This window comes from Pseudophryne corroboree, chromosome 3, assembly GCF_028390025.1.
Source record: "Pseudophryne corroboree isolate aPseCor3 chromosome 3, aPseCor3.hap2, whole genome shotgun sequence".
Taxonomy (NCBI): Eukaryota; Metazoa; Chordata; class Amphibia; order Anura; family Myobatrachidae; genus Pseudophryne; species Pseudophryne corroboree.
This window is the reverse complement of record NC_086446.1, coordinates 698,593,005-698,867,639: the sequence shown is the minus strand read 5'-3', so window position 1 is coordinate 698,867,639 and position 274,635 is coordinate 698,593,005. Positions and strand designations below refer to the sequence as shown.

The 274,635-nt window shown below is 46.2% G+C and overlaps 1 protein-coding gene and 1 non-coding gene across 7 annotated transcripts; both read left to right on the top strand.

The window, feature by feature from the left end:
- Positions 1-69,534: 69,534 nt before the first annotated feature.
- IDE (insulin degrading enzyme) lies at positions 69,535-202,556 on the top strand. Of its 6 annotated transcripts, XM_063962046.1 has the most exons (26): positions 70,365-70,383; positions 76,429-76,502; positions 76,581-76,765; positions 77,464-77,671; positions 78,227-78,396; positions 80,317-80,439; positions 92,909-93,021; positions 94,232-94,394; positions 95,157-95,249; positions 96,746-96,837; positions 108,194-108,274; positions 121,337-121,440; positions 142,019-142,121; positions 160,197-160,319; positions 160,436-160,518; positions 172,586-172,730; positions 175,167-175,277; positions 176,202-176,322; positions 182,147-182,238; positions 189,104-189,215; positions 189,300-189,467; positions 191,123-191,395; positions 194,948-195,009; positions 198,494-198,566; positions 200,456-200,523; positions 200,995-202,556. In XM_063962046.1, exons 3-26 carry the CDS (start codon positions 76,606-76,608, stop codon positions 201,088-201,090), a joined length of 2,937 nt encoding a protein of 978 aa, XP_063818116.1. In that variant the 5' UTR covers positions 70,365-70,383; positions 76,429-76,502; positions 76,581-76,605; the 3' UTR covers positions 201,091-202,556. The 6 variants fall into 6 exon arrangements, with proteins under 6 accessions (XP_063818117.1, XP_063818115.1, XP_063818113.1 ...); XM_063962047.1 differs by lacking the exons at positions 70,365-70,383; positions 76,429-76,502 and adding an exon at positions 69,535-69,559; XM_063962045.1 differs by lacking the exons at positions 70,365-70,383; positions 76,429-76,502 and adding an exon at positions 69,961-70,042.
- LOC134899872 (U5 spliceosomal RNA) lies at positions 100,743-100,863 on the top strand. Its single transcript, XR_010173421.1, has one exon. It is a non-coding gene; the product is annotated as a U5 spliceosomal RNA (small nuclear RNA).
- Positions 202,557-274,635: the final 72,079 nt, after the last annotated feature.

Genomic DNA, 274,635 nt, shown 5'->3' with positions numbered 1-274,635 from the left:
CCCATTGTTGATACTACTTTTTACTTCATAAGGGGGGTAATTCTGAGTTGATCGCAGCAGCAAGTTTGTTAGCAATTGGGCAAAACCATGGGGGTGATTCCGAGTTGTTCGCTCGCTAGCTGCTTTTAGCAGCATTGCACACGCTAAGCCGCCGCCCTCTGGGAGTGTATCTTAGTTTAGCAGAATTGCGAACGAAAGATTAGCAGAATTGCGAATATAGGCCCTCATTCCGAGTTGTTCGCTCGGTAAATTTCATCGCATCGCAGCGATTTTCCGCTTAGTGCGCATGCGCAATGTCCGCACTGCGACTGCGCCAAGTAAATTTGCTATGAAGTTAGGATTTTTACTCACGGCTTTTTCTTCGCTCAGGCGATCGTAGTGTGATTGACAGGAAATGGGTGTTTCTGGGCGGAAACAGGCCGTTTTATGGGCGTGTGGGGAAAAACGCTACCGTTTACGGAAAAAACGCAGGAGTGGCCGGAGAAACGGAGGAGTGTCTGGGCGAACGCTGGGTGTGTTTGTGACGTCAAACCAGGAACGACAAGCACTGAACTGATCGCAGATGCCGAGTAAGTCTGAAGCTACTCAGAAACTGCTACGAGGTGTGTAATCGCAATATTGCGATTACTTCGTTCGCAATTTTAAGATGCTAAGATTCACTCCCAGTAGGCGGCGGCTTAGCGTGAGCAACTCTGCTAAAATCACCTTGCGAGCGAACAACTCGGAATGACCTCCATACATTTCTTAGCAGTTTCTGAGTAGCTCCAGACTTACTCAGCCATTGCGATCAGTTCAGTCAGTTTCGTTCCTGGTTTGACGTCACAAACACACCCAGCGTTCGCCCAGACACTCCCCCGTTTCTTCAGACACTCCCGCATTTTTCCCAGAAACGCCAGCGTTTTTTCGCACACTCCCAGAAAACGGCAAGTTTCCGGCCAGAAACACCCACTTCCTGTCAATCACAGTACGATCACCAGAACGATGAAAAAAACCTTGTTATGCCGTGAGTAAAATACCTAACTTTTGTGTAAAATAACTAAGCGCATGCGCTCTATGAACCTTGCGCATGCGCAGTAAACGACTAATCGCAATATAGCGAAAATCGGCAACGAGCGAACAACTCGGAATGACCCCCTGGGACGGGCGCCCAGCATCCTCTACGGACTAGGAGAAAAATATTTATCGGTAGGTTTAAAATCTTATTTTCTCTTACGTCCTAGAGGATGCTGGGGACTCCGTAAGGACCATGGGGATTATACCAAAGCTCCAAACCGGGCGGGAGAGTGCGGATGACTCTGCAGCACGGATTGAGCAAACATGAGGTCCTCATCAGCCAGGGTATCAAACTTGTAGAATTTTGCAAAGGTGTTTGAACCCGACCAAGTAGCTGCTCGGCAAAGCTGTAAAGCAGAGACGCCTCGGGCAGCCGCCCAAGAAGAGTCCACCTTCCTAGTGGAATGGGCCTTTACCGAATTTGGTAACGGCAATCCAGCCGTAGAATGAGCCTGCTGAATCGTGTTACAGATCCAGCGTGCAATAGTCTGCTTAGAAGCAGGAGCGCCAACCTTGTTGGCTGCATACAGGATATACAGTGCCTCTGTTTTCCTAACCCGAGCCGTCCTGGCTACGTGAATTGTTAAGGCCCTGACTACATCAAGGGACTTGGAATCCTCCAAGTCTCCCGTAGCCACCGGCATCACAATAGGTTGGTTCATATGAAACGATGAAACCACCTTAGGCAAAAATTGAGGACGAGTCCTCAACTCTGCTCTATCCACATGGAAAACCAGATAGGGGCTTTTGTGAGACAAAGCCGCCAATTCTGACACCCGCCTTGCAGATGCCAAGGCCAACAACATGACCAACTTCCAAATGAGAAATTTAAATTCAACTGTTTGAAGAGGCTCAAACCAGTGAGAGTTTAGGAACTGTAACACCACGTTAAGGTTCCATGGTGCCACTGGGGGCACAAAAGGAGGCTGGATGTGCAGCACTCCCTTTACAAAAGTCTGGACTTCTGGGAGAGAAGCCAATTCCTTCTGAAAGAATATAGATAGGGCCGAAAACTGTACCTTAATGGAGCCTAACTTCAGGCCCATATCCACTCCTGTCTGTAGAAAGTGGAGAAAATGGCCCAAGTGGAAATCTTCCGTAGGAGCATTCTTGGCTTCACACCAAGATACATACTTCCTCCAGATACGGTGATAATGTTTCGCCATCACCTCCTTCCTAGCCTTTATCAGAGTAGGGATGACTTCCTCCGGAATACCTTTCCCAGTTAGGATGCGGTGTTCAACCGCCATGCCGTCAAACGTAACTGCGGTAAGTCTTGGAACACGCAGGGCCCCTGCTGCAACAGGTCCTCCCTGAGAGGAAGAGGCCACAGATCTTCTGTGAGCATCTCCTGAAGATCTGAATCCCAGGCCCTTCGAGGCCAATCTAGAACAATGAGTATTGTCTGCACTCTTATTCGACTTATGATTCTCAATATTTTTGAGATGAGAGGAAGAGGAGGGAACACATAGACCGACTGAAACACCCATGGTGTCACCAGGGCGTGTACCGCTACTGCCTGAGGGTCCCTTGACCTGGCACAATACCTCCGAAGCTTCTTGTTGAGGCATGACGCCATCATGTCTATTTGAGGAAGTCCCCAAAGACTTGTTATCTCTGCAAAAACTTCTTGATGAAGTCCCCACTCTCCTGGATGGAGATCGTGTCTGCTGAGGAAGTCTGCTTCCCAGTTGTCCACTCCCGGAATGAAGACTGCTGACAGAGCGCTTACGTGATTTTCCACCCAGCGAAGAATCCTGGTGGCTTCCGCCATTGCCACTCTGCTCCTTGTCCCGCCTTGGCGGTTTACACGAGCCACGGCTGTGGCGTTGTCTGATTGAATCAGAACCGGTAGGTCGCGAAGAAGATTCTCCGCTTGTCGTAGGCCATTGATATGGCCCTTAATTCTAGAATGTTGATGTGTAGACAAGCCTCCTGGCTTGACCATAGTCCCTGAAAATTTCTTCCTTGTGTGACTGCTCCCCATCCTCGGAGGCTCGCGTCCGTGGTCACCAGAACCCAGTCCTGAATGCCAAACCTGCGACCCTCTAGAAGGTGAGCACTCTGCAGCCACCACAGGAGAGACACCCTGGCCCTGGGGGACAGGCTTATTTTCTGATGAATTTGAAGATGGGACCCGGACCACTTGTCCAGAAGGTCCCACTAAAATGTCCTCGCATGAAACCTGCCGAAGGGGATGGCCTCGTAGGTCGCCACCATTTTTCCCTTTACTCGAGTGCATTGATGAACTGACACTCTTTTTGGCTTTAACAGGTCTCTGACCATGCTCTGGAGTTCCTGGGATTTTTCCTTTGGGAGAAAAACCCTCTTCTTTTCCGTGTCCAGAATCATGCCTAAGAACGATAGCCGAGTCGTTGGAACCAACTGTGACTTTGGTAGATTTAGAACCTCAGGGAGAGCGACACGCTTATCAGCAACTGATCTCTCGATCTCGCTTTTATCAGGAGATCGTCCAAGTACGGGATAATTGTGACTCCCTGCCTGCGCAGGAGCACCATCATTTCTCTGACGTCCTAGTGGATGCTGGGAACTCTGTAAGGACCATGGGGAACAGACGGGCTCAGCAGGAGACTGGGCACTCTAAAAGAAAGATTAGGTACTATCTGGTGTGCACTGGCTCCTCCCTCTATGCCCCTCCTCCAGACCTCAGTTAGAATCTGTGCCCGGCCAGAGCTGGGTGCTTCTAGTGGGCTCTCCTGAGCTTGCTAGAAAGAAAGTATTTGTTAGGTTTTTTATTTTCAGTGAGATCTGCTGGCAACAGACTCACTGCTACGTGGGACTGAGGGGAGAGAAGCAAACCTACCTGCTTGCAGCTAGCTTGTGCTTCTTAGGCTACTGGACACCGTTAGCTCCAGAGGGTTCGAACACAGGGCCTGACCTCGATCGTCCGTTCCCTGAGCCGCGCCGCCGTCCCCCTTGCAGAGCCAGAAGACAGAAGAGAAGCGATGAAATCGCTGGCAGAAGACTCCTGTCTTCATTAAGGTAGCGCACAGCACCGCAGCTGTGCGCCATTGCTCCCACAGCACACCACACACTCCGGTCACTGTAGGGTGCAGGGCGCTGGGGGGGGGGGGGCGCCCTGGGCAGCAATAAAAATACCTTTGGCATAAAAATACACATAATACAGTCTGTGACTGTATATGTGTAAAACCCCCGCCATTTTTAGTCAGAAACAGGACAGAAGCCCGCAGCTGAGGGGACGGGGCCTTCTTCCTCAGCACACCAGCGCCATTTTCTCTTCACAGCTCCGCTGGAAGGAAGCTCCCCAGGCTCTCCCCTGCAGTATCCTGGTACACAAAGGGTGAAAAGAGAGGGGGGGGGGCACATGAATTTAGGCGCAAAAATTGTATATACAGCAGCTACTGGGTAAACACTGAGTTGTAGTGTAATCCATTCACGCTGTGGGAGAGAGCTTGGGGGAAGCCCAGCACCTCCGTAGGTTCTGGGCACGCCCCCAAATAGTGACGGTGCCGGACGCCCATGCCCCCTGTAAAAACGTCGACTTAAATTACGTTTCATGGCCACACACCCTGATTTGCATGGTCACGCCCCCTTTCCAGACGCGCGCACACACATGTGCCCCACGCTGTCCTGCGCCCTGCCCTCTACATTTTCTAGAGGGAACACTATTATTGTAGTGCTTTGTATGAGAAGAGAGTGGTCAACAGTGTCAAAAGCGGCAGAGAGATCTAGAAGGATTATACCCTTTTAATACCAAAATCTCTGGTCGGACCCGGGATTTTGAACATGGGAGTTTCCTGGGTCTGACCCGGCTACAGACCCCATTTACACTGTGCTTCGGCCCAGGTTGTTCCCAGGTCTGCTCTGCTTTTTCCTATGGATGTCACTAAAAATGTACTATTTGAAGGGCTGACAAAGATGAGGTCACAAAAGGGAGGGGTGGGGACTGCTCACAGCATTGCAGCAATGATGACCAATATTGGATTTACTGGCACCAGTGCTGATGATGCAGACCACCAACTACTGGCAGCCCATCTCCCGGAACAGGAGATTATCCATTGCCCTCTGGTGGTATGCTACCCCTGGAGTGTAGCACACACTCTCCTGTTTATTTGGAGTTGGGATTGCTACAGTCTGCCAGATCATCTACCAGGTGACGCAGGCATTCGTGGAATCTCTGTACCAGCGCTTCTGCTTGCCGGAAGGATGGCACCTAGATGACACCATCCAAGGCTTTCTGAGGTGGGAGTATCTGCAGTGTGCTGGTGCCATAGATGAGACCCACATACCCATCATCGCCTCCTGTGACAACCCCGCGGACCACTACAATCGCAAATGGGTGCATTTCTTTGTTCTACAGGCCGTAGTGGACCACAGATACTGGTAAGTACATTTCTACTAATGTTTGTTTCATATCCACTTTAGGGTTTTTTTAGGTGCAATGGTTTATTTCAAATTTAAATTTTCTTTATTTAGTTTCACAGTTGTCTTTATAGGGTGGCCTGGGCGGTCTCATGGTGTCAGAGTCGTCGCCAACTCCTGTACCGACCTGTACAGTATCGCTGAGGAAAAGCAGGGTGGATGGCTTTTCCTTGGAGAGGTAAGACTATATTGTCCTTTTTCTTTGCATCTCCCCTAAATCCTTATTTATGTGTTCTACCATAGTATTTCTCATACGTCCTAGAGGATGCTGGGGTCACATCAAGAACCATGGGGTATAGACGGGATCCGCAGGAGACATGGGCACTTTAAGACTTTGAATGGGTGTGAACTGGCTCCTCCATCTATGCCCCTCCTCCAGACTCCAGTTTAGAATTGTGCCCAGGGAGACTGGATGCACTCTGAGGAGCTCTACTGAGTTTCTCTGAAAAGACTTATGTTAGGTTTTTTATTTTCAAGGAGAACTGCTGGCAACAGTCTCCCTGCTTCGTGGGACTTAGGGGAGAGAAGTCAGACCTACTTCTGTGAGTTTCTAGGCTCTGCTTCTTTGGCTACAGGACACCATTAGCTCCTGAGGGTTTGGAACACTAGGTACGCCTAGGGGCTCATTCCCAGAGCCGGCGTCACCCCCCTTGCAGAGCCAGAAGACAGGTGAGTAGAAGAAGAAAGACTTCAGTGACGGCTTATGAGGTACCGCACAGCGATCGCACGCTGCGCGCCATGCTCCCACACACAACAGCACTACAGGGTGAAGGGGGAGGGGGGCGCCTTGGGCAGCATATAAACCTCGAAAATAAGACTGGCAAGAGGGGACATAGGTGCCTAGGCACTGTCCTAACCCCCGCCAGTATAAAGATTTCGTTGAAAAAAGCGAGACTGAAGCGCGCCATTTAGGGGGCGGGGCTTAGTCCTCTCAGCTCACACAGCTCAGCGCCATTTTCTATGCAGATGCGCTGGTCCCTCCTCACACTTCTGAATAAAATCAGGGTGCAAAACGGGGGGGGGGGGGGCACAGAAATATTGGTGCAATATATATATATATATATATATATAATATAAAAGCGCTGCAGGTCTGGGGCATTCCTTAGTGTTTCAGAACCGGTGATTAGGCGCTGGGTTGTGGGCTGGCAATCTTCCTCTGTGTCTCTCTGACAGACTGTACTGTGGGTCTGTCCCCTATATGCCCGGTGTGTCGGTGTGTATTGATAATGTCGATATTATCTTAAAACGTAAAGCTATACCTTTAAACACACTTTTACCATGGAGCCGCTGCGGCCGCTAGACTTAATATGCACTCTACGTACCTTTTACGCTATTTGCGTAATGAGTCCCGTACCATGTACGGACTCTGCGTACAAACGCCGCGCTGGGGGTACAAAGTACACGCAGCGCGTACACACCCAATTAATATACCTTTAAACCTTATACAGTTAGTCAATGTAATACACTTTAAACCCTAGCAGGGAAAAGAGGACACAACACCGATTTGTAGTTAATCACTGGGTTCCGACATCACAGAGTAATATTTCTGAAAGGGGGTTAACAATACAAATTATGCACTACAATACTACAGAGTAAATGGCTGCAGTCAATGTACATACGTGAGAATATTCGCATGCGCCTCCCGGTCCGGTCCTCCGCTATCAGGTTGATAACGTTGAGAGTCTTGTGCCCGGCCAGGCTGCAACAGGCTTTTTATACAATACTTCCAAAAGCAATACAATGGATACTGTAATCCCTTTGTCCATTGGACACAGGAATGCACTTTTACAGTACAGGAGAGATTATAGGTTGATTTGAAAAGTTGGGCGATGTCATTCTCAACTGCTCTTGTGGGTGATCTCCTCTGGATTCCTGCCGCATACATAATATACAGTAAATACAGTTTATATCTATATTCTGCTTCTGCACATAACTATCCGCAGGAACATGCGATCTTCCTCAAACCAACACCGGAATGTTACCCTTAAAATACCCTACAGCTGGATACCAAACACCACCTTATAACCTTAGTCTGTCCCCTCCTATCATGTAAAGGTGAATCCCCTTGTTCTGCAACCATTTAAACAGCTATAACTTTCTGATGTGGTGCAAGGAGACTGTCACGATCCGGGTATCTGGACGCCATTATTTCTCTGACGTCCTAAGTGGATGCTGGGACTCCGTAAGGACCATGGGGATTAGCGGCTCCGCAGGAGACTGGGCACAACTAAAGAAAGCTTTAGGACTACCTGGTGTGCACTGGCTCCTCCCACTAAGACCCTCCTCCAGACCTCAGTTAGATTTCTGTGCCCGGCTGAGCTGGATGCACACTAGGGGCTCTCCTGAGCTCCTAGAAAGAAAGTATATTTAGGTTTTTTATTTTACAGTGAGATCTGCTGGCAACAGACTCACTGCAGCGAGGGACTAAGGGGAGAAGAAGCGAACCTACCTAACAGGTGGTAGTTTGCGCTTCTTAGGCTACTGGACACCATTAGCTCCAGAGGGATCGACCGCAGGACCCGACCTTGGTGTTCGTTCCCGGAGCCGCGCCGCCGTCCCCCTTACAGAGCCAGAAGCATGAAGAGTCCGGAAAATCGGCGGCAGAAGACTTCGGTCTTCACCAAGGTAGCGCACAGCACTGCAGCTGTGCGCCATTGCTCCTCATGTAAACCTCACACTCCGGTCACTGATGGGTGCAGGGCGCTGGGGGGGGGGGGGCGCCCTGAGGGCAATATAAGACACCTTGGCTGGCAAATAATCACAATATATAGCCCCGGAGGCTATATATGTGATAAATACCCCTGCCAGATTCCATAAAAAAGCGGGAGAAAAGTCCGCAAAAAAGGGGCGGAGCTATCTCCCTCAGCACACTGGCGCCATTTTCTCTTCACAGTGCAGCTGGAAGAAAGCTCCCCAGGCTCTCCCCTGTAGTTTTCATGCTCAAAGGGTTAAAAAGAGAGGGGGGGGCACTAAATTTAGGCGCAATATATGTATACAAGTAGCTATTGGGGGAAAAATCACTCAGTTATAGTGTTAATCCCTGCATTATATAGCGCTCTGGTGTGTGCTGGCATACTCTCTCTCTGTCTCCCCAAAGGACTTTGTGGGGTCCTGTCCTCAGTCAGAGCATTCCCTGTGTGTGTGCAGTGTGTCGGTACGGCTGTGTCGACATGTTGGATGAGGAAGGTTACGTGGAGGCGGAGCAGAGGCCGATAAATGGGATGTCGCCCCCTGTGGGGCCGACACCTGAGTGGATGGATAGGTGGAAGGTATTAACCGACAATGTCAACTCCTTACATAAAAGGCTGGATGACGTAACAGCTGTGGGACAGACGGCTTCTCAGCCCGCGCCTGCCCAGGCGTCTCAAAGGCCATCAGGGGCACAGAAAAACGCCCGTTACCTCAGATGGCAGACACAGATGTCGACACGGAGTCTGACTCCAGTGTCGACGAGGTTGAGACATATACACAATCCACTAGGAACATCCGTTACATGATCTCGGCAATGAAAAATGTGTTACGCATTTCTGACATGAACCCAAGTACCACATAAAAGGGGTTTTATTTTTGGGGAGAAAAAGCAGCCAGTGTTTTGTTCCCCCATCAGATGAATGAATGAAGTGTGTAAAGAAGCGTGGGTTCCCCTGATAAGAAACTGGTAATTTCTAAAAAGTTACTGATGGCGTACCCTTTCCCGCCAGAGGATAGGTCACGTTGGGAGATATCCCTTAGGGTGGATAAGGCGCTCACACGTTTGTCAAAAAAGGTGGCACTGCCGTCTTAGGATACGGCCACCTTGAAGGAGCCTGCTGATGAAACGCAGGAGGCTATCCTGAAGTCTGTATATACACACTCAGGTTATATACTGAGACCTGCAATTGCCTCAGCATAAATAGTGCTGCTGCAGCGTGGTCTGATACCCTGTCAGATAATATTAATACTCTAAGACAGGGATAATATTTTGCTAACATAGATCATATTAAAGACGTCGTCTTATATATAAAGGATGCACAGAGGGATATTTGCCGGCTGGCATCCAGAATTAATGTAATGTCCATTCTGCCAGGAGGGTATTAGAAACCCGGCAGTGGACAGGTGATGCTGCCTGTAAAAGGCACATGGAGATTCTGCCTTATAAGGGTGAGGAATTGTTTGGGGATGGTCTCTGGGACCTCGTATCCACAGCAACAGCTGGGAAGAAAAATTTTTTACCTCAGGTTTCCTCACAGACTAAGAAAGCACCGTATTTTCAGGTACAGTCCTTTCGGCTTCAGAAAAGCAAGCGGGTCAAAGGCGCTTCCTTTCTGCACAGAGACAAGGGAAGAAGGAAAAAGCTGCACCAGCAGCCAGTTCCCAGGATCAAAAATCTTCCCCCGCTTCCTCTGAGTCCACCGCATGACGCTGGGGCTCCACAGGTGGAGACAGGTGCGGTAGGGGCGCGTCTCGGGAACTTCAGGGACCAGTGGGCTTGCCCACAGGTGGATCCCTAGGTTCTGCAAATAGTATCACAGGGATACAGGCTGGAGTTCGAGGCGACTCCCCCTCGCCGTTACCTCACATCAGCCTTGCCTGCTGCCTCGGAGAAAGGTAGTACTGGCGGCAATTCACAAGCTGTACTTCCAGCAGGTGAAATCAAGGTACCCCTCCTTGAACAAGGCGGGGGTTACTATTCCAAAATGTTGTGGTACCGAAACCAGACGGTTCGGTGAGACCCATTCTAAAATTGAAAGCCTTGAACACTTATATACGAAGGTTCAAGTTCAAAATGGAATCGCTCAGGGCGATTATTGCAAGCCTGGAGAATTTCAGGGTATCACTGGACATCAAGGATGCTTACCTGCATGTCCTATTTACCCTCTTCACCAGGAGTACCTCAAAATTGTGGTACAGGATTGTCATTACCAATTCCAGACGTTGCCGTTGGTCTGTCCCCGGCACCGAGGGTATTTACCAAGGTAATGGCCGAAATAATTATCCCGTACTTGGACGATCTCCTTATAAAGGCGAGGTCCAGGGAGCAGTTGTTCGTCGGAGTAGCACTATCTCGGGAAGTGCTACAACAGCACGGCTGGTTTCTGAATATTCCAAAGTCGCAGCTGGTTCCTACGATGCGTCTACTGTTCCTGGGTATGGTTCTGGACACAGAACAGGATAAAAAGGGTTTCTCCTGGAGGAGAAGTCCAAGGAGTTGTCGTCTCTAGACAGAGACCTCCTAATACAGATACAGGTGTCGGTGCATCAATGCACGCGAGCCCTGGGAAAGATGGTAGCTTCTTACGAAGAAATTCCATTCGCCAGGTTCCATGCAAGGATCTTCCAGTGGGATCTGTGGGACAAGTGGTCCGGGTCGCATCTTCAGATGCATCGGCGGATAACCCTGTCTCCAAGGGCCAGGGTGTCGCTGTTGTGGTGGCTGCAGAGTGCTCATCTTCTAGGGGGCCGCAGATTCGGCATACAGGACTGGGTCCTGGTGACCACGGATGCCAGCCTTCGAGGCTGGGGGGCAGTCACACAGGGAAGAAACTTCCAAGGCTATGGAAAAGTCAGGAGACTTCCCTACACATAAATATTCTGGAACTAAGGGCCATTTACAATGCCCTAAGTCAGGCTAGACCCTGCTTCAACACCGGCCGGTGCTGATCCAGTCAGACAACATCACGGCGGTCGCTCATGTAAACCGACAGGGCGGCACAAGAAGCAGGATGGCGATGGCAGAAGCCACAAGGATTCTCCGATGGGCGGAAAATCATGTGTTAGCACTGTCAGCAGTGTTCATTCCCGGAGTGGACAACTGAGAAGCAGACTTTCTCAGAAGACACTACCTCCACCCGGGAGAGTGGGGACTTCATCCAGAAGTCTTCCAAATGATTGTACACCGTTGGGAAAGGCCACAGGTGGACATAATGGCGTTCCGCCTCAACAAACAGCTACAAAGATATTGCGCCAGGTCAAGGGACCCTCAGGCGATAGCTGTGGACGCTCTGGTAACACCGTGGGTGTACCAGTCGGTGTATGTGTTCCCTTCTCTGCCTCTCTTACCCAGGGTAATGAGAATAATAAGAAGGAGAGGAGTAAGAACTATGGGGGTCATTCCGAGTTGTTCGCTCGCAAGCGGATTTTAGCAGATTTGCTCATGCTAAGCCGCCGCCTACTGGGAGTGAATCTTAGCTTCTTAAAATTGCGAACGATATATTCGCAATATTGCGATTACACACCTCGTAGCAGTTTCTGAGTAGCTCCAGACTTACTCGGCATCTGCGATCATTTCAGTGCTTGTCGTTCCTGGTTTGACGTCACAAACACACCCAGCGTTCGCCCAGACACTCCCCCGATTCTCCGGCCACTCCTGCGTTTTTCCCGGAAACGGTAGCGTTTTTTCCCACACGCCCAAAAAACGGCCTGTTTCCTCCCAGTAACACCCATTTCCTGTCAATCACATTATGAACGCCAGAACGATGAAAATGCCGTGAGTAAAATTCCTAAGTGCATAGCAAATTTACTTGGCGCAGTCGCAGTGCGGACATTGCGCATGCGCATTAAGCGGAAAATCGCTGCGATGCGAAGATTTTTACCGAGCGAACAACTCGGAATGACCCCCAATACTCATTGTTCCGGGTTGGCCAAAAAAGAGCTTGGTACCCAGAACTCCAAGAAATGATCTCAGAGGACCCATGGCCTCTGCCGCTCAGACAGGACCTGCTGCAGCAGGGGGCCTGTCTGTTCCAAGACGTACCGCGGCTGCGTTTGACGGCCTGGCGGTTGAACGCCGGATCCTGAAGGAAAAGGGCATTCCGGAGGAAGTTATCCCTACGCTATTTAAAGCTAGGACAGAAGTGAACGCAAACCATTATCACCGCATATGGCGGAAATATGTTGCGTGCTGTGAGGCCAGGAAGGCCCCAAAGGAGAAATTTCAGCTAGGTCGATTTCTGCACTTCCTACAGTCAGAGGTGACTATGGGCCTATAATTGGGTTCCATTAAGGTCCAGATTTCGGCTCTATCGATTTTCTTCCAAAATAGAACTGGCTTCACTGCCTGAAGTTCAGACTTTTGTTAAGGGAGTGCTGCATAGTCAGCCCCCGTTTGTGCCTCGAGTGGCACCGTGGGATCTCAACGTGGTGTTGGATTTCCTGAAGTCGCATTGGGTTGAGCCACTTAAATCCGTGGAGCTACAATACCTCACGTGGAAAGTGGTCATGCTGTGGGCCTTGACGTCGGCCAGGCATGTATCAGAATTGGCGGCTTTGTCATACAAAAGCCCTTATCTGTATTTTATATGGCTAAGGCGGAATTGAGGACTCGTTCCCAATTCCTTCCTAAGGTGGTATTAGTTTTTCATGTGAACCAACCTGTTGTGGTGCCTGCGGCTACTTGGGACTTGGAGGATTCCAAGTTACTGGACGTAGTCAGGGCCCTGAAAAGTATATGTTTCCAGGACGGCTGGAGTCAGGAAAACTGACTCGCTATTTATCCTGTATGCACCCAAACAAGCTGGGTGCTCCTGCTTCTAAGCAGACTATTGCTCGCTGGATCTGTAGCACGATTCAACTTGCACATGCTGCGGCTGGACTGCCGCACCCTAAATCTGTAAAAGCCCATTCCACGAGGAAAGGGGTTCTTCTTGGGCAGCTGCCCGAAGGGGTCTCGGCTTTACAACTTTTGCCGAGCTGTTACTTGGTCGGGTTCAAACACTTTTGCAAGAGTCTACAAGTTTGATACCCTGGCTGTGGAGGACCTAGAGGTTGCTCATTCGGTGCTGCAGAGTCATCCGCACTCTCCCGCCCGTTTGGGAGCTTTGGTATAATCCCCATGGTCCTTACGGAGTCCCAGCATCCACTTAGGACGTCAGAGAAAATAAGATTTTACTCACCGGTAAATCTATTTCTCGTAGTCCGTAGTGGATGCTGGGCGCCCATCCCAAGTGCGGATTGTCTGCAACGCTTGTTTATGCTGGTATGAGTCTTACCCGGGATTCAAAAATCCTTCCTTATTGTGTCAGCTCTTCCGGGCACAGTATCCTAACTGAGGTCTGGAGGAGGGTGTCAAAGTCAGAAAAATGTCTCTATGCACGTTGCCATATTTGCACCGCACACTGGTCCGCGCTGCGCATGCGTACGCTCTCCCGTGAAGGCGCATACCCGCAATAGCGGGCACTCGCAGGCGCGGTATGCGTATTTACGGTAGAGTTTATGTAGTCGTAGCGTGCGACTCATTCGTTACATATTTTCACAATTAATGTAGTTTATAGATCATGATCCCTTTGATAGTTTCTGAAAGTTTGGTTAATATAGAAGGTCCCTGAGCTAGGGAATCCCTCTTTGTATCGTACGAAGGGTCTAACAGGAATCATACAGCAGTGTTTGGTACCCATCGGAAGAGTATTTAATTAGCAATATTCCGGTGTTGGTTTGGAGCGTATTAATCGCTCGTGCGAATAGTTATGGACATAAGAAGTTTATGTCCATTTCTATTATTTACTCATACTCAGGTATGCGGCGGGAAACCTAGTTCCCCACCCACCTGAGCTGTTTGAAATCGTCACAGCCCACCTGTATGAATCAACCTATGACCTTTTGTTGTGATACAGGGTCGAATTCCTTCATCCAATGGACAATGGGATTGTAGGGACTATGAGATTGCATTGTGTGTGGGGCATAAATAGGCAGGCTGACCACATCCAGCTCTCACTCTTCAACGGTTCTCATTGCTGAAAATCGGGTGCTGGATGTCCAGGCGCATGCGATCGTTTACCCTGTGCGTAAGTTTCTCTCCGTAATCATTGTCTTTCTGTGAGCCAATTTCTCTCATCTCTCTCCGTCTCTCTCTCTCTCTTTCCCTTCTCTTTCTCTCGTATCTCCCCTAGACTAGTATTGTATTGTATTAGATAGTATTGTATTTTGGTTAGGAAGTCTCTGTTATATTGTAGTGTATCATTTGTACTGTTATCCCCTTTTACAAGTATATTAGATATAATACAGTTGATAGGCTTTGGAACCTAAACCAGTATCTGTGTATTTTCTATAGTGTTAAGTGTTCACTTGAGCGTCGGTGACGCTCAAGCAGCTTTGTAGTTAGTCAAGTTACACAAGGTTGCACTTACACCCTGTACTCACATTAAGGTATTCTGTGTATTTCATTGGTATAAGGTTTAGACATAAAGGTATAGCATTGTGAGCGTCTGCGCCGCTGGTGACCTCCTCGTGGTCTCGAGCGTAAGCTACGCCATAGCGAATCATTACTCTAGTCATAACCAATAACGTGTCCTGTGATCACTGGGCCGCGAGCGAACGTGACGCTTGAGCGTCTCGCCTACGGCTGAGCGATCGTTACGCAGATAGCGTACCCTTACGGTACTTCTTAAGCAAACAGCGTACAGTGTTCTTAGACTTCATAAAGGGTTGTTTATACGACAAAGGAATTTAGCATTGTCAAGGGTCTTAGTGGGAGGAGCCAGTGCACACCAGGTAGTCCTAAAGCTTTCTTTAGTTGTGCCCAGTCTCCTGCGGAGCCGCTAATCCCCATGGTCCTTACGGAGTCCCAGCATCCACTACGGACTACGAGAAATAGATTTACCGGTGAGTAAAATCTTATTTCTCTAACGTCCTAGTGGATGCTGGGAACTCCGTAAGGACCATGGGGAATAGACGGGCTCCGCAGGAGACTGGGCACTCTAAGAAAGATTTAGGACTACCTGGTGTGCACTGGCTCCTCCCCCTATGACCCTCCTCCAAGCCTCAGTTAGATTTCTGTGCCCGGCCGAGCTGGATGCACACTAGGGGCTCTCCTGAGCTCCTAGAAAGAAAGTATAGTTTAGGTTTTTTATTTTCAGTGAGACCTGCTGGCAACAGGCTCACTGCATCGAGGGACTAAGGGGAGAAGAAGCGAACCTACCTAAGTGGTGGTAGCTTGGGCTTCTTAGGCTACTGGACACCATTAGCTCCAGAGGGATCGAACACAGGACTCGACCTCGTCGTCCGTTCCCGGAGCCGCGCCGCCGTCCCCCTTACAGAGCCAGAAGCAAGAAGGTGGTCCAGAAAATCGGTGGCTGAAGACTTCTGTCTTCTCCAAGGTAGCGCACAGCACTGCAGCTGTGCGCCATTGCTCCTCATGCACACCACACACTGCGGTCACTGATGGGTGCAGGGCGCTGGGGGGGGCGCCCTGAGCAGCAATACTAACACCTTGGCTGGCAAACTGGCACCATATATAGCCCCAGGGGCTATATAGGTGCTTTTTAACCCCTGCTAGAACTTTTACATTAGCGGGAGAAAGCCCACCGAAAAAGGGGCGGAGCCATCTCCCTCAGCACACTGGCGCCATTTTTCCCTCACAGCTTCGCTGGAAGGAAGCTCCCTGGCTCTCCCCTGCAGTCCTGCAGAAAAGGGTAAAAAAGAGAGGGGGGGCACAAATTAGGCGCAGTATAACTATATTTATGCAGCTATAAAGGGAAAACACACTTCTATAGGTGATATCCCTGTGATATATAGCGCTCTGGTGTGTGCTGGCATACTCTCCCTCTGTCTCCCCAAAGGGCTTTGTGGGGTCCTGTCCTCTGTAAGAGCATTCCCTGTGTGTCTGCTGTGTGTCGGTACTGCTGTGTCGACATGTATGAGGAGGAAAATGATGTGGAGGCGGAGCAAATGCCTGTGAATGTGATGTCACCCCCTACGGGGTCGACACCTGTGTGGCTGGACTTATGGAAGGAATTGCGTGAAAGTGTCAACTCCTTACACAAAAGGTTTGACGACATAGGACAGCCGGCTACACAGCTTGTGCCTGTTCCAGCGTCTCAAATGTCATCAGGGGCTTTAAAACGCCCGCTAACTCAGGTGACAGATACAGACGTCGACACGGATACCGACTCCAGTGTCGACGATGATGAGACAAGTGTACCCTCCAATAGGTCCACCCGTTACATGATTGAGGCAATGAAAAATGTTTTACGCATTTCTGATAATACCCCAGGTACCACAAAAAAGGGTATTATGTTTGGTGAGAAAAAACTACCAGTAGTTTTTCCTGCATCTGAGGAATTAAATGAGGTGTGTGAGGAAGCGTGGACTTCCCCTGATAAGAAATTGATAATTTCAAAACGATTATTGGCAGCGTACCCTTTCCCGTTAGAGGATAGGTCACGTTGGGAAACACCCCCTAGGGTAGATAAGGCGCTGACACGCTTATCAAAGAAGGTGGCACTACCGTCTCCGGATACGGCCACCCTGAAGGAACCTGCTGATAGAAAGCAGGAGGCTACCCTGAAAGCTATTTACACACACACGGGCATTATATTACGACCAGCGATTGCATCAGCTTGGATGTGCAGTGCTGCTGCTGCGTGGTCAGATTCCCTGTCAGATAATATCGATACCATGGATAGGGACAATATTTTGCTGACGATTGAGCATATAAAAGATGCAGTCTTATACATGCGTGATGCACAGAGGGATATTTGCCGGCTGGCATCAAGAATAAGCGCTATGTCCATTGCCGCCAGAAGGGGGTTATGGACTCGGCAATGGGCTGGCGATGCCGACTCAAAGCGGCACATGGAGATTTTGCCCTATAAGGGGGTGGAACTGTTTGGGGATGGTCTTTCGGACCTCGTGTCCACAGCTACTGCTGGGAAATCTACCTTTTTGCCACAGGCCGCCCCACAGCAAAAGAAAGCACCGTATTATCAGGTACAGTCCTTTCGGCCCCAGAAAAGCAAGAGGGCTAGAGGCTCATCCTTTCTGCCGAGAGGAAAAGGTAGAGGAAAAAAGCTGCAACACACAGCTAGTTCCCAAGAGCAGAAGTCCTCCCCTGCGTCCGGTAAGTCCACAGCATGACGCTGGGGCTGCTCAGGCGGACCCGGGTACGGTGGGGGCCCGTCTCAAAAATTTCAGCACACAGTGGGCTCTCTCACAGGTGGATCCCTGGGCCCTTCAAGTAGTACTTCAGGGGTACAGACTGGAATTCGAGACGTCTCCCCCCCCGCCGTTTCCTAAAATCTGCCTTACCGGCAACTCCCTCTGCCAGGGAGGCAGTGTTGGTGGCTATTCAAAAACTGTATTCACAGCAAGTGATTGTCAAGGTACCCCTCCTTCAGCAAGGAAAGGGTTACTATTCCACAATGTTTGTGGTACCGAAACCGGACGGTTCGGTGAGACCCATCTTAAATTTAAAATCCTTGAACACTTATATCAAAAGGTTCAAGTTCAAGATGGAATCGCTCAGGGCGGTTATTGCGAGCCTGGAGGAGGGGGACTACATGGTCTCCCTGGACATCAAGGATGCGTACCTACATGTCCCCATTTACCCTCCTCACCAGGAGTACCTCAGATTTGTGGTACAGGACTGTCACTATCAGTTCCAGACGCTGCCGTTTGGGTTATCCACGGCACCGAGGGTCTTTACCAAGGTAATGGCCGAAATGATGATACTCCTTCGCAAGAAAGGAGTTTCAATTATCCCGTACTTGGACGATCTCCTGATAAAGGCGAGGTCCAAGGAACAGTTGATAGTAGGGGTAGCACTTGCTCGGGAAGTGCTACAACAGCACGGCTGGATTCTCAATATTCCAAAGTCACAGCTGGTCCCGACGACACATCTTCTGTTCCTGGGAATGATTCTGGACACAGACCAGAAAAGAGTGTTTCTTCCAGTGGAAAAAGCCGAGGAGTTGTCATCTCTAGTCAGAGACATCCTAAAACCGGGACAGGTGTCTGTACATCAATGCACACGAGTCCTGGGAAAGATGGTAGCTTAGTACGAGGCAATTCCATTCGGAAGGTTCCACGCAAGGACTTTCCAGTGGGACCTGTTGGACAAATGGTCCGGGTCCCATCTCCAGATAAAACAGCGGATAACCCTATCGGCAAGAACCAGGGTGTCGCTGCTGTGGTGGCTGCAGACGGCTCATCTACTAGAGGGCCGCAGATTCGGAATACAGGATTGGGTCCTGGTGACCACGGACGCCAACCTTCGGGGCTGGGGGGCAGTCACACAGGGAAGAAATTTCCAAGGACTAAGGTCAAATCAGGAGATTTCACTTCACATAAATATTCTGGAGCTAAGGGCCATTTACAATGCCCTAAGTCAAGCAAGACCCCTGCTTCAGAACCGGCCGGTGCTGATCCAGTCAGACAACATCACGGCGGTCGCCCATGTAAACAGACAAGGCGGCACAAGAAGCAGGAGGGCAATGGCAGAAGCCACAAGGATTCTCCGATGGGCAGAGAATCATGTGTTAGCACTGACAGCAGTATTCATTCCGGGAGTGGACAACTGGGAAGCAGACTTCCTCAGCAGGCACGACCTCCACCCGGGAGAATGGGGACTTCATCCAGAAGTTTTCCGAATGCTGGTCAACCGTTGGGAAAAACCACAGGTGGACATGATGGCGTCCCGCCTAAACAAAAAGCTAAAAAGGTATTGCGCCAGGTCAAGGGACCCTCAGGCGATCGCTGTGGACGCTCTAGTGACACCGTGGGTGTACCAGTCGGTTTATGTGTTTCCTCCTCTGCCCCTCATACCCAAGGTACTGAGAATAATAAGAAGGCGAGGAGTGAGAACTATTCTCGTGGCTCCGGATTGGCCAAGAAGGACTTGGTACCCGGAACTTCGAGAGATGCTTGCAGAGGACCCTTGGCCTCTGCCGCTCAGACAAGACCTGCTGCAGCAGGGACCCTGTCTGTTCCAAGACTTACCGCGGCTGCGTTTGACGGCATGGCGGTTGAACGCCGGATCCTGAAGGAAAAAGGTATTCCGGAGGAAGTCATCCCTATCCTGATCAAAGCCAGGAAGGATGTCACCGCAAAGCATTATCACCGCATTTGGCGGAAATATGTTGCTTGGTGTGAGGCCAAGAAGGCCCCAACGGAGGAATTTCAACTGGGTCGTTTCTTACACTTCCTGCAAGCAGGTGTGACTTTGGGCCTCGAATTGGGGTCCATTAAGGTCCAGATCTCGGCCCTGTCGATTTTCTTCCAGAAAGAACTGGCTTCACTGCCTGAAGTTCAGACTTTTGTCAAGGGAGTCCTGCATATTCAGCCTCCTTTTGTGCCCCCAGTGGCACCTTGGGATCTCAATGTGGTCTTGGAATTTCTAAAATCACATTGGTTTGAGCCACTTAAGACTGTGGATTTAAAATATCTCACGTGGAAAGTGGTTATGTTGTTGGCTCTGGCTTCAGCCAGACGGGTGTCAGAATTGGCGGCTTTGTCCTGTAAAAGCCCCTATCTGATTTTCCATATGGATAGGGCAGAGTTGAGGACTCGTCCTCAGTTTCTCCCGAAGGTGGTGTCAGCTTTTCACTTGAACCAACCTATTGTGGTGCCTGCGGCTACTAGGGACTTGGAGGATTCCAAGTTTCTGGACGTAGTCAGGGCCCTGAAAATTTATGTTTCCAGGACGGCTGGAGTCAGGAAAACTGACTCGCTGTTTGTTCTATATGCACCCAACAAACTGGGTGCACCTGCTTCTAAGCAGTCTATCGCGCGCTGGATTTGTAGCACTATTCAGCTGGCGCATTCTACGGTGGGACTACCGCAGCCTAAAAATGTGAAAGCCCATTCCACAAGGAAGGTGGGCTCATCTTGGGCGGCTGCCCGAGGGGTCTCGGCTTTACAACTTTGCCGAGCTGCTACTTGGTCAGGGGCAAACACGTTTGCAAAATTCTATAAATTTGATACCCTGGCTGAGGAGGACCTGGAGTTCTCTCATTCGGTGCTGCAGAGTCATCCGCACTCTCCCGCCCGTTTGGGAGCTTTGGTATAATCCCCATGGTCCTTACGGAGTTCCCAGCATCCACTTAGGACGTTAGAGAAAATAAGAATTTACTCACCGGTAATTCTATTTCTCGTAGTCCGTAGTGGATGCTGGGCGCCCATCCCAAGTGCGGATTGTCTGCAATACTTGTACATAGTTATTGTTACAAAAATCGGGTTGTTATGGCGAGCCATCTGTTCAGAGGCTCCATTGTTATCATACTGTTAACCGGGGTTCCTATCACGAGTTATATGGTGTGATTGGTGTGGCTGGTATGAGTCTTACCCGGGATTCAAAATCCTTCCTTATTGTGTCAGCTCTTCCGGGCACAGTGTCCTAACTGAGGCTTGGAGGAGGGTCATAGGGGGAGGAGCCAGTGCACACCAGGTAGTCCTAAATCTTTCTTAGAGTGCCCAGTCTCCTGTGGAGCCCGTCTATTCCCCATGGTCCTTACGGAGTTCCCAGCATCCACTACGGACTACGAGAAATAGAATTACCGGTGAGTAAATTCTTATTTTTACCTCTCAGGTGTCTCCTGAGGCTGGCTCAGCGTCCTAGGCCCGGTTCCCAGCTGTGTTGCTAGCATTCATATGTCATGTCTCATCTCTGCTGGTCCGTGGATATTGTCCTTCCAGTGCCCGGGCGACTGGCATGGCGTCGCCAGCCGGCGGGGCCTCGGGCATCGTCTGTGTATTCTCAGTGCATTGCAGGTTGTGTGGCACTCCTCATCTACTGCGGCCGCGGCCGTCCGCGCTGGAGGTCTGAGACGCAAGTCGGCGTTCTCTGTGTTCACCGCCGCCATTACAGAGGAATCTCCATGTGGTGTTACAAACAAGGTTCCCTCCACTGGCCGGTATGGGCGCAGCCATCTTAGTTCTAGTCACATGTTCCTGTCCTCCAATCCATAGCTCCGCTGAAGTCTGCCTAATTGCTCATCCAATCCCTGCATACCTAAGGGTATAAAGGGATTGAGCCTGAACCAGGAAATCGTCAGTGCTTTGGTTGTCAAACCTTGTTTCCAGTCTCTCTCTCCTGTGGTTGTTTCCATTTCAGGTTTCCAGCTCCTGTTTCCAGATTCCACTAAGAGACCCGCACCAGCCTACCATCTTGCGGTGCAGCCTGACTCTATAGTCTCCTGTGTTTGCTCCAGTCTCCAGCTACAGTCTCATCTGCTTCCAGCGGTCAGCTTCCAGCAGTGATCAGCTTTCTTAAAGAGCCGGTGCTTTTCCAGCGGTTACCTGCATACCATCGCTTTCCTGCATACCATCGGTACCTGCAAACCATCGGTTTCTACATCTTCGCTCCCTAGCTTCATTCTACTATCTGGCTGGTTCCATCCAGCATCTACTCCATGTCTTAACACCTGGCTGGTTCCATCCAGCGTCCTCAGCAGCTACCTCAACTACAGTGCTACCAGCTTCCAGTGAAACATCTGGTGTGTTCCTTGGTTATACCTCATACTACGGACGGGTCTGGTAAGGACATTCCATCTCTGGGACATTAAGAACTGTACCTACTGCTACCAGTACCCTGTGGCCGTTGCCAACCCGTAGTTCTCCAGGAACTGTTTTTACTAAATCTGCTGTATATCTTCATTGATTTACTACTGCTGTGATTACATGGAGTTCTGTTAATAAATACTTATTGACTTTTAATCCTGGTTGTCATGGTCACGCCTTCGGGCAACCTTTCTACATCCTACTCGTATGTCCAGGGGTCTGATAAAACCTCCGAAATTTAGCTTCACCCCAGCCCCTACAACTGAGGCTTCCTCCTGTCAGCTCAGGCCCTCAGTTGTGACAATATTTATTCTATATTTTTAACTAAATAGCAACAAATTTCTCCGCACAGGTCTAAATGAATCTAGTAATCAGTATTTATTGCAACAATATGAGCAGGTATACAAAGTACAGGTGTACGCTTGTGTTGTGTGCGCATTTGGCGCCAAACAGAAATTCACAGACTTTTTAAATAGCTTTGCGTATTTACTTTACCAGCATCCCTACAAACCATGCAGAGCAGACGCCATCTAATCAGCAATAAAATAGAGTTTCCAAGTGTATCCTGCGGCCAGAAAAAGGTTTACGTAGGATACCTGTCCGCCCTTTGCTGATAGATAAAGTCTGCTTTAACCTGCTAGGCTGCGGGTATGTGGAAAAACCGGACGATGCCCCCAATTGATAATGTCGATATTATCTTAATCCATAAAGCTATACCTTTAAACACACCTTTACCATGGAGCCGCTACGGCCGCTAAACTTAATATGCACTCTATGTACCTTTTACGCTATTTGCGTAACGAGTCCCGTACCGTGTACGGACTCTGCGTACAAACACCGCGCTGGGGGTACTGAGTACACGCAGCGCGTACACACTTAATTAATACACTTTAAAACCTTATACAGTTAGGCAATGTAATACACTTTAAACCCTAGCAGGGAAAAGAGGACACAACACCGATTTGTAGTTAATCACTGGGTTCCGACACCACAGAGTAATATATCTGAAAGGGGGTTAACAATACAATTTATACACTACAATACAACAGAGTAAACGGCTACAGTCAATGTACATACGTGAGAATATTCGCATGCGCTTCCTGGTCTAGTCCTCCGCTAATCAGGTAGATAGCGTTGAGAGTCTTGTGACCGGCCAGGCAGCAACAGGCTTTTTATACAATACTTCCAAAAGCAATACAATGGATACTGTAATCCCTTTGTCCATTGGACACAGGGATGCATCCTTACAGTACAGGAGAGGTCATAGGTTGATTTGAAAAGGTGGGCGATGTCTTTCTCAACTGCTCCTGTCGGTGGTCTCCTCTGGATTCCCGCCGCATACATAATATACAGTAAATACAGTTTATATCTATATTCTGCTTCTGCACATAACTATACGCAGGAACATGCGATCTTCCTCAAACCAACACCGGAATGTTACCCTTAAAATACACTATAGCTGGATACCAGACACCACCTTATAACCTTAGTATGTCCCCTCCTATCATGCAAAGGTGAATCCCTTTGTTCTGGAATCATTTAAACTGTTGATACTTGCTGATATGGTGCAGGTGGACTATGTGTACAATGTGCACTATTTGGATTAAATATGTAATGTTTTGATAGCCCTCCATGCGTTCACAAACTCCGCCGTAAATACCCATACCACGCGCAGGACCGCGGGAGCGACCATACGTAAATTGTGGATATGTGCACGCACAACAGAACAAGTGCACGCGTAGTGGGCATGTGTGTGTATTTTATACGTGCTGCGTGTTCTATAATATTTTTCGACTTTGACAGTGGGTTCTTCTTATGCGGCTGCCCGGGGTGTCTTAGATTTACAGCTCTGCCGAGCAGCTACTTGGTCAGGTTCGAACATGTTTGCAAAGTTTTACAAGTTCGATACTTTGGCCTCTGAGGACCTTCAGTTTGGTCAATCAGTTCTGCAGGAGCCTCAGCACTCTCCCACCCGGTTTGGGAGCTTTGGTACTTCCCCATGGTACTAAATGGATTCCCAGTATCCCCAAGGACGTAAGAGAAAATAGTATTTTAATTACCAACCAGTAAATCCTTTTCTCGTAGTCCGTAGGGGATACTGTGTGCCCGCCCGGTGCTTCGTTTCTTACTGCATTGTTACTTGGTTAAGTATTCTGATATGTTCAGCTGTTGCTGTTCATGTTTCAAGTTTGGTTTCAAGTTCGTAATCTCACCACTTTCCTTATGTATTCTTCTCTCAAAGTATGTCCGTCTCTTCGGGCACAGTTTCATAGACTGAGTCTGGTAGGAGGGGCATAGAGGGAGGAGCCAACGCACACAATCAAAGTCTTAAAGTGCCCAAGGCTCCTAGTGGGCCCGTCTATACCCCATGGTACTAAATGGATTTCCAGTATCCCCTATGGACTACGAGAAAAGGATTTACCGGTAGGTAATTAAAATCCTATTTTTTCTGTGCACACTAAATACTGGCGCCTTATGCATGTAGCTCTCAAATGTTAGACACCTTTATTTTTACACTGCAATTTAGATTTCAGTTTGGACACTTTCCACCCAAATCTAAAGCTAAGTACACACTATACAATTATTGTGCCGATTTGCCAATAATTGACACGTGGGCCTGATTTATCGTATAGTGTGTACGAACGATCGTTTCAGTGTTTCGCCGATAATTCTGGAAATTCTATTACAGGCCTAAGAAACTGTTCTAAAGGAGCAAGTAGACTATATTTCTAGCTCACAACATTAATTGCTTGCACCGAGAATATATTCTTATAAAAACGGAGGACTTCAAAAATATGGAATACCCGAAGAACCTCAGGATCTGAAAATCCCAGAGACTGTCAACAGTATCAGCCTAGAAGCATGCCTTATTAGACTATTCCTGTCCATAGTAGTTATCCTGATAGAACAACCATGCCAGAATGAGAGGGTGCACAGCGTCCAACAATTCTGTTAAGTAAAGTTTAAGTGGGATATTCAATTTGACCCGTTAATGTCGGGTGGTAAATCTCACTCACCAGGGGAGGGGCTATCTAATTAGCCCCGATAAGCCGGAGCGTGCCGCGGCTTATCAGGGATTTTGTTTCACCTGCCTCCGGCACGCGAAGCAAAATCCCTGATAACAGTCCTGTTTTCATCCGAAAAAGGGGCTATTTCACCCGTTAACACCCAGGTTTCCCTGAACCTGTGTGTTTACGTGCGTAAAAGCACGTTTTACCGGCCGAGCTAATCACATAGCCCGACCGCAACACCCGAAGAAACATCGAGGGTTTTTACTCCAGATGTCTCTTCGGTGGCTAATTGAATATCCCCCTAAGTACTCTTTCACTTTGTGTTTGTATTTTGAACTCCGAAGGCTGATAGCAAGAGGTGTTTTTACTCAGTGGAGTAGCTCAGGCAAGAGACTATGGGGCCTATATATTAAGGGGTCTATTTACTAAGCATTGGATGGAGATGAAGTGGACGGAGCAAAAGTACCAGCCAATCAGCTCCTAATTGTAATTTTTCGAATACAGCCACTGACATGGAAGTTAAGAGCTGATTGGCTGGTACTTTATCTCCGTCCAAGGCTTAGTAAATAGACCCCTGAGTCTTTGAAAGAGATAAACTACCAACCAATCAGACCCTGTCATTTTCAAACACAGCCTGTAACATAGTGGTTAGGAGCTGATTGACTGGTACTTTATCTCTTTCCACTTTATGTCTCTCCAAGGCTTAGTAAATAGGACCCTTTGTGTGGCAAGGCATGGTTCACAAGAAATTCAGGTGTGATGGAGCTGGAAATGGTGCATGGTAAATATAATGCCAGTGAGGGTGTGTGGATGGGAGGTGTCGCAGATGCTGAGGCAGTGCCAGGTTAATTTATTTACTTACGTTTTTAAAATTGTCTTGGGTTGAGCCAGTAAACTTAATGGGCCTGATGCTAAGTTGACACTATGCAAGTATATCTTGCCTGTTTTCACACTGCTTATACTTTGTCATCAAGTGTATGCAAGTACAGGTGATCGCATCTTCATCTGTGCCAGCAAGTGTTGTAACGTTGGCTTCTTCATGTAGGCAAAGTCCAGAAAGTGCATGAGGACATAAATGTAAATATGACTGCTTTAGGCTTTGGCAGAACCTATAGTTGTTGATATAGGTAGCAGCCTGCAGGTGAAGGAGGTCAGTCCACACATAGCTTAACTAGATCTTTGATTTATTTACCAGGCAAAACAGGGTGTGAGACAACACAGGGTTAAAGCAGCACAATTCAGATACATGTGGGTTAACAGAGGTATTGTGCTGTGTCTGGGCTTTACACAGGATAATATACATGCAGTGGTGACAGTGGGACTTGTAGTTCCACAAGCACTGGTGACACAGTGGTAACACATTGTAAACGTCAGTTACAGACAGGACACGTGAGCAAGTCGAACTCCTGAGGATAACAGAGGAAGAACATGCGGTAAGTCACATTGGGGTGGAGATTGTGCATGTGCAGTGAGCAGGGTTGTATCTACCTATTGGCCAGGATGGCACTCGCCAGGGGCGCCAGGCAAGGAGGGGGCGCCACCTGGCTGTGCCACCAGCGGCCAAAGGGTAGAAAAGCGGTACTGTCAGACTGTACCTGGTGAGAGTCTGTTACTGCTGGAGCGGCGCTGGTCTCCGGCAGCACCGCACTTGTAATCAGACTCAAAATAAACTACAGCTTCCAGCAGCCCTTGTTGCTGGGAGCTCCCGGCAGCAAGAGCTGCTGGGAACTGTAGTTTATTGTGAGTCTGATCACTAGTGCAGTGCGGTGCTGACGGACACCGGCGCCGCGCCGGCAGTAACAGACTGTCACCAGGTACACAGCAATTGTTATATAGCACAGTGCTATAGATCTATTTGTTGTTGAAGATAATAAAAAAGTGTCAGTGTTTGGGAGAAGGGACTATAGTACCTGGAAAACTACACGATTTCATGCATGTTAGATGTAAGGAAGTAGTAAGTAAGCGAAAACTTTAACTTGTTACGTGTAATAAAGAAAATACATATCTTACCTATTTCAAGGTCACATTCAAGGAAATGTATATCAGTTAATTGTATAATTGACCATTTTATCTTGGAAGTGATGGCACCCTGATGTTTCTTCTAACAGGAAGCACTTCTACCATCCAGCTAATGGTGTTTGGTTAATGGCTGGGTCCATTTCAGGCTCATCTCACAGCAGCTCATTAGCATTTCATTCAGGATGCAGTCAAGATGCCGGCGTTTGGCATCCCGGCGGTCGGAAAGCTGACGCCCGCATCCCGAAACTGCTCGGAATGCTGATGCTGGCATCCCAACATAGATAGAGATGCAGAATGCCAAAATCCGGATCGAGTTGGTGCCAAAGTCTCCACTGGCAAGCCACGTGGGAGGGTTAGGGTTAGGCTGCGAGGGCGGGAGGGTTAGGCTGCAGGGAGGGAGATTAGGAAGGGTGAGTTAGGGTTAGGTACCACTGAGGAGGCTTTTTTTTTGGGGGGGGGGGGGGGGGGGGGGCGGGTTAAGGTCAGGCTGAGGGAAAGGTGGTTTAAGGGGGAGGGATGGTGTAACGTAAATACGAGACACTACTGTGCGGTGTAATGTGAATGAGGGACACTACTGTGTGGCATAATTTGAATTGGAAGTACTATTGTGTCCACGCACTTCCCCCCACAAAACCATGCCCCATTTCCAATACTCACACCTTATTCCGAATGTGTGTAGGGGGGGGGGGGGGGGGCGCCAGCCCCTTACTTTGCCAGGGGCGCTCAGACCCCTAGATACACCCCTGGCAGTGAGCATGCCTCCATTACTATGGGAATGGACCGAGGAGACAGCAGGAGTGATCTCTCTCCTCCAACAGGCATGCACCAAGAGTAGAGGTGTGTACACACGGAGCTATATCGTCAATATAGCTATATCGGAGCTATATAGTCAAAATCGCTAAGAAAGTTAGTGCATATCGCTCCATGTGTACACAGCGAGCGACCCCCACCAGGTCGCTATCGCTAAGAAAAATAGACTGTGCAGATCAGTCCATTTTGACTCTGTCGTTGGAAAATTAAAAGCATCCCCCTATTTAAATGAGTTAGTCAAAATTGCCCATAGCCAAAATCGCCTACTGCCAGTTCAAGGTAAATCGCTCAGTCAAAATTGCTCATAATCAAAATCGCTCCGTGTGTATGCACCTTAAAACTGGTGCAAGAGTGCACTAATGAGGATGATGACTTGTATCTAACAAAGTGCACGGATAAAGATAAGCACTACCAGCATTTGTGGAATATACTCATTAAATTCCGTACATGCAATTTTGAATCAGTGACGTCGGCCTTTCATTCAGCTCCGAATAAGGCCCAATATGTTGCAGTACTCGGCTAAGTACCAATACTGAACAGTTCTTGTTCCTTTGTTATACACAACTTCTGGATTTTGTTTCTGCTGACAAAATAAAGAGAAAAAATTAGCACAGTAATTATTCTTAAACTGTAGCTTTGTGTATGTTGTTTCAATGTAAATATGCACACCCTCTGAGGATTAATAAATGCCATGAGTCTATTGTTGCAAATGGGAGAGTGTGTGCCACTGAATATGAACTCCGCACCCTGGATTACATACCCTGATCATGTACAAATGACAGTACTGAGTAAGAAAGTATCCAGTCTACAAAGTAAGATTCACATTTGAATCTCAAGGGTTCATTTACCAACGTGGCATTTATGTAAATTGTTTAGTCAGATCATCCACTCCGACACTTGCTTTCATTGTCCAGCTTGTTGGTGAAGACAGAGTGGTCAAGTCAGCTGTGGTTCAGCAACAGAGACACAAGAGGCAATGGAGTTCTTGCAGCAAAGAATGAGGACTGAGAACGGATACCTTGCTCTGACAAGGAATTCTGAGGACAGGTGAGTTAAATAGGAGGAATGCAGTGTAGGCACGAATATGACAGACAATGCCATAATGCTCAGGTCATCCACACACAAAATAAGATGTGGGTGTTAATGCCAATAATTTAGCTGCAGTGAAGTGCATCGGGCGTACTACACAATGAGGACTTGGGCACGTTGGGTACTGTTACATTTTCACATAAGACAGTCCTGCCTTCGTTTCCATAAAAGCAACACACAGAAGTTACTTACACAATTCATGAAATCTAATTAGCCCCAAAACCACATCAATGCTTCTATAAGATTGAAGTTTATGTAAACGTATGATGCACAACCAATGCCTCGTGCATTTCACAACTGAACAGGTGAGTGTTCATGATTTCATTTTGATTATAGTGACTGGCATGCACTTTGACTGGGGACCATGAGGAGATCTGAACCTGTAACCCTGTATTGGGTCCTAAGGGGCAGATGTATTAAGTCTGGAGGAGTGATAAAGCAGTGATAAGTGCAAAGTGAACCCGCACCAGCCAATCAGCTCCTAACTGTAAATTTACATATTGGAGCTGATTGGCTGGTGCGTTATCACCTTGCACATATCACTGCTTTATCACTTCTCCAGGCTTAAGACATCTAGGGGCAGATGTATTAACCTGGAGAAGGCATAAGGAAGTGATAAACCAGTGATATGTGCAAGGTGATAAAAGCACCAGCCAATCAGATCCATTATGTAAATTAACAATTAGGATCTGATTGGCTGGTGCCTTTATCATCTTGCACATATCACTGGTTTATCACTTCCTTATGCCTTCTCCAGGTTAATACATCTGCCCCCTAGTTTTCTGTCACCAATGGTGGTACCTCTCCGCCACAATAAAGGGGTTGGATTTGAAATCCCAACTGTCAGAAGACAGCAGAATCCCAGTAAGTATATTAACCCTAACCAACCCTGTACCACAACCAAGCCCTCCCTCTAGTGCCTGACCTCACTGCTTCCCTTGCAGCTCAAGCATCGTACAAAGTACAAAGGATTGGATTTGGTGAACATGTGTGTACTATTGGCAATGGTAATAGCAGAGTAGTAGTATACATCAGCAGATCCACAGTAATAAAACAGCCCTGTGCTTTACCAGTGGAGTTGGGCGGATTTAGACCTCATGGGGCCCTAAGCAAGACCGTTTCTGGTTCCCTTCCTCAATCCCCTTCTCAGTCAGTCAGTGTATGCCAAATCCCCCTCCTCCCCACAGCCAGTATGCCACCGTATCCCCCAGTGAGTGAATGATACACAGCGGAATGAGACCCAGCAGATTGTGTAGATCTCACTGTGGAAGGCTGTGACCGGCATGTCCACTGTATAGTTGAAGATGCTGATCACCAATAAGATGGGGCCACTGTGCTTGTTAGGTGCCGGGGTACGGCTTGGCGGCTCTGGGTACAGCTCCTTGCGCGCCAATGCTCAAATCACTCTGAGCCTGGTCACATGAAAGATGCACACTAGGGGATCCTGTGGCTGCCGCCTGCAAAGGGGTATGTGCACATATACAGCAGCCTGCGGTGGCATGACAGCATCTGCACTCATGTGATTGGGTGAATATTTCACTGCTCACCCCATGGAACCCACTTGTGTACCAGTAAGGGATGCAATACACACACACACCCTGCCCGGCCACTGCCCAAACCAAGGGGTAAAAAATGGCTGCATGGTGCAGTGGTTTGCTCCTGGGACAGCAGGAACCCTAAGCTACTGGACCCTATAGCACGTGCACCTATTGCACCCTCTATAGTTACAGACATGGACACTGGAACGGGGAGGAGCTCACCCCACAAGATATTTGACAGATGCCAGTCAAAGTACTGGGTCGAGATGTGCAGGGCAACTGCTATCTACAGTTAATGTGGGCGGTGTCAGGAGGGAAGTACCCTTTCCAGGCTGCTCCACCTCCTCCCTGCAGGTCTTTGATTAGCTCTCAGTCTGTACTACCCGTGGTGTCGGAAGCAGCTTAGTATATGAGATGTCTAATCGTATGAGTATTACTATGGAGAAACAAACAATTGGTACTTAGAACTCATCTTTGTCCTGGTCCCTTATGTATACAATATGTGTGTGGATATTAAATCTGTAACTGGTATCAGAAACTGAGTAACTTGTGCATCGGTAAAGATGCCAAAAAAAATTAACAGATGTCAAGTGGATCATTTATGTCTGTATTTAATACAGAAATTAATATGGGGGGTAATTCAGAGTGGATAGCTGCATTGGCAGCGATCGCAGTCTGAATCCTTATGCGGAGTGCGCTCGCGGGGGCCCAGTGAGATGCTAACAGCATCTCTGGGCTGGGGCGCCTCTGCCTGATTGACAAGCAGAGGCGGTCACGTGGAGGGAGGAGGCATGCCAACGGCTTTAGAAAGTCTTTGGGCACGGTCCGGACAACAGAGGCATGTCTGGACCGTTGGGGAAGGGGTGGGGGCGGTCCACGGCGGCTGCGTGACGCCACACACTACCACTGCGACCTGGGATGCGCCGAGTAGCGGCCTACCAGCGCGCAGGAGCTGCGCTTTCAGGGAGCTACTCAGCGGGTGCAAAAGCATCACCGCTGTGCGATGCTTTTGCACCCTTCCAGGGGGTATGGCCAGACATGCGGGGCGGACTAGCCTGTGCTGGGCGTCCCCCCGCATGTCTGAGAAATTGATCGTAGATGTGCTAAATTTAGCACATCTACGATCAGATCTGAATGACCCCCACAGATCTTTCTTGCGATCAGTATTATTATTTTTGCGCATGTGCAGTTAGTGCAGCAAAAAAACAGCTGACACATGAAGTGGAGCAGGGGACGCCGTTGAACAGGGAAGATCGCTGCTGCAGTATCGTGGATTGATTCTATCAGTACATTGTGGTCTATCCCATGTCCCTTGCAGTGGGAGCCACTGAGACGTGCCCAGGCTTCCACTGCACGCTCATTGAGTAGACAGGACAAACCTTCCATTATTTATTTATTAACAGTTTCTTATATAGCGCAGCAAATTCCGTTGCGCTTTACAATTGGAAATAACAATGATATAACAAAACTGGGTAATAACAAACAGTCATAGAGGTAGGAAGGCCCTGCTCGCAAGCTTACAATCTATAGGGAAATAGGCATGGATACACAACCATAGGTGCTATCTATTGCATAGTTGTTCCCCAGATTGCAAAGGTTCTTGGTGGGCTGTATGATATGGTTATACAGCAGTAATGAACCGGGATCAAGAGGAAGGGAAAGTGAAGAATGAGAAGACGTGAGGATATGTGTGGACGCAATTTGATAGGAAGTTTTATGAAAGTTATGTGGGCGGGTCTGGAATTTGATACGCTTGTCTGAAGAGTTGAGCTTTCAGGGAATGCTTGAAGGTTTGGAGAATAGAGGAGAGTCTTATTGTGCGTGGTAGGGCATTTCACAGAGTGGGTGCAGCCCGACGAAAGTCCTGCAATCATGAGTGGGAGCGAGTAATGAGTGTGTATGAGAGACGCAGATCTTGTGAAGAGCGAAGAGGTCAGGCTGGGAGATATTTTGAGATAAGCGAAGTGATGCATGTTGGCGTAGTTTGGTTAATGGCCTTGTGTGTGAGTTAAAATATTTTATATTGAATACGGTAGAATACATGTAACCAATGGAGGGACTGACAGAGTGGATCTGCAGACGATGAACGTCTAGCGAGAAAGATTGCCGTTGCAGCTGCATTCAGAATGGATTGTAGTGGTGAGTCTCGTTTTGGGAAGACCAGTTAAGAGACTATTGCAATAATCAATGCGGGAGATAATGAGAGCATGGATTAGAGTTTTAGCAGTGTCTTGTGTAAGGTATGGTCGTATTTTGGATATGTTTTTTAGATGCATGTAACATGATTTTGAGAGATTGAATGTGGGGAACAAAGGACAGATCAAAGTCAAGGATGACACCTAGGCAGCGAGCTTGTGGGGTAGGGTAGATTGTCGAGTTTTCAACAGTGATAGAGATATCAGGTTGGTACCTAGTATTGGCCGGTGGAAATATCATTAACTCTGTTTTTGAAATATTAAGTTTGAGGTGGCGAGATGTCATCCAAGATGAAATGGTAGAAAGGCAGTCAGTGACACGGGCCAGTAAAGATAGGGACAAATCAGGGGAAGATAGGTAGATTTGAGTATCATCTGCATACAGATGATACTGAAATCCAAAAGAGCAGATTAGTTTACTAAGAGATGAGGTGTAGATAGAGAAAAGCAGAGGACCCAAGACTGAGCCTTGCGGTACTCCAACTGAAAGAGGTAGCGAAGAGGTAGATTCAGAGAAGCGAACACTGAAGGAGCGATTAGATAGGTAGGATAGGAACCAAGAAAGGGCTGTGTCTTTAAGACCTAGGGATTTTAGTGTTTGTATGAGAAGAGAGTGGTCAACAGTGTCAAATGCAGCAGATAGATCTAGAAGAATAAGTAGTGAGTAATGGCCTTCAGACTTCGTAGTGGCCAAATCATTAACCACTTTAGTCAGTGCTGTCTCTGGAGTGTTGGTGTCATGATCCGGGTATCTGGACGCCATTACTTACCCTTCAGATGCCTCCTAAGGCTGGCTCAGCGTTCCAGGACCGGATCCCATCTGTTATACTGATATCCACATTCCTGCCTCCTCTCCTGTCACTCTGAGACGCGGTCACCGCGGCGCCATGTTACATCCGGAATGGCGTCTCCCGCGGCCTCCGCCGCTGTCCCTGAGTTTCTGCATGCAGAGTGTCAGAGTGGCGATTACGTCAGCCGCGGCCTCCGCTGTGCCCGCGTGGTTTAGATATGCACTTATCAGTCTGGCGTCTCCTGTCTCCTGTGGCCGGCGCCGCCATTGCTGTTTTAATTCCCACATGGATTACAAACCAAACTTCCCTCCAAGTGTCTGCATGGGCGCAGCCATCTTGGATTCTGTCATCTGTTCATTTCCACCAATCTGCTGTCTGCATTGTTAATCTGCATAATTGCCTAGCCAATCCCTTCCTTGCTGCAGGTATAAATATTCTGTGCCTGAGCAAGGAAGGCGTCAGTGCTTTGGTTGTCAAACCTAGTTCCAGTTTGTCTCTCTCCTGTGGTTGTTTTCCAGGTTCCAGTTCCTATCTCCACACTTCCACTAAAGAGACCCGCACCAGCATTCCACCTGCGGTGTAGCCTGACTCTCCTATCCATTTGGATTCATCTGCTTCCAGCTACAGATCCACCTGCTTTCAGCATCCAGCTTCCAGCAGAGGTCAGCTCTTCTTAAAGTGCCGGTACCCTTTTCTGCAGATTATCATTTATCACCGGCATTATTATTTCACCGCTCTCAAGCTCCAAACATCACTTCATATTTCATCGCTCTCAAGCTACATTTATCATTTAACTGGTTCCAGCCAGTATCCACTCCGTGCCAACATCAGTCTGGTTCCAGCCAGTACCCACAGCAGCCGTTTTATCCACAGCAGCCCAGCTTTTCCTGGAACACCAGCTGGTACGATCCTGGGCTATCTCCATTGCTACAGTCGGGCCTGGTAAGGACTTTCCAACTAGAAGATTATAAGAACTATCTGATAAAGCTAAATATTTATCTTACTAAAAACCCTTTAAGAGGTCAAAGAACACAGTACGCTATTGGCGTACGGAATACCGTAAGGGTACGCACGTTGCGTAACAATCGCTTAGCCGTAGTCGAGACGCTCAAGCGTCACGTTCGCTCACGGCCAAGAGATCACAGGCAGGCACGCTATTGGCTGCCGACTAACGTAATGATACGCTATTAGCGTAGCGGACGCTCGGGACAACGAGGAGATCACAAGCGGCGCTGACGCTCACAGTGTAAAACCTTTATTACTATACCATAAATCAGTGTATTATGCAGTAAACCTTGGTGTAGTGATAGGGTGTAAATGTAACACAGTGTAACCTTATTAACTTAAAAGCTGTTCGAGCGTCTCCGACGCTCTGAGAATACTTAGAAATATAAGAAATACACAGATACCGATCTTAGGTTCTAACACCTTCTATGAACGTTCTATTTGCAAAAGAATAACACAATACAAGTCATACACTACCAATATAACATAGACTAACTAACCAAATAACTACACATGAAATACAATATCAGTACAATAACACTTTAAGAGGAAACGAGAGAGAAAGAGGAGAAGAGAGAGAGATATGGCTCACAATAACAATAAAGACAATATGATTGCGGAGAAAACTTACGCTCAAGGGAAACAATCGCATGCGCCTCTGGATATCCAGCTCCCGATTATCAGTGGTGAGAACCGTTGAAGAGAACAGAGAGCTGGATCAGATCGGCTTGTCCTTTTATACACTACACACAATACAGTACAACGGTCCCTACAATCTCATTGTTCATTGGACACAGGAATTCGTCTTCGCATTATAACAAAAGGTCATAGGTTGATTCATACAGGTGGGCTGTGACTATTTCCAACTGCTCAGGTGGGTGGGAAACTAGGTTTCCCGCCGCATGGATAATAAAGTGCAAATAATAGTAAAAGTCCATAAACTTCTTATGTCCATAACTATTCGCACGAGCGATTAATCCGCTTCAAACCAACACCGGAATATTGCTAATTAAATACTCTTCCGATGGATACTAAACACCACTGTATAACCCTTGTCTGACCCTTCGTATCAAACAAAGAGGGATCTCTTTGTCCATGAACATGCTACATTAACTAAACTTTCAGATTCTATCAAAGGGACCATAATCTACAAAATACATTATATGGTTAAAATATGTACCGATCGAGTCGCCCGCTAGACGCACACAAACTCTACCGTAAATGCGCATACCGTGCGCCTGCGGGTGCACGCACCAGCGGGTATGCGTACGCACGGGAGAGCGTGGGCACGCGCAGCGGGGACACGCATGAGGTGCAAATATGGTAGTGTGCATCACGATATTTTTCTGACTTTGACAGTCCACCCTTTGGCAGTCACCAATAACTGCCACTTCCTAAAACATTTCAAAAAGAGAAAAATATATGTCATGTGTAAATACATTTCCATGGTTGGGTAGGGGAGAAGAGGAGAAGGTGAGAAAAGGGTATGACCTAGTGAGATAGCAGAAGCATGTGTGTATGAATCCATGTTTGGGGGGTCATGTATCATCGTGCCGTACGTGTCTTAAATCAAGCTTCGAGGTATTGCGAAGTATACATTTGAATTCCTTCTTATCCCGTGGTACGGGTCTGTGGATGGGCTGTCAAACTTTACCGAGCTCTTTTCGGCTTTTAGTTGTAACAAAATGGGGGAGCACCTTTTAGTTGATGATACATGAATGGGGGGGAATATGTGAATGCTGATATCTGTGCCTGTATTCCCTATCGACTATGTGTGTCATTACCTGAAGGTTGTAGAAATGAAGATAAAGAACAATTATGGTAAATGCAGTGGTATTCTATGTCAGGTTAATGAACATTTGTCGGTTGAAGTCTTGTCTGGTGTCTGTTGAATGCAGTCTTCTTTGGGCTTTTGCCAAAAAGTGCGAGCAAAAAGCTTTGTCAATGTCCATAGACTTACAAAAGTGTTGGGCTAGCGTAAATTTAAAATTTCTAGGGAAACTGGGGGTCTATGGCATAGTTCATCAATTGTCTGTGTACAAGGTTGTCAAAACTTCTTCTTTAATCCATCTGTTGTCTGTATACAGGATCGTCAAATTCCTCGTCCAAGTGGGTCTTTTTACCTTGGAGAAAACGTAGAAACAGGTGAAAGAAACGGACCGTATAATCGCATTTTCATCACATCGTTGTCTCTACCGTTGGGTCATAGATCAAATCCATTGGAATTACAATTTCCTCACTCCTTAGACTCATTACCCTGGTACTACGTTTGCACTTCGTTAAAGCCTGAACGCATCTAAATATCAAGCCAATCGTTATGACGACACCCAAGATACATAGGAGAAACTTCCCTACATCCATTATGACTCCTTGAGCCCATTCTCCTAAACCAGAGAACCAATTTTGCGGGTTCAACTATGACACCCAACCAGTCAGCTCATTACCCACAGCAGCAAGGGTGAGATTGTGTCTCCTGCGAAATTCCCACTTTAATTGGAGAATGTCGTCCATCTTTTGGTCTATGACCTCGACCGGATCCTCGGTACTATTCGTAATATAAGTGCAGCATTTCACGCCGTACTGCGTTGCCAGTGTGACACAATATCCACCTGTCACTGCTGTGAGATAATTAAGAACCATTCTATGCTGAACCAGTTCTGTTTTATAAGCTTGAAGCTCCCTTCCAGTATACCTAAAAGTGTCGTCATACATTTCAGTGATATTGTCTAATAAATTTGCAAGCGCAGAGATATACTTATAGTTCAGCACTCCTCTAGCAGCGCGAGTGAAATCTAACGCAAGTAGAACCTGAATCCCGGTGGATTCGTGGATCAGATCAGAGGCCGGATGCTCTGTCCTTTCTGTCAGTTGCCTTTTAACTACGTGCTCGTAATGAGTGTGAGTATAAGGAGCTTGGGCACCACGGTGTATATCTTTCATTTTGGCATGTGATACAGTCATTACCTCAGGCAGTACTTTTCCAATATAACACAATCCTTCAGAGTTTGGGGCAAGCCACTTATACGCCTTCCTCCCGCATATGAAATATGCATCATCGGGGAGAACATATGGGACGGAGTAGGACATAACCATATTACACATCTTCCATGTGAAATCTCCTAACCCTAATTCTCCCATCTGTCTAGTACACGTATCTGTTTGTATGATATGTGCACAGTATCCTGGTGATACCTCTCCAACTCTCATGATCCTATTTCCTAGGGTATACCTATATCGGAAAGATTTTTCCTTACCGGCTATGTGGCGTATAAGCTCTGTATCTGTAGGCATTCTATCTGCTCTATATGAAAAGGTCATGGTTTGGTTATTCCATGACACTTCCCAATTTCCCGGCTTTCGGGGATTGGAAATGTTAAAACATACTAGGGATCTATCCACATGGTATTGGTGGAGCTTCAAACTAGGAGGGCTGGAGATATTAAACCTCCTGTCCACCGGTCTCCCACCCTTTAGCTCAAGTACCTCCCCTACCGTTAAAGGGAATGGTACTAATCCTGATTTGCTATGGCCTTGAGGTACTTGAGAGCATACCCAACAATCTGTCTGATTTAACACTTTACCCACTAAGGAGTGATAGTCACTCAATGGATGCCGGTCCATGTGGATATTAAAACTGGATTGGCATTTCTTGATACACCCATCCTCAACTACATTGTCACAGAGCCTACAGATACAGTTTTCTTCAGCTAACAATCCTTCACAATGTTTACAAATAACATGGCTGCTAGATCGTTTCCGGTACTCGCCTTTGCTTGGTGGTTGTGTTGCTATTGGAAATTTACACCTCCGTCTCAGTCATCAGAACCTTTCTGGATCCTTTCTCGACCTCACTGGTACTCTCACCGAAACAGACTGCTCTGGTCAACATCAGGTCAACATGAAAACACGGCTCACAGTCTCTCGAGGCGAGTCCATCTTACAGGAGGGGAAAGGAGAAATTTGTAACGGGGGTACAGAAAAACAGTTTGAGGGGGAGAGAAACTTGTTACGATAATTAATTCTCTAGTCTTGTTGTTCTTCTTGTTCTGCTGTCATCTCAAAGGTGCTGTCTCTCAGTCTTCCAACCGAACATTCCGGTGATGCAATATTCCTTCCAAACCAGCGATCTTTCTGTAAGGAGCAAAAATCTTGCATTACCATTTGTCTAACTGAGGGGTGACATACCATCTTTAAAACATGAAAACATGAGTGAGAAGAGAGAAAACACAAAAAAAACAAAAGAGAGAGAGAACCGTTCATATATGTATATATCACATAAATCAACAATAAACAACAGGAAAAAAAACATTTTTTTCAAACATTTTTAAAATATTGTCAGATCATCAGGCTGTCATATCTACATGTCCCATGGTTTCCTTGCGCAGTCCCTCCCACCAGCACCTCCATACTCCACCCTCTGTATCTGGCCAGGATACATTGATGCGGATAGGTCATGCTGGGGTTTGGTAGACTTCTGCAAAGACCAAGCAGATATGCAATGTTTGAGTCCTACCAATAATCGTCAGAGATGGGGAGAGAAAAAGAAACATTTCACAGATACATTTACAACGTTTCACCTGGTCATTCCTGTGTCTTCAGGGAATGACCTCCCAATTTATTAACCGTTTCCTCAGGCTTACCATCAGTCCTAATGATCACCTTTCCTGACTACATATCATGAGTGTGGGCCAAAATTCTTCCTATATGATCCCTGATTATAATGTGGTGTGTCATAACTCTGCTCACATCTTTGTCTAGGGGGTTTATATGAATTTGGTCTACTTCTTGGTCTACAATTTCTTGCAAAATGACCTTCCTTCTGGCAATTATAACACCTTGTCACCTTTGACTTACCCACAGGGATCTGAGGCTTCTTTGTTTCCCCGTGCTTGATGCTGTTTTGCTCATGCCCAACAGCAGAGTCCCTTAATGCAGTTACTGATTTATTTCTCCAGTATGGATTGGTGATCTGTATCCTTGCTCTCAACACCTCCTTTAAGCCATCCAATAGCACAGATACTGCTACTTCTCTGTGCGGTGCGCTTGTTTCGATGTTTTCTATACCCGTATACCTAGTCATGTCCTGTAATGCCCGGTGGAAATAATTAGAAGTACTTTCCCCTTCGTTTTGTCTTATGGAGAAGATTTTGTTCCACTCGACAATGGCTGGGAAATATACTTCTAACTGTTGGTTGATCTGCTTAATACATTCCTGATTGTATTCCTCCGTACAAGGTACCTCCGTGTCTAATTTACAATCAGCAATAAATTTCGCAGGGTCAACACTGGAGGGCAAACATGCCCTCAGCACTGTCCGCCACTCTTTGTTGGTGGGTTCTGTGGAGTTTCCTAGTTCTTTAATAAATCTTTGACATGTGACTAGATCTTCCCTAGGATCAGGGAATTCAGACATAATTGATCTCAATTCGGTCCGGGACCAGAGACAGCGCATTGCACTGTCCTTGACGGGAATGATTCCCTGATCGTCAGTCTTTCCATTGGGGACTGTGATCACCCTGACAGGACTAACTCGATTACATCACCTTGTTTTGGTCTTACAATATGGGGTACATTTGTTTGTGCGTGATATAAAACATTGTACGTACCTGTGGACACGACCTCACCTGACCCTCCGTTAGGGGGTTTGATTATTGCCTTTACCGATTTGGTCGCGTCCACCTGGATGTCTTGTGTGATGGCTGCTGGAAGAGGTGCCGACATCGTGCTGGGCTCACTTTCTTGCTTGTATTCCTGAGGGAAGTTTAACATGGGGTGCAACTTGCATAGGTTAATAGTTGTACATTTAACAGTATTACAATTATCATTGTTATGTTTATTACAATTATTCTTATCATCTATAATACAGTTGCTAAGTGCATTTTTATTGTACCACCTTGTGCCTTTCTCCGCAACCATAATCCTCTCCATTGCCATGTCTCTCCTCCCAAGATGAGAGTCAGATATGTCAGTTAACTCTCTTTGCATTTCACTTTCCTGTTGCCACAATTTTAAACAATCATAATGTTTGATCCGTCTCTTTGCTGATTTAATAAGACCTATCCTTCTCCTTAGATTCAGTAACACATCTGGGCTAAAGCTGCCTACTCTTGGGAACTTCTCCCCTCATGTACAGTCATTCTTTCCCATTCATCACATAAAACCTCTGTGTGTGAACCGTATTTTTCACACATTACATACCTTGCCGACCCGATTGGTCGGTTTACTAAATCAACCCGAACCGAGGTTGATCGCCCCCTACCTGAACAACTGGCCCCCACAGCTTGCAGGTGTTGCTTGCACTACCTCTGACCTTTATATCAGGGTCTTCAGCGAACCCTTACAAAAACCAAGATGTTCAAGATAGGTTGACGGTGGTGGTTTACCGAGTACCCCACTCACTCGCCCACGCCGACCAATACGCCCACACACTGCCTTAGCGCTGGCGTACTCGACCCAGGGCCCCTATGAACCTTTGTTTACTGGAACATGTGAGTGTGATCCGAAGAGCATTAACCCTTTCCAGTAACTGTTGGTTGTTGGATAGTTCCTTAGTGACCAGCGAACTTCCCTTAAAAAATAAAAAATTACACAAATCACGTTAGAATGTACAAATAGCGTTTATGACCCCTTCCGTACGCAAATGGTACTGGGTCAAATTACTAACTAATGCACACAATTACGTGCATTACAATCGTTCAGCACATAAGCAACTAATCTTATGTGCGGAGCGACCAGTGGAATCGACATTCAGCAGCTGCGAATTCCTTCAGCCTGAGCTTTATGGCCTATATAGGTCTCGCACCAACCCTTCCTGGTGTTGTGCTACTTGTCTCTATAGCGGACTTCTTTGTCTGCTGTACCTAGACCTCCTGGTCTGTTCCGGACCTCCTGGTCTGCTACAGTATGACCTCCTGGTCTGCTACACTCTAATGCTCAAATTTTATATGTTTAACAAGGGATGCCTCCCTAGCCACCGTGCATGTCACTTACACGTATGTACCTCACGAGAACTCGATGATTTCCTGTGGTTCAATCCCAAAAATTGTAGAAACTTATATATGCAAACACTCACTCACCACATGTACACTTTTACTTTTGTTTCTATTTCTGCGCAGAAATTTCTTCCCTTTAGACCAGATGAGTCGTAAATTGGAGAAGGATCTATTAGCTTAAATTTCGGACACTAAAATCGATTTGCGCTATTTATCACGTTGCCACCTTTTCGCCTGTTTAAAATAACACTATCGTGTGATTTGTTACGTGGGCGTACCCAGACTCTCCGTTGCGTAATATACGCTGCGTGCGTCGGCCTTTGGGTTGCGCACGCGGGTCTCAGCCTTTTGTTAGAGACACGTGTACGCAAAGCAGATATCCACCGTAACACAATTAACACGTTTATCAATGTAGGTGATCCTCGATCATCTACCGAGCACCACACCGGTCTCTCCTTGTATCCTTAGGCAGAGCTGTGTGCGTGCTTTACAATTTACCCCTTAATGTATTACTTTTACTCTTTAACTATTAAATAGCGACAAATCTTTCTCAGCACGTTTATCAATTATAAAATGGCAAACAGGAGAGTGATATGAAAATACACGAATGAAAAAGAAATGCAGATATATATGCGTGCGTGTGTGCGTACGCAAAACAGAAAAAACAGTTTTAAAAAGACACTAGCGTGTTGTTCTTACCTCCGGTTCCGGATTCCTTCAGCACCCTTTACTAAGCGAAGCAGACGCTTATCCAGGCAGCACTACGAGGAATATGATCTCCCGCCCTTTGCTGATGGATAATGTCTGCTGAAATTACCTAGTACAGATATGTGAAGGACGGACGAGCCGCCAATTGATAAAGCTAAATATTTATCTTACTAAAAACCCTTTAAGAGGTCAAAGAACACAGTACGATATTGGCGTACGGAATACCGTAAGGGTACGCACGTTGCGTAACAATCGCTTAGCCGTAGTCGAGACGCTCAAGCGTCACGTTCGCTCACGGCCAAGAGATCACAGGCAGGCACGCTATTGGCTGCCGACTAACGTAATGATACGCTATTAGCGTAGCGGACGCTCGGGACCACGAGGAGATCACAAGCGGCGCTGACGCTCACAGTGTAAAACCTTTATTACTATACCATAAATCAGTGTATTATGCAGTAAACCTTGGTGTAGTGATAGGGTGTAAATGTAACACAGTGTAACCTTATTAACTTAAAAGCTGTTCGAGCGTCTCCGACACTCTTAGAATACTTAGAAATATAAGAAATACACAGATACCGATGTTAGGTTCTAACACCTTCTATGAACGTTCTATTTGCAAAAGAATAACACAATACAAGTCATACACTACCAATATAACATAGACTAACTAACCAAATAACTACACATGAAATACAATATCAGTACAATAACACTTTAAGAGGAAACGAGAGAGAAAGAGGAGAAGAGAGAGAGAGAGAGATATGGCTCACAATAACAATAAAGACAATATGATTGCGGAGAAAACTTACGCTCAAGGGAAACAATCGCATGCGCCTCTGGATATCCTGCTCCCGATTATCAGTGGTGAGAACCGTTGAAGAGAACAGAGAGCTGGATCAGATCGGCTTGTCCTTTTATACACTACACACAATACAGTACAATGGTCCCTACAATCTCATTGTTCATTGGACACAGGAATTCGTCTTCGCATTATAACAAAAGGTCATAGGTTGATTCATACAGGTGGGCTGTGACTATTTCCAACTGCTCAGGTGGGTGGGAAACTAGGTTTCCCGCCGCATGGATAATAAAGTGCAAATAATAGTAAAAGTCCATAAACTTCTTATGTCCATAACTATTCGCACGAGCGATTAATCCGCTTCAAACCAACACCGGAATATTGCTAATTAAATACTCTTCCGATGGATACTAAACACCACTGTATAACCCTTGTCTGACCCTTCGTATCAAACAAAGAGGGATCTCTTTGTCCATGAACATGCTACATTAACTAAACTTTCAGATTCTATCAAAGGGACCATAATCTACAAAATACATTATATGGTTAAAATATGTAACGATCGAGTCGCCCGCTAGACGCACACAAACTCTACCGTAAATGCGCATACCGTGCGCCTGCGGGTGCACGCACCAGCGGGTATGCGTACGCACGGGAGAGCGTGGGCACGCATGAGGTGCAAATATGGTAGTGTGCATCACGATATTTTTCTGACTTTGACATATCTCACACTACCAGAGCCCTGTGGCCCTTGCCACCCTGTAGAACCCAGGAACTGTATTTATCCTCTGCTGATTTTTATGTTTTCTTTTACTGCTGCTGTGTTACGGAGTTTGTCATAAATAAACATCATTGACTTTTACCCTGGTTGTCGTGTTCACGCCTTCGGGCATTTCTTCTACATGTTACTTACATGTCTAGGGGTCTGATACAACCTCCCAGGTTCCGTTACATCTCAGCCCCTACAACTGAGGCTGCCTCCCGTCAGCTCAGGCCCTCAGTTGTGACAGTAAGCACTGACCATATGAATCCAGCCGGAGACCAGGATCAAGCGGCCAGGCCGATGCAAGAACTGGCAGCCCGACTTGAACATCAGGAGGCTGCACAGGGCCACATCATCCGCTGTCTCTAGGATCTCTCTACTCGGCTGGATGGGATTCAGACAACCCTCCGTGGATCAGACGCGTCCGGTGCGTCAACCACAGTGACTCCAGCTATAACCCCACCCACCTTACCCATTTCTGCTCCACGTCTTCATCTTCCAACGCCAGCAAAATTTGACGGATCTCCAAGATTCTGCAGGGGATTTCTCAACCAGTGTGAGATTCAGTTTGAGCTACAACCTGGCAATATTCCCAGTGACCGTACAAAAATTGCCTACATTATCTCTCTTCTCAGTGGCTCAGCCCTTGATTGGGCATCACCGTTATGGGAGAGGTCCGACACCCTGCTATCCTCCTACACTGCATTCGTGTCAACATTCAGGCGTATCTTCGACGAGCCAGGCCGGGTAACTTCAGCTTCATCTGAGATTCTCCGTTTACGCCAGGGATCACGTACTGTAGGACAATATCTTATACAGTTTCAGATCCTGGCATCCGAACTGGCATGGAACGACGAGGCCCTGTATGCTGCATTCTGGCATGGCTTATCTGAGCGTATTAAAGATGAGTTAGCTACCAGAGACTTACCTTCCAAGTTAGATGAGCTAATCTCACTCTGCACGAAAGTTGATTTACGTTTCAGAGAGAGAGCAACTGAGCGTGGAAGATCATCTGCTCCAAAATCTTCTGCTCCTCCTCCTCGCCAACTGTCACCATCTAAAGACGAGCCCATGCAAATTGGCCGTTCCCGTTTAACTCCTGCTGAGCGCCGAAGACGTCTCTCTGAGTCTCTTTGTCTTTACTGTGCAGCTCCGTCTCACACCATCAATGCCTGTCCCGAACGTCCGGGAAAACTCCAAACCCTAGCTCGCCCAGGAGAGGGCCGGCTAGGAGTAATGATCTCCTCTCCATCTCCTCATGATTGTAATCTCCCCGTGTCGCTCCAAATTGCTCAACGTTACCGGAACGTCATTGCCCTCCTTGATTCCGGAGCAGCTGGGAACTTTATTACCGAAGCCTATGTTAAACGGTGGTCCCTACCCACCGAGAGACTTCCTTCGTCCATTTCCTTAACTGCCGTGGATGGCAGCAAGATTTTTGATGCAGTTATTTCTCTAAGGACTCTACAAGTTCGTCTGAGAGTGGGAGTTCTTCATTCTGAATTTATTTCTTTTTTAGTGATTCCAAGAGCCACACATCCTGTGGTCCTGGGCCTTCCATGGCTCCGTCTTCACAATCCATCTATTGATTGGACGACTACGCAGATTCTGGCATGGGGTCCCTCCTGTGCTGAGACATGTTTGTTTAAAGTATTGCCTGTCTGTTCTTCCTTCCCCAGGTCGTCTGATGTTCCACCTCCTCCATATCAAGATTTCACGGATGTGTTCAGTAAAGCCTCTGCTGATATCCTTCCTCCTCATAGAGAATGGGACTGCCCGATTGATCTCGTTCCAGGGAAGGTTCCACCTCGAGGCCGAACTTACCCGTTGTCTCTGCCTGAGACGCATTCCATGGAGGAATACATTAAAGAGAACCTCGCAAAGGGGTTCATTCGACCTTCCTCTTCTCCAGCCGGCGCAGGCTTCTTTTTCGTAAAGAAAAAAGATGGTGGTCTGCGGCCGTGCATTGACTACAGAGGTCTGAACGACATTACCATCAAGAACCGCTATCCACTACCCCTGATTACTGAGCTCTTTGATAGAGTCAGCGGAGCTACCATCTTTACAAAGCTGGACTTGAGAGGTGCATACAATCTCATCCGGGTCCGTGAGGGTGACGAGTGGAAAACCGCCTTTAACACCCGTGACGGACATTATGAGTACCTCGTCATGCCCTTCGGATTGAGCAATGCTCCAGCTGTCTTCCAGCATTTTGTCAATGAGATCTTCAGAGACATTTTATACCGTCATGTCGTGGTCTATCTAGATGATATCCTCATTTTTGCCAACAATTTAGAGGAACATCGTTTTTGGGTAAAAGAGGTTCTGTCCCGTCTCCGTGTCAATCATCTCTATTGCAAATTAGAAAAATGCGTCTTTGAAGTCAAGTCCATTCCGTTTCTAGGTTACATTGTGTCCGGTTCCGGACTAGAGATGGATCCTGAGAAACTACAAGCAATCCAGAATTGGCCGATACCCTTAACACTCAAAGGGGTCCAGAGGTTCTTAGGGGTCGCCAATTATTACAGAAAGTTTATACGAGACTTTTCCACCATTGTGGCGCCTATTACTGCTTTAACTAAGAAGGGTGCTAACCCGTCCAAGTGGTCTGAAGAAGCTACGCAAGCTTTTCATCTCTTAAAACAACGGTTCATCTCTGCACCAGTTCTGAAACAGCCCGACATCGACTCTCCTTTCATCTTAGAGGTGGATGCCTCCTCCGTTGGAGTAGGAGCGGTGTTATCTCAGAGGGCTAAAGATGGCCATTTACATCCTTGCAGTTTCTTCTCTCGGAAGTTCTCCCCAGCGGAGCGCAACTATGCCATTGGCGACCAGGAGTTGCTAGCCATCAAGCTCGCTCTAGAGGAGTGGAGATATCTGTTGGAGGGAGCTTCTCATTCAATCACCATACTTACAGACCACAAGAACCTTTTATATCTGAAAGGCGCACAATGTCTCAACCATCGTCAGGCCAGATGGGCACTTTTCTTTTCTAGGTTCGACTTTAAACTCCAGTTCTGTCCGGGCTCTCAGAATCGCAAGGCCGATGCCCTTTCCCGCTCATGGGAGCAAGAAAATGAGTCAGAGTCTTCAGACAAGCATCCTATTATCAATCCGTTGGCATTCTCCACGGTAGGGATGGACTCTACGCCCCCACTAGGGAAAAGTTTTGTGAAGCCGGTACTGAGGAAGAAGCTCATGCATTGGGCCCATGCTTCCCGTTTTGCCGGACATACAGGTATCCAAAAAACCCTGGAGTTTATCTCTAGGTCCTATTGGTGGCCAACTCTGAGAAAGGACGTCATGGAGTTTATTGCATCTTGCCCAAAGTGTGCCCAACATAAAGTCTCCCGCCAGTCGCCTGCGGGGCAACTGGTTCCACTATCCGTTCCCCGTCGACCATGGACCCATTTGTCGATGGATTTCATTACAGACTTACCCATGTGCAACAAGTTCAATACCATCTGGGTGGTAGTTGACCGGTTCACCAAGATGGTACACTTCATTCCTCTCACCGGTCTTCCGTCAGCTTCCAAGTTGGCTCAAGTGTTCATACAAGAGATCTTCCGACTCCACGGTCTGCCTGAAGAAATTATCTCAGATCGAGGAGTTCAATTCACAGCCAAATTCTGGCGAAGTTTATGTCAAGTCCTCCAAGTCAAACTAAAGTTTTCCACGGCTTACCATCCTCAGACCAATGGTCAAACTGAGAGGGTGAATCAGGACTTGGAGGCCTTCCTCCGCATCTATGTGTCTTCCTCTCAAGATGACTGGGTTCAGTTACTTCCCTGGGCCGAGTTCTGTCATAACAATCAGTATCATTCCTCATCTTCTTCAACACCATTCTTCACCAACTTTGGATTCCACCCTAAAGTCCCTGAATTCCAACCGCTCCCAGCAACTTCTGTTCCAGCAGTGGATATCACCTTGCATCAGTTTGCAAACAACTGGAAGAGTGTACGAGCAGCTCTGCTCAAGGCATCGTTCAGGTATAAGAAGTTTGCGGACAAGAAGCGTAGAGCGGTTCCTGCTCTCAAGGTGGGTGATCGGGTATGGTTATCCACGAAGAATTTGAGGTTAAGAGTCCCCAGTATGAAGTTTGCACCTCGCTTCATTGGTCCTTTCAAAATTGAGCAAGTCATCAATCCTGTTGCTTACAGACTTCAGTTACCTCCCTTCTTAAAAATACCCAGGACATTCCATGTTTCCCTGTTGAAACCGCTGATCCTGAATCGGTTTCATTCCTCACTTCCTCCAACTCCGAAAGTCCAAACTCAATGAGGTGTTGAGTATGAAGTGGCCAAGATCCTGGACTCACGTCACCGTTACGGTCAACTACAGTATCTTATTGACTGGAAGGGTTACGGCCCTGAGGAACGCTCATGGACCAATGCTTCTGATGTCCATGCTCCTGCCTTGGTCCGGAGATTCCATTCCAAGTTTCCTCAAAAGCCAAAGAAGTGTCCTGGGGCCACTCCTAAAGGGGGGGGGGGTGCTGTCACGATCCGGGTATCTGGACGCCATTACTTACCCTTCAGATGCCTCCTAAGGCTGGCTCAGCGTTCCAGGACCGGATCCCATCTGTTATACTGATATCCACATTCCTGCCTCCTCTCCTGTCACTCTGAGACGCGGTCACCGCGGCGCCATGTTACATCCGGAATGGCGTCTCCCGCGGCCTCCGCCGCTGTCCCTGAGTTTCTGCATGCAGAGTGTCGATTACGTCAGCCGCGGCCTCCGCTGTGCCCGCGTGGTTTAGATGTGCACTTATCAGTCTGGCGTCTCCTGTCTCCTGTGGCCGGCGCCGCCATTGCTGTTTTAATTCCCACATGGATTACAAACCAAACTTCCCTCCAAGTGTCTGCATGGGCGCAGCCATCTTGGATTCTGTCATCTGTTCATTTCCACCAATCTGCTGTCTGCATTGTTAATCTGCATAATTGCCTAGCCAATCCCTTCCTTGCTGCAGGTATAAATATTCTGTGCTTGAGCAAGGAAGGCGTCAGTGCTTTGGTTGTCAAACCTAGTTCCAGTTTGTCTCTCTCCTGTGGTTGTTTTCCAGGTTCCAGTTCCTATCTCCACACTTCCACTAAAGAGACCCGCACCAGCATTCCACCTGCGGTGTAGCCTGACTCTCCTATCCATTTGGATTCATCTGCTTCCAGCTACAGATCCACCTGCTTTCAGCATCCAGCTTCCAGCAGAGGTCAGCTCTTCTTAAAGTGCCGGTACCCTTTTCTGCAGATTATCATTTATCACCGGCATTATTATTTCACCGCTCTCAAGCTCCAAACATCACTTCATATTTCATCGCTTTCAAGCTACATTTATCATTTAACTGGTTCCAGCCAGTATCCACTCCGTGCCAACATCAGTCTGGTTCCAGCCAGTACCCACAGCAGCCGTTTTATCCACAGCAGCCCAGCTTTTCCTGGAACACCAGCTGGTACGATCCTGGGCTATCTCCATTGCTACAGTCGGGCCTGGTAAGGACTTTCCAACTAGAAGATTATAAGAACTATCTCACACTACCAGAGCCCTGTGGCCCTTGCCACCCTGTAGAACCCAGGAACTGTATTTATCCTCTGCTGATTTTTATGTTTTCTTTTACTGCTGCTGTGTTACGGAGTTTGTCATAAATAAACATCATTGACTTTTACCCTGGTTGTCGTGTTCACGCCTTCGGGCATTTCTTCTACATGTTACTTACATGTCTAGGGGTCTGATACAACCTCCCAGGTTCCGTTACATCTCAGCCCCTACAACTGAGGCTGCCTCCCGTCAGCTCAGGCCCTCAGTTGTGACAGTTGGGAATGGAAGCCTGACTGAAGTGGGTCGAATAAATTGTGTGAGTTAAAAAAGTGTGTGAGTCGAGTCTTAGAGAGACAAGGGAGCTGAGAGATTGGGCAGTAGTTTGAGAGAGCGTTAGGGTCAGAATTTTGTTTTTTCAAAATGGGAGTAATCACTGCATGCTTGAACAGTGAAGGAAAAAATAGGATTTTAATTACCTACCGGTAAATCCTTTTCTCGTAGTTCGTAGAGGATACTGGGGTCCACATTAGTACCATGGGGTATAGACAGGTCCACTAGGAGCCATGGGCACTTTAAGAAATTGATAGTGTGGGCTGGCTCCTCCCTCTATGCCCCTCCTACCAGACTCAGTGTAGGAAACTGTGCCCGAGGAGACGGACATACTTTGAGAGAAGGATATAAAAGGATAATGGTGAGATTCTGAACCAGCACACACAAACTAGAGGAAAGCCAAGCTAACCAAACTTTAAACCAGGAACAGCAACCGCTGAACCAACAATACTTAACCAAGTAACAGTGCAGGAAGAAACTAAGCACTGGGCGGGCGCCCAGTATCCTCTATTAGAAAAGTATTTACCGGTAGGTAATTAAAATCCTATTTTCTCTTATGTCCTAGAGGATACTGGGGTCCACATTAGTACCATGGGGATGTACCAAAGCTCCCAAACTGGGTGGGAGAATGCTGAGGTTCCTGCAGAACTGATTTACCAAACTGAAGGTCCTCAGAGGCCAAAGTACCGAACTTGTAGAACTTAGCAAACGTGTTCGAACCTGACCAAGAAGCTGCTCGGCAGAGCTGTAAAGCCGAGACACCCCGGGCAGCCACCCAGGAAGAACCCACCGACCTAGTAGAATGGGCCTGTACAGATTTTGGACATGGCAAACCTGCCGTAGAATAAGCATGCTGGATAGTAAGCCTGATCCAGCATGCAATTGTCTGCTTTGAAGCAGGACACACAATTTTATTGGGATCATAGAGAACAAACAGCGAGTCGGATTTTCTGTGATGAGCTGTCCGCTTCACATAGATCTTCAAAGCCCTTACCACATCCAAGGACTTAGAGGTGTCGGTAACCACCGGAACCACAATAGGTTGGTTGATATGAAACGCAGACACCACCTTTGGAAGAAAATGCTGACGAGTTCTGAGTTCAGCCCTATCTTCATGAAAAATCAAATAGGGGCTTTTGTGAGACAACGCCCCTAGCACCGACACATACCTCGCAGAAGCCAAGGCCAACAGCGTGATGGCCTTCCACGTAAGAAATTTGACGTCTACATCCTGTAAAGGCTCACGCCATTCCGATTGTAGGAACTGCAACACCACATTGAGATCCCAAGGTGCCGTAGGAGGCACAAAGGGCGGTTGAATGTGCAGAACCCCCTTCAAAAATGTCTGAACCTCAGGGAGAGAAGCCAGTTGTTTCTGGAAGAAAATGGATAAGGGCGAAATCTGGACTTTTATGGAGCCCAAACGTAGGCCCACATCCACACCTGACTGCAGAAAAAGGAGAAAACATCCCAGTTGAAATTCCACCGCAGGAAATTTCCTGTACTCACATCAAGAGACGTATTTTTTCCAAATACGGTGGTAATGCTTAGACGTTACCCCCTTTCTGGCTAGTATCAGGGTTTGAATAACCCTATCCGGGATCCCTTTCCGGGCTAGAATTTGATGCTCAACCTCCATGCCGTCAAACATAGCCGCAGTAACTCTTGATAGACGAATGGCCCCTGTTGGAGAAGGTCCTCGCGAAGAGGTAGAGGCCACGGGTCCTCTAGGAGCATCTCCAGTAGATCCGCATACCAGGCCCTTCTTGGCTTTTTCCGGAGCAATGATAATTGCTAGAACCTTTTCCCTTTTTATTCTTTTGAGAATCTTTGGGATCAATGGGAGTGGTGGAAACACATACACCATCTGGTAGACCCATGGAGTCACCAGAGCGTCCACCGCCACTGCTTGTGGGTCCCTCGACATGGAACAATACCACTTGAGCTTCTTGTTGAGACGAGAGGCCATCATGTCGATTTGTGGAATTCCCCACCGACGTGTCAAGCATACGAACACCTCCGGGTGAAGGCCCCACTCTCCTGGGTGGAGGTCGTGTCTGCGGAGGAATTCTGCTTCCTAGTTGTCTACTCCCGGAATGAAGATTGCGGACAACGCCACAGCGTGCCTTTCTGCCCAGAGGAGAATCCTTGTTACCTCTGACTTTGCTGCTCTGCTCTTCATTCCGCCCTGGCGGTTTATGTACGTTACTGCCGTCACATTGTCCGAATGAACCTGAATGGCTTGATCTTGAAGAAGATGCGATGCCTGTAGAAGGGCGTTGTATATGGCCCTGAGTTCCAGAATGTTGATCGGAAGAATGGCTTCCTGACTTGACCATCTTCCTTGAAACTGTTCCCCCTGGGTGACTGCTCCCCAGCCTCTGAGGCTTGCGTCTGTGGTTAGCTGAATCCAATTTTGAATCCCGAACCTCCGGCCTTCGGTCAGGTGAGAAGTCTGGAGCCACCACAGAAGAGAAATCCTGGCTGTTGAGCAACAGACGGATCCTCTGGTGCATGTGAAGATGCGATCTGGACCATTTGTCCAACAGATCCAGCTGGAAGGGCCTTGCATGAACCTTCCGTACTGCAGCGCATCGTAAGCTGCCACCATCTTCCCCAGAAGGCGTATGCATAGATGCACCGATATCCGGGTTGGTCTTAGAACATCCCGCACCATCGACTGGATCACCAATGCCTTTTCCAATGGAAGAAACTCCTTCTGTGCCTCCGTATCCAGTATCATCCCCAGGAACGGAAGCCTCCGTGTTGGTTCCAGATGAGATTTTGGTAGGTTCAGAATCCACCCGTGATCCTGGAGCAGTCGGGTTGAGAGGGCAATGTTGTCTAACAACCTCTCCCTGGATGGTGCTTTTATCAGCAGATCGTCCAGGTACAGTATTATGTTCACTCCCTGTTTGCGGAGGAGAAACATCATATCTGCCATTACCTTGGTGAACACCCTCTGTTCTGTAGAGAGGCCAAATGGCAGGGCCTGGAACTGGTAGTGACAGTCCTGTAAGGCAAACCTTAGATAAGTTTGATGAGGCGGCCAAATCGGAATATGAAGGTACGCATCCTTGATATCCAGAGACACCAAGAATTCCCCTTCCTCTAGACCTGAGATCACCACTCTCAGAGACTCCATCTTGAACTTGAACACCTGTAAGTACGGGTTCAACGACTTGAGATTTAAAATGGGCTTTACCGAACCGTCCGGTTTCAGAACTAGAAACAGGTTGGAATAATAACCCTGACCTTGTAGCTGAAGAGGAACTGGAACAATGACCTGAGTCTGTACCAGTTACAGAATTGCTTCCTGTAAAGTCACACTTGCTTCTTGAGAAGCTGGTAAGCCTGATTTGAAAAATCTGTGAGGTGGGAGTTTCCTAAACTCCAGTCTGTAGCCCTGGGCTATAAGATCTTTGACCCAGGGATCCTGGCATGACGTTGCCCATATGCGACTGAAGAGTCTCAAACGGGCTCCCAACTGCCTGTTTTCCAGGCAGTGCGGTCCACCGTCATGCTGAAGGCTTAGAGGAAGCAGAACCGGTGTTCTGTTCCTGTGAACCTGCAGTTGCTGGTTTTCTGGGTTGACCTCTATTGCCTTTAAAGGCCGTAGAAGAACCTTTGGGTTTGTTTTTAAGCTTCGCTGTCCGAAAGGACTGCACAGTTGGAGCAGTGTAGGATTTTCTAGCCGGGGGAGCTGCGGAAGGAAGGTATGTAGACTTACCCGCCGTAGTCTTGGATATCCACGTATACAGTTCATCTCCAAAAAGGGCTTCACCTGTGAAAGTTGGCTTTCCATGCCTTCCTGGAATCCGCGTCCGCAGTTCACTGACGTAGCCACAAGCCCCTGCGTGCTGACACTGCCATGGCAGTGGTGCGTGCATTGAGTAAACCAATTTCCTTTATTGCCTCCACCATAAAGTTAGCAGAATCCTGTATATGTTGTAGGAGTAAAATTATCTCCCCCCTGGATAAGGAATCTAACCTGTCAATTAGAGTACCTTACCATTTTGTAATGGCCCTAGAGATCCATGCACAAGCTATAGTGGGTCTCTGGGCCACCCCCGCAGCTGTGTACAGAGATTTGAGAGTGGTCTTAATCTTGCAGTCTGCGGCATCCTTCAAGGAAGCTGCCCCAGGAACAGGTAAAACTATCTTACGAGACAGCCTAGAAACCGATGCGTCAACTATCAGTGGGTTTTCCCATTTTTTCCTATCATCCTGAGGAAACGGGAAGGATGTGAGTAACCATTTTGGGACCTGAAATTCTTGTCAGGATTTACCCAAGTTGCTTCAAATAGGGAATTTAGGGGGTCATTCCGAGTTGATCGCTAGCTAGAAATGTTTGCTGCGCTGCGATTAAGGAAAAATCCGGCACTTCTGCACATGTGTATGTGGCGCAGTGCGCACGCACGACGTACTTTCACAACGGCGGATGTATTTTTACACAAGGTCTAGTGAAGCATTTCAGTCGCACTGCTGGCCGCAGTGTGATTGACATGAAGTGGGCGTTTCTGGGTGTCAACTGACCGTTTTCAGGGAGTGTTTGAAAAAACACAGGCGTGCCAGGAAAAATGCAGGCGTGGCTGGGAGAACGCAGGGCGTGATCGTGACGTCAAATATGGAACTGAACAGTCTGAAGTCATCGCAAGCGCTGAGTAGGTCTGGAGATAATCTGAAACTGCACAATATTTTTTTGTAGCCGATCCTTTCACTCGCACTTCTGCTAAGCTAAAATACACTCCCAGAGGGCGGCGGCTTAGCGTTTGCACGGCTGCTAAAAACAGCTAGCGAGCGATCAACTCAGAATGACCCCCTTAATTCCTTAGATGCAGTGAAAGTAGCTAAGGATTTATTTTTCACATTAAAATAAGATTCCTCCTCGTCCTCTGATACCTTATAAGGGATGTGCAGGACGTCTCTAATAGCTTCTATCAGGACCTGTATTCCCTGTGACAAAGCTGCATCCCCCCCTCCCGAGTCCACCTCCCCCTCCTCTGGGTCTGATACATCATCATCGGTATCAGCCTGCGTGATCTGGGCCAGGGTACGCTTCTGTGGACAATTGGCAGGGGTCTGAGAAGCTGGAATGACCACATAACCTCTAGTCATCAGGTCATCAACAGATTGCCTTAAGTATTGCATCTCCTCCTCATTTTGGGATATTTTATTTGAATATTTGAAATCATCCCCTTTAATGAATCTAACCATACTGGTTCAGATCCACTAGCCTGAGAATGTGTACTATCCTGAGTACACGGCAGTGATCCCCCAGATTGAGAGAAACACTCTGCTGTGCATGAAACACACTCCTTTGACATAGTAAATGTAAAAGAACACACATACACAGTGATGAATAGGTTAAAAGCACAGTTAACCCACACAGAGCCCCCTAGGGAGATACAGAGTATGATGGAGCCAGCCACACAGCACCATTTAGCTAATTATATTGTAGCTGGGTCGCAAACTAAGCATCTGTAATAAAGGCTCAGTATTCTAATACTGCTCCCCCCCCCCCTTGCTATGACCCCCTGGTACCGCTGAGGCAAGCTGGAGTCCTTGTCGCTTCTCTGCCAGTTTGTCTGTGTAGAGCTGCAGAGGGAATATGGCGCTGGTGAGCTGCTGGATCCGCTCATAGTGAAGCCCTGCCCCCGTAATGGTGTGCGGTCTTCCCGTTTTTTTTACAGTATACTGGCTGAAGTATGTTTGTTGCTTAACAGTGGGTTAGAACCCCTGTAAGCTAGTTTGCCAGTGTGAGTATTTCATTAGTGGCTCAGTGCGCCCCTCACAGCGGGACACACACACCGCATGTCATCCTGAGCCCTGGAGCGCAGCCTGCATGTCAGCGCTGCGCTCCATACCCTTATGCCGCCATTGAAACCGGTGACCCTGCTAACCGGGAAATCGGCCGTCTACTCACCACTCTTCTGGCTCTGTTAGGGGTGGCGGCATGCTGCAGGTCTGTACGCTCGCTGTGGTGGGGCTTGCGAATAGGACCCTCAGGAGCTCAGTGTCCCCCCCCCCCCCCAAGTCCCACGAAGCAGACAGGCTGTTGCCAAAAAGCGCTGTCTGAAAACAACAAACAGCAAAAATAAATGTAGAAAACTCTTCAGGAGCTTCCCTAAGCGTGACCGGCTCCTCCGGGCACATTATCTAAACTGAGTCTGGTAGGAGGGGCAGAGAGGGAGGAGCCAGCCCACACTATCAGGTTCTTAAAGTGCCCATGGCTCCTAGTGGACCCGTCTATACCCCATGGTACTAATGTGGACCCCAGTATCCTCTAGGACTTAAAATAAATACCAGTAGAGTGAGAGATTACAGATGTTAGTTAAGGTAGGGATGAGCACCGGAGACAGACCTTTACTTATTTGTGAGGATAAAGGAACAAGATGAGAGGTAGTAGAGAAGCAGGATGAGAAGAGTGATGATACCTCATCTTCATTTGTGGGATCAGATGAAGAGAGAGTTCCAGAGGGTTCAGGTAAAGAACTGAGCAGGTCACTGGCTGCCGAAGAGAATACCATTTCCTCTCAGATCTTATCAATCTTCTTGAAGTAGGAAGCAAGATCTTGTGCCTTGATAGTGGCTGGTGAGAAAGGATTCAGAAGTGATTCAAATGTATTAAAGAGTCGTTTGGGGTTAGAGGCTTGAGCAGAGAAAGATTTTGGAAATATGTTTGTTTGGCAGTGTCCAGGGCATTTCTATAAGAGTGGTAGAAGTCTTATATGTGAGGAAGTCACTTGAAATACGAGATTTACGCCACGGACATTCAAGTTTACATGTGAGTGTTTGTAGATGTCCTGTTAATTTAGAGTGCCATCTAGTCCTACGTGGAGTGTGATGGGTAGCTGGAGCCACTTCATCAAGGGCTAGTTCTAAAGTCTGGTTCAGGTGTGATACAGCCATCTCATAAGCGGTGAATGCAGAAATAGGTGAAAGCAGTTGTTGGAGTGAGGTGGAAAGTTCTTGAAGATTAATTGTGTTAATATTTCTACGGGTTTGAGGAGGATTGGAGGACTTCAGCAACACAATTTGAATTAACGAAGGAGAGCATGCAGGTGATAAGGTTGTGATTTGAGAGGAGTGTTAGTGAGTTCAGAAACGGAGCCTCGTCTGGTGAATACTAGATCAAGGCAGTGGCCCTCCTGATGAGTAGAGGAGTCACTCCATTGGGAAAGGCCGAGAGAGGAGGTTAGAGAGAGTAGTTTGGAGGCGTGACTAGCATATTTTGGACAATCAATAGCAATATTGAAATCATGATGATGGTGGAGGAGCCAGGCAGAAAAATCTTCCAGAAATTGGGATGCCCAGGTGGGCGATAGATAGCTGCAACACGCAGAGAGAAAGGAGAGTAAACCCTGATGGAATGTACTTCAAATGATGTAAATGTGAGTGATGGAACCTGTGGTAGAACACTGTATGCGAAAGATTGGGAAAATAAGATTTTACTTACCGATAAATCTATTTCTCGTAGTCCGTAGTGGATGCTGGGGACTCCGTCAGGACCATGGGGAATAGCGGCTCCGCAGGAGACAGGGCACAAAAGTAAAAGCTTTAGGATCAGGTGGTGTGCACTGGCTCCTCCCCCTATGACCCTCCTCCAAGCCTCAGTTAGGATACTGTGCCCGGACGAGCGTACACAATAAGGAAGGATTTTGAATCCCGGGTAAGACTCATACCAGCCACACCAATCACACTGTACAACCTGTGATCTGAACCCAGTTAACAGCATGATAACAGCGGAGCCTCTGAAAAGATGGCTCACAACAATAATAACCCGATTTTTGTACCAATAACTATGTACAAGTATTGCAGACAATCCGCATTTGGGATGGGCGCCCAGCATCCACTACGGACTACGAGAAATAGATTTATCGGTAAGTAAAATCTTATTTTCTCTAACGTCCTAGTGGATGCTGGGGACTCCGTCAGGACCATGGGGATTATACCAAAGCTCCCAAACGGGCGGGAGAGTGCGGATGACTCTGCAGCACCGAATGAGAGAACTCCAGGTCCTCTTTAGCCAGGGTATCAAATTTGTAGAATTTTACAAACGTGTTCTCCCCCCGACCACGTAGCTGCTCGGCAGAGTTGTAATGCCGAGACCCCTCGGGCAGCTGCCCAGGATGAGCCCACCTTCCTTGTGGAATGGGCATTTACATATTTTGGCTGTGGCAGGCCTGCCACAGAATGTGCAAGCTGAATTGTACTACACATCCAACTAGCAATCGTCTGCTTAGAAGCAAGAGCACCCAGTTTGTTGGGTGCATACAGGATAACAGCAAGTCAGTTTTCCTGACTCCAGCCGTCCTGGAAACCGATATTTTCAGGGCCCTGACAACATCTAGCAACTTGGAGTCCTCCAAGTCCCTAGTAGCCGCAGGTACCACAATAAGCTGGTTCAGGTGAAACGCTGACACCACCTTAGGGAGAAACTGGGGACGAGTCCGCAGCTCTGCCCTGTCCGAATGGACAATCGGATATGGGCTTTTGTGAGACAAAGCCGCCAATTCTGACACTCGCCTGGCCGAGGCCAGGGCCAACATCATGGTCACTTTTCATGTGAGATATTTCAAATCCACAGATTTGAGCGGTTTAAACCAATGTGATTTGAGGAATCCCAGCACTACGTTGAGATCCCACAGTGCCACTGGAGGCACAAAAGGGGGTTGTATATGCAGTACTCCCTTGACAAACTTCTGGACTTCAGGAACTGAAGCCAATTCTTTCTGGAAGAAAATCGACAGGGCCGAAATTTGAACCTTAATGGACCCCAATCTGAGGCCCATAGACACTCCTGTTTGCAGGAAATGCAGGAATCGACCGAGTTGAAATTTCTTCGTGGAGCCTTCCTGGCCTCACACCACGCAACATATTTTCGCCACATGTGGTGATAATGTTGTGCGGTCACGTCCTTCCTGGCTTTGACCAGGGTAGGAATGACCTCTTCCGGAATGCCTTTTTCCCTTAGGATCCGGCGTTCAACCGCCATGCCGTCAAACGCAGCCGCGGTAAGTCTTGGAACAGACATGGTACGTGCTGAAGCAAGTCCCTTCTTAGCGGCAGAGGTCATGAGTCCTCTGTGAGTATCTCTTGAAGTTCCGGGTACCAAGTCCTTCTTGGCCAATCCGGAGCCACGAGTATAGTTCTTACTCCTCTACGTCTTATAATTCTCAATACCTTGGGTATGAGAAGCAGAGGAGGAAACACATACACCGACTGGTACGCCCACGGTGTTACCAGAACGTCCACAGCTATTGCCTGAAAGTCTCTTGACCTGGCGCAATACCTGTCCAGTTTTTTGTTCAGGCGGGACGCCATCATGTACACCTTTGGTCTTTCCCAACGGTTCACAATCATGTGGAAAACTTCCCGATGAAGTCCCCACTCTCCCGGGTGGAGGTCGTGCCTGCTGAGGAAGTCTGCTTCCCAGTTGTCCACTCCCGGAATGAACACTGCTGACAGTGCTATCACATGATTTTCCGCCCAGCGAAAAATCCTTGCAGTTTTTGCCATTGCCCTCCTGCTTCTTGTGCCGCCCAGTCTGTTTACGTGGGCGACTGCCGTGATGTTGTCCCACTGGATCAATACCGGCTGACCTTGAAGCAGAGGTCTTGCTAAGCTTAGAGCATTATAAATTGCCCTTAGCTCCAGTATATTTATGTGGAGAAAAGTCTCCAGACTTGATCACACTCCCTGGAAATTTTTTCCCTGTGTGACTGCTCCCCAGCCTCTCAGGCTGGCCTCCGTGGTCACCAGCATCCAATCCTGAATGCCGAATCTGCGGCCCTCTAGAAGATGAGCACTCTGTAACCACCACAGGAGAGACACCCTTGTCCTTGGAGATAGGGTTATCCGCTGATGCATCTGAAGATGCGATCCGGACCATTTGTCCAGCAGATCCCACTGAAAAGTTCTTGCGTGGAATCTGCCGAATGGAATCGCTTCGTAATAAGCCACCATTTTTCCCAGGACTCTTGTGCAATGATGCACTGACACTTTTCCTGGTTTTAGGAGGTTCCTGACTAGCTCGGATAACTCCCTGGCTTTCTCCTCCGGGAGAAACACCTTTTTCTGGACTGTGTCCAGAATCATCCCTAGGAACAGCAGACGTGTCGTCGGAAACAACTGCGGTTTTGGAATATTTAGAATCCACCCATGCTGTCGTAGAACTACTTGAGATAGTGCTACTCCGACCTCCAACTGTTCTCTGGATCTTGCTCTTATCAGGAGGTCGTCCATTTTCTTCGAAGAAGAATCATCATTTCGGGCATTACCTTGGTAAAGACCCAGAGTGCCGTGGACAATCCAAACGGCAGCGTCTGAAACTGATAGTGACAGTTCTGTACCACGAACCTGAGATACCCTTGGTGAGAAGGGCAAATTGGGACATGGAGGTAAGCATCCCTGATGTCCCGGGACACCATATAGTCCCCTTCTTCCTGGTTCGCTATCACTGCTCTGAGTGACTCCATCTTGATTTGAACCTTTGTAAGTGTTCAAATATTTCAGATTTAGAATAGGTCTCACCGAGCCTTCTGGTTTCAGTACCACAATATAGTGTGGAATAATACCCCTTTCCTTGTTGTAGGAGGGGTACTTTGATTATCACCTGCTGGGAATACAGCTTGTGAATTGTTTCCAATACTGCCTCCCTGTCGGAGGGAGACGTTGGTAAAGCAGACTTCAGGAACCTGCGAGGGGAAACGTCTCGACTTTCCAATCTGTCACCCCTGGGATACTACTTGTAGGATCCAGGGGTCCTGTACGGCTCCAGCGTCATGCTGAGAACTTGGCAGAAGCGGTGGAAGGCTTCTGTTCCTGGGAATGGGCTGCCTGCTGCAGTCTTCTTCCCTTTCCTCTATCCCTGGGCAGATATGCTTATGGGGACGAAAGGACTGAGGCTGAAAAGACGGTGTCTTTTTCTGCATAGATGTGACTTAGGGTAAAAACGGTGGATTTCCCAGCAGTTGCCGTGGCCACCAGGTCCGATGGACCGACCCCAAATAACTCCTCCCCTTTATACGGCAATACATCTTTGTGCCGTTTGGAATCTGCATCACCTGACCACTGTCGTGTCCATAAACATCTTTTGGCAGATATGGACATCGCACTTACTCTTGATGCCAGAGTGCAAATATCCCTCTGTGCATCTCGCATATATAGAAATGCATTCTTTAAATGCTCTATAGTAAATAAAATACTGTCCCTGTCAAGGGTATCAATATTTTCAGTCAGGGAATCCGACCAAGCCACCCCCGCGCTGCACATCCAGGCTGAGGCGATCGCTGGTCGCAGTATAACACCAGTATGTGTGTATATACTTTTTAGGATATTTTCCATCCTCCTATCAGCTGGCTCCTTGAGGGCGGCCGTATCTGGAGACGGTACCGCCACTTGTTTTGATAAGCGTGTGAGCGCCTTATCCACCCTAAGGGGTGTTTCCCAACGCGCCCTAACTTCTGGCGGGAAAGGGTATACCGCCAATAATTTTCTATCGGGGGAACCCCGCGCCTCATCACACACTTCATTTAATTTATCTGATTCAGGAAATACTATAGGTAGTTTTTCCACACCCCACATAATACCCTTTTTTGTGGTACTTGTAGTATCAGAAATATGTAACACCTCCTTCATTGCCCTTAACAAGTAACGTGTGGCCCTAAAGGAAAATACGTTTGTTTCTTCACCGTCGACACTGGAGTCAGTGTCCGTGTCTGTGTCGACCGACTGAGGTAAAATGGGCATTATAACGTCCCTGACGGTGTTTTAGACGCCTGGACAGATACTAATATGTTTGCCGGCCGTCTCATGTCGTCAACCGACTTGCAGCGTGTTGACATTATCACGTAATTCCTTAAATAAGCCATCTATTCCGGTGTCGACTCCCTAGAGAGTGACATCACCATTACAGGCAATTTGCTCCGCCTCCCAACATCGTCCTCATACATGTCGACACACACGTACCGACACACAGCACACACACAGGGAATGCTCTGATAGAGGACAGGACCCACTAGCCCTTTGGGGAGACAGAGGGAGAGTTTGCCAGCACACACCAAAAACGTTATAATTATACAGGGACAACCTTTATATAAGTGCTTTTCCCTTATAGCATTTTAATATATGTAGTCATATCGCCAAATCAGTGCCCCCCCTCTCTGTTTTAACCCTGTTTCTGTAGTGCAGTGCAGGGGAGAGCCTGGGAGCCTTCCCACCAGCATTTCTGTGAGGGAAAATGGCGCTGTGTGCTGAGGAGAATAGGCCCCGCCCCCTTTTCGGCGGGCTTCTTCTCCCGTTTCTCTGAGACCTGGCAGGGGTTAAATACATCCATATAGCCCCCAGGGGCTATATGTGATGTATTTTTAGCCAGAATAAGGTACTATCATTGCTGCCCAGGGCGCCCCCCCCAGCACCCTGCACCCTCAGTGACCGCTGTTATGAAGTGTGCTGACAACAATGGCGCACAGCTGCAGTGCTGTGCGCTACCTTACGAAGACTGAAAAGTCTTCTGCCGCCGGTTTCTGGACCTCTTCATTTTTCGGCATCTGCAAGGGGGTTGGCGGCGCGGCTCCGGGACGAACCCCAGGGTGAGACCTGTGTTCCGACTCCCTCTGGAGCTAATGGTGTCCAGTAGCCTAAGAAGCCAATCCATCCTGCACGCAGGTGAGTTCACTTCTCTCCCCTAAGTCCCTCGATGCAGTGAGCCTGTTGCCAGCAGGACTCACTGAAAATAAAAAACCTAACAAAACTTTTACTCTAAGCAGCTCTTTAGGAGAGCCACCTAGATTGCACCCTTCTCGGCCGGGCACAAAAATCTAACTGAGGCTTGGAGGAGGGTCATAGGGGGAGGAGCCAGTGCACACCACCTGATCCTAAAGCTTTTACTTTTGTGCCCTGTCTCCTGCGGAGCCGCTATTCCCCATGGTCCTGACGGAGTCCCCAGCATCCACTAGGACGTTAGAGAAAGTAATAGTCCAACTCCTCCTCCTTTATGGTTACCAGGCCTGGAGGTGTGTGTAAAGTGGAGACCACCATGTGCCAGTGCTGCAGGGGAGGCTGTGTCTGATTGTGTGAGCAGGTTTCTGTTATAGCCAGCAGATTGAAGTTGTTAGATATGAAGAGGTCATGGATGGATGTTAATTTGTTACAAACAGAGCGTGCATTCCGTAAAGCACATTTTAGTGATCTGGAGGGTGATGGAAGACATGTGATGTTTATGAGGTTAGCTGGATTTCTATGTTACTGTGAATCAGGTGAATGTGAACGATGCAAGTGGTTGGGTCCTGGATTGGGTGAAATGTCACCAGCTATCAGAAGAGAGAGATAAATGTGGGCATCAGAGGTTTGTGAAAGTTTTTTATGGTGAGAGGTTGTAGATGTTATTGTCAATGAATATAGGGAAGTAAAAAGCTCATGAGTGTTAATAAAAGGGAAGAGAATAATTGAGGGGCCAACATGTACAGAGGGGTGAGTTGCTGGGAGACTGAATGTACTGTGTAGCATAATATGTAAGGGGCATTGCTACTGTGTGGGCATAAGGGGCATTACTGTGGCATAATGTGTAAGGGGCACTACTACTGTATGTATAAGGGCATTACTACTGTGTGGCGTAATGGGTATTACTTCTGTGGCATAATGTGTAAGGGGTATTATTACTGTGTGGGCATAATGTCCAAGGGACATTACTACTGTGTGGCATGATGTGTAAGGGGCACAACTACTGTGTAGGGTAACGTGTATAAGGGGTACTACTATGTGGCGTCATTTATTTTTTTATTTATTGACAGTTTCTTATATAGCGCAGCATATTCTGTTGTGCTTTACAATTGGAACAACAGTAATAGAACAAGACTGGGCAAAAACAGACAGACATAGAGGTAGGAAGGCCCTGCTCGCAAGCTTACAATCTATAGGGAAATAGGCATTGATACACAAGGACAGATGCTACCTATTGCATAATGGACCACCAGATTGCAAAGGTGATCACCCAGCAATGCTGGCCAAAGGTCAGGAAAGTGTGAGGGTGAAGAAAGACAAAATTATGTGTGGACTGGACAATGTGAATTTGGGGGTACTATAACGTAGCCACGCCACTTCCCCATGAGACCACAGCACTTTTTTGACAGCTGCGCTGTCCCTAGCTGAAGTATGGGAGGTAGGGATGGACATTGGAAGCCCAGCATCAAATGATGGCTGGGCTTCCGCCATCGAAACATTCGCTGCAATGGTAACTAACCATCGCATTAAAAGTTTTCAATGAAAAAAAAAAACATGACTTGCGCATGTGCAAAAAAATAAGAATTTACTTACCGATAATTCTATTTCTCGTAGTCCGTAGTGGATGCTGGGGACTCCGTCAGGACCATGGGGAATAGCGGCTCCGCAGGAGACAGGGCACAAAAATAAAGCTTTAGGATTAGGTGGTGTGTACTGGCTCCTCCCCCTATGACCCTCCTCCAAGCCTCAGTTAGGATACTGTGCCCGGACGAGCGTACACAATAAGGAAGGATATTGAATCCCGGGTAAGACTCATACCAGCCACACCAATCACACCGTATAACTTGTGATCTGAACCCAGTTAACAGTATGACAAACGTAGGAGCCTCTGAACAGACGGCTCACAACAATAACAACCCGAATTTGTTTGTAACAACAACTATGTACAAGTATTGCAGACAATCCGCACTTGGGATGGGCGCCCAGCATCCACTACGGACTACGAGAAATAGAATTATCGGTAAGTAAATTCTTATTTTCTCTAACGTCCTAAGTGGATGCTGGGGACTCCGTCAGGACCATGGGGATTATACCAAAGCTCCCAAACGGGCGGGAGAGTGCGGATGATTCTGCAGCACCGAATGAGAGAACTCAAGGTCCTCCTCAGCCAGGGTATCAAATTTGTAGAATTTTGCAAATGTGTTTGCCCCTGACCAAGTAGCAGCTCGGCAGAGTTGTAATGCCGAGACCCCCCGGGCAGCCGCCCAGGATGAGCCCACTTTCCTTGTGGAATGGGCCTTGACAGATTTAGGTTGTGGCAAGCCTGCCACAGAATGTGCAAGTTGAATTGTGCTACAAATCCAACGAGCAATCGTCTGCTTAGAAGCAGGAGCACCCATCTTGTTGGGTGCATACAATATAAACAGTGAGTCAGACTTTCTGACTCCCGCCGTTCTTGAAATATATATTTTCAATGCCCGGACCACGTCCAACAACTTGGAATCCTCCAAATCGTTAGTAGCCGCAGGCACCACAATAGGCTGGTTCAGGTGAAACGCTGACACCACCTTAGGCAGAAAATGAGGACGTGTCCGCAGTTCTGCCCTGTCCGTATGGAAAATCAGATATGGGCTCTTATATGATAAAGCCGCCAATTCTGACACTCTCCTGGCTGAAGCCAGGGCCAGTAGCATGGTTACTTTCCATGTAAGATATTTCAAATCCGCCGATTTGAGTGGCTCAAACCAATGGGATTTGAGAAAATCCAAGACTACATTAAGATCCCACGGTGCCACTGGGGGCACAACCGGGGGCTGTATATGTAGTACTCCTTTTACAAAAGTCTGGACTTCAGGAACTGAAGCCAATTCTTTCTGGAAGAAAATCGACAGGGCGAAATTTGAACCTTAATGGACCCCAATTTGAGGCCCATAGACAATCCTGTTTGCAGGAAATGTAGGAATCGACCCAGTTGAAATTCCTCCGTGGGGGCCTTCCTGGCCTCACACCACGCAACATATTTTCTCCAAATGCGGTGATAATGTTGTGCAGTCACCTCCTTCCTGGCTTTTACCAGTGTAGGAATGACCTCTTCCGGAATGCCTTTTTCCCTTAGAATTCGGCGTTCAACCGCCATGCCGTCAAACGCAGCCGCGTTAAGTCTTGGAATAGACACGGTCACTGCTGAAGCAGGTCCGGTCTTAGAGGTAGAGGCCACGGATCCTCCGTGAGCATCTCTTGAAGTTCCGGGTACCAAGTTCTTCTTGGCCAATCCGGAGCCACTAGTATCGTTCTTACTCCCTTTTGCCGTATAATTCTCAGTACCTTTGGTATGAGAGGCAGAGGAGGGAACACATACACTGACTGGAACACCCACGGTGTTACCAGAGCGTCCACAGCTATTGCCTGACGGTCTCTTGACCTGGCGCAATACCTGTCCAGTTTTTTGTTGAGGCGGGACGCCATCATATCCACCATTGGTTTTTCCCAACGGTTCACAATCATGTGGAAGACTTCTGGATGAAGTCCCCACTCTCCCGGGTGTAGATCGTGTCTGCTGAGGAAGTCTGCTTCCCAGTTGTCCACTCCCGGAATGAATACTGCTGACAGTGCTATCACATGATCTTCCGCCCAGCGAAGAATCCTTGCAGCTTCTGCCATTGCTGTCCTGCTTCTTGTGCCGCCTTGTCTGTTTACGTGGGCGACTGCCGTGATGTTGTCCGACTGGATCAACACCGGCTGACCCTGAAGCAGGGGTTTTGCCAGACTTAGAGCATTGTAAATCGCTCTTAGCTCCAGTATATTTATGTGAAGAGACATCTCCAGGCTTGACCATACTCCCTGGAAGTTTCTTCCCTGTGTGACCGCTCCCCAGCCTCTCAGACTGGCATCCGTGGTCACCAGGACCCAGTCCTGTATGCCGAATCTGCGGCCCTCTAACAGATGAGCACTCTGCAACCACCACAGAAGAGACACCCTTGTCCGTGGCGATAAGGTTATCCGCTGATGCATCTGCAGATGCGATCCGGACCATTTGTCCAGCAGATCCCACTGAAAAGTTCGTGCGTGGAATCTGCCGAATGGAATCGCTTCGTAAGAAGCCACCATCTTTCCCAGGACTCTTGTGCATTGATGCACAGACACTTTCCCTGGTTTTAGGAGGTTCCTGACAAGTTCGGATAACTCCCTGGCTTTCTCCTCCGGAAGAAACACCTTTTTCTGAACCGTGTCCAGAATCATTCCCAGGAACAGCAGACGTGTCGTCGGGGTCAACTGAGATTTTGGAAAATTCAGAATCCACCCGTGTTGTTGCAGCACTAGTTGGGTTAGTGCTACTCCGTCCTCCAGCTGTTCTCTGGACCTTGCCCTTATCAGGAGATCGTCCAAGTAAGGGATAATTAATACGCCTCTTCTTCGCAGAAGAATCATCATTTCGGCCATTACCTTGGTAAAGACCCGAGGTGCCGTGGACAATCCAAACGGCAGCGTCTGAAACTGATAATGACAGTTTTGCACCACGAACCTGAGGTACCCTTGATGTGAAGGGCAAATTGGGACATGTAGGTAAGCATCCTTTATGTCCAGGGACACCATAAAGTCCCCTTCTTCCAGATTCGCTATCACTGCTCTGAGTGACTCCATCTTGAACTTGAATTTTTGTATGTACAGGTTCAAAGATTTCAGATTTAGAATAGGTCTTACCGAGCCGTCCGGCTTCGGTACCACAAATAGCGTGGAGTAATACCCCTTTCCCTGTTGTAGGAGGGGTACCTTGACTATCACCTGCTGAGAAAACAGCTTGTGAATGGCTTCCAATACCGTCGCCCTGTCTGAGGGAGACGTTGGCAAAGCAGACTTTAGGAACCGGCGAGGGGGAGACTTCTCGAATTCCAACCTGTAACCCTGAGATACTACCTGCAGAATCCAGGGGTCCACCTGTGAGCAAGCCCACTGTGCGCTGAAATTCTTGAGTCGACCCCCCACCGCTCCTGAGTCCGCTTGTAATGCCCCAGCGTCATGCTGAGGGCTTTGCAGAACCCTGGGAGGGCTTCTGTTCCTGGGCAGGGGCTGCTTGCTGCCCTCTCTTACCCCTTCCTCTGCCCCGAGGCAGATATGACTGTCCTTTTGTCCGCTTGTTCTTATAGGACCGAAAGGACTGCGGCTGAAAAGACGGTGTCTTTTTCTGTTGGGAGGGGGTCTGAGGTAAAAAGGTGGATTTTCCGGCAGTTGCCGTGGCCACCAGATCCGATAGACCGACGCCAAATAATTCCTCCCCTTTATACGGCAATACTTCCATATGTCGTTTGGAATCCGCATCACCTGACCACTGTCGCGTCCATAAACTCCTTCTGGCAGATATGGACATCGCATTTACTCTCGATGCCAGAGTGCAAATATCTCTCTGAGCATCTCGCATATAAAGGAAAGCATCCTTTAATTGCTCTATAGTCAATAAAATACTGTCCCTATCCAGGGTATCAATATTTTCAGTCAGGGAATCCAACCAGACGACCCCAGCACTGCACATCCAGGCTGAGGCGATGGCTGGTCGCAGTATAACACCAGTATGTGTGTATATACTTTTTAGGGTAGTTTCCATTCTCCTATCAGCTGGATCCCTGAGGGCGGCCGTATCAGGAGACGGTAACGCCACTTGTTTTGATAAGCGTGTGAGCGCCTTATCCACCCTAGGGGGTGTTTCCCAGCGCGCCCTAACCTCTGGCGGGAAAGGGTATAATGCTAATAACTTTTTTGAAATTAGCATTTTTCTATCTGGGTTAACCCACGCTTCATCACATACATCATTTAATTCCTCTGATTCAGGAAAAACTACAGGTAGTTTTTTCACCCCCCACATAATACCCCTTTTTGTGGTACTTGCAGTATCAGAGATATGCAAAGCCTCCTTCATTGCCGTGATCATATAACGTGTGGCCCTACTTGAAAATACGTTTGTTTCATCACCGTCGACACTAGATTCAGTGTCTGTGTCTGGGTCTGTGTCGACCGACTGAGGTAAAGGGCGCTTTACAGCCCCTGACGGTGTCTGAGACGCCTGGGCAGGTACTAACTGGTTTGCCGGCCGTCTCATGTCGTCAACTGATTTTTGTAATGTGCTGACATTATCACGTAATTCCATAAACAAAGCCATCCATTCCGGTGTCGACTCCCTGGGGGGTGACATCACCATTATCGGCAATTGCTCTGCCTCCACACCAACATCGTCCTCATACATGTCGACACACACGTACCGACACACAGCAGACACACAGGGAATGCTCTTATCGAAGACAGGACCCCACTAGCCCTTTGGGGAGACAGAGGGAGAGTTTGCCAGCACACACCCAAGCGCTATAATATATATGGGAACAACCTTATATAAGTGTTGTTCTTTATAGCAGCTTAAATGTATCAAAATATCGCCAAAAAAATGCCCCTCCTCTCTGTTTTACCCTGTTTCTGTAGTGCAGTGCAGGGGAGAGTCCTGGGAGCCTTCCTCACAGCGGAGCTGAGCAGGAAAATGGCGCTGTGTGCTGAGGAGAATAAGCTCCGCCCCCTATTTCGGCGGGCTTTTCTCCCGTAGTTTTAGATAACTGGCATGGGTTAAATACATACATATAGCCTCAATGGCTATATGTGATGTATTCTTTTGCCATAAAGGTATTAAATATTGCTGCCCAGGGCGCCCCCAGCAGCGCCCTGCACCCTCCGTGACCGCTTGGTGTGAAGTGTGTGACAACAATGGCGCACAGCTGCAGTGCTGTGCGCTACCTTCATGAAGACTGAAGAGCCTTCTGCCGCCTGTTTCCGGACCTTCAATCTTCAGCATCTGTAAGGGGGGTCGGCGGCGCGGCTCCGGGACGAACCCCAGGGTGAGACCTGTGTTCCGACTCCCTCTGGAGCTAATGGTGTCCAGTAGCCTAAGAATCCAATCCATCCTGCACGCAGGTGAGTTGAAATTCTCTCCCCTAAGTCCCTCGACGCAGTGAGCCTGTTGCCAGCAGGACTCACTGAAAATAAAAAACCTAAAAACTTTTTCTAAGCAGCTCTTTAGGAGAGCCACCTAGATTGCACCCTGCTCGGACGGGCACAAAAACCTAACTGAGGCTTGGAGGAGGGTCATAGGGGGAGGAGCCAGTACACACCACCTAATCCTAAAGCTTTATTTTTGTGCCCTGTCTCCTGCGGAGCCGCTATTCCCCATGGTCCTGACGGAGTCCCCAGCATCCACTTAGGACGTTAGAGAAAATAAGAATCCTGCTTACACACACAAAAGCAACTCTTGGCTGTTCCCAATGTTAAACTGTATTCACTGAATTCAGCTGCATTTTAACGTCGGATGGCCATCGCATCCACACCATTAGATGGCAGCTACCACCATCGAATGGTGAAACCACTAACATCGGAAGAAAAACATTGATGGTTTCAAACCATTGCATACCGATATACACCCCTAATGAGGAGGCACCAATGCTCTTTCTGGCACAGTGCACCACAATGAAGAGAAGCAATAGGACACAAGGACATGCACTGAGATTGAAGGGGGGTAGGTTCAGAGGAAATCTGAGGAAACATTACTTCAGAAAAAGGGTAGTGGACAAGTGGAATAGCCTCCCAGAGGAGGTGGTAGAGGACAGTAGAGCAATTTAAACATGCATGGATAGACATAAGAATATCCTTACAAAGAAATAAGGATTAAATAAGGTTTGAGATAAAAATATGGTTAAAAAAAAAGGGGGGGGGGCAGACTAGATGGGTCAAGTGGTTCTTATCTATGTTTCTATGTTAATGTCAAGTTATGGCTGTGGTACATGCCAGGGCTGTACAGATCAGAGTCCCCTGCAGGAAGGTCTGTGGGTCCGGGTTACATTTCGGACACTGTGCCCCCCTGTTTGCCCATGGTGTGATAGGCAGTGAGTAACTGAGGTACAGCAGCGGCCAGTCCCCCGCCCCGTGCTATAAGAGGCACAGGCCTCTCATCTCCATACAGCCGGTGCCTCCTCTTACCGGCGGCTTTTTACCGGAGCAGGTATGGCGGTATAGGGAACAGACGCGGCCTTGTCTAGGCCTCACTCCCGGGGATATCCTTCTGTGCGTTCCCCTCTATACCACACCATGTGGCCCGGGATAACGGTCAGGACACACCGGGGATTGGCAGCTACAGATTCGCCGCCGGAGGCAAGCCCTCCTCCCGCCCCGTGGTGTCTGAAGGAGGCGGGTTGCCGGCTCCATAGGTCGGGCACGCCTTACCCAGGCGGCCATCATGGGCCGCCCCCTTCTCCTCTCCATCTTGCGGTGCCGGACCGTGCTGCAGGGTTCCCACCGCCGCCTCGACAGCTGTCCCGGGGGGCACCGAGCAGTCCTAGCAGGGTAAGAGGGTGGGAGAGAGCGGGCGTCCCTCCGCCTGCCCCATCTCAGCCATTGTCCCGGTATGTGCCCCATGCATCGCCCCCGGCACCCTGCGTGACTCAGCAGCTGCCTGCTCATATAATAGTATGCCCCCTTCCATTGCAGTGATCCGGTCTATACTACGTGCCCTCCTGCTCTGTGTGTCACATATTACATGGCCACAGTGTGCACCAAGTTGTTATACACACATGTAGTTGCACCACAAGTCACACAGCAACCTGCCTGCTAATAATCTTCCATTGCACTCAGCGTATACAGTGTTCTTATATATATTATGTACAATGCCATGCAGTGTCATCCTGACCTTTACTAGTACTGCTCATACATGGGCCATAGTGTGCACCAAGTTAACCCTCATATAACCTCATGTGACATAACACAAGTCACACAGCAGCCTGACTGATAATAGTGCCCCTTCCACTACACTCAGTGTATACAGTGATATTACATACTCTGCGCCATCCTGATCTGTATAGCTATTGCTCTGTGTGATGGCCCATAGTGTGTACCCACATGCAGCACCACAAGTCACACAGCAGCAGCTGACATAAGAAATCCCAGTGTCCCTGTGTCCTTTACTGGTTTCTCTATAGCAGAGGTTCTCAAACTGTGTACTGTGGCACCCTGGGGTGCCTCGGGACACTTGCAGGGGTGCCTTGGATAGCGGTGAAGGACCAATTCAAATTATTTATAGTCAATGTAATAGGCAAAACCAGTGCTGGTGGCTGCCAGTCATAAAATATGTGGCAAACAGAAGCAAATCTGGCCCCTCGCCATACAACTGAACCTAATGATGCATGTAAACACAATTTACTTAACCTTCCTAGGATGTTCGGGTCTTTTTTGACCCATATCAAATTACACCTTAAGCGTATGCTCCATTGCAACACCCTAGGAAGGTTCATTTTAATATTTATTTCTAAATTTTTCAATAAGAAACCTTTGGTCTAGGTGGCTGTGAAACAGATTCTGATTCTCTAGGGTGCCGTGATTCAAAAAAAGTTTGGGAACTACAGCACTATAGCTATTTATTACTCCTAAAGCACCGACACGTTTGCCATGGTGCTGCAACAATCACAGGATAACCCTATAGATGTAACGGTACACCAGTATTGTATAGACCATGGGCTCTGAGATACTCAGTCCCAGCCTCAAGAAGCGGTCTAGTAACTTTTTGTTTTATTGTTGCTACCAGCTCATTAAACTTTCATTTTATTACTCTCCTTTTGCTTTGGAAACAATGGCACATGTTGCAAATCCAGGAATGAAAGTATACTACCAGCAGCCTAGTGGCTAGCAGACATTTGTACATTTATTTTATTTATTTTTTTAGAGATTTTTTTTTTCTATCTTTGTCACTTTATATAATGTATTAGCATGCTGCATGTGGATGTTGTGGGGTCAAATGCGTCCAGGCTTCCGTCCAGGAGGCCGTTACAGGAGTCTCAGTGGAATTCTCCAACTGTGGAATGTGATATGTCATGTACAATTAACCAAGTTGAATGATTTCAGGTTGACATCGTTATCTTACGATTAATCAGTCGGAGTGAATAAAAACACAAGTCAATCATTTGTGTGTCAGATATTCACTGGTCACTAATACCCCTTTCACATCTCCAATGGCGGATCATACTTGGGAATTGGAAACGGGTCCTTCCCGGGTAGGATCTGGCATTGGAGACTATCTTCTTGCTTTCCGACCCGGCAATTTGCCGGGTTGGTTGCCATAGTGGCAGGGGGTGGAGTCGGCAGTGTGGATGGAGGTGGCGCTGGGAGATGAGCTCATCTCCGCACCACCTCTCCCTATGCTGTGAAGGTAGAGACTAGATCCCCCTCTGTTTCAGTAACTGAAGAGGAACTAGACTATTTAGTATGACCCTTCTATTTCCTCTTCTGTTTATGTATGTTTTTACGGAAGGGGAACTAGACACTATCAAAGTGGAGACTAGATCCCCCTCTGTTTCAGTAACTGAAGAGGAACTAGATTATTTATTATAAACCCTCTATTTCCCCTTCTGTTTATGTAAATTTTTGTTCCCCGCTGTTCAGATAGGTTATTTGTTTTTGTCTATGCACCAATGGACCCTCGCGGGCTCGCCACGCTTCGGGCTCGGTGTCTCGCTTCGCTTGCCACAGGTTACTATTCCAAATAGTTTGTGACATGTCTTATGGGAAAAGTCCTCTCCACGAAGGGAAACTAGATGCTACCCTGTTGAAAAACGGACCATCACATGGTCTGGTCACATGGCCTGTGATGTCACCGGCTAACATTTACGGAAGGGGAACTAGACGCTACCATGCTGTGAATGGGTACTGGGTCACATTGACCCGGCAACCCATTCACACAGCTCCTGACCCGGTATTCAACCCGGGAATAACCCTTCTTATTACCCGGGTTGAATTACCGGGTAAGGGCGAACCGTGAATTCGGACACGGCCCTTTCACACCGCACGCTGACCCGGCAATATGCCGGGTCGATACCGGGTTATTTGTGTGATGTGAAAGGGGTATAATAGAAGTGCCAGCCTTTATATAAGAAAACTCAAAAGCCCCCTACACACTTGCTGATGCATTCAATCTTGACGATGATCGATCTGAATGATGATCACTCATCGTCCAAATTGACTTGCATTGCAAAGCGACAGAGAACCAACGATGAACAGCCGCGGGGCCGTGCATCGTTCGTGTATACGCGCTGAGCTATATGAACGATTTCTCGTTCATTAGTAAACAAGATCGTTCATATCGCCCGCACACAAGTGTGTAGGACCCTAAACATAGACACATACAATACACAAAGGATCATACAGAAGATCCCTTATCTCACACCTTCGTCTAGAGATGTGTGTGAAGTACATGGGAGGTCAGCTTCTGCAGCTGCTAACTACCCCCTAACTTATTCTTCATTGTTCTTGAAGGCCACACAGCTATATTCTATCTGGATACATTTCAAGGCTATGAGACAAATTAAACTATGTATTTGGTTACTGTCAGAAATCATGTCTTGTGTTCTGAATAATTCACTTCCTAAAAGCTGTATTAACATGTGCCTCTAAAGATGGAGTCTGTATGGGCAACTCTGATATCAGATTCATCATTGCAGAATGACTCTCTTTATTAAATGTGGGCTTATACCCCTATCAGGTCACATGGTAATGTAACAGCATTTGCTGTATACATAGATGCATATATATAAATAGAACTTTCTCTCTACTAAACACAGAATATTTTAAAAGGGACGTCTAAAGCTATTTGTGATCTTGTCACTCCATCTGATTGAATCGGTAGTGCCATTTAATTTGTTATACCTTTTTTATTTACTTGCTTTATAGGTCAGATATTACATAAAATATTTTTGTTACTTGCTTAGTATGAATCTTGTTTGTTTCATACCGGTAAATTTACTAAAGTTTCTAAACCAGAGAATTGGTGATGTTGCCCATAGCATCTAGTCAAATGCTGACTTGTTTTCTAAAAGGCAATAGAGAAATGATAGACTGCATCTGATTGGTTGTGGACAACATCACCAATTCTCTGTAAATTTACCCCATAAAGTATTGACTCTTGATCAGTCATTTCATGTATTTTTAGTTTTCTGCTTACCTAGATATCACATGGTAGGTTTATGCTGTCGCTGAATCATTGCTGATTTAACCTATTCACCACCCAGGCTTTTCTAAACCCTGTGTTGCCCTTATTATGTCTCTTTCTAGCGTAGTATCTGTAATTTGTCTACTCACACGAATTCTACCTTGACGCTTTTCTAATGTACCTTTTTTATAATTTATTTAGGGTGCCAGAATTTTCAGCAAATAGTTCTAATTTGCTTATTCCTCCTGACACAATAATTCCCATCATCCCAGAATTTCTTTTTTTATTATTATTTTTTTTTTAATAAGAAATAGAACTAAAAGCTAATTAATCTATTTTTATTCTTATTTATTTTATCTAATGATCACTACCACGATACTATGTGGCTATTATGTCCGCATTATTCCACCTTTCCAAACCCATGTAAAGCAGGATTCTACACCTATATTTTCATAGTAAATTTACTTGATAATGATGCTTTGTTTACAATTTGGAATGAGAAGTATGAAATGAGTAGGGATAATATGGTAGCCCAACAAGTCATACTAGTTTGAAAAGTAGACCATCTACTGCATTTAATTAGGATATGCCATAGGGCGATTCAAATGTTTTGTGTGCCCCTTGCTGAACATGTATACAATGGGCGACCCATTAGTAAAGGTGTGTACACACGCTGTGAAGCAGTCAGTGCCCAGTGCGATGTGGCCGGAACCAGGCACAATCGATAGAGTCAATATTGGGCTGCCTGCGCAGTCTTATTTTTTGTTACGATGCCGATCCCGCGGGGCCGCGCATCGGCATCGCAAGCTGTATACACACGGTATATGCAGCCTTAGTAATGTGCCTGAAAGTTCCGGGTTTAGCCGCACAAAGTGGCTAAACCCTTCTAAAGTTCTTGCATGGGTGTCTAAAGTCCTGGCCTTTGTGTTTTTAGTGCCCAACTGCAGACTTTTTACCCATTTTTATTCTTGCTCCTCTGTAGGCTGTGCGGGAAAAAAAATGTCTGCCGCGGCTAATGGGCGTCTGATCGGAGCAACAGTTGAATTGCTCTGATAGACGCTAATTCGAACATTTGAATCCTCCCTCCATATGAGTTTATTTATGGGGGACATCTGGGCATTCAAATGATTGCGACCGTGCATGTGTTCAATTATAGGTTGTCTCATTGCTGTTGTGATAGGCTTCATTAACAGAAATGGTTATATTTATTGTTTTTTCCAATCCGTATTTTTCCAATCCGTATTTTTCCAATCGAGTATTATATATTACACATGCACACTCTGATATCTATGGGGCCCCCCTCCTCGCTTGACCCCAGACCCACACATTCCTCCCCTGCATGTGCAATAAATGTATTGCCAAATGTAATATGTGCTTACTCTCAGACTGCTGCTTATAATGAGACCCCACACACAGTGACACACTTACAAATGAAGTGTCACAGACACTGCCCCTATCCAGGCTCCCCACGCTGATGCTGCTTGGCTGAGCCTGTTTCTCCTGCAGTCAGCACTGCCACCAGCCCACTGCCCGCAATACCGCTCCTCCTAGGTGGAGCCCGTCCCCACTGCAGAGTCCAGACAGATCAGGGAGGAGGGAGCAGTGTCGTGCAGGCGCGGCACACTGGCGTCATGCCTACACTCAACAGAGTTCCGGACAGGTGACCTAGGGGCAGCCGGGTAGGAGTCATTTACCACCTAATTATGCATGCCAGCCACTATATTGCTGCAGCAGCCATCGTTTTTAATACTGCCTAGAATCGTGGGGTCGGGGCCCGGTACCTGCATGTACTCTGCCTGTTTACTGTACTCTTGACATTATATGATGCTCTGGTGTGGATTCTGGCAGAGGTGAGCTCTGAGCTTAGTGATTATCAGCATTCTGTTTAGTCATTATTTGCTCAAGGGAATTATTGTGGAATCAATTAAGACGTCATTTTTAAACCGACTTATGATCTTTGTATCCAGACTCCTGAACATGTGCGTATCAGTTACATGGTTTTGGCAGCTCCTGGAATTGATAACCTCCTCTTTAAAAATATTCCTCCAGTATTCTAATGTGCATCTTGTTCGATGTCACCGCATCAAATAGCTAATAAGCCACACAGATGTGGAGATACATACATGTTTATTCATTTTATTTATTCATATAAAACGGTCCGTGTTCTACCCAGAATTATTTTATACTGGGTGGCATTATGAGCTAGCCGTGGAAATCGAGGACCAGGGTGAGGGGGGTCTTTGACATAACCTTATCACAGGAGGTAAGCAGCAGCCCATTGTGCACTTACTGTTTGGCAGTAGATGGGGAGGCTGTGAGTCTGCAACATTCGCCTCCAGTGGAGGGGGTGGCTGGGATACTCCTGCTGGTGGGGAAGGCTCTGTGCAGTGAGCTGATGCCAGTATACTATGCAGGTCATGTCGGGCCCAGGGTGCCGGCCGGTGTCAGAAAAGTGCCCAGCGAAAAGGCCCTGGGGAGCACATTGATGGTAAATGTGTGTGTGTGTGTGTTTTCACTTAATATAATTTTTCTGTTTTCTTTTACTTAATTATGCGTCTCTTACCAGATTTCAGACTACAACCTGCAGCAAGATGAACTCCCTCGTGATCAAACGAGTTGTAAATGACATTGTCAAGTCTCCCGAAGACAAGAGAGAATATCGTGGTGTTGAGTTTGTAAATGGGATAAAAGCCGTCCTCATCAGTGACCCCACAACTGACAAATCTTCTTCTGCTCTGGATGTCTACATTGGTATGATATTTTTTCAGCCAGTCTGTGAGCCGGCCCCGTCTACTTATTCCCCTAAGGTTTCTTCTGTATTTATATGCTTAGTTTGTCTATCATCCATAGGGGACGCTGGAGTTCAGCACTATGGGGTATAGATTGGGTGATCAGGTGAGCCAGCACTTTAAAAAAAATGTATGTGTGTGACTGGCTCCTCCCCCTCTATACCCCTCCCCAGACCAGTTTTAGAAATGTGCCTGGGAGAGCCAGTCACTTCCTCTGGAGCCCCAGAGATATCTTTCATTTTCTGGCAGTTTGCCCCTGCCAGGCTGCTATGTGGGAGCTGCAGTGGGGACTCGGTCCCACCCTGCGTGGTTTGGAGCCCGAGTCCTGGCTGCAGGGACATCAGTCCCTGGGTGTCTCGCATCCAGTAGTTCACTGCTGACATATTGTCAGATATAATTGTGGATCTCCACTGGTTTAAGGAGTTCTCCGCAATCTGTTATCACCACCCACCCACATTGCTCCGGCCCAGATCTCTGCATTAGGGATGGTCAGTCAGAGGTCCTGTACTGATATTCTCTATCAATAAGGGGAAACAAAGATAGATATAAAGCATAATATGGATATTTGATACTGCACATGGGCAGTTGCAGTCTGCACTAGTGGGGATATCATTATATGGTATATTGAGACACCATTTGTAACATGCTGTTTCCCCACAGGATCCCTCTCTGACCCAGACAACCTTCCTGGGCTAGCTCACTTCTGTGAGCATATGTTGTTCTTGGGCACAAAGAAATACCCCCATGAGAACGAGTACAGACAGTTCCTAAGCGAGCATGCAGGGAGCTCCAACGCCTTCACCAGCGGAGAACACACTAACTACTACTTCGATGTGTCACATGAGCACCTGGAGGGAGCACTGGACAGGTACAGCAGATGTGGAAGCACTGCATTCTGGTTCCTTTTCTTTGTAAGCGAGCTGGAGATAGCATATGGTTATGTAGACAAAGGTTTCAGAAACTAACGAGAACTCTATGGGGGGGATTCAGTTAGCAATGGTAACATACTGGGACCACAATTGTTTAGCCACATGTGTTAAAGCCCCAGGCTACCACCTTTTTCACCCCCGTTAAATTAATGGGGCTAATTGAATTTGGCCCTATATGTGATAGTATGCCAAGATGCATTTTAATTTTCTCTGCACACCAGGCTTCCTGTCTGTAAGGCTATAAAACACATAGCTGGGAGCCAATTTAATACGTAAATCTAAAATTTGAGGATTTTACATGAAGATATCATGGGATCTAGAAAAGTAAATGCGGATAAGACAAGTCATGTGATCTCTTTTTAAATGGGGTAATTTAATATAACAACACCACTGGGGGCAAATAATAGGAAGGTAAAAATCTGTAATCAGTGATGAGTGAGAATATAATTTTAGTACTAACAAACCGTGTTCTGTTTTATTTCCTTGTGTTTCAGGTTTGCCCAGTTTTTCCTTGGCCCTCTGTTTGATGAGAGCTGTAAGGACAGAGAGGTGAACGCTGTGGATTCTGAACATGAGAAGAACTTGATGAACGATGCCTGGCGACTCTTTCAGCTGGAGAAAGCCACAGGAAACCCCAAACATCCGTTCCATAAATTTGGAACAGGTGAGTAATCACTCCTTCTCAGGAGCCATGCTGAGTATGTTCGGTCCCTGAGCCGCTTCCAGTACTTTATTCTAATCACTCCTTCTCAGGAGCCATGCTGAGTATGTTCGGTCCCTGAGCCGCTTCCAGTACTTTACTCTGCACTCTAATTCTAATCGGACCTGAGGACAGTCTTGGAGGTATCCTGGCCTTTCAGCAAAACTTGTACATCTACAACAAATACATGTTGGCAAAAATATATAAAAATGTATCTGACTTCTTGAAGGCGGAATACATATCTGACAAGCTGGCTTTACTAGTGGTTAGCAAATTTGTAGTTCACTACAAATCAGGTTCCAGAAACCAAATTCAAATTGAAGAATAACCGCTAAAATATAAGTACTACTACCCATAGCTACTGTAGCCATATGGTTCTATACCAGGGACCACCAGGGGAGAAATTGCCTATATCACCACAACGCTACTATTCTCCATGTTGACAACTGGGAGAAGGGGAGTTATACAGCACTAAGGATCAGAGATATGAGTGTGCAGACCCGCTTCACCTCCTGATCACAGTGAAGCAGGTCCAGATTACAGCAACATGTATTAATAACTAGTTTGCTGAAGAGGGAGAGCGTTAAAGTACCTATTTGCTGAAGTACACTCTCCCTCTTCCTTGTTCCTGCTGTCACTGACTGGCGCTGCATACATTCTGTGCATGTGCGGGTCAGAAATCCCCCAGCGGCCACCGCGGCTCTATTTAAAAAAAAAACCCCACTTCTGTTTGTCTGCACAATACCTGGCTGTTGCGCTGTGCGGCAATGATAATAGCTGCAGTTGTCAGATAGGTCAGTGCCACTGACCGTTCATACATCTGCTGGCATATCAGCGAGCTATCTTGTAGATAGCAGTACAGATAAAGACTGGGGCGCATAGTGCCAATGTCATTACCAATACATCTCCGCATTCATACTTTTGGGAAAAGCGGTACCAGTGCATTTCACATGCACTGATACCACTTTACCCCATAACGACCCTTCATACATCTACCACTAAGTCCCTGAAGTAGAGTGGGACGTGCGTGAATTCCTTCTTCACATCCTGCAGATTAGTGAGAGTTTGCCATTTGCGCCTCCTGCACATGGGGTGGGTAATGTGTTCCAGCTTAGGATGAGTACTAGTGGAGGCGTGTTTGCACAAATGTATCTCATACAGAGCTGCACTTATGCTACACTGTAGGTGACCATGTGACTTGCTGTAAACCAGACACATTTCAGTGGGTTGGGTATCCATACAATCCCACCCTCGTATTATAACACTAACCCTCCAGGCACCGGCCCGCTTACGTAAGGTGTAGCCTGGGTCCAGGAAGTCCCTAGACTCATCATGCCTTCAAAACGGGGATGACCCCCCCCCCGACCGCCACCCCAATTTGTAGAACTGTGCCAGATACTACCCCTTAAACACTGCAGCATGTTAACCATGCTGCAGCTTGTGGGTCTTGCACCTGCGCAGACCCTCAATCATCGCAGACCATTGAGTTTGCTTACAAATCTGCATTAGACCATTAGTCACGGTTGGCCTGAGTAATGAGTACTATAGTGCATGCCAGATGTATAGATAGGTAGAGCCTGCCCAACTAAATAAAAGCACATGTTTAGGATCTGCTAACTCCCAGTGTGAGGACCTGGTAGGCAATTTAGACTGTAAGCTGCAACCGGGCAGGGACTGATGTGAAAAGCGCTGTGTGACATAGTGATTCTCTGTAAACAAAGTACAGAACAAGTAAAAATGGAAGGACTATCTTGTCTATGTATTTTATTAAACTATTTAATCTCCCTAATATTACACACTTACCCGCTGCCCTGTATTTGTGCATATGAAACACTTCAGTCTTGTAGTAGGAAATCACTTAATTATGTTTCTATCTGCTTTCAGGCAATAGGCTTACTCTTGAAACCAGGCCTACACAAGAAGGAATAGATGTTCGGCAAGAGCTGCTTAAATTCCACTCTACGTATTACTCCTCTAACCTCATGTGTATCTGTGTACTTGGAAGAGGTAAAATATATTTGGACTATACAGGTTGAGCATCCCTTATCCAAAATGCTTGGGACCAGAGGTATTTTGGATATCGGATTTTTCCGTATTTTGGAATAATTGTATACCATAATGAGATATCATGGTGATGGGACCTAAGTCTAAGCACAGAATGCATTTATGTTACATATACACTTTATACATACAGCCTGAAGGTAATTTTTGCCTATATTTTCTCTGACGTCCTAGTGGATGCTGGGAACTCCGTAAGGACCATGGGGAATAGACGGGCTCCGCAGGAGACTGAGCACTCTAAAAGAAAGATTAGGTACTATCTGGTGTGCACTGGCTCCTCCCTCTATGCCCCTCCTCCAGACCTCAGTTAGAATCTGTGCCCGGCCAGAGCTGGGTGCTCCTAGTGGGCTCTCCTGAGCTTGCTAGAAAGAAAGTATTTGTTAGGTTTTTTATTTTCAGTGAGATCTGCTGGCAACAGACTCACTGCTACGAGGGACTGAGGGGAGAGAAGCAAACCTACCTGCGTGCAGCTAGCTTGTGCTTCTTAGGCTACTGGACACCATTAGCTCCAGAGGGTTCGAACACAGGGCCTAACCTCGATCGTCCGTTCCCGGAGCCGCGCCGCCGTCCCCCTTGCAGAGCCAGAAGACAGAAGAGAAGGAGATGAAATCGGCGGCAGAAGACTCCGGTCTTCATTAAGGTAGCGCACAGCACTGCAGCTGTGCGCCATTGCTCCCACTGCACACCACACACTCCGGTCACTGTAGGGTGCAGGGCGCTGGGGGGGGGGGCGCCCTGGGCAGCAATAAGAATACCTTTTGGCACAAAACACACATAATACAGTCTGGAAAACTGTATATGTGTAAAAAACCCCGCCATTAAGCTATACAAAACGCGGGAGAAGCCCGCCGCTGAGGGGGCGGGGCCTTCTTCCTCAGCACACCAGCGCCATTTTCTCTTCACAGCTCCGCTGGAATGACGCTCCCCAGGCTCTCCCCTGCAGTATCCTGTACAAGAAGGGTAAAAAAAGAGAGGGGGGGCACATAAATTTAGGCGCAAATAAGATGATAAGCAGCTATTGGGAAAAATCACTCATTATAGTGTAAATCCATGTGTTATATAGCGCTGTGGTGTGTGCTGGCATACTCTCTCTCTGTCTCCCCAAAGGACTTTGTGGGGTCCTGTCCTCAGTCAGAGCATTCCCTGTGTGTGTGCGGTGTGTCGGTACGGCTGTGTCGACATATTTGATGAGGAGGGTTACGTGGAGGCGGAGCAAGGGCAAATAAGTGTGGTGTCGCCCCCGACGGGGCCGACACCGGATTGGATGGATATGTGGAAGGTCTTAACAGACCGTGTCAACTCCTTACATAAAAGGTTCGATGACGCAGCAGCCTTGGGACAGCCGGGATCTCAGCCCGCGCCTGCCCAGGCGTCTCAGAGGCCATCAGGGGCTCATAAACGCCCGCTAGCTCAGATGGTAGACACAGATGTCGACACGGAGTCTGACTCCAGTGTAGATGAGGATGAGACAAATGCACAGTCTACAAAAGCCATCCGATGCATGATTACTGCAATGAAAAATGTATTGCACATTTCTGATGTTAACCCGGTTACTACCAAGAAGGGTATTATGTTTGGGGAGAAAAAGCAGCCAGTGACTTTTCCCCCATCTGATGAATTAAATGAATTGTGTGAGGAAGCATGGAGTAACCCCGATAAGAAACTAGTGATTTCTAAGAGGTTACTGATGGCGTACCCTTTCCCGCCAACGGACAGGTTACGTTGGGAAACATCCCCTAGGGTGGACAAGGCGCTCACACGCTTATCAAAAAAGGTGGCACTGCCGTCTCAGGATACGGCCGCCCTAAAGGAGCCTGCGGATAGAAAGCAGGAAGCTATCCTGAAGTCTGTGTATACACACTCAGGTACTATACTGAGACCTGCTATTGCTTCAGCATGGATGTGTAGTGCTGCAGCCGCATGGTCTGATTCCCTGTCAGACAACATTGATTCCCTCGACAGGGATACTATTTTGCTAACCATAGAACATATAAAAGACGTTGTCTTATATATGCGGGATGCACAGAGGGACATTTGCCTGCTGGCATCTAGAATTAATGCAATGTCCATTTCTGCCAGTAGAGTATTATGGACTCGGCAGTGGACAAGTGACGCTGATTCTAAAAGACACATGGAGGTTTTGCCTTATAACGGTGAGGAATTGTTTGGGGACGGTCTCTCGGACCTCGTATCCACGGCAACAGCCGGGAAGTCAACTTTTTTCCTCAGGTTCCCTCACAGCCTAAGAAAGCACCGTATTATCATGTACAGTCCTTTCGGCCTCAGAAAGGCAAGCGGATCAGAGGCGCATCCTTTCTGCCCAGAGGCAGGGGTAGAGGAAAGAAGCTGCACCAGGCAGCCAGTTCCCAGGAACAAAAATCCTCCCCCGCTTCCTCTAAGTCCACCGCATGACGCTGGGGCTCCACAGGCGGAGCCGGGTGCAGTGGGGGCGCGTCTCCGAAACTTCAGCAACCAGTGGGTACGCTCACAAGTGGATCTCTGGGCTGTACAAATTGTATCTCAGGGATACAAGCTGGAGTTCGAGGCGACTCCCCCTCGCCGTTACCTCAAATCAGCCTTGCCAGCTGCTCCCAGGGAAAGGGAGGTAGTACTGGCGGCAATTCACAAGCTGTACCTCCAGCAGGTGATAATCAAGGTTTCCCTCCTTCAACAGGGACGGGGTTACTATTCCACAATGTTTGTGGTACCGAAACCAGACGGTTCGGTGAGACCCATTCTGAATTTAAAATCCTTGAACACTTATATAAGGAAGTTCAAGTTCAAAATGGAATCGCTCAGGGCGGTAATTGCAAGCCTGGAAGGGGGGGATTTTATGGTGTCGCTGGACTTTAAGGATGCTTACTTGCATGTCCCCATTTACCCACCTCACCAGGAGTACCTCAGGTTTGTGGTACAGGATTGTCATTACCAATTCCAGACGTTGCCGTTTGGTCTGTCCACGGCACCGAGAGTATTTACCAAGGTAATGGCCGAAATGATGATACTCCTTCGGAAGAAGGGAGTTATAATTATCCCGTACTTGGACGATCTCCTTATAAAGGCGAGGTCCAGAGAGCAGTTGTTAGTCAGCGTAGCACTCTCTCGGGAAGTGTTGCAACAGCACGGCTGGATTCTGAATATCCCAAAGTTGCAGCTGATTCCTGCGACGCATCTGCTTTTCCTGGGCATTATTCTGGACACAGAACAGAAGAAGGTGTTTCTCCCGGTGGAGAAGGCCCAGGAATTGTCCTCTCTGGTCAGGGACCTCCTGAAACCAAAACAGGTGTCGGTGCATCACTGCACGCGAGTCCTGGGAAAGATGGTGGCTTCTTACGAAGCAATTCCCTTCGGCAGGTTCCATGCAAGGATCTTTCAGTGGGATCTGTTAGACAAATGGTCCGGATCGCATCTTCAGATGCATCGGTTGATCACCCTGTCCCCAAGGGCCAGGGTGTCTCTGCTGTGGTGGCTGCAGAGTGCTCATCTTCTCGAGGGCCGCAGATTCGGCATACAGGACTGGGCCCTGGTGACCACGGATGCAAGCCTCCGAGGATGGGGGGCAATCACTCAGGGAAGGAACTTCCAAGGACAGTGGTCAAGTCAGGAGACTTCACTACACATAAATATACTGGAACTAAGGGCCATTTACAACGCCCTGAGTCAAGCAGAGCCCCTGCTTCAAAACCAACCAGTGCTGATTCAATCAGACAACATCACGGCGGTCGCCCATGTAAACCGCCAGGGCGGCACAAGAAGCAGGATGGCGATGGCAGAAGCCACAAGGATTCTCCGATGGGCGGAGAATCACGTGCTAGCACTGTCAGCAGTGGACAACTGGGAAGCAGATTTTCTCAGCAGGCACGACCTCCATCCGGGAGAGTGGGGACTTCATCCAGCAGTCATCACGCAGATTGTAAACCGTTGGGAACGGCCACAGGTGGACATGATGGTGTCCCGCCTCAACAAAAAGCTAAAAAAATATTGCGCCAGGTCAAGGGACCCTCAGGCGATAGCTGTGGACGCGCTAGTGACACCGTGGGTGTACCAGTCGGTTTATGTATTCCCTCCTCTTCCTCTCATACCCAAGGTACTGAGGATAGTAAGAAAGAGAGGAGTAAGAACTATACTCATCGTTCCGGATTGGCCAAGAAGAACTTGGTACCCAGAACTACAAGAAATGATCTCAGAGGACCCATGGCCTCTGCCTCTCAGACAGGACCTGTTACAGCAGGGGCCCTGTCTGTTCCAAGACTTACCGCGGCTGCGTTTGACGGCATGGCGGTTGAACGCCGGATCCTAACGGAGTAGGGCATTCCAGATGAAGTGATTCCTACGCTGATAAAAGCTAGGAAGGATGTGACAGCAAATCATTATCACCGCATATGGCGGAAATATGTTGCCTGGTGTGAGGCCAGGAAGGCCCCAACAGAGGAATTCCAGCTGGGGCGATTTTGCGCTTCCTACAGTCAGGTGTGACTATGGGCCTAAAATTGGAGTCCATAAAGGTCCAGATTTCGGCCCTATCTATTTTCTTTCAAAAAGAACTGGCTTCACTGCCTGAAGTTCAGACGTTTGTTAAGGGAGTGCTGCATATTCAGCCCCCTTTCTCTATCGTCCTAGTGGATGCTGGGGTTCCTGAAAGGACCATGGGGAATAGCGGCTCCGCAGGAGACAGGGCACAAAAAGTAAAGCTTTAGGATCAGGTGGTGTGCACTGGCTCCTCCCCCCATGACCCTCCTCCAAGCCTCAGTTAGATTTTTGTGCCCGGCCGAGAAGGGTGCAATCTAGGTGGCTCTCCTAAAGAGCTGCTTAGAAAAGTTTAGCTTAGGTTTTTTATTTTACAGTGAGTCCTGCTGGCAACAGGATCACTGCAACGAGGGACTTAGGGGAGAAGAAGTGAACTCACCTGCGTGCAGGATGGATTGGCTTCTTTGGCTACTGGACATTAGCTCCAGAGGGACGATCACAGGTACAGCCTGGATGGTCACCGGAGCCTCGCCGCCGGCCCCCTTGCAGATGCTGAAACGAGAAGAGGTCCAGAATCGGCGGCAGAAGACTCCTCAGTCTTCTTAAGGTAGCGCACAGCACTGCAGCTGTGCGCCATTTTCCTCTCAGCACACTTCACACGGCAGTCACTGAGGGTGCAGGGCGCTGGGAGGGGGGCGCCCTGGGAGGCAAATGAAAACCTTTTTTGGCTAAAAATACCTCACATATAGCCTCCGGGGGCTATATGGAGATATTTAACCCCTGCCAGAATCCGTTAAGAGCGGGAGACGAGGCCGCCGAAAAAGGGGCGGGGCCTATCTCCTCAGCACACAGCGCCATTTTCCCTCACAGAAAGGCTGGAGGGAAGGCTCCCAGGCTCTCCCCTGCACTGCACTACAGAAACAGGGTTAAAACAGAGAGGGGGGGCACTAATTTGGCGTTAGAAATATATAAAAAAGATGCTATAAGGGAAAACACTTATATAAGGTTGTCCCTATATAATTATAGCGTTTTTGGTGTGTGCTGGCAAACTCTCCCTCTGTCTCTCCAAAGGGCAAGTAGGTCCTGTCCTCTATCAGAGCATTCCCTGTGTGTGTGTGCTGTGTGTCGGTACGTGTGTGTCGACATGTATGAGGACGATGTTGGTGAGGAGGCGGAGCAATTGCCTGTAATGGTGATGTCACTCTCTAGGGAGTCGACACCGGAATGGATGGCTTATTTAGGGAATTACGTGATAATGTCAACACGCGCCAAGGTCGGTTGACGACATGAGACGGCCGACAAACAATTAGTACCGGTCCAGACGTCTCAAAAACACCGTCGGGGGTTTTAAAACGCCCGTTTACTTTAGTCGGTCGACACAGACACAGACAGGGACACTGAATCCAGTGTCGACGGTGAATAAACAAACGTATTCCTTATTAGGGCCACACGTTAAGGGCAATGAAGGAGGTGTTACATATTTCTGATACTACAAGTACCACAAAAGAGGGTATTATGTGGGATGTGAAAAAACTACCGTAGTTTTTCCTGAATCAGATAAATTAAATGAAGTTAGGGCGCGTTGGGAAACACCCCTTAGGGTGGATAAGGCGCTCACACGCTTATCAGAACAAGTGGCGGTACCGTCTATAGATAGGGCCGTCCTCAAGGAGCCAGCTGACAGGAGGCTGGAAAAATATCATAAAAAGTATATACACACATACTGGTGTTATACTGCGACCAGCGATCGCCTCAGCCTGGATGTGCAGAGCTGGGGTGGCTTGGTCGGATTCCCTGACTAAAAATATTGATACCCTTGACAGGGACAGTATTTTATTGACTATAGAGCATTTAAAGGATGTATTTCTATATATGCGAGATGCACAGAGGGATATTTGCACTCTGGCATCAAGAGTAAGTGCGATGTCCATATCTGCCAGAAGATGTTTATGGACACGACAGTGGTCAGGTGATGCAGATTCCAAACGGCACAAAGGTGTATTGCCGTATAAAGGAAGAGGAGTTATTTGGGGTCGGTCCATCGGACCTGGTGGCCACGGCAACTGCTGGAAAATCCACCGTTTTTACCCTAAGTCACATCTCTGCAGAAAAAGACACCGTCTTTTCAGCTTCAGTCCTTTCGTCCCTATAAGAGTCATATCTGCCCAGGGATAGAGGAAAGGGAAGAAGACTGCAGCAGGCAGCCCATTCCCAGGAACAGAAGCGTTCCACCGCTTCTGACAAGCTCTCAGCATGACGCTGAGACCGTACAGGACCCCTGGATCCTACAAGTAGTATCCCAGGGGTACAGTTTGGAATGTCGAGACGTTTCCCCTGCGCAGGCTCCTGAAGTCTGCTTTACCAAGGTCTCCCTCCGACAAGGAGGCAGTATGGGAAAAAATTCACGAGCTGTATTCCCAGCAGGTGATAATTAAATTACTCCTCCTACAACAAGAAAAGGGGTATTATTCCACACTATATTGTGGTACTGAAGCCAGAAGGCTAGGTGAGACCTATTCTAAATCTAAAAAAATTTGAACACTTACAAAGGTTCAAATCAAGATGGAGTCACTCAGAGCAGTGATAACGAACCGGGAAGAAGGGGACTATCTGGTGTCCCGAGACATCAGGGATGCTTACCTCCATGTCCCAAATTTGCTCTTATCACTAAGGGTACCTCAGGTTCGTGGTACAGAACTGTCACTATCAGTTTCAGACGCTGCCGTTTGGATTGTCTACGGCACCCCGGGTCTTTACCAAGGTAATGGCCGAAATGATGGTTCTTCTTCGAAGAAAAGGCGTCTTAATTATCCCTTACTTGGACGATCTCCTGATAAGGGCAAAGTCCAGGGAACAGTTGGAGGTCGGAGTAGCACTATCTCGGATACTGTTACAACAGCAGGGGTGGATTCTAAATATTCCAAAATCGCAGCTGATCCCGACAACAAGTCTCCTGTGCTTAGGGATGATTCTGGACACAGTCCAGAAAAAGGTGTTTCTCCCGGAAGAGAAAGCCAGGGAGTTATCCGAGCTAGTCAGGAACCTCCTAAAATCAGTGCATCATTGCACAAGGGCCATGGTAAAAAAATGGTGACTTCCTTCGAAGCAATTCCAGTCGGCAGATTTCATGCAAGAACTTTTCAGTGGGATCTGCTGGACAAATGGTCCGGATCGCATCTTCAGATGCATCAGCGGATAACCCTATATCCAAGGACAAGGGTGTCTCTCCTGTGGTGGTTACAGAGTGCTCATCTTCTAGAGGGCCGCAGATTCGGCATTCAGTTTTGGATGTTGGTGACCACGGAGGCCAGCCCGAGAGGCTGGGGAGCAGTCACACAAGGAAAAAATTTCCAGGGAGTGTGATCAAGTCTGGAGATTTTTCTCCACATAAATATAGCTAAGGGTAAAATTATAATGCTCTAAGCTTAGCAAGACCTCTGCTTCAAGGTCAGCCGGTATTGATCCAGTGGGATAAAACATCACGGCAGTCGCCCACGTAAATAGACAGGGCGGCACAAGAAGCAGGAGGGCAGTGGCAAAAACTGCAAGGACTTTTCGCTGGGCGGAAAATCATGTGATAGCACTGTCAGCAGTGTTTCATTCCGGGAATGGAAACTGGGAAGCAGACTTCCTCAGTAGGCACGACCTCCACCCGGCAGAGTGGGAACTTCATGGGGAAGTTTTCCACATAATTGTAAACCGTTGGGAATTACCAAAGGTGGACATGATGGCGTCCCGTCTGAACAAAAAACGGGACAGGTATTGCGCCCGGTTAAGAGACCCTCAGGCAATAGCTGTGGACGTTCTGGTAACACCGTGGGTGTACCAGTCGGTGTATGTGTTCCATCCTCTGCTTTTCATACCTAAGGTACTGAGAATTATAAGACGTAGAGGAGTAAGAACTATACTCATGGCTCCGGATTGGCCAAGAAGGACTTGGTACCCGGAACTTCAAGAGATGCTCACAGAGGACTTATGGCCTCTGCCGCTAAGAAGGGACTTGCTTCAGCAAGTACCATGTCTGTTCCAAGACTTACCGCAGCTGCGTTTGACGGCATGGCGGTGGAACGCCGGATCCTAAGGGAAAAGGCATTCAGGAAGAGGTCATTCCTACCCTGGTCAAAGCCAGAAAGGAGGTGACCGCACAACATTATCACCACATGTGGCGAAAATATGTTGCGTGGTGTGAGGCCAGGAAGGCCCCACGAAGAAATTTCAACTCGGTCGATTCCTGCATTTCTTGCAAACAGGAGTGTCTATGGGCCTCAAATTGGGGTCCATTAAGGTTCAAATTTCGGCCCTGTCGATTTTTCTTCCAGAAAGAATTGGCTTCAGTTCCTGAAGTCCAGAAGTTTGTCAAGGGAGTATTGCATATACAACCCCCTTTTGTGCCTCCAGTGGCACTGTGGGATCTCAACGTAGTTCTGGGATTCCTCAAAACACATTGGTTTAAAACCAGTCAAATCTGTGGATTTGAAGCATCTCACATGAAAAGTGAACATGCTCTTGGACCTGGCCTGGACCAGGCGAGTGTCAAATTGGTGGTTTTTTTCTCAAAAAAGCCCATATCTGTTTGTCCATTCGGACAGGGCAGAGCTGCGGACTCGTCCCCAGTTCTCTCCCTAAGGTGGTGTCAGTGTTTCACCTGAACCAGCTTATTGGGGTGTCTTGCGCCTACTAGGGACTTGGAGGACTCCAAGTTGCTAGATGTGGTCAGGGCCCTGAAAATATAGGTTCCAGGACGGCTGGAGTCAGGAAAACTGACTTGCTGTTATCCTGTATGCACCCAACAAACTGGGTGCTCTTGCTTTTAAGCAGACTTTTGCTAGTTGGATGTGTAATACAATTCAGCTTGCACATTCTGTGGCAGGCCTGCCACAGCCAAAATATGTAAATGCCCATTCCACAAGGAAGGTGGGCTCATCTTGGGCGGCTGCCCGAGGGGTCTCGGCTTTACAACTTTGCCGAGCGGCTATTTAGTCAGGGGCAAACACGTTTGTAAAATCCTACAAATTTGATACCCTGGCTAAGGAGGACCTGGAGTTCTCTCATTCGGTGCTGCAGAGTCATCCGCACTCTCCCGCCCGTTTGGGAGCTTTGGTATAATCCCCATGGTCCTTTCAGGAACCCCAGCATCCACTAGGACGATAGAGAAAATAAGAATTTACTTACCGATAATTCTATTTCTCGGAGTCCGTAGTGGATGCTGGGCGCCCATCCCAAGTGCGGATTATCTGCATTACTTGTACATAGTTACAAAAATCGGGTTATTATTGTTGTGAGCTATCCTTTCAGAGGCTCCGCTGTTATCATACTGTTAACTGGGTTCAGATCACAGGTTGTACAGTGTGATTGGTGTGGCTGGTATGAGTCTTACCCGGGATTCATAAATCCTTCCTTATTGTGTACGCTCGTCCGGGCACAGTACCTAACTGAGGCTTGGAGGAGGGTCATGGGGGGAGGAGCCAGTGCACACCACCTGATCCTAAAGCTTTACTTTTTGTGCCCTGTCTCCTGCGGAGCCGCTATTCCCCATGGTCCTTTCAGGAACCCCAGCATCCACTACGGACTCCGAGAAATAGAATTATCGGTAAGTAAATTCTTATTTTTGTGCCTCCAGTGGCACCTTGGGATCTTAACGTTGTGTTGGATTTCCTGAAATCCCACTGGTTTGAGCCACTTAAGACCGTGGAGCTAAAATATCTCGCGTGGAAAGTGGTCATGCTATTGGCCTTAGCTTCGGCTAGGCGTGTGTCAGAATTGGCGGATTTGTCATGTAAAAGCCCTTATCTGATCTTCCATATGGACAGGGCAGAATTGAGGACTCGTCCCCAATTTCTCCCTAAGGTGGTATCAGCGTTTCATTTGAACCAACCTATTGTGGTGCCTGCGGCTACTTGGGACTTGGAGGACTCCAAGTTACTGGATGTAGTTAGGGTTTGAAAATCTATGTAGCCAGGACGGCTGGAGTCAGGAAAACTGACTCGCTGTTTATCCTGCATGCACCCAACAAGCTGGGTGCTCCTGCTTCAAAGCAAACTATTGCGCGCTGGATCTGTAACACGATTCAGCAGGCTCATTCTGCGGCAGGGTTACCGCATCCTAAATCGGTAAAAGCCCATTCCACAAGGAAGGTGGGCTCTTCTTGGGTGGCTGCCCGAGGGGTCTCGGCTTTACAGCTTTGCCGAGCTGCTACTTGGTCGGGTTCAAACACATTTGCTAAGTTCTACAAGTTTGATACCCTGACTGAGGAGGACCTTGCCTTTGCTCATTCGGTGCTGCAGAGTCATCCGCACTCTCCCGCACGTTTGGGAGCTTTGGTATAATCCCCATGGTCCTTACGGAGTTCCCAGCATCCACTAGGACGTCAGAGAAAATAAGAATTTACTCACCGGTAATTCTATTTCTCGTAGTCCGTAGTGGATGCTGGGCGCCCGTCCCAAGTGCGGACTCTCTGCAATACATGTATATAGTTATTGCTTAACTAAAGGGTTATTGTTATGAGCCATCTGTTACTGAGGCTCAGTTGTTGTTCATACTGTTAACTGGGTATGGTTATCACAAGTTGTACAGTGTGATTGGTGTGGCTGGTATGAGTCTTACCCTGGATTCCAAATCCTTTCCTTGTTGTGTCAGCTCTTCCGGGCACAGTTTCCTTAACTGAGGTCTGGAGGAGGGGCATATAGGGAGGAGCCAGTGCACACCAGATAGTACTTAATCTTTCTTTTAGAGTGCCCAGTCTCCTGCGGAGCCCGTCTATTCCCCATGGTCCTTACGGAGTTCCCAGCATCCACTACGGACTACGAGAAATAGAATTACCGGTGAGTAAATTCTTATTTTTTATAACTTTGTGCAGTAAACAAAGTGTGTCTACATTCACACAATTCATTTATGTTTCATATACACCTTATACACACAGCCTGAAGCTCATTTAATACAATATTTTTAATAACTTTGTGTATTAAACAAAGTTTGTGTATATTGAGCCATCAGAAAACAAAGGTTTCACTATCTCACTCTCACTCAAAGTCCGTATTTCGGAATATTTGGATATGGGATACTCAACCTGTACTGAAAAATGCATGTCTTAATCGTCTAAATCTATCCCTCAGAGTAAGAACATGCATACCCAATCTTCCCCTGGGTGGTTCAGACACTATTCTGGATGTTACAGTGTCGGCAGCCTACCATGGGAACGTGACATAACGCAGCACTGTTTTCATGGTTCTTCCGATAAGTTGCACATAGGGGGTCATTCCGAGTTGCTCGCTCGCTAGCAAATTTTAGCAGCATTGCACACGCTAGGCCGCCGCCCTCTGGGAGTGTATCTGAGCTTAGCAGAATAGCGAACGAAAGATTAGCAATATTGCGAATAGAAAATTCTTAGCAGTTTCTGAGTAGCTCCAGACCTACTTACAGATTGCGATCAGCTCAGTCCGTTTCGTTCCTGGTTTGACGTCACAAAGACGCCCTGTGTTCGGCCAGCCACTCCCTCGTTTCTCCAGACACTCCCGCGTTTTTCCCTGACACGCCTGCGTTTTTCCGCACACTCCCAGAAAACGGGCAGTTTCCGCCCAGAAACACCCACTTCCTGTCAATCACACTCCGATCACTTCAACGATGAAAATTCTTCGTCCGGACGTGAGTAAATCTACTAAGTTTTGTGTTAAAATACTTAGCGCATGCGCACTGCGTACCATGCGCCTGCGCGTTTTAGTTTTAATCGCTCCGTTGCGAAAATCTGCATCGAGCGATCAACTCGGAATGACCCCCATAGTACATAAAGAGAACCTGTACTCAATCTCCGCATTCCATCTTTGGTGGAGATCAATATGTCTTTGTAACAGCAGAGGGACGTCAGGATTGTGCAACAGCTACAGTGTGTGTTAGTTATGTATAGTATAAGACACAAAAGGCAGCGACCACTTTCCTCTTCTACTTTATGCAGAAACCCTGGATGAACTGACAGAGCTGCTGGTGAAGCTGTTTGCAGAAGTAGAACATAAAAATGTCACACTGCCAGAATTCCCTGACAATCCTTTCCAGAAGCCGTATCTCCAGGTGAGAGATCACTGTGCCGATAACATCTGCAAAATAAGACAAGGATGTGACCAGACAGCTGCCAAATGCAAGTGACCCACTGTGACTTGATTAAAGTCAACAGAAAGAACCGCGTATATTTTGCTCTTGGTTACAAGACTTCAGCTGCTGGTTGTCAGCAAATGACCACACTAAATTGGCCATACACATGAAACCTATATCTGCTCTTCAGTGGTTTGACTAATGTAGAATATTAGAAATATTAAAGCCCACCATGCAGTGCTGTCGGGTAACTGGAAGGACTGTGCTCAATCTGACCAGTTAAAATGGGGGTATTACCCCTGCCACTACGAGGACAGCCACGACTAAAGCGGTCTCCTACCCTGCTGTCCCTGGTGGTAGAAAGTGGCAGATGGTGAGCAGGAAGACGGCACAAGCTGCGACAGGACACTCATGTATGCAATAGTATAAGTTATCAGGTGACCTCTGTGAGAGGAAAGTGATTATGCAGAAATAAAAGCCAAACAATGGGAACTGTACTGAATAGTGAGCTCTGCACGTAACCTTAATAGGCAAGTCTAATCAGAAGAATATTTTTATATATTCACCATTAAATGTGTACAGTAGTGAAACACAAAGGGGAATAATAAAAACGATTAGTTCACATTTAGTCTACTTCCCCATTGAATGCATAGCGATAACTACACAGGGTGCTGGTTGGGGGGCAGGCCAGACGGGGAGGTGTGGCCATGCTCCTTCCCCAAAGAATAATGAAACAATACAGTGTACCCATGGGGGGGAATCTGTGTGATCGCCCTGCATTCCGTCCTTCCTTACATACTATCACTGTCCACTGTACAGCGGCACAGTGGCACATCATGTATGGAGGGAGAGATGAGTCCCTTCTGTAGCCCAGCACAGAGCAGTGTGGGCTGGTGAGACGGACTGCTGTCGCCAAACATCAGCAGCCCTCTCTCTCTCTCTCTCTCTGTCTCTGTCTCTCTCTCTCTCTCTCACCCACCCCATCCCATCCCATCCCAATGGGCAGCTAACCCAGGCCCCCTCAACCAGGCCTTGCCCGGATAAGTAGTACAACAAAGTTAGTGTATGGCCGAGTGTTTTCAGTAGTGGCCTTTAATATTCCTGACTGATAAGTTGATTCATTTGAAATTAAAACGAACTTGATAATGACCTGGAGTGGTTTTTGTTTGTTTTTTATTGTTTTTTTTAGAAAATGTACAAGATTGTGCCTGTTAAGGACATCCGAAATCTCTATGTCACCTTTCCAATTCCTGACCTCCAGAAATATTATAAGTCTAACCCAGGTCATTACCTCGGACATCTTATTGGTCATGAAGGCCCTGGAAGTCTACTTTCTGAACTAAAAGCTAAAGGTAACACAGAAGTACCACTGCTGATTGTTGTCATTGTTACTACATTGTTACATGTCAGTAACGTGTTCCTTAAAGTGGAATAGTCTCCTAAACACAGTTGAAGCATCAGGTTTGTGTGCTCTTCCAGTAGGCAGCCTCTCGGTGGTATCACTGAGGCACTGACATACCCATGATGCCTGACTTCTGTGGATGATGGACTACATGCTCATTCGTAAGATTGCAGCCAGTCTGCTTCCACTGTGTAAGGGATGGTCAACATCAAAGGGAAACTCCACCACATTTTGTATCCTTGTTAAAAATTAACATTATTACAGCAATCAATAATATGGTGGGTCAAATCTAAATTGCAGTGTAAAAACAAAGCTGTCCAGCATTTGTGGGCTACATGCAGAAGCAGACAGTATTTGCCCTGCATGCGATGATAAATGTATTTACAACCCCTTGAATGTAACATGGTTTTGTCCAGGTGCAAAGTTATATATATATATATATTTATTTAATTTTATATCCTATTTTTTGCTTTGCTCCCAAGTCCGAATGAGACCTTAGCTGCTAATAGAGTACATACTAAAGCTGTATTAATGTGTCTGCAATATAATGCAGCCATTCCTCTTCTTAGTATAGATTTCCACATTCCATGTCCATTTTGATATATTCACTACAGCAGAGCTTGGCATAAAACCATTCATTCATCCAGTTCTCCGGTTACAGATAATGTTGTCTGTATTCTTACATTCCTCTTTTTTTTTTTTTATTTAATAGGTTGGGTAAATACTCTGGTTGGAGGCCAAAAAGAGGGTGCAAAAGGATTTATGTTCTTCATTATTAATGTGGACCTGACTGAAGACGGCCTGTGTAAGTCATGCAATACATTGTGCACTTTCCTTATAAGACAGTGATATGAAGTTTCCCTATGACATGAACTGACACGTTTCATAGGAGTACTGGAGTTGAGAGAATGTGAGTCTTTGTCTCAGGTGATTGAGAGTATTACCAGGATTCCGCAATATTGTGTTAGTGTAAACGCCTCTGAAGGCAGCCATTTTGTTGTAGGCCTTGCTGATTTTCATGAATGCGTGATGGCATCACTGATGCAAGAGGTGCTCTGCAAAATGGTGTTTTTCATGAAATGCTCTAATTGCCATGACGGACTTCCACATGGTCCTAAAACACTCATCCTGGTAAATTATGATCTATAGTAATCTGATCTAATTATGTCTTCACTTGCAGCATTCCATCTTTGGTGGCGGGCAGTATGTATTTGTAATGGAGTGTTGAATACTAACAAAGATGCATTATTAGACTAGGAGGAACAGAAGAAAGCAGCAAACTGTTTTAATAAGGACCTCCCTCGTCTGTAAATGTTCAGACGAGGGAGGGGGTCGTTCACAACATTGACTGTACAGTGTACACGCTGGACGAGATTGTAAAAGATCTCGCTCAGATTGGCCCTTCTGAGCGAGATCTTTTACTTTCTCGTCTAGTGTGTATTGGGCTTTACAATCCAGGTTTTAAAGAGATCCATGCTTGTGCACAGATGATTTAATTAGTATCTTTGTTTGATTATACCACCTGTGCACAAGCATGGATATATTTAAATCCTGGACTGTTAGTGTGCCTTGAGGGCAGGGGGGCAGATGTATTAACCTGGAGAAGGCATAAGGAAGTGATAAACCAGTGATATGTGCAAGGTGATAAATGCACCAGCCAATCAGCTCCAATATGTAAATTAACAGTTAGTATCTGATTGGCTGGTGCATTTATCACCTTGCATATATCACTGGTTTATCACTTCCTTATGCCTTCTGCAGGTTAATACATCTGCCCCAGAGTTTGAGAACTACTGATATAAGGCACCCACTGACCTCCATTCCCTGCAGGAGAGCACGCAATATTTGCCCATACTGGAAAATTCCACTCTTTGGTGAAAATTGAACTGTTATTGCTGCCCGATCTTCCATCTAAAGTGACTGGAGATGGCAGGGGTGATACTGAATTTATGCTGCTTATTGCACCAATTAGTGTCAGGTTTAGCTACATAAAGCAGCCAAACACGACTAAACTAATGTGCGTGATTGCAAAAAGTGCCATTTGGCCAACCAAACAGGTCACATTTTGCACATTTCAGCTCGTCACCCCCAGAGGTGCAGGCAGCCATTGCGCCAATCAGTAGCAACAATTTAACAGCTCTGATGGGTGCACAGGAGAGACAGCTGCCAGCGCTAACAATTGCCTCCTCCCCGCCCCCCCCCCTTTTATATGAAGGAATGCAGTATATATATAATCACTTTTGCAGGGTGGTGTTTCCTCCTTTTCTCCTGGTGTATAATCTGTGTGCCTGTCTCTTGTAGTGCACGTGGATGACATCATTTTCCACATGTTTCAGTACATCCAAAAACTCAGAAGTGAGGGTCCTCAGGAATGGGTGTTCCAGGAGTGCAAGGTACATACTGACCTCTATTGTAATCTGTCAGCTAGTGCGTCTTGTGTAGTGGCTCCTCTGCCATAAAGGTGCGAAGTGCGGTGTAAAGAGGATAGAGTGCTTCTGCGTCCTATAGTTCCCCTGATTGCATCATCACCACAGTGTAAAAAGAATGCAAAATGTAACTGTATATTTCAACTGGAGCTGGCGTGTTAGCTCTACTTAGAGACCACAGAAGGTAGTTGTGATGTATCCCCAAGGTCTACATTCTAGTAATAAAAGTTAACAGAAATAAAATCTAAAAAGTAAAATAGATTTTGTAACATTCCCTGAGCTAGAGGTAAAAAAATGACACATGGAAACACATTAAGGGCACACTAATGGCTCAGGCCGCACATCTGCTCTGTTGGTTAGATCTGATTACTGAAGGATGGCATAAGATAGTAGAGCTCAGGTTTCCTGCAGTTTACACTTGATGTATCATCTTTCCATCAAAGATATGGTTAAATGGGAAATCACGCCTAAGGTGGATGAACCCATAACACAAATATCCAAGACCACTACCATTCTGACGCTGTAACGAGAATTTGGAAAATTAAAACCACAATTAAGACTGTTTACACTGTACCAGGGACCCCTTATACTCTGTTCAGATTCTGCTTTGGTAAGGTAAGACCGCAGAGAGATGGTTGGAACAATTGGATGAGGTTCTGTAGCCTTACAGACCCAAAGTGCATTTGCTATCACTGGTAAGGCATTCAATGAGGCCTTTGACTATCTGGGGTTTGCAGTGTGGCTTGAATTTGAGCCTCAGGAGTCCTTTCATGCAGGGCCTTCTGGATTTGTACCTGGGAGGCTGACACACAGTCTAAAGTACACTGCAGTCCCTTACTACTGTGGAGGAAGCCCTGTAGGGTATCAGATGGGATGATTGTTTCTCAGGCCATGGGGGAGGGAAGGGGGGTATCTCCTCATTCTCCTTGTTAGTGATCCTAAAGGATCCACAGTTTTGAATCCATGACAGGACAAAGAGCTAGACCCCCAGGGATCCATTTTCAGCTCCACATTGAGGGCAAGTAGACTTTTGGCCACTTGGTGTCCAGCTCCCAAGCATAAATATGTAATATACTTACAATGCATTGTTGAAAGGTCCCTATAAAGCTGATGGGTGTGCAATGTGCAAAGTGGAATGCGCCACCATTAGGTCTGTGCCCATCCTATGTAGCAACACATGTCCTTACCTCAACAGCAACACCATCAAATCCCCATAGCAACACATCCTCCTGCACCGCCACTGTTCTCTGTTCAGTAGAGTCAGTAGTGGTGACATCAAACAGATGCGATCCGAGGTTGTTAGCGCATAATCGATTGCTCTCTGTTGCATTACATTTACAAAGTGGATTTTTTGTGCTTTTGCTTTAGACCTGTAAACAAATATGGGATAGTGGGAACTATACAGACCTGGTTGCAGTGTTTGAAAAACTGAAACTGGTGATTTTTTGGAACACTGTGCGCGCAGCGGGAGCAATGTGGGCTATCATGATGCAATTGCATCCCGGAAGGATGTGTTCACATCATGATTGACAGGCGTCTTGGGACGGCGACGTTGCATAGGCGGGTGCGGACCAGGAAATGATGGCGTGTTATGGCCGTTTTCAGAACTCGCCGATTATGTCACCTGCGATTGGAAACAAGGCGGCAGTGCGCCTGTGCGTAGGCAAGGGTCAACCTCTATTTGAGGTTTTAAAGATGCAATCGCTATTGAATAGCGATAGCATCACTGAGCGGCGCCACAAATTGCTGGATGGCACGCAGCATACAATTTTAGTGGTCGACGATTTTGCTAAAATAGCAAAATATGTGACCAATTCTGAATAATCCCATGTGCTTTGCATGTAAAAAGTTTACTTTAAAGTCCAAGTCGTGTGAATGAAAATACATTTTATAATTTATTAAGAATATATTTACCTGGGCTAGAAGCTGTGGCTCAGTCTGTCTTTCAGAGCAGAACTATAGTGAGTTGGAAAGCACTTAATGTAATCATTATGTTGCAAGAATGCCACTATCAAGACTGTCCACGGCCGCTTCTCTGCAGTGACTGAAGCATGGGCGCTAATTTGATTGGCTGCAAGTCTGCCTATCACAGGCATGTCTCTATTGAGTCCATAATTGACGAGTAATTCCCACCCCTCTCCCAATGCTGGGTGCATACTGTCCCCAAGGGTGGCTGAGTGGTGGCAATTTGAGACTGGACAGTGCTGATACTAGAGGCCAACTTTCTTTTTCATCCACTAGGGGTCACTGGAGTACTCTTGGGATATGGACGGCGTAGCAGAACAAAGGCACTGAATATTTAAATTTAGAACTCTCCACCCCTCCATATCCCAGAGTACCTCAGTGTACGAACCCAGTGTTTTTTCTGTGCTCAAAGCACTAACATCGGCTTGTGGGATTCCCACACTTGTTGGAAGATTTTATTAATTTTTCATTTTTATTTTAATTTTTTTTTTAATAGCACATCCCTTCCCAGTTTCAAGAAAAACATGGGTCCGGGATAGTGCCGCTGCACGGGCAGCGCATGGCGTGTCGGTCCTCACAAAGAGCACCCTCACAGCCACAGGCAGCCCACTGCTCTTGCATAGAGCAGCCTGGACTAGAGAGCTGGACGGAGCTTACACAGAAGAAGCCCCGTCGCAGCCATGACTTAGATCACTGGAAGCTGACTGGAAAGCTGGACGGAGCTTACACATAGAAGCCCCGTCGCAGCCAGGACTACAGAGCTGGACGGAGCTTACACAGAAGAAGCCCCGTCACAGCCATGAGTTACATCACTGGACGGAGCTTACACATAAGAAGCCCCGTCGCAGCCATGATCAGGAGCAAGCAAGGTAGGCTGGGGAACGGGGCGGTCAGCGCAGGCTGCCGCCCCGCTATGTTGGGGTTAATATGCTGCTTCGCCGCTCATACGCCCGCCAAGCCCCAGCCGCTACGTCTGCAAGCCGCCCGTCCCAGCGCTCCGTTCAGCCGCCCAGCTCCGTCCGGCCGCCCAGCGCCATACGGCCGCAGACGCTCCCTCAGTCTCAGTACAGAGACGGTGACCGCCGCTCCGTCCGGCCGCCCAGCACCATCCACCCACAAGGGCCAGTGCAGGCTTCCCGCAGAGAGTTCGGCCGCCCAGCTCCGTCCGGCCGCCCAGCGCCATACGGCCGCAGACGCTCCCTCAGTCTCAGTACAGAGGCGGTGACAAGTGCCAGTGCAGGCTTCCCGCAGAGACACAGCGTTACAGGGGGGAAGAGGCACGGTGGAATCTGGCGGATCAAATATATGAACAGCAGCACAGTGTATATATATATATATGTGACAGGTATTTATAATGTATTGTTACCTGTCCTGGGAGTAATAGGCTATTGAGTCTATATGACTGTCTGTGATTTTCACGGTATAATAGGCTATTGAGCCTATATTAATGGCTGTTATTAACACTGTATAATAGGTTATTCAGCCTATATATTAATGTCGGTGATTATCACTGTATAATAGGCTATGGAGCCTATATTAAGGTCTGTGGTTATCACTGTATAATAGGCTTTTGAGCCTATATTAATGCTGTATAAATATATTAATGTCTGTAATTATCATAGGCTATGAGCTTATATATATATTTATTCATAGAGCATGTGTTGTACCCGGCCTGTGATTATACTGTATAATAGGCTATATTAACACGGAAACATTTGTAATTTGTTCTGTGATTATCAGGGTCAGCATGGCAAAGGGGCCATTTTAACCATGCTTCCTGTTGTTTTCCAGTGTGTAATTCTGGAACATTCCTGCCCTACATCTCTAAGCCACCAGAGGCGCAGGGGTGTTAGTGGGAATTTGGTTCGGGTTTCACATGCCCATGTGAACTGCTTTTCACATAAAGAATACTCTGGTTTCTCTTCAGATCGAATAAATCTTTCGCCTTTTACTAAAGATTTCCGTAGAGAGGAACAACCATGAGTTTCATATAAATATGTTGTTCAGCAATAAAATATATATATGACACATAATAACTTCAATAAGTCGTGCAAGTGTCTGTCCGTTGCCTATTGTGGTGTCTGTCTGCATAGCGAGTAAGGCTCTAGCGCAGACTAAAAATAATTTTAAAAATCCTATAAGCATGGGCAATTCAAATTAAAAGAGCGGTAACATCGGAGTCTCGGAAGTTACTCCGCCAGCTCTAACAAAAGACAGTCTTTCCAAAGGGCCAATTTCCCTTTGGGTACCAGTGTGTTTATTTAACTGGTCTTATAATTTAATGCACGATTCTATGTCAAATCTCACACCGATAACTACGAGTGAGAAGGGTACATTAGTCCAGCAGTCAGATAGTGCGGGGTTTTTGACAACATACATTGCTAAATCCCAGTGAGTCAATGTCTCCATTTTTACAGAGACTGAGTAGACTCTAACCACTATTTAATCGTTTCCAAAATGACGCGATCCGCCATTGGGAAATGCGTCTGTGTCAAACATTATAAAGACCCAAGATACATTTGGGTCACTAGACTCTATGTATGGAAACAATGAGATCACTGTTAAAAGAAGCTGCAGAGTATATCTGTAAAGCTTCTGCTAACGCCGGTTACTTCGATTCTCACTTTTCATCGTCGCTAGTTTCAGCACGACAAGGCCAGAGCTTGTTTGGTCCTAAATTTGATATTCAGCCATTACCGCATCCAGTATCAAAACGGAAATACTTGTGCCGGCGTTTAATCCCTTTAGACTTCAGTTTTTTCAAGGCGGTGGTACAAAACAGGCACGCCTTGTAACGACAGGACGCTACAGTCAGCAAGCCAGTGGCTTGATGACCTCTTAGGCCATCTCCATTTTCCAATTGTGGAAGCGCGTCTTTACATGTTACATTTGCGGGGTTTCCAGACATCAACTCATGGATGTCTCAGCTAATTACAGATTAAAGGACAAGACTGCCTCTGTCGAACGGTTTGGCAGGTTGCCATTTAGTCTCTGCTGGTTTTCAGCTGTCTTTATAACCAGGCAGTAGTACACCAACAGAGTCAGGGTTACTTATTCCCCTCTGTTTGGGGTAACAAAACCAGACAGCTCCGTCGCAATCTCAATCAGCAAGTCACTTACTGCAGTTTGAAAATGGATTTTCTGCGGTTAGTATTTGCATATTGGAGCCACAAAATTGCATAATTGCACTTGATCTTCACAATGCGTATTTACCCATTCCGGTTTGGTCATCACAGGTTCTAGCGTTTGCAAAACGCCACAACCATTAACCATTTCAGGTCTACCGTTTGGCTTCTTGTCAACGCCTCGGGTATTTACCAAAGTGATGTTGGCAATCGTTCCATACTTAGACGATCTGCTCATAAGAGTTCTTCTAACTTAGACGATCTGCTCATAAGAACTCTGTCTCAACAGAGTTCCTCTAACTTGCGCTACTAATGTATACTGCGGTGGCAGGTCAAGTTCAAAAACAATCGCATCTAATTCCGTCTGAACGACGTCAATTCCTAGGTAAGATTATAAATACGGTAAATCAAAGACATTTACCTACTACACCAGCAAGAACAAATGTACATCTAGTAATTAGTGCAAAAGCCACGCACACTAGCGGTACATTGGTGTATTCGCCTGTTAAGAATAATGATGTGTTTTCAAAGCGCTTTAGTTCGCCGGCCTTCACTCGCGTTTCCCACAGAGGGGCGAGGGTGTATATACTCTGGACGAGAGTCTCAGAGGTTCAGGAGTTGTAGTTAAAAAAGATCAGCGACAGAGGTTCTAAAACGGATCACGACAGATTGCTGTCGATAAATGTCCTGGAACTCCGTGCAATTTACAATGCACTACAGGCTTCGCTTTCAGTCTGACCAAGTGCAGTCAGACAACGCAACGGGAGTTGCATACACAACAACCAGGGAGAACCAAGAAGCCGCATGGCAATGCGGCAGGTAACTCGAATCCTCAATTGCCCAGAACACCATTATGTGATGATGTCAACGGGGTTCATTCCGTGAGTGGACATCTGTTAGACAGATGATCTCACCCGTTAGGATTTATATCCTGAAAACTGGACATTAAATCCAGAGGTGTTTCATATGCGAGTCCACAGAAGGGGTTACCCTCAGGTATACATGATGGCATCTCGCCACAATTACAAAAGCTCAGTATGTGTACAAAACGACAGATCACAAGGGCAGTGGCGGTGGAGTCTCTCACATTCGTGTGGTCATTCAGCATCGTGTATCTGGCTCCACCATTTTCCGCTGCTCTCTCCGTTGCCAAAACGGATCATAAGACAGTTCGTCACAGTCATGCTAGTGATATCTCATGGGTTTCGGAGAGCTTGCTTCTCGAATCTCCAAGGAATACTTGCACACGATCTTGGCCCGCTCATAATACGTCCAACCTGTTACAACAGGGAACGTTCTTTTACCCATAGTTACCTATGTACCTATTACCTATGTACCGCAGCTGCGGTTGACGGGGTGGGGGTTCAGACCGCCCTCTTAAGAAAAGAAATAGGGCATTACAGTATCGGTTATACCAACCATGTTACGAGCTAGTAAGCCGCTTAAGGCAGCTCATTATTACAAAATTTGGTGTGCTTATATAGGTGGTAAAGCTCGGAAGTTTCCGACATCATCTTTCAAGTTACCCGTATTCTGTTATTTTACAAACGGGGTGGGATAGAGAACTGCGTTTATCTGCACTGAGGGTGCAGGTATCTGTGTGGTCAACTTATTTTCAAAGACGTTTGACTCTATTGCGTCTGTACACACCTTTCTACAAGGTGTCATCAAAGTGCAGCCTCCATTTATCCCACCTACAGCGCCAGGCGACTTGAGGTTGGGTTCAGATTTCTTACAGTTTTCATATTTTGAACCCTTACAACAAATGGGGATTAAGTTTCTCACTTGGGAAAACATTTTTCTTCTAGCTTTAGCTTCGGCAAGGGTTTTGTTTTCATATTTGGGTGCCTTGTATTCCAAGCCACCGTATTTGAGTTTTCTCATGACAAAGCAGATCTTCGGACGAATTCCGCTTTCTTATTCTTCACACCAATATACCAATAGTGGTTCCTGTGTTGACAGCACATTCTAGAATTCTGAATGTGGTACACGCATTACGCGTCTATATGTCCCGAACGTCTACAGTACGTGATACGGATACGTTGTTTGTTCTCTATGATGCTGCCAACTGGGGTTAGCCAGTTTCTCAGCAGACATTATCCAGTTGGATAATAATGACTACAAGTCAGGCTTACTTTAAGGCTAAGTTACAGTCGCCTACGTCAGTAATAGCTCATCCCACAGGTTCTGGGGGAATGTCAGACCCAGCGGGTCGTGGAGCGTCTACGACGCGGCTACATAGCCTTCAGTGCACCACGTTTGTGCACGTTTACACGTTATGAATGGTTGCGGCATCAGCATCTAGCTTTGGCTGCCTACTGTTACAAGTGTCAAACAGCTCTCCCGCCCACGAGGGAAGCTTTGGTACGTCCCAAGAGTACTCCAGTGACCCCTAGTGGATGAAAAAGAAAATAGGATTTTGGTACTTACCAGGTAAATCCTTTTCTTTGAATCCATAGGGGGCACTGGACGCCCACCCAGAGCAGTTTTACCTGGGTTGTTTTAAGCTCAGAGGAGCTTAGGGTAACACGGTTTACCTGGTTTGTATTAAGCTCAGAGGAGCTTATGGTAACACATTTTCACCGATTGGTTCAAACTATAAAGGTCTATCGGTTATGCTGTCAACTGTTTAGTTGACATTAACGTTCTAGGTCAACTTTGTTGTTGTCCGTTATGTTATAGGAATTCTCCATTGTCAACCTCTCTATAGTAGTTCGCTCAGTAAAAACACTGGGTTCGTACACTGAGGTACTCTGGGATATGGAGGGGTGGAGAGTTCTAAATTTAAATATTCAGTGCCTTTGTTCTGCTACGCCGTCCATATCCCAAGAGTACTCCAGTGCCCCCTATGGATTCAAAGAAAAGGATTTACCTGGTAAGTACCAAAATCCTATTTTCGGGGCTGGATGCCATCGTTCTTCACCCCAGGTTACAGGGTCTTCGGACTTGAAGGGTCAAAAGCGTGCTGGAGCTCATTACCACATGGGTTGGAAGACCTACATCTCCTTAGAGTAGATTTGCTAAAGCTTCAAAAATTAAAAGTGATGGTGTTGCTCACCTCAACCAATCTGATTCTAGCTATCATTTCTCTATTGCATCCTGGAAAGTGATAGACAGAACTAACTGGTTGCTTTAGGCAACACCCCCATTTTATCTTTTCTAGAAGCATTAGTAAGTCTCTACCTCCCTGGTGTGAAGTGCAGGGGTTTCCTATCTCTCCCTTATGATTTGCTTTGGGTACTGCTGATGTAGTGAATATCGGGTATGTGTAAGATTGGTGGGACTAAACTGGCGCAATTTGCGTCATTTTAGCCTGCCCCCTATATGGACCCATGATTCCTGGTGTTACCTCCCATCTTGCCACCACAAGGTAGTCGGTGGGATGCGGGAGACCTATGCACTTCTCCGAGGGGCCTGGCAGACTACACGAAAAATCATGTGTCTCTCGTACCTTCACGGAGAGTAGGTAAGTTGATTGTGGGGGAGGTTTATCAAAACTTGGAGAAAGATAGTGTACCAACTAATCTACTCCTGTCATTTTTCAAACACAGCCAATCAAATGCCTGTCAAATTACCAAAACTGGATGGTTCTTCATCTGTTTCCAAGCTTTAATAAATCTCTCCCAAATCATGCCCTGCCTTTTGAAAAAGCTGCCCTGCTGTGCAGTGATACGTGTGAAGGTTACAGGTGTACTACACTATTCCCGTGGACGCTGAGTATTCAGTCAATTGCCACATGATATACTGGTGCCCATAGGCACACACAGGGGGAGGGGGGGTTTCTTGTTGCACAGAAACCCTCCTTCTCTTGACATGAGGCTCGCATTATGACAACAATAATAATGGTATATACAGTAATACGATTACTAGAGTTGCTGCCACATCATGCAGTGTAAAGAACAGAGCAGAGGTTCTGCACATGTCCAGTGGTAGCACCTTCTTCTACCAAGTTTGCTATGTGTGTGGATCTGAGCCCTCAATCAGTGCACTGGAGCAGAGAGCAGCGACCAGGAAGAAGAGACAGGAGCCTTAACATGAGTGGGAGAATGTGCGCTTAGAAAGTGTAGTACTGGGGTAATTATGTTTGTGCATTTATTATGGTATGTTTTACCCGTTCCTGACCACTTTGTTTGATACAGCCTATACTAAAGACCATCTATAGTGTTAAATAGTGTATTCCATACAGTAGACAGTGTATAAAAAGAGTAAAAGAGCAACATTTACATTAATACTCCAATGTTCGCAAAGTGGGAGATTGTGGACTGCCATTTGGAAACCCCCCTCTAGAAATCCTGCGTTTGCCACTGCTACCAGACCCACGGGGTAATAAAAGCTATAGCCAGACACCACTGCCCTACAGAGCTCGGTTCATTTCAGTCTCCAGTGGTCATCAGCTTGAGACGGAAGTGCTCGGACCTGCAAGCGCTCTCACCGCCCGTCACGTCACCCATTGCTCGGCAACTGCTTCCAGCCGCAGCGCTGATTACAGCACACCAAGGATTAATTTGTAGGCTAATAAGCCACTTATGGGCTCAGCGGTGAGATAACACATGTATATCTGGCTAAATTCATTCACTCAGGAGACATACCAGTTGATCTGGCAGACTGTATTAAATCTGAGTGCCGCCGCTGTGTCCCTATGGACGGCTGACCAAGCGGTAATATATCCAATACCACTGGACACCTAATGCACTTTAAGTTCTATTCATTCAGCGAATAGGCAGTTTAATTTTATTTAATTCTCTATTTCTTAATTTATTCTGTGAGATATACCATGGTATTTTTATATACCTGTTAAGTAAATGTTTTTATATATACAGTATATACCCCCAGGAGGTCTATACATTTGTATTAAATATTATTCATCTATATTCACTGTTGTCATATGTATTAATAAGCGCTGCCTGGGTATTATATACATACAGCCTCTCAAATGACAGAAACTGGAAGGTACAAATGAGTAAAATACAAAGCATCACTAACAGATGTGTCCTCATACACCATGCGGTTCGAATGAGCCGAGCAGTGTTGCGCTGTCATATTTTCTTTAAATCTGTAACTTAATTGCACTGCAGACTCAGTGATGCAACATTCAGTTTATTCCAGGGACGCCGGGCTGAACCTTTAACCACATGGGAATTATTTTTAAAGATGTACAAAGTCACAGATGAAGCACTTTGGAACGTGACATAAAAAAAGCTGCAACTGCTGCATCTTGGCACATTGTATACAGATTATGACCCCGATGTACAAGTGCTGTATATCAAATGAATCTGTGCAGTCTCTTGAAGCGGTTTTGTCACATCATATTGTTTAATTTGTGCGACTCATGCCGGGTACACACTAGCCGATATTGTGAATGATGTGCCCGATTCCGACAGATCGTAAAAACAACACATCATTCCAATCGTCTAGTGTGTATGTATTACCTTGCTGACTATGTGTGCTCCCGCGCATCACCAGCCACATCTTGCCTGCAGGTCCGATGGGCGACAACGCCAGCGAGGGCCATGGTGGTGAGTACAGCATGGCTCATACTGCCTCCACCCTCGCCGTTGCTCCATCACTGCCGGCATCTGCAAGTGTGTATACACACTTTGCGATGCCAGCCCTGCCGCCGGGTCCTGTTGCCGCCGATAGCTTGCTAGTGTCTACCCAGCTTAAGATGCACATTCGAGTTAAAAATATGTTTTTTTGTGTAAGCCAAGTCGCACGGCAGCTGGCGTATTGAGAAAGGGCTGTTTGGCACAATTACAGTTAGAGTGTATGAGGACACACCTGTACTTCATGTGGTACAGTACCCTGGTCTGGTTGGTTACCACGTAGGTACAATAGTTCAGAACAGGGATACTAATTTGGGACTTTTAGAAATCATACCACAGCTTAATGCCTCTCTGCCACAAAATTCCAATTCACATGAATGAGACACTCACAGACAATGATTACTTTCAGCTAATACCAATGGTAAGATCACGGCAGACAGAGATAAAAATGGAACATTTCCTTGAAGCCTTCATACAAACCGCTGGATCTAGGTATTTCTGCACCAAAGTGCAGATGAACTTAGTCCATCAGGATAAAACGTTTTAATGCTTACTTTGCACAGAATTCTTCTATTTATTTGAAATCTTTTTTTTATGTTAAAAAATGAGGACTCCACAGTGTTCTGTCTCACTCATGTGTGATGGGATTCTAGAGTGTTTGCTTTAATGCTTGCCTCTTTCTTATTTTAGGACTTGAATGCAGTTTCCTTTCGATTCAAAGACAAAGAGCACCCACGTGGGTACACCTCAAAAATTGCTGGATTGTTACATGTAAGTGTTCAGAAATGTCCAACTAAACATAGTCAACCTGTGACAAGAAATGTTTGTCAGCCTGTGGCCTTGCTCAACCTATAACATAGATTCCAGGGTACATAGGCATTGTGGAAACATGCTTATACACACAGCATGAATCTGTAAAAATACTATCTTACAGTTTTTTTAAAGTATTATTTCAGCTTTTCCAAGTCACATGTAGGCATCCTAGACATCACTAACTAATGATAGCTACATTTATTACAATAACTTGTAGACACAAGTAGGGTTTTAAAAATAGGAACCAACACCATCCAGACTCCATTTTTATTTTTATGTACGCAGCCCTACGGGGCTGCAAACAAAAAACTGCGAGTGTGCGGCTACAGTATGTGCGTCATATAGTTGCACTTATGGGGCTAGCCGCCTGACAGCTAATTGAATCAGCCCCTAAGTATCTGTTCTGTATGGCGTCGTCATCGCTTCTCAGAAAACTCATTTGGTGGAAAAGTTTTCCATGCTTTATGAAACTTGGCATTTGGAAAATTCAGCCTAGCCACCAGGAACCAGTCACACAAAGGCGGTCTGTTACTGGTTCAGGTGAATGGATTACAAGCATCCTTATGAATACTACTTAAGCTAACAAAATGGCTGCCTCTGTTGTGTGTTTTTGACCATACACTTAAGTGCCATTTATAATATTAAATACATTTTTTTTTTTTTTGTTTCCCTTAATCGGAAATACACTCTTAAAAGTGGTAAATGTGCCGATACAACCTTAAAGATATAGTTGTTACACAATTTTATTTACAATTTGAAGACTACTGCTGTTTCACTGTGTGTTAATAATTTGATGGATGATTAACAGTTGTACAGTTCTTTATATGGCATTATAGGACTTTGGTCTCTAAACAGAACTCTTCTGTACTGAAAGCATAACCTCTTTCCCTTAAAATGCCCTACGTGGCCAAAAATATGTAAACACTGTTCTAATTGGTGTGTTTGACCATTTCGGTCACACCCATTGCTAACAGATACGTACAGCCATGAAGTCACCATAGTCATAGAGCTCAGTGACCTTTTGAGTTGGGACTGTCATAGGATGCTGCTTCCAAGTCATTTTGTCAAACTGCTTCCCTGATAGTCATCTGTAAGTGCGGTTATTGAGAAGTGGAGACATCCAGAAGCAATAACCGCTCAGTTGCAAAGTGGTAGCCACAAGTTCATAGAAAGGGTTCAGCGAGTGCTTTAGCACATACTGTGTAAAAATAGTCTGTCATTGGTTGCAACACTCATTACCAAATTCCAAGCTGTCTGTGCTGGTACCATTCGGGGCCTCATTATTAGAGTTTCGGTATCTTCAGATCAGCATGCACATTTCCCAATGTTGGCTGGTGTGGAGCACAGTGGAAACATGTTCCCTTAACTGACAAACCACACTTCAATATCAAAGTTTTAATGGACAGATCTGGATTTAGTGAATGCCGGGAGAACCCATCCTGGCTGAATGTGCACTGCAAGCTGTAGGGTTGGTAGAGGAGGAACAATGGGCAGAGATGTTTATCATAGTTTGGCTGGGGGTTGCATAGATCCGGTGTAAGGCAGTTTCCATGCTACAACATACAGTGATACCCTATAGTATTGAGTGCTTCAAACTCTGTAGCGACGCTCTTTTCCATGACAGTGTGACTAAGTGCTCGTGTACAAAGAGAGGTCCATCACAAAATGTTCCCCAGAGTTTGGTGTGGAAGATCTGGCCTTTCTAACATCTCTGGGATGAACTGAAAATTGACTGCGAGCCAGACCTTATCACCCAACAGCAGTTCCTGAGCAACGGATGGGAATTCTTGCAGCCATGCTCCAACATCTAGTAGAATAGCCGCAAAGGGAGGGCAAATCTGTATTGGTGATTATAGTTTTGGAATGAGCTACTTAATAAGAACATATTGGTGTGATGTTCAGATGCCCACATACTTTTGGTGATGTAGTATAGACAAATAATTCTGAACTGTTTCTTCTTCTGTAGCCATAGGAATCCACAGGTATAACTGTGGGGTATGGTGTTAGAACCGGGCACCAAACAACCTTTTGAGAGCTCCCAGGATGAACTGGTCTTTACTCCCCATACCCCGTCCACAGCTCAGGCTCCTCAGTTTTCATTTGGTGCTAGCAGGAGCTGGTTCACCTTGGTTTTAAGTTTTTTGTTTTTTTTCTTTACTTTAAATTTCTTTTCTTTTTATGAAAGAGCTAGCAGTGCTAGGCAGTCCTCTGGACTCCAGCGCTGCTCCTCCAACAACCTCCCGCTGGCGCCATAACTCCAGCCACTGTAAGGTACTTACAGCAGGGCGCCTGGGGAGATAGCTAGCAAGGCTCCACGGCGGGACCCCGGACTGCAACCAGATCACGGGGAAACATGTAAGGCTGGTCCCCGTTTGCCGGAACCCATGTCGTGGACGCATCGCGTCTTTAATGCAGTCCTACCTCCGGTCTTGGGAGACAGACCGGAGGTGTTGAGGTGGACACCAGTTAGGTCTGGGGGGGTCCAACCTGGTGGTTGATCTCAGCATAGGGGAGGCCAGCCCTCTTCCTGCGGCCCCTCCGCCAGCTCAGGGCTCCATTCTGCTGAGGTGATCCTCCTCCTCTTCAGAGACCCATGGCATCCATCTTTAGCTACAGGTCTTTGGGAATGCTGGGTCCAGTCTCCCTGTATGCCTCTCCTAGGAGCCAGGTTATACAGCGCTAATTCCTACTAGCCACTGCGGTCTGTGGTGTTGAATTTAAGGGGTCATTCAGATCTGATCGCTGGGCTGCTAATTTTGCTCTCCTGCATTCAGATAGTTGCCGCCTCCAGGGGGAGTGTATATTCGTTGTGCAAGTGTGCGATCCTATGTGTACGTTGAGCTGATACAATACAGTGTGTGTAGTCTGTGCACAGCCCAGGACTTACTTCTACAGTGCGATGACATCAGGCTGTTCGGGGCTGGGGCTGACGTCAGACACACTCCCTGAAAACGTTTGGGCACGCCTGCGTTTTTCCGGACTCTCCCAGTAAACGGTCAGTTACCTCCCACAAACAGCTTCCTCCTGTCAATCACCTTGCGAATGCCCGTGCAATCTGGATTTTCGCACCATCCCGTTGCTGACCAGCGATGCCTGTCGTTGATGGCCGATGCGCATGCGGATTGCGGTGCATACACATGCGCAGTTAGTGCCTGATTGCCCGCTGTGTGAAAACGCACAGCAGCGATCAGATCTGAATAACCCCCTTAGTGCCCATTGCAGTATTATTGTATATTCTGCATTGCATGTGACTTGTGCTAGCTCAGCTGTTTGTATTCTTTTTCTACTGTCAGCTTATGCCTTTTCCTTTCTTTCAACAATAACCCTAAGATACTGAAGATACTGATGTAAAGGGGGTTCACTATACTTTTCATCTACTTGTATTTGTGAAGGCTGTCACATACTATATTGCCATACTGTGTGTAGGTTGCCACACATTGTTTTGGTTGCACACTGCCTCCTGCCATATTGTGTGCTTTACTATTCCCTGCAGCTGTGTCTAGCAATGGTAATAAACAGGCTACTGCTACTGCACTGGTGTTCTGCAGATCCTGTTTGGCAGGCATATCCCAGCAGGATGTATTACAAGATGGTCTATGTGCATCTTGTTATTCCCTACCTGGCCAGTCTGCTCTTCTGGTCCCTGCTCATTGGGCTTCCTTTTCTGAACTGCTGACTAAAATTGTAGATACCATGGCAGCCCTGGTGGTAACTCCCCCTATGAGCTTCCCGCAGCAGTTACCACAACAGGTACACTCGGCTATACTGGTCACGCCTATGCCTTCTCAATGGGTGGACATGTTTTCTACCTCAGTGCAGAGTCTCGCAGCCTCCTCTCCTGCTTTCCAGCAGATGTTGCAGATTCAGGGACCCACATTGGGTAAAAGTACTAAACGTGCTGTGCCATCATCACAGTCTACGCAGATCTCAGACTTTGAGGTGTCATCTGGGGACGCAGACGATGCAGATCTCTCTCCCAATGACACCCCCTCAGGGGAGGAAGAGGTTTAGCCTGAATTCAATGTAGCTATGCTTGTGAGGGCTGTTAAATCAACTCTTCAATTAGAGCATGACAAACCTACGCCTAAAGCAAAAGATCCACTATTTCTATTTCGTCCTTGAGGATGTTGGGCACTCTCAAAAGACCATGGGTATAGACGGGATCTGCAGGAGACATGGGCACTTTAAGACTTTCAAAGGGGCGTGACCTGGCTCCTCCCTCTATATCCCTCCCCAGACTCCGTTTTAGAAATGTGCCCGGACGAGACACAGGGCACTCGGGGAGCTCTTAAGGTGTGTACACACGGTAAGATCTTTTCTTCCGATTCTGACTATATAGTCCGAATCGGAAGAAAAGATAGTGCAGATCGCAAGGTGACAGTCACCTTGCGATCCCGATCCGATGCACGGCCCCGCGCGGTCGGCATCGGCCGAAAAAATAGGCTGTGCAGGCAAGTCAATCCTGACTATCTCTATAGAAGAGATAGTCAGGATTGACACTTAGCCAAAATCGCACAGAACCAGGATCGCAAGCACACTAATTATGTGCTTGCGATACTGGCTAAGTGCCGACCCGGCCCCCGTCGCACAGTGAGAATCGGATAAGTCCGAATCTCACCGTGTGTACACACCCTTAGAGTTTCTCTGAAAAGACTTAATGTTAGGTTTTTTATTTTGGGGAGATCTGCTGGCTACAGACTCCCTGCTTCGTGGGAAAGAGGGGAGAGCAGTCTAGACCCTACAAGCGTAGTTTTGACCAGTTAGTTGACACGGGTACCGACACGGACTTGGAGGCCGATGTCGATTATGCTGATTCTAGGTTGGACCCTAAATTGGCTAAGAGTATTCAGTATATGATTGTTGCTGTCAAATATATCTTGAATATTAATGAGGACCCTATTACACCTGAAACCAGGGTCCTTATTTACAAGGAAAAGAAGCGCTCGGTTACCTTTCCTCCTTGTTTCAAACTGAACACTCTCTTTGATAGCATTAGGAACAGCCCTGATAAAAAAATTCTGATTCCTAAAAGGATCAGGGTGGCATACCCCTTTCCCGAGTCTGATAGGGATACGTGGGAAAATCCCCCCACAGTAGACAAAGCCCTGGCGCGTTTGTCAAAACAGGTAGCCCTCCCTGCAGCCCAATCGACGGCCCTTAAGGAGCCGGCGGACCGGAAGCAGGAGGCTACCCTAAAGGCTATTTTCACTACTACAGTCCCTGCTCAGGCCTCTGATTTGCGTCTGCGTGGGTCAGTAGTGCTATTGAAAAGTGGGCAGACACTTTGTCTTCTGATTGGGATACTCTGGATAGAGATAACATCCAGGTAACGCTTGGTTATATCGGAGATGCAGCTGCATACTTGAAAGAGGCTGCAAGGAATGCTGGCCTGCTAGGTGCTAAGGCAAATGCTATGTCCGTTGCGGCTAGGCGAGCGCTCTGGACTCACCAGTGGAATGCTGATGCTGATTCCAAGAGAAATATGGAGTCTCTTCCTTTTAAGGGAGGTGAACTGTTCGGTGACGGTCTTACTGATTTAGTACCAGCAGCTACCGCGGGTAAATCTACCTTTTTACCTTCTGTTCCTACGCAACAGAAGAAACCGCCACATTATCAAATGCAGTCCTTTCGGCCCAACAAGTATAAAAGAGGCCGAGGAAACTTCTTCCTGGCTACCAGAGGTAGAGGAAGAGGCAAGAGGGTACCCGCATCCTCGGGTTCCCAGGAGCAGAAGTCCTCCCCGGCTTCTGCCAAATCCTCCGCATGACGCCAGGTCTCCCTTACAGGGGCCCGCACCGGTGGGGGCACGCCTAAAGCTTTTCAGTCAGGTCTGGGTTCGCTCGGGTCTAGACCCTTGGGTATTGAGTATTGTGTCCCAAGGGTACAAACTGAAGTTTCAAGACGTTCCCCCTCACCGTTTTTTCAGATCAGCCTTACCAGCTTCGCTTCCAGACAGGGCTCTGGTCTGCGATGCAGTACAAAACTTGTGTCAAAATCAGGTTGTGGTCCCGGTACCCCTGGCACAGCAGGGGCAGGGGTTTTATTCAAGCCTGTTTGTGGTGCCGAAGCCGGATGGCTCGGTAAGACCAATCCTCAACCTGAAATCTCTCAATTTCTTCCTAGTGAAATTCAAATTCAAGATGGAGTCTCTCAGAGCGGTGATCTCCAGTCTGGAGGAGGGGGAATTCATGGTCTCATTAGACATCAAGGACGCCTACCTTCATGTCCCCATTTATCCTCCTCATCAAAGTTTCCTGAGGTTTGCTATCCAGGATACGCACTACCAGTTTCAGACGTTGCCGTTTGGTCTATCCACGGCTCCGAGGATTTTCACCAAAGTAATGGTAGAAATGATGGTTCTCCTGCGCAAGGAAGGGGTTACAATTATCCCGCACTTGGACGATCTCCTGATAAAGGCGAGGTCCAAGGACAAATTGTTGCAGGACATTGCACTATCCCTGTCAATTCTACAACAGCACGGCTGGCTCCTGAACGTGCCGAAATCACAGTTAATCCCGACAACCCGGTTGGCGTTTTTGGCCATGATACTGGATACTGGACACGGTCCAACAGAGAGTGTTCCTCCCCATGGAGAAAGCTCGGGAAATTCAGAGCCTGGTAAAACTCTTGCTAAATCGGAAAACGGCCTCCATTCATCAATGCATTCAATTGCTGGGAAAAATGGTGGCGGCATACGAGGCCCTCCAGTTTGAGAGGTTCCATGCCAGAGTGTTCCAGTGGGACCTGTTGGACAAATGGTCCGGATTCCACCTTCATATGCACCGGAGGATAATTCTATCTCCCAACACCAGAGTCTCACTTCTGTGTTGGCTCCACAGCTCTCACCTCCTTGCGGGACGCCGGTTCGGGATCCAGGACTGGATCCTGGTAACCACGGATGCAAGTCTCCGAGGTTGGGGGGCAGTCACTCTGGGGGTGAGCTTCCAAGGAAGATGGTCAAGTCCGGAAACGCATCTTCACATAAACGTTCTGGAACTGAGAGCCATTTACAACGGCCTCCTACAAGCGGAACATCTTCTTCGGAACCTGCCGGTTCTGATCCAATCGGACATTGTCACGGCAGTGGCTTACATCAACCGCCAAGGCGGCACGAGAAGCAGAGCAGCAATGGCAGAAGCCACGAAAATTCATCGTTGGGCGGAAAAACATACAAGCGCTCTGTCGGCAATATTAATTCCGGGAGTGGACAACTGGGAAGCAGACTTCCTCAGCAGACACGACCTTCATCCAGGAGAGTGGAGCCTCCATCAGGAGGTCTTCGCACTGATAACAGTTCGATGGGGGGTTCCCCATATAGACATGATGGCGTCTCGCCTCAACAGAAAACTTCTGAGGTATTGTTCCAGGTCCAGGGACCCTCAGGCGGAGGCAGTGGATGCGCTGACAACACCCTGGGTGTTTCCGTCGGTGTACATTTTCCCTCCGCTTCCTCTCACCCCAAAGGTGTTGAGACTTCTAAAAAGAACAAACATTCCAGCGCTCCTTGTAGCCCCAGATTGGCCAAGGAGAACGTGGTACCCGGATCTTCAGACGTTACTAATCGACGATCCCTGGCCTCTTCCTCTTCGCGAGGACCTGCTGCGGCAGGGGCCGTTCGTCCACCAAGACTTATAGCGGCTACGTTTGATGGCATGGCGGTTGAACACCAGATTTTAGCCCAGAAGGGTATTCCCAGTGAAGTCATACCTACTCTTATTCTTGCCAGGAAGGCTGTGACGTCAAAGCACTATCACTGTATTTGGAGGAAATATATTTCCTGGTGCGAGTGCAAGAGAGCTCCAGTGGAGAGATTTGACCTTGGACGTTTTCTCCATTTTCTACAGAATGGAGTGGATGCGGGCCTTAAATTAGGCTCCATTAAAGTGCAGATTTCTGCCTTGTCCATTTTCTTTCAGAAACAATTGGCCTCACTTCGTGAAGTGCAGACCTTTGTGAAAGGGGTGTTGCACATCCAACCTCCTTTTGTGCCGCCTGTGGCACCTTGGGACCTTAACGTCGTATTATCGTTCCTTCAGTCACATTGGTTTGAACCTTTGCGTAAAGTGGAGTTAAAATTCCTCACTTGGAAAGTTGTCATTTTGTTGGCATTGGCATCCGCAAGGCGGGTGTCGGAGTTGGCGGCCTTGTCTCACATGAGCCCTTATTTAATTTTCCATGAAGATAGAGCAGAGTTGCGAACTTGGCAACAATTTCTGCCAAAGGTGGTTTCCTCTTTTCATATCAACCAACCTATTGTGGTGCCAGTGGCTACTGGCGCTTTGGCTGAGAATAAGTCTCTGGATGTGGTCACAGCTTTAAAGATTTATGTAGCCAGGACGTCTCCATTGAGGAAAACAGAGTCTCTGTTTATTTTGTATGCTCCCAATAAGATTGGGGTTCCTGCTTCCAAGCAGACCATTGCCCACTGGATATGTCAGACGATTCAGCAGGCTAATTCAACGGCAGGCTTGCCGTTGCCGAAATCAGTGAAGGCCCATTCCACTAGGAAGGTGGGTTCTTCCTGGGCTGCTGCCCGAGGTGTCTCGGCATTGCAACTTTGCCGAGCTGCTACTTGGTCGGGGTTGAACACGTTTGCTAAATTCTACAAGTTTGATACCTTGGCCGATGAAGACCTTAAATTTGGTCAATCGGTGCTGCAGAGTCATCCGCACTCTCCCGCCCGCTATTGAGCTTTGTTATAAACCCCATGGTCTTTTGAGAGTGCCCAACATCCTCTAGGACGAAATAGAAAATAGGATTTTAAATACCTACCGGTAAATCCTTTTCTATGAGTCCGTAGAGGATGTTGGGTGCCCGTCCCAGTGCGTACTGTATCTGCAGTTTAGTTCTGGTTACACACAGGTTGTGTTTTTGTTTTTTTCTTCAGCGTGTTGCTGAGGTTTTGTCCATGTCCGTTGACATGTGTTCAGTTATCTGCCATGTTATACAGCATGCTTATGGCGTGAGCTGGTGTTGGCTCACCTCGTTTGTTAAGTCCTTTCCTCGTAATGTCCGTCTCGCCGGGCACCGTTCCAAACTGAGTCTGGGGAGGGATATAGAGGGAGGAGCCAGGTCATGCCCCTTTGAATGTCTTAAAGTGTCCATGTCTCCTGCGGATCCCGTCTATACCCATGGTCTTTTGAGAGTGCCCAACATCCTCTACGGACTCATAGAAAAGGATTTACCGGTAGGTATTTAAAATCCTATTTTAAGCGCCAAAAGGCAGTTCTGGATGAATTTCCTCACTCGGATCACTTCACGGAGCTTATGAGTGAGACATGGGGGATTCCAGGTAAAAAGTTCCATGTATCAAAAGGGCTGGCTTCCACTTACTATATTCCAGCTGCTGATTGTGCTAAGTGGGGAAATCCCCCAGCAGTGGATTCCAACATGACATGTCTAGTTAAAAGCTCTACTTTACCTATCCCTACCGCATCTTTCCTCAAGGAGGTGACAGTTAGAAAAACTGATGCCTGCCTCAATTCTGTGTATTCACTTACAGGAGCTATTGCTCCTCGAGCCACAGCAACTGCCTGGGTGACTAAGGCCATGGAGTGCTGGGCAGATGTCCTGGAAAACAGTCTTCCCTCTGACGCTACCCATGAAGAACTGTACTACATCTTGAATATCAGAGATGCAGTCTTCTAAATTGGGGAAGGCGGCTTTGGATACTGCACTCCTGGCCCCCAGGGCTTTGGCTACAACAGTGGTAGCCCGCTGCATCACTTTGCTTCACTCATTGAAAGCTGAATTCCCAGGGTGGGAGGTCGACTTCTTCAGTTTGCACAGGCCTGATGTCTGACTACCACAAACGCCTGGGTGCGAGTAGTGGTCTCCCACTGATACACCCTCTCATTCATAAGATGCCCCCCACCAATTCTTTTGCATAGGCCCTCCATCAGACCAGAGCAAAGCCCAGCACTCCACACGGCCATTCAATCCCTGCTGCACTCGGGGATAATAATTCCAGTCCCTTCATCACAGTGAGGAATGGGTTTTTACTCTACTCTATTCCTGGTACAGAAACGCCAGTGGGTCTCATCGGCCTATCCTGAATCTCAAGTCTCTGAACAGGTTTCTCAGAGTGCCCAGGTTTCGTATGGAAACCCTTCACTCTATTGTCCTTGCTATGGAGCCTAGGGACTTTATGGTATCTCTTTGCATTCATGAGGCTTACCTATAGCATCCTCTCATCAAGGATACCTCCATTTTACTATCCTACAACAGCATTTCCACTATCAGGCTCTGCCTTTTGGACTTTGTACAGCTCCAAAGGCTTTTACCAAAATCATGGCAGTCATGGCGGCTCAGCTTTATCGTTAGGGAGTCAGTATACTACCTTACCTGGACAACCTGATCCTGGCAGCCTCTCCAGAGGTCCTTCACCTCCATCTACAGCTGACCATTGCCTTCCTGCAAGCACACGGCTGGCTAATCAACTGGCAGAAGTCCTCCCTGGCTACTTCTCAAAGGATGCTACATCTGGGAGCTCTCCTGGATTCTCAGGCAGAGAGAATTTTCCTGCCATCAGACAAAATTTCCACATTGCAACAATGAGTACGCCAGTTACTCCACAGTCACTGAGTGTCCACTCACTCAGCCATGCAGACCTTGGGATCCACGGTCTTTACCTTCGACATGGTGGAATATGCTTAGTTCCACTCGAGGCCTCTCAAACACCTGATCCGATCCAGATGGAATGGGCAGACCCAGCTGATCAGATCCCAGACAATGGTCCTCTCTGTTCGTCTATCCCTCTCCTGTTACAAACCTCCCGCCTAAACAAGGGTCGTCCCTTCTGGATTCCGCACTGGGTGCTCCTAACCACAGAGCCAACACTCCTATCAGGGCCATTGGACTCCCACCGAAAGGGGCCTTCCAATCAACCTCCTCAAGCTTCGAGCAGTCTACAGTGCCTTCACTCTAGTTCGAGACATTCTTCAGGGCAGACTGGTCCAGTACCAGTCAGACAGCGCCACAGCAGTAGACTACCTCAATCACCAAGGAGACACTCAGTCTCTCGGCAATAAAGGAAGTGGTGCAAATTCTCAGTTGGGCTGAACGCCACATCCTGGCAATCTCCGATGTATTCATCCCAAGAATCCTCAACTGGAACGTAGCTTTCTCAGTCATCAGGATGTGGACACCGGAGAATGGTCTCTGCACCCAGAATTCTTTCAGCTTCTGGTGGACAAGTGGGGTTTACCAGAGATGGACCTCATGGCCTCTCAACACAACCACAAATGTCCACTATACGGGTCACGGAGAAGAGACACTGAAGCAGCCTACGTGGACGCTTTGGCAGTCACGTGGATTTTCAAGTTTGCGTACCTCTTCCCTCCAGTCTCCCTCCCTCCCAGAGTACTTCACAAATTCAAGCAGGAAGGGGGCACCGTGCCTTTGATATCTCTGGCATGGGCCAGGTGCCTTTGGTTCATGAATCTGCAGAAAATCTCCGTAGACGCTCACTTTCCACTTTTTCTACGACCAGACCTATTGTCTCTGGGTCCCTGTCTACACTCGGACCTAGCTGTCTTTGACGGTGTAGCTCTTGAGTCTTCCTCTTAAGACCCAAAGGTTTCTCCCACTTTGTAGTTCAGACCATGCTCAGAATCCAGTCTCCGCTCGCATCTGTTACTGAGTGTGGCATACCTACTTCAAATGGTGTGCTCGAAGACACTATGACCCTCTGGGTTTTCGGATTACCAGAATCCTTGCCTTTCTTCAAGCTGGTTTGGACCTCAAACTCCGCTTGGCTTCTCTTAAGGTTCATGTGTCGGCACGGTCTACCTGGTTCCAGAGACTGATTGCTCCTTTGCTAGATGTTTACCTTCCTTCAAGGGGTACAGTACTTAGTATTAAACCTCTCTTTTTCCCTCCGGGGGCTCAATGGGATTTGTCTGTGGTTCTCCAGGCCTTACACCAGTTTCTGTTCGAACCTCTGGACTCTGTATACCTCAAGTGGTTAAGGGCAAAAACAACTTTTCTTTGGGCTATAGCCTCTGCCCCGCAGAGTCTCCAATTTAAGGCCGCTCTCTTGTCGCTCCCCTTTTTTTATCTTTAATCATGACAGAGCGGTCCCACAGACTAGACCTGGTTACTTCCCCAAAGTGGTATCCAGTTTTCATATCCATGAGGAAATAGTTCCAGCTTTCCACTCATCAGACCTCTCAGCCGTCGAGGCTTCCCTGGATGTTGTCCGTGCACTTCAAATCTATGTGGACTTACTAGTTCCATCAGGAAAACGGATTCCCTCTTTGTCCGATATGGATTTCATAAGAGGGGCTGGCCATCAAATAAACAAACTCGGACCCGATGACCATCTCACAGGCTTACACGCAGGCTGACCTTCCTGTGCCGGATACAGTATCTGCTCATTATACTTGCACTGTGTGTCCTTCGTGGGCAGCATGCCATGGCGCGTTTGCATAACAGCTGTGTAAGGCGGCCACGTGGCCTTCTGTCCACCCGTTTCTTAGGCACTATGCCTTTGATACATTTTCTTGTTAGAATGCTTCATTGGGACGCAAACTTCTCATCTTCACTCAGGATCGTCCCCTCCCTCAAATAACTGCTTTGGGACATCCCCACAGTTATCCCTGTGGATTACTATGGATCCTGAAGAAGAAAGTAAGAGTTATGGTAAAACTTACCTTGGTTAACTCTTTTTCATCTAGGTCCATAGGATCCACAGAGCACCCACACTGACGCACCTGGCTTCTATGGGTTACTTCTTTTGGTCACCGGTTCCCTTCTCTTTTGGATGAGAGTGTGTTTCCTGTGTGTACCTTCTTCCTTCTCTCCTATCCAGCTCCTGCCTTGGGCTTGTTAACAAAACTGAGGCACCTGAGCTGTGGCCGAGGTATGGGGAGTAAAGACCAGTGTATCCTGAGAGCTCTGAAAAAGGTAACTGTTTGGTGCCCAGTCCTGACCACCATCATACCCCATGGTTATCCCTGTGGATCCTATGGACCTCAAAGAAAAAGAATTAACAAAGTAACAAAATATTCTGTTTTTCAGTATTACCCCCTGGAAGAAGTCCTGTCAGCTGAGTACTTACTAGAAGAATTCAGGCCAGACTTGATAAAAATGGTGCTGGATAAACTCCGACCAGAGAATGTCAGGTAAATACCCATCTGAGGTGTGGCCGGCTGTTCTCATCAGCTTCTTTTTGTTTATATTTCATACCAGCTCCTAAATCACAATCTGTCATTGCTGTTCAAGGGTTTTGTAATGACACCGTAGCCATAAGCCCTGCACACAGTGAGGCAGCCATTTTGTGTGCTGTACAATTCACTAGGATTCTGTGACACCAGAGTCAGAGTCTGTCCCTAAAATGGCTGCTTTTGCAATGTGCTTCTGGGAGTGCCTGAGTGATGTCACTAACTCATAGTCAATCTGTTGGTTTTCTCCTCGGTGAGTATATGCATAATTTTTTAAAGTGCTAACTTATACCTTTCATCTTAGCAGTAAGCCTAATATAAAATGGTTGGCAGTGTCTCTTCTAGACCCATTCCATCATTTTTATTGCATTTTGTTCGGTATATTGCTAGGCCAACATCAATAGCAACAACTACGAGAGACATCAACAATTGTAGTAGTACATAGGGGCAGATGTATGATGCCTGCACTTATTGTGCCGGTATGGCTCTGCCCGTTTTGCCTCTTTACCAAGGCAAAGCGGGAAGCGCTAGCACGGAGATCCATTAACATCCCGACTGCCATAGAGGGGGTGTGAAATCTCCCCCTTCCCCGGCAATACCTGTCAGCGCACACAGCGCATTAGCCCAGTTCTGATGCGCTGTCTCTTACCCCACGGCCAGTTACATTGGGCATGTGCGCAATCTCGCTTTTCTCGGGGGATCTCCTGTGCAGCTCGGAGCCAGCAGCCGCCACAGCCAGGGACGGAGCTGTCCCTGCTGTGATGAATGGGCATCGATAGCTGCAGGTGTTGGAATGGTCCGTGTCACTGACCGTCATACATTGCCTTGCATATTGTCCTGGTATCTTACAGATAGCAGCCTCGATATAGACAGGGGCGCACACACCGTCGGAGTCTACATGGGGGAGAAGCGGCATCAGTGCATATAACTTGTGCTGAAACCATTTCTCCCCCATAACAGAGGATCATATATCAGGGCCATAGTTACATCGGGGGCCTATGTACTAAGCCTTGGAGAGTGATAAAGTGGAGAGAAATAATCTACCAACTAATCAGCTCCTATCTCTCTCCATTTTATCACTCTGAAAAGCTGAGTACACCTCCACCATTATGCATTAAGTCAGCCTTGATTAAATATGCACAGGCTAAGGACAAATGGAGAGAGACCACAATTTGGGACTTATGCTGGTAATAAATGCATAGAGTGACTCAGAAGTTTTCTAGCCTCCCCTGATAAATAAGTCCTGCAGGCGTCTTGGCTGAGAATGCTCATGTAATGTGTGCGTGTTCCGTTCTCCACCAGCTGGTGCATAAGACCTGTGAGGCGGAGATGTATGCATCTTTGCGTTTCGCGCCTTGTCACTAATCTTCTTTCCTTTTATATACAAATAAGAAATGCTGTACAGCTGTGATGGGAGCCAGGCTGCTATGTATGTGATCTGTGCAATAGACTGCTGGAAAGGAGCACTTGATAAGCCTGTAGCTTGTTCCTTTATGGAACATTCAGAATTCTGCCAGCCGTTCCTTCCCCTTACTGTTTTTATGTTGCTTTCCAAAAGGTGTGTTTATATGGGAAATCAGTCATTATGTCAACTTTGAATGTTGACACGGACGTTATGTTGACCGTGAACATGTCGACGTGAGAATAATGTCAACATGGTCATTATGTCTACACTGAATGTCTATAGACACAGTGTCGACATAACAGGGTTAGGGTATTGTTAGGTATATAGCGGTAGAAGAATGTTATGTCGATATTATGACCATGTCAACAATTTGTACCGCACCTTGTAAATGTATATAATCTTAGAAATCTATATATGTATTATAGGGGATCATATATATTTTTTTATGACAAGTAAAACGTAAACTTGTTGAATGAAACCATTTAGAGCTACTGTAGAATAGCCTCCTGCAGTGTGCCCTGATGAGCCTACAGGTGTGTACACAAAAAGATCTTCCTTCACATTCTATTGTTGGCTGAACGTACCATAACTAATGCTTGGACACACCAGGCTGACGGAACGGCCGATCTGCTGACCTATCTGATGATTGGTAAGTGCATACACACTTACCGATTGTCGGCCCAATGTGTTGTGCTGGACGTCACAACTGGGTGGGCATCTGCAGCAAGTGTACAAGCAGTTTGCAGACCACCCGAACACACAGTAAGATGCGCAAATATATCTGCTGATATATTGACCATCAGCTGTGCTGCAGGGCCAACACGATGTCTGTGAACGACGACGCCCGCGGTATATCGGCTGTTCGATTGAATGACCAATATATCGGCCATTGTGTATCCAGCTTTATTTTCACTGAGGGATGGGATACAATGTTTGTTGTTGATAGATTGATAAAACGTAACCATTGTATAAAAGAAGCAGGTTCCGTAAGGCTGTGGAACTGGATGAGAAAGAAGCTTGCACTAATTAGATTGCCAGTGCATACAGTGCTACACAGGGCAAGCTACAACTACACCTCAAATAGCACAATTAGGTGCTGCACAGACTTTATGACTTAGCCGCACTGTGTGCTTCTTAAGGCGGGTGCACACTGGGCGACTGGGAATTGCCGGTGAAGGACGACTATATCGTTGAACGATATAACGTTCAGCGATATAGGGGGTAATTCAGAGTTGATAGCAGCAGCAAATTTGTTAGCAGTTGGGCAAAACCATGTGCACTGCAGGTGGGGCAGATATAACATGTGCAGAGAGAGTTAGATTTGGGTGGGTTATTTTGTTTCTATGCAGGGTAAATACTGTCGCTGCGGTGTGGAATGTGCACGCGCGTCGTTGCGGCAACGATGCTGGATACGAAGAAAGCGGTCGCAGGGGCGACCACAAGAAGTTTGACAGAAGGAAGGTGTTCCGGGGCGACACCTGTCCGTTGGCGGCCGTTTTTGGGGAGTGGTAAGGAAAACGCAGGCGTGTCCAGGCAAACGGAGGGCGGATGTCTGACGTCAAAGCCGGGAGGAACGTCGCTGGATTCGTCGCACAGGATAAGTAGATCCAGCCTGACTCCTAGGTTGCTAGAAACTTTTTTAGCTTAGCAGGGCTGCACAAGCGATCGTAGCCCTGCTAAGCTAAAATACACTCCCCCCATAGGCGTGGATTAGTTGATCGCACCAGCAGCAAAAAGTTGCTGGCTGCGATCAACTCGGAATGACCCCCATAGTGCGTACACACTGAACGTTATCCTTCAACGACAAACGTTCAGTGATGTCACCGCCGGCATTCCCAGACATGCAGCTCATCCCGACATTGACGGGTTGAGCTGCATATCAGCTCAATATTGGTGATCGCTGAACGTTATGTGTAGGAGTGTTCATCGGTCACCAATATTGCCCCCATACACACTGGCCGATATAAGCCTAAAAATAAACAATAACATTATTTATGTCGTTATCGTTTATTTTTTAGGCTAAAATCGCCTAGTGTGTACCCCTCTTTATTCTACTACTTTATACCAATACATTTGTACACTATGGGGTTGGATATATTAAGTAGTGAAAAGAGTGGAGAAGTGGACCAGTGGAGAAGTTGCCGATAGCAACCAATCTGCTATGAGGTATCATTATCAAGCACATTCTATAAAATGATAGGTGGAAGCTGAATGGTTGCTATGGGCAATTTCTCTACTGGTCCATTTCTTCACTCTTTTTTTCACTGCTTGATACATCAACCCCTATTAGTGAATTAACCACTTAACTGGCAAATTTTCCAAAAAATGCTCAGAAATTGTCGGGTTTGTTTGTGAGTGAATTAGGTAAATAACATGTATTTAAGCTTTCTCTGACGTCCTAGTGGATGCTGGGTACTCCGTAAGGACCATGGGGAATAGCGGGCTCCGCAGGAGACTGGGCACTCCAAAAGAAAGATTAGGTACTATCTGGTGTGCACTGGCTCCTCCCTCTATGCCCCTCCTCCAGACCTCAGTTAGAATCTGTGCCCGTCTCGAGCTGGTTGCACACTAGGGGCTCTCCTGAGCTCCTAGAAAAGAAGGTATTTGTTAGGTTTTTTATTTTCAATGAGATCTGCTGGCAACAGACTCACTGCTACGAGGGACTAAGGGGAGAAGAAGCGAACCTACCTGCTTGCAGCTAGCTTGGGCTTCTTAGGCTACTGGACACCATTAGCTCCAGAGGGATCGAACACAGGCCCAGCCTCGGTCGTCTGGTCCCGGAGCCGCGCCGCCGTCCCCCTTACAGAGCCAGAAGCAAGAAGATCTTCCTGGAAATCGGCGGCTGAAGACTTCGGTCTTCATTAAGGTAGCGCACAGCACTGCAGCTGTGCGCCATTGCTCCCTATGCGCACCACATACTCCGGTCACTGATGGGTGCAGGGCGATGGGGGGGCCTGGGCAGCAATTAGAGTACCTTAAATTGGCAAAACAGCACATAATATAGCCTAATAAGCTATATATGTGTAAAAATCCCCTGCCATAATATAATTATAAGAGCGGGAGAAGTCAGCCGAAAAAGGGGCGGGGCTATCTCCCTCAGCACACTGGCGCCATTTTCTCTTCACAGTGCAGCTGGAAGACAGCTCCCCAGGCTCTCCCCTGCAGTTTCCAGGCTCAAAGGGTTAAAAAGAGAGGGGGGACACTAAATTTAGGCGCAAATTGTATATAATAAGCAGCTATAGGGAAAAATCACTTATGTTAGTGTAAATCCCTGATTAAATAGCGCTGTGGTGTGTGCTGGCATACTCTCTCTCTCTGTCTCCCCAAAGGACTTAGTGGGGTCCTGTCCTCAGTCAGAGCATTCCCTGTGTGTATGTGGTGTGTCGGTACGGCTGTATCGACATGTTTGATGAGGAGGCTTATGTGGAGGCGGAGCAGGTGCCGATAAATGTGATGTCACCCCCTGCGGGGCCGACACCAGAGTGGGTGGATATGTGGAAGGTATTAACCGACAGTGTCAACTCCTTACATAAAAGGCTGGATGACGTAACAGCCGTGGGACAGCCGGCTTCTCAGCCCGCGCCTGCCCAGGCGTCTAAAAGGCCATCAGGGGCTCAAAAACGCCCGCTACCTCAGATGGCAGACACAGATGTCGACACGGAGTCTGACTCCAGTGTCGACGAGGATGAGTCATACACGCAATCCACTAGAGGCATCCGTTGCATGATTACAGCAATGAAAAATGTGTTACACATTTCTGATATTAACCCAAATACCACTAAAAAGGGTATTATGTTGGGGAGGAAAAGCAGCCAGTGTTTTTTTCCCCCATCAGATGAATTGAATGAAGTGTGTGAAGAAGCGTGGGCTTCCCCCGATAAGAAACTGGTAATTTCTAAAAAATTACTGATGACGTACCCTTACCCGCCAGAGGACAGGTCACGTTGGGAAACATCCTCTAAGGTGGATAAGGCGCTCACACGTTTGTCAAAAAAGGTGGCACTGCCGTCTCAGGATACGGCCGCCTTGAAGGAGCCTGCTGATAGAAAGCAGGGGGCGATCCTGAAGTCTGTATATACACACTCAGGTACTATACTGAGACCCGCAATTGCCTCAGCATGGATGTGTAGTGCTGCTGCAGCGTGGTCTGATACCCTGTCAGATAATATTGATACCCTCGACAGGGATACTATTTTGCTAACCATAGAGCATATTAAAGACGTCGTCTTATATACGAGAGATGCACAGAGGGATATTTGCCGGCTGGCATCCAGAATTAATGCAATGTCCATTTCTGCCAGGAGGGTATTATGGACCCGGCAGTGGACAGGTGATGCTGATTCTAAAAGGCACATGGAGGTTCTGCCTTATAAGAGAACTCCCTCACAGCCTAAGAAAGCACCGTATTATCAGGTACAGTCCTTTCGGTCTCAGAAAAGCAAGCGGGTCAAAGGCGCTTCCTTTCTGCCCAGAGGCAAGGGAAGAGGGAAAAAGCTGCACCAGACAGCCAGTTCCCGGGATCAAAAATCTTCCCCCGCTTCCTCTAAGTCCACCGCATGACGCTGGGGCTCCACAGGCGGAGCCAGGTGCGGTGGGGGCGCGTCTCCGGAACTTCAGCGACCAGTGGGCTTGCTCACAGGTGGATCCCTGGGTTCTGCAAGTAGTATCACAGGGATACAAGCTGGAGGTCGAGGCGACTCCCCCTCGCCGTTACCTCAAATCTACCTTGCCTGCTGCCCTCGGAGAAAGGGAGGTAGTACTGGCGGCAATTCACAAGCTGTATCTTCAGCAGGTGATAATCAAGGTACCCCTCCTTCAACAGGGACGGGGTTACTATTCCACAATGTTTGTGGTACCGAAACCAGACGGTTCGGTGAGACACATTCTAAATTTAAAATCCTTGAACATTTATATAAAAAAGTTCAAGTTCAAGATGGAATCGCTCAGGGCGGTCATTGCAAGCCTGGAAGAGGGGGATTTTATGGTGTCATTGGACATCAAGGATGCTTACCTGCATGTCCCATTTATCCACCCCACCAGGAGTACCTCAAGGTTGTGGTACAGGAATGTCATTACCAATTCCAGACGTTGCCGTTTGGTCTGTCCACGGCACCGCGGGTATTTACCAAGGTAATGGCCGAAATGATGATGCTCCTCCGAAAGAAGGGAGTCATGATTATTCCGTACTTGGACGATCTCCTTATAAAGGCGAGGTCCAAAGAGCAGTTGATAGTCAGCGTAGCACTATCTCAGGAAGTGCTGCATCAGCACGACTGGATTCTGAATATCCCAAAGTCGCAGCTGATTCCTGCGACGCGTCTGCTGTTGTTGGGCATGATTCTGGACACAGAACAGAAGAAGATATTTCTCCCGGAGGAGAAGGCCCAGGAATTATCATCTCTGGTCAGGGACCTCCTGAAACCAAAGCAGGTGTAGGTGCATCACTGCACGCGAGTCCTGGGAAAGATGGTAACTTCTTACGAAGCAATTCCCTTCGGCAGATTCCATGCAAGGATCTTCCAGTGGGATCTGTTGGACAAGTGGTCCGGATCGCATCTTTAGATGCATCGGTTAATCACCCTGTCCCCGAGGGCCAGGGTGTCTCTGCTGTGGTGGCTGCAGAGTGCTCATCTGCTCAAAGGCCGCAGATTCGGCATACAGGACTGGGTCCTGGTGACCACGGATGCAAGCCTCCGAGGTTGGGGAGCAGTCACCCAGGGAAGAAACTTCCAAGGACAATGGTTGAGTCAGGAAACTTCCCTACACATAAATATTCTGGAACTAAGGGCCATTTACAACGTCCTGAGTCAAGCAGAACCCCTGCTTCAAAAACAACCGGTTCTGATTCAGTCAGACAACATCACAGCGGTCGGCCATGTAAACCGCCAGGGCGACACAAGAAGCAGGGTGGCAATGGCAGTAGCCACAAGGATTCTTCGATGGCGGAGAATCACGTGATAGCACTGTCAGCAGTGTTCATTCCGGGAGTGAACGACTGGGAAGCAGACTTCCTCAGCAGGCACAACCTCCACCCGGGAGAGTGGGGACTTCATCCAGAAGTCTTCCAGCTGATTGTGAACCGTTGGGAACGGCCACAGGTGGACATGATGGCGTCCCGCCTCAACAAAAAAGATATTGCGCCAGGTCAAGGGACCCTCAGGCGATAGCTGTGGACGCTCTAGTGACACCGTGGGTGTACCAGTCGGTTTATGTGTTCCCTCCTCTTCCTCTCATACCCAAGGTACTGAGGATAATAAGGAGGAGAGGAGTAAGAACTATACTCATTGTTCTGGATTGGCAAAGAAGAGCTTGGTACCCAGAACTTCAAGAAATGATCTCAGAGGACCCATGGCCTCTGCCGCTCAGACAGGACCTGCTACTGCAGGGGGCCTGTCTGTTCCAAGACTTACCGCGGCTGCGTTTGACGGCATGGCGGTTGAACACCGGATCCTAAAGGAAAAGGGCATTCCGGAGGAAGTCATTCCTACGCTGATTAAAGCTAGGAAGGATGTGACCGCAAAACATTATCACCGCATATGGCGGAAATATGTTGCTTGGTGTAAGGCCAGGAAGGCCCCAACGGAGGAATTTCAGCTGGGTCGATTTCTGCACTTCCTACAGTCAGGGGTGACAATGGGCCTCAAATTGGGTTCCATTAAGGTCCAGATTTCGGCTCTGTCGATTTTCTTCCAAGAAGAACTGGCTTCACTGCCTGAAGTTCAGATTTTTATTAAAGGAGTGCTGCATATTCAGCCCCCTTTTGTGCCTCCAGTGGCACATTGGGATCTCAACGTGGGTTGGATTTCCTAAAGTCGCATTGGGTTGAGCCACTTAAAACCGTGGAGCAAAAATATCTCACGTGGAAAGTGGTCATGCTGCTGGCCTTGGCTTCGGCCAGGCGTGTATCAGAATTGGCGGCTTTGTCATGTGAAAGCCCTTCTCTGATTTTCCATATGGATAGGGCGGAATTGAGGACTCGTCCCCAATTTCTCCTAAGGTGGTATCAGCGTTTCATTTGAACCAACCTATTGTGGTGCCTGCGGCTACTCGGGACTTGGAGGATTCCAAGTTGCTGGACGTAGTCAGGGCCCTGAAAATCTATGTTTCCAGGACGGCTAGAGTCAGGAAAACTGACTCGCTATTTATCCTGTATGCACCCAACAAGCTGGGTGCTCCTGCTTCAAAGCAGACTATTGCTCGCTGGATCTGTAGCACGATTCAACTTGCACATTCTGCGGCTGGACTGCCGCATCCTAAATCTGTAAAAGCCCATTCCACGAGGAAAGTGGGCTCTTCTTGGGCGGCTGCCCGAGGGGTCTCGGCTTTACAACTTTGCCGAGCTGCTACTTGGTCGGGTTCAAACACATTTGCAAAATGCTACAAGTTTGATACCCTGGCTGAGGAGGACCTTGAGTTTGCTCATTCGGTGCTGCAGAGTCATCCGCACTCTCCCGCCCGTTTGGGAGCTTTGGTATAATCCCCATGGTCCTTACGGAGTACCCAGCATCCACTAGGACGTCAGAGAAAATAAGAATTTACTCACCGGTAATTCTATTTCTCGTAGTCCGTAGTAGATGCTGGGATCCCGTCCCAAGTGCGGACTCTCTGCAATACATGTATATAGTTATTGCATAACTAAAGGGTTTTGTGATGAGCCATCTGTTAATGAGGCTCTTTATTGTTTTCATACTGTTAACTGGGTATAGTTATCACAAGTTATACGGTGTGATTGGTGTGGCTGGTATGAGTCTTACCCTGGATTCCAAATCCTTTCCTAGTAATGTCAGCTCTTCCGGGCACAGTTTCCCTAACTGACGTCTGGAGGAGGGGCATAGAGGGAGGAGCCAGTGCACACCAGATAGTACCTAATCTTTCTTTTGGAGTGCCCAGTCTCCTGCGGAGCCGCTATTCCCCATGGTCCTTACGGAGTACCCAGCATCCACTACGGACTACGAGAAATAGAATTACCGGTGAGTAAGTTCTTGTTTAAATCATTTTATAAAAAAAAATATGAAAAAATAATATTTTGTAAAATATAAATTTTCAGACATCAGAACATTGGGAACCATTGTGACTTTGATTCCTTGGCGGCTGCTCAGCTGATGATTAATTTATATTTCCGGGGCTGCTGCTCCTCTTTGCAACTGCAAGGTGGGGGGTCTTGTTGTGCGGACTGATCATTCTGGAGACCAGAATGAAATTGGGTGCTGGGCATCTTCTACCTATGGAGCATATACGTACATGCTGTAGGTGACAATTTCATTGCCCATTTGAGAAAATGCTAAATTTTGAATGTAATCCACAAATATATAAAAAAAAAAAAGAACACAAAGACAAAACCTTACAATACATCCTATGCTGTTAGGGAATCATATGTCCCAATTACCACCACATGAGAGCGTGCCGGAACTGTGAGTGTAAGAGGATGAGTGCACTTCATCTAATTAAGGGACTCCAACAAACATGCACAACATCCACTCCTCTATGCCTATCACCATATCCCACCAGCAAAAATAAACCAGCTTTTTGTGTTTTGTGCGGAAAACATGAGATAATTTGGATTTGGAGGACTGTTCTGTCCTGCCCACATTGAGCAAGGTTTATCCTTAATCACACAATGCTCCTCCACCGACTGGCCATTTGCTGTGTTTATCCCTTTTAATTACGGACTCAATCATTCTAAAATTACGTATATGTATAGGAGGTTTATTTCAGGTTACGCGATCGCCTCCTTTATTTAGTTTATTACTTGTATCAATTTTTAAAAAAATATATAATTTATTACTTTTCATCACCTTTCAGAAGTTTGAAATGTACCATTAATAATAATAAAAAAATGTTTTATAATTTTATTTTTATTTTTTTACCTTCACCAATCAGAAGGCTTGCATGGAGATTGTCTGAATGTGTACTCTACCAAGCATTGTACAACTTTCTGCTGATTTGTGTTTAGTAAGCAGTGAACGCCGGCTGGAAAGACAGCACTAAGTGCCCATATGCTATATTATTTTCATGCTGTACCATAAAATAGAGTTTTATGTGCAAGCAGAAGCTTGTTTACCATTGCAGAAAAGCAGCCCTATAGACAGAAGGCGCACTATTATCTGTGAAGTCATTTTGGATTGGGCTTTCCTCGCCATCTGTATTGGCACAGCCTGCATGCTGATGAGACGCACTGCAGATTGTGCTGAGAAACGTCTCTTCTCATGCTTTCTATTTCCCATCTTATCCAGCATCCTTAACCTCATTGCTCTTTGTGGTTTGATGCACCGACATGTAGCATCTAAGGTTTGTGCTGATCAGGCATCAGTGTTTGCAGCACTTTCCTGACGCCACACGATCTGGGCTGCTACAGATTCAGGTAACATGTCTGGATGGTAAATAAACTTGGTGTAAACAGTCATTCTGTTTTGCTACAGATGACACATTAATGTGATCGCTATCAGGAGTGGCAGGATTTATTATTTATTATTATTTATTAACAGTTTCTTATATAGCGCAGCATATTTCGTTGCGCTTTACAATTGGAAACAACAATGATAAAACAAAACTAATAACAGACAGACATAGAGGTAGGAAGGCCATGTTCACATGCTTGCAATCTATAAGAGAATAGGTATTGATACACAAGGATAGGTGCTATCTAGGGCAGTACGGATGGTGTAATGGTGAGCATTACTGCCTCACAGCACTGAGGTCATGGGTTCGTTTCCCACCATGGCCCTAACTGTGTATAGTTTGTATATTCTCCCTGTACTTGTGTGGGTTTCCTCCGGGTACTCCGGTTTCCTCCCACAATCCAAAAATATACTGGCAGGTTAATTGGATCCCAACAAAATTAACTCTAGCGTGAATGTGTGTCTGTGTACATGTGGTAGGGAATATAGATTGTAAGCTCCACTGGGGCAGGGACTGATGTGAATGGTAAAAATATTCTCTGGAAAGCGCTGCCATTACCAGTTTCAGACGTTGCCGTTTGGACTTTCCACGGACCCGAGAGTTTTCACCAAGGTAATGGCGGAAATGATGGTGCTCCTGCGCAGGCAAGGAGTCACAATTATCCCGTACTTGGACGATCTCCTGATAAAAGCGAGATCAAAGGAACAGTTGCAGAAAAGCGTGTCGCTCTCCCTGAGAGTGCTGTAGCAGCATGGTTGGATTCTAAATCTACCAAAGTCACAGTTGATTCCAACGACTCGACTATCTGTCTTAGGCATGATTCTGGACACGGAACAGAAGAGGGTTTTTCTCATAAAAGGAAAAAGCCCAGGAACTCCAGAACATGGTCAGAGACCTACTAAAGCCAAAAAGAGTGTCAGTCCATCAATGCACTCGAGTACTGGGAAAAATGGTGGCGACCTACGAGGCCATCCCCTTCGGCAGGTTTCATGCGAGGAATCCCATCTTCAAATACATCAGAAAATAATCCTGTCCCCCAGGGCCAGGGTGTCTCTCCTGTGGTGGCTGCAGAGTGCTCACTTTCTAGAGGGTTGCAGGTTCGGCATTCAAGACTGGGTTTTGGTGACCACGGACGCAAGCCTCCGAGGATGGGGAGCAGTCACACAAGGAAGGAATTTTCAAGCCATGGTCAAGCCAGGAGTTGTCTACACATCAACATACTGGAATTAAGGGCCATATACAACGGCCTACGACAAGCGGAGAATCTTTTTTGCGACCTACCGGTTCTGATTCAATCAGACAGCGTCACAGCCGTGGCTCATGTAAACAGCCAAGGCGGGACAAGGAGCAGAGTGGCAATGGCAGAGGCCACCAGGATTCTGCGCTGGGCAGAAAATCACGTAAGCGCTCTGTCAGCGGTATTCTTTCCGGGAGTGGACAACTGGGAAGCAGATTTCCTCAGCAGACACGATCTCCATCCAGGAGAGTGGGGACTTCATCAAGAAGTTTTTGCAGAGATAACAAGTCTTTGGGGACTTCCTCAAATAGACATGATGGCGTCACGCCTCAACAAGAAGCTTCGGAGGTATTGTGCCATGTCAAGGGACCCTCAGGCAGTAGCGGTGGACGCCCTGGTGACACCGTGGGTGTTTCAGTCGGTCTATGTGTTCCCTCCTCTTCCGCTCATCTCAAAAATATTGAGAATCATAAGGCGAACAAGAGTGCAGACAATACTCATTGTTCCAGATTGGCCTCGAAGGGCCTTGTATTCGGATCTTCAGGAAATGCTCACAGACGATCCGTGGCCTCTTCCTCTCAGAGAGGACCTGTTGCAACAGGGGCCCTGCGTGTTCCAAGACTTACCGCGGTTACGTTTGACGGTGTGGCGGTTGAACACCGAATCCTAGCTGGGAAAGGTATTCCGAAGGAGGTCATCCCTACTCTGATAAAGGCTAGGAAGGAGGTGACGGCAAAACATTATCACCGTATCTGGAGAAAGTATGTATCTTGGTGTGAAGCTAAGGATGCTCCTACGGAAGATTTCCACTTGGGCCGTTTTCTCCACTTTCTACAGACAGGAGTGGATATGGACCTAAAGTTAGGCTCCATTAAGGTACAGATTTCGGCCTATCTATATTCTTCCAGAAGTCCAGACTTTTGTAAAGGGAGTGCTACACATCCAGCCTCCTTTTGTGCCCCCAGTGGCACCATGGGACCTTAACGTGGTGTTACAGTTCCTAAAATCTCATTGGTTTGAGCCTCTTCAAACAGTTGAATTAAAATTTCTCACTTGGAAGGTGGTCATGTTGTTGGCCTTGGCATCTGCTAGGCGGGTGTCCGAATTGGCGGCTTTGTCTCATAAGACCCTCTATCTCATTTTCCATGTGGATAGAGCTGAGTTGAGGACTCGTCCTCAATTTTTGCCTAAGGTGGTGTCATCGTTTCATATGAACCAACCTATTGTGGTGCCTGTGGCTACGGGAAACTTGGAGGATTCCAAGTCCCTTGATGTAGTCAGGGCCTTAAAAATTTATGTAGCCAGGATGGCTCGGATTAGGAAAACAGAAGCACTGTTTGTCCTGTATACAGCCAACAAGGTTGGCGCTCCTGCTTCTAAGCAGACTATTGCTCGCTGGATCTGTAACACGATTCAGCAGGCTCATTCTACGGCTGGATTGCCGTTACCAAGTTCGGTAAAGGCCCATTCCACTAGGAAGGTGGGCTCTTCTTGGGCGGCTGCCCGTGGCGTCGCTGCTTTACAGCTTTGCCGAGCGGCTACTTGGTCGGGTTCAAACACTTTTGCAAAATTCTACAAGTTTGATACCCTGGCTGATGAGGACCTCATGTTTGCTCAATCGGTGCTGCAGAGTCATCCGCACTCTCCCGCCCGGTTGGGAACTTTGGTATAATCCCCATGGTCCTTACGGAGTCCCCAGCATCCTCTAGGACGTAATAGAAAATAAGATTTTAAACCTACAATCTTTTTCTCCTAGTCCGTAGAGGATGCTTGCGCCCGTCCCAGTGCGGACATATTTCTGCATGACTTGTATATAGTTGTTGCTTACATAAGGGTTATGTTACAGTTAAGATCAGTTGTTGGCTGATACTGTTTTGTTCATACTGTTAACTGGTTGCGTATATTCCAGGTTATACGGTGTGGATGGTGTAGGCTGGTATGAATCTTGCCCTTAGATTAACAAAAATCCTTTCCTCGTACTGTCCGTCTCCTCTGGGCACCGTTTCTCTAACTGAGGTCTGGAGGAGGGGCATAGAGGGAGGAGCCAGTGCACACCCATTCTAAGTTCTTTTTAGTGCCCATGTCTCTTGCGGAGCCCGTCTATACCCCTTGGTCCTTACGGAGTCCCCAGCATCCTCTACGGACTAGGAGAAAAAGATTTACCGGTAGGTTTAAAATCTTATTGTCTCCCAGCTTTGATTTAAAAAACAAAAAACCTAAAAGTTACTTAAATCAACTTCTGCTCTCCTTTCTTTCATAATAAAAGACACAACAGCAGAGCTTTGGCTCACTATAAACAGTACATACATTTTCTTTGCTGTTATCACACATTCCAAGACTCTCTTCAACTGAAGAGGGCTGCAAAGGGGGTTTGTGAACTTGTGGCCTTATTCAGGTTTGTTTACAAACCAAAAAAGCCAGCAACTGGGCAAAACCATGTTGCACTGCAGGTGGGGCAGATGTAACGTGCAGAGAGATTTGGGTGGGGTGTGTTCAAACTGAAATCTTAATTGCAGTGTAAAAATTAAGCAGGCAGTATTTACCCTGCACAGAAACAATATAACCCACCCAAATCTAAATCTTTCTGCACATGTTTTATCTGCCCCACTTGCAGTGCAACATGGTTTTGCCCAGTTGCTTGCTTTTTTGGTGTGCTAATAAACCTGAATAACCCCCTCAGACAGCAGTGACTGTAGCAAATCACTATGAAATGAGAAGAGAGGGATCTGTCCTAGTTCAGCAGCCTCCTTGGTCCATCGTTCTTGGTGCCCCTCTGACAGCTGGAGCCCGGCGGCCAGTGCCTCCACTGTCTCTGGGAGTTATGCCACTTTATTCTGGCCCTATGACTGACAGTTTGCATCATTAATCAAAAATGAAATGTCTAAACATGTAATCCAATAAAACCTGCATGGATGCATCAGTAGGTTGTTCAGTTTAAAGCTTAAAAACCTTTCTGCTGCTGGCACCTCAGTTATCGCAAGTAAATGATCTGCTTCCTGGAAACTGAGGGTGTGTGACAGTCCTTGTTAGCAAAAGGGGGCATCAAAAAAGAAATGTTGTACAACATGTTTCAGTGCTTGGCTGCCTGATCCGTCTGCTTTCTTGCTTTGTGTGCCCAGTGTAACAGTGACTTGTGGAGTAAGGAACCTCCTGTTTAAGTGGCAGCAATAGTTGGAATTGCATTACTTGTCGGCACTCGGCCACCTTAGTCATCCCTTAGGTGGGTGCATTCCACGGTAGTAAAAGCTATTTCTATGCGAAATATTTGAACAAATCTAAGCGCTTCTTTGCAATTGTTTCTGCAGACAGATAACAACTCTGTCAGCTCTAGCTTTTTTGACTGTGGTATGTAAGTGCCATTGTCTGGTCTCAAAAATGATAAAGTGGCAAATAGTTTTTTAATTGTAGTACAGAAGCTTACAGCTATAGCCGAGCTGGCCAACTAGAGGCCTATTGGCTTACTACGGCCCTCTAAGGTTTTTAGTAGCATCTTTTGGGTCAACCTCAGTGGAATATTGTGTTACATTTTTAGTTCTTGTTTGTCTGTATTTTAAACTCACTAACACATAATTTAGCATGATTAGCATTGATCTCTATTATCTGCTAGATGTCATCCTTACGTCCAACTTCCAGCAGACCTTTTGTGTAATCTGTGTAGAGTGAGTATGCAGATGTAGCCACGTTCATCGTTGCTGCGCCATACAGGCGTCCTAGTCGCTCCATACAAATAGCGCAGGTACAGATGGGTCCATGATTATCTTGACCTTTAATAGGATTAACTGAGACTGGACAATCAGACTTAAACCCCTGCTGTATTGTTCTCTGTATTGTATTGCAGCTGAGAACAATAGATGAAGGGTTTATGTTAATAAACCATGTTGTGCCTAGGCGCAGCAAACTAGCCAAGATAACCGTGGACCCATCTGTAGGTGAAGTAAGGTGTGATAAGGCGCTAGAGGATCCACAGCATGCAATACACTGATTCACCACTGGCTGGCGATTGTTCCACTAATGAAAACTACAGTACAGTACTGAATAGAAATGGATGCATATGGCACTACAGAATACTGTATAATGTAGCAAGCCCTGACAAGCGGGACAGTGCACAGTAAATACAGTAGTTCTTTTTTTAATACAGTAATACTGCAGGGCGGAACATGAAATCACTGGAACGGCAGGCACCCAGTGACAATATGCCTTACAACTGAACGCTCCCCTTGTGCGCTGTACAAAATGATCTCTACATTAAGTAGAAATGTAAACACAGAAACAGATTTGCTCAGCGTCTTCGATTCATAAAAGAAAAGCAAAGTTCAGTGTTCTACACTGCTCTCTAAAAAAAAAAAAAAATTTACAATCAGCGACAGAGTTGGGACGCACAGTAATATAAAAATTCTAATTCATTATGTCACCTGTCTCCTTGGCTCTCTTGGCATAGTGGTACAGTGAATCGCTGATGATTACCATACCCGTGACCTAGGGTTCATTTCCTGCAAAAAGGGCAAGATTTTTTGAAAAACAATTCAGAATACTTTTCTCTAATCTAGTTTATGCTGGCTATACTGTATGTTATACACTGCAAGTCTCATTTTATTACACACTGCGACTTGTACAGTACACATTGTTCAAGAATTGTCGATCATCAATTTGTGCAGTGTGCTCACACCATGCTAACATGACGTACAAATGAACGCTGGGCCCCAGGATCGTTGAATGAAGTGATCACACACTGTAACTAAGTGACAACAAAGAAAAATTTCTGCTTGCATTGGACTGATTGTGCGTCTCTGACGCACACAACCAGCAATACCTTATATGTATCACTATGCTAATAGGATGCACAATCAGCTTCTGCTGATTAAAATTATATATGGCATGCCTATATTCTGTGTGCGAGTGCAGCTGTTTTTCTAGGAAAACACAGTAACGTTGCATTTCCTATGCAGATACATCCGCAGTCTCACACGGAATATATGCATGCCGCATAGCCTTTTTTAATTGGCAGGGTCTGCTTGTGCATCCTATTTGTATAGTAATGCATGTGTGCATGTCTGAGTCTGTATAGGAAGCATGACAGAACTTGTTTTGGGATAATTCGAAAAATGCTGTGGATGCTACTTTTTACGTAATACAATACAGTTCAATGCCATTTTCAGTGGGGCATAGACGCATGCAAAAAAACTTTTTCTGTGCTTATACTGGGACTGTGGTTACTGTGAGTGATCATGAGTGCCCCAGCCATGTACAGTACTGTATAAGCATGGTGTTATTGCGTCACTGCCGCCGCAAAATTGCAAGGTCAGAGCACACTGCACAAGTCACGGTGTGCAAAAAAATGAGATTTGTAATGTAAAATATACAGTATATCATGAGTGCCCTAGCACGAGCACTGCGAAGGTTGCATTGTGTAATAAAACAACTGTTATCTTGGTAAGGCTTGTTAAACATTTGAGATGGAAATTAAAAAAGCATCTAAAAGTAATTCTTAAACTACAAGCATCGTTTCACTTCACAATGGAGACTTCACACATGCGCAATGACGGTTTTGAAAAGCGACACCTGGTGAACGAACACCAGTATTGCACCCGCAGGAGATTCTGGACCTTATTCAGCTTCAGTTGCAGTTTTGCTAATTTAGCAAAACTGCAACTGCTAGCGCTTGTATCCTGGGCGCTGCTCATTATGCTAATGGCCGCCAGCAATGTGATCGCAATTCAATTGCAATCACATTGCAGACCTCGCAAAACAAAGGAAGCTCCCTGCCTGCACAACACGGTCTTATTTCCAGTCGCAGCGGGCTTATGTGATGTCGTGTGCCCCCCTTATGGAATATGGGATAGATTTATCAAAGCTTGGAGAGAGATAATGTATTAAACAACCAACTTCTGTCGTTTTACAGGCTGTGTTTTAAAAAATTACAGGAGCTGGGGTTTTTTATTTGTTTTATTTAGCGACACATCTTTTTTGGGAGGACTAACCAATTAGCCATTTTTTCTATCCAATTATTTTCCATTTTTCAGGCGAAAACACATAGGATCAGCGAAAAGTTGTATACTTATGTTTTTGTAGCCACAGTCATGTAAATTACAGCGAGTAATTGGATACCATCCTAAATCTGTCTCCACTGTATCTCTCTCCAAGCTTTGATAAATCTTCCCAATGGTTTTTAGAATATATGTATACATGAATGTCGTCATAGTTCTAATTTTTTATTCCCCCTCCAGCCATTGCGGATGTGTGCAGTCCGCTTTAGGTAAAAATGACAATGTGGAGGCTAATTCTAATTCTTCCCTTTTTTTTTTTTTTTTTTTTTAGATTTTATTACTATCCGCGAGTTCTGACATTTTGTGTTAATGGCTATTTTGCTATAAAAATGCCTGTGTGAATTGTAGAGTTTGTTAAAATTAATGACGTGACCTTTCTAGATCGTAATACTATGTTAGGTGTCTCATTAGCAGCAACCGGCTTTATGGCCTGCTCATATTCCAGTTTTACTGTGTAATGCTTTTAAGGGGGGGGAAAAACACATTGGGGAGGGGGAGGGGATGAGCAATAAATAAAGGAGATTATATTTAATAATCTTGTGTATTACTTTTTTTTTTTTTCAGTGTAAATATTTTATTTTATTTGAAAAATCCTGTAGTTTTAGGTTTTTATGTTTTGGTTCAGATACCTGTGGCAGTATGTGCTTTGTCTGTCCGGTCAGCTTCTACTGTTAGAATAGTTTGGGGTTTTGCTTACCATCTGTGCCCTGCTGTCACTGGGCTCTATAGTTGTTGGGTAATATACCTCCTACATTTGACAGTACGTCACGTGTCGTGTGCTGGATTTGTGGGTATATAAGGTGTGCGATAGAACGTCTGCACACATATCACTGGTTGTTATGGGTAAAAGGGGAGATTTATCGGAGTTGCAGAAAGGGATGATTATCCGCTTTCGGGCCAAGAATGTCAGTATTTCTGACACAGCGCATATTGTGGTGCAGGTGTATAGTGACTGGACAGATGGCACCATTGCGGTTAACCGATGTGGAAACTGCGGAGAACCACATGTCATTGATGTGAGAGGTGAACGTCTGCTACGAAGGTGCGTGAGGGTTGACCAAGATGCTACAGTGGAGCAGCTCACCGTCAACCTGAATCTGGGGGCTACATGTGTGTCTAAAACGACAATTCAGCCTGTCTAGCTGCTGTCTATGCTGGGGGCATATCTAATGGGACATATCAACTGACTGTGGGCGCTATCTAATGGGGCATATCAACTGACTGTGGGCGCTATCTAATGGGACATATCAACTGACTGTGGGCGCTATCTAATGGGACATATCAACTGACTGTGGGCGCTATCTAATGGGGCATAACAACTAACTAGGGGCATATCTATTGGGGTATAACAAGTGACTGGGGGTATATCTACTGGGGCATAACAACTGACTGCAGACAGGTTAATTTTTAAGTTTATGATTTTTGTATGGCCCCCGAAGGATTTTATAAATAACCAAATGGCCCTTGGTAGAAGAAAGGTTCCCCGCCCCTGCTGTAGAGCCACATGGAAGATTAAAGTCTGCAGAGAGCTGGTAGCCAGGAGTACACTGGCTCCTCTGTGCACTCGTTACTGATAATGTGAACCAGTGTGACTGTATAACATTGCCTGTTACCCTGCCCTTATTAGACACCAGCGTATATGTGTAATTCTATCATTCTCTTAACATCCAGGTGTGGTGATTTGTAACTTATGCTTGTTAAAACGCTTTCACACAGCACTTCTAATACTGATGAGGGGAGATGAAGGTGCATACTACAAAACATTCCCTGCTGCATATAGGGGAGAGGGGGATCAAGCCACTAATCTCCTCTTTTGCTTCATATGGTGACTTGTGGAGAGTTCAGGCAGGCTAAACCTCTTCATATTCTTCTAGAAATATAGTGCAACCTGCTGGCTATTAGTATAGGTCAAACAAGTGTTACCCCTCGTGTAGATTGTATCTATTAGGCACAATTTACCTACCCAAAACATTATACAAAGTATTTAGTGCCTGGCATACATGGAGACCAAAAAAAGGGCACTGGGATTCAGTCAGCATTGTCATCGCTCACTGTGATACACTTTAGACTTTTCAAGGGAAATAACATGTACAAGGAGGTTTCTCCAAAAATGTATAATTGTACTTTTTGAAGAACTCTTAATATATAATTTTTTCAAAACAGTGAAATACTTCTTTAGAAAGAGCCATTTTATTGTCTGAGTTTGTATTTATGGGAATGAAGCTGTATGGCTCGCACCTAGAGAAGTGACCATTTGTTCCACCAACCTAATGGTTGCTCTCGCTGTGTTTCTCAGTGTTGAGTGATGAGATTAGTTCCTTACGCTACTCGCATAACTACTAGTACAATCCAGGAAAAATAGACTTTACTGTATGTGCAACGTACGACAACTAATGCCCTTTAGATCTTCATTTAATTGGTGGTGTATTGATGTTTACCTGTTGTGTCCTGCAGGGTGGCTATCGTTTCCAAATCCTTCGAAGAACAAACTGACAAGACAGAAGAGTGGTACGGAACACCGTACAAGGAAGAGGACATCCCGGCTGATGTTATAACGGTCAGTAGATGACACCAATCTGTATTGTCAGCCAGCATCTCTGCTCTATTATATATCTATAGAGTAATTGTAGAAGGTCTGTTCCATCTCCTCAGTCATTGCGCAGTGGAAGCCTGGGCTTGCACCTCATTGCTGCCCATTGCAAGGGAGGTGGGACAGACTTTGGGGAGGAGGACCGAACTTTCAGATAAGTAGGGTAGCCGAGGAGGTGGGGGGAATCAGGATGGAGTCACAGAAACGGAGTTGGAGAGGGGGTAGGGGCTGGCAGCAGAGGGGGGGTGGCCAGCCAGAGAGGAGTGCGGGAATAAGTGGGGCATGCGGAGACTGAGATCCTATAAAAAGATAATATATACATAGATATCTATCTATCTATCTATCTATCTATCTGTAAGCCCTTTTGAACCTCCATTTTGATTTGCTAATCAATACTTGTACATATCGCATCATACTTGTACATATGCAGATGATTTTGGCAAATGGATCAGAGATATTGTTGCAGTTGTCACCAACATTAGTCCCGTTGTGTTGCCTACTGTCATCAGATTCTCTTCAGTGATGAGAGGCCGTACAACAGACGGTGGGAATGATAGGATAACCTTTAAACTGTTGTTCACTACCAGCCACTTGTTTAACTGGTTAAATGATTATGCGTGCACAGGTTCTTTGTGTATTTTTTTTATGTGGCTAGTGCGTTTGGTGTTTATGTACACCATATCTCTCTGGCCAGTGAAGTTTAGTGCTCCGAAGCGGACTTAAACTGTGAATACCCTATACAATCATCTGGCAGACCATCTCTCCAATCTGGCTGGTTGGAATGAAAATCTGGTAATGTATGGGAACAAATGACAATTGACGATTTGCTCCCAGACACTGGGAAATGGACAAAAACGGTTGTTCAGACAAATTGGTTAAATCACGTATTTGCTTTAGGCTCGCAGTGAAATCTGATTTATTGCTACTACAGCGTGCAGCTCTGCCGTGCAGTCTGCCTGAAATTTTTCCGCCTGGAATGTTTCTACTAATAACGTACCTGACACAAAGTATTCAAAACCAATTTAATTAAATTACAAAATATTTTTTTTATTGCTATGCCCATCGTATGTAAATTAAAATGCCACAAATAATCATCTTCTCTTAGGGCTTATAGAAAAAATGATCAAGGTGTGCTTAAAAGATGTTTACTAATTCCTCTGGGTAAATTTAGTAAAGGTCAATTTAAAAACCAACCAAAAATTTCCCAACATAGGGCCTTATTCAGGTTTGTTAGCAAACCAAAAAAGTAAGCAATCGGTCAAAACCATGTTGCACTGTGGGTGGTGCAGATGTAACGTGTGGAGAGAGAGTTGGATTTGGATGGGGTGTGTTCACACTGAAATCTACATTGCAGTGTAGAAATGAAGCAGACAGTATTTATCCTGTACAGAAACAATATAACCCACCCAAATCTAAATCTTACTGCACACGTTACATCTGCCACACCTGCAGTGCAACATGGGTTTGCCCAATTGCTTACTTTTTTGGTTTGCTAACAAACCTGAATAACTCCATAGACTCCGTGTTTGGGAGTCAAAATCGCTCCTTTACTATCAATCTTTCTCTGACGTCCTAGTGGATGCTGGGAACTCCGTAAGGACCATGGGGAATAGCGGCTCCGCAGGAGACTGGGCACAAATAGAAAGCTTTAGTACTACCTGGTGTGCACTGGCTCCTCCCCCTATGACCCTCCTCCAAGCCTCAGTTAGATTTTTGTGCCCGAACGAGAAGGGTGCACACTAGGGGCTCTCCTGAGCTTCTTAGTGAAAGTTTTAGTTTAGGTTTTTTATTTTCAGTGAGACCTGCTGGCAACAGGCTCACTGCATCGAGGGACTAAGGGGAGAAGAAGCGAACTCACCTGCGTGCAGAGTGGATTGGGCTTCTTAGGCTACTGGACACCATTAGCTCCAGAGGGACCGATCACAGGCCCAGCCTTGGAGCTCGGTCCCAGAGCCGCGCCGCCGGCCCCCTTACAGAGCCAGAAGCAAGAACAGGTCCGGAAAATCGGCGGCAGAAGACATCCTGTCTTCCACAAGGTAGCGCACAGCACTGCAGCTGTGCGCCATTGCTTCTCAGCACACTTCACACTCCGGTCACTGAGGGTGCAGGGCGCTAGGGGGGGGCGCCCTGAGCAGCATTAGAAACACCTTGGCTGGCGAAAATGCATCACATATAGCCCCCTGGGCTATATGGATGAATTTTAACCCCTGCCAGATTTCCACAAAAAGCGGGAGAAAGGCCGCCGAGAAGGGGGCGGAGCCTATCTCCTCAGCACACAGGCGCCATTTTCCCTCACAGCTCCGCTGGAAGAACGTCTCCCTGACTCTCCCCTGCAGTCCTGCACTACAGAAACAGGGTAAAAAAGAGAGGGGGGCACTAATTGGCGGGATATTAACAATACAGCAGCTATAAAGGGAGAAACACTTATAAAGGTTGTCCCTATATATATATATATATATATATATATATATATATATATATATATATAGCGCTCTGGTGTGTGCTGGCATACTCTCCCTCTGTCTCCCCAAAGGGCTAGTGGGGTCCTGTCCTCTATCAGAGCATTCCCTGTGCGTGTGCTGTGTGTCGGTACGTTTGTGTCGACATGTATGAGGAGGAAAATGATGTGGAGGCGGAGCAATTGCCTATAATAGAGATGTCACCCCCTAGGGAGTCGACACCTGAGTGGATGGCTTTATGGAAGGATTTACGTGACAATGTCAGCTCTTTACAAAAGACAGTTGATGACATGAGACAGCCGGCTAATCAGCTAGTCCCTGTCCAGGCGTCTCAGAAACCATCAGGGGCTCTAAAACGGCCGTTACCTCAGATGGTAGATACAGACGTCGACACGGATACTGACTCCAGTGTCGACGGTGAGGAGACAAACGTGACTTCCAGTAGGGCCACACGTTACATGATCACGGCAATGAGAGAGGTTTTAAACATTTCTGATACTGCAAGTATCACTAAAAAGGGTATTATGTGGGGTGTGAAAAAACTACCTGTAGTTTTTCCTGAGTCAGATGAATTAAATGAGGTGTGTGATAAAGCGTGGGTTTCCCCCGATAAAAAACTGATAATTTCTAAAAAGTTATTGGCACTATACCCTTTCCCGCCAGAGGTTAGGGCGCGTTGGGAAACACCCCCTAGAGTGGATAAAGCACTCACACGCTTATCAAAACAAGTGGCGTTACCGTCTCCTGATACGGCCGCCCTCAAGGAACCAGGTGACAGAAAACTGGAAAATATCCTAAAAAGTATATACACACATACTGGTGTTATACTGCGACCAGCAATCGCCTCAGCCTGGATGTGCAGCGCTGGGGTGGCTTGGTCGGATTCCCTGACTGAAAATATTGATACCCTGGATAGGGACAGTATATTGTTGACTATAGAGAATTTAAAAGATGCATTTCTATATATGCGAGATGCACAGAGGGATATTTGCACTCTGGCATCAAGAGTGAGTGCGCTGTCCATTTCTGCCAGAAGAGGGTTATGGACGCGACAGTGGTCAGGTGATGCGGATTCTAAACGGCATATGGAAATATTGCCTTATAAAGGGGAGGAGTTATTTGGGGTCGGTCTATCGGACCTGGTGGCCACGGCAACTGCTGGGAAATCCACATTTTTACCCCAGGGCGCCTCTCAGCATAAAAAGACGCCGTCTTATCAGGCTCAGTCCTTTCGTCCCCATAAGGGCAAGCGGGCAAAAGGTTCCTCTTTTCTGCCTCGGGGCAGAGGAAGGGGAAAAAGACTGCAACAGACAGCCAATTCCCAGGAACAAAAGCCCTCTCCCGCTTCTGCCAAGTCCTCAGCATGACGCTGGGGCCTTACAAGCGGACTCAGGCACCGTGGGGGCCCGTCTCAAGAATTTCAGCGCGCAGTGGGCTCACTCGCAAGTGGACCCCTGGGTCCTTCAAGTAGTATCTCAGGGGTACAAATTGGAGTTCGAGACGTCTCCCCCTCGCCGGTTCCTGAAGTCTGCTTTACCAACGTCTCCCTCCGACAGGGAGGCAGTATTGGAGGCAGTTCACAAGCTGTATTCCCAGCAGGTGATAATCAAGGTACCCCTCCTGCAACAAGGGAAGGGGTATTATTCCACGCTGTTTGTGGTACCGAAGCCGGACGGCTCGGTGAGACCTATTTTAAATCTGAAGTCTTTGAACACTTACATACAGAGGTTCAAATTCAAGATGGAGTCACTCAGGGCAGTGATCGCGAACCTGGAAGAGGGGGACTATATGGTGTCTCTGGACATCAAAGATGCCTACCTCCATGTCCCCATTTACCCTTCTCATCAGGGGTACCTCAGGTTTGTGGTACAAAACTGTCACTATCAGTTTCAGACGCTGCCGTTTGGATTATCCACGGCACCCCGGGTCTTTACCAAGGTAATGGCCGAAATGATGATTCTTCTTCGAAGAAAAGGCGTTTTAATTATCCCTTACTTGGACGATCTCCTGATAAGAGCAAGATCCAGAGAACAGTTAGTAGTCGGAGTAGCCCTATCTCAAGTAGTGCTACGGCAGCACGGCTGGATTCTAAATATCCGAAAATCGCAGCTGATTCCGACAACACGTCTTCTGTTCCTAGGGATGATTCTGGACACAGTCCAGAAAAAGGTGTTCCTTCCGGAGGAGAAAGCCAGGGAGCTATTTGAACTGGTCAGAAACCTCCTGAAACCAGGGCAAGTCTCAGTGCTTCAATGCACAAGAGTCCTGGGAAAGATGGTAGCTTCCTACGAAGCGATTCCGTTCGGCAGATTCCACGCAAGAACGTTCCAGTGGGATCTGCTGGAAAAATGGTCCGGATCGCATCTTCAGATGCATCAGCGGATAACCCTGTCCCCAAGGACAAGGGTGTCTCTTCTGTGGTGGTTGCAGAGTGCTCATCTTCTAGAGGGCCGCAGATTCGGCATTCAGTACTGGGTCCTGGTGACCACGGATGCCAGCCTGAGAGGCTGGGGAGCAGTCACACAAGGAAGAAATTTCCAGGGCTTGTGGTCAACCCTGGAGACAACACTTCACATAAATATACTGGAGCTAAGAGCCATTTACAATGCTCTAAGCCTAGCAAGGCCTCTGCTTCAGGGTCAGCCGGTGTTGATCCAGTCGGACAACATCACGGCAGTCGCCCACGTAAACAGACAGGGCGGCACAAGAAGCAGGAGGGCAATGGCAGAAGTTGCAAGGATTCTTCGCTGGGCGGAAAATCATGTGATAGCACTGTCAGCAGTATTCATTCCGGGTGTGGACAACTGGGAAGCAGACTTCCTCAGCAGACACGACCTCCACCCGGGAGAGTGGGGACTTCACCCAGAAGTCTTCCACATGATTGTGAACCGTTGGGAAAAACCAAAGGTGGACATGATGGCGTCCCGCCTCAACAAAAAACTAGACAGGTATTGCGCCAGGTCACGGGACCCTCAGGCAATAGCTGTGGACGCTCTGGTAACACCGTGGGTGTACCAGTCAGTGTATGTGTTCCCTCCTCTGCCTCTCATACCCAAGGTACTGAGAATCATAAGAAGGAGAGGAGTAAGGACTATACTCGTGGCTCCGGATTGGCCAAGAAGGACTTGGTACCCGGAACTTCAAGAGATGCTCACAGAGGACCCGTGGCCTCTACCTCTAAGAAGGGACCTGCTCCAGCAGGGACCCTGTCTGTTCCAAGACTTACCGCGGCTGCGTTTGACGGCATGGCGGTTGAACGCCGGATCCTGAAGGAAAAAGGCATTCCGGATGAAGTCATCCCTACCCTGATCAAAGCCAGGAAGGATGTAACCGTGCAGCATTATCACCGTATTTGGCGTAAATATGTTGCGTGGTGCGAGGCCAGGAAGGCCCCTACAGAGGAATTTCAACTGGGTCGTTTCCTGCATTTCCTGCAAACAGGACTGTCTATGGGCCTAAAAATAGGGTCCATTAAGGTTCAAATTTCGGCCCTGTCGATTTTCTTCCAGAAAGAACTGGCTTCAGTTCCTGAGGTTCAGACGTTTGTCAAAGGGGTACTGCATATACAGCCTCCTTTTGTGCCTCCAGTGGCACCTTGGGATATCATTGTAGTTTTGGGGTTCCTAAAATCACATTGGTTTGAACCACTCACCACTGTGGACTTAAAATATCTCACATGGAAAGTTGTAATGCTGTTGGCCCTGGCTTCAGCCAGGCGTGTCTCAGAATTGGCGGCTTTGTCATATAAAAGCCCTTACCTAATTTTTCATATGGACAGGGCAGAATTGAGGACTCGTCCTCAATTTCTCCCTAAGGTGGTTTCAGCGTTTCACTTGAACCAGCCTATTGTGGTACCTGCGGCTACTAGGGACTTGGAGGACTCCAAGTTGCTGGACGTAGTCAGGGCCCTGAAAATATATGTTTCCAGGACAGCTGGAGTCAGAAAATCTGACTCGCTGTTTATCCTGTATGCACCCAACAAGCTGGGTGCTCCTGCTTCTAAGCAGACTATTGCTCGTTGGATTTGTAGTACAATTCAGCTTGCTCATTCTGTGGCAGGCCTGCCACAGCCAAAATCTGTAAAAGCCCATTCCACACGGAAAGTGGGCTCATCTTGGGCGGCTGCCCGAGGGGTCTCGGCTTTACAACTTTGCCGAGCAGCTACTTAGTCAGGGGCAAACACGTTTGCTAAATTCTACAAATTTGATACCCTGGCTGAGGAGGACCTGGAGTTCTCTCATTCGGTGCTGCAGAGTCATCCGCACTCTCCCGCCAGTTTGGGAGCTTTGGTATAATCCCCATGGTCCTTACGGAGTTCCCAGCATCCACTAGGACGTCAGAGAAAATAAGAATTTACTTACCGATAATTCTATTTCTCGTAGTCCGTAGTGGATGCTGGGCGCCCATCCCAAGTGCGGATTGTCTGCAATACTTGTACATAGTTATTGTTAACTAAATCGGGTTATTGTTGTAGTGAGCCATCTTTTCTAGAGGCTCCTCTGTTATCATACTGTTAACTGGGTTCAGATCACAAGTTATACGGTGTGATTGGTGTGGCTGGTATGAGTCTTACCCGGGATTCAAAATCCTTCCTTATTGTGTACGCTCGTCCGGGCACAGTATCCTAACTGAGGCTTGGAGGAGGGTCATAGGGGGAGGAGCCAGTGCACACCAGGTAGTACTAAAGCTTTCTATTTGTGCCCAGTCTCCTGCGGAGCCGCTATTCCCCATGGTCCTTACGGAGTTCCCAGCATCCACTACGGACTACGAGAAATAGAATTATCGGTAAGTAAATTCTTATTTTTTTTAGTGTAAAGTGTCAGCCTATATCAATGTTGGTTGATTTTGCTGTTCTACCTACCAGTACATTTTTGGATTGTGGGAGGAAACCCACACAAGCACAGTGAGAATATACAAACTCAACACAGTTAGGGCCATGGTGGGAATTGAACCCAAGACCCCAGTACTGTTAGGCAGTAATGCTAACCCTTACACCAGTGATTTTCAACCTTTTTTTACTCGCGGCATACCGAACAATATTTTAACATTTCCAAGGCACACCATCAGTTCCCCACAGAAAAAACAAAAACACACACATTGGCCCTCACAGTAAAAAAAATACAAAAATCCACACATACATTGGCCTACACAGAAAAAACAATCACATTGCTGCCCACATAAATCCTATTGCTCTCCACATGAATTATTCACATTGTTCTCCCAATAAATCCATAAATTCTTAGTCTCCCCACATAAATCCTATTGAAATCCTATTGTTCCCCACAGGAGAAATAAAATAACAAATATTATCAGCTGTCCTCCTCCCTGTCACTCAGTGGCGAGGGTTGTTCATAGTGGAGTGCTGCGAATACTGAGCAGTGGGCGGTCGGGCAGGTGTGGATGTGGGTGGGAAGGAAAGCTGTGTATGCAGGCAGGAACTGGAAGATGTATATGCAGGCGGGTGGGCTGGCTGGGTGGTGAGACGCGGCGGCTGTGACCTATGATATCACATCGTTTTCAAGGCATAGGTCATGGCCGGAGCACGACTGATCCTCTAAGAAGAGTCTTGGCCAACAGTTCACTCTGAAGGTGCAGGAAGCTGCTCTAGCTCCGCGGCACACCTTGCAACTGGTCGCGGCACACTAGTGTACCACGGCACACTGGTTGAAAAAGCCTGCCTTACACCATCCATACTGGTAAATTTTTGAAACCGACAGTTCATAAATCTTTGGTTTCCATAGACATCTTTTGAATAAGTATTCAATGTTCTAACTTGTACTAAAGAATGTTTGGTTGATTTCCTGTTTTGACTTTAATATACCTCCGGAATGCAAAATCGACTGAATATCAACAGAAAGATCAAAACCGACCTTTAGGAAATTTACCAACTTGCATCTTCTTTAGAATGCATTTTTTGGCAACCATCCACTAGTGCTCAATAACTTGCATATGTACTCCTATAACAAGATCCATATCAGTTTCTTGGTAGTTGATGGTAGAATAACAATAACCAATGAAATTTACATTTACATTTATCTGAATGAATCAGTGAACCAAATTTTACATCTTTGCTAGGTGATTGGGATCAAAGTATTTTGTGCTGTTATGTATGAAAATAGCAGAAATACACACCTTATTTGAGACCAGGAACCTATGGGCGAACACTTCTACTTCCTGTGGTGCATCAAGAAGATTATGTTCTTGTACATAAACAACCATGTTGTTTTCGATCAAAATGCCATTTCTGTAGAAATTTTACTGCAACTTTCTAATAGTACCACATCAGTTGGTAAACGACATGGCATAGAATACGCAACAGTTGGTAGACTGCATGCTCTTAGGGCCAACTCTTGTTTTCTCCTGTAATAACTCTGATAAATAAATATCAGTGATCGCATTAACTAATTTACAGGCATCTGTAAGTCATCATTCCCCATTTCTCAGGAACTACAGATTAGTGTCATGCTTTGTAGACAAGTCTGATCATTATTTTGTCGACTAAGACCAAAAATAAAGCAAAGATTTGCACAGCAGTGTTTGTTCTCTGTAATTAAAACAAGAATGATTTGTTCACAATAGTAGAAAAAAAATAGATGAAATTTTGTTATTGCTTATTAATGTACATTAATATACAATTACCATTTATGAAGGAGTAAGTACAGTGGTAAAACAGAGGAGTCGGAGTCACAGGTTTAGTGTACAGACTCCACAACCTTGGCAGCGTATCCGTTTTAGTTTTCATTATAACTTCCTAAAACCTGTCACCATTGTGATGCAGTAAAGTGATTTAACGTGTCCCTCATTTGGGTGTGGATCATTAGGTTGACCAGTATTAGGTCAACAGTCACTGGGTCGGCCCCATATGGTTACATGCACATGGTCAACAGTCAATTGGTTGACACCTGAAAAGGTCGACAGGTGCAGAAGTTCAACACCGTGAAAAGGTTTGTAAATGGGATCAGTACTAAATGCCGCCAGCCGGAATCCCGGCGGTCGAAATACCGACGCCGGAATCCCGACCACACAATCCCGACGGGTGGCGAGCGGAACGCAGCCCCTTGCGGGCTCGCTTCGCTCGCCACGCTGCGGGCACGGTGCCTCGCTACGCTCGGCACACTATTATATTCTCCCTCTATGGGTGTCGTGGACACCCACGGAGGGAGAATATGTCGGGATTGTGGCGGTCGGGATTCCGGCGTCGGTATTTCGACCGCCGGCATTCCGGCCGGCGGCATCTTGACCGCATCCTTTGTAAATGGCTAACACAAAAATGGTCGACACAGGTTTTTTTTTTTTGGGTGTCATTTTGTTTGTTATACCATGTAAAAGGCAAATTAGTGGAAATGTGTACCCTCGTGGACTCTTCGTTCACCAACCTTCGGGTAAGGTTACTCTTCCCAATCGTAGTCTACTGTATGTGGATGAAAAAGTTTAAAGAAATTAAATTTTAAAAAAATTGTGCTGACCATTGTCATGTTGACCTTTTGACCAATGCCGACCTTTTGTACCTGTCAACCTAATGCATGTTGACTTATCGTCCGGATACCCCCGCATTCTACTCACTTAAGGATAACTTTGCTATAGCTTCTTAAAAGTGGCCGTTATTGCCTATGTTCTGGCTATCTTTTCTCTATTGCATCCTACAAAATGTCTCATTATTAGCAGCTTTAGTAAATCTATCCAGAGGCGTGGGTGGGGTGCGGATCACACCGGGTGTCACCCTCCGAGGGGGTGACACAAAAATGCTGGCTCCTCCTCAGTGATCGGAGCCGGATGCACTGTGACGTTATCTTGCAGTGCCTGCTGAGAAGGAGCCGGCAGTGCCATAAGAGTCTCTGGGGGCAGCTCAGTTTCTCCAGGAATGCTGATCACACCCCCGGAGTGATGAAAGGGCGGGCCCGTTTCAGCCATGTTTGGCTATTTGGTGCATCAGGTGTCATTGACCCTAGTGACACCACTGAATCTACACCTTAGTTTGAGTATTTCTCTATCGTCCTAGTGGATGCTGGGGTTCCTGAAAGGACCATGGGGGGGTAGCGGCTCCGCAGGAGACAGGGCACAAAAAGTAAAGCTTTAGGATCAGGTGGTGTGCACTGGCTCCTCCCCCTATGACCCTCCTCCAAGCCTCAGTTAGATTTTTGTGCCCGGCCGAGAAGGGTGCAATCTAGGTGGCTCTCCTAAAGAGCTGCTTAGAAAAGTTTAGCTTAGGTTTTTTATTTTACAGTGAGTCCTGCTGGCAACAGGATCACTGCAACGAGGGACTTAGGGGAGAAGAAGTGAACTCACCTGCGTGCAGGATGGATTGGCTTCTTTGGCTACTGGACATTAGCTCCAGAGGGACGATCACAGGTACAGCCTGGATGGTCACCGGAGCCTCGCCGCCGGCCCCCCTTGCAGATGCTGAAAAGAGAAGAAGGTCCAGAATCGGCGGCAGAAGACTCCTCAGTCTTCTTAAGGTAGCGCACAGCACTGCAGCTGTGCGCCATTGCTCTCAGCACACTTCACACGGCAGTCACTGAGGGTGCAGGGCGCTGGGAGGGGGGCGCCCTGGGAGGCAATGTAAACCTATTTTTTGGCAAAAAATACCTCACATATAGCCTCCGGGGGCTATATGGAGATATTTAACCCCTGCCAGAATCCGTTGAAGAGCGGGAGACGAGCCCGCCGAAAAAGGGGCGGGGCCTATCTCCTCAGCACACAGCGCCATTTTCCCTCACAGAAAGGCTGGAGGGAAGGCTCCCAGGCTCTCCCCTGCACTGCACTACAGAAACCGGGTTAAAACAGAGAGGGGGGGCACTAATTTGGCGTTAGAAATATATAAAAAGATGCTATAAGGGAAAACACTTATATAAGGTTGTCCCTATATAATTATAGCGTTTTTTGGTGTGTGCTGGCAAACTCTCCCTCTGTCTCTCCAAAGGGCTAGTGGGTCCTGTCCTCTATCAGAGCATTCCCTGTGTGTGTGCTGTGTGTCGGTACGTGTGTGTCGACATGTATGAGGACGATGTTGGTGAGGAGGCGGAGCAATTGCCTGTAATGGTGATGTCACTCTCTAGGGAGTCGACACCGGAATGGATGGCTTATTTAGGGAATTACGTGATAATGTCAACACGCTGCAAGGTCGGTTGACGACATGAGACGGCCGACAAACAATTAGTACCGGTCCAGACGTCTCAAAAACACCGTCAGGGGTTTTAAAACGCCCGTTTACCTTAGTCGGTCGACACAGACACAGACACGGACACTGAATCCAGTGTCGACGGTGAATAAACAAACGTATTCCTTATTAGGGCCACACGTTAAGGGCAATGAAGGAGGTGTTACATATTTCTGATACTACAAGTACCACAAAAGAGGGTATTATGTGGGATGTGAAAAAACTACCTGTAGTTTTTCCTGAATCAGATAAATTAAATGAAGTGTGTGATGATGCGTGGGTTCCCCCCGATAGAAAATTATTGGCGGTATACCCTTTCCCGCCAGAAGTTAGGGCGCGTTGGGAAACACCCCTTAGGGTGGATAAGGCGCTCACACGCTTATCAAAACAAGTGGCGGTACCGTCTATAGATAGGGCCGTCCTCAAGGAGCCAGCTGACAGGAGGCTGGAAAATATCATATAAAAGTATATACACACATACTGGTGTTATACTGCGACCAGCGATCGCCTCAGCCTGGATGTGCAGAGCTGGGGTGGCTTTGTCGGATTCCCTGACTAAAAATATTGATACCCTTGACAGGGACAGTATTTTATTGACTATAGAGCATTTAAAGGATGCATTTCTATATATGCGAGATGCACAGAGGGATATTTGCACTCTGGCATCAAGAGTAAGTGCGATGTCCATATCTGCCAGAAGATGTTTATGGACACGACAGTGGTCAGGTGATGCAGATTCCAAACGGCACAAAGGTGTATTGCCGTATAAAGGAAGAGGAGTTATTTGGGGTCGGTCCATCGGACCTGGTGGCCACGGCAACTGCTGGAAAATCCACCGTTTTTACCCTAAGTCACATCTCTGCAGAAAAAGACACCGTCTTTTCAGCCTCAGTCCTTTCGTCCCTATAAGAGTCATATTTGCCCAGGGATAGAGGAAAGGGAAGAAGACTGCAGCAGGCAGCCCATTCCCAGGAACAGAAGCCTTCCACCGCTTCTGCCAAGCTCTCAGCATGACGCTGGGACCGTACAGGACCCCTGGATCCTACAAGTAGTATCCCAGGGGTACAGATTGGAATGTCGAAACGTTTCCCCCTCGCAGGCTCCTGAAGTCTGCTTTACCAAGGTATCCCTCCGACAAGGAGGCAGTATGGGAAAAAATTCACAAGCTGTATTCCCAGCAGGTGATAATCAAATTACCCCTCCTACAACAAGGAAAGGGGTATTATTCCACACTATATTGTGGTACTGAAGCCAGAAGGCTAGGTGAGACCTATTCTAAATCTAAAAAAATTTGAACACTTACAAAGGTTCAAATCAAGATGGAGTCACTCAGAGCAGTGATAACGAACAGGAAGAAGGGGACTATATAGTGTCCCGGGACATCAGGGATGCTTACCTCCATGTCCCAAATTTGCCCTTCTCACTAAGGGTACCTCAGGTTCGTGGTATAGAACTGTCACTGTCAGTTTCAGACGCTGCCGTTTGGATTGTCCACGGCACCCCGGGTCTTTACCAAGGTAATGGCCGAAATGATGATTCTTCTTCGAAGAAAAGGCGTCTTAATTACCCCTTACTTGGACGATCTCCTGATAAGGGCAAAGTCCAGGGAACAGTTGGAGGTCGGAGTAGCACTATCTCGGATACTGCTACAACAGCACGGATGGATTCTAAATATTCCAAAATCGCAGCTGATCCTGACGACACGTCTGCTGTGCCTAGGGATGATTCTGGACACAGTCCAGAAAAAGGTGTTTCTCCCGGATGAGAAAGCCAGGGAGTTATCCGAGCTAGTCAAGAACCTCCTAAAACCAGGAAAAGTGTCAGTGCATCATTGCACAAGGGTCCTGGTAAAAATGGTGGCTTCCTACGAAGCAATTCCATTCGGCAGATTTCACGCAAGAACTTTTCAGTGGGATCTGCTGGACAAATGGTCCGGATCGCATCTTCAGATGCATCAGCGGATAACCCTATATCCAAGGACAAGGGTGTCTCTCCTGTGGTGGTTACAGAGTGCTCATCTTCTAGAGGGCCGCAGATTCGGCATTCAGGATTGGATGCTGGTGACCACGGAGGCCAGCCCGAGAGGCTGGGGAGCAGTCACACAAGGAAAAAATTTCCAGGGAGTGTGATCAAGTCTGGAGACTTTTCTCCACATAAATATACTGGAGCTAAGGGTAAATTTATAATGCTCTAAGCTTAGCAAGACCTCTGCTTCAAGGTCAGCCGGTATTGATCCAGTGGGAAAAACATCACGGCAGTCGCCCACGTAAACAGACAGGGCGGCACAAGAAGCAGGAGGGCAATGGCAAAAACTGCAAGGACTTTTCGCTGGGCGGAAAATCATGTGATAGCACTGTCAGCAGTGTTTCATTCCGGGAGTGGAAACTGGGAAGCAGACTTCCTCAGCAGGCACGACCTCCACCCGGGAGAGTGGAAACTTCATCGGGAAGTTTTTCCACATGATGGTGAACCGTTGGGAAATACCAAAGGTGGACATGATGGCGTCCCGTCTGAACAAAAAACGGGACAGGTATTGCGCCAGGTCAAGAGACCCTCAGGCAATAGCTGTGGACGTTCTGGTAACACCGTGGGTGTACCAGTCGGTGTATGTGTTCCCTCCTCTGCTTCTCATACCTAAGGTACTGAGAATTATAAGACGTAGAGGAGTAAGAACTATACTCATGGCTCCGGATTGGCCAAGAAGGACTTGGTACCCGGAACTTCAAGAGATGCTCACAGAGGACTTATGGCCTCTGCCGCTAAGAAGGGACTTGCTTCAGCAAGTACCATGTCTGTTCCAAGACTTACCGCAGCTGCGTTTGACGGCATGGCGGTGGAACGCCGGATCCTAAGGGAAAAAGGCATTCCGGAAGAGGTCATTCCTACCCTGGTCAAAGCCAGGAAGGAGGTGACCGCACAACATTATCACCACATGTGGCGAAAATATGTTGCGTGGTGTGAGGCCAGGAAGGCCCCACGAAGAAATTTCAACTCGGTCGATTCCTGCATTTCCTGCAAACAGGAGTGTCTATGGGCCTCAAATTGGGGCCCATTAAGGTTCAAATTTCGGCCCTGTCGATTTTCTTCCAGTAAGAATTGGCTTCAGTTCCTGAAGTCCAGAAGTTTGTCAAGGGAGTATTGCATATACAACCCCCTTTTGTGCCTCCAGTGGCACTGTGGGATCTCAACGTAGTTCTGGGATTCCTCAAATCACATTGGTTTAAAACCAGTCAAATCTGTGGATTTGAAGCATCTCACATGAAAAGTGACCATGCTCTTGGCCCTGGCCTGGGCCAGGCGAGTGTCAAATTGGTGGGGTTTTTCTCAAAAAAGCCCATATCTGTTTGTCCATTCGGACAGGGCAGAGCTGCGGACTCGTCCCCAGTTCTCTCCCTAAGGTGGTGTCAGTGTTTCACCTGAACCAGCTTATTGTGGTGCCTTGCGCCTACTAGGGACTTGGAGGACTCCAAGTTGCTGGATGTTGACAGGGCCCTGAAAGTATAGGTTCCAGGACGGCTGGAGTCAGGAAAACTGACTTGCTGTTATCCTGTATGCACCCAACAAACTGGGTGCTCTTGCTTCTAAGCAGACTATTGCTAGTTGGATGTGTAATACAATTCAGCTTGCACATTCTGTGGCAGGCCTGCCACAGCCAAAATATGTAAATGCCCATTCCACAAGGAAGGTGGGCTCATCTTGGGCGGCTGCCCGAGGGGTCTTGGCTTTACAACTTTGCCGAGCGGCTATTTAGTCAGGGGCAAACACGTTTGTAAAATCCTACAAATTTGATACCCTGGCTAAGGAGGACCTGGAGTTCTCTCATTCGGTGCTGCAGAGTCATCCGCACTCTCCCGCCCGTTTGGGAGCTTTGGTATAATCCCCATGGTCCTTTCAGGAACCCCAGCATCCACTAGGACGATAGAGAAAATAAGAATTTACTTACCGATAATTCTATTTCTCGGAGTCCGTAGTGGATGCTGGGCGCCCATCCCAAGTGCGGATTATCTGCATTACTTGTACATAGTTACAAAAATCGGGTTATTATTGTTGTGAGCCATCTTTTCAGAGGCTCCGCTGTTATCATACTGTTAACTGGGTTCAGATCACAGGTTGTACAGTGTGATTGGTGTGGCTGGTATGAGTCTTACCCGGGATTCAAAATCCTTCCTTATTGTGTACGCTCGTCCGGGCACAGTATCCTAACTGAGGCTTGGAGGAGGGTCATAGGGGGAGGAGCCAGTGCACACCACCTGATCCTAAAGCTTTACTTTTTGTGCCCTGTCTCCTGCGGAGCCGCTACCCCCCCATGGTCCTTTCAGGAACCCCAGCATCCACTACGGACTCCGAGAAATAGAATTATCGGTAAGTAAATTCTTATTTTTTCCTTCCTCCCTTCCCTCCCTGATGTTTGTTGACAGCTAGCCTTACGGGAGGCAGTCAGTTGACCACCTGTCGGGTTCCCGGTGGTCAGGATACCGACGCTGGAATCCCGACACCAGCTGAAATACTGGCAGTCAGAGTCCTGACCGCTGGCTGGTTACCCCTTTTGGGTGGTGGTCCACACCAACACATGGAGGCTAATAGAAACCTGTGGCGATCTTCGTTTGCCACTGGGCCCAAAGCGTGGCGAGCGGACATGCTGCACTCGCCGCCCGTATCCCGGATGTTGCGCTCCCGGAGTCTGTCTCCTGACCGCCAGTATCCCGAATGCCGGGATCTCGTACTGATCCCAGCCTTACCATAGTCTAAAATACTGTACTTGCAACTGAAATGTTCACATGGCTTAAAAAGAATATTACACTTTAACCTGCTTGGAATATAAATGCAAGAGAAAAAAATTACCAAGGTAATAGGCCCGGCGCTATCGAGAGGAGCTGTTTATCCTATAAGCTGCTGTTTGAAGGGGTAGTTAGCCCCTGAGATTGACAGTAAAGGAAGGTATATACAGCGCTTCTGAAACTGGATATGAAAACCAAATGTATTTTAATACATAAAATATACAATTTACATATAAAATGAATAAAAAGAGGGCAAGCACAGCGTCATATCTAGTATATTACCACATAGGAAGCCTGGACAAAATCCACTGTATAGGATCCAAGGAAATAAAGCCACAGTCCTGGGAGCAATTTTCAATGCTGGTAGATATCAGTCCACATAGATGATGAAGACAAACCTTTTGTTTTGGCTTAATTCTGAGATTCAGTCCTGTTTAAAGCTGGTTCTTTTCTACCTCTGTGGACATCTGCCAAATCCCCATATAGCTTGTAAATGGACTTCTAGGCGTTTTTCCAAGATGGATTAATGGAATCTGTGGTGCCCGGCTCCTGTAAACCAACGCGTTTCGCTGTATCCACAGCTTTATCAAGGTATGTGTGCCCATTGTGAAGGTGCCCTTTTTAAGGCTGTGCTAATTGCCCATTGATGACAGCTGAGGTTCAATTCAAAATCTCATAATAGTTAAAAAAACAATAAACAATATCCATACAGCATGCCAATCACATGTACTGCTGTATTGCCAGTAACCGGTCACATGACATGAAATAAGGAAATGTAGCAGTGGCAGCATGTAAATATGCGTTCCAAATACAGGAAACTAGTACATGCGATCATGTGATCGGCCCCACTAACCAGGAAGTGTTTGGAATTTCTTTGTTTTAAACTTAATAAATATATATCAAAATTAATTTTAATATACATGTGTATTTGTCTTCTTCAAACATAGATATTTGAAACTGGATATGGATATGGTTTATTGTTTTTTAACTATTATGAGATTTTGAATTGAACCTCAGCTGTCATCAATGGGCAATTAGCACAGCCTTAAAAAGGGCACCTTCACAATGGGCACACATACCTTGATAAAGCTGTGGATACAGCGAAACGCGTTGGTTTACAGGAGCCGGGCACCACAGATTCCATTAATCCATCTTGGAAAAACGCCTAGAAGTCCATTTACAAGCTATATGGGGATTTGGCAGATGTCCACAGAGGTAGAAGAGAACCAGCTTTAAACAGGACTGAATCTCTGTTCAGAATTAAGACAAAACAAAAAGTTTGTCTTCATCATCCATGTGGACTGATATCTACCAGCATTGAAAATTGCTCCCAGGACTGTGGCTTTATTTCCATGGATCCTATACAGTGGATTTTGTCCAGGCTTCCTATGTGGTAATATACTAGATATGACGCTGTGCTTGCCCTCTTTTTATTCATTTTATATGTAAATTGTATATTTTATGTATTAAAATACATTTGGTTTTCATATCCAGTTTCAGAAACGCTGTATATACATTGGAATATAAATGATCTGAATTTTTATGAATGCAGTGATCAATCGTTTTTTCATTAAATTGAATAATAATACAGTGTTTATTTTATTGTTTTTCCCCCATCTCGGTTACATTTTTTTTTCATATATTTTAGAAATGGCAAAATGCAGATTTGAATGGAAAATTCCGTCTCCCAATGAAAAATGAATTTATTCCCACCAATTTTGAGATAGTTCCTTTGGAAAAGGATGCAACACCCTATCCTGCTCTAATTAAGGTAAGCTATACAGATTGTAATATAAAGATAATTTTGGTCAGCGAAACTCCTTTAAGCATTGATGTCATGCTTTCTGTTATCGACTTTAATGGAGTGTTTATTGTCTTGTTTTATAGGACACGGCAATGAGTAAATTATGGTTTAAGCAAGATGATAAATTTTTCCTGCCCAAAGCCTGTCTCAACTTTGAGTTCTTCAGGTTAGTGTTCAGCCGTTGCGTGCACTTTGTAAGCTATTTTCCCAGCATGCTTAATAATCTCTCGCTAATATTTATGTGGCAACTAGCTATAAACAATGAAATTGTTGTGCTGACACTAAACACTTTTATTATTATTATTATTATTATTATTTTTTTTCATTGCCTGGACTGTTCTATAAAACTGTCCATTTTCTAACCATAAATGTAGATCATGTTGTGTTGTCTTTATGACTAATTGTAAATCTTTCCTTGTCTCAAATACTGGTCATTAGACCATTATTGTTGCAATTGCTCAGTTTGTGTCATCTTGTGCGATAGAATGTATCACAGTGTAGTGTATTGCAGGGAAAAATAGCCTGAATATATAAAATTCTCTTAACAAAAATGAGAATCCTTATAATCTGCTTATTATATTTCTTTAATGCGTTTGTGTTTTTTTAATATGTGTAATGTGTGAGATAATTGTTGCACTGCCGGTGGCACAAGTGGTATTACGGTCTCTTGACCATGTTTGTGTTAAGTGGCAATTGTGTAGCCACACCAGAGCCCATACGTAGTAGCCTGCGAGTTAGTGATACCAGTGCCGTTCCGGTGATATAGCTCATACATTCAAATCATCAATAATTACAAAGGCAATATCAGATTGGTTGTGACTTTTGAAATGATTGCCTATATCCACAGGCTAAAACACCAAAATCGGCACACCAAACCAGATATCACTCTGTAGGATCAGAGTGTTTATCGACTTGGCAGAGTTTCAGATAGTATAAACCTGGATTTATTTTTAAACACTTTATATATGTACTGTATATGTTTTATTTTTTAGCACAGCCTTCTCTGCTGGCTTTCTTGTATAATGCATTGGTGTCCGTATTGCGTGTTCGGTCATGCAGTCATTGCAGTATCCTTGATGAGGTTGCACCAGTGGTAACATTCTTTATCTAGGCAGCAATGGCTGTCATTTAACTGATTTCATTAATATAAACTCTATGCGTTGTTATCCAGGAATTATATACATATGGTTATGTATTTCCTATCTCTTATCTGTGTGAATTGCACTTAAGTTTTTTAATTTCAGAGGAATGTTTGTAAATTATCAGTAACTTGTCAGTACTGGGAGATTGCTGTCTGGTATTTGAGAAGTGATTCGGGCTATGGGGGTAATTCAGAGCACACCCCCCCCCCCCCCCCGCAAGCACGCTCAGCACAGATCATGCTGTGCTGAGCGGCGGGAGAGTTGTGTGCACACAACTGGCCTTTAGATTTGGGTGGGTTATATTGTTTTCTCTGCAGGGTAAATACTGGCTGCTTTATTTTTACACTGCAATTTAGATTTCAGTTTGAATACACCCCACCCAAATCTAAATCTCTCTGCACATGTTATATCTGCCCCCCTGCAGTGCACATTGTTTTACCCAACTGCTAACAAATTTGCTGCTGCTATCAACTCTGAATTAGGCCCAATATACGTTCCACCAATGGAGACTGCTGAAACAGTGCTATATCTATAGGCAACATGATTACATCCCCTATTTATTCCACAAGGGTAGAGCGTACTTATTGGAAGTACAAATTGGTGACATGTAATCCGGGTAGTTGGGCTGCTGGGCAGGTGCACATATTGATTACCTGCACTGTACTGACTGCAGTTCTTCATGTACTATGACCCACATCAAATCGTGCTTGCTTAACTTGGCTGTAACATATAAGGGCCATATGCAATTGCGGTCGAATTGCCGCAAATGTCGAAAAACAGGGCATTTTCGACACAAAAAAAATGATTCGACAATGCAATACAGTACTTTTCGACAAAAAAAAACGTCCGTTTCAAATTCGACTTTTTGCAATTCGACAGTAGTCAAATTCGACATGTCTGCAATGGTAAAAATGCGGCTTTTCGGCAAAAGTATATTCAATTGAAGAATGTCGATTCGACAATAGTGCTTTTCGACAGTAATTTCGTCAATTTCAGTCCGCCTCATTTTGCTGGCGGGATCTAATAAAATTTTTCTCTAACGTCCTAAGTGGATGCTGGGGACTCCGTAAGGACCATGGGGAATAGCGGCTCCGCAGGAGACTGGGCACATCTAAAGAAAGCTTTAGGACTATCTGGTGTGCACTGGCTCCTCCCCCTATGACCCTCCTCCAAGCCTCAGTTAGATCTTTGTGCCCGAACGAGAAGGGTGCACACTAGGGGCTCTCCTGAGCTTCTTAGTGAAAGTTTTAGTTTAGGTTTTTTATTTTCAGTGAGACCTGCTGGCAACAGGCTCACTGCATCGAGGGACTAAGGGGAGAAGAAGCGAACTCACCTGCGTGCAGAGTGGATTGGGCTTCTTAGGCTACTGGACATTAGCTCCAGAGGGACGATCACAGGCCCAGCCTGGATGGGTCCCAGAGCCGCGCCGCCGGCCCCCTTACAGAGCCAGAAGGCAGAAGAGGTCCGGAAAATCGGCGGCAGAAGACGTCCTGTCTTCAACAAGGTAGCGCACAGCACTGCAGCTGTGCGCCATTGCTCTCAGCACGCTTCACACTCTGGTCACTGAGGGTGCAGGGCGCTGGGGGGGGGGGGGCGCCCTGAGACGCAATAAAAAACACCTTGGATGGCAAAAAATGCATCACATATAGCTCCTGGGCTATATGGATGCATTTAACCCCTGCCAGAATACATAGAAAAACGGGAGATAAGGCCGCCGATAAGGGGGCGGAGCCTATCTCCTCAGCACACTGGCGCCATTTTCCCTCACAGCTCCGTTGGAGGGAAGCTCCCTGTCTCTCCCCTGCAGTCACTACACTACAGAAAGGGTTAAAAAAGAGAGGGGGGGCACTAATTACGCGCAGTATTAAAGATACAGCAGCTATAAGGGGAAAAACACTTATATAAGGTTATCCCTGTATATATATATATATAGCGCTCTGGTGTGTGCTGGCAAACTCTCCCTCTGTCTCCCCAAAGGGCTAGTGGGGTCCTGTCCTCTATCAGAGCATTCCCTGTGTGTGTGCTATATGTCGGTACGTTTGTGTCGACATGTATGAGGAGAAAAATGATGTGGAGACGGAGCAGATTGCCTGTAATAGTGATGTCACCCCCTAGGGGGTCGACACCTGAGTGGATGAACTGTTGGAAGGAATTACGTGACAGTGTCAGCTCTGTATAAAAGACAGTGGTTGACATGAGACAGCCGGCTACTCAGCTTGGGCCTGTCCAGACGTCTCATAGGCCGTCAGGGGCTCTAAAGCGCCCGTTACCTCAGATGGCAGATATAGACGCCGACACGGATACTGACTCCAGTATCGACGGTGAAGAGACAAATGTGACTTCCAGTAGGGCCACACGTTACATGATTGAGGCAATGAAAAATGTTTTACACATTTCTGATAATACGAGTACCACCAAAAAGGGGTATTATGTTCGGTGAGGAAAAACTACCTGTAGTTTTCCTGAATCTGAGAAATTAAATGAGGTGTGTGATGATGCGTGGTTTTCCCCCGATAACAACTGATAATTTCTAAAATGTTATTGGCATTATATCCTTTCCCGCCAGAGGTTAGGGTGCGTTGGGAAACACCCCCTAGGGTGGATAAAGCGCTCACACGCTTGTAAGGGCTCTACCCTCTCCTGAGATGGCCGCCCTTAAGGATCCTGCTGATAGAAAGCAGGAGGGTATCCTAAAATGTATTTACACACATACTGGTGTTATACTGCGACCAGCAATCGCCTCAGCCTGGATGTGCAGTGCTGGGTTGGCGTGGTCGGATTCCCTGACTAAAAATATTGATACCCTAGATAGGGACAGTATATTTTTGCCTATAGAGCATTTAAAAGATGCATTTCTATATATGCGTGATGCACAGCGGAATATTTGCCGACTGGCATCAAGTCTAAGTGCGTTGTCCATTTCTACCAGTAGAAGGTTATGGACACGTCAGTGGTCAGGTGATGCGTATTCCAAACGGCATTTGGAAGTATTGCCTTATTAAAGGGAGGAGTTATTTGGGGTCGGTCTTTCAGACCTGGTGGCCACGGCAACAGCTGGGAAATCCACGTTTGTACCCCAGGTCGCCTCTCAACATGAGAAGACGCCGTATTATCAGGCGCAGTCTTTTCGTGGACAAGCGGGCAAAAGGTTCCTCATTTCTGCCCTGTGACAGAGGGAGAGGAAAAAGGCTGCAGAAATCAGCCAGTTCCCAGGAACAGAAACCCTCTCCCACCTCTGCCAAGCCCTCAGTATGACGCTGGGGCTTTACAAGCAGAATCAGGCACGGTGGGGGGCCCGTCTCAATGAATTTCAGCGCGCAGTGGGCTCACTCGCAAGTAGACCCCTGGATCCTTCAGGTGATATCTCAGGGGTACAAATTAGAATTCGAGACGTCTCCCCCTCGCCGTTTCCTAAAGTCGGCTTTACCGATGTCTCCTTCTGACAGGGAGACAGTTTTGGAAGCCATTCACAAGCTGTATTCCCAGCAGGTGATAATCAAGGTACCCCTCCTGCAACAGGGAACGGGGTATTATTCCACACTGTTGTGGTACCGAAGCCGGACGGCTCGGTGAGACCGATTCTAAATCTAAAATCTTTGAACACTTACATACAGAGGTTCAAATTCAAGATTGAGTCACTCAGAGCAGTGATTGCGAACCTGGAAGAAGGGGACTACATGATGTCTCGGGACATCAAGGATGCTTACCTTCATGTCAAAATTTACCCTTCTCATCAAGGGTACCTCAGGTTTATGGTACAGAACTGTCACTATCAGTTCAGACGCTGCCGTATGGATGGTCCACGGCACCCCGGGTCTTTACCAAGGTAATGGCCGAAATGATGATATTCCTTCGAAGGAAGGGAATTTTAGTTATCCCTTACTTGGACGATTCCCTGATAAGGGTAAGATCCAGGGAACAGTTGGAGGTCGGTGTAGCACTATCTCAGGTAGTGTTGCGGCAGCACGATTGGATTCTCAATATTCCAAAATCGCAGCTGGTTCCGACGATTTGTCTTCTGTTCCTAGGGATGATCCTGGACACAGTCCAGAAAAAGGTGTTTCTCCCGGAGGAGAAAGCCAGGGAGTTATCCAAGCTAGTCAGGAACCTCCTAAAACCGAGCCAAGTCTCAGTGCATCAATGCACAAGGGTTCTGGGTAAAATGGTGGCTTCCTACGAAGCAATCCCATTCGGCAGATTCCACGCAAGAACTTTCCAGTGGGACCTGCTGGACAAATGGTCCGGGTCGCATCTTCAGATGCATCAGCGGATAACCCTGTCACCAAGGACAAGGGTGTCCCTCCTGTGGTGGTTGCAGAGTGCTCATCTTCTAGAGGGCCGCAGATTCGGCATTCAGGACTGGGTCCTGGTGACCACGGATGCCAGCCTGCGAGGCTGGGGAGCAGTCACACAGGGAAGGAATATCCAGGGCTTATGGTCAAGCCTGGAGACATCACTTCACATAAATATCCTGAAGCTAAGGGCCATTTACAATGCTCTAAGCTTAGCAAGACCTCTGCTTCAAGGTCAGCCGGTGTTGATCCAGTCAGACAACATCACGGCAGTCACCCACGTAAACAGACAGGGTGGCACAAGAAGCAGGAGGGCAATGGCAGAAGCTGCAAGGATTCTTCGCTGGGCGGAAAATCATGTGATAGCACTGTCAGCAGTATTCATTCCGGGAGTGGACAACTGGGAAGCAGACTTCCTCAGCACGACCTCCACCCGGGAGAGTGGGGACTTCACCCAGAAGTCTTCCACATGATTATAAACCGTTGGGAAAAACTCGACAGGTATTGCGCCAGGTCAAGGGACCCTCAGGCAATAGCTGTAGACGCTCTGGTAACACCGTGGGTGTACCAGTCAGTGTATGTGTTCCCTCCTCTGCCTCTCATACCCAAGGTACTGAGATAGGAGTAAGCACTATATTCGTGGCTCCGGATTGGCCAAGAAGGACTTGGTAACCGGAACTTCAAGAGATGCTCACGGAGGATCCGTGGCCTCTACCTCTAAGAAGGGACCTGCTCCAGCAAGGACCCTGTCTGTTCCAAGACTTACCGCGGCTGCGTTTGACGGCATGGCGGTTGAACGCCAGATCCTGAAGGAAAAAAGGCATTCCGGATGAAGTCATCCCTATCCTGATCAAGGCCAGGAAGGATGTAACCGCAAAACATTATCACCGCATTTGGCGAAAATATGTTGCGTGGTGCGAGGCCAGTAAGGCCCGACGGAGGAAATTCAACTGGGTCGATTCCTACATTTCCTGCAAACAGGAGTGTCTATGGGCCTGAAATTGGGGTCCATTAAGGTTCAAATTTCGGCCCTGTCAATTTTCTTCCAAAAAGAACTAGCTTCAGTCCCTGAAGTTCAGACGTTTGTAAAAGGGGTACTGCATATACAGCCTCCTTTTGTGCCTCCAGTGGCACTTTGGGATCTCAATGTAGTTTTTGGGTTCCAAAAGTCACATTGGTTTGAACCACTTAAATCTGTGGAGTTAAAATATCTCACATGGAAAGTGGTCATGCTGTTGGCCCTGGCCTGTGCCAGGCGCGTGTCAGAATTGGCGGCTTTGTCCTGTAAAAGCCCTTATCTGATTTTCCATTCGGACAGGGCGGAATTGAGGACTCGTCCTCAGTTTCTCCCTAAGGTGGTTTCAGCGTTTCACCTGAACCAACCTATTGTGGTGCCTGCGGCTACTAGGGACTTGGAGGACTCCAAGTTGCTAGACGTTGTCAGGGCCCTGAAAATATATGTTTCCAGGACGGCTGGAGTCAGGAAAACTGACTCGCTGTTTATCCTGTATGCACCCAACAAGCTGGGTGCTCCTGCTTCTAAGCAGACTATTGCTCGTTGGATTTGTAGTACAATTCAGCTTGCACATTCTGTGGCAGGCCTGCCACAGCCAAAAATCTGTAAATGCCCACTCCACAAGGAAGGTGGGCTCATCTTGGGCGGCTGCCCGAGGGGTCTCGGCTTTACAACTTTGCCGAGCAGCTACTTGGTCAGGAGCAAATACGTTTGTAAAATTCTACAAAATTGATACCCTGGCTGAGGAGGACCTGGAGTTTTCTCATTTGGTGCTGCAGAGTCATCCGCACTCTCCCGCCCGTTTGGGAGCTTTGGTATAATCCCCATGGTCCTTACGGAGTCCCCAGCATCCACTTAGGACGTTAGAGAAAATAAGAATTTACTTACCGATAATTCTATTTCTCGTAGTCCGTAGTGGATGCTGGGCGCCCATCCCAAGTGCGGATTGTCTGCAATACTGGTACATAGTTATTGTTACCAAAAAATCGGGTTATTGCTGTAGTGAGCCATCTTTTCTAGAGGCTCCTCTGTTATCATGCTGTTAACTGGGTTCAGATCACAAGTTGTACGGTGTGATTGGTGTGGCTGGTATGAGTCTTACCCGGGATTCAAGATCCTTCCTTATTGTGTACGCTCGTCCGGGCACAGTATCCTAACTGAGGCTTGGAGGAGGGTCATAGGGGGAGGAGCCAGTGCACACCAGATAGTCCTAAAGCTTTCTTTAGATGTGCCCAGTCTCCTGCGGAGCCGCTATTCCCCATGGTCCTTACGGAGTCCCCAGCATCCACTACGGACTACGAGAAATAGAATTATCGGTAAGTAAATTCTTATTTTTAAAAACATGTTTTTTGTGTGTTTTTTTTTTATTGCTAATAGCATATCTATTTATATTAGAAGGGATTATCTACTTGGGTTTGTCTATTAGGAGCCACAAGTATTATTTAATATATTTTTTAAAAGAATATATATATTTTTTTTTTACTGACTAAAATAATATGGAGAGATCAGAGCATGTTTTTCAGTGGGAATGGGTTAAAAATCCTGAAAAAAAAACGCGTGGGTTCCCCCCTCCCAAGCATAACCAGCCTCGGGCTCTTTGAGCCGGTCCTGGTTGTAAAAATACGGGGGGAAAATTGACAGGGGATCCCCCGTATTTTAACAACCAGCACCGGGCTCTGCGTCCGGTCCTGGTGCAAAAAATACGGGGGACAAAAGATGTATTTTTCACACCAGTACCGGGCTCCACTAGCTGGAGAGATAATACCACAAGTACCAGCATGCGGGGGGAAACGGGCCCACTGGTACCTGTAGTTCTACTGCAAAAAACAAAACAAATTAAAACAGTACACACACACCGTGAAAGTAAAACTTTATTACATACATGCACACCGACACACACATACTTACCTATGTTGACACGAAGAGTCGGTCCCCATCGCCACGTAGAATCCACAGGGTACCTGTAAATAAAATTATACTCACAAAAATTCAGTGTAGATCTATCCTCTTCTTGTTTGTAATCCACGTACTTGGCAAAATAATAAAACGCAAAACCCGATCCACGCACTGAAAGGGGTCCCATGTTTACACATGGGACCCCTTTCCCCGAATGCCGGGACCCCCGTGACTGCTGTCACAGAGGGTCCCTTCAGCCAATCAGGGAGCACCACGTCGTGGCACTCTCCTGATTGGCTGTGCGGTCAGCAGTTGACCGTGAGTAACCTCAACCACTGACCGCAAAGTTCCCACCATTGAATATAATGAAGCGGCATAGTGCTATGCGCCGCATGACAGCTCAGACACACACAGCCAATCAGGAGAGTGCCACGACGTGGTGCTCCCTGATTGGCTGAAGGGACCCTCTGTGACAGCAGTCACGGGGGTCCCGGCATTCGGGGAAAGGGGTCCCATGTGTAAACATGGGACCCCTTTCAGTGCGTGGATCGGGTTTTGCGTTTTATTATTTTGCTAAGTACGTGGATTACAAACAAGAAGAGGACAGATCTACACTGGATTTTTGTGAGTATAATTTTATTTACAGGTACACCGTGGATTCTACTGGTGAAGGGGACCGAGTCGTCGTGTCAACATAGGTAAGTATGTGTGTGTCGGCGTGCATGTATGTAATAAAGTTTTACTTTCACGGTGTGTGTGTACTGTTTTTATTTGGGTATTTTTTTTGCAGTAGAACTACAGGTACTAGCGGGCCCGTTTTCCCCCCGCATGCTGGTCCTTGTGGTTCTACAAGTACCAGCTTGCGGGGGAGGCTTGCTGGGACTTGTAGTTCTGCTACAAAAAACAATATTCTTTATTTTGTCACTTGGCCATCAGCCTCCCATCCGCCGCCCTTGGATGGGGGGGACAGCCTCGGGCTTCACCCCTGGCCCTTGGGTGTGGCTGGAGGGGGGGGGCCTTGATTTAAGGGGTCCCCACACCTCCAGGGTACTCCGGCCAGGGGTGACTAGTTGGGGATTTAACGCCACGGCCGCAGGGACCGGTATAAAAGTGTCCCCCGGCTGTGGCATTATCTCTCCAGCTAGTGGAGCCCGGTGCTGGTGTGAAAAATACGGGGGACCCCTACGTCTTTTGTCCCCCGTATTTTTTGCACTAGGACCGGACGCAGAGCCCGGTGCTGGTTGTTAAAATACGGGGGATCCCCTGTCAATTCCCCCCCCCCCCCCCCGTATTTTTACAACCAGGACCGGCTCAAAGAGCTCGAGGCTAGTTATGCTTTGGAGGGGGGACCCCACGCATTTTTTTTCAGGATTTTTTAAACACTTTTGTGCCGTTCATGAAGTCGAATCCAGGATGCACACTATCGTCAGTTGGTCCGTTTTTCGACAACGGGTATGTCGAATTCGTTTTTTATTGAATATATCGAATTCGGGTCCTGGCGGGAGGGTGTCTGACTGTCGAATTGTGTCGAATTTAAAAACTGTCGAATTCCAGCCGGAATTCGACCACAATTGCATATACCCCTTAGCGTTTTTACTTCTTACCTTCAATAAATGAAATAATAAAATGTCAGCAGAAAAGCAGATTGTGAGAATGAAATAAAATAGAGCGAATAAGGGAAGTATATAGGGCAGGAGGTCAGCACTGGAACATACTGCAGCTTGCCCAGATCTCTTATACCCTTCTCAGGCAGAAAACCCAGCAATTACACGCCATTTCAGCTATCTGACCCCCACTTTCATACAGACAAGCAAATTACCGGGTCAAGAATTTCTACCCAGTAATTTGCAGATCAAAACGGGTATTTTGTCTGTGTGGAAGTGCTAACCCGGATCGAAAATCCTGGGTCTCCAACCCTGGTAGATTCCTGGGTCGAAGTCCCAGGAATTTCAACCTGGGTCGACCCTTTCACAAATTTTTGCATTGTAAAATTGGTAGAAAGAAGAACCGAATTTGTGACTTAGCTTCACATTATTGTCTAATTTCCAGGAGTTTGCAGCCTTGTATGCATTACATGGGAATGGCTATGGAGTGAGGCAACTAGCATGTACCTTACCATGGTTTAGATATGCATTCCATGTATTTCTTTACAGGTTCAGTGCACCAAGGCAAATGCCGTTCTCCTTAATGAACCATCACTATATAAATGAATGTGTAATAATAATTTTTGGAACACAAATATATTTTGGATGTATGAACAATATAACAGAGGAGCGTTGAGACTTGAGATCTAATCTGTGCAACGTCGGTGTATGTTGTTCTATCAGTTTAGTAGTTAGGCCTAAATCCATGGTGTCATTGATTTAATTACAGATCTAGATCATGAGACCTTTACCCACCACCCATCAACCTTTACCACCCCAAAGTCTTCTGCAAGCTCTTTCGTTATTCTTTTATCCAGCAGATGGGCCATCACTCAGCAGACATATATTACAGGGAGATAGCTTACATGCATTACCATATAATGCACTGAGATACCCTGAAATCACACATTGCATAAGGCACTCCAACAGCGAAACCTTACTCCCACCCCTCCTACATACAGGTTGAGTATCCCATATCCAAATATTCCGAAATACGGAATATTCCGAAATACGGACTTTTTTGAGTGAAAGTGAGATAGTGAAACCTTTGTTTTTTGATGGCTCAATGTACACAAACTTTGTTTAATACACAAAGTTATTAAAAATATTGTATTAAATGACCCCCAGGCTGTGTGTATAAGGTGTATATGAAACATAAATGAATTGTGTGAATATACACACACTTTGTTTTATGCCCAAAGTTATAAAAAATATTGGCTAAACTGACCTTCAGGCTGTGTGTATAAGGTGTATATTAAACATAAATACATTCTGTGCTTAGATTTAGGTACCACCATCATGACATCTCATTATGGTATGCAATTATTCCAAAATACGGATAAATCCGATATCCAAAATACCTCTGGTCCCAAGCATTTTGGATAAGGGATACTCAACCTGTATATGCATTCTTCCAGTGCCTCCAAAAGTTTTTTTCTATGTTTCTGAGGCTGTTCAGGGGTGAGTGCTGTGGTCTTTAATGGCTAAAGGCTCTGGGGGAACATGCAGTTGTTGGTGGGATACTTACATGTCTATGTTGAAGTATGGCACATGTGGGTGTCACGTATTGTCCTAGAGCAGCCAGTGTCCATAGATGAAAGTGATCATCGATCGGCCAAGAATCCGATTTGACTACTTCAACCTTCTAACAGTGACTACAGTTTGGTTTAGCCTTGTGGAAGCAGGCTGGGATGTGTATTCCACTTGGTGAGCCATGGGTTGCCTAAACTTGGGATGTGTTAGACAGCTTGTCCTATAAAATTCAAATCCGCTTACTTGGCAGAAATCATGTACTTCAGCAATAACCAAACCATAACTATTAATAGGAAATTATACTGTCCAATATGGGATGCAGTTACAATGCCGGCTGTCGAGATCCCGGCGTTCTGGAGACCGGTCTAATACGTTCTTATTGCATATAACCAGAATATACATCCTACTGTGTTCACTGTTCTGCTTGTACAGCGTGTCGTACTTTTATATGAACTTGAAAATTGATTAAATATGTCCTGTCCTTTTTGTATTCATGTCTGCATCTATTTGTCTACCTTGTTTTATGTTTGCTTTGTCTGCCCCAGTGTCCGGCGATGTGGGGTGCTGCAGCACAGTTACAAATGAACAACAATAATAATAGTGCCATACTATCCGGGGAGCCAGAGGTCGCCCCCTTCTGGTATAAGAAAGGAAAAACTGTTGGAACAAGAAAGCAATTAAGCTAGACTTTAATTTCAATATTCTCTTTCAGCCCATTTGCTTATGTGGATCCTTTGCATTGTAACATGGCCTATTTGTACCTTGAACTGCTTAAAGATTCTCTCAACGAGTATGCATATGCAGCAGAACTAGCCGACTTGAACTATGACCTCCAAAATACCATCTATGGGATGTATGTAAGTACTTTGAAGCATGGCAGATACAAGACCAGGTCCTACTCTCCTCCCTCTGAAAGTTTCCTTTATGGCAGGGAGGCAGAAGAACGCCTTTTATTTCCCCCCCATCTCTGTACTGGTTCATCATTCTGGTATTTGCCAGGCCGCTCAGTGCTGAGCTGAATTTGGATTACATCTTATATTTATGGGAAAATTAATCCGTGGAAAACCAAATTCTGCCCGTCCTCATACAGACTATCCCATCACAAGCAAGACAATGTGATTGTGAAGCTGCATATTCATACTCTTTTTGTCATGGTCCTCCATCCACGTTCATGTCACTGCTTTGTGGTATAGAGTTTAGTTTTCTCTTTTCTTTTCTTTTTCATTTTATTATTATTATTTTTTGTCCTTGTTAGTCGCTACCTTTATGCTGACCCCCTCCATTGCAACATGACTTACCTATTTCTAAGGTTACTGAAGGATGATTTAAAAGAGTATACATATGCAGCCCGCCTCGCAGGTGTCAGCTATGGCATTGCATCAGCAATGAATGCAATTCTAGTAAGTAAATCTTTAAAGGGAGCACTGACTTCCCATTATGGCATGAAAAGGCGTTTCTAACCGAGTGGGGTGCTTCTTAGGCTTTTCTCTGCACATGTACCCTGCTGGGCAACAACGGGGTTTTTATGTTTTACATCTTTCCTTTTTTTTTTTTGCACTTGTTATTTTATACTTGGGGCGTTATGACACATTAGACACAAATGTACTGTAACCGAAAGCAACCAATAAGATTCTCCATCATTTCACTAGTGCAGTGTTTCTCCTCTCCAGTCCTCAAGGACCCCTAACCGTTCATATTTTCCAGATATCCTAGTTGGTGCACATGTGTATTCAGTACTGGCTGACACATTTTAAAAGATACACAGATACTGGTTAAAATAAAATAATGTGGTACTGAGGAGATCTGGAAAACATGCACTGTTAGGGGTCCCTGAGGACTGGAGTTGGGGAAACACTGCACTAGTGCATTTTAGTAAAAAACAATGAATTGGGTTGGTTGCCGTGGGTTCAGCACATTCACGCTTACAGCATCCGTTCATTAACCAACCCCTCTAGGTATTCTGCTGTTTTTCTGCTTGTACTAACCACATCTTGCGCAGTCTGCATACTAATTTACCACTGGGGAAGATTGAGCAATATTCAGCCTCACTGCTGTGGTTTTTCCCAAGTCACCTAGTCCATGTGAGAATGGATGTGTAGGTAATCTATGCCGACTACTGCTCATATGCCACTGTTTTTGTTTGTTTTTTGGCCTTTAACGTGGTGTGCCTTGCATGTTCATGTGCAATTTCAGCAAGCGAAGCATTTATACTGTGAGGGTTTTAAATACCCTTTTTTTGCTTCTACTAAAGTGACAGTTGTTTGTAGATGTGATGACAAAAATGAGACCGCTACACTATCTATTATTATTATTATTATTATTATTATTATTAGATTTTCTTTTTAATTATTATTATTATTAGATTTTTTTTTTTATTATATATTTTTAAAGGGATACTTACACCTGTAAGCAATAAACAAGAATATAACTGCAGAATGTTCAGGCCCTTCCCGCTGTCCCCGGATTTAGGCGGCGGGCAGTGAGATAATACATTAAGCAGCACAGTGTCTTTGCAGGTTTTGGATGCAAAATATAATCAGCACCTTGGCATAAGTACACCTAAATATACTGTTGTAGGTTTTATATTCTGCTTTTACTGTAGCGGCATTTCATCATGTGTCAGCAGATAGCAATCCCTTGTAGGGATTGTGTGCACAACGTCATCTTAACACCAGTTAATAAACTAATGTCACTGTATCTGCTGCATGTGTGATCTGCGGAATGTGGGACCTTACTTGATGATGCTATAGATGTGTAGTTATTACATGTGCTTGAAGTATACCAGTTACCTACACGCAGACAACACGGAACAATGCAGTATTCATTACAATGCAGCCTTTCCAGATCAATAGGAACAAGTGACATCACTGCGCATGGGGTACATGATAAACACACGTGCCTCACTGATACCGCTTGTTCCCACAGGATTTGCAGGCTGGTTATTGGTTCAGGCCACTAATTGCCTGCCCCCATTGCGTTGGGGCCACTTGTACTTCAGGTACCTAATTTAGGGGAAGTTCTAGCAAACCTTCTAAAGAGGACCAGTGAATGTGTTGCCTATAGCAAACAATCAGATACTAGCTGTCATTTTATAGAATGTACTAGATAAATGGTAGCTAGAATCTGATTGGTTGTTACAGGTAGCACCTAAACTTTCCTCTTTAGAAGGTTTGTAACAGAGTGACTGTGGAGTGCTTGTAACTACGGCAGTGGCAGGTGAAGTGATTGTCTGTTACCTAGTAACAGCGAGTCCTCCGTGGGTGACACACTGACACGAGTGGGTTGTTTTCCAGCTCTCTGTGAAAGGCTACAATGACAAGCAGCATATCCTGCTCAAGAAGATCATTGAGAAAATGGCCACTTTTCAAATCGATGAAAAGCGATTTGAGATAAATAAGGAAGCGGTAAGTTGTCTATGGAAACCTATAATGTGACTGCAGAAAAGAGAGTACACTAGTTACTGGCGAGACCAACAGTATAGAGCTGCCCAGTGTCTAATGGGGTCCTTAGGTCACTGGGCATGGTGAGAGAAGTATGATTTTTAGCCCTAGTTCAATACTAACTAATACAGGGATCAGTACGCGATCCTGGCGGTCAGGAGCCCGACAGCCGGGATCTCGGCGGCGAGCGCAGCGTGTCCCCTTGCGGGTTTCTATTTTATTCCTTTTTTGGTGGTGGCGTGAACCACCACCCAAGAGGGGTAACAAGCCGGCGGTCAGGACTCCGACTGCCGGTATTTCAGCTGGTGTCGGGATTCCGGTGTCGGTATCCTGACTTCCGGGATCACGACAGGCGGGCAATTGACTGCCTCCCCTAATAAATTATGGCCAGTATCCTATTAGCCCGAAGCACTTTCTGCCGGTAAAAACGGATGGATAAATGACTGTCATTATTGCAGTATCCAATTAGAGGCCATTTTATTGTCCGAAACAGTAACCGCGATCGTGCAATAACACATTGGATCGGGGATAAGTGCCCCTATCCCGTGTGTTTTCGCGCCTCCGGCGCCCCATTATGCTTCCCCACTTGGGGAAACTGCCACAACTTGTATTACATATGTAAGCCCAGTTACCTGATACAAAGTCTATAGCTGTTATGCATTTGGAGAATTGACGTGGTACATTTTCTTGGCCCATGCCCCAGCCCACAAATGGGCTGCTCCCATCGTGTATAACTGTTGTGGAGCTGGGTACGAGGGAGTACAGGAATTAGAGCATTGGAACCAGACACTGCACATTTAGCCTTATCCTCAGCACTGTCAGATATCCAGTCGCATGCAGTTGATTGAAGTGCTAATGTCATTTTGCGGGTGGATGTTTCTTTCTTAGTACATGCGGTCTCTCAACAACTTCCGGGCAGAGCAGCCTCACAAGCATGCAATGTATTACCTGAGATTGCTGATGACAGAAGTGGCCTGGACAAAAGATGAACTGAGAGATGCATTAGAAGGTACGTTATAAAAGATGGCCAGTGTTACAGGAGATGGATATGACATTGCAGTCCTGTAAACATCAGTAAATAGCATTTCAGAGATTCATTGAATTAAGAAAAAAAAAAAAAATGTCTCTGGTTAAAAGTTCTGCCAGCGTCAGCTGTCCCAGTGACTGCATCTTCTCCAACTAGAAAGTGCCTCAGAAGGGCTGCAAGTAAGAGCTCATAACTTTAAGCAGTGGGGGAGTTCCTTCTAGGCAGCACTGACATTTCATCTTCTGCTGTTGACTGTGGGACATTTCCATGACTAGCACCTCCTCACTAGGTGGTAAGCAGCCTTAATGCATCAAAACGTGCTTTAAGCTTCTCAGCCAATCAAGTGTCTCATTTTGTTTTATTAAAGTATATTAGTATGACACCATGTTCATTCACTGGATTTGAGCGTTCAATCGCTGGTCATTTCTGGACCTCTCCTGTATTTTGGTTGTAAAATTCTGTTACTTTAAACCAAACATTTCTTTTAAAAACAGACAAAGTAGTGACGATAGCACATGTCTCATAGTTGTTTTTATGTTGTATCTTCTAGCTACACCATCTTTTCACACAAGCCCTTAATTATTCATTCACTGGACGATTCTTTATATACAACATGGACAAAATTAAAGTTTTCCTGTTCTAAGATGTCTGCTGCTGTAACTAATAAGCAGAATCCCCCCAAACTGAATTCCCTACTTCTAGCCAAGGCAAATTTAAATGCTGGGGGGTCATCAGGATGTGAGGACTACCTAGGCCTCAGTCCTGAATTCGAATTATGAGCGAATTAGGTATAGTAGACCCCTTTCAGACATGCCTCAAAATACCAGGTTTATGTACATGAACGCGCATCAACCCGGCATTTTGGTATGTCTGAATACAAACAACTAGGGACTAAGGGCCTAATTCAGACCTGATCGCAGCAGCAAATTTGTTAGCAGATGGGCAAAACCATGTCCACTGCAGGGGGGCAGATATAAAGTGCAGGGAGAGTTAGATTTGGGTGAGGTGTGTTCAAACTGAAATCTAAATTGCAGTGTAAAAATAAAGCAGCTAGTATTTACCCTGCACAGAAACAATTAACCCACCCAAATCTAACTCTCTGCAAATGTTATATCTGCCCCCCCCCCCCCCCCCCCCCCCCCCCAGCAGTGCACATATGGTTTTGCTCATCTGCTAACAACTTTGCTGCTACAATCAACTCTGAATTGCACCCTAAGACCCTTTTACTGACCATGGTCATGGAACGCAGGCCAAGGAATTTGCCGGCATCCTAGAGCCGGCAGTTTCCCGTGTCTGATGTCTGAAAGGGGTATTATATTATATGGAGAGTAGGATATATATTAGGCATGGAGAGTAGGATTCTGTGGAAATTTAATTTTGTTCCAAAATCTGCAGATAAAAAAATATATTTGGCGCTGCAGAGAGGTAGAGTACAGTTGTGCTTATAAGTTTACATACCCTAGCAGAATTTGTGATTTTCTGGCCATTTGTCAGAGAATATGAATGTTAACTCACAAACTTTTCTTTCACTCATGGTTAGTGGTTGGGTGAAGCCATTTATTGTCAAACAACTTGGTTTACTCTTTTTAAATCATAATGACAACAGAAACTACCCAAATGACCCTGATCAAAAGTTTACATACCCTGGAGATTTTGGCCTGATAACATGCTCACAAGTTGTCACAAACGGGTTTGAATGGCTACCAAAGGTAACCATCCTCACCTGTGATCTGTTTGCTTGTAATCAGTGTGTGTGTATAAAAGGTCAGTGAGTTTCTGGACTCCTGAAAGACCCTTGCATCTTTCATCCAGTGCTGCACTGACGTGTCTGGATTCTGAGTCATGGGGAAAGCAAAAGAATTGTCAAAGGATCTGCGGGAAAAGGTAATTGAACTGTATAAACAGAAAAAGGATTTAAAAAGATATCCAAGCAATTGAGAATGCCAATCAGCCGTGTTCAAACTCTAATTAAGAAGTGGAAAATGAGGGATTCTGTGGAAACCAAATCACGGTCAGGTAGACCAACAAAAATTTCAGCCACAACTGCCAGGAAAATTGTTCAGGATGCAAAGAAAAATCCACAAATTACTTCAGCTGAAATACAGGACTCTCTGAAAAAAAGTGGAGTGGTTGTTTCAAGATGCACAATAAGTAGGCATTTGAAGAATAATGGGCTGCATGGTCGAGTCGCCAGAAGAAAGCCATTACTACGCAAATGCCACAGAGCATCCCGCTTACAATACTCCAAACAGCACAGAGACAAGCCTCAAAACTTCTGGAACAAAGTCATTTGGAGTGATGAGACCAAAATTGAACTTTTTGGCCACAACCATAAACGTTGCATTTGGAGAGGAGTCAACAAGGCCTATAATGAAAGGTACACCATTCCTACTGTGAAACACGGAGGTGGATCGATGATGTTTTGGGGATGTGTGAGCTACAAAGGCACTGGAAACTTGGTCAAAATTGATGGCAAGATGAATGCAGCATGTTATCGGGAAATACTGGAGGAAAATTTGCACTCATCAGCACGGAAGCTGCGCATGGGACGTACTTGGACGTTCCAACATGACAATGATCCAAAACACAAGGCCAAGTTGACCTGTCATTGGCTACAGCAGAATAAATTGAAGGTTCTGGAGTGGCCATCTAAGTCTCCTGACCTCAATATCATTGAGCCACTCTGGGGAGATCTCAGACGTGCAGTTCATGCAAGACAGCCCAAGAATTTACAGGAACTGGAGGCTTTTTGCCAAGAAGAATGGGCAGCTTTACCATCTGAGAAAATAAAGAGCCTCATCCACAACTACCACAAAAGACTTCAAGCTGTCATTGATGTTAAAGGGGGCAATACGCGGTATTAAGAACTGGGGTATGTAAACTTTTGATCAGGGTCATTTGGGTAGTTTCTGTTGTCATTTTGATTTAAAAAGAGTAAACACAGTTGTTTGACAATAAATGGCTTCACCCAACCACTAACCATGAGTGAAAGAAAAGTTTGTGAGTTATCATTCATATTCTCTGACAAATGGCCAGAAAATCACTAATTCTGCTAGGGTATGTAAACTTATGAGCACAACTGTGCATGAAAAAGTACTAAGAAATGGTAAAACTTAAAAATAAACTTGAACACACCTACAGTTTATAGCACTTTTAGCACAGTTGCTACTTCTTATTAATTTAACACATTTTAACACTTTAATCACTAGTGTGATACCTTGGGGCAGTTGGGTTGTGCTAGCCAGAGGGATCCCGTGCTCTGAACTTGAACCTTAGGAATGTTAGGGACCCACCTGCTGAGGTCACCAGGCTGTGGTAGGTGGGCCCATATTTTTGGCCCCCCAGAAAACCCAGTTTTATACCATGTTAACTGTTCTGATTGCCAGTGTCCTTAGTGTTTGGAGTGTGCGCCTGCATGTTCTCTCTTTTTCTGAACTGTGGGTTACACAGATGACCCGAAGTTCATGCAGATTGAGCTGATGCTGCGTCTTCAGATGCAGCAGCAGATCACATAAGATGGCAGGAGGTGTCTGCCTCCTGCGGCATTAGCATAATTTCTTACAGTCGCTGCGTCCACATCTGAATCAGCACCCTAGGCAACAAAGATCGATGAGAGTCAATCATCAGACCATTATCGGACTGTAGCAGTGTAGCTGTAATAGGAGTAGGTCCACTAGAAGCTGCATGCAGTACAGCACCTGTGATTCATGCTAGGCAGGAAACGTTCCAAAGGAACAGGTACCACGTTACAGGAGAGCACAAACACATTCGGGGTTTGAGCTGGCTTAATGTATAGACAGTTTAGAGTCAGCCGAATTAATAAATGAAGTTAGACTTTGCATGAGGGATATCACTCCATTCCTACACAGTATGTTCAGTAACAGATGTTGGAACCTACAAAGTGCCATTTTATGAATAATGTGTACCCACAAACACTTCCAATTTCTGTGCTATAAACTGCTGTGTCTTCAGCTGAATAGTTTTCTCCGGTCTAGTTCATCTATTGTGTTGGATATAGTCCCAATCCTGGCTGCATTCAGCATGTTGCTATGTATTTGTCAGACGGACCCCTGGCGCTCCTGTTTGCGGATCTGTATAGGATTTCTCTCCTGTCTGCAGACAGGAGCACGTTCACACTAGTTATTACTTTTCCTGGAACATCGCATTTCTATCTTTTATGTATTTCCTCTGCATGGAAACCTTTGTTTATGCCAGGGGTGATATTCGCCGCTGCTCTAATAGACCGTTTTCCAGTTCTATAATACTTCATTTGCCTTCCCGGCTCCCCTATAAATCATGTTCTCTGCTCTGCAGAAAGCACAGCTTTATCTCCTGATACCACCTGAACAAGCACAGCTATTTGCTCTGAAGCGTGAACACATGTGCTGGAAGATTGCAAAGCACAAATGTAGAAACTGGGTCAGGCAGCGAGTGGATTATAGGCAGAGGCTCTGCTCCTGTCTTTCAATACAAAATGGAAACATCACACTTTGTTTTATTTTTATTGTTGGTTTACTCTCCGCATGCTCCATAGCACCGGTCAGGTTAAGGTAAACTGGTCCACTAGCAGTGGTGTCCCTCTTACCCTACAGCAGTGTTGTCTCTGACGTCTACATTGGGCAGTTTGATAGCGAACGTCGGATCTAGTAATTGAGATAAATAAGTTAAAAAGGTCTGCATTGAAATGACTTGGGGCCTGATTCAGAGATGTATGCAGTGACTGTGTTGTACGCAGTAGAGTGATTATTTCCCGCCATGCTCTAGAGCCGCACTGCGCACACAGCATTTGATTAGCGATGGTGGATACACAGAGGATTTATTAGCAAAGCGGGGGACGGGTAGTCAGCATTTGTAGGAAGTAACGGAGGGTGGCTAGAAAACCACAGGCGTGTCGGGAGCGTTTTCTGGGCATGCCAAAGCCTGCCACTGCCAATTCGCAGCTGATGAGCCCACGGCATCTAAGGTCTGAGACAGAGTAGGGTTGCTCGGAGGTCCGATGTACCCGCTTTTCTATGTAAGCGGCGGATGTGAGATGCCGGCAGTAGGTTCCCTATGCAGAAGATGGCGTTTCAGTCATTGGCAGATTTTTGCTCAGCAAGTGAAATCACCTCTGTAAATGCATTTGCATACCTTTTTGAATCAGGCTCTAGTCTGAGATCATAGTTTATATTCCATTAAGATTGTAGAACGTCCCTCTGCATCCCCGTGATCGCATTTAGCTATTTTATTTACTACCGTCCTGAAAAATGCATGTGCTTCAGATACATATCAGCAATCTGATGGATTAAACAATTGCTCTGATGGACTTAATGCAGTGGTACAAGAAGAAATGGTCTGTGCTAAGCCTTGGCCACTGATCGGCTGTCAGACTAAAGAAAGCTAATATTCGGTTACAGCGTACACGTTCTATTTGCATAATGTTATTATTAAAGAGTTCTCCGTCTCTGGGAAAACATGCTTTAAATTGAAAATACATATTTGCCCACAAAATGTCATGTATTTCATGATCTCGGATAGCATTCTGGATGTTAGCTGGATTTATACCTTTCTAATCTTCCCTGCTGTAATGCATTCTGATTATTTAGTAGCACAGGATCATGTATCGCTTTATGTATTATTGCTAGTCGCCATTATTACTGTTTTGGCTTTTTTAGTTGATCGTTCAACATTCCACACAATTAATACACAATCTCTCAGGAATAGTCAAACCTGATGATTAATACAATAAATGTATTCACTCCATAACGGAGATTAATAATGATGACCATTCAGTGTAGTTCTAAAGGCATCTCCCTGTCTCTTCCAGATGTGACTCTTCCCCGTCTGAAAGCCTTCATTCCTCAGGTGCTGTCCCGGTTGCATGTTGAAGCCCTTCTCCATGGCAATATAACAAAGCAGGTATATTAATATGTACATAGAGCAATTACAGATAACTTTTATCCTGTACTTGTTGGGCTTCCTCACTGCGTCAGGTGAGCTGTGCTGTGTGTGGTGCTTCCGATCATTAAAGCAGTGATACTGTCTCGCAATACATAATGGTAACTGCCCACATATTAATTATTGTTGGTGCTTGAAAGTCTCCTCAGTAAGGGCTCAGTTCAACAAAAATTGCGATATTGTCCCAAATATTATCCGGCAATATCGCCACAATATATATGTATTTTTTTTCTCACTGCAGCAAAACAAACTTTGAAGGAAAAGCAGTTACGGCCGTGCGCTGTTCCTGCAAAGTTCAAGAAGGCTTTGTTTTCGGAATTCCTATTTCTCTGACGTCCTAAGTGGATGCTGGGACTCCGTAAGGACCATGGGGAATAGCGGCTCCGCAGGAGACTGGGCACAACTAAAAGAAAGCTTTTGGTCTAACTGGTGTGCACTGGCTCCTCCCTCTATGACCCTCCTCCAGACTTCAGTTAGAATCTTGTGCCCGGCTGAGCTGGATGCACACTAGGGGCTCTCCTGAGCTCCTAGAAAAGAAAGTATATTTAGGTTTTTTATTTTCAGTGAGATCTGCTGGCAACAGACTCACTGCTACGAGGGACTAAGGGGAGAAGAAGCGAACCTACCTGCTTGCAGCTAGTTTGGGCTTCTTAGGCTACTGGACACCATTAGCTCCAGAGGGATCGAACACAGGACCCGACCTCGATCGTCCGGTCCCAGAGCCGCGCCGCCGTCCCTCTTACAGAGCCAGAAGCATGAAGATGGTCCTAAAAATCGGCGGCAGAAGACTTCGGTCTTCAACAAGGTAGCGCACAGCACTGCAGCTGTGCGCCATTGCTCCTCATGCACACCTCACACTCCGGTCACTGATGGGTGCAGGGCGCTGGGGGGGGGGGGCGCCCTGAGCAGCAATATTAATACCTTGGCTGGCAAAGAATCACAATATATAGTCCCAGAGGCTATATATGTGAAAAATACCCCTGCCAGAATCCATAAAAAAGCGGGAGAAAGTCAGCCGAAAAAGGGGCGGGGCTATCTCCCTCAGCACACTGGCGCCATTTTTCCCTCACAGCTCCGCTGGAAGGATCGCTCCCAGGCTCTCCCCTGCAGTTTTCAAGCTACAAAGGGTAAAAAAGAGAGGGGGGGCACTAAATTTAGGCGCAGATATATATATTTAAGCAGCTATAAGGGAAAATCACTCAGTTATAGTGTTCATCCCTGTGTTATATAGCGCTCTGGTGTGTGCTGGCATACTCTCTCTCTGTCTCCCCAAAGGGCTTTGTGGGGTCCTGTCCTCTGTCAGAGCATTCCCTGTGTGTGTGCGGTGTGTCGGTACGGCTGTGTCGACATGTTTGCTGAGGAGGCTTATGTGGAGGCGGAGCAGATGCCGATAAATGTGATGTCACCCCCTGCGGGGTCGACACCTGAGTGGATGGTTATATGGAAGGAATTACGTGACAGTGTCGACTCCTTACATAAAAGGTTTGACGACATACCAAATATGGGACAGCCGGCTTCTCAGCCTGTGCCTGCCTAAGGCGTCTCAAAAGCCATCAGGGGCTCTAAAACGCCCGCTACCTCAGATGGCAGACACAGATGTCGACACGGATACTGACTCCAGTGTCGACGACGATGAGACTAATGTAACTTCCAATAGGGCCACACGTTACATGATTGAGGCAATGAAAAATGTGTTGCACATTTCTGATGTTACCCCAGGTACCACAAAAAAGGGTATTATGTTTGGAGAGAAAAAACTACCAGTAGTTTTTCCTCCATCTGAGGAATTAAATGGTGTGTGAAGAAGCGTGGGCTTCCCCCGATAGGAAACTGGTAATTTTTAAAAGGTTACTAATGACGTACCCTTTCCCGCCAGAGGATAGGTCACGTTGGGAAACATCCCCTAGGGTGGATAAAGCGCTCACACGCTTGTCAAAGAAGGTGGCACTACCGTCTCCGGATACGACCGCCCTAAAGGAACCTGCTGATAGAAAGCAGGAGGCTATCCTGAAGTCTGTATATACACACACAGGTATTATACTGAGACCAGCTATTGCTTCAGCATGGATGTGCAGTGCTGCAGCTGCGTGGTCAGATTCCCTGTCGGAAAATATTGATACCCTAGACAGGGACACTATATTGCTACCCGTAGAGCATATTAAAGACGCAGTCTTATACATGAGAGATGCACAGAGGGATATTTGCCGGCTGGCATCTAAAATAAGTGCAATGTCCATTTCTGCCAGGAGAGGGTTATGGACTCGGCCGTGGACAGGTGATGCACATTCTAAAAGGCACATGGAAGTTTTGCCTTATAAGGGTGAGGAGTTGTTCGGAGATGGTCTCTCGGACCTCGTTTCCACAGCAACAGCTGGGAAGTCTGCATTTTTACCCCATGTTCCCTCACAGCCAAAGAAAGCACTGTATTATCAGGTACAGTCCTTTCGGCCCCCATAAGGGCGCGTCCTTTCTGCCCAGAGGCAGAGGTAGAGGGAAAAAGCTGCAGCATACAGCCAGTTCCCAGGAGCAAAAGTCCTCCCCCGCTTCCTCCAAGTCCACCGCATGACGCTGGGGCTCCACAGGCGGAGCCAGGTACGGTGGGGGCCCGTCTCAAAAACTTCAGCAATCAGTGGGCTCGCTCACGGGTGGATCCCTGGATCCTTCAAGTAGTATCTCAGGGGTACAAGCTGGAATTCGAGACGTCTCCCCCCCCCCCCCCCCCCCCCCCCCGCCGTTTCCTCAAATCTGCCTTACCAACAACTCCCTCAGGCAGGGAGGCAGTGCTAGAGGCAATTCACAAGCTGTATTCCCAGCAGGTGATAGTCAAGGTGCCCCTATTTCAACAAGGACGGGGTTACTATTCCACAATGTTTGTGGTACCGAAACCGGACGGTTCGGTGAGACCCATTTTAAATTTGAAATCCTTGAACACATATATAAAAAAATTCAAGTTCAAGATGGAATCGCTCAGGGCGGTTATTGCAAGCCTGGACGAGGGGGATTACATGGTATCACTGGACATCAAGGATGCTTACCTGCATGTCCCCATTTACCATCCTCACCAGGAGTACCTCAGATATGTGGTACAGGATTGTCATTACCAATTCTAGACGTTGCCGTTTGGTCTATCCACGGCTCCGAGGGTATTTACCAAGGTAATAGCCGAAATGATGATACTCCTTCGAAAGAAGGGAGTTTTAATTATCCCGTACTTGGACGATCTCCTGATAAAGGCGAGGTCCAGGGAGCAGTTGTTGGTCGGAGTAGCACTATCCCGGGAGGTGCTACAACAGCACGGCTGGATTCTAAATATTCCAAAGTCACAGCTGGTCCCTACGACACGTCTACTGTTCCTGGGGATGGTTCTGGACACAGAACAGAAAAAAGTGTTTCTCCCGGAGGAGAAGGCCAAGGAGCTGTCATCTCTAGTCAGAGGCCTCCTAAAACCAAAACAGGTGTCGGTACATCACTGCACGCGGATCCTGGGAAAGATGGTAGCTTCCTACGAAGCAATTCCATTCGGCAGGTTCCATGCAAGAACTTTTCAGTGGGACCTGTTGGACAAGTGGTCCGGATCGCATCTTCAGATGCATCGGCTGATAACCCTGTCTCCAAGGACCAGGGTGTGTCTGCTGTGGTGGCTGCAAAGTGCTCATCTTCAAGAGGGCCGCAGATTCGGCATACAGGACTGGATCCTGGTGACCACGGATGCCAGCCTTCGAGGCTGGGGGGCAGTCACACAGGGAAGAAACTTCCAAGGACTATGGTCAAGTCAGGAGACTTCCCTACACATAAATATTCTGGAACTGAGGGCCATTTTCAATGCCCTAAGTCAGGCAAAACCCCTGCTTCAAAACCAGCCGGTACTGATCCAGTCAGACAACATCACGGCAGTCGCCCATGTAAACCGACAGGGCGGCACAAGAAGCAGGACGGCGATGGCAGAAGCCACAAGGATTCTCCGATGGGCGGAAAATCACGTGTTAGCACTGTCAGCAGTGTTCATTCCGGGAGTGGACAACTGGGAAGCAGACTTCCTCAGCAGGCACGACCTCCACCCGGGAGAGTGGGGACTTCTTCCAGAAGTCTTCCAACTGATTGTAAACCGTTGGAAAAGGCCACAGGTGGACATGATGGCGTCCCGCCTAAACAAAAAGCTAGAAAGATATTGCGCCAGGTCAAGAGACCCTCAGGCGATAGCTGTGGACGCTCTAGTGACACCGTGGGTGTACCGGTCGGTTTATGTGTTCCCTCCTCTTCCTCTCATACCAAAGGTACTGAGGATAATAAGGAGAAGAGGAGTAAGAACTATACTCATTGTTCCGGATTGGCCAAGAAGAGCTTGGTACCCGGAACTTCAAGAAATGATCTCAGAGGACCCATGGCCTCTGCCGCTCAGACAGGACCTGCTGCAGCAGGGGCCCTGTCTGTTCCAAGACTTACCGCGGCTGCGTTTGACGGCATGGCGGTTGAACACTGGATCCTGAAGGAAAAGGGTATTCCGGAGGAAGTCATTCCTACGCTGATTAAAGCTAGGAAAGAAGTGACCGCAAACCATTATCACCGCATTTGGCGAAAATATGTTGCGTGGTGTGAGGCCAGGAAGGCCCCAACGGAGGAATTTCAGCTGGGCCGTTTTCTGCACTTCCTACAGTCAGGGGTGACTATGGGCCTCAAATTGGGTTCCATTAAGGTCCAGATTTCGGCTCTATTGATTTTCTTCCAGAGAGAACTGGCTTCACTACCTGAAGTTCAGACTTTTGTTAAGGGAGTGCTGCATATTCAGCCCCCTTTTGTGCCTCCAGTGGCACCTTGGGATCTCAACGTGGTGTTGGATTTCCTAAAGTCACATTGGTTTGAGCCACTTAAAACCGTGGAATTGAAATATCTCACGTGGAAAGTGGTCATGTTGTTGGCCTTGGCTTCGGCCAGGCGTGTGTCAGAATTGGCGGCTTTGTCATGTAAAAGCCCTTATCTGATTTTCCATATGGATAGGGCAGAATTGAGGACTCGTCCCCAGTTTCTCCCTAAGGTGGTATCAGCCTTTCATCTGAACCAACCTATCGTGGTGCCTGCGGCTACAAAAGACTTGGAGGCTTCCAAGTTGTTGGACGTAGTCAGGGCCCTGAAAATGTATGTTTCCAGTACAGCTGGAGTCAGAAAGACTGACTCGCTATTTATCCTGTATGCGCCCAACAAGTTGGGTGCACCTGCTTCAAAGCAGACTATTGCTCGCTGGATCTGTAGTACGATTCAGCTTGCACATTCTGCGGCTGGACTGCCGCATCCTAAATCAGTGAAGGCCCATTCCACGAGGAAGGTGGGCTCTTCTTGGCGGCTGCCCGGGGGGTCTCGGCTCTACAACTTTGCCGAGCAGCTACTTGGTCGGGGTCAAACACATTTGCTAAATTCTACAAGTTTGACACCCTGGCTGAGGAGGACCTAGAGTTGCCCATTCGGTGCTGCAGAGTCATCCGCACTCTCCCGCCTGTTTGGGAGCTTTGGTATAATCCCCATGGTCCTTACGGAGTCCCAGCATCCACTTAGGACGTCAGAGAAAACAAGAATTTACTCACCGGTAATTCTATTTCTCGTAGTCCGTAGTGGATGCTGGGCGCCCATCCCAAGTGCGGATTGTCTGCAATACTTGTATATAGTTATTGTTTAACTAAAGGGTTATTGTTGAGCCATCTGTTGAGAGGCTCAGTTTTTGTCATACTGTTAACTGGGTATTGTATCACGAGTTATACGGTGTGATTGGTGTGGCTGGTATGAGTCTTACCCGGGATTCAAAATCCTTCCTTATTGTGTCAGCTCTTCCGGGCACAGTATCCTAACTGAAGTCTGGAGGAGGGTCATAGAGGGAGGAGCCAGTGCACACCAGTTAGACCAAAAGCTTTCTTTTAGTTGTGCCCATTCTCCTGCGGAGCCGCTATTCCCCATGGTCCTTACGGAGTCCCAGCATCCACTACGGACTACGAGAAATAGAATTACCGGTGAGTAAATTCTTATTTTCGTGTTGTGCGCATGCTCAGTCATGCTCTTATGAGCAGCAGATGTATGTCCAGCTACAGCCTCCCAAAAGTGTCTACTTTTATTAAAATGTGTTCCTAGACTTAATATAAGTCTGTATACGTTCATATTTATGTGGTGTAATATTTATATTTTAGAGATACATTCTTTATATAAAACCACATGAATATAAATGTATAGACTATTATAAAGCCTATGCACACCTTTTCAGAAATGTAGACACTTTTGGGAGGCAGGGGCTGGACATACACCTGCCACTCGTCACACTGCAGGGAAGCAGACTGGGACGGACTTTCAAGATCCTGCAGGGGCTGGTGGAAAAATTACCCTCTGTCTCTGCAGTTTTCGAGAAATTAAGGATTTTCTTCATAGAAGGCCATTCTGAAATGGCGTTATATAAAGTAATCTGTTATTGGGAAGTTTATCGTTTTGATGCTTGCTGAATGGCATAAAACGTTAATGCACTATAGAGATGAATGGATTGATCCCTACTGTGCGATAGTCGGTGAGATGGGTATTACTGGAGAAGATAATTGTATTATCTTCTCCGTTAACCCATTGCTGAATAATGGGGTTACATAAAAAAGGAGGAGACACTCCTTTTACGCAATTTTAACGACAAAAGCATTGAGCCCTTTGATCCTTAGGGATGTCATGCTTTTCTTTAAGCTGTACCCTACCGCCAATGGTAAGGGATGCTTACATTTGCTGCTAGATCATCTGCTTGTCCAGCATTTATACTTGGCGCTCCCACTGGATGCCTATCCATTATATATTGCCTCTTTCATTGCAGACTGCACTGGGCGTCATGCAGATGGTGGAGGATACACTTATTGAGCATGCTCATACCAAACCCCTTCTCCCAAGTCAGCTGGTCAGATACAGAGAAGTACAGCTGCCTGACAGTAAGATCCGCCGCACCTCCATGCCACGCTAAGGAGTCACCTATTTGTTCTATATGTGACACACTGGTTTTCTTGTGTTTACAGAGGGCTGGTTCGTGTATCAGCAGCGGAATGAAGTGCACAATAACTGCGGTATCGAGATCTATTATCAGACTGACATGCAGAATACATCAGAGAACATGCTTCTGGAGCTGTTCTGCCAGATCATCGCGGAGCCCTGCTTCAACACTCTGCGCACCAAGGAACAGTTGGGTGAGCAGCGGCACGTTCCCAGAGTCCGCTTCTAACATAGGGGCAGATTTATTAAGCCTGGTGAAGTGATAAAGTGGAAGGTGATAACACACCAGCCAGTCAGCTACTAACTGCCATTTTTCAAACCCAGCCTGTAACATGGAAGTTAGAAGCGTTATCATCTTCCACTTTATCACTTCACCAGGCTTAATAAATCTGCCCCATAATGAGTAGTCCTACACTCCTGCAGTGCTGTGGCAGGACACTAATGCACCCTGGGTTGGTTGGCTGGCTGCCCCCCGCAGGTTATGTTTATGATGTCGTAGAACAGAGGGTAGGGACTAGGAAGCTGAGCCACAGTTCAAGGAACATTGGAAGCCAAATACGCATGCCACTGGGGCTGCAATGGTGCCGCCCCCCCTGGACTTTGCACCCTGGGCAGCGGCACCACTTGCACACCCCTGGTTACGGCCTTGATTGCATGTGCTGGTTTGTAGCATTAGCGCTGCTCTGCTAGGTTCATAATAAACCAGCTTGTTAGGAGGAGGAGGAAGATGGAAGTACATGACTTCTCCTGTCTGCATCATTTCTCATATATTGCATTGGGACGGCACAAATTTCTTGTGTACATTTAAAGTAAACCTTGTCACTTTACCTAAACGAAGACCTGGCTGGTGCTGAATCATGCTGGTTTTTTCTGCATAGAAAATGAGTGCCCTGCATGCAGAACATTAGCTCTAAAATAGAGTTCTGCAGCAGAGATTAGTCTGTTAGTGCAGAGTGCTGGCTCCAGGGACCCGAGGGAGAAGAGGGGGGTAATTTGCTACCCATAGGAAGAATGCTGAGGGATTATAGTAAAAGACACACACTAGTAACCCATCCACGCTTTGTGACCTATTGAGGATTGATATGGCTCCTTCTTTTAGAAGTTTGGGTGCTCCAAAGTTATTTGTAATATGTCTAGAAGTGACATCACCTTTTTGTGTTTACAATTTGGAACTCCAGTGAATACGCATGTCTTGTACCATATTGCATATAGTTAGTGTAGCCTATAAGGATTGTTTGAGCAGTGAAACATTAATTCGACATTAAACCTCTACAGTATCTGCTCAATAGTGTACTATTAAATTTGTAATAATATATAGGAGGGATCCAATTACCAGCACTAATTTTTTCCGGCCTAAAAAAACGGGTTATAATTTTAGCCTTATTCAATTATTCCTTTTTTTTTTTGCTGAAAAATGACCTGTGTAGAGGTGAAAACACGTGATCAGGGATAAGTTCCTGGACTCATGTGTTTTCGCAAATTAATGGATCTGTAAAGCCTCATTACCGGGGATTTTGTTTCATGTTCCTGATGCACACGAAACGTAATCCCCAATAAGTGCCGGCTATCGGTGCTAATTAGATAGCCCCTGGGGGATCCATTAGCCGTGGTAATTTATATATATATCATGCCCTAAATCAGGTTTAGCAACCTGTAGAAATACAAGTTCCATCGTGCCCTGCCCTGCCACATGGTGATAACTATCCATAACGCATATATTAAAATTTCCCCGTAGATTATTTAGTGGTCATGTAAAAGGTATCGTGCTACATTTAGTCTCCACAGTTGAGTTTGGTTCTGGCTGTAAGAGAAATTTCACACCGTCAACTTAGTGCTTTATCTTTTAAAGGTTACATTGTATTCAGTGGCCCCCGCAGGGCGAACGGAGTCCAAGGCCTGCGGTTTATTATCCAGTCAGAGAAGCCTCCTCATTACTTAGAGAGTCGCGTGGAAGCTTTCCTGAAGACGACAGAGAAGTCTCTGGAAGAAATGTCAGACGAGGCCTTTCAGAAACACATCCAGGCACTGGCGCTCCGGCGATTAGATAAACCCAAAAAGCTGTCTGCGGAGGGTGCTAAATACTGGGGAGAAATCATCTCTCAGCAGTATCACTTTGACAGAGGTAAGAGCAGCGTTTGGCTACGTAACTACTGGTGTGACTGCCCCTTCCAAATATCTGTAAATGAGTATCCATTCAACTGTTTTAAAATACAGGGCCCAGATATTTATAGGTGCTCAAAGGTGCAAAACTACACTAGAACTTTAGCTACCAGTCAGCAGTAATGTTTTATATATGTAGAGTACATTAGACTATGAAAGCAGCTGTCTGTGCCAGGGCAGATTTTCAGCTGTTCCCCAGGCCTGGTGCCTTGGTGTCATCCTTTATGCTGCTGTACTCTTCACATGATGGCTTCTTGTAGTCTCCGCCTTCAAAACATTGGCGGAAAACACCCCTTCTCTACCCTGGCTTGGCTACTGCAGCCTTCTGCTAAGTGGTCTTTCCCACTACAATCCACCCTAAGTGTTGCGGTGATATTGATCTTCCTCTCTTGCTGCTGCATTACTATCTCCTTCTATCTCCACATTGCTTTCTCCCTCTAGCCTGCAAGCTGTGTGCACCCTTTTCATCAGTCTGCTTTGCCATCTTTTTATGTGTGATCTTGTTTTGTGTGATCGTCTGGTGCTTAGGAGTCCTGTGGCGCTTTACAAATAAACGATGATAAATAATGATCTCTTACAACCAGAACCTTTCCGTTTTACTCCTTGTTGGTTTGGATCCCTGTTTCACTGCGCGAATTCTCATCTGCACATAAAGCACCCAATAATGAGCATGACACGAGTGTCACACTGGCTGTATACTGCCTGCAGGGTATCCCTGGGCCATACCTTGTACAGGGTACTCATAGACAGTTATTCCTATGCTGTATATTGCAATGCTAAGAAAATGTTGCGGATGTCACAATTTTGTGCCACATGGTTTCATTGCGGTTTGTTGACAGCGTACATGGCATGCCATAGGGCTCATGATTTCCTGCCAGCATTGCATTCTATTCCACAGATGCACAGTTGCATGTAAGTTCCTATCTTTTGTGGATATTGCATTATTTACACTGCTTATCACTCTAGGGGGATTTATTCATAGGCATCTCTTGCATTACTTGCGGCTGAATGGGTATATCTGGGTGGTAGGGCCTTAGCACATAAGTTTATTGTCATGTGCATGTAGTCCAGGCATGTAACTAGGGGTGTCCACCAGTGCCACAGCACAGAGCTCAGGGCTCTGTGGGTGGCTCCATCATTGCCCCACGGTTCTTACTTCTGGCTAGTAGGGGGCTTGGAACGGCTTCCTGCAGCCAGGATCTTTGCTGCTGCTGCAGCACTTCTGAAGTGTCCTACAATGCTCCAGACAGGCAGCTTGTATAGCAGATCGGAGCACTTACCGGTGCTGGCAGCCCCACCCCCTGCGCAATGTGATGATGCTTTAAGGGGGAGGGTCGGTACAGGGCGCATTTTAGCCCTGTTATGGTGCTGATCTAGTTGGCTATTTTGCATTGTGCAACAGTCTGTATATTGGGGGGCATTCCGAGTTGATCGCAAAAACAGTTTTGTGCAGTTTTTGAGTAGCTCTGAACATACTCAGCGCTTGCGCTTCAGCCTATTCGTGTCCGGATTTGACGTCATACACCCGCCCAGCGAACGCCCTGCCACGCCTGCGGTTTTTCAGACACGCCTGCATTTTTGCAAACACTCCCTGAAAACGGTCAGTTGACATCCAGAAACGCCCCCTTCCTGTCAATCTTCTTGCGGCCGTCGGTGCGAAGGAAAACTTTGATAGAACCTGAGTACAACCACAAAGACCCGTACGTCGCACGTGCGCATTGCGAGCCATACGCATGCGCATAAATGCCATTTTTTCACCTGATCGCTGCAATGCGAAAATCGGCAGCGAGTGATCAACTCGGAATGACCCTTAATGTCAGATGAACCTCTTGTCCTAGGTAGAGTGACTGGAAGCGTGCACTGCTAGTGATGATGGCTATATCCATAGGAGTATGGATAGGGGCACTGTGGTCACATAAAAAGGGTACAACTCTGCTTCCTGGTGACTATCTGCATGTAGGGCCTAATTCAGCATGGAACGCTGCTGAGGCAACGCTCACATGCTGAAGCCCTGTGAAGTGTGCACACGCTCAGCAGCCACACTGTGCGTGCACACACAGTGATATGCAATGGAATCTCACTTGTGCGAATGCCTCTGCCTGATTGACAGGCAAAGGCGCTCACGGGGCGGGAGGGTGCATCGACTCAGCGTTAAAGGGGCATTGTGGTGGCACTGGAGGGGCACGGTCCGGAACCGTTTAAGGAATGGGCTGCGGCATCTGTGTGACGTCACACGCAGCAGCTGTGACCCAAAACATGGCGGGTAGCCGGCTGCGTAGGCAGAGGGCTACCCTAAATATGCGAAGGCATCACCGTCATGTGATGCTTTCGCATGGTTGCCTGGGGATGGGGGGGCAGGGACTGGCATGTGGGGCGGAGTAAGCTGTGCTGGGGCATCCCCCGCATGTCGGTGTAATGGATAGTAGATGTGTGATTTTTTTTGCACATCTACGATCCATGCTGAATTAGGCCCTTAGTCACATGCATCCAGTGTGAGCGCAGGTGCATGTGACTTACGTGTATTCTTACATCTGCCCCTGAATGCCTGAAGGGCAGCTAGGTCTACTCTTGTATCTTTCACTCCAGACACTCGCATAACCCAGCGTTGCTACCTACATTGTAGACTGCATTATTACTAATACAAAGTGCCTGTTCTCAGCTTAGTGTATGTGGCGATCCTTTGTAAGTGCAAAGCAAAGGGGCTGCCGTGCCAATGAAACAGTAAAAACTGCACAATTTAGTGCAAAATGTTATTATCCACACAAAGGGATCGAGGTAGGGATGGCCATTGACTATCAATGATTCCAAATCATAAATGGTCTTTAGCTGAATATATCTTTACTATTGATGGTGGAAAAACAAATGGTTTCCCGCCATCGATGATACATACCCACCCAATGTGCTTTGTGGCTGTTGTTTTTCCCCCTTACGAGTTGCTGGGACATGGAACCTAGCTCTGCCCCCCAACGTGCCCACAAAGCCCCAGGCTCTGATTGGCCCGCAGCCCAGTGGATAGTAAAGCGGGGTTGGCTATCGGTGGGTGAAACCATTGACTGTTTCCTTGTAGATAGTTTTACACCTTCGAGGTTAGCCATCAGTGGTACCATCAATGATGACCATCAATAGTTAACCCACTGGTGGCCATCCCTATTCTGAGGTGGGAGCAAAACATGGCTGAAACAAACTATGTTACAATGCAAGGGGTGCACATACATTTGTATTTATTTTACATGCAGGGTAAATACTGGCTGCTTTGCATGTAGCCCACAAATGCTGAACAGCTCTATTTTTACACTGCAATTTAGATCTGAGTTGGGCACACCCCTCTGACATCTAAATCTCTGCCCCACCTGCAGTGCAGTATTCTTTTTTGCTTTGCTCCCAAGAATCAGCCACAAAATGTTTCTCAGCTGTTTACTTAAAATGACATTTATTTATGCGCATTGATTTTTCTGTATGCATTTCACATGCTGCAAATGGGCTTGCGTGTTACATTGCTTGTGTTTCCTTGCAGACAATGTGGAGGTGGCATATCTGAAAACCCTGGTCAAGGACGATATAATAAAGTTTTTCAAGGTAGTCTGAGTCTGTGCTTTCTGTATTGATCCGAGCAGAGAAATCTCTCTCTAGTTGCTTTATTTATTCATGACTACAGTCACAGCAGAGTCTGAATGTAAATGCCAAGCTATTTCCCCAGTATGAGATCAGGTAATGGAAACGAACAATAGATGTGTCCTGTGTAAACATGTGTACATGCTGACTACACCCACTGTATTGACATACTACCCCCCCCCCCCCCCCCCCCCAATTCCCCTGTATTAGTAATTGAGAGAGTGGACGGTCCAAACCCAAAGTGCCTCAGTGGTGACCTGGTGTCTATTAGGTCTCTGCTGCAGCAGCTGGCCATTCAGCACAGGGGGCGGGGTTGTCTTCCATGGTGGTGGCTGCTCTAGTGCTGAGCCCTGGAGGCAGGTGTATTTCACAGGCATTGTGGCGCCTCCTCCCTTCTCAGATGAAATCACTCTACACAGACATTGTACCAACAGCTCCAGCTCTCCGCTGTGCCCCCAGTTGTAGGGTGAAATGCCATAGGGGTTCTGAGATACTACGCATTTCTTCATTCACTTCTTATTAAGTACTCTGTTTGCCTACCCCTGTTTTCCATTATGATAGACAAAAGAAGTAATTCCGGACCTAGGCCATGCAGATCTACATCTGTGTCATTTTAAACCGGAGTAAAATGTCATGCTAAGTTGCTGAGTGTGTGTAGCGTGCAAGGGAAGCAATAGTGGTCACACACCTTCAGTGGCTGCAGCTGATCTGTTAAAACCAGCTTGGGCGAAATCCTTGTCTCAATCCATTGCTGAGCTCACACCATGCATTCATTGGTGCTTATGCATGGATTCATCCCTTCACCTTTGTATATTCTGCAAATTACCCCGTACATCCCTGTGTGCCCTCAGTTAGGAATGGGCAAGTCCCCTTTGCAGCAGAAGGGGAACTGGTTTGGGTGCAGGGCTTTGCTAAATCAAGGTCTGTACAGAGCTTCCTCTTAGTGACAGGAAAGAGGTCTCTAGGATCTGTACTAAATCGCAGAAGCAGCAGGGGCAGATGGAGTAGAATGTTCTACTATGGGTGATTTGGCACCTGGCAATACACTGTTTAAGGTGAAGTACAAGCTAAAATACCTAAAGCACATGTTCTAGTGTTTTTGCTCCTTTCGGTGTGTAAGGAAGAGTTCAAGGGACTAGACATCCATTCTCAGGATGACAGAGAGCTAAACAGGAGCTAGGCCATCAGACAAACATTCTGCCCACTCAGTGTTAGCTGCAAGTGGAGTTTGTTTGCTACTCTCCCAGGATCAGGGGTTACACTACATCAGTCTTTTCAGAGAGCCACAACTGGTCTTCTGGTAAAAGTGGTAAAGCACGAGGCTATGAGCCTAGCCATTTACATATTACTCGCTGCAGAGGTGATTATCACGCTGCAAGCAGGATTTTATTCAAGCAGGTTTTTGGTGACTTACATTTGCTTTGATTAGCTTTAAATACTCAAGTATCAAAAAAATGTAACCGAAGCAAGGCCCATATTTATCAAGCCTTGGAGAGTGATACATTGCACAGTGACTAAGTACCAACCAATCAGCTCCTAACTGTCATTTTTCAGACACAGCCTGTAACATTAGGAGCTGCTTGGCTGGTACTTAATCACTGTGCTATTTATCACTCTCCAAGGCTTGATAAATCTGGGCCCAATTAATCTTTTTTTTGTTTGCCCCAGACAACCAAATAGATCTGAACCTCTACCTTCAAGTTTTCCCAGCAGGTCATGTTTTGAGGGTTTCCTTGCTGTGGAAACAGGTGGGATAATTACGGACCCAGCAACATAGATTAAAGCTTAGTACACACTATACAATAATAATACCAATTTGCCAATAATCTGGTGCTAGGCCTAATTTATTGTATAGTGTGTATGAATAATCGTTTCTGAGTTTCGACGAAAAATCATGGCCACAAACACACTCCTTCTATTATTGGATCAGTCGCCCAAGAGAGAAAATCTCAGCCTCAGTCTCATACAGTGTGTGGGCAGTCTCGATCATCTGTCCATATTTACCACGACTACATCATCCTCCCTGTGGGCGGGGCATATTCAGATTCAGTGTGGTGAGGCAGAAAATTGCTTACTTAAAAAAAATAAAAATAAAATGTAACTCGGACTATTGGGGCCTTCGATTTACTGAAAAATCAACCTAAGTGTCGGGACAACCAAAAATTTTAACAACGTGTACCTAGATTTATTCACCTGGATTAAAGAAATCCACAAAACATGACCTGTTGGTGGTACAAGTGGGCTAGAGCGGTGGTTCTCAAACATTGCCCTCAAGGGTCCATAACAGTCCAGGTCTGATATCTACTGCTCTAGAGGGAATATAAAGTTTAAAGTTCTGGCCCTCAGACTCCAAAAACGTTCTAACAACAATTGCCTAAAAACTATATTATGGTAAAAAAAAAAAAAAAAACATCTATGCATGCCAGCTGGACTAATAAAATAAGTAATTACATTGAGTTTTATGTTTAGACTGTTGAATTCTTATTCCTAGACTGGTCAGTGATGCAAATACGTGTCCTAGCTTGAGCAATCAGTAGATATAGTAATAGAAGTTCTAGATTTAAACAACTTTTGAAACACTGGTTAGCCTTATTCTGATAATGACTCTCTTCCTTGCAACCTGATTTGCATTGGATTGTGTTTAAGAATTATGGTTATGACTAATGTCCACTACCAGCTAAATGCGTCTTTATCTGACAAAAAAATAGTTCAAGCTCCCAGAAGTATCATAATTCAACAATGTTACTTAAGACTTCCCAAACTTCTCCTAGTACAGTGGTTTTCAAACTTTTTTGAATCACAGCGCCTTAGAGTATCAGACTTTTTTTTTTCTTTTCACGGCACCCCTTGGCCAAACGTTTCTTATTGTGAATTCAGGAAAACATTGTAAGGGAATTGTGTTGTATGTCATCCTTACGTTCAGTTATGTGCAGGGCCGGAATGGCTATCTCGCACAAATACCAGAAGTGCTGATGGCCTATTGGGCCGGTTTGGCCACATGTAGTGCCGGAACGGCCAAGCAGTGCAGCCTCCTGGGTCTATCTGGCCGTCCATGGCCAGCATACTGATAAATGGCGGCCTGCAATGAGGCCAGGCCCCCCCGACTCGTGGCTTGTCCTCATGAGCCGTTGACTCTCCCCTCTTTTCGTGCACACTGAGGTGCCAGGGCTGTGAAGCAGCCCAGTCCATTCCTAGTTACGTAATGAGGGACAGGATTCACTTCTCTTTGTCCACAGTTTGTGATTGACAGCCACAAGCACTGGTTTTGCCTATTACATTGCCAATAAATAGTTTTAATTGGTCCTGGACCCCCAACCCAGGGCACCCCTGCAATGTCAAGGTGCCACGCCGCCCAGTTTGGGAACCACTATCCTAGGGTATAAAGTTTCACATTTGGCTATAGATTCAGTTATGCATGTGAGAACACTACTAACTAATTATATTTCAGGATCTACTGGCCGTAGAAGCTGCGAGAAGGCATAAAGTGTCTGTACACGTGCTGTCTAGAGAGATGGAGCTATGTGAGTATCTTGTATTGTTCTGTACAGGGAGAAGTTCAGAGCGGGACACATTTTATCTGTCATGTTATGTGCCCCAACACAATATGCAAATGTACTGCGTTGGTCAGTAGAAGTACAGGGGTACTGTAGCTTCGCTTTGTTCATATCTAAAGCTTTTAAATATTTAACAAGTCTTTCTCTGCTTTCATTGGGATTTACAAATGGCTACCTGTTTCTAAAAGCATATGTAAAATGAGGCTGTAACTGACCAGTCCTTGTTACTAGCTACTCTACATAATACAATTACTGCTGTACAGGGACAGTGTAGCCGTTTATTGATGCTATCATAAATGTCATAGACAAAAGGTTCATCATATATCACAAACGGTAGCTAGGAAAGAACGCACATGAAAGAAGCCCATAGGAAAATTGCACATGGAAAAAACCTCAATGTCATAATGCAAATTTCCCTGTGGGGTTTTTCTGATTACAACGTTTATTCTGGAGACAAGTCCTTCTTCTAGCAAACTGCAGCAGAAAATATCTTCTGATTTTAAGATGTAATCTGAATTTTAAAAAAAAAAGACCATTTTAATTCACTGGGTCATAAAGCAGCACTATCCCAGCCAGCCGTCATACTGGCGTCTGGTTGGAAATACAGGTTGGCTGGATGTCCATCCCATCTGTGCCTGTGCTGGCATGCACTTCCTCCAGTATTCCTCCCAGTAAGTGGTCATGCTCCTGACTTGTAGGTAGGGCTATAGGAGAGGGTATCCAGATGATAGATCAACAATGTACTGGTCGATATGCATTAGGTTGACAGATATAAAAGGTCAGTAAATGAAAGGTCGACAGTTCTTAAGGTCAACAGGTACAAAAAGTTGGCATGACAATGTTCAACACACAAATTGTCAACACATTATTATTTTTTTGGGTGGGAGGTTTTTACATGTTTCCTAACATTTGATTGATTTACTATCCACGGTTCGTACTGCTGGTGGTCACATAACATGAAATACACAAGATTGGCGGAAAAAAAATTGTTAACCTTGTCTAACTGTCAACCTTTCAACTGTTGACCTCTAATGAATGTCGACCATAATATCGTGTATCCATTAATCCACACCATAGAAGAGAGAGGTCACTGAGATGGTACTGGATTCTTTTATGTGACCACTGGTAAAGATCATGGTATATAAAGATAAATGGTGCATGGCCTACATCACAAAACTTACCCGGAAAGGCTAAAAGATCTTAACATGTATAGTATGGAGGAGAGAAGGGAAAGGGGGGACATGATAGAAACTTTCAAATATACCAAAGGTTTTAACAAAGTTCAGGAGGGAAACATTTTTCAAAGGAAGAGAAGTATTAGAACTCGAGGACATACACTGAAACTGGAGGGGGGGAGGTTCAGGGGAAATGTAAGGAAAAATTACTTCACAGAAAGGGTAGTGGATAAGTGGAATAGCCTCCCATCAGAGGTGGTAGAGGCTAAGACTGTGGAGCAGTTTAAACATGCTTGGGATAGGCATATGAATATCCTTACAAACAATTAAGGTTCAAAAAGGGTTGCGATTACCTAAAGGATAAAAAAAAAAATGGCAGACTAGATGGGCAGAGTGGTTCATTATCTGCCGTCAAATTCTATGTTTCTATGATCTGATGCACAGATAGCAATGTGTCCTTTTATGCTCCTTTTAAATCCCGGAAGAGGGAGGGGGTGTGTGCAGCAGTCTCAGGAATGAAGGGATAGTCCTTGTAAATGGTTTTGGTCTCCTACAATAATACAGTATCTTATTACCTCAATGTTTCCAGCATTAGAAAAACTGGTCTGATTTGTACTCCTCTTTGTGAAAATAAGAGCTTTTGTCTAATGTTTATTTCATTTTCTACTTTATTATACCTAGCCCCTGCAGTGGGGGAGTTTCCTAGTCAGAATGATGTTGATCTCGCTCCAGCACCAGCCCTTCCACAGGTATGATGTCTTATAGACCATCAATGTTGTGCTTAGAGATCCCTGTAGGCTACTCCTGTTGTGTGATGTCACTACATCTTCTGGGCTTAGTAAATGCATGTGATCGTAGGCTGCCATAATTCTACATGACCAGTAGAAAGGAAAACAAAAACCTTTTTAAATTATTTATGCTAAATTGTTCTTAAACAAGACACAATATCAGCATCCCCCACTCACCCCCGCCCAAGCTTACACATCCCCCACTCCATCCCTGCCCAAGCTTACCCTTCCCCACTTCCACCCCCGCCCAAGCTTACCCTCCCCCACTTCCATCCCTGCCCAAGCTTACCCTTCCCCACTTCCACCCCCACATGTACATGTGACCAAAGTTAATTTTTGTTTAATCCTATACTACAGTGGGATGGGGGGGGATCTGGTAAAAGTGCCCATTACTGTGTTACTTAAGAATTGCCTGGTTTCTTGTTCACACAGCCTGATGTCATTACGGATATGACCGAGTTTAAGAGACGCCTGCCTCTCTTCCCTCTCGCCAAGCCACATGTCAATTTCATGGCGGCAAAACTATGATCCGAGCAACAGGAAATCGTAACAACCTCATCGGGAAAAATGAAGTTGTCCTTTGGGCTTGGGAATGAGTGACAGTCACATTAACAGTAGCAGGATTTTGCGAATTGACCTTTAGTAGACTACGGAAAAAAAAATCTAGCTAAAATGGGATAGATATGTGTGTATTTCATTGTGGCGTGTCAGAAAACAACGCTCAGCACTGCAGCAATGTGCCCAAAAGAAAGAATGCTGTAAGGATTATTATTAACGTATATATGTACAAACCATTGGATTTCAGTGTGTAGGAAGAGTGAAGAGTCCTAGCATTAGGACGGGTTTGACTAGACTTATTTATAGAGGAGACGCTGAATAGCATGTAGGGGTAGATTTATCAGAGTACCTGCCAATCAGCTCTTAACTGTCAGTTTACAGGCGGTGCTTGAAAATTGAGAGAAGCTGATTGGTTGGTACTTGATCTCTCTCCACCACGCTTTGATAAATCTGCCCCTTAGTTTCCACTAGTCAATTTAACATTTGAAACAGGGTTAAAGTGACTTAACACATCCTTACGTGTTTTATTTTTTAGCACACCGCAGGTTTACTTGGAATATTTTCAAATTAAAAAGGACATTTAATGCTGTTTGAAGAGCTAATATTGCCAGTGGGTGCCTGTGTGTCAGCCAGTCGCAGACCGGTTGAACTAATACACATATCACAGCTGGGACGTTAAAGCCACCACTATTTCTAATCACCTAATCTATATTTATTGTAATACACAATGGTTTGACATTTATTATGCTACATAAGTAAAACTGCCCATAAAGGCTGTAATTTATAGCAGCTTATCAGAGGCTTTATTTTCTTTCTAAACAAATGGAAAAATGGCTGCCAGACTGGTTGCTATGGGTTACAGCACCACTTCCTGGGCATCCATTTTAATGTCAGTGGGGGACTGATAAGCAAAAAAAAGGTGGTTGTTTTATAGCAACCACTTACAGTCTGTCCTATTTGCAGTGCAGTATAAAAAGAACAATGAAAGGAAATGATTGCTTGCTATGGACAAGCCCATATTTTAGAGTCATGTAAATTAAGGACTTTGAAAATTGCCTAATTTATAGTACTGTAATTCCTGTCTTAAAATGTAACTTTTTTTTTTTTATAAATAAATGTACCTAATAAACACCCACCTGTAAAATAACTTCCAATATTTATATTGTGAAGGCAATAGCTTAATTTATTTTGTTTAGGGGTAACTATTTCTAGCTTGTCTGCTGATAAGGTGGCTTTGTTTTATGTAGTACACTCTGCCTGCAAATACATTCGAATCGTCCCACGCTTTTTATCACACAGTGAGGTTTTTATAATCCAACCGGGAAAATGCTGAGAATATCTACCAACCAGATGTATTTATTTCTGATTTCACATCTCAGGGTTCCTCTGACTTTTTGCCCTTTTAGACTTTATAAATAAAACTGGTTTATTTAAAATATATATATATATATATATATATATATATTTGTTGACATTTTTTTTTTTTTTTACCCATTCGACTATAACGTCCCCTTTCAGTTCCAGCCATGTCGCCTTATAATGGATGCATCGCCAACACATTGTGAATGAGGACAGCCATTTTATGTGTTGCATCCAATATAAATTTAGTGCTTCCTGCCTAGGGAATTGATAGGCTGCATTCTTCTTCAAATTGGACCAGCCTATGGAATGGCCATGTAGAATTAATTTATCTAAATGGGCCACCTACCCTCAATGAAAGCAGCCATTTTGTGGACTGAACCAATATCCAGGTTATACTAAATATTTGTTTACTCCATAAAAAAACTGCCCTTCCGCCCCCTTTTTATTATATATATATATATATATATATATATATATATATATATATATATATATATATATATTTTTTTGTACTAGTGTCTTTATTCCCTTATTATCCTGGGAATTCTAGGCAAAGGTTTCCTGTGCAAAAGCATGGAAGTTCCTTAACAAAGTGGAGCATGTGGGAGACTCCTATGTGCCATACTAGAAGCACTGTGGACTGTAGACAAAATGGCTTCCTTTCATCCACGAGTGGCTTTCTCATCCATACCACTCCTGTATTATATGTTCCCGTATACACAGACACCACATCTCTGTAAAAAAGGTTTCCATAGCAACATTCACTCCTACCGTTGCCAACCTGCATATAAAACAATCATCTGCTTTGTCTGTGACCTCAGATACCTTAATATTATAGTAATATTGTAACAGAAGTTTTTCTGGCAATATTTGTATTACTGCCTCAAACATTCTTTACATAAGATTCCCACAATGTTCAGAATGCAACGCATTGTTCCACATGGATAACACCCTAGTTTTGCTACTGAGGCCTGCGGAGATTAGTGAGTAGATAAAGACCAAGTAAGGAGCCTTAATGGGTTTTGATATGGCCTTAATAGTTGTTTTGTGGCAAGTATATAAAAAAATTATATATATATTTATATATATATATATATAATATACCGTTGTCCTTACGGGATCCGGTTTGAAAGTCGACAGTAACTAGGTCGACAATGTCTAGGTCGACCACTATTGGTCGACAGTAACTAGGTCGACAGGGTCTTTAGGTCGACATGTTCTAGGTCGACAGATCAAAAGGTCGACATGAGTTTTTCACAATTTTTTTCTTTTTTTTTAACCTTTTCATACTTAACGATCCACGTGGACTACGATTGGAATGGTAATCTGTGCCGAGCGAAGCGGTAGCGGAGCGGTGCACTAATTGGCGTTCCCGGTCACTCTACGAAGAAAACGACACCAAAATAACATTAAAAACTCATGTCGACCTTTTGACCTGTCGACCTAGAACATGTCGACATAAAGACCCTGTCGACCTAGACACCCTGTCGACCTAGTTACTGTCGACCAATAGTGGTCGACCTAGACATTGTCGACCTAGTTACTGTTGACTTTCAATACCACACCCGTCCTTACACCACCTTTTCCATCTGGTTGCTAAATGAGACAGGTAAAGGTCTATGTAAACTTAGAATCATAAACTGATTGGTGACTTTTCTTATGATTGATCTGCAAGATGTGGGGGGAACCAAGATAACTGTCTTAAAAATAAAACAATATTTCGATACTTGCCTTAAATTATGGCACATTTATCCTCATGTGGCAGCCACAGCCCATGTAGTTGGGATCTTTCTGTCTATTCAGTGTTGTTGGGTGTTTGTTTTTTGTGTTTTTGATCTTAAACGGCATCCACAATAATGGGAGTACCCTCCTTTTAATATAAAGATTTTAAACAAACTTGCTCTGTACGTACGTGCAATTTGCATTATTTCCCATGATTAATATTATTCCTTGTAACAAATATCTATTTAGAAGCCAGAGGGGGTGTAGCAGGATCAGAGAACAACAAAGAAGACTACAATCAATTTGTGCTCTGTTTAAAAACAGTTCTGCTTTAGAACAGATGTGTTAGGGAGGGGACTGGGGGTGATAGCAGATTCTTAAATATCAGTTTATTAGCAGATAACGATTCTCTATATGTTTCTAAGCTACCTGAACTGTGGCTTTCTGGCTTTTGTATAAATGCATTTCCCAGCTTGATCTGCTGGCCTCAAACTGACAGGGAATGCTGGGACTTGTAGTAGTTGGAACACCTGGAGAGACTAGCATCATATACACTTGCGGACTATAGGTGCTAGGATACTGAGACCTTACTAGTAGTGAGAGGACACTTGATTATACTAAAAAAAAACATAGGTTGCTAGGATTAGAAAACAGTTTCTTCTGAATGCAATTATATGGCCTTATGCTGAAAATGTACTTTATTTGTATAGTTTTAAAGGTTTTGTCATAAAGGTAAATAACCTAACTGGATTATATGCAATTTATGTGGTTTTTGCTTTACTTTATTTACCATTTTCAAAACTGAGATATCTCAGGCATATTAATGGATTTTTTTGTGGACAAAATCCATAGCTGCAGAGTTCTAAAAGCAATACCAGACTACCTAGTGTACATACAGCACTGCTACTGGTTTTACCGTCTCCTCCTAGATCTTCATGCGTTTTGTTGTCTGCATTGATGTGTTGCATTGTACATCATGTAAGTACATTTGAGTGACAGCTGTTTACAATAAATAAATTGGAACGTAATGCTGGTGCTTCCTGTGTGTTTTCTGGGAAAGATAAAGGGTTTATGTTTAAAACATATCAACCTTTTTGTTACTATTTATTTATTTTTTTGTTCAAGAAAAAAAAAAAGTCCATCTGAGGTCTCTGAATGGCAGTGTAGACAGTGATGAAATGTCAATATTTCGCCCTGGTGGCCCAGCAGTGACCTAGCTGTTTCCAGCAGGGGGTCCAGTGGCGTGTTAGGGGCCCTGCCGGTCATGTGACAATCACTTCCTGGCAAGATTCTCTGGCATTCTGGTAAGTATTTGATCGGTAAACCTAATCCCTACTCATAACCCTCCTTCTAGTGCCTAACACTAATCTTCCACCCGCAGCCTAACCCTAATGTCGACATTTTACCTGCCGACATTCTGAGAATTCTTATGTTACATGTCGACATTTTTAGCAATGTCAACATCATAACTATCAACATTGTGGTGTCATTGTTATTGTGAACCTTTTGACTACATCCCTTCTGGATGACACCTGGTGGTTTTAACCACTTAACTGGCATGGTCAGATCACGTGACTGCGCCACACCAATGTGTCCCCCAGTTTTTGACGAGAAGATCCGTTCTGCAGATGTGCATAGTATAATATATAAATATTTTAGAAAATACCTTTTAAACTATATTAAAACATTTTTAACAAAACAATGTTATGAACAATTTCAAAGTGAAAAATCATCAGTTAAGTGGTTAATATAAAAATATAGTGAAGCTGTTTCAAACCTATTGCAGCAGATCTGGATCACATATATTGTAAAACATGAAGGGGAATTTCTCATACGTCCTAGAGGATGCTGGGGTCCACTTCAGTACCATGGGGTATAGCCGGTTCCGCAGGAGCCATGGGCACTTTAAGACTTTTCAAGGGTGTGAACTGGCTCCTCCCTCTATGCCCCTCCTCCAGACCTCAGTTTTAGAAATGTGCCCAGGCAGACTGGATGCACTCCAGAGGAGCTCTACTGAGTTTCTCTTTAAAGACTTATGTTAGGTTTTTTATTTTCAGGGAGAACTGCTGGCAACAGTCTCCCTGCTTCGTGGGACTGAGGGGGCAGAAGTAGACACCAACTTCCTAAAGAGTTTCATGGCTCTGCTTCTGGCTGACAGGACACCATTAGCTCCTGAAGGGAACTGAACGCTAGCCGTGTCTAGATGCTCACTCCCACAGCACGCCGTCACCCCCCTCACAGAGCCAGAAGTCAGAAGACAGGTGAGTGTTAGAAGACAGATCTTCAATCAAGAAAGTGACGGCTAAAGGTACCGCGCGGCTGGCGGGAGTGCAGCGCGCCATACTGCCCACACAACACAGGCACTGCAGGATGCAGGGCGTGGCGTGGGGGGGGGGGGGGGGGGGGAGAGACACCCTGGGCAGCATGAAACCTAATTAAACTGGCTAAAAGGGGGCATAAGGTGCCTAGGCACAGCCCTACCATCGCCAGTATAAATATTGTGTAAAAGTTTCTGAGGGGAAACGCGCCATTGTGGGGGCAGAGCTTCTTCCTCAGTCAGCCAGCACACTGCTCAGCGCCATTTTCTCTCCTCAGGCTACAGAGACAACGCTGGTCCTCCTCCACTACTGAATTCAAGTATCAGGGTGCAAAACAGGGTGGGGCACAGTGAAATTGATGCTTTACATTGTGTATTTATATTATAAAAAGCGCTTTATGTCAGTGGGCATTTTGTGTTTCACAGACATTGTGTACTGGCGCTGGGTTTGTGAACTGGCTGCTCCTAACTGTGTCCTTCTGACAGATTTTACTGTGGGTCTGTCCCCTATAAGTCCCGGAGTGTCTGTGGTGTGTTTATACACGTGTGTGACATGTCTGAGGCAGGGAGTTCTTCCCGTGAGAGAGCCATTTTAGGGACACAGAGTTGTAATGTGTTGGCGCTGCCGGCACACCACGAGCCTGCATGGGTGAAAGAAATACAGGATAGTGTGAATCAAATCAGTGGAAGATGTGATTTTTTCAGGGCTCTGCTTTCTCATCCGCAGGCAACCCCTCTGGGTCACATAAGAGACCGTTTGCAAACATTGTAAATACTGATACAGACACGGACTCTTGATTCCTGTGTCGACGATAGTGACTCCAGGGAAATAGATCATAAATTGGCAAAAAATATACAATATATGATTGTTGCTATAAGGGAGGTTTTGGAAGTTACGGAAGCCCCTCCTGTACCTCAGGAGAAGGCTTATTTCTATATAGAAAAGAAATCTAAGGTTACTTTCCCTCCTTCCCACGAGCTAAATACTCTTTTTGAGGGAGTGTGGGTGAATCCTGAAAAGAAATTTCGTATTCCCAAAAGGATTCAGATGGCTTATCCTTTTCCTTTAGAGGACAGGAAAAAATGGGAGTCACCCCCGGTGTTAGACAGTGCACTATCCAGGTTAACAAAGAAGGTGATTCTCCCTGCACCTGGGACGGCTTCACTAAAGGAGCCGGCAGACCGCAAAATTAAGACTACGTTAAAATCCATTTATGTAGCCAATGGTACGCTGCTTAGGCCCACCATTGCTTGCGCGAAAAATGATCAGACAACTTGTCATCAGAAATTGACACAATTGATAAAGACGAGATACTCCTAACGTTAGGTAATATCAAAGACGCTGCAGCATACATGCTAGAAGCTATGAAAGATATTGGACTCTTGGGTTCAACAGCCGCTACCATGGCAGTATCAGCTCGGAGGGCGTTGTGGATTCGCCAATGGAATGCTGACGCAGATTCCAAAAAGAATATGGAGGCTCTCCCATATAAAGGTGAGGCCTTATTTGGTGATGGGCTGGATGCGTTAGCCTCGGCGACTACCGCAGGTAAGTCGACATTCTTGCCTTATGCTCCTGCACCGGCGAAAAAGACACATCACTCTCACATGCAGTCCTTTCGGCCCAACAAATACAAAAAGGCCAAAGGTTCCCCCTTCTTTGCAGGTAGGGGAAGGGGAAAAGGAAAGAAGTCCGCAGCGTCTCCAGGATCCCAGGAGCAGAAGTCAACCCCTGCTTCTGCCAAAGCTACAGCATGACGCTGGGGCTCCCTTGTGGGAGTCCGCTCGGGTGGGGGCGCGGCTGAAACTGTTCAGTCAAAGTTGGATTCAATCTGGCCTGGACCCATGGGTTTTACAAATCGTGTCCCATGGGTACAAACTGGAGTTTCAAGACGTCCCCCCATGCCGATTTTTCAAATCGACCTTGCCAGCTTCTCTTCCAGAAAGAGAGGCAGTAACCAGCAATTCAAAAATTATGTCCGGATCAGGTCATAGTCCTGGTACCCTTGTCACAACAAGAAGAAGGTTTCTATTCAAGCCTCTTTGTAGTTCCGAAGCCGGACGGCTCGGTGAGACCTATTTTAAACCTAAAAAATCTGAATCTCTACTTGAAAAGGTTCAAGTTCAAGATGGAATCCCTGAGAGCAGTGATTTCCAGTCTGGAGGAGAGGGACTTCATGGTGTCAGTAGACATAAAGGATGCTTACTTGCATGTTCCCATTTATCGTCCTCACCAGGCTTATCTGAGATTCGCGGTACAGGATTGCCATTACCAGTTCCAGACGTTGCCTTTCGGTCTCTCCACGGCACCGAGGGTATTCACCAAGGTGATGGCGGAGATGATGGTCCTCCTTCGTCAAAAAGGAGTCAATATAATTCCTTATCTGGACGATCTCCTGATAAAAGCGAGATCCAGGGAACAGTTGCTGCAGAACATCGCACTCTCCCTGTTAATACTCCAACAACACGGTTGGATGATGAATTTTCCAAAGGCGCATTTGGAACTGACGACAAGATTGTCCTTTCTGGGGATGATACTGGACACAGAAGTACAGAGTATTTCTTCCAGTGGAAAAGGCTCTGGAAATCCAGAGAATGGTCAAACAAATATTGAAACCAACAAGTGTGTCAATCCATCAATGCATTCGGTTGTTGGGGAAAATGGTAGCGGCCTACGAGGCCATACAGTTTGGCAGATTCCATGCCAGAGTATTCCAGTGGGACCTGTTGGACAAGTGGTCCGGATCCCACCTACACATGCACCGGAAGATAATTCTGTCGTCCAAAGCCAGGATTTCGCTCCTATGGTGGCTACACAGTTCTCACCTACTAGATGGAAGCAGGTTCGGGATTCAGGACTGGGTCCTGGTAACCACGGATGCAAGTCTCCGAGGCTGGGGAGCTGTCACTCAGGGGGAAAGCTTCCAAGGAAAATGGTCAAGTCAGGAAGCCTGCCTTCACATAAACGTTCTGGAATTGAGAGCCATTTACAACGGCCTTCTACAAGCGGTACATCTTCTTCAAGATCATCCCGTACAGATCCAGTTGGACAATGTAACAGCAGTCGCGTACATAAACAGGCAAGGCAGAACAAAAAGCAGAGCAGCAATGGCAGAGGTGATAAGGATTCTCCTCTGGACAGAAAGGCATGTAAGAGCTCTGTCGGCGATTTTCATTCCGGGAGTGGACAACTGGGAAGCAGACTTCCTCAGCAGACACGATCTCCATCCCGGAGAGTGGGGCCTCCACCAAGAAGTCTTCGCAGAGGTGACAAGTCTTTGGGGAGTTCCTCAAGTAGACATGATGGCATCTCGTCTCAACAAGAAGCTTCAGAGATATTGTTCCAGGTCGATAGACCCACAAGCAATAGCAGTGGATGCACTGGTGGCCCAGTGGGTGTTTCAGTCGGTGTATGTCTTCCCTCCACTTCCACTGATTCCAAAAGTTCTCAAGATAATAAGAAGAACAAGGGTTCGAGCAATCTTCATTTCCCCAGACTGGCCAAGGAGAGCTTGGTACCCAGATCTTCAGGAGTTGCTCATAGAAGATCCTCGGCCTCTTCCTCCTCACGAGGTCCTGCTACAGCAGGGGCCGTGCGTGTATCAAGACTTACCGCGTCTACATTTGACGGCATGGCTGTTGAGCGCCGGATCCTAGCCCGAAAGGGTATTCCAAAGGAAGTCATCCCCACTCTTATTCAGGCCAGGAAAGGAGTAATGTCTAAACATTACCACCGTATTTGGAGAAAATTTGTTTCTTGGTGTGAAGCTGAGAAGGCTCCTACGGAAGAGTTTGAGTTGGGACGTTTTCTCCATTTTGTGCAGGCTGGTGTGGATGCGGGCCTGAGATTGTGATCAATCAAGGTCCAGATTTCGGCCTTATCAGTTTTCTTTCAAAAACAATTGGCCTCCATTCCAGAAGTTCAGACCTTCTTGAAAGGGGTTCTGCACATCCAGCCTCCATTTGTGCCTCCAGTGGCATCATGGGACCTTAATGTGGTGTTGCAGTTCCTTCAATCGGATTGGTTTGAACCTCTGCAGGAGATAGAATTGAAGTTTCTCACTTGGAAAGTGGTGATGCTTTTGGCCTTGGCATCTGCAAGGCGGGTGTCTGAGTTGGGGGCCTTGTCTCACAAGAGCCCTTACCTGATCTTCCATGAAGATAGGGCAGAGTTGAGAACTCGCCAACATTTTCTTCCAAAGGTGGTTTTGTCTTTCCACATAAACCAACCTACTGTGGTGCCAGTGGCTACTGACACTTTCACTGAATCAAAGTCTCTAGAAGTGGTTAAAGCTTTGAAGATTTATGTCGCAAGAACAGCTCGGATTCGGAAAACAGAGGCTCTGTTTGTCCTGTATGCTCCCAACAAGATTGGGTGTCCTGCTTCTAAGCAGACTATTGTGCGCTGGATCAGAGGTACGATTCAGCACGCTCACTCTACGGCAGGAATGCCGATACCGACGTCAGTGAAGGCCCATTCTACTAGTAAAGTGGGCTCATCCTGGGCGGCTGCCCAGGGCGTCTCGGCTTTACAACTTTGCCGAGCAGCTACTTGGTCAGAGTCGAACACATTTGCTAAATTTTATAAGTTTGACACTTTGGCCGATGAGGACCTCAAGTTTGGTCAATCGGTGCTGCAGGGTCATCCGCACTCTCCCGCCCGTACTGGAGCTTTGGTATAACCCCATGGTACTGAAGTGGACCCCAGCATCCTCTAGGACGTATGGGAAAACAGGATTTTAATACCTACCGGTAAATCCTTTTCTCCTAGTCCGTAGAGGATGCTGGGCACCCGACCCAGTGCGTACTTTACCCGCAGTTTGTTCATTATAGATACACAAGTTGTGTTGCATTTGTTTTCAGCATGTTGCTGTAAATGGTTCATGCCTGTTGGCGTGTGTTATGTTGAGTGCCATGTTGTGCGGCATGGTTGAGGTGTGAGCTGGTATGAATCTCACCATTAAAATAAAAGTAAATCCTTTCCTCGAAATGTCCGTCTCCCTGGGCACAGTTCCTATAACTGAGGTCTGGAGGAGGGGCATAGAGGGAGGAGCCAGTTCACACCCTTGAAAAGTCTTAAAGTGCCCATGGCTCCTGCGGAACCATCTATACCCCATGGTATTGAAGTGGACCCCAGCATTCTCTACAGACTAGGAGAAAAGGATTTACCGGTAGGTATTAAAATCCTATTTTTTCATGTGGTTATTTGTTGAAACTGGAACCTGGCGTGATTTGGGTGCGATTTGCAAGCTGACAGTTTTATAAAATCAAAACCGACTGAAAATTGCTGAAAACCCCCAATTTTCAAGCTCAAACCACCGCAAATTGCCATCACAATTAAGAAAATACAAACTAGCTGATTAACTTGTGTTTACACAAATACGAAAACCAGAAACAAAAAGTGGATTTGACAGACGATAAAGCTGAAACCGCAGTGTTCTTACCTTACAGCCTGTGCGAGAGAAATTTCTTCCTCATTGCTGAATGGACTGCGCTACTTAGCATCAACCCAGGTTCACTAGGAAGGGTCAGGCCAAGGTTCTTTTTTTTTTTTTTTGCCCTGGCACCAGAATTTGTCCTAACTCTACTTGACATTGGGGGTAATTCCAAGTTGATCGCAGCAGGAAATTGTTTAGCAGTTGGGCAAAACCATGTGCACTGCAGGGGAGGCAGATATAACATGTGCAGAGAGAGTTAGATTTGGGTGGGTTATTTTGTTTCTGTGCAGAGTAAATACTAGCTGCTTTATTTTTACACTGCAATTTAGATTGCAAATTGAACTCACCACACCCAAATCTATCTCTCTCTGCACATGTTAAATCTGCCTCCCCTGCAGTGCACATGGTTTTGCCCAACTGCTAAAAAATGTCCTGCTGCGATCAACTTGGAATTACCCCCATTGGTCTGTAGCCACTCCCAGCTGCGGAACCCTAGACCACAATTGATGACTGTTTACCATACACTATGCAGTTTGGCTTAAGGCGCATGTGAGTTAGGGGTTTCGATGCCACCTCACATCGCTGTTGAATTGAGAGTTAACCATCCTGCTAGATAATCTGACGCTTTAGAGTCTGAGCAAAATCGTCCACAGGACACCAGGAAGACCATCATTTCATAAGTTCTCTCCTTAATGTTTGTTCTTGTTTCCCATTCATTATAATATAACTTTCCAGGCAGCAGTTACTGTTTGGTTGTGTAACTAGGTTTGCCTTTTATTTTACTATAACCATTTATTGGCATATCGGTTAAAATGAGTGGGCATGTTATAAATTTCTGTATCTATAAATGAACGCTGTAAATGGAATAAGACGTTAGACAATTTTACAGAGGTAGTGTTATGAAATGGTTAATAGACTACAATGAAGTATGTTCTATTCTGCCGGTGGAAGTTTTGCTGTTTAAAAATGACTGGTCACTATTTAAAAGCTCCCAATGCATAGTAATCAACTCGCTAACATCTGCAGCCTCTGAAAGGGCACCGTAGCCATTTCATGCAAATAGCTTGAATAACCCATTCAATTATCATCCCCTAGCAATTGGAGTAACCTTATTTTAATCAGCAGGAGCAGTCTGGCAACATTATGTATTACATTGTTACAATGGTAATTACAACAAAGATGTGCCTTCTGCGGTTTCTTCAGCAGTGATTCATTATATGCACAATTCAGATTTCTTTTCTTAATGTCGGAATTAAACATAGTGGAGACTATTTAGCTTTTCTACATCCATCTTATCCTTCAGGTTATTATGCTGAATTAGCCAGTTCTTACACCTGGTGACACATTTTATATACAAAATGCACACTATTAAAACGGACAGCCTGATTTCACGGCTGCTAGTGATCAAGGTGCTTGTACAGTTACTAGCGCCGGATTTTCTTTGCCAAAATCTGTTATTGGCAGCACAGATTATTTCAGGAATGAGTGTGCTCACATGGTCGATGTTCATTACAGCACAGAGTATTTCAGGAATGAGTGTGCTCACCTGGTGGAAGCAAGTGATTATGTTAGGCTAATACTACTGCCATTGATTAAGTGTGTAGTTCTAGTGATTTTAATGCCTGTACAATGCTTGTTACCTGGTCTGAAAATTGAAGCCATTGCTTACAGCCGCCTCATACGCACCCGTGATGTTACTAGTGTCCAGGAGCAGGTGATAATATAGTGTGCACTTCTAATCCCACAATTTGTGCAGTACTGAGAGCACCTTCCTTCCAACTACAGAGGTAATAATGTCCTCCAATCAAGGATCACACACTCCTTTGACAACTGATGCTCAGCCAATAGAGACATTGCAGCAGAAATAACAGCCCCTGTCTCACTCTCCTAGCTGCTGGGTCAGTGTCCTCATGTAGCTGTCAAGACTTTAGGTGCTGACCCAGGGCACAATCAGAATTTGCAGACAATCTCTCACCTGATTCCCAGGCCCTGCCTTCTTATAAAAAAGGATTTATTTAAAAAAAAAAAAATGGTTAGCAGCTATGGTTGACAGGCTCCTTGAGACCCATTGGGCAATAGTCACATTCCCAGGCTGTCTTATAGGTAATCCATGTTGAAATGTAGTTAAAAGGTTTATCACTAAGTGCTGTCTCATCTGTGTGTTGTTGTGCATGACTCTAAGTAACATCACGTGTCTGAGTAAATATTTTTCACCAATTTTAAAGGTTAGACTCTATAAAAGTATCTGCATGTGCACAAGCCTGTCATCGTATTATTGGAGCTCCACAGTGCTGTACAATACTTAGCCAAAGAAAGATTGATACAGTACCTTATTGTATTGACTGCTGTGTGTCTTCTAAAATGTCCTCTGGTTTCGAATCAACATGTGGACTAACCTCCTTGTTCACTTCCACTATGCACCTAAACACTTGTAGGCTTCTGCCAATAATCCATCCCTGCCCACAATAATAATGCAAACACTTTCCAGTGTTGCAGTGTTCACTAGGCAGGTGCGTGCACATGGTATCAGCATTTTTCTCTGACGTCCTAGTGGATGCTGGGTACTCCGTAAGGACCATGGGGAATAGACGGGCTCCGCAGGAGACTGGGCACTCTAAACAAAAGATTAGGTACTACATCTGGTGTGCACTGGCTCCTCCCTCTATGCCCCTCCTCCAGACCTCAGTTAGAATCTGTGCCCGGCTCGAGCTGGTTGCACACTAGGGGCTCTCCTGAGCTTCTAGTAAAGAAAGTATTTGTTAGGTTTTTTATTTTCAGTGAGATCTGCTGGCAACAGACTCACTGCTACGAGGGACTGAGGGGAGAGAAGCGAACCTACCTGCTTGCAGCTAGCTTGGGCTTCTAAGGCTACTGGACACCATTAGCTCCAGAGGGATCGAACACTGGGCCCGTCCACGATCGTCCGGTCTCGGAGCCACGCCGCCGTTCCCCTTGCAGAGCCAGAAGCAAGAAGAACATCCTGAAAATCGGCGGCTGAAGACTTCGGTCTTCATTAAGGTAGCGCACAGCACTGCAGTTGTGCGCCATTGCTCCCTATGCACACCACACACTCCGGTCACTGATGGGTGCAGGGCGCTGGGGGGGGGGCGCCCTGGGCTGCAATTAGAGTACCTTCTATGGCAAAAAGCACATAATATAGTCCAATAAACTATATATGTGAAAAATCCCCTGCCATAATATAAATATAAGAGCGGGAGAAGTCCGCCGAGAAGGGGGCGGGGCTATCTCCCTCAGCACACTGGCGCCATTTCCTCTTCACAGCTCCGCTGGAAGACAGCTCCCCAGGCTCTCCCCTGCAGTTTCCAGGCTCAAAGGGTAAAAAAGAGAGGGGGGGGGCACTAAATTTAGGCGCAAAAATTGTATATGTAAAGCAGCTATAGGGAAAAATCACTTTGTGTTAGTGTAAATCCCTGATTATATAGCGCTGTGGTGTGTGCTGGCATACTCTCTCTCTGTCTCCCCAAAGGACTTTGTGGGGTCCTCAGTCAGAGCATTCCCTGTGTGTGTGCGGTGTGTCGGTACGGCTGTGTCGACATGTTTGATGAGGACGCTTATGTGGAGGCGGAGCAGGTGCCGATAAGTGTGATGTCGCGGCCTGCGGGGCCGACACCTGAGTGGATGGATATGTGGAAGGTATTAACCGACAGTGTCAACTCCTTACATAAAAGGTTCGATGACGCAGCTTTGGGACAGCCGGCATCTCAGCCCGTGCCTGCCCAGGCATCTCAGAGGCCGTCAGGGGCTCAAAAACGCCCGCTACCTCAGATGGCTGACACAGATGTCGACACGGAGTCTGACTCCAGTGTCGACGAGGATGAGACAAATATACAATCCACTAGGGCCATCCGATGTATGATTACGGCAATGAAAAATGTGTTGCACATTTCTGACATTAACCCGGTTACCACAAAAAAGGGTATTATGTTTGGGGAGAAAAAGCAGCCAGTGACTTTTCCCCCATCTGATGAATTAAACGAGTTGTGTGAAGAAGCGTGGGGTTCCCCAGATAAGAAACTAGTAATTTCTAAGCGGTTACTAATGGCGTACCCTTTCCCGCCAACGGATAGGTTACGCTGGGAGACATCCCCTAAGGTGGACAAGGCGCTCACATGCTTATCAAAAAAGGTGGCACTGCCGTCTCAGGATACGGCCGCCTTAAAGGAGCCTGCAGATAGAAAGCAGGAGGCTATCCTGAAGTCTGTGTATACACACTCAGTTACTATACTGAGACCTGCTATTGCTTCAGCATGGATGTGCAGTGCTGCAGCAGCGTGGTCTGATTCCCTGTCTGATAACATTGATTCCCTTGACAGGGACACTATATTGCTAACCATAGAGCATATTAAAGACGTAGTCTTATATATGAGAGATGCACAGAGGGACATTTGCCGGCTGGCATCTAGAATTAATGCGATGTCCATTTCTGCCAGGAGAGTATTATGGACTCGGCAGTGGACGGGTGATGCTGATTCTAAAAGGCACATGGAAATTTTGCCTTATAAGGGTGAGGAATTGTTTGGGGATGGTCTTTTGGACCTCGTATCCACAGCAACAGCTGGGAAGTCGACTTTTTTGCCTCAGGTTCCCTCACAGCCTAAGAAAGCACCGTATTATCAAGTACAGTCCTTTCGGCCTCAGAAAGGCAAGCGGGTTAAAGGCGCGTCCTTTCTGCCCAGAGGCAGGGGTAGAGGGAAAAAGCTGCACCATACAGCCAGTTCCCAAGAACAAAAATCCTCCCCTGCTTCCACTAAGTCCACCGCATGACGCTGGGGCTCCACATGTGGAGCCAGGTGCGGTGGGGGCCCGTCTCCGGAACTTCAGCGACCAGTGGGTTCGCTCACAGGTGGATCTCTGGGTTCTACAAGTGTTATCTCAGGGATACAAGCTGGAATTCGAGACGTCTCCCCCTCGCCGTTACCTCAAATCAGCCTTGCCAGCTACTCCCCAGGACAGGGAGGTAGTACTGGCGGCAATTCACAAGCTGTACCTCCAGCAGGTGATAATAAAAGTTCCCCTCCTTCAACAGGGACGGGGTTACTATTCCACAATGTTTGTGGTACCGAAACCAGACGGTTCGGTGAGACCCATTCTGAACACTTATATAAGGAAGTTCAAGTTCAAAATGGAATCGCTCAGGGCGGTTATTGCAAGCCTGGAAAAGGGGGATTACATGGTATCACTGGACATCAAGGATGCTTACCTACATGTCCCCATTTACCCACCTCACCAGGTGTTCCTCCGTTTTGTGGTACAGGACTGCCATTACCAATTCCAGACGTTGCCGTTTGGTCTGTCCATGGCACCGAGGGTATTTACCAAAGTAATGGCTGAAATGATGATACTCCTTCGAAAGAAGGGAGTTATAATTATCCCGTACTTGGACGATCTCCTTATAAAGGCGAGGTCCAGGGAGCAGTTGTTGGTCGGAGTAGCGCTATCTCAGGAAGTACTACAACAGCACGGCTGGATTCTGAATATCCCGAAGTCGCAGCTGGTTCCTACGACGCGTCTGCTGTTCCTGGGTATGATTCTGGACACAGAACAGAAGAAGGTGTTTCTCCCGGAGGAGAAGGCCAAGGAGTTGTCATCTCTGGTCAGAGACCTCCTAAAACCAAAACAGGTGTCGGTGCATCACTGCACGCGAGTCCTGGGAAAGATGGTAGCTTCTTACGAGGCAATTCCATTCAGCAGGTTCCATGCACGGATCTTTCAGTGGGATCTGTTAGACAAGTGGTCCGGATCGCATCTTCAGATGCATCGGCTGATCACCCTGTCCCCGAGGGCCATGGTGTCTCTGCTGTGGTGGCTGCAGAGTGCTCATCTACTCGAAGGCCGCAGATTCGGCATACAGGACTGGGTCCTGGTGACCACGGATGCAAGCCTCCGAGGTTGGGGGGCAGTCACGCAGGGAAGAAACTTCCAGGGACAATGGTCGAGTCAGGAAGCTTCCCTACACATAAACATTCTGGAACTAAGGGCCATTTACAATGCCCTAAGTCAGGCAAAACCCCTGCTTCAAAACCAGCCGGTGCTGATTCAGTCAGACAACATCACGGCGGTCGCCCATGTAAACCGACAGGGCGGCACAAGAAGCAGGATGGCGATGGCAGAAGCCACAAGGATTCTCCAATGGGCAGAAAATCACGTGACAGCACTGTCAGCAGTGTTCATTCCGGGAGTGGACAACTTGGAAGCAGACTTCCTCAGCAGGCACGACCTCCACCCGGGAGAGTGGGGACTTCATCCAGAAGTCTTCCAGCTGATTGTAAATCGTTGGGAAAGGCCACAGGTGGACATGATGGCGTCCCGCCTCAACAAAAAGCTAAAAAGATATTGCGCCAGGTCAAGGGACCCTCAGGCGATAGCTGTGGACGCTCTAGTGACACCGTGGGTGTACCAGTCGGTTTATGTGTTCCCTCCTCTTCCTCTCATACCAAAGGTACTGAGGATAATAAGAAAGAGAGGAGTAAGAACTATACTCATCGTTCCGGATTGGCCAAGAAGGACTTGGTACCCGGAACTACAAGAAATGATCTCAGAGGACCCTTGGCCTCTGCCTCTCAGACGACCTGCTACAGCAGGGGCCCTGTCTGTTCCAAGACTTACCGCGGTTGCGTTTGACGGCATGGCGGTTGAACGCCGGATCCTGATGGAAAAGGGCATTCCGGTTGAAGTCATTCCTACGCTGATAAAAGCTAGGAAGGATGTGACAGCAAAACATTATCACCGCATATGGCGAAAATATGTTGCTTGGTGTGAGGCTATGAAGGCCCCAACAGAAGAATTTCAGCTGGGTCGATTTCTGCACTTCCTACAGTCAGGAGTGACTATGGGCCTAAAATTGGGATCAATTAAAGTCCAGATTTCGGCCCTGTCTATTTTCTTTCAAAAAGAACTGGCTTCACTGCCTGAAGTTCAGACGTTTGTTAAGGGAGTGCTGCATATTCAGCCCCCTTTTGTGCCCCCAGTGGCACCTTGGGATCTCAACGTTGTGTTGGATTTCTTAAAATCACATTGGTTTGAGCCACTTCAGACCGTGGAGTTGAAATATCTCACGTGGAAAGTGGTCATGCTTTTGGCCTTGGCTTCGGCTCGGCGTGTGTCAGAATTGGCGGCTTTGTCATGCAAAAGCCCTTATCTGATCTTCCATATGGATAGGGCAGAATTGAGGACTCGTCCCCAATTTCTCCCTAAGGTGGTATCAGCGTTCCATTTCAACCAACCTATTGTGGTGCCTGCGGCTACTCGGGACTTGGAGGCTTCCAAGTTGCTGGATGTAGTCCGGGCCCTGAAAATCTATGTTTCCAGGACGGCTAGAGTCAGAAAAACTGACTCGCTGTTTATCCTGCATGCACCCAACAAGCTGGGTGCTCCTGCTTCTAAGCAGACTATTGCTCGCTGGATCTGTTGCACGATTCAACTTGTACATTCTGCGGCTGGACTGCCGCATCCTAAATCAGTCAAAGCCCATTCCACGAGGAAGGTGGGCTCTTCTTGGGCGGCTGCCCGAGGGGTCTCGGCTTTACAACTTTGCCGAGCTGCTACCTGGTCGGGATCAAACACGTTTGCAAAATTCTACAAGTTTGATACCCTGGCTGGGGAGGACCTTGAGTTTGCTCATTCGGTGCTGCAGAGTCATCCGCACTCTCCCGCCCGTTTGGGAGCTTTGGTATAATCCCCATGGTCCTTACGGAGTACCCAGCATCCACTAGGACGTCAGAGAAAATAAGATTTTACTCACCGGTAAATCTATTTCTCGTAGTCCGTAGTGGATGCTGGGAGCCCGTCCCAAGTGCGGAAATCTGCAATACTTGTATATAGTTATTGCTTAACTATAGGGTTTTTTGTTCTGAGCCATCAGTTTAATGAGGCTCAGTTGTTGTTCATACTGTTAACTGGGTATAATTATCACGAGTTATACGGTGTGATTGGTGTGGCTGGTATGAGTCTTACCCTGGATTCCAAAATCCTTTCCTAGTAATGTCAGCTCTTCCGGGCACAGTTTCCCTAACTGAGGTCTGGAGGAGGGGCATAGAGGGAGGAGCCAGTGCACACCAGATATAGTACCTAATCTTTTCTTTAGAGTGCCCAGTCTCCTGCGGAGCCAGTCTATTCCCCATGGTCCTTACGGAGTACCCAGCATCCACTACGGACTACGAGAAATAGATTTACCGGTGAGTAAAATCTTATTATTTGCATTATTGTTTTTCTCAGTTCAGTTGAGGCCTCAGAATACCTGATCATCCTATTTACCCCATCCTGGACTAGAGTTAAATGAATGCAATAATAGACTAGTAAACACAAAGTAGAGCACTATATAAATAACTGATAATAAATACATAAATACTTTGTGCTTTTTTTTTTTTTTGCTTTTCTCCAAACTGCATGAGCCTTATAATGCATAACATAGCATAGTTTACATGTTAGCATTCACTTAGACTTGCATTCATTTAACGCTAGTATTCGTTAAAAAGAATTATCAAAATCTATTTGGATGGTTTGTTTTGTTACTTGTGGAGGTGTGCGTGGGAGGGGGGATGTTATATCTGTTTTTGGCTATACTGTAAATCATTATTATTTCATTCCTATGACCTGTGTGTGGCCACCAATACCAGACTTGAAAACCTTGGCTGTTGATTACTGAGGTCAGCGACCTTATTTGCAATGTTTTCATTTCTAACCTCATGGAGAATACTTGTCCCATCCTAACATAAAGTTAGACAAATAAGCTTACACCCTTATGACATAGAAACCTTCTAGTATTACATATATTTATAATGTATTTGTGGAAACTGGAACATGTACTTATCAGCTGTAGTTACCATACTGTCAGCTTCTCCTGGACAGGCTGTATAAAGCATATTTAGGATGACTATTGCTCGAAGGTCCAAGGTCAGATCCCATATAAGGGGACATGTACAAAGAGTTAAGTGTCATATGCACTATAACCTGCGCTGTTACATCAAACATCCACATCATGCATGAAAGCAGATAACAGAAAATCACTTTTCTCTACAGTATCTGCAAACCTCTAAGCAGAAATTATGCAGATGTTACTAAGAAATTATAAGAGCATTTTTGTGGCTTATCTGTTATCTGCAGTCTTACTTGCTGGTATATGTGCTGTCTATGGTTTGTGCTTGTGTTCTGATGTTTGCAAGATGTCTAGGCTGATGTCTAGTGGGACATACAGGGATCACCGAAAGGGGCAGTTTTCTCTCCTCCACTCTTAGGGCAATAGCTATAGTAAAGAGCTATCATACCACTATAATATACATCTATTATAGCATTCCATTAATAAACGTTTGCCAGTGAATGGGATAACTGTGCATATTGAGTGAATATAGAATTTTTTTATAGAGAACTAGTTCTCTGGTGGTATGCCAATTCCACCCTCCTGGCGCTAATTTTACAATTAATTATAGAATAATACAAATAGATACAATACACTGCAGCGTGTGTTTCAAGACTTGGTTAGAGTCTTCAGCATGTATAGGTAAAGTGGAAAATTAAAACACCGCGCTGTGAGGTATCTATTTGTTATTTCAATAAATCAAATAAATATGTAAACATATATAGTGGCTGTATATATATCAGAGATGAGGTCGGGAGACTTCCGTAATTAGCACATAAATACATTTATTTTATAATACATGTTAAAAACAAAAACTAAAATCCTAATCTGATATGCATGCATAGCTTTCAAATCAAGAACAAGAGGATATTTTCCCTAATAGGCATGTGAATAAATATATTGTTAATTTATCATTTATTTATTCTCTAAATGTATATGCAACAGTTAGGTTGCTAAAGTTCTTGATAAGCAGTATATAGCAACTGTAGCAATATGTCCTTTGGTCATATTGGTCCACACAGGGTATGATTACTTTGTTTTTAGTTTTTGTTTTTAACATGTATTCTGAAATAAATGTATTTATGTGCTAATTACGGAAGTCTCCCGACCTCATCTCTGATATATATACAGCCACTATATATGTTTACATATTTAGATTGTTTATATTTGGTTTATTAAAATAACAAATAGATACCTCACAGTGCGGTGTTTTAATTTTCCACTTTACATATTAAATGAATACCCGTGAAAGACTGCAATGCAGATTATAGCTTTGTTCTAGGATATATTTTCTGTATGATAACATACCTCACTATAAAGCTGCATTTTTCCATATGCTGCAGAAGTCACTGTTCCTATCTTGCAATAATGTGAACAAACAAGATTCACACAGGTCCGCTTTAAATTAGATTAGTTTGTGAGACTTCCGCTTTATAAAACTCTTGTAGGGGCATGTGTACTTAAGGCCCATATAGACGGGCCGATGCGGGGAGAGATGTGTGCTGAGCGAACCGCTCAGCACACATCTCTCCCGCCGCTCAGCACAGCGCAATGTGTGCTGAGCGTGCGGGGGGAGACGGGGGGCCGCTCACTTCACCCAGCAGGGAAGTGAGCGACCCGCTAGATTGGCCTGCACGGCAGGCCAATCTAGCACCAGCGATAGCGATGTGCGGGGCTGCACATCGCTATCGTTGTAAGGGCTACACACGGAGCGATCAGGCTTATATTCTATGCAATCTAGTCAGATTGCTTAGAATATCGCTCTGTGAGTACCCCCTTTAAGCCTTGAGAGAGAGATAAAATATGAGCCAATCCGTTCCTGTGGTGTTACAGGCTGTGTTAAAAAAAAAAAAAAAAATGACAGGAGCTGGTTGGTTAGTATGTCATCTCCACTTTTTCACTCTCCAAGGCGTAGTACATCTGCCCCTTATTCTTTACATGGAAAAATAGGGTTGGTGCTGTGTAATCTGGTACTTTGCAAAACGTAATTTTTCCAGCCGTTTAGCATTTAGTAAATTGTGTGACTGTTCTTCTTTCACACACGAATCCTGGGTCGGAGATGGTTTAATTAATCCTTGTTGCATCTATTCAGACCCCGTTCACACTGAGGCATGAACCTAGGACATGCCCAGATTGTCTTTCGTTATGAATGGTTCGACCCTGGAATGTTTCGCCTGGGTCCACATACTGATCATGACCTGGGCCGCAGACACAGGTTACAACCCGGAATAAACCATTCACACCGACACATGACATGGGTTTTCATGGGTCCTTGCTTCGGTGTGAAAAGGGTATAAATAAGGTCAGCACCTCCTCAGCCCCCAAAACACACACACACACACACACACACACACACACACACACACACACACACACACACACACACACACACACACACACACACACACACACACACACACACACACACACACACACACACACACACACACACACACACACACACACACACACACACACACACACACACACACACACACACACACACACACACACCATGTGATATGCCCTAAAGTCCCCTTGTTTTTCCAATGTTCTCTGCAACTTTTAAAGGTGGCGATTTATTTTTTCTATTGTTGCTGTCTTGCTTAGTTATGTGATTATTGAGATTCACTGGGGACAGACAAAAGATTTGGCATTGTAAAAATAATATTCACTCCTGGATAGTGAACACAGTAACTGTTAGCAGCAAATAGGTCTAGACCCAAGAGCTTTCACTATAACCTAGATTGATTCATACTTGCCTACCCGGGAGGCTCCCGGTTTTTACCTGAACCTCCCGCTGCCCCGCAAATCTACCGGATTCTCCCGGTTTTTCCTTATGTTGGTGAAAATATGCGGACTGTGCATGTACCAGTCTGGAAGTGCTGGGGGCGGGGCCTGGATGGACAATGTCATGTTGCTTAATCGCCGGCCACCGCAGGGTTATTGGTAGCGGTGGCCGCTTAACAAGCAGTGCACAGCTGGGTGAGAGGCTGTGTACATGACGGATGCATCAGTGTTGGCAGAGGTGGCAGAGACCCCATCAGCGGCGGGAGCGGAGATCCCATCAGCGGCGGCAGGAGAGGAGACCCCATCAGTGGTGGCTGGAACAGCAGCTGTTTAAATGTAAGATAACTAAATAAGCCAGCCTGCGGCACGGATGGGGGTGCATGTGGCTGGTGGGGGGAGAGCAGTGCATGGCTGGAGAAAAATAGTGGGTGCTGAGTGTCTACTCTGTGTGAGGTGCAGCATGAGCCAGTGCTTGTGATTATATGATATTGCATGTAATCATGTTATTGCTACTTGTAAGACCAACCTGACTATCACTCATCCTAGGGGGAGCACTGACAGTATTATAGGGACAGTGTCAGAGTTACAGGGATAGGGTCAGCATTATAGTAAGCGTTATAGGGGCAGGGGCAGTGTTACAGGGATAGGGTCAGCGTTATAGTAAGTGTTATAGGGGCAGGGGCAGTGTTACAGGGATATGGTCAGCGTTTTAGGGGCAGGGGCAGTGTTACAGGGATAGGGTCAGCGTGATAGTAAGCGTTATAGGGGCAGCGTTATAGTAAGCGTTATAGGGGCAGTGTTACAGGGATAGGGTCAGCGTTATAGGGTAGGGGCAGTGTTACAGGGATAGGGTAAGCGTTATAGGGGCAGGGGCAGTGTCACAGGAATAGGGTCAGCGTTATAGTAAGCGTTCTAGGGGCAGGATCAGTGTTACAGGGATAGGGTAAGCGTTATAGGGGCAGGGTCAGTGTTATAGTAAGCGTTATAGGGGCAGGGGCAGTGTTACAGGAATAGGGTCAGCATTATAGTAAGCGTTATAGGGGCAGGGGCAGTGTTACAGGAATAGGGTCAGCATTATAGTAAGCGTTATAGGGGCAGGGGCAGTGTTATAGTAAGCGTTATAGGGGCAGGGGCAGTGTTACAGGAATAGGGTCAGCGTTATAGTAAGCGTTATAGGGGCAGGGGCAGTGTTATAGTAAGCGTTATAGGGGCAGGGGCAGTGTTACAGGGATAGGGTCAGCGTTATAGGGGCAGTGTTACAAGAATAGGGTCAGCATTATAGTAAGCGTTTTAGGGGCAGTGTTACAGGAATAGGGTCAGCATTATAGTAAGCATTATAGGGGCAGGGGCAGTGTTATAGTAAGCATTATAGGGGCAGGGGCAGTGTTACAGGGATAGGGTCAGCATTATAGTAAGCGTTATAGGGGCAGGGGCAGTGTTACAAGAATAGGGTCAGCATTTTAGTAAGCGTTATAGGGGCAGGGGCAGTGTTATAGTAAGCGTTATAGGGGCAGGGGCAGTGTTACAGGGATGGGGTCAGCATTATAGTAAGCGTTATAGGGGCAGGGGCAGTGTTACAAGAATAGGGTCAGCATTATAGTAAGCGTTATATGGGCAGGGGCAGTGTTATAGTAAGCGTTATAGGGGCAGAGGCAGTGTTACAGGGATAGGGTCAGCGTTATAGTAAGTGTTATAGGGGCAGGGGCAGTGTTACAGGGATATGGTCAGCGTTATAGGGGCAGGGGCAGTGTTACATGGATAGGGTCAGCGTTATAGTAAGTGTTATAGGGGCAGGGGCAGTGTTACATGGATAGGGTCAGCGTTATAGTAAGTGTTATAGGGGCAGGGGCAGTGTTACAGGAATAGGGTCAGCGTTATAGGGGCAGGGGCAGTGTTACAGGGATAGGGTAAGCGTTATAGGGGCAGGGGCAGTGTTACAAGAATAGGGTCAGCATTATAGTAAGCGTTTTAGGGGCAGGGGCAGTGTTACAGGAATAGGGTCAGCATTATAGTAAGCATTATAGGGGCAGGGGCAGTGTTATAGTAAGCGTTATAGGGGCAGGGGCAGTGTTACAGGGATAGGGTCAGCATTATAGTAAGCGTTATAGGGGCAGGGGCAGTGTTACAAGAATAGGGTCAGCATTATAGTAAGCGTTATAGGGGCAGGGGCAGTGTTATAGTAAGCGTTATAGGGGCAGGGGCAGTGTTACAGGGATGGGGTCAGCATTATAGTAAGCGTTATAGGGGCAGGGGCAGTGTTACAAGAATAGGGTCAGCATTATAGTAAGCGTTATAGGGGCAGTGTTATAGTAAGCGTTATAGGGGCAGAGGTAGTGTTACAGGGATAGGGTCAGCGTTATAGTAAGTGTTATAGGGGCAGGGGCAGTGTTACAGGGATATGGTCAGCGTTATAGGGGCAGGGGCAGTGTTACATGGATAGGGTCAGCGTTATAGTAAGTGTTATAGGGGCAGGGGCAGTGTTACAGGAATAGGGTCAGCGTTATAGTAAGCATTATAGGGGCAGGGGCAGTGTTACAGGGATAGGGTAAGCGTTATAGGGGCAGGGTCAGTGTTACAGGAATAGGGTCAGCGTTATAGTAAGCGTTCTAGGGGCAGGATCAGTGTTACAGGGATAGGGTAAGCGTTATAGGGGCAGGGGCAGTGTTATAGTAAGCGTTATAGGGGCAGGGGCAGTGTTACAGGGATAGGGTCAGCATTATAGTAAGCGTTATAGGGGCAGGGGCAGTGTTACAGGAATAGGGTCAGCATTATAGTAAGCGTTATAGGGGCAGGGGCAGTGTTATAGTAAGCGTTATAGGGGCAGGAGCAGTGTTACAGGGATAGGGTCAGCATTATAGTAAGCATTATAGGGGCAGGGGCAGTGTTACAGGAATAGGGTCAGCATTATAGTAAGCGTTATAGGGGCAGGGGCAGTGTTACAGGGATAGGGTCAGCGTTATAGTAAGTGTTATAGGGGCAGGGGCAGTGTTACAGGGATATGGTCAGCGTTATAGGGGCAGGGGCAGTGTTACATGGATAGGGTCAGCGTTATAGTAAGTGTTATAGGGGCAGGGGCAGTGTTACAGGAATAGGGTCAGCGTTATAGTAAGCGTTATAGGGGCAGGGCAGTGTTACAGGGTCAGCGTTATAGGGGCAGGGGCAGTGTTACAGGGATAGGGTAAGCGTTATAGGGGCAGTGTTACAGGAATAGGGTCAGCGTTATAGTAAGCGTTCTAGGGGCAGGATCAGTGTTACAGGGATAGGGTAAGCGTTATAAGGCCAGGGGCAGTGTTACAGGGATAGAGTAAGCGTTATAGGTGCAGGGGCAGTGTTACAGGGATAGGGTCAGCGTTATAGGGGCAGGGGCAGTGTTACAGGGATAGGGTCAGCGTTATAGGGGCAGGGGCAGTGTTACAGGGATAGGGTCAGCATTATAGTAGTAAGCGTTATAGGGGCAGGGGCAGTGTTACAGGGATATGGTCAGCGTTATAGGGGCAGGGTCAGTGTTACAGGGATATGGTCAGCATTATAGTAAGCGTTATAGGGGCAGGGGCAGTGTTACAGGGATATGGTCAGCGTTATAGTAAGCGTTATAGGGGCAGGGTCAGAGTTACAGGGATAGGGTCAGCGTTATAGTAAGCGTTATAGGGGCAGGGGCAGTGTTACAGGAATAGGGTCAGTATTATTGTAAGCGTTATAGGGGCAGGGGCAGTGTAAAAGGGACAGGGTCAGTGTTACAGGAATAGGGTCAGCGTTATAGTAAGCATTATAGGGGCAGGGGCAGTGTTACGGGAATAGGGTCAGCGTTATAGTAAGCGTTATAGGGGCAGTGTTACAGGGATATGGTCAGCGTTATAGGGGCAGGGGCAGTGTTACAGGAATAGGGTCAGCGTTATAGGGACAGGGTCAGTGTTACAGGGACAGGGTCAGTGTTACAGTATCCTCTAGTAGTATGCTACCCATACACAAATCTGCTCTGGTATGCTGCTCTTTGTATTATAGTTTTTAGAGAAACAGAGAATTTGACGGCAGATAAGAACCAAATGGTCCATCCACTCTGACCTTTAGGGTTAGGGTATAAGGGTTAGTTTAGGGGATGGGTGTAGGGTATTAGGTTTAGTTTAGTTTTAGGAGTTTGGGTATTAGGGATAGGATATTAGGGTTGGTTTAGAGGTTGGGCTTTAGATATTAAGATTAGGGGTTATGGTAAGGGAGAGGTTTGGAATGACAGGTTAGGGTTGTTAGGCTATTAGGACCAGTGATAGGGTGTTAGGGTAAATGTTTATGGTTAGGGTACTAGGGTGAGCGTTAGGAAAGTGATGCTCTCTGTCATTGTTTAGGATTGTCATGTGTTAGCGGGATCGGTATGGTATCCCAGCATACGGGATGCCGGCTGTCACTATGCTAACAGCAGCATCCCGTCCGCCAGAATGCCGGCAGGGGGGCAAGCGCATCGAGGCCTCTTGCGGGCTCGCACTCGCCACCCTGCAGGCACGGTGGCTTGCTTCACTCACCACAGATTCTATTGTCCCTCTGTGGATGTCGTGGACACCCACAGAGGAAGAAACACCTACCTCTCCGGTATTCTGGCAGCGGGATTGTAGCCTTGTCGGGAAAAAGGAGTGGGTATCGCGATCACCAGGATCCCGACGGGCGGTATTTTAACTGCATACCGTGTTAGCAGGTCTGTGGTAAAAGCTAGATTTAAATGCTGCCCCCTGAAAATACATGTTTTAAGTCTAGACCTGCTTGAGCACAGGTGACCTAATAGGGTCTGTTTTTTTAAGCAAATGTGATGTCACGGTTTGTTTTCAAGCATGGATATCCCTAAACATGGCTTGTTATGTGGCCCCTTACATCCATTTTATGTCAAATTGCTTTACAATGGTTGTGTAGGTCGATATGATGTTTACATTTAAATGCTATTTTTGTTTCTCTATTATTATTTATTACCAGTTATTTTTCTAGCGTACCACATGTACACACACACACACACAATCACGCTAGGGTTAATTTTATTGGGAGCCTAATTAAGGGGTATATGCAATTACCGGCGAATCGCGGCAATTTTTCGCCCGTTTTTTAATTCGACACAATTCGACATTCGAATTCCGGCAAGTGGGTGCCGGAATTCAACATATTCAATAAAAAACGGATTCGACAGTCCCGCTGTCGAAAAACGGCCGATTTGACGGATTTTGATCAGATTTTTTAAAAACGGGAAAAAACGGTAAAAAATCCGAACAATTTTTTGCGTGGGGTAGCCCCTCCAAAGCATAACCGGCCTCGGGCTCTTCGAGCCGGTCCTGGTTCTAAAAATCCGGGGGAAAAACTGACAGGGGATCCCCCGTATTTTTAAAACCAGCACCGGGCTCTGCGCCTGGTGCTGGTGCAAAAAATACGGGGGACAAAAAGAGTAGGGGTCCCCCGTATTTTTTACACCAGCATCGGGCTCCACTAGCTGGACAGATAATGCCACAGCCGGGGGTCACTTTTATACAGCGCCCGTGGCATTAAATATCCAACTAGTCATCCCTGGCCGGGGTACCCTGGGGGAGTGGGGACCCCTTCAATCAAGGGGTGTCCCCCCTAGCCACCCAAGGGCCAGGGGTGAAGCCCGAGGCTGTCCCCCCCATCCAAGGGCTGCGGATGGGGGGCTGATAGCCTTGAGAAAATTGAAAGAAAATTGTTTTTTCCAGTAGCACTACAAGTCCCAGCAAGCCTCCCCCCGCAAGCTGGTACTTGGAGAACCACCTGTACCAGCATGCGGGAGAAAAACGGGCCCGCTGGTACCTGTAGTTCTACTGGAAAAAAATACCCAAATAAAAACAGGACACGCACACCGTGAGAGTAAAACTTTATTTCACACATGTCGACACACACATACTTACCTATGTTCACACGCCGACCTCTGTCCACTTGTCCAAGTAGAATCCACGGTGTACCTGTGAATAAAATTATACTCACCTCAATCCAGTGTCCGCATCTTTTAAAATAATCTTTGTACTTGGCAAAACAACAAAACGAACACCCGGACCAAACGGACTGAAAGGGGTCCCATGTTTACACATGGGATCCCTTTCCCCGAATGCAGAGACCCCCCCCGTGACTGCTGTCACTGAAAGGTCCCTTCAGCCAATCAGCGAGCGCAACGTCGTGGCACTCTGCTGATTGGCTATGCGCGTCTGAGCTGTCAGACAGCGCATCGCAAAGCCTCTCCATTATATTCAATGGTGGGAACTTTGCGGTCAGCGGTGAGGTCACCCACAGTCAGCGGCTGACCGCGGGTAACCCCACCGCTGATCGCAGAGTTCCCACCATTTAAACTAATGGAGGGAGCTGTGCGATGCGCTGTCTGCCAGCAGACGCGCATAGAGCCAATCAGGAGAGTGCCACGAAGTAGCGCTTCCTGATTGGCTTAAGAGACCTTTCTGTGACAGCAGTCACGGGGGGGTCTCTGCATTCGGGGAAAGGGATCCCCTTTCAGTCCATTTGGTCCGGGTGTTCGTTTTGTTGTTTTGCCAAGTACGAGGATTATTTTAAAAGATCCGGACACTGGATTGAGGTGAGTATAATTTTATTCACAGGTACACCGTGGATTCTACTTGGACAAGTGGACAGAGGTCGGTGTGTGAACATAGGTAAGTATGTGTGTGTCGACATGTGTGAAATAAAGTTTTACTCTCACGGTGTGCGTGTCCTGTTTTTATTTGGGTATTTTTTTTCCAGTAGAACTACAGGTACCAGCGGGCCCGTTTTTCTCCCGCATGCTGGTACTTGTGGTTCTCCAAGTACCAGCTTGCGGGGGAGGCTTGCTGGGACTTGTAGTACTACTGGAAAAAACAATATTCTTTCAATTTTCTCAAGGCTATCAGCCCCCCATCCGCAGCCCTTGGATGGGGGGGACAGCCTCGGGCTTCACCCCTGGCCCTTGGGTGGCTGGGGGGGACCCCTTGATTGAAGGGGTCCCCACTCCCCCAGGGTACCCCGGCCAGGGGTGACTAGTTGGATATTTAATGCTACGGCCGCAGGGCGCTGTATAAAAGTGACCCCCGGCTGTGGCATTATCTGTCCAGCTAGTGGAGCCCGATGCTGGTGTAAAAAATACGGGGGACCCCTACACTTTTTGTCCCCCGTATTTTTTGCACCAGCACCAGGCGCAGAGCCCGGTGCTGGTTTTAAAAATACGGGGGATCACCTGTCAGTTTTTCCCCTGGATTTTTAGAACCAGGACCGGCTCGAAGAGCCCGAGGCTGGTTATGCTTAGGAGGGGGGACCCCACGCAATTTTTTTTCTGATTTTTAACATTCCATTTAAAAAAAAATTATATATATATATATATATATAAATAATACTTGTGCCTCCAAAATAGACAAACCAAGTACATAATCCCTTCTAATATAAATAGATATGCTATTACCAATAAAAAAAAACACAAAAAAAAACATGTTTTTAAAATTTTTTATTAGATTCCGCCAGCAAAGTGTGGCGGATTGAAAATGACGAATTTACTGTCTAAAAGCACTGTTGTCGAATTTACAAACTTCAATTGAATATACTTTTGTCGAATTGCCGCATTTGTACCATTGCAGAAATGTCGAATTTGACAAATGTCGAATTTCAAAAAGTCGAATTTGGAAAGTCCGTTTTTTTGACAAAAAGTACTGAATTGCATTGTCGAATTTATTTTTTTGGCGAAAATGTCCCGTTTTTCGACATTTTCGGGAATTCGACCGCAATTGCATATACCCCTAAATTTACTACCCGTATATTTTGTGGATTGTGGGAGGAAACCGGAGTACCCAGAGGAAGCCTACACAAGTACGGGGAGAGTATACAAACTCTGTACAGTAAGCAGCATGGTAGGAATCGAACCCATGACCTCAGTGCTGTGAGACGGTAATGCTGACCATTACACCCTCCGTGTTGCTCATTTTGGGGGTTGTTTTACATTGCTTAGGCTTATTATATGTTAGAAGGTCTGTAGTAAAAGCTAGCTTTAAATGCTGCCCTCCGAAAATCCATGTTTTAAGGATATTGGGGGTAATTCCAAGTTGATCGCAGCAGGAATTTTGTTAGCAGTTGGGCAAAACCATGTGCACTGCAGGGGAGGTAGATATAACATGTGCAGAGAGAGTTAGATTTGGGTGGGTTATTTTATTTCTGTGCAGGGTAAATACTGGCTGCTTTATTTTTACACTGCAAATTAGATTGCAGATTGAACACACCACACCCAAATCTATCTCTCTCTGCACATGTTATATCTGCCTCCCCTGCAGTGCACATGGTTTTGCCCAACTGCTAACAAAATTCCTGCTTGAGACAAAAACAACCAAAACATTAATTCCCATATAGTCACCGGAGTGTGCATCTAACAATGAAGGACACGCCCCTTTGTGGCAATAGACACGCCCATAGGTGGAGTTAGACACGCCCTTTGGGAGGAGCATGACACGCTGCATTCTGCTTACACCTACAATCAGGGCCGTTTCTTGGGGCAGGCGAGCAGTGCAACCGCACTGGGCGCCTGCCGCGGCACTAACTGTGGCTCCCTGCTTCCCCCTCCTATTTCTCCCCGAGTAACCCGCTCGGGGGGCGGAGTTTCATGGAATGACGCGGTTGCGTCGTTACGTCACGACGCAACCCCGTCACTCCGCGAAACTCCCCCCCCCCCCCCCCCCCCCCCCGAGCGGAGTACAGAGGGGGATCCAAGTTAGGAAGAGGGAAAGGCCGGTGCGAAGAGCGACTGGTGAGGCGGGCCGAAGAGCGGTAATCGCCTCTGTAAGTATTCTCTCTCTCTCTCTCAATGTGTAAAATGGGGACACCTGCCGTAATGTGTGAAATGGGGACTCTTGCCTGCCGTAGTGTGGGGATTTAATGTATCAAGGGCATTGCGGTGTGTGGCATAATATGGTGCAGGGGGCATTACTGTGTGGGGCTTAATATGGTATAATTTTTTTTTCCTGTGGTGGTCGTGATCTGTTGGAGCAGGGTCAAAAACTGGATTGTGAGGTAGTCTTTTCAGACGAGGCCATGCCCATTTAAATGAGGCCACACCCATTTAGATGAGGCCACCCCCCCTTGCCGGGTGCGCACACAAGTTTATTTTTTTCTTCATCTAGGTGTGTGTGTGTGGGGGGGGGGGGGGGGGCATTTTTAAATCTCGCACTGGGAGCCAAATTGGTTAGAAACATCCCTGCCTACAATCTCCCTGAAACTAGTTTTCAAAAGTAGGCAAGTATGGATTGATTCATCTTCACTGATATGATGGATTCTTTGTCCACCCTCACTGTGAGACATTTTGCTACTTGCAAAATGAAACCTCTTAAACTATTTTATTGAGACTCTCAGACTCCATTATGTGTATTTGCAAAATCAGTATATAATATGTGTAAATGTTTGGTGAAGCAACACACAGACCATTATGCAAACTGGTAACTCAACTCATACAATGCAAATATGTCCCGAAGGATAAAGGACACATTTATTTGAGTCCTGAGTGGTCTTCCACAGAGTCTCAGCTAACCAGTTATATATAAATCCAGAAATCAACTGCTGACTTCCACAGATATAAGCCAGGAAGGTAAAATGTGTATGCATGTGTATTACCACAAACTGATGAGTATCTTCTGCAAATTCTGCCGCTGTCATGGCAACCGTGCTTTAAAGCAATACCAGAAGGCTCCATCCTGAGCCAGGGGCACAGGGCACAACCAGCATGGGATCTATTTACCACAGAAAAGAGCATATTGTTATTTCACTGACAATCCTTTCTCGCTGAACAAAGCATCACATATATCCAATACTAAATTCTTTGAAAGACAGGTGCTATTACATACAGTGAAGGCCATTTTAGCACCTATTACCACCACAATGTTGTTTTATGTGATCAGAGCTGTCAAAAGTACAAGCAGAAACAAAGGCACAGTGGCATCTCGTCACCTATTTATGATTACAGTCAGGGTTTATTTTGGCACAGAATGCCATTCCTGAAGGTCTTTTCTAAAACGATGTCATCAGGAACGGCGTTTCGGAACGTCTGTGGCATGCCCACAGCAGCGGTGTACAGGCGACGAAGGGCATGGCCATTTAAAATATGGATCTGGCCGTCAGCCAATCAGAGCTAGCAGACTGGCAGTGGTAGCCCCTGATTGGCTGCCAGCCCTCAAGCTTTGATTGGCTTTATACAGCTAAACCCATATAAAGTCCTGCTTGGATGCCCAAAGTGCTGAATTTGCACACGTTTTTTCTCGCACCTCAGGAGGCTGCAAGAAAAAAATGTGTCCTCCGTGGCTGCTGGGCGCCTGAAGAGCAGAACAATTGAATTGCTTCCATCAGGCACCATATAGTGGTGGCCACTAATAAAACAATTAAATCTGCCCCAGTGAGATTCTATAGCCAGATCCTTATTTCTTTCCAAAGTGTACTTGGGAAACTTTCCTGGCTCTAAACATCAACGCCAACTCTTGTCTGTAGACTCTAGAAGCCCAATGGTCACTAATTCCTAACCAATCTCTAAGGCGTCAATTTTCTAAGATTCGTGTATTACCTCTATTACAGTCTGCTGGACATCGCCAGTGGATTGCTGTGAAAAAAAATTGGATTTTTTTACTTGCTGTAAAATCTTTCTGTGTCCATCTGGGGGACGCTGAACACTTACACTTGGGTTAGAGTGTGTGAGTATGGAGTTTGGCACAAGCTATGAAAAGAACTAACTGCTCCCCCTCTAACCCCTCCCATCAACCTCCTGTTCACAGGAAGTACTCCTCAGTTAAATTTTACAAAGCCGAGAGAGAGAAAACAAAACCAACAATCAATAACCAGACAAAAAGGAAGGAATCACAGCGTCCCCCAGATGGACTCAGAGAAAGAGATTTTACAGTGAGTAAAAATTCCTAATTTTTCTATCATCCATCTGGGGGACGAAGCGCACTTACACTTGGGTGACATCCCAAAGCAAGCCAAATAGGAGAGGGGAGCAGGTGGGAAATACACCCCTAAGATCAGATGCCCAACAGAGGCAACCCCGCATACCAAAAGTATGGAAACAATAGAATCTTGTGAAGGTTGCCACTCTACACAGCTGCACAATAGAGGCACCTGCGCGAAAAGCTCAAAAGGTCCCAACAGCCTGAGTCGCACAATTCCGCAGAGGGTCAGGAACAGCAGAGAACACATAAGGCTGACGGAAAGCTGACGTGACCCAATGAACCACAGTGTTCTTAGAGACTGGTCAACCCCGCTGGGGCGCACCACTTAGAACTAACAACGTGTCCGTACGGTGAACTTGAAATGTTTCGGTTCAAGGTTGGTCTTGAACCTAGGTCTCTATATACACTGGTCTCTAGCATTAGTGCACTAAGTCACAGCTCCTGTGTTGAAAAAAGGAGTTTTGTATGTAAAACCACTCTATCATCATAGAAAAACCAACAAAGGTAGACTGCAGCAAAGGCCTGCCAACTCCGAAACACACAGAGCTGAGGCAATGGGCAAACGAAAAAAAACACCGTAAGAGGAAGGAACCGCCACCCAACAGAGTCCAGAGGCTGGAAAGGAGACGCAGTAGCTACACAAGGAAAATGTATATGCAAAAAGCTGTGAAGGAAACACCGAACATCTGTATGAATGTTGGAAACCATCTCTGGAAAAGAAAATCTAAAGCAGAACCCTGTCTCTGAAGATAAAAAGACAAAGTCCTTCTGACACTGTTCTGCAGAAAGGACTAAGAACTTCAGCTGAGAGGCCTTTATATTCGCACCAAAAGATGAAAAGTTTTACTGGGCACTGTGATTGGTTTGTGAGCCTGAAACATAGTCAGGGCTACTGACTGAGGTAAACTTATTACTCTTATGATGCTGTTCACAGTCAGATGAGACAAATCCCGGTGATGACACAAAATTTGAAAGTGAAGATCTGGCCTAAGAGGTACACTGTAAGGATCTTGGCCACCCTGGTTTGAAGCATTGCAGATCAGTGTCAACAGGCAAATCCGGAGCGATTTAGGAAGACCGAAATGCGTTGAAGCACTCACTGGATCTTGCCAGAGGCAGAAACAAATATGCCAGATGAAAGTGACAAGGAGCTAACACGGCGTCCATGATTCCCACAAGAGGATCACTGTACTAAGGAAGCCCTTTTTGCAGAGAGGAGAAGCCCTGAGGTCGATGTCGGCTTGTCACATAAGTACACAAAAATCAGAAAAACCTCTAGGTTTACTTCACATTCTTTAGAGAAGAAAAGCATTGACAACTCAGGAAGTCTGCTTCCCAGTTGTCTATTCTGGGAATAGATGGCCGATATTGCCAGAACCCAAAGTTCCGCCCTCTGCATATGCGAGATACCATTCCGATGGCTCTCCAGCTGCAAGTGCCACTGTACATGTTGATATAGGCCACTGCGGTTGCGAAGTTCAGCTGGATGCGGGCTGCAAGACCATGCTAATCTGCTCTGTATCGTTCCAATTTTGTGCTGCCGAAGCGAGAACTGGTAGAAAGCCTTGAGCTAGAGTCAAGGCATTGTGGATTGCCTGGAGATGGAGTGACATCTCCACTTCGGAACTCAATGTTTTTGAAAACCACAGTTGAAACCCAAAACCGTAACGTCTTAGACTAGTGACTGTGGTTATGACCTTCCATGTCAAGACAGAAAATGGAGTCTTATGGGTAAGATTTGGATTGCGTAGCCACCAATGAAGATATTGTCGTATTTGAAGTGACAGACTGAATTGTTTATGTAAACTCAATTCTGCCTGGGATTAATATCATATAATTTGATGTTGAAGAATCCAGGCATGAGACCGGGAGAATGGAGCCCACCTGTAAAGTCGCCTCTATCTTGCAGAGGAAGAGATGCCATTGATCACTGATCCCTGAGGAAACCGCAGAAAAGAGTGTATTCTGGTCTGGAAATCCTGCACTCAGCCAAAAGATTGAGATACCTGGGGTCAAAAAGAAGACCCCTGAACACCATCCTCCGCGAAGGAAGAAGTCCGGAACCAAGGTCCTCTGTAGATGTGTATGACAAAAAGTGCATGATACAGAGCTCTTTTTGCAACAATCGACCAAATATGGCAATGATGGGAAAGTAACGGTAAAAAACCCCAAGACCCTGTTGATGGGATAGGGATTCGAATGAATACTCCCGCGTTGGATAGTGAACATACTGCTAGGATTATAGCCTGTCTCTCAGATGAAACGCAAATAAGCGGGGTACCAAAGAATCCTGCTTGGTACGTGTTCCCCAAGATTCAGAATATATGATCATGATATAATTCGGTATATCCAACGGACTAGTGGAATCTGAGAAAGTTGGTTTTCCCCCACTGGGAACCAGACCACCCGACTCCATGAGCCCTGCTGAGGACATATCAGAAGTCCGTGTTCCAGGTGGACAAATGCCTTCTAAAGGAATAGATATTTCATTGATATTTATTTTAGAAAACACATTTCTTAGCAGTCATACTCAGGATGAGAACCCATGACCTGTTATACTGAAGGCAGACACCTTACTGCTAAAGTTATTTGCTCCTGTCTGCAAGGCATGCTATGATTTGGAAGCAGAATTCCACAAATCGCATCGAAAATTAATATATGGGCGTTATAGACAGGGCAGAGATGCAGGATTGAATAGAAACAGAATCCAAGAAAACAACATTGACAGAGAGTAGAACTTCAGAGACCCAATCTGTATATGGTTAATTTGAAAAGGATCATCTTATACAATAATGGACAACTTGCATTATGCAATCTGCAACCGCTCTAAGATCCATGAATTAGCCAGGATAGGGCGTAGGAATATTCCTGTCAGAATGAATACCAATTTAATAACCGCCTCACTGTTGTTACATACTGTACTTTAGGAAAAACAGTCGTCTTAGGCCATCACATGATGGATGCGTCCACTAATTATTAGTGGAACCTCCATCAGGTCAGTGTCTTCATCAGCAAAACGATAAAGAAACACTGTCTGCAAATATGAGACATCGGATCTGAACCGACAATATTGTGTACTAGAGACAGACACATTTCCCTGGAAACATGAACCTTTGTATCAGGTGTTGAGCCAGACTTCCATCAACATCGTCCCAATGTGAGGAAAGAGGTGGAAACCAATTAACTCAGTATTCTAATTCTTATTCCTATCCTGAAGCATCTTCCCAGACAGGATTTATTTTACTATTTTCCTGAGATGAAGCCTCAAAATGTGGATCAGAACCAGGAATGAAAGAGGGAGGAGCAGTACTCCACCAATTGGCGGTCCAGCCTGAGGACACAATTATCCTGCTTAAGGTAGTCATCTTAGATAGACACCAGGAAGTATAAAACTAATGGCCCACACACAAGGTGAGATTTGGGCTATGCCCGATTCTCACTATGTGACAGGGGCTAGGTCGGCACATAGTCAGTATCACAAGCACACTCAGTATGTGCTTGCGATACTGACTATGTGTGTATTTGTCTAAGTGCCAATTTTGACTATCTCTTCTATAGAGATAGTCAAAATTGACTTGCCTGCACAGTCTATTTATTCTTGCGATGCCGACCGCGCATCGGCATCGAATCGGGATTGCAAGAGCACTAATTTTTCTCACGATTTGGAATATATAGTCAAAATCATAAGAAAAAAATCTCACCGTGTGTACACACCATAAGACCTGCCTTAGAAGCGACCATAACTAGAGAGCATAACCACTAGGATAAATGATTGTCCTATGAAGTAACTGAGCTATAGTGTTTGTCAAGTACCTGGGTCACTGCACAGTATAAGCTGTGTAAGGAGCGTTTAGGTCTGTGCAGCCAAATTGGCAATTTATACGTACATAGGGGGTCATTCTGACCCATTCGCTCGCAGCGTTTTAACGTAGCAGGGATGCGATCGCCTCTGCCTTATTGACAGACAGAGGCGATCGTGGGTTTGGTCCGGCCAACGCAGGCGTGGCCGGACTGAAAGGGGGGCAGGCCGCAGCGGCTGCGTGATGTCACATGCAGCGGCTGCGGGCCGGGGAGCGATGAGTAGCTCCCGGCCAGCATGCTAAAGCTGCGCTGGCCGGGAGCTACTCTTGAAGTGCAAAGGCATCGCCGCTGTGCGATGCCTTTGCACTTCTGCGAGGGGGGGCCGGACTGACATGCGGGGCGGGCTAGCCCTGTGCTGGGCTTCCCCCCGCATGTCAGGGAAGAAGATCGTAGCTGTGCTAAATTTAGCACAGCTACAATCAACTCGGAATGACCCCCATAGTGCACAAGAAAAAAACATAGTCTGTCTTGTGTCCTGACATAGAAATAACAAAAGGAAAACAGACTACCAACAATCACTGCTTTAGGTGTGAAAGTATTGACCACAGAGTATTTTACATTAACTCAGTCATTAACATTTTACCAAGATTTGTGGGCTAAGTAGTAAACAGAGTGCCAGTCCCTTGTCATAGTGCAAGCAAAGGCAGACTCTGACAATAGCGGTATGTGTGTACCGGTCCTGGACGCACTGCAATACCAGGTTAATGTATCAAGTGGACAGAGAAGCTCCTTCTCTATCTTACTAAAAATTAATGTAATATATTTTTAGTAAGATAGAGGAGGAGCTTCACTCCGAGGCACAAAACTAAAACTGAGGAGTACTTCCTGTGAACAGGAGGTTGATGGGAGGGGTTCGAGGGGGAGGAGTTAGATCTTTTCATAGCTTGTGCCAAACTCCATACTCACACACTCTAACCCAAGTGTAAGTGCGCAGCATCCCCCAGTTGGATGATAGAGAAATAAAGGACTTACTAACCATCATATTTGAGCATCTAATGAAAAGTGTGAGCAATATACATCATATTTTTGTTTGTCTAAAACCCCATCGGATTGTCCCCTTTATGATAGATGATTCCAAAGTCAAAGTATGAATCCCTCGTCAATATGCGGCAGATTAAAATCATTGACAGATCAGCATGCTCTTCAGGCTAAGGGGTCTATTTACCAAGCCTTGAATGGAGATAAAGTGAATGTAGATAAAGTTCTAGCCAATCAGCTTCTAACTGCCATGTCACAGGCTGAGTTTGAAAAATGATGGGCTGATTGGCTGGTACTATGGCTCTCATTCCGAGTTGATCGTTCGCTGCCATTTTTCGCAGTGCAGCGATCAGGTAAAAAAACGGTTACACTGCGCATGCATACGGGCCGCAGTACGCACGCACTAAGTACTTTCACACAAAACTATGCAGTTTTACACAAGGGCGAGCGACGCTTTTCTGTCGCTGTGTTGATCGGTGAGTGATTGACAGGAAGTGGGTGTTTCTGGGTGGTAACTGCCCATTTTCAGGGAGTGTGCTAAAAAACGCAGGCGTGACAGGTAAAAACGCAGGCGTGCCTGGGGAAACGGGGGAGTGGCTGGCCGAACGCAGGGCGTTTGTGACGTCAAAGCAGGAACTAAACTGAGTGAGGTGATCGCAAGCTAGGAGTAGGTTTGGAGCTGCTCAGAAACTGCATAATTTTTTTTCACGAGCAGTTCTGCTAACCTTTCGTTCGCACTTCTGCTAAGCTAAGATACACTCCCAGAGGGCGGCGGCCTAGCGTGTGCACTGCTGCTTAAAGTAGCTAGCGAGCGATCAACTCGGAATGAGGGCCTATATCCCCATCTCCATCCAAGGCTTACTAAATAGACCCCTTAATGTTTAAAAGAGAATAAATGCATAATTTAAAAAAATAAATGTGTGGGGTCCCTCCCCAATTCAATTACCAGCCCCGGACCTCTCAGCTAGCGCTGGTATTAGAAAAAAAGGGGTTCGAGGTTCTCCTTATTTTCCATAGACCAGCACCAAGCTGAAACAGTCGGGAGGATACAACAGGGAGACCCCACATGGGGTCCCCCTGCCATAATGTTAAGCAGTTCTAAACTGTTCAGCCGAGGGCTGGAATCCCTCTGTAATTTGAGACCCCAAAAATAAAATGGGTTCCCCCTCCCAAGTAACAACTATCCCTGCGCTTGAAAGCACAGGGCTCTTCCACGCACTCCCTGGGCTTTGGGTACGTGGGTCATCAATGAAATAGTTAAATAACATTGTTCTTTACAAGTGGCCTACAAATCCCAGCAAACCTGCAGAACCACAAATGTCAACATGCCCAGACATTAAGGGCCTGCTGGCACCTATAAAAATAAAAATCTGAATATTGTATACCTTTATTGCAAATACCTAATTTTCCACTTTACTGCTCACAAAATCTTTGGTTCAGGCTGGTAACTGGTTGATCCCAGTCACTCTCAATATAAATGAATGGGGAAGCGCTGATTGGCATTCATTTCTATGGAGTGCCCACAAGTGACCTGCAGTTTGTTTGGTTTTTGTGTTTTGCAAAAACTCATAGATGCTACATGGAGCAAAGAGGATATAATCCAAGGACCCTGTGAGTGTTAAAGTGGTGAAAAAAGGATGTGTGTGGGAGTTTTCTTTTGTAAATAAAGGTCTACAGTGCTCAGTTGCAAGGACATGTTTTTCCCAGCTTTGTGGTGGCCACGAATCCCAATATTTATATAGGCAAAAATTGGGACATAACCACACCCACAATTCACACAAAACAAAATGTTTTTGTATATTTGTATACATTGGCATAGCTATATTGGGTGCAGGGAGTGCAATTGCTATGGAACCTAGAGGCTTATCGCACCCACCTCTGCACCCAAGTCATAAAGTTGTCTACTAGTTATATACAGTATAGAGAGGGAGAGGGGTTATCTTGTCACTGTTTCAGCAATGTAATTTGACAAGGAGTGTTCAAAGGTGTATTTGACTCTTTTTCACATGACTTTTTATTACAGAGATCTAATTTTGTATGACAAATAGCACACAACAGATAACCCTGTGCCATTATTTATTCAACAAAAATGTAAGACAACCGTGTGTGAAAAAGTCCTCTGTTTCCATGTTAGTAGGGCCTGCTATCGCCTTTATAGTGGAGTGAAATCTTTGTCATCTCAGTCTGTAGCTCTCAGTTACGTGTTCCTGTCATCACTCCTTACCTCCACCGCAACGTTAAAGGGAATGATGCTAGTCCATTCTGAAAGTAAGGATTATTCAAAAAAGGCAGAAACAAGGATTTATGGGAGTTTAAATTACACTACGCAACATCTGCCACAATTTCCTCGTGGACCACAATAGAGGGTTGTGTCTTACCACCTGACTAACTTCTGCCTCATGCTGGTGCAAGAAATTTATTAGATTACCCTCTGGCAAGAATTGTCTATCCAGAATTGAATCAGTATATATATATTGCTGTTGTGTAGCCAATCCTGCAAGTGACGCAAGATAGATGCATAATTATAATGTGTTAAATGCAGAAAACTGATACCTCCATTGTTTCTAGTCTGCTGCAATTTAAGGTGGGCAATTCTAGGACGAATGCCCTTCCAAATAAATTTCCTAAATATGGCATTAATTCTCAAGGAATCTTTTTGCGTTTGTAGGAGTGGCAAAGACTGCAATACAAACTCGCCCTACCTAAACAGGACAACATGAGATGCCCCCCCAGTTCCATTGCAATAGAGGAAATGGCTCTAGATATATTCACCCGATAAAGCGGAGATGGCATTTTGGCAGTTGTATTCCCAAATATGTAATTTGAGATTTGTCCCAGGATAATGGTAAATGTCTACTCCATAACGGCCGGACCATCCCTGGTGTCAAGCTGAGTTCCACCGACTTGGACATGTTTACTTCAAACCCTGAAATGCTTCCAAAGTCCCTCAAGATATTTAAAACTATAGATAAGGAATCCTTCGGATTGGAAATATGTAATAGTACATCGTCTGCAAAAGCCGTAAGACGGACCTCTACATTGCTTATTGGGATTCCTTGAAATAGGGGCGATGTTTGCAAAAGAGTGGGTCAATTGCCAAATTGAATAATAAGGGTGAGAGGGGACACCCTTGATGTGTCCTTCTATACATTGTGATTGGGGGGCTGTGCCGGCCGTTGACAATTAAGGATGTGGTTGGTAAGGAATATAAGTAATGAATAAGTCGTATAAATGAAGGATCAAATTCACAGTTTTCGAAGACTTGGAATAGATGCACCTTGCTACAGTGTCGAATGCTTTGTGTGTATTTAAACTCAACAGCATACAGTTAGGATCTGAAGAATGTGAGGCAGCAGTCAACGCAGCAAGAGCAGTTCTTATCGCCTTTACAGATTGACGACTTCTGACAAAGCCCACCTGATGATGAGTTAGCAGATCAGGAAGTGTACTTTGAAGCCTATTGGCCATTAGTTTTGAAAAGATCTTAAAATCAGTATTCAGCAAAGAAATGGGTTGGTATGCTTCCACCAAAGTTGAATCCTTTCCCGGCTTCGGAATCGTAGTTGTATACGCACTCATGAATGAGGGGTATTAAGGATTCTCATGAATTATTTTACCATAATGTTCAAGTAAAGTCAGGGTAATCTCGTTTTTTAGTAACTTAAAATATACCCCGGTATAACTATCCGGACCAGGGGTTTTATGTGATGGTAAACTATTCAATACCAATTCTAATTCCCATTCTTCTATATTTGCTGACATAATCTCCTTTTGAGCCTGAGTAAATTTAGGGAGGTTAGCTTCTGTCAATATTCTATTATGTAGAGCAGGATCAAAGTTTTTTGCAGCATATAATTCTGTATAAAAATGATTAAACTGAGTCAAGATCTCCATAGTTTTAAGAAGGGTTCTGTCAGAGGTTGTATCCTTGACTGCTGATATAAATGAACGTTTTTTTTCCCAAGGTTTGGACATCATACATAGCAGTTTGCCTGTCCTACTGACCCATTGATAATAGGAATGTTTTGTATAATCTAAATGCTGAGTCGCCTGGGAAGTTAAAAAGGACTCTAATAATTTTTTATTTTGTAGATATTGTTCTAAGGTTAAGTCAGAAGGGCTGTCAACATATGCTCGGAAGCTGCGTGACACAGCTCCCTGTAATAAGTGGTATTTTTCTTTTTTAATTTTGCAACATAACCAATAATGGGGGTAATTCTGTGTTGATCGCAGCAGCAAGTTTGTTAGCAGTTAGGCAAACCCATGTGCACTGCAGGGGGGGCAGATATAACATTTGCAGAGATAGTTAGATTTGGGTGGGTTATTTTGTTTCTGTGCAGGGTAAATACTGGCTGCTTTATTTTTACACTGCAATTTAGATTTCAGTTTGAACACACCCCACCCAAATCTAACTCTCTCTGCACATGTTATATCTGCCCCTCCTGCAGTGCACATGGGCCCTCATTCCGAGTTGTTCGCTCATTCTTTTTCATCGCATCGCAGCGATTTTCCGCAAACTGCGCATGCGCAATGTTCGCACTGCGGCTGCGCCAAGTAAATTTGCTAAGAAGTTTGGTATTTTACTCACGGCATTACGAGGTTTTTTCTTCGTTCTGGTGATCGGAGTGTGATTGACAGGAAGTGGGTGTTTCTGGGCGGAAACTGGCCGTTTTATGGGTATGTGTGAAAAAACGCTGCCGTTTCTGGGAAAAACGCGGGAGTGGCTCGAGAAACGGGGGAGTGTCTGGGCGAACACTGGGTGTGTTTGTGACGTCAAACCAGGAACGAAACTGACTGAACTGATCGCAGTGGCAGAGTAAGTGTCGAGCTACTCAGAAACTGCTATGAAATTTCTATTCGCAATTTTGAGAATCTTTCGTTCGCAATTTTGCTAAGCTAAGATTCACTCCCAGTAGGCGGCGGCTCAGCGTGTGCAATGCTGCTAAAAGCAGCTTGCGAGCGAACAACTCGGAATGAGGGCCATGGTTTTGCCCAACTGCTAACAAAATTGCTGCTGCGATCAAGTCAGAATTAGGCCCAATGTGGCCCCTCATTACTGCCTCTGACGCCTCCCAGAAAAGAAACAGATTATCCCAATGCTCTATGTGGGTTATTCAGACCTGGTCGCACGCAGGTTGTTTTTTGCACTGCTGGGACCAGGTAATCTCCGCCTACAGGGGAGGGTTTTAATCGCTGTGCAGGGGTGCAATTGGCTGTGCAGAACTTACTCAGCCGTTGCAACGATCCAGGCTGTTGCGGACGTCAGAAATCCACCTCCCGAACGGCTGGGCACGCCTGTGTTTTCCCGGCACTCCCTGGAAACGGTGAGTTGCCCCCCACAAACGCCTTCATCCTGTCAATCTTCTTGCAATCGCCCCTGCGATCGCTTTCTTCATAGAATCCGTCGCTGTCCGCCAACCCCCGTCGCTGGACAGCGACGCGCCTGCGTATTGCGGACCGCACGCATGTGCTGTTCAGACCCGAACGCACGGCTGCAATAAAAGGCAGCATGCGATCGGGTCTGAATGACCCCCTATGTTATTATCCAAGAAGTTTGTCCAGGAATATGTCAGGAAGCGTTTAAAGTCCTCAGATTGGGCCAAGTAATCTGGGAAGCGCTAAAAGTGGTCCTGAGAAATGGTATTACGCAAACACAGGGAAATCCATATTGGGCATGATCTGAAACTATGATATCCCCTATATCTGTTGATTTAATCTGGGTCAAAAGTGAAGTGGCTATTAAAAAGTAATCTATACGTTGATACCGAATTATGCGCTCTGGTTTGATGTGTGTATGATCTATCCGTCATATTCAAAAGATGCCAGCGGTCTCCCAGATTAAGCAGATCTTTTAATTCCTGAATACGCCAGCCTAGCAAGGATAATCTAGTAGCCGGGGGCAATTTATCAATCATTGGATCATCAACAGTGTTAAAATCACATCCGATAATCAGTGAATACAGTGTGCGACTAGCTAGAATTTGGCCTAATTCACAAAGAAAAGCCCCAGGATTGACATTAGGTGTGTAGACATTGACCAGAGTATATCGTGTACCCTCCATCTCAACATCTACCACCATATATCGCCCATTAGGGTCTAGCACAGAATCTAATATGGTATACAGTAAATCTTTATGAAAAAGAATAGCCACCCCACAAGACTTAGATTGATAACATGTTGACAAGCATTCCCCCACCCAGGAAGCCCAGAGGGTGGAGCCATCCGCAGCCTTCCAATTAATCTCCGGTAGGAAGATCAACTGGGAGCGTAATCTGCGAATATGGGTGATTACCTTCTTGCGCTTAATTGTGGAATTGAGACCCGCCACATTCCAGGACAGTATAGATATAGAAGGCTCTATCTGCAGGACGGAAACATTATCAGCCTGCGCCATCACAGTGCATCAAATAGGTGAGATTTCCAGAGAGACCGGATCACTCCCCCGCGCGACCCCCCACCCCCCCACACACACACACCCCTGCCCATCGGCATCTAAGAAAGCATAATTAACAACTATTAAGTATAGATATGTTAAAGAAATTGTCAATGCTACATTGTGGTGCCATCATTTTCCAAACAAACTCAAAGAACGAATGGCGGAGGGCAATATACTCCTCCACCAATGTAACTGGAGGATTCCACCAATGTGTGAGGGGGATGCTTCCGTCAAACAGCAAAGTAACAAAGAAGATAACGAGAGAAAAAAAGTACATTGTGTAATAGAAAGGGGCCTATTGCCTATGTTAAGCCAGCCCCAACTCATCAATTTACAAAATATTAAGTACAAGCTTCACGTTTTTACGAAGTCTACATCCCGTCTAAACATCTTTTAAACTAAATGGTGTAATAAGGAGAGGGGATGCAAACCTGACCCCTTAGAGGTATCACTTCCAAATTTATTATTATTATCCTTTATTTATATGGAGCCACAAGGGTACTGCAGCATCCAATTACAGAATACATAAACAAATAATCAAATAACCTAACACCTTCAGATATAGGGTTCAGGATCAATCTATTGATCTGGCTACGGAGTTAGGCGGAGAGTTTAAGCGGCCTCTTAGAAAGTAATCTTTAGCTCTTTGAAGATCTGTGAAGACCATGGGGCGATCATTTTCCTAAATCTCAGTTTTGTTGGATAAAAAAGCGCAAAGCGCTGATTCTGGTCTATTAATTTCTTGCAAACCTCTGAGAAAGCTTTTCTTTTTTGTTCCTTGGCCCTGTAATCCAGAAATGTAGCTATAACTGGGCGAGATCTAGAGTCACCATTTTGCCGCCTAGGGCCTATACTGTGTACTCTCTTAATTTGGGGAGTAGTATCATCATGAGAACCCAGGGCTCGAGAGATCTGAACACTAATGTACTCATTTAGTTGAGCATCGTTAACAGTCTCGGGAATACCCACAAAAAGTAGATTCTGTTTCTGTTCTCCAAATCGTCAAGTTTTTCTGACATGGATTGAATAATCTGGGATCGGGAAGCCACAGCTGTCTGCAGGGTATGTACATCATCCTCAGCAGCACTAGTATGCTCAGTCCTAGTAGTGTTAACATCTATTTTGGCTAAAGAGGCATCAAGCCGAGAATTAAGGTCAGTAAAACGTTTGTCTATTAGGGGCATTAACATAGAAATCACCTCTTCGGCATTTTCCACTGAGGATGACATTGAAATACCCACCAATAAAGATTTATTTTTAAAGTTACCAATTTTCTGCCACATCACTCTGCATTTGCATATGTCCACCCACAAGTAGGATGATGTAGTAACAGGAAAACATAGGAAATATGGGCAGATTATTGAGAACGCACACACACTGCTCAATATCTGGAGATTGTGGCAGATATTTGGGATGATAGACCGGAAAATCGATTATTTGTGTGTGTGGGCAAGATTTTCCAAAATTATCGGCGAAATGCTGACACGGTCGTTCGTACACACTATACAATAACTTTGGTCGTTTTTCCAATTATTGACAAATTGGCCCAATAATTGTATAGTGTGTACCTAGCTTTAGACAGACTGAAACATTGCAGACTTTGCGTTGGATCAAATACTCACGCTGGGACAGGTTGGTTGGGGAGCAGCACTGCAAAACAAGTAGAATCTTCCTACAGGTTTTAATGGAATTAGGGTCAGGACTGGGCAACACAAAGGCATCCATTTATTGCTACTGTATGTGAAACCACTTTGTTGCACTTGCACTGTGCGTTGAAACATTGAAACACAAACTTCATCCCAAGGTTGAGCTTTGTTGATAAAGTAGGTTCTTGTCCAGGATTTGCCTATAATGTGCACCCTTCTTCTTCTCATGGATCCTGACAAAATTCCCAGTCTCTTCATCTGTAAAGACCCCCCACAGCATAAAGCTACCATCATACTTCAAGATGGGTTGATGTTACCTGGCAAGTGTGCACTGTTTGACTTACACACCATACACTCCACATCTCTACAAAACTTCAAACAGGCTCTCAAGACCCACTTCTTCACCATACCCAGCCAAATCTCGGTATCTGGTCTTTAGGTCGACAACACTTAGGTCAACACTCATTTGGTCAACCACTATTGGTTGACATGCATTAGGTCGACATGGTAACTAGGTTGACATGGCAAAGGTCGACATGAGTTTTTCACTTTTTAACTATTTCATACTTTACAATCCATGTGGACTACGATTGGGAATAGTAACCTGTGCCAAGTGCAGGTGTCGACCTAGTCACTGTCGACCTAGTTACTGTTGACCCAATGATCCACAACCCCAAATCTCATCTTAACCCTCTGTTCCATGCTCTCTGTCTACCCCATATGTCACCCCAGTCTGCCCCTCCCCTTTATAATGTAAACTATCACGAGCAGGGCCCTCTTCCCTCATGTACTTATCCCTTTCTTACTTTAAAAATCTTCAACTGCACCAAATCCAGCGGTTTTCTGCCACCCTGATACTTATTTCAGTTTAATATGCTGATGCAGATATTTATTTACCCTGTACTTGTCCTATTTTGTCTTCAACTGTAAATCGCTGTTTTCCTGTTTTGATTATTTATGTACTCTGTAATTGGGCGCTGCAGAACCCTTGTGGCGCCATATAAATAAAGGATAATAATACATACCTGTGGGGTATGGATTTGTGGTTTTCATTTTCAGATAGGACTGCTTTCCAGAGACCCTCTCATAAAGGACTTATGGTCGGAATATCTTGGGAAATGCTGACTGATGTACATTATCTTCCATCAGCACCAGTGACTTCTGCAACTTTGGGGTCTATATACTAAGTCTTGGGGGTAAATTTACTAAGATTCGTATTTTACCCCTGTCTGATAGAGATCAAACATGGATAATATCGTTCAGAAACGGGTGTATTTAAGAAATGTAAAAAAAACCCCAGAAATTTACTATTATTTATTACCAGTTACTTATATAGCGCACACATATCCCACAGTGCTTTACAGAGAATATTTGCCCATTCGCATCAGTCCCTGCTCCAGTGGAGCTTACAACCTATATTCCTTACCACATGTACATACATTCATGCTAGGGTTAATTTTGTTTGGAGCCAATTAACCTACCAGTATATTTTTGGATTGTGGGAGGATACCGGAGTACCCGGAGGAAACCCACGCAAGTACGGGGAGAATATACAAACTCTGCACAGTTAGGACCATGGTGGGAATCGAACCCATGACCTTAGTGCTGTGAGGCAGTAATGCTAACCATTACACCATCCGTACTATGATCCCGTGTTTGACAGGCTCATGTCTTTCATGGTGTATATAGTCGTGTTTAGCTGCTGGGTTTGCCTTCAGAACAATACTCCCATACATGAAGACTGCACATGTGAGCCAGAAAAGTCAATTTTAAATCACATCACAGTGTTCAACATGGGTGACCCAGGTTCAGTGTAAAAGGCACCAACCCAGGAATAACCCGGGTTGAAACTGCAATGTTAAAGGGTCTGAGGTTGCTCGGACCCGAGTCGGACCCTGGTTCGAAAGCTGGGTGCGACCTGGGTTTGCGATGTGAAAGCGATATGTGAGATCTGTGCAGGCTTCTCTGTTTGAAAGTGAAACAAAGAGTTAAAATATAGGGGGGAAAAAACCTATGTGAGGTGTGTCCCCCTTGCTCCATTAAGCATAACCAGCCCTGGACTCTTTGAGCTGGTCCTGGTTCTAAAAATACAGGGGGGGAAATGTTTAGGGTTTCCCTGTATTTAAAAAACGAGCACCAGGCTCTTGGAACGGTCCTGGTTCCAAAAAATATGGGGGGAAAAAGACGTAGGGCTCCCCCGTATTTTTTAAACCAGCACTGGGCTCCACTAGCCAAGGAGGTAATGCCACAGCCAGGGGACATGTTTATATTGGTCCTAGTGGCCATAGCAATACCCCACACCCTCCAATTAGGTTATCCCTGGCATCCCATAGCGGTGGATACAGAGTTGATAGCTTTTAAGAGTAAAATTAAATGTAATATCGTCTTTTACAGGTGAAAATACAGGTCCCAGCAAGCCTCCCCCGCATGCTGGTACTTGGAGAACTACAAGTACCAGCATGCGGCATTAAAGGGCCAGCTGGTTCCTGTAGACCCACTTAGTGAAAATGAAAAAGGAATCTTTGATATGTTGACATCGCAGCTGGGAAGGGTTTGTCAAACCCAATAAATTATGTAAACAGAATAAATAGAGAGATACCAGTGCAATGAGTTGTTTGTCTAAAACATACAATGATGGATGAGAAAAAATATTAAAAATGTTTAATTAAATATTACAATCAATTTACATCAAATAAAAACTAGAGGTAAAGGCTCCGAGAGAGTAATAGAGCTGTTATATTGGGTTCAGTATGGTATGCCAGCGGTCGGGCTCCCGGCGACCAGCATACCGGCGCCGGGAGCCCGACCGCCGGCTTACCGACAGTGTAGCGAGCGCAAATGAGCCCCTTGCGGGCTCGCTGCGCTTGCCACGTTACGGGCACGGTGGAGCGTATTCTATTCTCCCTCCAGGGGGGTCGTCGATGTGTCGGTATGCCGGCTGTCAGGATTCCGGCGTCGGTATACTGTGCGCCGGGATCCCGTCAGTCGGCATACTGAAGACCACCTGTTATATTGGATATTATCCACACTAGGAATATCAAATGTCGTCCACAATAAGGATCCCGGACTTGCATATATCACATGGACTAGATTAATCTATGCATATAAAATCAGCTGGTATAGCCCTTCTAGTAAACTCACACACAGTTCCACAGATGGTGGCCGTTTGTAGGCTGTTGGTTCATCTGTGCAGGTTATTTCAAGGGGTTCCCATAAAACGCTGAGATGGTTAGTTGAAGGCAAAGGATTAGTCCAATGGTGAAATCTTTGGTTGTGATAAGTCCTTATCTGGATCCGTTGGTAGTGAACAGCAGTATCAGTCCTAGCAGCAATGATCTTTACGCGTTTCTCTGAGCCAGGTCACTCAGCTTCCTCAGAAGTAACTCTCAGAGTATCCAGAAGCCTGTTTTATACCTCACAAATGAATGAATCAGCAACAGCTGAGTACATAATAAAATACTGATCCATCATTAATATCTTAACATTTTGTATATTAATATGAAGGCAGTCCTAAAAAAACAATTCTTATCTAATGTTTCCACTAATATTATTTATATAATTTTGTAAATGGTTTTGGAGATACACAGTCTTACGGTCACATGACCAGTAAAGGTACTCACCACTGATTAACAATCAACAGCAGCTAATATATTTTCAGGCAATTGGCCCTCCATACACCAGGAGGTTACAGGACAAGACACCTGAAAACAAGTGATTGCTCCTGTGAGACGCTCCCCGCTGCATCAGGACGCGGGCGCCGGGAGAGATCCCGGAAGTACCCATGACCCGCACAGCCGGAATGCACCCGGCGCCTCCTGGGATATCATAACATGTCCCGGAGTGGACATGTGATCGGGCCAAAACATATTATAGATAGACAAGCCTCAATTCTTTTTGTAACTGGGTGAGTGTTTGCTAAGCAACCCGAATGCAGCAGTTTTCAATTTTCATAAGAAGAAGAAAAAAAAGGGGGGGGGGAGGATAATACATATATATATATATACAATACTGGCACACTAGAATACATAAATTCAAACAGCATATAAGGGATATGGACATCACCTTTATATACAGTAATGTTAATTTCTTACATTATTTTATATCATAATTACTATCTATTATAGATCATATTATTATTATTAATACATCGATAGCAAAAAACTGGGGAAAGAATTATAATAAAAACTGAATCAAAATTTGTAAGAAAAAAAAAACACAGATGACCATATAGGCTTTATATCATTAATCAAATAACTGAGTTGAGTTCCATATTCTCGTTCAGACCATTAGGATATACTGAGTTAAATTGTAACATCCAGTACATTTCTCTTGTGCATAAATTTCTATATCTATCACCACCTCGTGCAGTCGGTTGGATAGTGTTAAAGATTTTGGGTCACTTTGGTGTTTTTCACAGAAATGCCTAGGTACACTATGGTTCCTGCATTTCTTTAATATATTCCTTCTATGTTCTAAGAAGCATACCCTTAGAGATCTTGTAGTGCGTCCAACATAGAAAAGGTTACAGCTACAAGAGAGTAGGTATATAACACATGGGGAGTCACAGTTGATAAATGTTTTTATTGAATAAATGTCATTTTTAAATGGAATGGTTACTTGTGTTCTTTTCCTTTGAATATGTTGACATGTGATACAATTATTTTATCAGCGGTGAAATCTGCATGGTCTCTCAATATTCGTTAGCCAACTTGATTTACTGGTGTTTTCTATTGGATCCTTAAGTTTATTAAGGTGGCTCGGTGCTGGTATGGTCTTTAACGATTTGTTCTTTTTGTATATAATTTGTGGTTTGTTCGGAAGTATATCGCCCAATATAGCATCCTGTCTAAAAATCTTATAATTTCTTTGGATGATACTTTTAATCTCACCCGCACACATATTGTATTTGCAAATAAAGATAGACTTCTATCTATATTCCTTTTTGATCTTTATATAATGATTTATTTTTATCTTTATTGTTTTTTGTACTTGTTAAGAGGATATTCCTATCCATATCTTGGGTTTCTGTTAATGCTTTTAATAGCAAGTTCTCTAGATAGCCAGATGAACGGAAGGATTCAATTAGATCACTTGCCTGATGATTAAAAGTATCTATTTCTGTACAATTACGACGGAGTCTCATGAATTGACTTTTTGGGATGTTTTGTTTCCATGGTTTATGGTGAGCACTCCGAAAATGAAGGTAAGAGTTAGTATTCGTTTCTTTTGTATAAGTAGAAGTTACTATTTTATTGTTTCTTATTTTAAGGGTCAAATCTAGGAATGTGATAGAGGAAGGGTGAAAGTGGGAAGTGAAGGATAAATTATAAGTGTTGGTGTTAAGGGAGGAAACAAAGGAATTAGCCGTTTGAAAATCCCCATCCCAAATAATAAAAAGATCATCTATATAATGGCCATAGAAGACCAGAGACCGCGCCCGGCCACCCCCCCACACATGGGTTTCTTCAAAGTCTCCCATGTATAGGTTGGCGTAACTGGACACAAATCTGGTCCCCATGGCCGTCCCCATCACCTGTAAATAAAAAGTGTCAAGAAAAAGAAAATAATTGTGATGAAGAATGAACTTTATGGAATTAACCAAGAAACTAATTTGTTCCTCACTGAGGTCTCCATCTTGAATAAGTCTGTTTAAGATTACATCACATCCTTTATCATGTGGAATATGTGTATATAATGCTGAAACATCTAACGTCAAGAAGGCATACGACTCCTTCCATTGAATAGTGTCTGATTAATAAAATGGGTTGTATCTTTTAAGTGTGACCTCAGTGAGGACACACGTGACTGTAAATAAGAATCCACATAAAAAGATAAATTAGATGTCAGTGAATATCAGAAATTATAGGGCGACCCCCCCGGTGTAGTGAGGGATTTGGGTATTTTGGGAAAATAATAAAAAAGTGAGAATAATAGGATGTGAAGGCAGTAAAAAGTGATAGATGTCTTTAGATATAACCCCTACATCTATAGCATTATCTGGGTGGTAGTCATGTGACCGCCGGTCGGCTGACCGACAGTCACATGACCTCCTCCGTGAGCCCGACGGCTCACTATCCCGATGGTCGGCATGCCGACCAACAGGGACTATTTCCACTCGTGGGTGTCCACGACACCCATAGAGTGGGAATAGAACCCGTGGCGACCGCAGGTCGCCACCGAGCCCGCAGCGTGGCGAGCGCAGTGAGCCCGCAAGGGGCTTGCTGCACTCGCCCCTCCCCGCCGGGATCCCGGCGTCGGTAAGGTGACCGGCGGTCAGGAGACCGCCGGTCACCCGTACTACACCCGCATTATCTAATAGATTTTTACGCTCTATAAGAAAAGGCTTTGTTGGATCTGTAGCTAATTTGGTATAGTAGGTTTTTATCATCGAGTTGTCTAGAGGATTCTGCAATGTAGGCACTTCTGTCTAAAACCACTAACCCATCCCCTTTGTCAGCTTCCTTAATAATTAGGGAAGTATCTTTTGTTAACACTTTTAGGGCTCTTTTTTTCTTTTTTGGATAGATTTGATTGTTTTTGTATGTTATTTCTACTTTGTTGTGTATGACATAGATCTTTGATGTCTTCTAAAGTGATTTTATAGAAAGCCTCTATATTACTGCTTTTGGATGTTATGGGGGAAAATTCAGATTGTTTTTGAGTAGCTCTGTATTTTTTATCTCCTATATTTTCCTTTTTGGTTCGGGGCAGTTAAAATTTTCTCCATTGCTCTCTTTCAGAAGATCCTCCAATATAATTAATGTCGGATCATCTGAATGGTCAAGAATTATTGGAATAGATGTATCATCATTCCTTTTTAATGTTTTGTTGGCAAAATAACGTTTTCTGCACATAGTGCGCACATAACAGTTGAGATCAACATACTGATCGAATATATTTGGAGGACAAGTAGGAGAGAACTTTAACCCCTTACTTAGTAGAGATAATTAATCATTACTCAATTGTTTGGATGATAAATTTAATACATTAGAGGTATTCATATGAAACTCCGCTAGTGTCTTCTTTGAATTTTTCTTTCCTGCTCTGCATCCTCTGATCCTTCTCCATTGTGATCTCTTTGTCTTTTGTTGCTGTTTGAGTATTTTCCATCTACCTGTGTGAGTGTTCCCAGCTGTTAATATCACATTCTTATGTTTGTTGATCATAAATGATTCTATGTTGTCCTTCTTGAGAGTGTGAATACACATCTCTATTGAAGGTTTTCCTCCTAGCTCCCATATTTAGTTTGGGTGACTTAGCTGGGGTATCACGGTGATCCTTAGGGGTGTTATACCTATTTGGATTTATTGACATAGACTCTTTAGTGTTATTTTGTCTCTCATAATACCTATTTTGATTATGAATTTGTTGTTTCTGATGTGTATATGTAGTATTCTCATTATTTTTGTTCTTGAATCTATATGATCTAACCTGATCATTCTTGTAGTCATAAAGATCTCTCCTGAACTTTTTTGTTTAATTTCTATTAGGTTTTTTACAAACTTAATAACTCAGAACCGCCCACATAACTTTCATAAACCTTCCTATCAAATTGCATCCACTCTGTACAGTCCACACATATCCTCACATGTCTTCTCATTCTATGCAATAGATAGGCATGTGTACACAAGGAAAGGTGCTATTTCTCTATAGATTGTAAGCCTGCGAGCAGGGCCTTCTTACCTCTATGACTGTTTGTTATCACCCAGTTTGTTATTGTTATTTCAAATTATAAAGTGCAACGGAATTTGCTGCGCTATATAAGAAACTTAATAAATAAAATAAAATAAACTCTTTCATTAACCAATTTATCCCTTTGCTTAAATTCTGTTACATCTGTGTATCTATCCATACTCTTCTTCAAAATTTCTGTATCTTGCTCTATACCTTGAACTTTAAAGGATCTGAAGCGGATGACAAGTTGCATTAGAGAGATTGATTGGTTTTGGAGATACACAGTCTTACGGTCACATGACCAGTAAAGGTAATCACCACTTATTAACAATCAACAGCAGCTGATATATTTTCAGGTAATTGGCCCTCCATAAACCAGGAGGTTACAGGATATGTGACCGTAAGAATGTGTATCTCCAAAACCATTTACAAAATTATATAAATAATATTAGTGGAAAAATTAGATAAGAATTGTTTTTTTTAGGACTGCCTTCATATTAATATACAAAATGTTATAATATTAATGATGGATCAGTATTTTATTATGTACTCAGCTGTTGCTGATTCATTCATTTGTGAGGTATAAAACAGGCTTCTGGATACTCTGAGAGTTACTTCTGAGGAAGCTGAGTGACCTGGCTCAGAGAAACGCGTAAAGATCATTGCTGCTAGGACTGATACTGCTGTTCACTACCAACGGATCCAGATAAGGACTTATCACAACCAAAGATTTCACCATTGGACTAATCCTTTGCCTTCAACTAACCATCTCAGCGTTTTATGGGAACCCCTTGAAATAACCTGCACAGACGAACCAACAGCCTACAAACGGCCACCATCTGTGGAACTGTGTGTGAGTTTACTAGAAGTGCTATACCAGCTGATTTTATATGCGCATATATTAATCTAGTCCATGTGATATATGCAAGTCCGGGATCCTTAATGTGGACATTTGATATTCCTAGTGTGGATAATATCCAATATAACAGCTCTATTACTCTCTCGGAGCCTTTACCTCAAGTTTTTTTTGTTTATGTAAATTGATTGTAATATTTTATTAAACATTTTTAATATTTTTTCGGATCCATCATTGTATGTTTTAGACAACTCATTGCGCTGGTATCTCTCTATTTATTCGGTTCCTGTAGACCCACCCGTAAAAGAAATATTATAATAAACACAGTACACACACACACCTTAGTAAGTACACACTCACACATACTTACCTATATCCTCCATTGTCCTTCACGTCCTCTTCTCCAATGGAAATCCACGTCAATTAAAACAAAAATAAATAAATCAAAAGTCTCCTATTCCAGTGTAGATCGGTCCTCTTCGTACCAGTAGGTATGCCAGGGGTTACAAAAAAAAACAAACTGATTACCAGAAGCCAAACAGACCTAGGTAATCTACTGTATGTATACAGGAGCCCATGCTGGTAATGAAAATACCGGGGAAAACTATACATTTTGCCCCTATATTTTAAGAACCAGCATCAGCTCAAAGAGCCAGGGGCTGGTTATGCTTGGGGGAGGGGGGTTGCCCACGTTATTGTTTTTTTCTTTTCTTTCTTTCTTCTTTCACTTTTAAACAGAAGCCACACTGATCTCATGGATCTGTGCAGGCTTTTCTAAACACACTGCTGAGGGGGACGTCTATTTGCATTTTGATCCAAGTTTGATCAATTTCCAGGTGTTTGCAGAAACAATTCTAGGTAAATTCCTTTGTTGCATTTAGTTTGGCCAATGGTGTATTTGGTCCCTGGCCACCTGTGTTTTGTACTTCTATTTTACCTAACATTCCCGTGTTTGATTTTCAGTACATTTCCAAGATTGCAAATTCTTCTGTTTTTGCCAACTTGGGCAAACCCGGAGCTTAGTACATTTACCTATTGTAGAGAGATATAGCGGACAGAGATATACCAGCCAACCAGCTCCTGTCATTTTTCAAACACAGGGGTCTATTTACTAAGCCTTGGATGGAGATAAAGTATTACCAACCAATCAGCTCCTAACTGCCATGTCACAGGATGGGTTTGAAAAATGACAGTTAGGAGCTGGTTGGCTGGTACTTTATCTCCATCCACTTTATCTCTATCTAAGGCTTAGTAAATAGGCCCTATAGCCTGTAACATGACAGTTATGAGCTGATTGGCTGGCACTTTATGCCTATCCACTATAGCTTTCTCCAAGGCATATTACATAGACCCCTTAATGTTACCACTGCTTCTTAGCCAAAAACTAGGATTGGAGGGAGGAACAAGGTGGCCTTAATTGGGCAGTGTTCTCACTGAGTGTAACATAAAATCTACAAATTACATAAAGTGAGCAGATACACTAATTTCTCACACGGGTGGCGGGAGTTCATGAGCAAATTGTGTGACAGAAGGGGTAATATGTTACACCTGTGCAAACTTGAGAATGCAGATTTCTTGTTAACGTAATTAGTGTATCAGTGCCAAAAATCCCTGCCTCTATTTAAAATGTAGAATTTATGAAGATTATAATAGGGTACAATGCCTTTACAAGACACTGTATGCATGTATGTATGTATGTATGTTTGTATGTATGTATGTATGTACTAGAATATTGGACCTCTCATTTGCCAGGTTGCTAGCTGTTTGTGTGGGGTTTTTTTCTGTCACTCTCCTTTTCCCTATCTTTCTTGCGTCTCTACCTTCCTCTTTGTCACTTATGCAGACTCCTCCAGAGCATAAGTATTATGAGGCACAGAAATCCACTAGATCAGTGATAGAATGCACTTTTGGCTTAGTAAAATGTAGGTTCAGGTGCCTTGACAAATCTGGTGGAGTCCCAGTAAAGTGTCTGATATTGTTACATCAGCCTTCTCCCCAAGATTATGCAATTGACAGTGACTAGATAGTAGAGCCAGATTTAGCCATCATGGGTCCCTCACAATATTCCGACTTGGTGCCTCCCCTTCATCTTCATCAAATCAATCAATAGCACTATATTTTTATTCCTGATTTATGCCATTTACATTTGTTGTGCCCAGAGTCCCCATCTGTAATACCCTAACCCCTAAACTAACCCCAATACCCTAACTTCTAAACCAAATCTCATAAACTAGCTCCCCACAGAAAATAAGATTTTACTTACCGGTAAATCTATTTCTCGTAGTCCGTAGTGGATGCTGGGGACTCCGTAAGGACCATGGGGATAGACGGGCTCCGCAGAAGACATGGGCACTTTAAGAAAGAATTTAGGTTCTGGTGTGCACTGGCTCCTCCCTCTATGCCCCTCCTCCAGACCTCAGTTAGAGAAATTGTGCCAAGAAGAGCTGACAGTACAAGGAAAGGATTTTGGTAATCCAGGGCAAGATTCATATCAGCCACACCAATCACACCGTATAACAAGTGAAAACAACCAGTTACCAGTATGATAAACAACAGAGCATCAGGTCAACCCTGATGCAACCGTAACATAACCCTTATTGAAGCAATAACTATATACAAGTATTGCAGAAGAATTCCACACTTGGGACGGGCGCCCAGCATCCACTACGGACTACGAGAAATAGATTTACCTGTAAGTAAAATCTTATTTTCTCTAACGTTCTAGTGGATGCTGGGGACTCCGTAAGGACCATGGGGATTATACCAAAGCTCCCAAACGGGCAGGAGAGTGCGGATGACTCTGCAGCACCAATTGAGCAAACACGAGGTCCTCCTCAGCCAGGGTATCAAACTTGTAGAACTTTGCAAAAGTCTTTGAACCTGACCAAGTAGCCGCTCGGCAAAGCTGTAATGCCGAGACCCCTCGGGCAGCCACCCAAGAAGAGCCCACCTTCCTAGTGGAATGGGCCTTAACTGATTTTGGCAGCGGCAATCCAGTCGCAGAATGAGCCTGCTGAATCGTGTTACAGATCCAGCGAGCAATAGTTTGCTTTGAAGCAGGAGCACCAAGCTTGTTGGAAGCATACAGGATAAACAAAGACTCTGTTTTCCTGACCCTAGCCGTTCTGGCTACATAAACCTTCAAAGCCCTGACCACATCAAGTAACTCGGAATCCTCCAAGTCAGTAGTAGCCACAGGCACCACAATGGGTTGGTTTATATGAAAGGATGAAACCACTTTCGGCAGAAATTGTGGACGGGTCCGCAATTCTGCTCTATCCGCATGGAAAACCAGATAGGGGCTTTTATGTGACAAAGCCACCAACCCTGACACACGCCTAGCCGAAGCCAAGGCTAATAGCATGACCACCTTCCACGTGAGATATTTCAACTCCACCGTTTTGAGTGGTTCAAACCAGTGGGATTTCAGGAAACTCAACACCACGTTAAGATCCCAAGGTGCCACTGGAGGCACAAAAGGGGGCTGAATATGCAGCACCCCCTTTACAAACGTCTGAACTTCAGGTAGAGAAGCCAACTCCTTTTGAAAGAAAATGGATAGGGCCGAAATCTGGACCTTAATGGAACCCAATTTTAGGCCCAAATTCACTCCGGACTGTAGGGAGTGAAGGAAACGGCCCAGCTGGAATTCCTCCATAGGAGCATTCCTGGCCTCACACCAAGCAACCTATTTTCGCCATATACGGTGATAATGTTGAGCTGTCACGTCCTTTCTAGCCTTTATCAGCGTAGGAATGACCTCATCCGGAATGCCTTTCTCTGCTAGGATCCGGCGTTCAACCGCCATGCCGTCAAACGCAGCCGCGGTAAGTCTTGGAACAGACAGGGCCCCTGTTGCAACAAGTCCTGTCTTAGAGGAAGAGGCCACGGGTCCTCTGTGAGCATTTCTTGCAGATCTGGATACCAAGTCCTTCGTGGCCAATCTGGAACAATGAGTATTGTTCTCACTCCTCTTTTTCTTATTATCCTCAGCACCTTGGGTATGAGAGGAAGGAGGAAATACATAGACCGACTGGAACACCCACGGTGTCACCAGGGCGTCTACAGCTATCGCCTGAGGGTCTCTTGACCTGGCGCAATACCTCTGTAGCTTTTTGTTTAGGCGGGATGCCATCATGTCCACCTGTGACAGTTCCCACCGACCTGTAATCTGTGCGAAGACTTCCTGATGAAGTCCCCACTCTCCCGGGTGGAGGTCGTGTCTGCTGTGGAAGTCTGCTTCCCAGTTGTCCACTCCCGGGATGAACACTGCTGACAGTGCGCTTACGTGATTCTCCGCCCAGCGAAGAATTCTGGTGGCTTCCGCCATCGCCACTCTGCTCCTTGTGCCGCCTTGGCGGTTTACATGAGCCACTGCGGTGATGTTGTCTGACTGAATCAGTACCGGTTGGTCGCGAAGCAGGGTCTCCGCTTGACGTAGGGCGTTGTATATGGCCCTTAGTTCCAGGATGTTGATGTGAAGGCAAGTCTCTTGACTTGACCACAGACCTTGGAAATTCCTTCCCTGTGTGACTGCACCCCAACCTCGGAGGCTTGCGTCCGTGGTCACCAGGACCCAGTCCTGAATGCCGAATCTGCGGCCCTCGTGAAGGTGAGCGCTCTGCAGCCACCACAGGAGTGAGACCCTGGCCCTGGGGGATAGGGTGATTAACCGATGCATCTGAAGATGTGATCCGGACCACTTGTCCAGTAAGTCCCATTGAAAAGTCCTCGCATGGAACCTGCCGAAGGGAATGGCCTCGTATGATGCCACCATCTTTCCCAGGACACGAGTGCAGTGATGCACTGACACCTGTTTTGGTTTTAATAGGTTCCTGACCAGTGTCATGAGTTCCTGAGCTTTCTCCATCGGGAGATAAACCCTTTTCTGGTCTGTGTCTAGAATCATGCCCAGGAAAGGCAGACGAGTCGTACGAACCAACTGTGACTTTGGAATATTGAGAATCCAGCCGTGTTGCCGTAACACTTCCAGAGAAAGTGCTACGCTGATCAGCAACTGCTCTCTTGATCTCGCTTTTATGAGGAGATCATCCAAGTATGGGATAATTGTGACTCCTTGCTTCCACAGGAGTACCATCATTTCCGCCATTACCTTGGTAAATATTCTCGGTGCCGTGGAGAGACCAAACGGCAACATCTGAAATTGGTAATGACAATCCTGTACCACAAATCTGAGGTACGCCTGATGAGGTGGATAAATGGGGACATGAAGGTATGCATCCTTTATGTCCACAGACAACATAAAATCCCCCCCTTCCAGGCTTGCGATGACCGCTCTCAGCGATTCCATCTTGAACTTGAACCTTTTCAGGTATATGTTCAGGGATTTTAAATTCAATATGGGTCTGACCGAACCGTCCGGTTTCGGGACTACAAACATGGTCGAATAATAACCCCTTCCTTGTTGAAGGAGGGGAACCTTGACCACCACCTGTTGAAGATACAATTTGTGAATTGCAGTTAACACTATTTCCCTCTCGTGGGGGGAAGCTGGTAGGGCCGATTTGAGGTATCGGTGAGGGGGCATCTCCTCGAATTCCAGCTTGTATCCCTGAGACACAATCTCTATTGCCCAGGGATCCAACTGGGAGTGAACCCACTTGTGGCTGGAATTTCGAAGAAGCGCCCCCACCGGGCCTAGCTCCGCCTGTGGAGCCCCAGCGTCATGCGGTGGATTTTGTAGAGGCCGGGATGAACTTCTGTTCCTGGGAACTAGCTGCATTGTGCAGCTTCTTTCCTCTGCCCCTGCCTCTGGCAAGAAAGGACGCACCTCGGACTTTCTTGTTTTTCTGTGATCGAAAGGACTGCATTTGTGTCACAACTGAGGGCCTGAGCTGACGGGAGGCAGCCTCAGTTGTAGGGGCTGAGATGTACCGGAACCTGGGAGGTTGTATCAGACCCCTGGACATGTAAGTAACATGAATAATAACTGCCCGAAGGCGTGACCACGACAACTTGGATAAAAGTCAATGATGTTTATTATGACAACTCCGCAACACAGCAGCAGTAAAAGAAAACGTAAAAGTCAGCAAAGAATAAATACAGTTCCTGGGTACTACAGGATGGCAGGAGCCACAGAGCACTGGTAGTGTGAGATAGTTCTTATGATCTTCTAGATGGAAAGTCCTTACCAGGCCCGACTGTAGCAATGGAGATAACCCAGGATTGTGCCAGCTGGTGTTCCAGGAAAAGCTGGGTTGCTGAAGATAAAACAGCTGCTGTGGATACTGGCTGGAACCAGACTGTTGTTAGCACGGAGTGGATACTGGCTGGAACCAGTTAAATAATAAATGAACTTGGGAGCGATGAAATATGAACTGAAATGTAGAACTTGAGAGCGGAGAAATAATAATACCGGTGGAGAGTGGTAAAGTGTAGAAAGGACACCGGCCCTTTAAGGGAAGCTGTACTCTGCTGGAAGCTGAGCTGGAAGCAGGTAATGTTGTAGCTGGAAACAGATGAATCCACAATGGATTGGAGAGTCAGGCTACACCGCAGGTGGAATGCTGGTGCGGGTCTCTATGGTGGAAGTCTTGAGACAGGAGCTGGAACCTGGAAGACAATCACAGGAGAGAGACAAACAGGAACTAGGTTTGACAACCAAAGCACTGACGCCTTCCTTGCTCAGGCACAGTGTATTTATACCTGCAGCAAGGAAGGGATTGGCTAGGTAATTATGCAGATTATCAATACTGAGAACAGATTGGTGGAAATGATCAGCTGACAGAATCCAAGATGGCTGCGCCCATGCAGACACTTGGAGGGAAGTTTGGTTTGTAATCCATGTGGTAATGAAAACAGTAATGGCGGCGCCGGCCACCGGAGACAGGAGGCGCCAGGCTGACAGATGCACATCCAACCACGCGGACACAGCGGAGGCCGCGGCTGACGTAATCGCCACTCAGACACTCTGCATGCAGAAGTTCAGGGACGGCGGCGGAGGCCGCGGGAGACGCCATGCCAGGTGTAATATGGCGTTTACTGTGACAGCGTCCCAGAGTGACAGGAGAGGATACAGGAATGTACACATCAGGATAACAGATGGGATCCGGTCCTGGAGCGCTGAGCCAGCCTTAGGAGGCATCTGATGGGTAAGAAATGGCGTCCAGATACCCGGATCGTGACAGCACCCCCCCCCCCCCTTAGGAGTGGCCCCAGGACACTTCTTTGGCTTTTGAGGAAACTTGGAATGGAATCTCCGGACCAAGGCAGGAGCATGGACATCAGAAGCATTGGTCCATGAACGTTCCTCAGGACCATAACCCTTCCAGTCAATAAGATATTGTAGTTGACCGTAACGGTGACGTGAGTCCAGGATCTTGGCCACTTCATACTCAACGCCTCGTTGAGTTTGGACTTTCGGAGTTGGAGGAAGTGAGGAATGAAACCGATTCAAGATCAGCGGTTTCAACAGGGAAACATGGAATGTCCTGGGTATTTTTAAGAAGGGAGGCAACTGGAGTCTGTAAGCAACAGGATTGATGACTTGTTCAATCTTGAAAGGACCGATATAGCGAGGTGCAAACTTCATACTGGGAACTCTTAACCTCAAATTCTTCGTGGATAACCATACCCGATCACCCACCTTGAGAGCAGGAACTGCTCGACGCTTCTTATCCGCAAACTTCTTGTACCTGAACGATGCCTTGAGCAGAGCTGATCGTACGCTCTTCCAGATATTGGCAAACTGATGCAAGGTGATATCCACTGCGGGAACGGAAGTTGCTGGAAGCGGTTGGAACTCAGGGACTTTAGGGTGGAATCCAAAGTTAGTGAAGAATGGTGTTGAAGCAGATGAAGAATGATACTGGTTGTTATGACAGAACTCGGCCCAGGGAAGTAATTGAACCCAGTCATCTTGAGAGGAGGACACATAGATGCGGAGGAAGGCCTCCAAGTCCTGATTCACCCTCTCGGTTTGACCATTGGTCTGAGGATGGTAAGCCGTGGAAAACTTTAGCTTGACTTGGAGGACTTGACATAAACTTCGCCAGAATTTGGCTGTGAATTGAACTCCTCGATCTGAAATAATTTCTTCAGGAAGACCGTGGAGTCGGAAGATCTCTTGTATGAATACTTGAGCCAACTTGGAAGCTGACGGAAGACCGGTGAGAGGAATGAAGTGTGCCATCTTGGTGAACCGGTCAACTACCACCCAGATGGTATTGAACTTGTTGCACATGGGTAAGTCTGTAATGAAATCCATCGACAAGTGGGTCCATGGTCGACGGGGAACGGATAGTGGAACCAGTTGCCCCGCAGGCGACTGGCGGGATACTTTATGTTGGGCACACTTTGGGCAAGATGCAATAAACTCCAAGACGTCCTTTTTCAGAGTTGGCCACCAATAGGACCTAGAGATAAACTCCAGGGTTTTTTGGATACCTGTATGTCCGGCAAAACGGGAAGCATGGGCCCAATGCATGAGCTTCTTCCTTAGCATCGGCTTCACAAAACTTTTCCCTGATGGGGGCGTAGAGTCCATCCCTACCGTGGAGAATGCCAACGGATTTATAATAGGATGCTTGTCTGAAGGCTCTGACTCATTTTCTTGCTCCCATGAGCGGGAAAGGGCATCGGCCTTGCGATTCTGAGAGCCCGGACAGAACTGGAGTTTAAAGTCGAACCTGGAAAAGAAAAGTGCCCATCTGGCCTGACGAGGGTTGAGACATTGTGCGCCCTTCAGGTATAAAAGGTTCTTGTGGTCTGTAAGTATGGTGATTGAATGAGAAGCTCCCTCCAACAGATACCTCCACTCTTCTAGAGCGAGCTTGATGGCTAGCAACTCCTGGTCGCCAATGGCATAGTTGCGCTCAGCTGGGGAGAACTTCCGTGAGAAGAAACTGCAAGGGTGTAAATGGCCATCTTTAGCCCTCTGAGATAACACCGCTCCTACTCCAACGGAGGAGGCATCCACCTCTAAGATGAAAGGAGAGTCGATGTCAGGCTGTTTCAGAACAGGCGCAGAGATGAACCTTTGTTTTAAAAGATGAAATGCTTGCATGGCTTCTTCAGACCACTTGGACGGGTTAGCACCCTTCTTAGTGAAAGCAGTAATAGGCGCCACAATGGTGGAAAAGTCTCGTATAAACTTTCGGTAATAGTTGGCGAACCCTAAGAACCTCTGGACCCCTTTGAGGGTTAAGGGTACCGGCCAATTTTGGATTGCTTGTAGTTTCTCAGGATCCATCTCTAGTCCGGAACCGGACACAATGTACCCTAGAAACGGAATGGACTTGACTTCAAAGACGCATTTTTCTAATTTGCTATAGAGATGATTGACACGGAGACGGGACAGAACCTCTTTAACCCAAAAACGATGTTCCTCTAAATCGTTGGCAAAAATGAGGATATCGTCTAGATAGACCACGACATGACGGTATAGAATGTCTCTGAAGATCTCATTGACAAAATGCTGGAAGACAGCTGGAGCATTGCTCAATCCGAAGGGCATGACGAGGTACTCATAATGTCCGTCACGGGTGTTAAAGGCGGTCTTCCACTCGTCACCCTCACGGATCCGGATGAGATTGTATGCACCTCGCAAGTCCAGCTTTGTAAAGATGGTAGCTCCGCTAACTCTGTCAAAGAGCTCAGTAATCAGGGGTAAAGGATAACGGTTCTTGATGGTAATGTCGTTCAAACCTCTGTAGTCGATGCACGGCCGCAGACCACCATCTTTCTTTTTTACAAAAAAGAAGCCTGCGCCGGCTGGAGAAGAAGAAGGTCGAATGAACCCCTTTGCTAGGTTCTCTTTAATATATTCCTCCATAGAATGCGTCTCAGGCAGAGACAACGGATAAGTTCGGCCTCGAGGTGGAACCTTCCCTGGAACGAGATCAATCGGACAGTCCCATTCTCTATGAGGAGGAAGGATATCAGCAGAAGCTTTACTGAACACATCCGTGAAATCTTGATATGGAGGAGGTGGAACATCAGACGACCTGGGGGAGGAAGAACAGACAGGCAATACTTTAAACAAACATGTCTCAGCACAGGAGGAACCCCATGCCAGGATTTGCGTAGTCGTCCAATCAATTGTAGGATTGTGAAGACGGAGCCATGGAAGGCCCAGGACCACAGGATGTGTGGCTCTTGGAATCACTAAAAAAGAAATAAGTTCGGAATGAAGAACTCCCACTCTCAGACGAACTGGTAGAGTCCTTAAAAAAATAACTGCATCAAAAATTTTGCTGCCATCCACGGCAGTTAAAGAAATGGACGAAGGAAGTCTCTCGGTGGGTAGGGACCACCGTTTAACATAGGCTTCGGTAATAAAGTTCCCAGCTGCTCCGGAATCAAGGAGGGCAATGACGTTCCGATAACGTTGAGCAACTTGAAGCGAGACTGGGAGATTACAATCTTGAGGAGATGGAGAGGAGATCATTACTCCTAGCCGGCCCTCTCCTTGGCGAGCTAGGATTTGGAGTTTCCCGGACGTTTGGGACAGGCATTAATGGTGTGACACGGAGCTGCACAATAGAGACAGAGAAACTCGGAGAGACGTCTTCGGCGCTCAGCAGGAGTTAAACGGGAACGGCCAAGTTGCATGGGCTCATCTTTAGATGGTGACAGTTGACGAGGAGGAGGAGCAGAAGATTTTGGAGCAGATGATCTTCCACGCTCAGTTGCTCTCTCTCTGAAACGTAAATCAACTTTCGTGCAGAGTGAGATTAGCTCATCTAACTTAGAAGGTAAGTCTCTGGTAGCTAACTCATCTTTAATACGCTCAGATAAGCCATGCCAGAATGCAGCATACAGGGCCTCGTCGTTCCATGCCAGTTCGGATGCCAGGATCTGGAACTGTATCAGATATTGTCCTACAGTACGTGACCCCTGGCGTAAACGGAGAATCTCGGATGAAGCTGAGGCCACCCGACCCGGCTCGTCGAAGATGCGCCTGAATGTTGACACGAAGGCAGTGTAGGAAGACAGCAGGGCGTCGGACCTCTCCCATAACGGTGATGCCCAATCAAGGGCTGAGCCACTGAGAAGAGAAATAATGTAGGCAATTTTTGTACGGTCACTGGGAAAATTGCCAGGTTGTAGCTCAAACTGAATCTCACACTGGTTGAGAAATCCCCTGCAGAATCTTGGAGATCCGTCAAATTTTGCTGGCGTTGGAAGATGAAGACGTGGAGCAGAAATGGGTAAGGTGGGTGGGGTTATAGCTGGAGTCACTGTGGTTGACGCACCAGACGCGCCTGATCCACGGAGAGTTGTCTGAATCCCATCCAGCCGAGTAGAGAGATCCTGGAGACAGCGGATGATGTGGCCCTGTGCAGCCTCCTGATGTTCTAGTCGGGCTGCCAGTTCTTGCATCGGCCTGGCCGCTTGATCCTGGTCTCCGGCTGGATTCATTAGGTCAGTGCTTACTGTCACAACTGAGGGCCTGAGCTGACGGGAGGCAGCCTCAGTTGTAGGGGCTGAGATGTACCGGAACCTGGGAGGTTGTATCAGACCCCTGGACATGTAAGTAACATGAATAATAACTGCCCGAAGGCGTGACCACGACAACTTGGATAAAAGTCAATGATGTTTATTATGACAACTCCGCAACACAGCAGCAGTAAAAGAAAACGTAAAAGTCAGCAAAGAATAAATACAGTTCCTGGGTACTACAGGATGGCAGGAGCCACAGAGCACTGGTAGTGTGAGATAGTTCTTATGATCTTCTAGATGGAAAGTCCTTACCAGGCCCGACTGTAGCAATGGAGATTACCCAGGATTGTGCCAGCTGGTGTTCCAGGAAAAGCTGGGTTGCTGAAGATAAAACAGCTGCTGTGGATACTGGCTGGAACCAGACTGTTGTTAGCACGGAGTGGATACTGGCTGGAACCAGTTAAATAATAAATGAACTTGGGAGCGATGAAATATGAACTGAAATGTAGAACTTGAGAGCGGAGAAATAATAATACCGGTGGAGAGTGGTAAAGTGTAGAAAGGACACCGGCCCTTTAAGGGAAGCTGTACTCTGCTGGAAGCTGAGCTGGAAGCAGGTAATGTTGTAGCTGGAAACAGATGAATCCACAATGGATTGGAGAGTCAGGCTACACCGCAGGTGGAATGCTGGTGCGGGTCTCTATGGTGGAAGTCTTGAGACAGGAGCTGGAACCTGGAAGACAATCACAGGAGAGAGACAAACAGGAACTAGGTTTGACAACCAAAGCACTGACTCCTTCCTTGCTCAGGCACAGTGTATTTATACCTGCAGCAAGGAAGGGATTGGCTAGGCAATTATGCAGATTATCAATACTGAGAACAGATTGGTGGAAATGATCAGCTGACAGAATCCAAGATGGCTGCGCCCATGCAGACACTTGGAGGGAAGTTTGGTTTGTAATCCATGTGGTAATGAAAACAGTAATGGCGGCGCCGGCCACCGGAGACAGGAGGCGCCAGGCTGACAGATGCACATCCAACCACGCGGACACAGCGGAGGCCGCGGCTGACGTAATCGCCACTCAGACACTCTGCATGCAGAAGTTCAGGGACGGCGGCGGAGGCCGCGGGAGACGCCATGCCAGGTGTAATATGGCGTTTACTGTGACAGCGTCCCAGAGTGACAGGAGAGGATACAGGAATGTACACATCAGGATAACAGATGGGATCCGGTCCTGGAGCGCTGAGCCAGCCTTAGGAGGCATCTGATGGGTAAGAAATGGCGTCCAGATACCCGGATCGTGACAATTTGATAATACGGTGCTCTCTTAGGCTGTGAGGAAACATATGGCAAAAAAATTGACTTTCCAGCCGTAGCTGTGGAGACCAGGTCCGAGAGACCCTCCCCAAACAATTCCTCACCCTTATAAGGTAAAACCTCCATATGCCTTTTTAAGTCGGCTTCACCTGTCCATTGCCGAGTCCACAGGACCCTTCTGGCAGAAATTGACATAGCATTTATTCTAGAACCCAGTAGACTAATGTCTCTTTGAGCATCTCTCATATAAAGGACAGTGTCTTTAATATGCCCCAGGGTCAATAAAACAGTATCCCTATCTAGGGTATCCAACTCCTCTGATAAGGTATCAGTCCATGCCGCTACTGCACTACAGACCCAGGCCGAGCGCGATTGCCGGTCTGAGCAAGGTACCTGAATGTGTATAAATGGACTTCAGGGTACCCTCCTGTTTGCGATCAGCAGCATCCTTGAGGGTAGCCGTATCCTGGGACGGCAGGGCTACCTTTTTGGATAGCGTGTTAAAGCTTTGTTTACCATAGGGGAGGATTCCCATCGTAACCTGTCCGTTGGCGGGAAAGGATACGCCATAAGAATCCGTTTGGAAATCTGCATTTTTATCTGGCGATTCCCAAGCTTTTTCACATAACTCATTCAGTTCGTGTGAGGGGGGAAAAGTTACCTCAGGTTTCTTTCCCTTATACATATAAACCCTTGTGTCAGGGACAGGGGTTTCCTCTATGATGTGCAAAACATCCCTAATTGCTATAATCATATATCGGAGTGATTTAGCCAACTTAGGCTGTAACTTTGCGCTTACGTGATTCTCCGCCCATCGAAGAATTCTGGTGGCTTCCGCCATCGCCACTCTGCTCCTTGTGCCGCCTTGGCGGTTTACATGAGCCACTGCGGTGATGTTGTCTGACTGAATCAGTACCGGTTGGTCGCGAAGCAGGGTCTCCGCTTGACGTAGGGCGTTGTATATGGCCCTTAGTTCCAGGATGTTGATGTGAAGGCAAGTCTCTTGACTTGACCACAGACCTTGGAAATTCCTTCCCTGTGTGACTGCACCCCAACCTCGGAGGCTCTTATAGGATCACCTTTTATGTGAAAATTGGAATATAAAATTCACATGTATGCTTACATGTGAAACAACAGTACCATACACATAACAGTATCTTTACAATTTACAGACGAACCAAATCACCATATAAAGAACGTACTAATTCCTTATGTGCTCACTTGTATGCTTACATGGACTAAGCAGTATCCCGCCTATAACGGTATCTTTTCCCTGCTTGATACCCAGGGTGACGTAGTACTTTGTTCACAATGGAGTCTGAACAGTCCACTTGATTAAAACCAGTTCTTTCATATTTATTCCACAATAGAACAATAAAAAAGTTCACAATAATGAATATAAAAAAATATATATATGTACAAAAATACATCACCTCCAGACTAAATGCAGAGATGTAATACAACAAACTTGGAAGAAGAAAAGAAAACTCGGGTTTCTCACCCCACCGGTTTGCTGCAGCAATAGTCCTTAAGGTATGTGTGTCCTTTCAGCTCCTGACCAACGCATTTCGACCGTACGTTTGGTCTTTTTCAAGGTGTATGGAGTAGAGCTGAAAGTGGAACCTTATAATCCCTGTTCAATGGGTGGTACTTCCTATGTAACAAACAATATATAGGAAGAACTACAAGAATATTGAAAGATAGAATGATAGAGCACATTAGAAATATAAAGAAGGGTCTAACCACTCATGGAGTATCTGCACATTTCAAAGAAGTGCACAACTATAATCCTTTAGAATTGACAAGTTTCTGTGGAATCCACCCTTTGTGAACATATATTTGTTTGTTTGGGTCCCATGACTGGTTGCCAGTAGTGTGCCTGCAGGGACCACCTGCTCAGCCTGCCCAGCCTATGGTACCCCTTGCTGCAGGCTGACTGATCATGGGCGCTGTCCCAACATCCAGTTTGCGCCGGCTTCCATTTTGGATCCGGATTGGCCCTCCTCTCTACCCTTGGAAGCTGTGTCTTGGAGGTGAGGGGCAGTGAGTGGTCCCTTCCCCCCACGCTGTCCCATTGTTCCTGGCTGTGATCTCTGGCCTCTGTATCTAAGGCTCCCAAATACCCCCCCTTGTTTTGGAGTACTGAATATATGGAATCTGGGTGGCCTCCCTCATATCTCCTTTTCGATTACAATTGAAAAGCCCTGCTGGCCCGTGTCCTGAACTGCTGCTGTTACATTTGGGACCTGTTTGATAGCCCTCTTGTGGATACATAACTTTAGCCTAATCATTGCTGCTGTGCAAGTCTGATGGTCCGAAGGCACAGCACTCTTGCTGTGGCCCCTTTGGCAAAATTTGTACATGGAGACCAGACTCCAGCTTCCTCTGCATCATCTTCTCCTTCTCATATTGACTCCTCTCCCCCCTCCCCCAACATGACTGGATCCTCTGAAGTTACTATGTCGCAGCTTTTGCAGACTATCACTGAGTCTGAAAAATGCCTTACTGATAAGGTGATGGAGGTGCATATTGACATTTCTGCTATTTGTCGGGATATGCAAAAGCTTAGGTACAGGATTGGGGAGACAGAGAACCGCATTTCTATCCTGAAAGACTCCTATACATCCATTCATGGCCGACTTACTTCTCTGGAATCCCAGATGCCGGCATGTAAGCTCAAGCTGACTGATATTGAGGGTGGCCTTTGGCAAAACGATGTCCGCTATGTGGGACTCCCTGAAAAAGCAGAGGGTTGGCAGCCTGAACAAGTTTTGAAAACCTGGTTATTGTCTAACTTTGGTAAAGATTCATTCACCCCGCAGTTTGTTGTTAAATGGGCTTACACCAGTCTTCTCCCTCCTGGTGCACAGCCCAGGAACATTTATTGCCAAGATCCTTAATTACAAAGACAGAGACACTATGTTCCGCCTTGCTAAGCTTAAGGGACTGCTGGAACATGGTGGTTAGAGGGTGGCTGTGTTCTAGGATTTTTGGGGTGACGTTCAACAATCCCGCTCTCAATTCACACAGATGAAACAAAGACTCCGTAACCTTCAACTACAGTATTTAATGCAATTTCCTGCTCGGCTGCGGGTGGTGGCTGGCAACCGCACGCACTTGATGCTCCTCATGGTTATTGATCTGCAGCCAGTGCCACAGGCTGCTCGACCCTGAGGAACTTATGTCTGAGTATCTTGTTTATACCGGTTTACTTATCCCTGCATAATGTTATATTGGGTGATAACTATAATGATATTTCCCGGGTTGCCTTAGTGTGTTCCGGGATGCCCTTTGTTTCTCCTATTTACATTGTTTATGCTGTCTCTATTGGGTGGTTGTATATTCATTGCCTGGCCCACATGGGTCGTGACCTTGAATATTTGGCCAGTGGGATCTCGGATTACTCACCTTTATTACGGTCTTTACATTTTGATACCCCCAAGGGATCGTCCTTTTGGAGGTTCAACCCTTTTTAGTGATCGCAGATGGGTGCAGCCTCTGATCTCCTTGTAATCTGGGAAGAATTCTTTACAAATAACCTGGTCGATGATGAGGCCCCCTTGATATGGGACACTTCGCAGCTCACCGAATTATAGGGTTGCCCAATTGAAGGTCTTTAATAGGAAATCTGAGGAGTCAGAGAGGAGGGGAGAGAGCTTGAACAGATATATTTGCGCAGTGGTCTTTCAGCTGATGGGGTGGAATAGATGAATGTCCATAAGCAGTGGACACATTTGCTCTTTGATAAGTCTAAAAGATGCTTATTTTTCTGTGCCCATGATTTTAATATTCAGTGTGAACGCATGGGTAGATTTCTGGCTTACTTGACTAAAGGAGTCATTCCCTACCACTGTGCATAGCTTAGGGAATGCTGTTGGAGATGTACAGTATGTGGATACCCCTTCCATAGCCTTGTTTTTATGCTCACTATTTAGATGTGTATAGGTCTGGAGTGTAGAACAGTATTGTCTGCATATTTGGATAAGATTGTACTCTGTGTTACAGATGGAGACATCTTCATCTTGGCCTTTAATAGGATTAATTGAGCCAGGGCAGACGGACTTAATACCCTGATGTATTGTTCTCTCTGTATTGTATTGCAGCTGAGAACAATAGCTGAAAGGCTTATGCTAATAAACCATGGTGTGCCTAGGCGCAGCAGAGAAGCCAAGATGAGCGTGGCTCCATCTGTATGTCCAGACTCTCAGCAATTTTTGGAGACACCTATAACACTGGAAGAAGTAGAGAATGCTATCAAGTCTTTCCCCCAGTAATAAGTCCCCAGTGGTGGATGATCTTTCCATCGAACTACTGTATATAAAACACAGACTTTTTTGCCCCAAAACTTTTGTTAATTTTTGAATCTGTTGATGAGTGGTACTCTGACCCCTTCCATGGCTGAAGCCTTGGTGGTCTGAATTCCGAAGCCAGGTAAGGACCCCCTTTCCCAAGACTCATATCATCCTATCTCATTGCGGTCAACGGACATTAAAATACTTGCTAAACTCTTGGCACTCCAGCTTAACAGTGTGGTGTTTGAATTGGTACAGTCTGATCAGACCGGTTTTATGCCAGGCAGATCCACTACCCAACCTCAGGCAACTGTATCCCTGGATGCTGCCTGTGCCTTTGATTCCGTGGACTGGCTGTACTTTTGGGAGGTCCTCATGAGATTTAGGATAGGATGTGTCTGGAACCTCCTGCATTTAGAGCAATTTAAACATGCATGGGATAGACATAAGGAAATCCTTACAAAGAAATAAGGATCAAACAAGGTTTGAGATAAAAATATAGTAAAAAAAAAAAAAAAAGGGGGCAGACTAGATGGGTCAGTGGTTCTTATCTGCCGTCAAATTCTAAGTTTTTATATTTAATGTGGATTTGATGTGAGACAGTGTTGAATGTCTGTTACAACAGACAATTCTGCCCAGACCCCGCTGGTCACAATCATTATGCACCTGTAGTTGGCCACTGCACTGTCCATGGTGGGTGGTTATGCCTTCCATGAGGCACTCCGGGTACACACGTGACACCATAGATCAAGGAATGCTGAATGTCCGCACTACTTCCGAAAGGAATGTCCCATGCATCAGGCACCCACCAACCTACAAATACCTTTACATACTGCTATCCCATAACTTTTGGCACTATAGCTATACAGCTATTACGTCAGTGAAGGTGTGATATATACAGTAATCATACATACACACATAAGAACCAGCACTCACAGGTATCATATGTTCTGATGTAGGATTAAAAATAAGATTTTAAACCTACCGGTAAATCTTTTTCTCGTAGTCCGTAGAGGATGCTGGGGACTCCGTTAGGACCATGGGGATAGACGGGCTCCGCAGGAGACATGGGCACTTTAAGAAAGACTTTAGGTCTGGGTGTGCACTGGCTCCTCCCTCTATGCCCCTCCTCTAGACCTCAGTTAGAGAAACTGTGCCCAGAGAAGATGGACAGTACGAGGAAAGGATTTTTGTTAATCCAAGGGCAAGATTCATATCAGCCACACCATATAACTTGTGTATCAAGTAAACAGTTAACAGTATGAAAAAATAACGTAGCATCAGTCAAACCTGATGAAACTATAACATAACCCTTATGTAAGCAAAACTATATACAAGTCTCGCAGAAGTAGTCTGCACTTGGGACGGGCGCCCAGCATCCTCTACGGACTACGAGAAATAGATTTACCGGTAGGTTTAAAATCTTATTTTCTCTAACGTCCTAGAGGATGCTGGGGACTCCGTAAGGACCATGGGGATTATACCAAAGCTCCCAAACGGGCGGAAGAGTGCGGATGACTCTGCAGCACCGATTGAGCAAACAGGAGGTCCTCCTCAGCCAGGGTATCAAACTTATAGAACTTTGCGAAGGTGTTTGACCCCGACCAAGTAGCAG

Bases quoted from the DNA above. Each gene is read 5' to 3' on its own strand.
- IDE (XM_063962044.1), top strand. From the start codon at position 70,277: ATGGGCCGCCCCCTTCTCCTCTCCATCTTGCGGTGCCGGACCGTGCTG. The intron at 176,323-182,146 runs GTACGTTATAAA...TGTCTCTTCCAG, and splicing joins ACTGAGAGATGCATTAGAAG to ATGTGACTCTTCCCCGTCTG. The intron at 182,239-189,103 runs GTATATTAATAT...CTTTCATTGCAG, and splicing joins ATGGCAATATAACAAAGCAG to ACTGCACTGGGCGTCATGCA.